Here is a 244241-nt window from a genome sequence, read left to right on the forward strand (position 1 = left end):
GCTTCTGTTTCCTATTCTTCTGTTGATGTGGCCATGTCATTGGTAGTGGCAGCGGGCCCTTCTGCTTTAATGGCAAAATGCGATATCAAATCTGCATTTAGACTGCTTCCAGTCCATCCTGAAGATTGGAATCTTCTGGGTATCCATTTCCTTGGGAGGTGGTACGTGGACAAAGCATTACCAATGGGCTGCTCCATGTCGTGTGCATTGTTTGAAACTTTCAGTACGTTTTTACAATGGTTTTTCACACAAAAATCTGGACATACTTTGGTCACACACTATTTGGATGATTTCTTTTTTGTGGGTGCTGCAGATTCTTCAGACTGCCAGAATGCTCTGGTTACGTTTCAAAAACTTATGGATCAGTTGGGTGTGCCATTGGCTCCTGAGAAGACCATGGGTCCTTGCGCGACCATGTCTTTTTTGGGAATAGAAATTGACTCACAGTCCATGCAGGCTCGTTTACCACTTGAAAAGAAAATGAAAATGTTGGAATTAGTGGAAATGATGTTACCTAAAGAAAAAGTCATGGTGCGGGATGTTCAAGTTTTGCTGGGTCACCTTAATTTTGCATGTAGGGTGGTCAGGGCGGGCAGAACCTTCTGTAGGCGATTGGGCAGGGCTCTGTCTGGTCATTACTTGCCACATCACCGGGTTCGATTGTCAGCGGGAGTCAAGGAGGATTTGCGTATGTGGGTCACATTTTTGCATTCCTTCAATGGTGTTCCTTTATGCAGAGAGGTTGATTGGATTTGGGATGTTCAGATTTTTTCTGATGCGGCTGGCAGCGATGGTTTTGGCTTGTACTGGCAAGGAAAGTGGTGTGCGCAACAGTGGCCTGAGAGTTGGAAGAATGGAGGCAGGAGCATTGCCTTTTTGGAATTGTTTCCAGTTGTTGTGGCAGTTACTTTGTGGGGCCAGGATTTGGCTCACAAGAAGGTTCTTTTCAGGATTGATAATTTGGCTGTGGTGCAGGTAATCAATAGACAATCTGCTAGGGACGTGCAAGTCCTGAAATTGCTCAGGGTCTTTGTGTTGGGTTGCCTCAAGTTTGACTTTTGCTTTAGGGCCCTGCACATTCCTGGTGTGGATAATGACATTGCGGATGCTTTGTCTCGTTCACAGTGGGAGATATTCCGTGGGCTAGCTTTGGAGTCAGACGAGATGCCGACTCCCATGCCGGAGCACCTGTGGACGGTAGGCAACACAGGGTCTTTCAGCTGGTGGTAGGTTCATTGGCTCCTTCTACTAGAACAGCCTATGAGTTAGCATGGAAAGAGTTTTTGTCTTCTGGAGCTAGTAAGAAAGAAATGCATTGGCAGAGGTCTGAGGATGTGGTTCAGTTTATTTTGTGGTTAATGGATAAGGGTTTATCTAGGGTTACTATTGCTGGGAAGTTAGCGGGCGTTTCATTTATGGGTAAGTTGTTCTGGGGTTACTCGCCATCTGCTGGGGAGTTGGGTAGGAGAATGTTGGAAGGGTGGGCTCGGGAGCCGGGAGGTGTTCAGGCGGTGAGGTCTCCTTTGTCGTGGCAGAAGTTGGCAAGTATTGTAGCAGTTTTGCCGGTGGTTTGGAGGGATAGGTCGGAAGCTTGTCTTTTTGCCACTTTGATGGTTTGGAGGTTTTTTGGAGCTTTTAGGGTGTCAGAGTTGTTGGGCAACAAGTTTATAAAAGGTGTTTCGTGGGGGGATGTTCATTTGTCAGTCAGAGGAGTACATATTTGGCTTTCTCATTCAAAGACAGATCAGAAGAACAAAGGCAAAGGTATTTGGTTGGAAGCTGTTTTCCCCCCTGGAGACTTGCCCGTTGAGTTGGGCGCGACGCTGGTGGGAGTTTTCGGGTGGGGTTCTGGAACATAATGTTTTTCAACACCTGGATGGTTCTGTGGTTACTAATTATCAATTGCGCATGGTGTTGCGGAAAGCGCTGCGTCAGCTTGGCCTTGATGAGTCACTATATGGCACACATTCTTTTAGAATAGGAGCTGCAACAGAGGCTTTTAATAGGGGTTGGTCGAGGGAGGACATTATGCGTCTTGGGCGCTGGACTTCAAATTGCTTTCAGCGCTATGTCAGACGGGAGGTTGGGGAAGCGCCTGCGTCTTCTTCTGTTTTGCCTATCTGATACTTATTTTTCTTTCAGGTTCCGTGGCTGGTCCTCGTTCTGAATTCTTGACTATTTGGATTGTGGGGCACTCTTTCATTAAAAGAGCTCAACTTCAAGCTCGTTTGAGTTATTTTGGCGCTATGCTTGGTTTCAATGAACGTTTATTCAATGTTGTTTGGAAGGGTAGGGGGGGTATGTTATGGAAGGATCTAATTCCAGCTCTTGATGCTTGGTTAGTAGGAGGGGTTTGTCCGGATGTTTTAGTTATACATCTTGGGGAAAATGATTTGTGTGGGGTAAAAGGTGTTGTGTTTCTTAGAGCCATGAAGAAAGATCTTTCTCTGTTGCATCAGCAATGGGCTGGGTGTCACGTCCTCTGGACAGAACTGATTCCTAGGAGGCTTTGGAGGAATGCGGTTAAACCTAAGGCTATTGACAAGTCTCGCAGGAAGATTAATCTTGAGGTATTTAGGTTCTGTAGAGACTTGGGTTTTGGTCGTGTTGTTCATAGTGACATCCGTTTTGATGCTGTGGAATTTTTCAAGAGTGATGGGGTCCATCTGTCAAAAATGGGGATGGATTTATATCTTTTGGAGCTGCGGGAAGTGCTGTCACGCTGTTTGAAAGTTCAACGTTTTTTAGGTAAGTGTTTTTTTCTATCTTTCAGCCTTTTTTATTTTATTTATTTATTTATAAAGCGCTAACAATCATCCAGAGTAGGATATCACGGCGCTGTAATAACTGATTATGTGCGATGGATTGACCTAGAAATGTTGGATTAGTCTGGTTTGGGAAACAGGAAGGTTTTCAAATGCTTCCTGAATGCCAAATGGCATTCCGTGAGTATGAGGGCCATGGGCAGTTCATTCCACTTCGTTGCGGCTATGTGAGAGAAAGCTCGCTCTCCCATCCTGGCCCTCTTCACCCGAGTGGTTCTTGCTCTTGCAGTAAATTGGGAGCGAAGATTTCTGGTTCGAACATAAAACTGGATCCTGTTTCGAAGACTATATGGGCCAGTGTTGTGCAGTGCTCTGTGTGTTATACACAACATTTTGAAAGTTGCTCTTTGCCTCATAGGCAACCAATGGAGCTGACGTAGGCAGCTCTTGGCTGAGTCAAATTTCCTTTTCATGCAAACGGCCTTAGCCGCTGCATTCTGCACCATTTGAAGTTTGGTGAAAAGATATTCAGCCATGCCTATGAACAGTGAGTTTCCATAATCCAACCTGCTCATCAGCAGAGACTGAACCAGGATCTTTCTACACTCTAAGGGGATCCAGGGGAAAACTCTTTTAAGCATCTTTAAAACCGCGAAACCCTTGCCACATGTGGTAGAAACGTGGGATTTCATGGATAGAGAGGTGTCAAGCATTACTCCTAGGTTTCTTGCTGTTAATGTCGGAGTTGGTGGAGTACCCAGGGATTCTGGCCACCAGCTGTTATTCCACAGTTGAGTATGTCCACCGAACAGCATTATCTCCGATTTGTCTGCATTTAATTTAAGACAATGATTGTGCATCCAGTCAGACAGTTCTGAGAGGCAATTTAATAGCCTGTCCCTGGGGTCATCATTCTCATCCAAAACTATAGTCAGTTGGGTGTCGTCTGCGTAAGAACAGATTTCGACACCCCACTTTCTGCCTATTGCTGCCAGAGATGATACAAAAACGTTAAACAATGTTGGACTTAATGAAGCCCCCTGTGGGACCCCATATTTGATGTTCCGGCGCGGGGATGAGAAATTACCCATGTGCACAGATTGCGTTCTGTCCGATAGGAAAGATTGCATCCACCCCAGTGCTTTATCCCTGATACCTTTAGCTGCCAAAGTTCTTAATAGCATGTTGTGTGGTACAGTATCAAACGCCGCCGAGAGGTCGAGTAATATCAAGGCGACTGTTTTCCCTTGGTCTACATGCATTCTGATATTATCCAGCACGGACAGAAGTGTAGTTTCCGTGCTGTTATTGGCCCTGAAACCCGTTTGTGAAATATCCAATAGGTTGTTTATTTCAAGAAAGTTGGTCAGCTGCCTATTAACCAGTTTTTCCAATACTTTAGATAAGTAAGGTAGCTGAGATATAGGTCTATAATTAGCTGGATTGTTGATATCTAAGCCTGTTTTTTTTAGCAAAGGGGTAACTGTGGCGTTTTTCCAGCTGGTTGGGAACTCCGCGGTTTTCAGCGAGTGGTTCAGTAGTTGAGTCACTGCTGGGCAAATGAATGGGGTGAGTTGTGAAAAGATATGGTGAGTACAGGGGTCCAAGGGGGAGCCTGATTTAATTTCCAACATAACTTTGCCCACTTCTTCTTCCGAGAAAGGACCAAAGCTGGAACAACCATCCTGGTCCTCCGGGTCATCAGCTTTAGGGCTGGGAAAAGACAAGTCATCGGATTGAGGGGTGGAAAATGATGAATAGATCATGTCAATTTTTTCACAGAAAAAAATCGTTCATTTTATCACAACTAACTTGTGTGGGAGCCAGATTTAATGAGAGACTGGTAGGGTTGCATAGCTCTTTGACTATTTTAAAAAGCTCTTTGGACGACTCCTTATTTTCTGTTATTCTGCGAGAGAAATAATCCCTCTTTGCTCTCTTAATGGCTTTAATGTATTGAGTACATTCTTTCTTATATGCCAATCTCGTCTCCTGGGATTTTTTTAGTCTCCATTTGTGTTCGAGCATTGAGCATTTTCTTTTTGCCGCTTTTAACTCAGGCCCATACCAGTTTTCTGATGTGGTACGCCTAGGTTTGGTGTTAAGACAAGGCGCTGAGCAATGTTCCAGTGCTTTCGTGATATGGTTCTGAAACGTGTCTGTTAATTCGTTAGCGCTTGCTTTTTCTACATTGGAGTAGGTAAAATGATTCCGAAAAGTTTCAACATTAAACTTTTTCCAGCTCCTCCTTTGAGTTGTTGCTGAGCGTGAGTGTCTAGTATTAGTAGTTGTTAGGCCGATGTTGAACTCGATCATGGAATGATCTGTCCATGCCAGAGGCTTAATCCCTTTAATGAGAATAGGATTTATATTGGAAAACATCAGGTCTAGAATGTGTCCCGCCTTGTGGGTTGGATGATCGATTCTCTGAGACAGTTGTAGGATTTCCATGTTCTCTACTAACTGTTTAGCAAGGGGGTTTTTGCTGTCATCATAGTGGATGTTAAAATCCCCTAGGAGCAGTACATTTTTTATATGTAGACAAACTGGCATAACTTGTGCTAGAAACTGGGAATTAAACTCTGAAGTGCAGCCTGGTGGATTATATATAATAAGAAAAATGAAAAGGGAGGTCTCCTCACAATCCGTTAGGGGACGAGGAGAGACACAATAGTTACAACAAACAAGTAGTCCCTAGTTGGCCTATAGATAAGGCAAAGAGAGATTCCTCAGTTAGATTAACATTGGGGTAGGGGGAAGGGTGGGGGAAGCCAATCGGCTAGGGGATGCCATCACCACATGAAAAATAAATCACAAAATATGAGGGAAAATTTTTTAAGACACACTTCAAAACACAAGGTGTATGTATTTGCACAAATTTTTAATACACAGTATACAAATATTGATATAAAATGTCAGTATAAAAAAATGTCAGTATAAAAAAACATAAAAATGTACAATGAAATGTACATGGGTACCACGCAATAATTTAAAAACACAAGAACACAAGATTGTCGACGCAGCGTTTCGGTTTCTAGGATTTGACCTTCATCAGGACAGGGTTTCTTGAAAAGGAGAAGACGAGATCCTCTCTGTTGGGTTCTATGATTGGGTTGTGACATCCAATGTTGTGGTGGCACGATCTTTTGGATGATATAGTAATTCTTAATACATGGTATTCGTGGTGTGACCGTTAATCTTCACACCGATAGAATGGTTCGAATACGAACTCTATGGAGGCTACCTTCTTCAATTGGTGAGTCTCTATGAGGGTCCTGTACTCTTAAATCAATTTGGTATTCTTGGTATACGCTTAAATCTTAAAACACCGCTGGGGTTGATGAAATGGGTCTCTTTAGAGGTTACTTTAATCAATTGGTAGCTCTCTGTGGGAGTCCTCGGGCGTCCTTATGTCATTCATAAGCAAGGTAGGGGAGAGCAGGTAGCCACCGTTTGTTCAATGTTCACTGGTCAGCTCCAGGTAAATCTAATTTTAATGTATTCCTTAGAGTAATACTGTTGTGCCGTCGCAGGGAATAACTTGCTGCGGGGGACTATGTAGTTTCCACGCTGGGTATGTTGTGTCACCAGGCTCATGAGTATAGTTCGGCCTCCCTGCTACCTCGCGTCTCTCTGGTCTCGGTCTCCCTACCTTGCTTATGAATGACATAAGGACGCCCGAGGACTCCCACAGAGAGCTACCAATTGATTAAAGTAACCTCTAAAGAGACCCATTTCATCAACCCCAGCGGTGTTTTAAGATTTAAGCGTATACCAAGAATACCAAATTGATTTAAGAGTACAGGACCCTCATAGAGACTCACCAATTGAAGAAGGTAGCCTCCATAGAGTTCGTATTCGAACCATTCTATCGGTGTGAAGATTAACGGTCACACCACGAATACCATGTATTAAGAATTACTATATCATCCAAAAGATCGTGCCACCACAACATTGGATGTCACAACCCAATCATAGAACCCAACAGAGAGGATCTCGTCTTCTCCTTTTCAAGAAACCCTGTCCTGATGAAGGTCAAATCCTAGAAACCGAAACGCTGCGTCGACAATCTTGTGTTCTTGTGTTTTTAAATTATTGCGTGGTACCCATGTACATTTCATTGTACATTTTTATGTTTTTTTATACTGACATTTTTTTATACTGACATTTTATATCAATATTTGTATACTGTGTATTAAAAATGTGTGCAAATACATACACCTTGTGTTTTGAAGTGTGTCTTAAAAATTTTCCCTCATATTTTGTGATTTATTTTTCATGTGGTGATGGCATCCCCTAGCCGATTGGCTTCCCCCGCCCTTCCCCCTACCCCAATGTTAATCTAACTGAGGAATCTCTCTTTGCCTTATCTATAGGCCAACTAGGGACTACTTGTTTGTTGTAACTAAGGATTATATATAATGACACCACCGAATAGAATTATGGTGTTGATAGACACTGAAAATGCCAAGGCTTCATGGCAGCTGACCTGAGTAATTTTCTCTTGTCTACAGGTGAGGGAGTCTTTAAACAGCAATGCTACCCCACCACCCTTTTTTTTCTCCCTGTTCAGGTTGAGAATTTTATACTCGACTGGGAGGGCAATAGCAATGTCTGGGGTGCTATGATTGTCCAGCCACGTTTCAGTAATGAAAGCCAGGTCTGGTTTCTCAACATTCAGAATATCCCAGATCTCAGTCGCATGTTTCAGAAGGGATCTTGCGTTGAGATAAATACACCTTAATACCACCTCAGGGGTGGTGGACTTAGTGGGGCAGTGCCACGGATCACTCTCCCATTTGCAGTTCTGACAACCAACTGGCCCCATTGTATTCAGGGGTTCCAGTTGTGCACACGACGCAGGGCGTATTGTGCCAGAGATATTAAATTGCCTAAGCTCGCTGCTTGAATACGTAATGGCGTTTGTTGTCCTGGATGATGGTTGGGAGGTAGACTGGGCAAGGGTTCTGGCCCCTGGTCCCGGCCTGTCGCGGACGGGCGCAGACGGGCTTGCCTTTGGCGCGCCCGCTGCGCCCGTCCGCTGCGCCTCCGGAATGAAGGCTCCATTTGATAGTTGACGAGGGCGGGAGCACTAGACAGCTATCCCTGCTCCTCACCTAAGATGGCGCTCACCTGGGCAGCGTCCAATCGGCTGCAGTATGAGCAATCTGGCCAAAGTAATCAGCTAGGGGGCCCGAAATTTAGCTGTCACACTCCGTTTGGCAGAGAGGTGAACAACTCGAATCCAGCAGTATTTGGGCTTGAGAGTGGCCAAATGTGCAAGGTAATTTCACACGTTATAAAAACAGTTAAGAAACGGCGATTTAAAAATGGCAAGCAATTACTCTTTACAAGTCCCGGCTTTCCGCCTCAGGACTGAGTCACACACCACACACACAATAGTAATCAAGGGAGTGTGGACGTGGGACTATTTTATAGAAAGCGAGGGCGGGAGGGCGGGAGCACTAGACAGCTATCCCTGCTCCTCACCTAAGATGGCGCTCACCTGGGCAGCGTCCAATCGGCTGCAGTATGAGCAATCTGGCCAAAGTAATCAGCTAGGGGGCCCGAAATTTAGCTGTCACACTCCGTTTGGCAGAGAGGTGAACAACTCGAATCCAGCAGTATTTGGGCTTGAGAGTGGCCAAATGTGCAAGGTAATTTCACACGTTATAAAAACAGTTAAGAAACGGCGATTTAAAAATGGCAAGCAATTACTCTTTACAAGTCCCGGCTTTCCGCCTCAGGACTGAGTCACACACCACACACACAATAGTAATCAAGGGAGTGTGGACGTGGGACTATTTTATAGAAAGCGAGGGCGGGAGGGCGGGAGCACTAGACAGCTATCCCTGCTCCTCACCTAAGATGGCGCTCACCTGGGCAGCGTCCAATCGGCTGCAGTATGAGCAATCTGGCCAAAGTAATCAGCTAGGGGGCCCGAAATTTAGCTGTCACACTCCGTTTGGCAGAGAGGTGAACAACTCGAATCCAGCAGTATTTGGGCTTGAGAGTGGCCAAATGTGCAAGGTAATTTCACACGTTATAAAAACAGTTAAGAAACGGCGATTTAAAAATGGCAAGCAATTACTCTTTACAAGTCCCGGCTTTCCGCCTCAGGACTGAGTCACACACCACACACACAATAGTAATCCAAAAGCCTTGTTTTCTGCTTTAACTGCAACCCCCCCTACTCCCCATTTTCGTTGTTGGGGGGCAGAAAGGTGGGGTCCTGTGTTCCTTCCCCCACTGCTTTCTGGGTGGCGGATTATTTTGGTTTGCCAGTTTTGGGCATGATGGGAGTCGATAGTTTTGAATTGGGATTTTGTCGGGGGAAGTTGTGCAGGTTGAATTCTGGTTTGGAGGCATAGGCTGGGGGATCTGGACTGGCTTGGGCTGTAATTGGGGTTTTTGAGATATGGTTTTGGGGCCTGTTGAAGTTATAATGTTTTAATGGGGCTGTTGTATGGTTTTAATATGTGATGGGGTATGTACGGGTGGGGGCGGGTTTGATGAGGTGTGAGGGGCGGGGGCGGGTGTTTTGGGGGTTGAAAAACAATACAATCATTTGGTAAAGGTTTAGATTGTTAGGAATTGGCCGAGGTTATCGTGGTGTAAATGTGCACCTGTTTCAATAAAGCGGCCTTTTTCACACTTTAGCTGGTCTCGTGGTCTGCTCGCCCTCCCCCACCCCTCCCTCCCAAGTTTCTGAGCTCATTTGTTGCCTGGTCCAACTTCCTCAGTATGGCAGCATTTTTAGTCTGGGGAAGGGGTCTTCAACAAGTTGATTTCCTGCTACAGTAGCTCTCAGGCTACTTCAGAGAAGCTCGCACATGGGCATTACTTTAAAACACAGTGCACAGCTTTCTGTGTGGCTTAGATATCTGAAAATTCAAGATCATGTAGTTCATACTCTTCTGAAGAATTCTTGCTTTGTTCTTTTCTTTCTCTTCTCTGTCTTATGCCACTTCTTTGTTTCCTTCTCTCACTGCGTTGTTTCTTTTTCTCCTTTCCCTCCATCCAGCTTTCTGTGTTTCATTCGTACCTTCCTTCCTTTGGTTTTTTTTTTGCTTCTGTTCACTTTATTTGTTTGGTCTGGTTCCTCCGCACTTTCTCTCCTTTTGGCTTTCATTTTCAATTTTTTTCAGTTTCTCTTACTTGTTTCCTTTATTTTTTCTTCTTGTCTATTGTTTTACCTTTCTTGTTTCCTTTCTTTCACATTTTCTTTCCTTTTCTGCTGTATTCTATTTTTCTCCCTTTTCTTTCCTTATTACATTCTTTTTTCTTCCCCTCTTTGATTCCTTTTTTTCTTTTTCTCCTTATACTTCTTTCGTGTTTTTTCCTTTGCCTTTCTGTTTTTCTTTCTTGCTCTTCTTTTTTCGTATCTCTTTCCTTCCAGACTTGTACTACACTTGTTATATTAAAAATATTTATAGAGTGCACATACACCATACGGTTTCTTGGTGCTTGGTATAAGGGGTAGCCTGGTGCTCGTTGGATGATTCATATGCCTGGGAGAACATCCAAGTTCTTAAAAGTCTCCTAAAATATGGTAACTTGTAGAAGATCTGATGTTAGAGGGGAGAGAGTTCCAAAAAATGAGGGGCCACGACCGTAAATCTTGATCCACCTAGTCTCTTCTGTTTGAAGATAGGGATAGCTAGGAGGTGATGATGGGATGACCTCAAGTTCCAGGCGGCGGCTCTCCTTTTCCCTTTCATTCGCCCTGAGTTGCTCTTTCCACGTTTTTGTACCTCTTTCTTTCTTCTTTTTCTTTCACTTTATTTTCTCCTTAATTTCTTCTTTCTCATTTACTTAGCTTTTCTTTCTTATTTCTTCCTTTCCTATTTTTTCTCGTTCTTTGTTATTCTGCCCTCTTTCGTCTTTTTTCTCATATTCTTGCATTTTATTTTGTTTCTCGTCTTCTCGTTTTTTCTTCCATTCTCTCGTCTTTTTCCTTCACTCTCATGCTTTCACCCTACCTTTCTCTCTCCCTTCCTTTCTATTTTAAAATACTTTATTGTCATTTCAAGAAAATATAAACATTCCAGTGGGGTATACAACTCTGAAGCATAAGCTGACAGTGCTGAAAGAGCCTGCTAAAGACAAGTAAAGAGAAGCATAAAGATCTAACAACAAAGGGGTTCTTATCACAGCACCTTATCCTGTGAGTCCCTAGTATACCTGCTCCACACCCCCTCCCTACCTCCCATTGTCCCCAACTATAAAAGGTTACACAAAACCTTATAGTTCACCTAGATATTTTTGTTTCTTATTCATTGGCCGAGCCCATCTTGCCTAACTTACGGACTCTTCTAGGTCCTAGGCAACCGGGTAGTTCTCCTCTGGCTTTCCATCTCAGAGTCACTGGAAGAGGCCCAGCATTTGACGCCTAGAGGGAACAGCGGTATGTACCACCTCAGTCTCCAGATGTGACACCAATGGTTTCCATTTTGCCTCAAATAGCATGTGAGTTCCACGCATACTGCCTACCAGCCCTTCCATGGCCAGAATTGCTAACAATCTGTGATACCACTGCATCAGCACCAGGCATACAGACGATTTCCAGTTGTGCGCTATCATCAGTTTTGCCGCCCCTAATCATTGAAGGCACTTGTACCAGTCCCTAGCGAGACATGCCAAGTGAAGAGGGTTAAGGACTAAAGGCATCACCTCTGGTGTAGACGGTATCAGGAAGGTTATATTGTTCTGGAATAATCTGCCGACCTTCTTCCAGAAGGGACAGATTTTCTGGCATTCCCACTTAATATGGAGTGATGTTCCCAGAGCCCCACACCCTTTCCAACATCGTGGAGAGGCATTGGGGTACATGCAGTCTAGTTTGTGCGGGGCGTAATTGCATCCCTAATAGACTTTGTAGTGTAGCTCCCGCTCTAATGTTGAGGTGGAGGATTCACGCATGTCCCTATGGAATTTACCCTATCACTTGGGCTCTACCTGGATAGCCAGGGCCTGTTCTCACTCTCCTGTGTGTCGCCAAGTCTGCAGCATCTCATGCGCTATAAGTAGTCTGTATGATATCACAATTGTGCCCTTGATGCCAATCAATTTGGGGAACTGGATATCAAAAGGGGTTTCAACTCCCGTGTCTCCTGTTCACATAGCGGGCTAAGTAACACAGTGTCAGATCTGTGCGCAATGCAACCTCTCTGAGTCAGGGACCTCATAAATTGTTTTGGATTGTTGAAAAGAGATAGGGTTCTGAGCCTTATACATATCAGAAATTATTTTACAGTCCTGTCTCTTCAGTTCCTAAAGGCCCTCAAGAACTGGAGTGAATGCTGAGTTAAAGTGGATGGGGTATAGGGGCCCGGGTAAGACACTAGGCCAGGCCTGCCTACATATCTATCTCATGCCCTGACAGATGTCGCATCAGGGGTGCTGATGTATGCATTAAGGGGTCTACATCTTCTCTCCAATCACACCAGGTCCCACAACGGTCTGCAGACTATGGAATGGTCCACAAGTCGCCAGATTTTAGTCGAGGCCAGAGTGGACCCCTCCACCACCACCCCATCCGTGCTACTGGATAATAGTGGGGAATGCTAGGAATGGAGATACTTCCAGTTTCCCTTGGCTAGGTCATTACTTTCCTAGTGGGTGTGGGGCCTTCCCTTTCCATTTGAAATCCATCAGCTTCCGTTGGATTCTGTGAAGGTAGGGCAGGTCAAGCCTTATGAGAAGACGTTGGAAAAGGTAGAGAAGGCGAGGCATAATGTTAATCTTTATGTCATTAACTTTACCTAGCCAAGAGACCATCAAATTTCCCCTTGTTTGGAGGTCCTACAGAATGGTCATAAATACGGAGGGTAATTGGCCTTAAAAAGGTCCGAGACTTTCCTCTTGAGTCTATGTCCCTTCCTTTCTCATTCACTCCCCTTTTCTCTTTTCCCTTCCTTTACTCCTTTTCTCATTTTATTTTATACTGCTCTATTTGCCTTCCTTCTTTTCTTTCATGCCTTGTTTAAAGAGTACTTAGCTTCTGAAAGCAATCTCTTCATACGTTAATTGGTGAGTCATTATTGTCTGACAGCTGTACAGTGTGCCTGTCACTGCCGAGATGTGTTTACATTTAGATATCTATAAAGTCTTCATTGGCCACTCGAAATCTATTGTTGGTAGTGGTCCTTTGTGCCCTAACTCTCAAAGCGTTCTCTTATGTATTTGTATGCAAATGCGAGCACACATGTAAATTAATCACTGACCTCTATTGTATTCATCAACAAGGGACAAAATGGATCCTTGAAGACCTCGCAAGTTAACATTGCTATAGAGCTCAAGTTCATTGATGCTATATGTTCACTGGAGCAAGACTGGGATACTTTAAGGGCAGTGTCTACGTTACTTGGACATCATGTACCCTTATCTGACACCAATATATTAGGCCGTAGCTCAGGATTCTAACTAGAAGTAACTCTCTCTACTGAAAAGGTTGGAGACCGCTGGACTCGAGAGGTATTTCCTTTTCAATAATTTGACATTTTCCTCTAAGTCTAGCCTGGTCGTCTCCTGTACCATCTCTTGACCCTTTAGATAAGCCTTTCCCCTCCATCTTAGTACAGTTTTGTTAGCCTCTCCCCAACACCTCTTGTGTTGAAACTGACCCCACATTGACTTCAAAGTAAGTTTAGTTTTGTTTCTTAGGAATGGGGCAAATTCATCCTCCACTAACCATCAGGCGTTCTTCAACCACATTTATCATCTTTTCCTTTGTTCCTTTGTGGGTGTCCTAGACTCAATTCTAAAGGGGCATGATCGAGAATGCCTCTTGGCAGGATATTGCATCCCATGCACATGGCAAAGATCCCTTTCTGGTATAAAAAACGAATCCATGTTTAAGTGACCTATGTGTGCCTGAATAAAACAGTATATGCTTTATCCAAAGAGTACAATTTTATCCAGATATCACATAACCTCAAAGGCTATGTCTACATGGCAAGGCATGTTCTTTTACCTACCAATTTCGTAGCCTGCCCCGGCCTACATCCATTTCACCATGATTGATGTATTAAAGTCAATGACTGTTGCTAATGAAGGCAGCTTAGCCGTGCACCAGCAAGGTCTTTTATAGATGTTGTTGTGACAGAATGTATGCGCTTACTAAAGACCACACCTTTCCCTCTAGTCGTCCTGAAATGGCTATAAATCTGCTTGCTCTATTTGATATGATCTGTTCGACCAGAAAGGAGAGCTCTTTTTTAACAATATAGCTACATCCTCTCCCCGGAATTATGGTGAAATGTATGTAGTAGACCCTATTGTAACCATATCTTCCAAGGAAATCACCTTTAGTACTAAGAAGACATGTCTGTGCAACAGTAGAGCTCCAGGCATATATTACATTACAGATTGCCACATCATGACCTGTTAAATTTTACTGTTAAGGTCCTTTACATTCCAGGATGTATGTTTTGAAGCCAGGGACCTCCTTACTTATGGTATTCTGTACTACTCTGTGTCACATCTTGGATTTAAGTAAAAGTTGAGACAATCTAGGAAGTCTTGTGTCTTCGATATATTGTCTGCTGCCAGATATCCTGCCCATAACATATTTGTGGGAACTGTCACATGAACATTAAATGAGTATATGCCCTAATTCTCAGCCTGAAAAAGAAAGCATACACAGTCCTCTCTGGTCGCCCCTTTTCTACACTTATAGCCCAGAAGAATCTGTGACCCATACGATAACTATAACAAAAAGCTCCTCTAGACAAATTGACTTTTCCTGTTTGAAAGGTGGAGTGGGTCTAGTTGGTGCCAATTCTCCTGGTGCCCCCTTCCACCATTAATGTACATACTTGAGTAATTGTTCAGACAACTCTCTCTGCATCATTCTCCCCCTTTATATCTGGTTACAGGGAAATGTACATTCACTTAACCCTTTCGAAACTCAGGCATGTGTTCAATTCCTTATTTGAATTTGCGAGTCTATGCAGCATTAATCTCAGTGCAACTCTGACCCAGGCTCACTGCCAGATTATGCTTGCTCTGCCTCCTCTTCTTCTCTTGCTGTTACCTTCAAATGTTTGGAGATATGGAAGGGGCTGTGGCTCTATTTTGCCCATTCTGCGACTTGTGGACCCCTCACTTCTTCTCCCAGTCACAGGAATCTTCAGTAATTTGAAAGAAGATGCGGAAGCGGAATATTGATAACCCACTGGTGCGGGGTCACCTCTTCGTCCACAGGTTCTTAACAAGTAAGGAGGAATCAACACTGGAGCGAAGTACAAACCATAGGTCATTTATTAACATTCATGAATGGAGCCTCGTCCGACAAGCAACAGAGAGACACTCAAGGAGGAAGCACAACGAACGATGGTTACATGGGTTTTTATAGCCAATGATCACAAACGAGGGACGCCCAGAGGTAAATAGAGCTTTGGGAAAAACACACAAATGAGGTACCGGTAAGAATTGACAGCCTTGCTGCTTTGTGCAATTGTCGCGTCCTGAAGCTGCACAAGATATGCTATCTGGGTAAACTTTACTTAAGGCTTTACCATTGTCTGAAAAACCCCAAGCAGACGCCAGCTGTTCTTTTGCGCTGACTCTGCATGCATACACAGCCTTCAATGTCCCAATCTAGATTCTTTACCCATGTTTATACAGATACAGTGTCAAGGATAGAACCGGGGTAGAAGTAGGGCAGGGGTGAAAAATGGATGAGGCATAGCTTAATAAAAAATTAGAGAATCAGACTTAAAATGTTAACAGTCCTTAGTTTTAAGCCTCTGCTGAATCCATTTTTAAAAGCATATATATTTAATCTTGTATGTTAATATTTATAATTTCGTAATTTCAGTGTGCATCATAATTTCTCGATTCAATTCATGAACATTAATTGAGGGAGGTTTAATATTATTACAGGTGGTTATATAAGCTATCATAGGTGCACATTGAATGCAGCAACAGCAAGTGAGAAAGATGGCTCCTAGAATTACTATTCCCATTAATAAGTTCCAACCCCAAGTGGAAATAAGTCTCTGTAACCATTCGGACCAGGATCCTTGGTCTTGATGTATTTCTGTAGCTATTTTATGTAACTTGGAAATGGCATCATAGACAGAAGGGGCATGGTCAGGAATGAACACATAACAGCTACTACCGATGATGCGACATGCTCCACCACGAACGGCGAGTACTACATCAAGCACCATTCTGTTTTGCAGGGTTACAAGCCTTGTAATTTAGAGCTCTTCTGTGATATTACCGAGACCCATCGCTGTTTGCTTTGTCACAGCCTCTACTACACGGGTTAAACACCTAATTGTTCTACTATTTAAAGCTGCACCAACAAAGAAAAAGAAACCCAATTAAAAACAACATATTGTTGTAATGCAGTGTCAGTTTGATCTACTTCATCATTATTTATGGTTCTTTTAAATCGATTCAAAGAAATGTCCTTAAATAGTTTTTGGCCTTTGTGATAAGATGCAGGTGCTAAGAACACAGGAGGAAGCAAAAAGGACACATAACATATGCTGGACCAACTAACTGGTAGATGATAATACCCTTTGTTTCCACAAATGAAGTAGGTGTTATGGGAAGATTGAAAACTGCTATTGTTCGTTCCAGTGATATTCAATACTGTAGTACAGTCACTTTTTCCCATCGGAATGCTGCCAATACTGCTCACACAAAGATCTGCTCGGGCTCTGGTTACAGCGATAACAGGAGGTCCATTACCTTTGGGTGTTCGAGTGTTAGGAAAAACGTATCTTGTGGAGAAATTTCCTCTGCAATACTACTCCATTTCCCATACAGTTCACTTGGCCTGTGGGAGGCCATCATCATCGGGGTAACAGACCTTATTGAGCTGGGCATTGAGTCTTCCTACATCAGCTTTAGTAATATTACTAATCACAGAGGTACACAAAAGTGCAAACCAGGCTCTACAGGAGCCATTATGTAAAAATGGCAAGGGAATGAAAGGCGTTCCTCCATTCTTCTGAAGGGCTGGCATCATTCCACATACCCAGCAGTTCGTAGTGTTTGTTATGTTATGTTATGTTAATGGGGGTCTTATAAAGCGGTCGGCTACTCGGGCAGAGTGTCCCGGCGCTATACAGATCTGTAGAGGTATGGCTGAGAAAACACAGGCAAACTACTGTCCAAACAGCCAAGTCTTGAGCCCCTTCCTAAAGGACAACAGGTTGTCTAGTTTCCTGAGGGAAAGAGGCAGTTTGTTCCAAAGTTGTGGAGCTAGCAATCTGTATGAGCGTTATGAGTATGATGTAACATTTGGATGAAAGTGTTATTGAGGTACGACATCCAATGTTTTTTCTCATGCTAGGGAAGAGTGAAGTAATAATGTTCTGTGGGGTCTGGAGTAGTAGTAGGCAATAAGTTTCGAGCCGGAATAACTTTCTCCATTGTCCAAAGAACTGCTGCCAATATTATCAATAATATAATCAGAGTCACCATACACAGAGTCTTGTCATTACTTCACAACTTAGATCCCAATTTCTGTATTTCTCCTTCTTGGTATCGATACAACCACAGGTCGGAGAGCGATAACCACTAAACACGTATCACTATCCCCTCTGAACCTAGTTCAGCCGATTATGTGATCCTACTGTGTCACAGCCGAACCGTTCCACTAATTGAAACTGGTCCTCCGGTATCTCTATCTGCTGCTTCCCTTCCTTGGTCGTAAATCGTACCTTGTTACTGATGGCGTGGTTTGATCAGGAAACAAAGTGTCTTCGTTCAGAGGAGCAGCACTTTTCTAAGTCTGTAAGATGTCTTTCAGATAATTTCTGCCTTCTGGCTGGAGAACAGTTGCTGGGATTCGCTTGCAGTGTGCAGCATTTATCCAATTGCGTCTGTTGGTGACACGGACAGCAGTTCGGGTTGCCAGCAAGACTTGCTCGACATTCTTCCAACGAGGCTCCAGATTCTTAGAGCGTTGAAAGTTCTACACCAACACGAACTTGCCTTGATGGAGACCATGAGCCGGACCCTCTGATTTGTCTGATATTACTTCATGCACCTGCTGTTAAATCAGAGACAACTTTTCAGTCACATTTTTCAGGTAATCACTCAAAACAGGGTACTGTATTTCTTTGATCATGTTTGGCCTGGGTACTCTATTGTCTGGCCAGTAAAGTGGGGGCCCTTGTCGCTCCATAGAACTCTACAAATCCCAAAACGGGGAGAACTCCTTTAACAGAACTTTAGCTGTTGTCAAGACTGTGTTGTTTTTGGTGGGATAAGCTTCTACCCACTTACTAAAGGAACAAACCACAACTAACACATACTTCAAATTATTACAGCGCCATAACTGAATATAATCCATTTGAAGTGCATCGAAGGGAACCTGGGGTGGAGAAAATCCACCAGAAGGGATTGATACTCACTTCCCAGGATTGTGCTGTAGACATATCAAGCAATGTTTGACCAAATGCTCAGCTGTTTAATGAATGTGCTGATTATCCCAAACCTGTTCTAGTTGGGAGATGGGTTTTCTGGCACTGATATGATCAGGTCCATGAGCCATAGTCACAAAAGGTGATAAGTAGGCATAGGGCAACTTCCATTTCAACATATCTTTTGACCTCCATCATCTTCTAATTCTCCTTCCTTCTGCCATTCTGCCTTTTCTTGCTCCGTAGCTAACTGCTGTATTTCTTTGATCTCTGTATACATATATTCCCATCTTTCAGCTTGGGATCGTAATACATACATCCTACTTGTGTGTATACTTGCAGTATTTCTTGCAACTTTGTCTGCAAAGGCATTTCCTTGTCCCACTTTATGTATAATTTTCTTGTAGGCACTACATTTGATAATGGTTACACTCTTTGGCAATGTCAAGGGAGTAAGAAGACTATTTACCAATTCACCATGCTGTATTTTAGAACCATGGGAGGTTAGGAATCCCCGTTCCTTCCAAAGCCTGCCAAAATTTCGTGCCACACCAAATGCATACTGACTATCCGTATAAATATTTACTGATAATCCCTGACTAAGTTTGCAAGCCCCCAACAACGCAATGATTTCAGCTGCTTGGGCAGGTTTTTGTGGAATACGGGCTGTTTCTACCATAGTTTGTAATGTGGTTATGGCATAGGATGCTGAGGTGGTGCAGTCATGTAATTTCAAGCAAGAACCATCCACCTGTAATTCCAGCTCAGGATCTAACAAAGGTATATCTTAAGATCTATTCTTCCCTTAAATTGTTCTTCTGTTAGGAAAATACAGTCGTGCAAATCATGAGTTTTGTTCAGTTTGTTCAGCTGGCAAAGGTAACAATGTATCTGGGTTCAATGTCAAACATGAGTGTAATATGAGGTGCCAAAAGTGTTAGTTTGTGTCCTGTGAGTTTAGCGCTAGTCAAGTGTTGTGTTTTAGTCTGGTTCAGGAGTGCATCTACGGAATGGGGTACCATAACCATAAGCTTGTTACTCAACACTATCCCCTCAGATTGTCATATAGAGATGGCAGTGACAGCAACCGCTCTAAGACAGTAATTTTTAGGATAGTTTGAATCCTGTCTTTAGTCAGAGTGCGGCCTTCCTTAGGCAAGAGGTGACCAAAATAAGTGACCTTAGACTGACAATATTGTAGCTTATTCTTAGAGACTTTATGATCCTTGACAGCAAGATGATGCAATAGGGAGAGATTGGCCTCTTTACAATGCTCAACTGTGTCTGCGGCTAGAAAAATATCATCAACATATTGCACAAGTATAACTCCTGGTGGCAAAAGAAGTTCATCCAACTGCCGTTTAAGTTCCTGACTGTAAATGCTGGGACTTTTTGTATAGCCTTCTGGAGCCCTACAAAATCTAAATGAGCGACCCCGTAATGAGAATCCGAATAAATATCTACTATTCTCATGTATAGGAATGGAGAAAAAGGCATTCTTTAGGTCAATAACAGAAAATACAGTGGGTGTAGGTGGGATTATTGTCAACGAGGTTGTAATATCAGAGACAACAGGATACTGAGGAATCACTATTTTGTTGACTTCTCTTAAATCAATCACGAATCAGTAAATCTTGTTCCCTGTTCCATCGCCCCATTTTAGGATGGGGAGAATGGGGCTATTGCATACATTAGAGGAAACTTCCTCAACAACTCCTGTGGGTATCATGTCATCAATGATAGATATCAGCGCATCCTCACCTTCTTTTGATATCTTATATTGCGGGACCCTTGGTAAGGAAGCATCCTCCCGAACCTGTATGTGTATTGGGGAAATGTCCATTCTTCCCACATCTGTGTCAGCAGTAGCCCAAACACCTGAAGGGACAGAATCAAGATCCGAACATAAAGAACAATTATATTGTTTAGACAATGTCTTTTTCCCAGAAATGACACATACTCCAGAAGGGGAACAATGTATAGTAGCATGGAAATATTTTAAAAGATCAAGTCCCATCAAATTATCTGGAGCGTGTGGGGTAAGTAAAAAGGGGGCTGAAGCAACACAATTCTCAACCTGCAAAGGTAATTTTTGGGACACAGGGCTAGGAGTTGGTGTTGCATCAAATCCTATCGCTGTAATCACTTGGCCAGACAAGGGTGTCCCAGGGACCAGTTTCTGAGATATCACACTGAGTGTCGCCCCTGTATCCACAAAAAAATTCTGATCCTGCCCAACCATTGTGGCTGTTAAATAGGGCCCTGATTGGTCTACAGGTATCTCAACTGGTCCTCCTTCTCCTATAAATGTGTTCCCACAGTTTTCTCTGATTCCCAATCCTCCATAGAATATTGATTATTCCGTTGATCAGAATAATTTTCTGACCTATTTGTCACTGGAGCTTGAACCTGCGGTGGCTGCTGTTGGGGAGCTGAAGTCCCTCGATTACCATTCACTTGTCTCCTTCCTCTCCCACCAGCAGCTAAAACAGGACATTCAGAACGCCAATGTCCTTTATCCTTACAATAAGCACATTTATCTGGCCCTTGTGGAGTTTGTCTATGGGGTAGCCCTATTGGAGGTATTTGCCTAAAATTCTGACCATAGGTTTGACCACAACCTCGACCTTGGGGTCCATAGGCCTGGACCATCATTACCTTTGTTTTCAATTCTTTTAGTTTTCCTTCTTTCCGTTCTTGCTCACCTGATTCTGATAATACTGAGCCATATCTAATATAGCTTTTGGGGTTACTGAAGCCCATGTACTCTCAGAATTCTTTAAGCGAACAGATATCTCAGCAAGTACATTTCCCACAAATCGATCTACAAATAAATGTGCACCCGTAGGCGTAGATGTAGCTTGCCCAATAAAAACATGGAACACTTCCTCAAAGCGAGTAAAGAAATCAGGGACGGCCTCTCCCTGTTTTTGTTTACAAGCAGTAAGAAGTGCCAAATCTATTTTCCTTGCCGGCACCATTTTTATGTAAGTGAGTATGTTTCCAGAAAGATCCAGTATGAGCTGACTAGCTTACTGACCAGGTTTCCTATCCCAATCGGCTGCTATTATGGCAGCCCAGTCTCCTTCCAAATCAACATCATGATCCTGTTTCTCCGGGTAAGTCCCCACATATCCGGAGGCAGGATCATACCAAAAAACATACTAATATCAGCCAAGGTCATCACACAGGAATCAATGGCTGCCTGTACATCATCATAAAATCCTCTAGGAGTTTTCCGTATGTCTGGTAAAGAGGCTATTAAAGCGTTCTTTTCCAGGGGGTATGTATCCAATCGTTCAAAGAATGGGCTCTAGCATTGGGACTATTAGGGTCATCATTATCTGCATTCCCTCTTCCAGGATTGAACTGAGGCCCAGCTTCCCTCATAGGTCTTATTAGAGAGGAGGAAGAAAGTTCATTACGATATCCAATTATCGTTGCAATGGCAGTGTTAATTCTACTTACAGGGAAGGCTCCTATCTGACACTGTCGATTAATAGTGCTAACATCCTCAGGACCATTTTGTCCTGTGGTCCTCTCCCATTGGACCATAAGTTGATGAGAAAGCTTATTTATGAGACAAAGAAGCCCGCCCTCAGAAAAATCCTGTATCTGATCTATTATTTCTCCTACCTCCATTTCTAGGTCACTCAACCAATTTAATACCATCAACCTTATCGCATCCTGGCATGATTGAGATACAGTAGAATGAAGAATTCAAGGGGTCAAAACAAATACAGAAATCATCCGTCATTTCGGGTGCAGTGGCCTGGAATGGAGGCGCAGTGGCCTGGGATGGGGGGGGTTGGGAGGGGGTAAGGGATGTACTGGTTGGAAAATAGGGCGTTGTACAAGCGCGGGCAAAGGAGGTGGAGCCGGAGGTACAGCGGGAACAACATTTGGTGGTCCAGGGGGAAGAGGTGTTAAAGGAACATATGGAGATGGGGATCGTTCAATCAATAATTCATCAATATCTGAATCCACATCTTCTTGGTGGATTTGTCCTTCTACTGTCGGTCTGACAATATATTCCTTAGATATTAGCAATCTATGCTCTCGATCTAAACATTCCTTTATCTTCTGAACTTCCTTATCCTTCAATTCCTTATACTTCTGATACTCTGTCTACCTTTCCTGTTTCCTTTGTACCTTATCTGCCTTGAGCTGCTGCTCCTTTACTTCCATGCTCCACATGCGCAAACTGTCAAACATAGCTGCCCTAACTTTCTTTAAAAACAATTGTTTCTCTAAGTACTCGAGTTTGTGAGGGTTCATTGTTCCCTCTAATGGCCATTGCAACTGGCGATCTCCTTTCGTATATTTGTTCCATAATGCATTATATATGATGGGGCAAATTCCATATTTGATATACATTTCAAAATTCGGCGTACCTTCTGGTGGCGCTGGCTGACTTGCTTCCAAAATGCTCTGCTTATCGCAGCAGCAGCAACAACACTTCCAAAGCGTACTAAATACAGGCATTTTATATAAGATATAAAAAACTTATAAACAGAGAGAAATAAAAAATATTCTCACATTACCTGTAAGAAAAAGTGTTAGTCAAAACAAATAGCAAGTTCCAAAACCGATTCCAAATTCCAAAACAAATTCTAAGCAGATTCTGAACAGATACTAAACAAATGGCAAGCAAATTCCAAATAAATTCCAAGCAAATGCCAAACAAATTCTAACCAAATGAACCGGTTCAATACAGATCTACCTTATGTGTAGTCTTCAACTCTCACTTGTCGATCCTCCCTGATCCCAAATAAATGACCGTCCGAGGGCCCCAGTCAAAGCCAGCAGCCCCCAGGAAGATCAGAGTCGGAGAGCTGAAAAATCACCTTGGACCACAAGAAACACTCGCCTTTTCAGGTGGGGTGCCCCTCAGCAAAGTTCATCTTACCAACACAATCTCATTCCCCAGTCCGACTGCAAGCCCTTGATGGGGCCCCATGTCTGGGCGCCATTTGTGGAAGCGGATTATCGATAACCCACTGGTGCATGGTCACCTCTTCATCCACTGGTTCTTAACAAATAAGGAGGAATGGACACTGGAGCGAAGTACAAACCATAGGTCATGTATTAACATTCATGAATGGGGCCTCGTCCGACAAGCACCATAGGGATACTCACAGAGGAAGCACACCGAATGATGGTTACATCGGTTTTTATAGCAAGAGATCACAAACAAGGGACACCCAGAGGTAAATAGAGCTTTGGGAAAAACACACAAATTAGGTACCAGTAAGAATCGACAGCCTTGGTGCTTTGTGCAATTGTCGCTTCCTGAAGCTGCACAACAAGATATGCTATCTGGGTAAACTTTACTTGAGGCTTTACCATTGTCTGAAAATCCCAAAGCAAATGCCAGCTGTTCTTTTGTGTGGCTCTGCATGTATACACAGACTTCAATGTCCCAATCTAGATTCTTTACTCATGTTTATACAGATGCAGTGTCAAGGATAGAACCAGGCTGGAAGTAGGGCAGGGGTGAAAATGGATGAGGCCTAGCTTTATCAAAAAATGAGAGAATCAGATTTTACATTTTAACAAAGTGGGCCTTTCTCTGAAAGTGTACACCAGAACAGATTCTAACTGCGTTGCCCTCATCTTCTGTTTGACCTCATTGAAGGAGCATCTCTGCGCTTGCACCAAGCCATTATAGTCTGGAAACAGCATGATCTTGTAGGACTCCAGCTTTACTTCCTCAGCTTTTTGTACTGCTTTAATCCAGTCTGTATGTAGTTGAGGATACACATGATGATTAGACATTGGGTCGTGGAGCAGAGAGGACTTGAGTTGGCTTCGGGTGCAGTGCCTGATAAGCCCTTTCAGTTACAAAGCAGTTGGTTAAGTCCTTCTGAGGAATCCAAGATCTTAACCATTCAGTGAAGGACCCAGTAGAGTTTGAGTCGTCTGCCCCTATGGCACTGTGACGGTATTCATTTTTGCCCTGCCCTCTGTATCCTCCACTCTCTCTTTCAGGTGTTTGGTCATTGTCATGACATTGGCCACAGAGTCTTTGAGTACCTGGATGGAGTCTTTTCCCTATGAGTAGTGCCCTTCCATCTTAGTGACCTGGTTGACTGTGTTACGCAGGTCCTTTTGGCTATAGGAGCTATCGAGGTGGACCTCACTTATTCTGCCTTCCAGCGAAGTGCGCACCTCCTTGATGGCTTGCAGGATGTTGTCCATTGTGGCCACTGTCTATTCTAAGTCGCCAGCTTCCATTGCCACAGGAGATCTGAGGATCCACCTGAGAAAGCCTTTACCACACTACGGCTCTGTCACAGTCTCAAACGTAGAAGAAAGACTATCTAATGAGGCAAGTCCAGTTGTTTTCCTGTAGCCCAAGTTCACAGAGGAGGGTAGTATTAAACTCATAAAAATAGTCTGAGACAGAAATTTCAGTTAGGCTCAATGTAATCAAGAATGATCCATAGCCCAAATAGACTCCCATTAGTATTCTGAAAGAAAATAAAACTTGACACACACTTACACTTGTTGGCCATGCATAAAGTGTGTAAGGTCTAGGAGGCGCTATCCTTCCTCAGGCTGTGATAGTTGAGATCATCAAAAAAAATAGAACAAGTCTTTGTAAGAGTGCACCTCATGACAACCCATATCATTGATTAGTATGGAACAAAAGGCCTTTAAAATGTGTCTGCAGATAGTATCCCTAATGGTGCACCTAGATCAATGGAGATGCCCAAAACACGACCTTGCAAATACTCCATAATCATCGAACCCTAGCTGTGAGATTGAAGGCCTGTTGGCAATAACGGCCCTCAATGCAGAAAAGATGTTCAAGTGCATCATATAATTTTTTACTACGCTACGTATAAAGATGGGGAGGGGGCCAAGATTTTTTAAATAGCTCTATCATTTGTGCTTATGGTTGCAAGCCATAGTAAAAGTCAGTGACCAGGTCTCAAGGCTGTTCAGCATTAGGCATGTCAAGTATTCTGCCTACCACCTATTCTGCCTAAGACAGAATGGATGAGGACTGACCCAATATTGAAATAATTGTGTTGCCAATATAGAGGGCAAAACACAATATGCTCATATGTATACAACCATAGCTAGGCGAATTACAGTTTTTGGGGCTGATTATGAGCTCACCAGAATGTAGGTGCTGGGACACTGGGTCTGGAAATACTGATTCCAGACCGTGTCTTTGCACCAAAATTCTGGAAATAAGAGTTAACCCACCCCTCTCTCTGGAATGGGGACTTACATTGTAGACCTGAATTAGTGGGTCTGAACCTGCATTGCTCTGAAGAGGTGGTAAATCTGAGTAGGGGTCCACAGCCAGTTGCTCTGTGTTGACCGAGGGGGCTTATAGATGCAGGTGGGCTTGCCTGTCTTCTGGCAGGGGGCCGTGTTCACAGACTTTTCCTGGAGGTCCCAGGATTTTTCTTAGTGTCGAGCTCACCAAGTAAAACTTGGTCTGCTGTTACTGAACCAGTGGTATTGCTCCAGAAAATATTGCTCCGTCAGCTAATCGGGACCTTTGGATCGTAGAATACTGGACCTAGTCCAAGAATATATGGATGTGAATGTGTGCGTTTACTTTGGCATCTGACATTTTGATTGCAGAGTGCAAAGTAAAGCTGCCTTGTGATGGCAGCACCTCCTGATTGCTGGAGATTAAATTTTACCTGGGTCTTGCAAGATTTATCATTAACACTAAACCGAGGACTAAGTTCCCATTAATCATGATATGAATGCTGGCTCTATATAAGGTGCATTTAAGATTTTTGCATTCTGTGCAAATAACACTCAAATGGAAATACCAATAAGAATCTTTTAAAACTGAGGGGGATAGGCCTGAACAAATATTTTATTAAAACAAAAAGGGAATAATGATCCCCACTTTGTATATATTGGTATTCAAGGAAAGAATTATAACATCAGACATTCTTATAGACTAATGTAGCTTCCAACTCCTTACTGTAAATGAATACCAAGTTGGATGCAGAAATGAACCGATGATATAACAGGACATACATTATAGAAGGTGGCAGAAACCAACACTCTTGTAGTGGAGGAATCTTGGCCAAAGGTCCCATGACAACTTCTTTTATGTCTTGGTCACGTTTGTTCTGAACTGAGTTGGTTCCAAATATATGTTGCGTGCCCACTTATGAGCCGGTGTAGCACGCCTCTGACCAGCATGGTGAAGTCAATCACACTTGGCAGCTTGCACATCAGTAGCAGCAGCTCTGGTGCCGAGTGTGCTGACCTCCCCCACCTTTTCACAGACTTGGTGGGATACAACACACATTAAGGAGGCCTCATGCTGAAACTCAGGGTTCCAGCTACAACCCAACACGAAAACAGCCTATAAGCAGATGCTATAGTTGGGATACGAAAAATAGAAGGCCTACTCTGAACTAGAAAACAAAAGTGAAACCTATCAGAGGTCACAAAAGCACACAGCTTTTGTTCAAATTTGTTTTTAGTGTTTTGTTATGTAAGCTTTAGTACATCTGACACTTCAGGAAGTCCATTCAAACTACACTGTAACTTTGTGCCGACAATGCAATTAGTATGTTTTGCAATCCACACATTATTTTGTGTTAACAGATTTAAAGTACCATTGATTGGTGTAGTGCCTTAACATACGGATTTTAACTAGAGTCAACTGAACTCAAATAACGCACAACAGTTTGCTCTGCTCCCTGAGGCTTTTGCAATACTTCCTTAGATCACCATACGTAGTACAGCTATTATTTCCTGTGTTGCATTGTGCTAACGCAGCCACCCGTTCCTACAATATGTGGTGTGCTCGTATCTCTCTGCGTATGCCAGTGCCCAATGTATAAAAGTTGAATGCGTTACCGCGAAGCCCAAGGGGCTCCGTGTACAACTGGATTGATGGATGGGAAGGAGGCCGGGGGAGGAAAAAATGAGGCACCTGCGGAGGAGTGGGGGAGGAGGGAGGGAGAAAGGTGGAGCAGGCTTGGGATGGAGATGGGGGGTGGAAACAACACCTCACTCGCTTTCCGACGTAAATAATAATAAATAATGCCCATAGGTCCAACGGTGCCAAGATGAACCTGTTGTCACGCTTACACGAAGGTTACATCCTGGTCTGTTAGTCTAAAAATCTCCACTGGGATCTGTATGTGTTTTGCGTGGTTAGGAGGACGGGCCCCTCTTGGAATTCCTCTGGTCTACCGCTTTCTTCCGGTTTAGCTATATAGTTGGATCCACATATCTTTCAAATTGATGTGGGCCTGTCTGGACCGAGATTTCAGGTCTTCAACAATTTGCCACTCACTCACATTACACACCTATGCACTTGGTCCTGACAAAAGCCCCTTACTTTTTATGGGGCTGAAACATGTAGACCTATCTTTAGGGACAACAAGAAGCATTTTTTCTCCACAGTTGCCCTCCCATCCTATTTTAATCTTATCCTGGGCCGCTAAGAATAAAGTCTAATTAGTAAGGATTTCTAGAGATATTTTTAACTTTCACCACTTCCTTCACATATCGCACGACACCAGCTCCGCTGTAACCAGGCGTCGCAGCACAACCGGGTGGTAGTCGACTACACGGTTGGGAGCCCAACGATGAAGCATGCCACCAACCAGGTTGGCGGGTGAGCGGTCTTTTAACAAACCAAATGGTTTCTTGGCATTCATTTACAAGTGAGCCGTCCTCTTACAGTGGGTTCATCCACATTGTTTGTCTAGTACATCATGGGTACTCAAAAACATTTTCCCGGGGGCTGGAACGTTTGGTCCATAGTGTGACCGAGGGCCGCACTGATGCCAGCGGGGGGTGTAAAGTAGGTGTAGGGGAAGCAAAGCATGTATATCTAGTGGCTGTCTTTACAAATAAAGGTGTTCCTAAAGTTAAGGGCCTAGTTACTTCCTTTCCCTAACTGCAATTAACCTTTAAATAAGTGTTGTCTGTATATTGAACTTTTTTTTTCATGTTATTGCTGAGTCGAGTGAATGGCAGCCCAGTGCTGCTGCTGCCGCCCTTGGGGCCGCATGTAATGGTCAGGAGAGCCGAATGCGGCCCCCGGGCCATACTTTGAGTATCACTGTTATACATTATAGTCTTTTTGCCCTTTGCATTGTATTGTAGTGGAACATATTTGACTCTTGATATGTGTTGGAACGTTTTAATTGTGTTTTATTTTTTTTTTATTTTTTTACTTCTGGCAGGCCTGATAGGGTAGTACTGCTCTGTCCATCTCATTAGGTTTAGGCCTGAAAACGCAAACACTTCACCATTCTCCCAAATTCCGGGTGTTATCTACGGCTCGCATCCTTGCTTGAAGTGAGTTCAATATTTTTGTAGCTTGGACTGAGTAGGAGGGGTTTCTGATTTTCTACTTGTAATCTGGTATGATTAGCCAGGATACTACTCTGTAGTGTATTTTTCTGCAAGTAACTCTTAAGCTTCATCTGTATGACATCTGGTCCCTTTCCATTTACTACATTGTGAGTAATACAAAGGTTCTTGAAGGTAGATATTTTAGCTACAGGGAGCCAATGAAGGGCATTTAGGACAGGGGTGATGGGGCCTCTTTGGTTTTCGTGTAGAAGTTGTATTGTTGCTACATCCTGAATTTGTCTCATAACTGAGACAAAGACTCCTTGGTACAGGCAATCAGTGTAATCTAGCTGTGATATGGCAAAGCAGGCAAACCATAATACAAAATCTGAATTTAGTTACATGGTTACATCAAAAATTCACAGAGAGTACCAGTTGATGATGACGCCTATGTTACTTATTTTTTTCCTAAATCATAGGTTACATTCCCAGTCTTTTGGGCCAGGTCATCAGTGAGTATTATCACTTCCAATGCCCGTATGTTAGAATCTAAGATTTTGTTGAGTTGTTCTTTATGTGGATTTGTTATCATCCAATGATTAAGGTCTAGGATGCAGTCAGATAAATTTCAGATGCAAAGTCATTAGGTTTTCCCGGTTTTAGGCTAATCTCTGTATCGTCCACATCGTTTTATCATGTGAGATTAAGGGACTTGAGGAGTTTCTGGATGATCTAACATATTACCTTTAAGAGATGCCGGGAGTTGATTGATCCTTTGTGGGCTCCTGTTTTGATGTTTAAGATGGCAAAGTAAATGGAGGTACTGAAATAATGCTTGATCTGTCGATCAAATAGTAGGAGATCCAGTTTTGGGTGATTCCTTCAGAGGCTATTTCCTTTAGTTTGGAAATTAAAGTTTCTGGGAAAATGCTCTTTGTATTAGTCTTCCAAGGAACATGGACCATTAAAAACTAGCCTGAGGTTGATTGTCTATGGTGGGTCTAAGTCGTTCTTCTTGATGAGGGGTCATACATATGATGTCTTAATTTCTGCTAGAAATGTGTTAGTGGCTAGGAAGTCTTTAATTATGCTCATTGTAGGTATTGCAGCCAAAGTTGATAGTAGAATGCTTCTGAAAATTTGCAGGGGGCTTTGATCTGATGGTAAGCAAGCCGGTCCACTGGCTTTGTGGAAAGGATTGCTGTGTATTTAGTTGTTGAGTGCTTTTGGTTGTGCAATGATTAATGCTCTTTATGGGAGTTGTGTTTACTTGCTGTAAGCGCAAAGGAGAGGAGAAAAAATCAGAATAATGATGTGTCATGTTTAGTTTTGTATCCCTGGTTTGTGGACAGTGTGTGTGTTAGTGGTGGAGAAGGGAGTTCCAAAAAGCCCCATTTATAGTGCTCTAAAGGCTGCTATTGGTATTATTTGATTCTTCATTGTGGGTGTCCGAGTGAGCAATGGTTGGGGGTGTTGTGATTGATACACGCATTGTAGTTTCTTGGTTATTATCAGGTATTCAGATGGTTGTGTTAGATGATGTGACAGATCAAAGGTGGGGGGTGTGGGACTTGAGTAAGATTGAGCAAGAGGCGGAGAAAATTAGTGATAGAAAGTAGGTTAGCCTATTTCTGCGTTTTAGCTTTAATGGTGGGAATTCGAAAGTGATCCTTCCCCATTGGTAGTTGTAGATTGCAGAGGTTTGTAAACATGTGAAGGGAGATGTTGTGGGTCAAGGTGGTTGTCAAGGGATGTGCAGGTGAGAAGAGAAGAAGGCCTCATTTTGGGGTGAATATGAAGATGTGGGTGAGTTTTATGTGTTTGCCGGGTCTCGAGGTGCATAGTGAGTAGTAACCGTAAGAGAGGTCATAACCACTAGAATAAGGTGAGAAGTACTAGACGGAGGGGTAACACAGCAGGAGGAGATGCGATAGCTTTATGAATAAGGGCAGTAGGGACAGCATGAGGGGAAATGGCAGTAGGGAAGTATTCATTCTTTTTATGTTCCAGGTTCCAACAGGGACGGTTTATCATGTAGCGGCCATTGTTATCATCTCACCCGCTAGCAATTTTTCTCTTGTTTATTTTTCCATTTCTTTTTGCACTGCCTCTTTCCTCCATCCTGTTTCACATGGTTTGAGAGAACTACTGTTATTGGGTTGAGATTGCATGCCTTCTCTACCCCTGAGAGCACCCCATAGTGTGCCAGGAGCTACAGCGTAGCAGTTCACTAGGGAAGCCGCCACTCTAAAAAACCTTTGGTTGAGAATTCATTAAACTTCGAGTGCTGTAGCTTTGTCAATGCAAATAGTGATGAGTTAAAATGGCTACGATTTGGATCTAGTCCACATAACCGAATAGTGAGTAAGCAGACGTTCTGGTTTAGAGTTATAGACACAAAGCATGTTGCACATTATCTAATGAGTCTCTTTTTTGCCTTTCTTCAATTCTGAAACAGTTTTTAGTTCTTATAAATACTTCTAGGCTGGTTCTTTGGTAGTATGTGTGTTGTCATGAGTTGGATCATGTTTGTAGTTCAGCATGTAGTTGGAGTTTTGTTTGTCAAATTGTCTGTCAGAACTGTAAAAACACTTATTTCACACCTTTTGTGTTTATCAGGTTCTGTATGAAAATATCCTAAATATGGTTTAGACTCTATTTGAACCCAGTACTCGACATGAGTCTATCAATGAGATATTGTTAATGTTCAATCTAGGATTTGCTAATGATCTATGTATCCTCCGGTACCTTTTGATTATACGTTTAATGGGAGAGGAGCGAACTCGTTCATTGATTTTGTGATAACAGCAAACAGACATTCAAACAAAGTCTTTAAAACAAATTCTTTAAGCAACCACTTCCCACAGAGTGTTAGTTTTCAACTCTCTAGTAAGATAATAAAAGGTAAGGGAAAATTCTCGCAAATGGTACAGGATGTAGTTCTGATAAAACCAAAGGCTATTCCCTAAGGTGGGCCAAAGTGGACCCTGCTGAATTTACTAAGAAGCTGGTGGGTAAATATTATAAAGCCTTTTTAGCAAGTCTGTTGGAAGGGGGCGATCTCGGAGGGCCAGGTTGTGCTCACCCGGTCACCCCGAGATCCACCTCTCCCACAGAACTTGCCGAGTCTTGATTGGGAGGTCCCCGCCGGGGAGGACTTCGGGTCTAGGATCGTACACACTGAGCTCACACCACACTACGAACAGACACCACACCGTTGGATTCTAGTAACAAGTTCTTTATATAGCAAATAACGAAGGAAGCACTCTTGTATACACAGTGGTCAAGGGACCACAAAGTCTTGGAGGATTCGGGAAGGGGGAAGCGGGACAGTCTTTTAGTCTCTGGGTCAGTACGCGGCGTACCCTACGCACAGCTCTCAATCCTCGAGCCGGGGGGTACGGGATGATGGTCGTACTGGCTGCTTCACCTCCGTCGAGTCGGCTCGGTCGGGATGGTGGTTTCGATGGTCCAGCCGGACCAGAGTACTCCCCGAGCCGCGACGAGGTCAGCAGGGCTCGATCTGGAGAGGTTCGTGAGAGCCGCGACAGCGTCAGCAGGGCTCTGATGGTCTTAGAGGTCGAGCCGCGACCGCGTCAGCAGGGCTCCGATGGTTGCAGGTTCAGCTTGAGCCGCGACAGCGTCAGCAGGGCTCCGATGGTCTTAGAGGTTGAGCCGCGACAGCGTCAGCAGGGCTCCGATGGTTGCAAGTTCAACTTGAGCCGCGACAGCGTCAGCAGGGCTCCGATGGTTGCAGGTTCAGCTTGAGCCGCGACAGCGTCAGCAGGGCTCCGATGGTTGCAGGTTCAGCTTGAGCCGCGACAGCGTCAGCAGGGCTCAGAGGTTCAGGATGAGTCTTCTTAGGGTCAGCCGCGATCAGATCAGCAGGGCTTCAGGTCCAAGATACAACTGCCCGCTAGTTGTCGGGCGGGCCCAGTTATAGTCCTTTGGCTCTTTTGATCTCCGGACCCTCGCAGGCAGAGGTCTCCTGCCCGGGGGGGCTGGTCATTGGTGAGGTCCGGCGGTTGGCTCTTTGATCCCTTTGAAAGATGGGTCCGGGAATTCCCAGACGCCCAGCGGGTCTGGAGCCAGCACTCGGGGAGGCCAGAGGGGTGATCGAAACTGGCCCACAGGGGAGGGCCAAAGGTGTGACAGAAACCAGCCCCTCAGGGGAGGCCGGAGGTGCCATCGAAACTCCCTGGCTTATCTCACTCGGGGAGCCCTTTACCCCCCAGCCGGGACTGGCGCGCCTTTGGAGTCTGGGGTTCGCTGGGGCCGGGGTCACGCTCGGCCCAGGGAGACAGGGATGTCGGGAAGGGAAGATGGCGTCCGGGCCTTGTGGGGCATGCAAGGTTAGGCGCTCGGAGCCGGGCGCGGAGCGGGAAGGGCAGGCCTGGTCGAGGTTCTAGGGGGATCTAGGTTTAACTGGAGTAGGACGACCAGGCTCGGGGTGCAGGCTACACTAACGGGGAGGCTGCGCAGGGGACTCGGGGCACAGGCCTACGCTCACAGGGTGTGGAGGGACAGAGGCGAACCACGCCACGAGGCCAGGTCCAACACGCGTCCCCCCCAGCTGAAGGCGGGGAGAACTACCCATCCTCTTGGGGGTTCTCTTCGCTGAGGCGGAAGAATCTGGACAGGCCGTCTGCGTTGGCGTGGTCAGAGCCAGGCCGGTGTTCAACAGTGAAGTCCATCCCCTGGAGGGAGATGGACCAGCGTAGCAATTTGGGGTTCTCCCCTCTCATCTGCATTAGCCACCGGAGAGGTCGGTGGTCGGTCTGGACCCGGAAGTGAGTACCGAACAGGTAGGGTCTCAACTTCTTCAGGGCCCAAACCTCCGCAAAGGCCTCCCGCTCGATGGTGCTCCACCTTTGTTCTCGAGGGAGTAGCCTCCGGCTAATGAATGCCACTGGTTGGTCTAGGCCGTTCTCGTTCACCTGGGACAGGACAGCTCCGATGCCATGCTCGGACGCGTCCGTCTGGACTACAAACTCTCGTGAGTAGTCGGGGGCCTGTAGGATGGGGGCGGTGCACATGGCGTCTTTCAACGTTTCGAACGCCTCTTGGCAGGCGGAGGTCCAGCTGACTTTCTTCGGCTGGTTTTTGGAGGTTAACTCCGTGAGGGGGGCTAGGATGCTGCCGTAACTCTTGATGAACCAGCGGTAGTACCCCGTGAGCCCTAGAAACGCCCGCACTTCCGTCTGGGTCGTGGGGGCCTCCCAGGCCACGATGGCATCGATCTTGGGCTGGAGGGGGGCTACGAGGCCGCTTCCGACCTGGTGCCCGAGGTAGATTACGGACCCTTGTCCGATCTGGCACTTGCTTGCCTTAATGGTGAGACCCGCCCTCCTCAGGGCAGTCAGCACCGCCCAGAGGTGCTGGAGGTGCTCAGGCCAGTGGGAACTTTAGACTGCGATATCGTCCAGATACGCAGCGCTGAACTCCTCCAACCCCGCCAGGACCTGGTTCATCAGACGCTGGAAGGTGGCGGGGGCGTTCTTCATTCCGAAGGGCATCACCCGGAAATGGTAGTGACCATCCGGGGTGGAGAAAGCGGATCTTTCCTTTGCTCCCTCGGTGAGGGCGATCTGCCAGTACCCACTGGTCAGGTCGAATGTGCTGAGGAAACGAGCAGCCCCGAGGCGATCGATAAGCTTGTCGGCTCGGGGGATGGGATGAGCATCGGTTCTGGTGACTGCGTTGAGCCCGCGGTAGTCAACGCAGAACCTCAGCTCGGGAACAGCACCGGGGGCGGCTGCCTTCGGAACCAGGACCACGGGGCTAGCCCATGGGCTGTCAGAGGCTTCGACCACCCCGAGAGCTAACATCTTCGATACCTCGGCCTTGATGCAGGCCCGGACTCGGTCAGGGACGCGGTAGGCTCTGTGCCGTACCGGGGGGCTGTCCCCGGTATCCACGTCGTGGACGCACCAGTTGGTGACGCCGGGGGTGAGGGAGAAAAGGTCTGAGAATTGTCCCAGTAACTGGCGACAGTCCTCTCGCTGCTCGGGAGAGAGGGAGGAGGAGAGACTCACCCCCTCTACGGAGCCATCTTTTTCTTTTCTGGACAGGAGATCGGGGAGAGGCTCCGTTTCTTCTTCTTCCCCATCGTCCGTGGCGAGGAGTAAGCTCAACTCGGATCGGGCGAAGTGGGGTTTGAGGCGGTTTACGTGAAGGACCCGCAAGGGGTTCCGGGGGGACTCCACGTCGATGAGATAAGTCACCTGACTCTTGCGTTCTACCACCTTGAAGGGCCCTGTCCACTTGTCTTGCAGGGCACAGGGCTCCACGGGGGCCATCACCCAGACCCGCTGTCCGGGCTGAAACTCGACCAGAGTGGCATTTTGGTCATACCACCGTTTCATTTCTTCTTGGCTGGCCTCGAGGTTTGCCTCGGCCAGCTCTCGGAACTTCCTCGTCTGGTTCCGGAGGGCCAAAATGTATCGAAACACATCGGGAGGGGGCTCTGGGGCCGCCGTCTCCCACCCTTCCTTGACCAGTGTGAGGGGTCCCCGGACGGGGTGCCCGTAGAGCAGCTCGAAGGGGCTGAACCCCAGGGACTTCTGGGGGACTTCGCGGTATGCGAAGAGGAGACAGGGAAGGAGGACGTCCCACTTACGCCTCAGGGGCTCTTCGAGTCCCATGATCATTCCTTTGAGGGTCCGGTTGAAGCGTTCCACCAGACCGTTACCCTGGGGGTGATATGGGGTGGTGAACTTGTATGTCACCCTACATTGTTGCCAAAGGGACTTCATGTATTTCGAGATGAAGTTGGTCCCTCGGTCGCTGACGACTTCTCGGGGGAATCCCACCCGGGAGAAGATGGCCATGAGGGCCCGCCCCACTACGGGGGCGGTCACCGTTCGGAGGGGAATGGCTTCGGGGTATGGGGTGGCATGGTCCACCAAGACAAGGATAAAGCGGTGCCCCAAGGAGGTCCGGGGGTCGAGGGGGCCCACAATGTCGATTCCCACCCTCTCAAAGGGGGTACTGACCACGGGGAAGGGTTGGAGAGGAGCCTTGCGCTTCCCTCCGCTCTTTCCGCTGGACTGACAAGTGGGGCAGGACTTACAGTGGGCCTCCACATCGGAGCGCATGCCGGGCCAGTAGAAGTGGGTGACCAGGCGCTGGTACGTTTTGTCTTGTCCCAAGTGTCCCGCCAGGGGCACGTCATGGGCCAGGTTCAGGAGAAAGCCGCGGAAGCGTAGGGGGACCACCAGCCCTCGGCCGGACCCTAGTTCGGCGGACTTTTGCTCGCTGTATAAGAGGCCGTTTTCCCAATAGACAAAGTGGGAGCCAGACTGGTCACCGGCGGCCTGGGCGGCGGCCTGCTGCCGCGGCCCCACCAAGGATGGACAGGCTGTCTGCTCTAGGCAGAATTCTTCTCGGGACGGTCCCCCTTCCTGGCACCATTGGGCCAGCTCAGGAAGGTCATCCAAGCTCGGGGTCGGTTCGACACCTGGGCCGAGGGGACCTGCGTCGGGGGGGAAGCTCTCCCTGGGGAACAGCCAGGGGTCTCAAAGGATTCAGGGACCTCGGGGTCCTCGGGGGTCGCCGGTGCCGCCTCTAAGGTCGCCCCTTCGGGGGTGGTCCTTCGGGCAGTCATCGACCGGGTACTCACACAGGCCCACTCGGGTAGGCCCACCATCTCTAAGTGGGTCCTTTTCTCAACCCGCTGCCATGGGGAGCTCTCTAGATCGTTGCCGAGCAGGCAGTCCACAGGCATGTCGGAGCGGACTGCCACTCGTAACTCCCCAGAGACGCCCCCCCCATTCGAACGGGACTTGAGCTATCCGGCAGGTGCGGACGGAGTTATCAGCTGCGATCACCCTGCAGGAGATGTGGGGAACAATCTGGGCTTCGGTGACTAGGTGCCATTTGACGGCAGTGATACTGGCCCCAGTGTCTCGGAGCGCCCCTATGTGATGGCCATTGACAGTCACCTGCTGTCGGTATTTCTCTGTGTTGTCGGGTAGGGGAGCTCCGGGGACCATCTCCCTATCACCCAGGGAGACTAACATCATAGCGGCGGGGTCTGCTCCCTCGAACTCCTCTTCCCCCTCCTCTTCTAGGGCTACTGAGGTGATGTGGCGCACTGGGAGCCCCGCAGCGGCAGGCTTCTGGAACAAGGGGCAGCGGGGGTCATTGGCATAGTGCCCGGGTTTCTGGCAATGGTAGCAGGCTTGGCTGACTCGGGGCCCTGGCTTAGCTGGGGGAAACACTGCGCGCGCTGTGGGAGGCGAGGTGCCGGACTGGTTTCTGGGGGGACTATTCGGGGATCCTACCTGGGAACCCCTCTGTCTATTCTGATTCCCCCCTCCCCTCTGGCGGGACGATCCCTGTTCATTTCGGCCAGAATCTCCCCCGGGCCCCCGGGGGACTCTGGTGCTCACCCAGCGATCGGCCTCGACGGCCAGCTTCCGGGGGTCAGCCAACTTGCTGTCCAGGAGGTGCTGTCGGAGTTCCACAAAGCAATTCAGGGACAAATGTTCGTAGGCAATAAGGTCAATGAGCCCCTCGAAGGTGGACACCTTGCTGCCCATGATCCACCCTTCCAGGGCCCGACTGTAGAAGTTGACTCGTTCTACCCATGTGGTGCCGGGGATCTTCCTGCATTCTCGGAAGCGTTGGCGGTACATTTCTGGGGTGAGCCCGTACCTTGTGAGGAGGGCCTCTTTCATGTGGCTGTAGGAGGTCTGTTCGGCAGACGGTAGGTCGAGTAGGGTGTCTCTCCCCTCACTCAGGAATCGACCCCACAGCCCGGCTCCCTAATCTTTCTGCGGAACTCGGTGGGAGGTCATAGCTACCTCGTAGGCCTTGAACCATTGCTGGATGTCATCGTTTTTATAATATTCTTTGACCACATCCTTGGGGATGTGGACCTTGGGTTCCACTGGGGGAACAGACTCTCGGGTCGCTGCTGTTTTGTTGCCTTCGTTCCGGGCCTTGAGTTCTATTTCCAATACGCTGCGCTCGTGCTCCAGCTGGAGCTTCTTTCCATCATGTTCTCGTTGGAGTTTCTTCTCCTCCAGTTCTCCTTGCAGCCGTAGCTGCTCGATGGCTAGCTTTTTCTCGGCCAGCTTGAGATCTACCTCCATCTTTAAACGTGGCTTCGGTTGCGTTCTCGGTCGGTCATCTCTTCTCGAGATAGACCTCTCTCCGTGCTGTGAGTCCGCGTCGGGGACTCTGCTCTTTCTTGCTCTGGGGCGTGGGTTTCGATCAGTGGTGCTCCCCCTCCATCGGCTTCTGTCGGTGCGGGAGGTTGGGCTCCGGTCTCTACCCAGGCCGTTAGAGCTTGTTGAAAGTCCTCTTTGGTGTTTAATCCCGTTGACGGGATACGGAGATCTTTGCAGAATTGCTTGAGCTCACGGTGCGAATATTCTCCCAGCAGCTCCATCTGGAAGGTGGTCTTGTCGCTCGTGAGGCTCATGGTTGCTCTTCGTTCGGGTAGTATGTCAGTGCTGTATGATCCCTAAACGTAGGTTCTTATCGCGACGCTGCCACCAATGTTGGAAGGGGGCGATCTCGGAGGGCCAGGTTGTGCTCACCCGGTCACCCCGAGATCCACCTCTCCCACAGAACTTGCCGAGTCTTGATTGGGAGGTCCCCGCCGGGGAGGACTTCGGGTCTAGGATCGTACTCACTGAGCTCACACCACACTACGAACAGACACCACACCGTTGGATTCTAGTAACAAGTTCTTTATATAGCAAATAACGAAGGAAGCACTCTTGTATACACAGTGGTCAAGGGACCACAAAGTCTTGGAGGATTCGGGAAGGGGGAAGCGGGACAGTCTTTTAGTCTCTGGGTCAGTACGCGGCGTACCCTACGCACAGCTCTCAATCCTCGAGCCGGGGGGTACGGGATGATGGTCGTACTGGCTGCTTCACCTCCGTCGAGTCGGCTCGGTCGGGATGGTGGTTTCGATGGTCCAGCCGGACCAGAGTACTCCGCGAGCCGCGACGAGGTCAGCAGGGCTCGATCTGGAGAGGTTTGTGAGAGCCGCGATAGCGTCAGCAGGGCTCCGATGGTCTTAGAGGTCGAGCCGCGACCGCGTCAGCAGGGCTCCGATGGTTGCAGGTTCAGCTTGAGCCGCGACAGCGTCAGCAGGGCTCCGATGGTCTTAGAGGTCGAGCCGCGACAGCGTCAGCAGGGCTCCGATGGTTGCAAGTTCAACTTGAGCCGCGACAGCGTCAGCAGGGCTCCTATGGTTGCAGGTTCAGCTTGAGCCGCGACAGCGTCAGCAGGGCTCCGATGGTTGCAGGTTCAGCTTGAGCCGCGACAGCGTCAGCAGGGCTCTGATGGTTACCAGTTCAGCTTGATCCGCGACAGCGTCAGCAGGGCTCAGAGGTTCAAGATGAGTCTTCTTAGGATCAGCCGCGATCAGATCAGCTGGGCTTCAGGTCCAAGATACAACTGCCCGCTAGTTGTCGGGCGGGCCCAGTTATAGTCCTTTGGCTCTTTTGATCTCCGGACCCTCGCAGGCAGAGGTCTCCTGCCCGGGGGGGCTGGTCATTGGTGAGGTCCGGCGGTTGGCTCTTTGATCCCTTTGAAAGATGGGTCCGGGAATTCCCAGACGCCCAGCGGGTCTGGAGCCAGCACTCGGGGAGGCCAGAGGGGTGATCGAAACTGGCCCACAGGGGAGGGCCAAAGGTGTGACAGAAACCAGCCCCTCAGGGGAGGCCGGAGGTGCCATCGAAACTCCCTGGCTTATCTCACTCGGGGAGCCCTTTACCCCCCAGCCGGGACTGGCGCGCCTTTGGAGTCTGGGGTTCGCTGGGGCCGGGGTCACGCTCGGCCCAGGGAGACAGGGATGTCGGGAAGGGAAGATGGCGTCCGGGCCTTGTGGGGCATGCAAGGTTAGGCGCTCGGAGCCGGGCGCGGAGCGGGAAGGGCAGGCCTGGTCGAGGTTCTAGGGGGATCTAGGTTTAACTGGAGTAGGACGACCAGGCTCGGGGTGCAGGCTACACTAACGGGGAGGCTGCGCAGGGGACTCGGGGCACAGGCACTGGATGAATCCGTTGCTGCAGGTAGCACGCAGGGGCTACAAGGGTGGTGGGCAGAGAACCCACAAACCATATCGGATATTTAGATCATAGACCGGGCGGAGAAAGGAGAAATTCCACACTACGTGAGGCTGCCCACCACCCTTGTAGCCCCTGTGTGCTACCTGCAGCAACGGATTCATCCAGTCCCTGTCCTGAGGAGAACCCACAAACCGTCAGTGGTTCGAAACGCGTTGACCCCCAGCCTGTGATAAGGAAGAAGGGTGCAACTAGGGATTAAATAATACCACTCTTTCCCCTTGTTGTTCAATCCTCAAAACATCCAATCACAGGCATATTTAGACAGGCAGGCAGTATCCTTGAACCCCTTTGTCCGCCTGTCTTCTGGTATATAATTTGAAGGACTGGTGCTTGTGTTAAATGTTTCTTATGTATCAATTTATTTGTGTATATATATATTTTCTTTTGTTTGGTGTTTCTGAATTTTGAGTATTGATTGTGTACAGATCCAACACCTGTATATATTGCGCACATTATTTTTTGAATGTATACTTGATTATTTTGATCAGTGTGCCTTTGAGGACATGCAAAGAAGTCAATGAAAAATTTGAATAAAATAAAAACTTTTTCAAACAAATGTGTGGAACACTCAGTAGTCATAGGCTGGGTGTTTTCTAAATCACAATAAAAGCAAACCTGACTGGCTATTTGTTCTGTTTTGGCACATATGAGATACAGCCCTACCGGCAAAACATGGAGGCTACTCAGGATAGATTTTTTTTAACTCGTTTTAGGCTTGGTATTTTTCATCAATTAACACGTTTTCTGGTAACTAATGATTGGTCAACCTCACTTGGTAAATGACCATGTGTTGAATTCTCGCAGCAAATCAGCATTTCATGTATTGCTTTCTTGTTACTTTTACGAAGTACGGAGAAAGATTTGGATACTGCCGATTTTAAAGCTGTTTGGTCTTAGGCAATGTCGCCCAGCATTTATATCCCTTCAGATTTTAGATCACGAATATGGTATGCAGTCTGTGTCAATTTTTTTTAAATAATGTTATTAGATGCAGGAAAACCATTACTTTATGAAATGTTATTTATGTAATTTAAATTGGACATCATGATGATTTGTAATCAGTTGCTGCATAAGTGTTTTTAAGTTTTTATGTTAATTGCTTATTTAATAGTTTTTTTATACATAATTGTTTTAGTCTGTGAAGACCATTTTGTTTGCATTTGCTTTTCTGATTTCCTTTGTAGAAATCGAATAAAGCTTATTGAATTGAGTCTATCAATGAACTTTACGGACTTTGGCATTTGAGCACAAACTCGCACTTGATCGCAAGCAACGAGACAATATCACATTTATTGTAATGTTCATATAATATGTCAGCAATTTACCTAATTATCGTGGGTTTTTAAGATTTATGGCCAATGACTTTCTCCTTAATGTAAGTACCATATGATCTTAATGATGGTGAAGGTTCTGCCAAGAAAGAAACCAACATGGATAACTTGGCTTGTTTTTTCAAATTACCTTGTGGTTTACTGTTTGCCTGTGCCTGCATGGACTCTGTTGAATGCTGTACAGAGGCCCCGCCTCCTGCCTTAACAGCGCTCACCTGGTATCCTGTAGGCAGGTGGTTCCCCTGCAGTAGTATGCAAGTGATTCTCTTGTTGTGGCCTATGCAAACTTATTCACTGTGCTTTATTGTGTGCAGTACTCCATTACTGAGCACAGGAGCAGGACTCCCAAGCTGTGGCTGACCCATTATGCCTGCAGTGGGTCTCTAATGACTCTTTTTCTCTCTGATGTCACACAGGTGTTTACGTAGAAGAGGAGGGCCCTACAAAACAGACCCTGCCTCAGACCTGACCCGTTGGCGCTTGAGAAATGAGGAAGGTCGCCAGACGTGGAGTTATGAGTCGGAGTGGAGCACAGAAAGAGAGCAGACCAGACTGGAGGCACACTCCTTGGGACTGGACACGGTACGTGACTGAAGCAGCTACAGAAACATGCAAAGGAGGAGGCGTGAGAAATCTAGGAGAGAACAGTATAAGGAGAGGAATGGGGGACCTGACAGACTGAGCGAGAGCGCAAAGGATTCATATTGTAGAGGGAGAGGCAGAAGACTGTGGGTACAGGTGGAATCAGCTATAGATTTGGTGGCGTCAGTATGTTTGTCTTTGTTGGCACATCCCCTCCCCCAACCCCCAACAAATATTTGTATGTCTCATATGTACGGTCTCTTCGAGACCTTTTAGTTTTCTTTCAGTGGGCTTAGAGACCACTGATTGCTTACCATTGGTTGGCTTCATTATCACTTTCATTTGCTGCTTCTTTTTGGTCAGCTCCTGAAGCCTTCCTTCCTCTTTGTGTGTTTGTCCCTCTCCTGGAGCATGGATGTATTACTTGTGTCCTTCCACTATTCCTTTTTTTAGGTGCTACTTTTTCTTTGTGTGTAAGCATTCTAAGTGCTTGTTAGGTCTCGGATAGACAGCGCATGCGCTATCTTGAAGAGGTATGTTGTTTTCAATCTGCAGATCATTCTTCAGCCCACCCATAGGCTTACCATTAGCTTGTTCCATTTTCGATCTCATATCTCTTGTCCACTGCATGCATGCGGTATGCCTCTTCTGTTTAGGCCTCCCCCAGAGCATGGACCAAGTACTTGTGTTCATCCGCTGCTTCTGTTTTAGAAGCTACTTAGTGTTTGATACCTGTACACGAGTGCTCATGTATTCACTCGCTCCTTCTCCCCCCCACCCGCCCCCATCTCTATTGATTTTTTCTCCCCACAGCTCATGCTGTAATGTGTGTTGCTCTTTATCCCCCTCCTCACCCACCACACTTGCTTGTACTTCAGTATTCCCCACCACATGCCGACCCTGGACAGAAAACCGAAGACAAAGTTAGTTTCTTCTTTTAATGGCTGCAAATGCTCGTAAATTAAAGGATATCACTGTAGACAAGCTGCTGCTACCATGGTCAATAACTTTATTTCTGCCCCTCATGCCATTGCACATTTAAAATAATCATGCTCCAGAAGAAGAGCAAATGAACTGCCACTGGCTAGCTAAGTAAATATAGGGGATTCAGCAGGTCTTATTTAATAACCATGTCCTCCTCCCCCAGAGAGTCCCTTGAAACGTCAAAGGGATAATAAATCCAACCACCTAAAGCAGGAGTCACCACAAGACTCAGGCGCTCTGCATGGGAGGCGGAAATAGCTGCTGGATGCCATTAACACTGTTTTTGCCAATTTCAGGGGTGGGGCAAGTGGACAGAAATGAGAAGCAAGATGGTCTCACTGCCCATGAAGGCTACTCCCTCAGGACTGAAGTAGATATGCTGCTTTCCGCAATCTAAAGCAAACACATGGAATTGATGGACGCAGAGCTGAAGCTTTTTAGACACTCACCCCCAGTCACAGATCTGGGTTGAATCCATCATCGTTCTTTTGCTCACTTTGCCATCCAAGTTCAGATCCAGCCGTATGCAAATCAGTCTTGACCCTGTTCCTCTTTGCCTCCTTGCTTCCACCAACCAGTTGTCTGTGTTGGCTTCTTGTTCCCAACGTCCCCCTCATGTTGTCTGTGTTCTATCTTTGCTACCACGCTTCCCCCTCCCATAGTCCCTGTTGGCTATTTCTTCCCAACCGTCTTCCTGAAGTTGTTGGAGTTGCCACCTTGTTGCCACTCTCCCTCCCTGTGTCCAAGTTGCCCAGGGCGTAGCTTCAGAGGGTGGTGTTTGGGATGTTACACCTCTAATAAATGTATTCTATAGTAAATAGTTGGGTACAGGTGCTTCATGTCGGGTACGTGAGGTGTCTGTCAGACAAAAATACACACTTTGTCTATGTTTTAAAGGTCCTAAAAATTTTTTTATTTTATAAATGATTGAGTTTTAAGTATCTGCCCTCCTCTCCCTTCCTACTGCTCATTAAGACCCTCTCATGTCCTGTTTCTTATATAATGTGTTTTAACAAGATACCCCAGTCTGATTGTTGGGAAATCTGGAGCTTATACCCCCAGCCTTACTGACCAAACTTCGCCCCTAATGGTGCCTCCTTACTCACACACTCCCACCTCCTACCTCCTGTTGTCTGTGCTGGCTTCTTACTCCCACCTGACCCCACATTTTCTGTGTTGTCTTATTGCTCCCAACCTCCCTCTTGTTAAGTGTGTTGCACCCCTCTTTCCTCTCGCTGTATATGTTGCTGCCCCAGAACCTACTGTCCTTCTTGTTGTGTGCTACCCCCCACCTATCCATAACAAGCAAGCATTTGCAATGCAGTAGGTCTTGCATTTGCTCTGTTTTTAGCTATTGACATTGTAAATGACAATGCCTTTTATTTATGTGTTGGTTTTTAAAACAGATAAATTAAAGTCATTGTCGTTTACAATGACAATACCCTAAACTCTCGCAAATGTGAGACCTATTGCAGTGCAATCTAGAAGCAACAGCCTCTAGGTAACTAAGATAAAACAACAAGGCAGGCATCAGAGAATAATACAGCTAAAGAAAAGGTATCGTAAAGCCCACCTTACAGTTAACTCTGTCTCAGACCCAACTATGCCCTACTCGCACCACATGTGCAAGGTCAAATGTTTTGTCAATATGCAGAGTACATCAGGCAGCACCAAGCAAATCGGCAATGTTTCTCCCCTCACATCAAGTAAAATTCCCTTGTGTACGCATGCCAAACCACTCTCCTAATCTACGATTTATGTGAAAATCAACACATTGCAAGAGGATCCTGAGCTGTTTGCATGAACGTTACTCTTTGACATCAGAAGTCTTTTCCAGCTATCACTTTGTTTTAGACTGATGTGTCAGGAAGTCTGCTTCTTGTACACAATAGTTGCCGTTGAGGGGTTATGTGTCACAGATAGAATCATTCACTGCGTATTCAGGGGCGTAGTTTTCTTTTTACTAAAACATGGCATAGAAAGGTAAACAATAGCTTTGCCTAAAGACTTTAGGAACGGGTAAAAGAATGAAGTGAAATAATCATAGATGTGTGGGTTGACCTTGTAAGTTTACCCAGAATGTATATTTATACATGGTTTAATAGATAACATGATTTTTTTTGTTCGGACTACAAAAACAAATGATCAGATATCACACTGAATCTGAAAAGAAATGCTATTAAAACATATAGAAAACACGCAATAAGTAAACAAAAAGAGGGACGTATTAATCTAACGCATACATGCATTAAAAATCCTTGAGCAAAAGAAAATAGGTATAACCTCAAAATATTACACAAAGAGAATATTCATATAGTCTTGAAGAGTTGTGATTTGTGATACCTTGTCACTTAAGACACACCAGCGAACAGCAACTGCTTAGCTTCAAACTCAATGTGTGGACTCAAGATTGTCATATGCATTGTTTTTGTCAAAAATCAAAATCAAATGCAGGAGGCAGGGATTGTCATTCAACTTGTAAGGAAAGGGCTGCCCACGAGGATCCAGTCCTTGTTCGCGAAATATCTGTTTATGGTGCAAGCTGACATTAATGCTGGACTCTCGTGAAAGAATTAGAAATCAATATGTAAATTAGCTTTTCCCTCGGTCTTGAACATTTAAGAGACTGTGTTGTGCAACAAAAGCAAAACAGAGCATCCCCACCAATGAGCCTGTTCTCTGACCTGACCTGGCTCCTTATCTGCGCCGCATGTCCAGTTTACTGTCAGTGCCAGCTTGAGGCAGCTCCCTTTAGTGTAGGAGGCATATGTGTGCACTGCAGGCCCATTGCTGAGTGATCTCATGCTTCCGTGATTGCCTGCCACATGCAGAGGCACTCCGCAGAACTATTTTCTCAGCTTCTTGTAAATAATTTTAGTGCAACAGTTTGTTCTTAACTTTGTAATACAAGTTGTATGTGTTTTAATTTGAAAAGGTTTCAATTAATCACGCAATAAAGATTAATTGTAGAACGTTGTAAGCAATGTCCCTCCATGTTGCTACATCATACGTGTTTCATTGTAGAAAGTGTAGAAAGTGAAAGTGCGCCATGCACGGGTTGTGCTAAAACACCGCGAGCCGTACACGTGAACATCGCCTGTCAGGGAGCGTACACATCTCTTATCCCCCTTTAGAAGCTAAATTGACAACAATAGATCTCGCCAAAGCGAGTAGCGCATGCGCTGCGTCGCTAGGCAAGAGCTATTGTTTGTAGAAGACATGCAGTGTCATAGCATTTTTTTCCTCTCTCTGCCCTCCTTTCGTTGTCTGCGATGCAACTTTAACCTGTCCATCCTCTCTCCGCTGTCCATATTGCCTTCCCCGCATGGCGTAAGAAAACAAGCATTTGCAGTACAATAGGTCTCGCATTTTCCTAGAGTTAGAGCTATTGGCGTTGTAATGGAAATGTTTGTTATTTATGAAGATGTTTATTTTTAGCACCTTTCAAGTGCTCTTAAGTAATGTCTCAGGACTGCTGTATTGTCAGTGAACCACAAGTTTATTTATGCTTTGGTAGAAGTGAACATCCAGTCATTGAGGGTCAGTAGATAGTGGGGTGGTGGAAGGTACATGTCCTGTTGCAGTTTGGGTAAGTGCAGCCCCATTGGGCCCCCGGCAATAAGCAAGCACCGCATTCCTGCTGTCCGAATAAATGCACAGCACACAGGGGGAGGAGAAATAAAAAGAGGGATGATGGTGTAAAGGCCTTGGAGCAGGAATGTACTGGCTTAAAAGAAAGGGAGGGTGTGCACAGGGAGAGGAGAGGGGACATGCAAGGGGAGCCTGAACATTTTCAGTGAATATTAGAACACGCAGTAGACTATGTGGCAGAAGGGAACATTTAAAAGCAATGCTTGAAGAGGGGTGGTGGTGGGGGCAGACAAGCAGTGTTGTGGGAGGGGCGAGGGTGTGGTGGAATATGGCACAGGGAGATTAAGTGATGCCACTGAAAACAAAGCTTCATTTAATTTTAATTAAACAAAATAAAAAGAGCTGCGACACCGGAGGGTTGGTGGGGGCAAAATACCAACCCTTCTCTTCCAAAACAACCTGGGATTCCAGAACCAGTCCCTGGACACATGCTCCTCTGCAAGCATCCAACGTGGAGAGATATGGAGCCCTGCTGCAGTGTACTAGCAAACTCGGGAACAGGAAGAAACCAACGACAAGGGAGCAGTCGCACTGCACTCTGTAGAAATAAAGGCGCATGTGTTATAAAGGGTGGAGCCCAGCTCTGCAAACACGCTGATTCTAAACAAATAAAGGCAAGCTTAAAGTGAAAGCGGGGCCTTTAATAAAGACTTGATGTTTTCAAAAGAGAATATGGCTGCCATTGTTTAAGTGAAAGTGCGACATGTTGCGCTTTAAAAAATAAAGACTTTCTGTTTGAAATCGTAAAATAAAAGAATGGAGCTCCCACTATATTTAAAGAGAAAGCAGGACATGGGAGGGTTAGCAACTATAAATAACTGCTCTTCATAATTACGAGGAGAATAACGAGGAGAGAAAGCAAACATGGACATAAGTGAGTTCCTGAGCATGAGAAAGCCTAAACTAAAAAAGAGTGCCCAGAGAGTAATAAATAACATGATGAGTAATACCACATGTAAGAGGGACAGTCCTCATGGGAGGTTACAAAAGAAACAAGCATTTGCAATGCAGTAGGTCTCGCATTAATTAAGTTTGAGTTTTTGGCATTGCTAAATATTGCAATACCAATTGCAACAAAAGTCTATAAATTGTAGGCCAAAAAAATGTGTATTTATTTTTGTACCAATGGTGGAATGCTGCACTTTAGATGAATATGTTTAAAAGTAAAGTGCGCCATACTGCGATTGCTACTATAGTTAGTTGTGGATGCGTTAACAATTGATGTGTGCACTGATGGCTGGTGGTGTGTGTGCCTGTAGAATTTGTGCACTGATGGCTGGAGGTGTGTGTGCCTGGTGGAAGTGTGCACTGCTGGCTGGTGGTGTGTGTGCCTGGTGGAAGCGTGCACGGTCGGCTGGTGGTGTGTGTGCCTGGTGAAAGCATGCACCGACGGCTGTTGGTGTGTGTCTGGTGAAAGCGTGCACTGACGGCTGGTGGTGTGTGTGTGCCTGGTGAAAGCATGCACTGACGGCTGGTGGTGTGTGTGTGCCTGGTAAAAGTGTGCTGTGACGTCTGGTGGTGTGTGCCTGGTGGTAGCCTGCACTGATGGCTGGTGGTGTTTGGGCCTGGTGAAAGCATGCACTGACATCTGGTGGTGTGTTCCTGGTGGTAGTGTGCACTGAGGGCTGGTGGTGTTTGTGCCCGGTGAAAGCGTGAACTGACGGCTGGTGGTGTTTGTGCCTGGTGAAATCGTGCACTGACAACTGATGGTGTCTGTGCCTGGTGAAAGTGTGCACTGACGGTGTGGCTGTGTGTGGTGGTTGTGTGTGTGTGTGTGGTTGTGTGTGTGCGGTTGTATGTGTGGTTGTGTGTGTGGTTGCAGTTGTATGTGTGGTTGTGGTTTTGTGTGTGGTTGTATGTGTGGTTGTGGTTTTGTGTGTGGCTGTGTGTGTGGTTGTGGTTGTGTGTGTGTGTGTGTGTGTGTGTGTGTGTGGTTGTGTGTGTGGTTGTGTGTGTGGTTGTGTGTGATGCGTTAAAGCAAAGGCAAGGTGGCAATGTTATAATGACGTGATGATGGGAGTAAAATGGTGCCTAATGTTACTTCTGCACCCGAGGATTTTGGTAATTATAAGTCAAACAAGTTTAATACAGCACCCCAAAGATACAGATTCACGTAGACCGGGCACAAAAGAAAGGTTACTCGAAAGACATGCCATCTATTTTTAATTTTGATAATTTTATATAGCGCAGAAATGGCCCAAAGGCATCCGAGCACTTTACAAGAGTAGCAGGATACATGGGTTACAGCGAGTTCCAGTTACAGCAATTAAAATAGGGCATTTACATCGGTAGCTGCGTGAAGGAGTTACCACAAAACAATTGCAGCAGTTGGTCAAATGTCATACACAGATGAAGCACAAATTAGATAGTAGGAGTCACATAACGAGGTAGTTCAGATCCTGGTGGAGAGAGTACTTAAGTATGGTTGAGCAAGGAGTGTCAAATATGAGTCCTTTTTAAAGGTGAATAGGCAGGTGATTAGGCGGAGGGAGAGCTCCAAATTCTTGTGGCACTAGCAGAGGAAGACTGTCTCATGTACCGTTCTCGGCTGAAAGTGGGGGGTCCAGGAGCAGGGATTGGGCATTTCTGGAACCCTATTGCCCCAGAGATTATCACTTTCTTGTGTAGTTGCTGGGGTGTACAGGAGTGAAGCTCCCTGAGGGTAATGCAGGCGGTTTTGAATTGGGAAAGTGGGAAGCCAATGGAGGGTTAGCAGGGCAGGGGAAACATGGTCAAATTTCCTGTTTTTGTACATTCACACTTTTTTTGTTGGGAGCAGAGCTCTCAGGACAAAAACTAGCAAGACCATACTTTCTGAAAAGTCTTGTGAATCCACCCCAGGGTTCAGAAACTCACTGTTGCGGTTTTATTACACTGACCGGAATGCCCCTGGAGCACTTTCAACAGGAACAAGCTTGGTGAAGTGCCGAACTCAAGTACAAATACAGCGCTGCCTATTTCAAGGCAAACAAGGCACAAAGAACATTTGTATGAACATAAAATAGGAAAGAGGAATGATTCGGATAAACTATAGGAAGGTCAATATAATTATATTTCGCAAATGGTCAGTGGGAGGGAAGTAAAGAGAAGGAAAACAGTTTGAAAAACAAGCGTTTGCAATGCAATAGGTCTCGCATTAGGAAAGTTTGAACTATTGGTATTGTAAATGACATTTTTTTTATTTATGTGTTGGTTTTGAAAATAGCTAAATTAATAGCTTAGTCATTTAGAATGCCAATAGTTTTAATTTTCACAAATGTGACACCTATAGCATTTGTAATACAATATGTGTTGTATTTACGTGACTTAGATGTATTGACATTACAAATAACAATGGATTTAATTTTTTTTAAATAATTAATGCTTAAATAAAAGTTATTGTAATTTATAATGGCAATAGCTTAAACTTTTGTAAATAACTTTTGTGAAGATTATGTTCAGTGTATTTTATTGTGACGAAAATCCAAGAACAGAAGTGAAATATTAACATCTTTTTGTGACATTTGTAATAAAGCTTGAAACATTGAGAGAACATATTTGAACCAGTTGTTGTTGAATGGTTGCACAGATTGATGTTTTGGTGACGCTGAGTGATGTTGTGGTGGCGCTGAGTGATGTTGTGGTGGTTACGAGTGATGCTGTGGCGTTCAGTGATGCTGCGGAAGCGCATAGTGATGTTGTGGTGCCCCTGAGTGATGTTGTGGTGGTGCTCAGTGATGTTGTGGTGATGCGATAGATAGATAGAGTGAGGGCGATAGATAGATAGATAGATAGAGTGAGGGTGATAGATAGATAGAGTGAGGGCGATAGATAGACAGAGTGAGGGCGATAGACAGATAAGATAGACAGAGTGAGGTCGATAGACAGATAAGATAGACCGAGTGAGGGCGATAGACAGATAAGATAGACAGAGTGAGGGCGATAGATAGATAGAGTGAGGGCGATAGGTAGAGTGAGGGCGATAGATAGGTAGAGTGAGGGCATAGATAGATAGAGTGAGGGCGATAGATAGATAGAGTGAGTCCGATAGATAAATAGATAGATAGATAGATAGATAGATAGATAGATAGATAGATAGATAGATAGATAGATAGATAGATAGATAGATAGATAGATAGATAGATAGATAGGTAGAGTGAGGGTGATAGATAGATAGAGTGAGGGCGATAAATAGAGTCAGGGCGATAGATAGAGTGAGGGCGATCGATAGATAGTTAGAGCGAGGGCGATAGATAGATAGAGTGAGGGCAATAGATAGATAAATAGAGTGAGGGTGATAGATAGATAGATAGATAGAGTGAGGGCGATAGATAGAGTGAGGGCGATCGATAGGTAGAGTGAGGGCATAGATAGATAGAGTGAGGGCGATAGATAGATAGAGTGAGTCCGATAGATAGATAGATAGATAGGTAGAGTGAGGGTGATAGATAGATAGAGTGAGGGAAATAGATAGATAAATAGAGTGAGGGTGATAGATAGATAGATAGATAGAGTGAGGGCGATAGATAGATAGAGTGAGGGCGATCGATAGATAGATAGATAGATAGATAGATAGAGTGAGGGCGATAGATAGATAGTTAGAGTGAGGGCGATAGATAGATAGATAGATAGATAGAGGGCCCATTGCTAAAGCAATGCCTTAGGGTTGACCTAAAAATGAATTAATAACACTAGGATCCAGTTATGCTGGCAACTGGATAGTCCCTCGGAGTTATTCAATTGCCTAGTTAAATGCAGCTATTTTATAGAGTACAATTTTTTTTTTTTGCAGTTTTATTTAGCGCGAACTGGACCCGAACCGAATCAGGTATCAGAGCGCTTTACATATTTTCCAGTTACGTTACATGAGGACACACTTTCATTTTAGGCACGGGGAGAATAAGTGATTTGCCCAGAATCACAGAAGGTTTTGGCGTCATTACCGAGACTCGAACCCAGACCCCCAGGTCCGAGGTCGAGCGCCCTAGCCGTTAGGCCAACTCCTCTCCCCAATTGATAATGTAACAAAGCAATCTGGTATATTCTACTGTACAATGGCATCAAAAGAGAATACATACAACCAATGTGTTCAAGTCACTGTTTGGTTTGCTTTCTACGTTCTGTGCTAGGATGTAAATGTATTTGACAAACAGAAAAATATAGTGGCACATGCTGTTAATTCTTGCCTAATTTGTGCCCACGCTGTTAATTCTTGCCTAATTTGTGCACACGCTGTTAATTCTTGCCTAATTTATGTACCGTACAAAGCGCACTGAAGTTGCCTCAAAGAACAATACAGATGCTATAGAAAAACAGCAATAATTAATTATTGTCGCACATTGCGGTAGTTTGAGAAAGTCTGCGCAGCGTATGTAAACTGTGCTTTGAGAATAAAATATCATTTTTTTGTCAAAGTAGCTTGAGGAAACATTCCACCGCAAAAAACATTTGGACATCTCCTAAAAGAGGAGCCTGGAAAGGTTCTCAAGTTTAAGACACATTGTTATTTTTTATGTGAAAAAAAAAAGAAAAAGTACATTGTATCCGGGAAAGAGGTAAAATCCCTTTTCAGGTTCCGAAAACAGACCCGCGTTTGTCTCCAGCCGTGGCAGAGCTCAAAGATTAGAAACAGATCTGCTGGAGCAGCGAGTGGTGGGGGTAGGGCGGGGGGTGAGGAGAGGGGAGGGGAGGGGAGTGGAAGGAGTGCGGCAGGGGCTAAGGGGAAAGGAAAGGAGCGGGGGACAGGGGTGGGGGCGTCCCACGGAGAGAAAGAGAGCGGGTAGGGGTGGGAGAGAGGAAGGGGGAAAATTGAAGTAAAGAGGTGGGGTAAAAATGAATATGGCGATGTGAGAAGGAGGAGGGGTGGATCCGAAGAAAGAGGGGAGAATGAAAAGAGTGAGAGCTGGTGAAAATAGTCAGTGTAGTGAACTGGGGGGCCGCAGGAGGGAGGGGGGCTGTACAATGAGAGACAGAGTGGAGCTGGGCGAGTGTTGACAGGGAGGAGAGTGGGGCAGGGGACCAAAGCCAATGCTAATGGAAAGTAAGCCATATGTTCTACAACAAGCTCTTGGCATTGCGTGATGGGGCGGGGGAGCGGCATTGCGGGGCGGGGGAGCGGCTTCCTTTGAAGTCAAATGGTGTGCGATGTGCACGCGCCCGGCTGTGGAAGTGTCTGGTGGCAAATGGCAGCTGTTCACAATGCGCGTGGTTGTGCTCACATGCATGAGGTGCGTGAGGTGCAAAACGAGATGCACGGTGCGAGAACCTTACAACTGTGAAAAGCTTGCAGAGTGCCAGATGCTAGGATCCGCGCGCGTGTGTGTGATGCAGGTACACGCGCGAAAAGCCCGATGTGGAGCGGGAAATGCACAAAGATGAGCATAGTTAAATATACAGAACGAGGTGGATATGTGTGGGTGGTACTCAGAAGTGTGGTGTTTGCGATGAGATCCAGAGGGAGATACTTGTAACTGTGAGAGAAACATTTCCAAGTGGGTACACCACACAAGGTCACAAAAGAATAGTGCATGCGATGCTCACAACACAAGCACAACAGACTCAAGTATGTGGGAGGCTTAACCACATGAAGCATTCTGTATGTAAATGTGTGGTACAGTGTGTGCTCCTCACACACGGGAAACCTTGTGTGGAGAAGGCAGAGAAACACAGAAGCATGAGGTGGGAAAAGATCGTTTAACTTGGCAAACTGGTGCGAGGTGCCAACAAACGAGCCCTGTGTGTGATTTTACAACACAGGCTAACCCTGGTGTGAGAATACGAGCGTGTACAGTGCATGTGAACCGCTCGCAGAGCGCGAGAGGCTCACAAACATGGGTGTAAGATAGACGCCGAGTCTAGCGCTCTCGAGACGCCTGGTGTGTTCTTGAGATGCCGCTGAGAAGCATAACGTGGAAGATGCGCAAGAACCCTAGTGTGAGATACTCTGAAACATAAGCGTGTTGTGTATGACTCTCAAAAACAAAGTGTGTGAGGTGAACACAGGCATCATCAGGCGAGAATCAGGATGCGTGAGATGTACACAAACACGTGGCGCCAGGTGCGTGTAATGTGTAGAGCTGCGAAAGCATAGTGCGTGCGACACTCGCAGGCAGGAGAACCGAGCTGACCGGCCCACTCTCTTACCTGGGCAGAAAGGCCGGTGTCGTACACAGAAGCCGAATGCACGTACGAGTGCGACACATCTGCAAAGACCACAAACAGTACTAGGCTCTTTTGGAGAACTGTAACTGGTAGTCAGACAGTGGGAGTTGCACCGACTTCATGGTATATGACAAAGTAATGCGGTTTAATATGGCATTCTCGAAATTATGTACCCCTCCTGCCTAGACGAGTAGCCATATTGGATCGCTTTTTTTATTGAAGGTGAAAAATGTAAGGCAAGAGTAAAGAAGAAAAAACACAAATAAGGTTCGGAGGTGGTAAAAACATGTTTAATTTCTTAATATCCACACAACACAAGGGCTTTGTATAAATACGCTCAGATTCAAGCAAACACATTTGTGTACACGAAATGAGTGTCATTTGTCCCACCAAAGCCTAACAAATACTGCAGGAATAAAAGATAACAAGCGTGTACAAACAGAGGAATCCGGGGCGAAGCGTGCAGGCTGGCTACTTGCATATCTCTTTCGATGCAACAAAAGACTTGCGCTTTGTGTTGCGCCACCCGGCCTGGAAAGCCATTTTAAGTGAGAGAGAAGGAAGGCGAGAGATAATGGCCGATGCACATCCTTCAACGCATGAGGTGGCTTTCTCTGCAGTGCTCAGAGGAAGACACGGTGCCGCGTTACAACAATTTTACAGCTTTATCGTGTGTACATTGTTCATGATCAGAAATTAGTAAGAAAAAGAGTGATTAGATAACGAATGGACTTTGAATGTAGACGTCGCACTGTGATTTAAATATACGATTTAGATTTGTTGGGCAAAACATACAGCATAAAAGAGGTATTTCATGGGCAAGTAAGTATTTAAGTTAGTAGTGATTGTTTTGCATTCCGGGGTGCTGTTTGGTAACGTTACTCATGTAAAACATTTCTGGGAGAAATATATGTTCTACAACAAGCTCTCGGCATTGCGTGGTGGGGGCAGGGGAGCGGCATTGGGTGGGAGGGGCGGGGAGCGTCTTCCTTTGAAGTCAAATGGTGTGCGATGTGCGATGTGCACGCGCCTGGCTCACATGCACTGTACCTAAACCGCAGTTTGGAAAGACTTTTGAAAGCCTTACTATAATCTCGCCAAACAAGCATTGCTAAAGCAAGACTGTAGGCGAGACCTAAAAAAGAATTGATTATGTAGGCGTAACAAATAATGAGAAACGGACCTGGTGCTACCACACACGAAAGAAGGCAGTGATGACAGGTGCGGCTACAAATATGCACAGAAGCATTGTGGGTTTAGGCAAGACGTTTCTTAGTAGTCCTTGGAAGGAATACCATGTAAAGTTCTATAATGCTTTAACACATTTTGGGACACGGTTTGGTTGCAAAGAGATATTAAGACTGATGCGGAGGGACAGCAAGCTCTAAAAAAGATGTCCAGCAAAAAACCCTTCCACTCCACTTGATCATGAGATTCAGCCAATGTGCAGTGCTTTTACTTCACTGAGGTTTATGTAATTGTATACGACATCCATGATAGATGTTGCACAGGCTGGGAAGGGATGAATGCCAGAACTGAATATAAAGTTAGAGGAGCACTATTTTCTGCTTCTGCGCCAAAATAGTGGAGGGGGTGATATTGCCATCAAATAAGCCACTTAAGGGAGGCTTGCAGGACATTCGATAACCAAGCACTTTTGAAGAGAAGAGGCAAGATACTACAAAATCTGTTGAATTTTAGATCAACTGCTTCAGGGGACGCCAAATATTGTATTTTCAAAACGTATTCTAATTATTTGGACATACTGCAAGGGGGCAAGCAGTTTGATTTTATTCAGATGAAGACAAGGTACCACAGTTCAAGGGCATGCTCTGAAATAGAAAATAAAGTCTGCCCGCTGCGTGGACCCTGGCAATAGGTGAAAGCTTCCTTTTAGAAAGCGAGAGCACAGACGACAAAACAAAGAATCGTATCTGTGGAAAGGAGTTGTATTGTCCAATAAAGGTAAATCAATATCGAAAGGTGATGATAGGTAACTATGTATTTTATATTTTTTATATGCTGAAGTGTGAAGCAATACATTTGAAAGGAAACACTACCAATTCTATTAATGCTATTCTGAAGTCTGTATGGCTTCATTCCGATAACAACACAGACAATAAAAGTAGCTTTAATGTGCTTCTGCACGAGGCGAAGCAGGATATCTTTATTAAACTATAAAAGCCTAGGAGAAACCAAAAAATATATCATGTAGGCATCCCTATGTACAAGAAGCCATACTGGAGCAGCACTTGCCTCGTTTGTAAAGCCATTAGTGCCTAGATGCATCAAACAGAATTGTATTCGCAAACGGTGCGAATCGCATTTTTCGGCCGTTTGCGAATGCAATTGACTAATTTGGAATGCATCATGCATTTCGCAATTTTAGGAATCGCAACCATGTTGCGATTTCTAAAATTGCGATTGGATTTAAGAAATCGCAATTAGAGATTTCTTAAATGCAATGCATGATTATTTTTAAATTGCGAATTCGCAGTTTGGAAGGGGTAAAATAGCATGAAATTGAACTTCATGCTAATTTACCTAAAACTATCAAATATGCACAAATTGCATTTTTGGAAGTTTAAATTTACACACACACATGCCCTTGGGGCATGTGTGTGTGTAAATTGCATTTAAAGTTACATTTCAGGGGTGCAGGGAGGGGTTCTTTGGACCCCCCCTGCACCCTTGAAATTGCATTCACATTTTGCGAATTGCAATTTGAAATTCGCAAAATGTGATTGCCTTCCCATTCATTCCTATGGGCCTTTTGGCCCATAGAAATCAATGGGAAGGGTTTTCCTTAAATGCGATTCGCAAATTGTGAATCGCAATTTAGGAAAAATCCCGAATCGCAAAAATAAATGCGAATTGTACATGCATTGCCGTTTGCGATTTCTAAATTGCGATTCCTTAATTTTCGCAATTTAGGAATCGCAAATGGCAACAATGATGCATCTACCCAAAAGTCTTTTCGTGAATGATCTGCCGGATCCCGCTGGTGGGGCTGCGAGGAGAGAAGGCTTCCGAGGCCTCTCGGCTGGGAGACTGCCAGGGGTCTGTTCCAAGAGGCCCGTTCGGATGTGGGCGGCTGTCGACACATGTTCACACCTGCACGTCAATGGCCTCTCACATCCCACCCGCAGAGCCGCGCTTTGAAGGGCTGGGATTGTGTGTGTGTGTGTGTGTGTGTACACATACATATATCAAATGCCCCGTTTATCCTCCAAAGGCCCAACCAACATTTTTTCTACTTTTCTATATCTGAAGCATTTAAGGGGAAGCCATTTCAAAGTGGCACTTAAAAAGCCGACAGGCTTGCTTTTGTATAGTATTTGCACGCATTCACACACCATGCTGACATACATGATCAGCATGCATAGACCAACACACCCAACAGACGCACAATATCATGTCCCAGGTCCAATGGATAAACAAGAAGTCTTGCACAATGGTCTACACAAATACACAGCACTGTGCAGCAAAAGAAAGCAGAGGAGGATGAGGGGGCACTGGGGCATAGTTCACAGGCATAGAGTTTTCTGCAATATGCTACAACGGAGTGTTGCAAAAATATGTAGAATGGAGGACTAGTGGAGGGGCTGGCAGAGCATGGTGGGTACTAGACAGCGTGGAGCAAAGTCTGAGGTTTCAAAAGGTACCATGTCATGCATTAGCAGCTCATAGCCGGAAGCTACTGTGGGTAGATACCACACATACAATGTCCTCTACACAATCCACGTGCTTGTACCTGGATGAACCACAGGGGCATTCAAACAGGTAAAGAGCCTCTTTTCTAGAGATCCATGATAAACGTGTGACAGTCAGTAAATCCTTGGCTTACTGACTGTCTTAGTGGGAGGAAAACAGAACTACAACTCCCAGCATGCAACAATATATTAGATAAAAAGCCACAACAGGTTGTGTCGCCTGACCTGGGCCATTCGGCAGCTATGCATATGGAAAATACAAAAAAATACATTTCCTCAATTTGTTTCTAACAGGATTTGTTTTTGGTTGGCTATTTTAAAATGCTCCTTGCTTTTTCGGTAGCTACATTTTGAACTTGAAAGTGGGTGTCCTAAGTAACAATTTCAGCTTTTTTCTCATCACTGTCCTCCTCACGTCTGGTATTTTACCATTAACAAATGCAAGAGGTGTGTGAAATAAACAATAGTAATGGGTGGTGTGAAAGAGTATCTATCCGAAACAACAAAAGAGTATCTTAAACTATACTATGATAGAGCTCAAAAGGAGAAACAGTGAGACAGCCCGTCCCCCACCTCCCCCTTAGTGCCCTATACCAAAAATAACAACTGTGTCAAAAGGGTAGTGAGTTCCCAGTGAGGAAAAAAGGAACCCTCAGGCACCCACACAAGGTAGGTCACCATGTGTCCTCATCGGGCTCCTGTAGTTAGTACGTGTAAAGTTACAACAAACCAAAAAAGGTGCAGGTTAAAATGAGTGTTGACCACTCCCTCGACCAACACTTTTAATAGAGGAGTGATTCGAACCCAATTAAAAACAGTGTGAATAGATGGACAAAAAAGGGTTAAGTAAATTTGAACCCCCTGTCCTAAAAAACGGTCGACATGTTTCAGCTTTGGGGTCCTTATCGACCCAGCATTCCTCAGGACCAGTGGTATATTCTCTCCCAAAGGCGCAGCACACTCCCTAAAAGAGCCTACTCACATTGGAAGGAAGATGATCAGCTATAGGTATATGTTTTTTACCAACTTGTAACGCTGTGCTGGTAAAAACTCAGGTGCACAACCTCTGTTCTATGAGGGATATGGAATCTGAAATGAGACCAAAAACACCAGAAAACAAAATAAAACGTTTTCACTTACAAGTATTTACCGCAGTTATGCTACCCGTCACACACCCAGTGGCACAGAAAAGCATACATACATTATCTTAAAAACATAAACCCTTCTCCATTATGCTAAGGGCAACATCAAACCTAGTACACTAACCAACATCTTGGTAGTCGTGGTATATGTTTTGCGTCGCATATACTATTACGCAGAAACCGGGTGCTTTTTTTGTGTATGCGCCCTGTATTTGCAGATCCTGGTTTGTCTTCCTGCCCACGATCTGCATTATATTATAAAGGTGTGAAAGAATAGACTTACTCATATTTGTTATTCATACAACTGCCTGACACAAAAGATGCGAAGAAAATGAAAGCAAGAGATAACACAGGACTGTGTGTTGGCATCATTTGTTGCTTGCTCTCGATGGCTTTGTGCTGGGGTGTAGAGGGTTAAAGCACGCTCTGACATCGAAGTCTGGCCGGAGCATACAATACTAAAAGATAAGGTGGCCATAAAGAGTGCAACAGTGCAGGAAGGCTTAAAGAGCCATGACAGAAAGGCAGATGGCGGCTGCGAGCGTGCACTCAAGCTTTAGGCCACCAAAACCCTCTGGTGGCACTTTCAAAACCCACACTTACTAAATGTCTCGAAGAGACAGCTTGCGCTGTCTCAAGCAAGACCTAACAAGCATTTACACGCAATGGCCTCGTCCTTGTTAAAGTTAGAGCTATTGGCATTGCTCGTGACATTTTTGTTTTTAAAACATAAATAAATGGCATTGTCATTTACAATGCCAAACGCTTAATCTCTCGCAAATGCGAGACCTATTGCATTTGCACCCACACACACACACAGAGCCACACGCACCCACACACACAGAGCCAGACACACAGAGACAGAGCCACACGCACCCACAGAGCCAGACACAGAGACAGAGCCACACAAACACACAGAACCACACACACACAGAGCCACACACACACAGAGTCACACACACAAAGAGCCACACACACAGAGCCACACACACACACAGCCACACACACAGAGAGCCCAACACACACACACACAGAGCCCAACACACACACACACAGAGCCCAACACACACACACACAGAGCCCAACACACACCCACACACACAGAGCCTAACACACACACACAGAGAGCCCAACACACACATAGAGAGCTCAACACACACACAGAGCCCAACACACACACACACACACACACACACACACACACACACACAGCCCAACACACACACACACAGAGCCACACACACAGAGAGAGCCACACACACACAGAGCCACACACACAGAGCCACACACACAGAGCCACACACAGAGCCACACACAGAGCCCCACACACACAAAGAGCCATAAACTATTTTAACCTGTTATTTGTTATAAAATGTTTTCTAAAATCGCTTTAAAAAATATAATCTAACATCTTTTTATGTAATGGTATTTGTTGACCTGAGTTGTGGGTCTGAATCAAATAAAATTATTATTGATTGATTGATTGGTGCCCCTATGTCCATCGAGGGATCAAGGAGAAAATGGAGGGGTGGGGTGTGGGGGGGGGGGTTGAAACACCAATGTGCCTGGCCATGTGCCGCTATGCCAAGCCTAGTGTCTACATGTATAGTGTAGAATATGGCACAATTGGCTTGTGATACTTTGGCCACTTGGTGTTGACTTGCATCAGATGTCAGCCCCTGTTGTGGTATGTAAAATCCCTCCCAAAATGTGAGATGATGTATTAAAGAATGTATGACGAGTGTGGTAGAATCTACAGGGGACGGTTAGAGAGACAGTGATGGGATTTGAAGAAGGCCGAACCCATTTGTACCTATTCATTGTAACAATGTCCATCGGAGTCCAGGGTGTTAGTTTTCCATACGCAGGACATGTAAACACCTGCCCCATATTGGAAATGGCTTTACCCCCCTCGTCTGTCACGCGTGAAACCCTCAACCATTCGTGTTTTTTTTTTAACAGCACTTTGCAAACTGATACTAGCAGGTCCGTTTGGACAATGATATACAGAAAACAAAGGCCACAAATAGTTGCGGCTAAAAAGCTAGCCGCATTTAACAGGCTCGTTGAACCTGATGTCGTTAAGTCATTTGATGTGACAGTTACTTAGGCGCACTGGGTCACACCTAGCTCGCAGGTGTCCCATTCTTATGTATAAGGAGTTCGTTCATTCAGTCCATTCTGCGATCTGTGCTCCTGTTCACAACTAAAAAACAGAACTAGTCTCAAAAAGGCAAAGAAAAAAACAGATTTGGCTATGCTACTCACATAGAAATCTAAGAACATTAAGAGGTCTGGCAACACACAAGCCTTCCATCTCAAAACAGACCCTCAACCTTACCCCCTCCCGACATCAACTATTACAAAGCCCCACCCGCTGAAAGAAACCACCAGATCAACCAAGTCCCTAGATCTGAGGTCTACTTTGGTCAACCCGATCGCATCGACCCAGCACCTGTCATAACTGCTCCATCTCATCAAGTCAACCCCACCCATGCCTCCGGTATATTCTGCAGACACGAGTTTAAATGAAACTATGCTGCATATTTACTAAAAACCTTTGCATATTCAAGCAAAGTGAACCTGGTTTTAGTGGTTAGAAATAAATAGTTTCAATTATTATACCTGAAGAGAAATGAGTTCCACCTGTTTTTCATTTCATTTGCGTTTACGCAAATATTGTGTAGATTTTAAGTGATATGGACTAGTATGTCTTTTAAGGGAAAAAAGCACTGCATTACCAATGTATAGTATACCAGTTTAAATGTAGTGATTAGCTGCTGGAGGTAAACACGGTAAGAGGTGCAGTTGCCCCAGAAGATCGGGGCCACGAGTTCAGTAAACAGACATGAGATACATGATCATACAGGTTGTCTAATGTGATTTAGTGACATAGTCCATTGTCATCCTTAAAATCTGCCACCGTGGAGTACACGGGGTACAAAGAACGCCCCTAGTAAGGAGTCAAACTCGAGAAATCCACATAGATATGGTATTGTGGTGGCCTCATGGCGAGGATGTGCACCAATACAGATGTTGGAATAAAGAAAGATTTCTGCATTTCCCTCAAGTACAACCATGCGAGGTTTGAGTGTCCTGTGAGTGATCAGGTTACCCACCAGATCTTTCAGTATAATTCGGATCAGATTTGTGAGGATGGATTGTACAGCAGGGTGACCATGCGGTGTTTGAGTGTCCTGTGAGTGATCAGGTAACCCACCAGATCCTTCGGTATAATTCGGATCAGATTTGTGAGGATGGATTGTACAGCAGGGTGACCATGAGGGGTTACAGTGAAAAGATACAAAGAAAAGGAGGCAGAGGGCAAGAGCCTGCATGGCCACGAGTGGAGTGAGGGCACAAGGAGAGAGCTCCTTGAAATTAAAGCCCAGGGGAGAGAAGGGCACAAGGGCCCGCCTGGCCAAGGTTTGTTTAAGTGACACAGTGCCTTGCTCTTAACTTTGAAAAAGTCACGCTTGCAAACGGCGGGGAAGTAACGTTTTATGGATCGGGACTTGAGAGTGTGGAGAGAGGTGCGGAATGAATGAACAAGGTGCTTCAGGAAGGAAAGGTGGTGAGTGTGACATAGTGCACGAGAATCAAGAAATGCTGTGAGACGAGCGAGACAGTGAGAGACAGAGGGAGAAGAAAATTAAGAAAGAGGCGGTATACCAGAATAAGATGCGAACAGGATGAAGGAAGCAAGGTGACGCAGATATGTTAAGTATTGGAATGAAAAGAATGAAGAACCACAATGACTCGAGGCTGTGGTTGGAGGGAGAGAGGAAGACATGGGAAGAAGACACAAAGGTGGAGAGTGAAAGGAAGGAGGGATAGGGGAGTCGAGCAAATGAGAGAGGGGAGCAGATGGAGAAGCTCCTCGTTAGATACCCGGGAGAGAGAACGGGAGCGAGCGCTCACGGGCTCCTTGGGAGACTAGCATGGAGATACAGGGAGGGGCTGTGGGCTGTCACGCGTCATTGGGCAGATTATGTGCAGAAAACAAAAAGTGTTTGTCGCTGTGCCAGTCAGTCACTGCATCGGGTCCATCTGGACAGTTCTCTCCCTGTACCCGCGCCCCCTCCCAACACTTTAGCACGCTCTGGCTGCTTTGCCTTTGAGTCCCTCGTTCTGGGTGCATTTCTGTCTCAATTTGGTTCTCTCTGCGCGGTGTTTGTGGCACACGCACATCCTCGAACAGCTGAGCCCTGCCAGTGCCATGGAGATCCACTGGCGCAGATAGGGCCGGCCGATCCCGCGGGTAGCAAAGGCAGCGGCCTCACCTTGGCCCCTTCTTGGCTTCTGCGTGTTTTGGACCTAATCGGAGGTAAGTTCACGTTCATTGGTGTCCTTGAAGTGGTGTTGTGTGGAGGGTAGGCAGGGCTGCACTGAATCATACCTGCCAACAGACATGCTCCCGACTCGACGTATTCCGGCGGCGGTCGTCCAGAAATGGCATCACAAAAGCGGCGCCATTTTTGCGATTTGGGGGCGTGTTTTTAGCAGTTGAGTGACGGATGACGTCATGGCTAAAAAACTGCAAAAAACACGCCCCCGAATCCCAAAAAGACAGGGCTTGAACAGAGTGACGCCCCTCTCCTCCAATGGCTGGCCTCCGTTTAGGAAGCCAGCCAATGGAGAAGAGGGGCGGGTTCAAGCCCCCATACTGCCAAAACATAAAATCTCGGACTCCGCCCACTGCTGCACAGTGCGACGCTAGTCCGAGACCTAAAAAGGAGGGACTTGTGACCATATTTACCAATGAAAAGCAGGCATTTACGAAGGACAGTAAAAGGAGCCAATTCGAAAGATGGGTGTTGCTTAATGCCCAAATACTGAATACCAAAACACACAAGATGATGCACAGAATGTTGCAAAATGGCAAAACATTCACCCCCAGTCACAGATCTGGGTTTAATCCATCGTTATTTTGCTCACCAAGCCACCACAGTTCAGACATGGCCATATGCAAATCAGTCTTGACCCTGTGCCTCATGGGAACAGTCCAGACGAAACTGCCAAGCCATGTCTTCCCTGGACCGGAATCAAGCACCCTAGGACCGATTTCTGGCTAACAGCCGTCTTCAGCCAGGATAGCTTGACTCCAGTGGCTTAGTGAGCACAGGACCCACGTCTGGGCATACCCTTCCCACATAGGGTGAACAGCAAAACACACAAGATGATGGGCAGAATGTTGCACAATGGCAAAACATTCACCCCCAGTCACATATCTGGGTTTAATCCATCGTTATTTTGCTCACCGAGCCACCCCAGTTCAGACATGGCCATATGCAAATCAGTTTTGACCCTGTGCCTCATGGGAACAGTCCAGACCGAACTGCCAAGCCATGTCTTCCCTGGACCAGAATCAAGCATCCTAGGACCGGTTTCTGGCTATCAGTCGTCTTCAGCCAGGATAGCATGACTCCAGTGGCTTAGTGAGCACGGGACCCATGTCTGGCATACCCTTCCCACATAGGGTGAACAACAAAACACACAAGATGATGGACAGAATGTTGCACAATGGCAACATATTCATCCCCAATCACACAATACAGCATGTCTCGAAGAGACAGCGCAAGCGTTGCCTAGGCGAGAATTAAAAATAAGGTGCAAAGGTGCGGACACCAGTGGTCGCATCATATGGCTCCCTCTGGGGTATCCAGGGGTCTAAAGTTATTCTATGCCACAGAAATGGAAAGTGGGCGACTCTGCTATCCAACTTTCTTGAAGAAAAAATGTAACTGGTGGGAAAGTTCTCTGATCTCTTCTGCAACATTGACCCCTCAGCTCCCAGGGGCTAAAGTTGTTAAATCGTCTTCTGTTGTCTCCTGAGGATACATACCCTCCCCATGGAGTATAAGAATCAGCTTACATTTTGAGCTCTCCTCATCTTGGAGACTGAGCCCTACTTCTCCAGACTCTAGCAAATATCTCAGGGCTAAACACCCTCTTTTCCGGTGAAGTAAAGGTTTGTACATAATTAGTTCTCTCCAAGATCTTTCCCTAACATCCACTTACAGTGGATGCATCATCTAGGGGAAGGGAGAACCCCACAAACAGCCTCTTACAAATCACCATCACCAGAGGGATCCAAAATCTGATCCCTATGACAGTACACTAGAGAGGCAACCGCAGATTGTCTGCGCAAAAGAGAGTTTCCAAAGAAACCCACTACCCTTGCCATCATTCTGGGAACATATGCCTGAGAGGATCCACATGCGGCCTCCAGTGTCACTGATCCATTTTTTTTCTGAGATGCCTCAGAAATGTACTTGTGTTTTTATAAACACTTTAATTCCTTATCAGTAGTACAAGGAGAACTCTCGGCCCCCTTTGAGCTAGCTTGACCATCTTTAGGGCATGGTGGCAAACAAGAGGAAACACAGTAAAAAAAGACTGAAATAGAACTAATCACCACCTGATTCATACTCTTCATCATGGCAGTCACCACTGAAAGGCCTATATCATGGACACTTAAGTTTGGGTATCCTCATTAGTAGACTTCTGCTTACTACCATCAACAAATTATTCCTGTTCTGAAGAAGAGCCAGATCTCTCTGACTCCTAAATCCCATCCTGAGGCAGCCTCGTCTTTCTCAAGCCACGTTTATCTGTGCCTTCCAATATAAAGCCATCAAAAAAACTTAGGCTAGCAGCCAACAGGAGGGAAAAGGAGAGGAAAGGAGTGGGAATGTGTCTCTCACTGAAAAACCAACACAATAGGATTTAGTACAAAAAAGGTAATACTTATTCTACAACCCAAAATGAAAATGTTATCTTTCTTAAATATAAAAAAAAAATATAAATGTAATGGGCTCACAAAACATAATTGGCATCTGAAAAAATAAAGGAAACTGCATTTTAAACCAGAATACCTAATTAAAGGCAGAAGCAAGGATCTTTCTACCTAAGACCCGCTGACCCAATGAGCTGTACCCCAGGAGGAAGGGTTAGCCTGGCAGGCTTTAAACAGCTGACAGCACAGGCATCATATGATTAAATGTGCCCAGGCCAAATGCAAACAAAGAACAAGCATTTGAAATGTTATAGATCTCACATTTGTTGGAGTTGAAGCTATTGGTATTGTAAATGCTAATATTATTTACGTATGCAATAGATGTGCCCTCCCCACCGTAACACATTTGCTGCTAGGCGTTTCTCCCCCCTTGTGCTCAGCCTTCTTTTGGCTATTTGGGGTAGTTCGTGCTTAGGCCCCTGTAACCTTTTGTCCATATAAGGTATCCACGCCAAAATTGGGTGGTTTTCTTCTGACATCCTGGGGATTTTAAAGGTACTCAGGGTTTGTTGATTCCCCTGGAGGGGACCCAGAAACTAGCCAAAATTCAGCTACATTTTGTTTCTTTTGGGGAAAATGGGAAAAAGTGCTGCAGGAGAAAGTGCCTGTTCTTTTCCCTGCAAATGGTATCAACAAAGGGTTTGTGGTGCTGAAATCGCCATCTTCCCAGCTTTCAGGGACAGACAGACGTTTGGAAGAAAAACAAAATGTTTTACACAGCCTTGGCATTTTACAGGGACATAGCCTATTTTTGCTATTTTTTGTGCTTTCAACCTCCTTCCAGTTAGTGGTAGAAATGTGTATAAAAGCAATAATGGATCTACACATTTCAGAAAAGTAGACAAAATTCTGAATTCAGCAAAGGGTCATTTGTGTAGATCCTTCAAGGTTTTTTTAATAGAAACTAACAGTTGAAAATAAGATAAATTGAAAAAGAGTTGAAAAAGCCCACACTTTGTGCCAACGTTTCACCTGTAACTTCTTTTAAGTATGACAAATGCTTGAAAACAATATACTGTTACATCCGCTGGACCCGTATGGGTGTGGGGATTTATAGGACTTGTAGGTTCACCAAGAACCCGAGGACCCCAGAGCTGCGTCTTGCAATGTTTTTTCATTGTGTACCTTGTATATAGCCATTCATTTGGTAAAATATAAAGACTAAAAAATAGGTATCAAGGGCACCGATGTTTTTCCGAAATGGGAACAGTAGCTATTTGCACATCTCCGAAATTATGGGTACCAATACTAGCATGTGACTTATAGGACATTTTTCAAAGTGACTTATTTTTTTACACATTGTCTTACATTTGGAAGGCAGAAATGCATAGAAAGTCGATAGATAATAACAGTTGCTCTTCAATTCTGTGTTCACCTAAATCTCCTGATAAAAATGGTACCTCACTTGTGTGGGTAGACCTAGTGCCCATGACAGGAAACGGCTCAAAATGCAACTTGGATACATTACATTTTTCCACTGAAAACGGACCCCTTTTTTTTGCAATGTGCCTAGCTGTGGATTTTGAACCCTAGCTCTACCGGCACCTAGGGAAACCTAGAAAACCAATACATTTTTTTAATCTAGACACCCAGGGGAATCCAGGAGGGGTGACTTGAGTTTCTCTTACCAGGTTCTGTTACCCAGAATCCCTTGAAAACCTTGAACTTTGTCATAGAAAAACACTTTTTCCTCACATTTCTGTTAGGAAAAGTTCTGGAATCTGCACGGATCCACAAAATTATACCAATCCTGCATTGCCCAAGGTCTTCCAATAAAAACGGTACCTAACTTGTGTGGGAGGCCTAGTGCCCGCGACAGGAAACAAGTGTAAATGCAAAATGGACACACCACATTTTTATAGTCAAAACTGACCCTTTTTTATCCAAAGTGCCGAGCTGTGGATTGTGAACCCTAGCTCTGCCCGCACCTTGGGAAACCTAACAAATCTATACATTTTTTAAAACTAGACACCCAGGGGAATCCAGTAGGGGTGACTTAAGTTGCTCTCACCAGGTTCTGTTACCCAGAATCCTTTGGAAATCTCAAACTTTGTCATAGAAAAACACATTTTCCTCATATTTCTGTGGTGGAAAGTTCTGGAATCTCCTCGGATCCACATTTCCATAAGTCTTCCGATAAAAATGGTACCTCACTTGTGTGGGTAGGCCTAGTGCCCGCAACAGAAAACAGGTCAAAACGCAACATGAACACACCACATTTTTACAGTGAAAACTGACCCTTTTTAGGTCGAGCCTAGAGCAGCGCATGCGCTGCTTGCTTGACTTTAGTAAGGGGGTTTTCAAAGTGCTACGCAGAGACTTTTGCCAGCCACCAGCTTGCTGTTACGTGCACAAGCGCGTGTGACGTGCACAGCTGCCATCTGACTATCTACAGCGCGTGAATCCCCTCCCCTACCCCCTCTCACTCCCTCCTCGTCAGCTTCATTTTTTTCTGAGCACTGATATTGACAGACTTTGTGTGTTTCCTGTACTTCAGGCAAGCGCGCGCACGTATAATTTTTGTATTTGCTAATAATTGCGTCTGTTTATTTGTAATTCCTGTACTTCAAGGTAAGCGCACACATATAATTTTTTTTCTTGTTAATATAAAGTATTTGCCAATAATTGCGTATGTTGAGCTGACAACTAGGCTCGAGCACTGGTCCTCAGCTCCCGAGTCGGGAGCCCTCACCGCTGAACCATAACCTCTCCCTCCGGGAAGCAGTATTCATTTTAAATGCTTGTTTAACTTTGAGCGCGAGGCGTGCGCGCGGCCATTGCGTGTTAAAGACTGCTTCTCATTTGGTGCTTCCTACTAGTGACGATGTAACAATGACCTCACTAATGAGCAACAACTAAATGTTAGCAGCATTCTGTATCGCCATTTTCTTTTAAACAGCTTTATCTCGTCCCCACTACATCTTGCTCCCCCTCCTGCACTCAGTTTCATCTCACTCCCCCCTCATGTCTACTTCTTCCCCCACACCATCAGTCGGTGCCGGTTTTTCCTCCTCCCCACCCCACCCTGCTCATTCATGTCAATCTGCCAGCGTTGCTATTGCCACACTTAAAATTTAAAATAAGAATGGTCTCAAGCCCAAAGTAAATGGATGTTATAATCTTCTGGGTTAGTCTGCACAGCAGGTATGGCTACGCAGTGCAAAACCAAAGGGGACGATGGACGGAGTGTTGAACATTGCAAGCACTCACCCCTAGTCAACTGATCTGGGTTTGATCCATCATCATTCTTTAGCTCTCTCCACCACCCCAGTTCAGACTTGGCCATATGCAAATCAGTCCGACCCTGTGCCTCATGGGAACAGTCCAGCCCTAACAGCAGAGGCTACTTGATTCTTTCCGCAGAAGTGTGCCCGCTCTCTTCCGGACCAGTGCTGACAACAGGAGCCAGCAGCTCTTGGTTTCATCCAAGTGAACCTGTGGTTGTAATAAAGCGCATACATCGTCCCATTCAGGGGGGGCTGGTGATTCTGCAGATGCAGGTACGATGTTCGGGGCAGCAGGACGAGTGAGACTTCTGATTAGTTCTTTTTGATATGTTTTCACCTGGTTAAAAGGCTCACTGTGGCTCCCATACTCTTCCTTTGTGTCTTCCTGCTGTGCTAAATTTCCAGGTCTCAGTGTTCCTCATTGCTGCAGCCTGGATTGAAAACATAAACGATTTACACGAACTGCCTGTCCCCAATCACTTCCAGATTTGTACTTCTGCTGTTTTATTCAGCAGTTTTTGTTTTGCAGTGAAAGGAACAACTCCTAATTTGTTTATGCACATCTTCAAAGTAACCTTACGACTTAAAATACAGTATCAACAGTGTTTCTCCATTTTGTGCATTTTTAATAGGTTTTGGAGGCATTTTAATTGCTGAATTTTTAAAGAGCTTGATCAATGTGATTGTTTAGTTTTTAATCCTTTAGGGGTTTGGGTATTTAATATGTTATGGTTTAACGTGCCTCTGTTATTGCCGATTTCACTAAAACTCTTTTCTTATTCATCAGTGCGTATGAAAGCACTTCCAGATATATAAGTTCGGATTACTAGTTGTACAAAAATAACACTTCAAATATGTACTTCTCAATGCAGTGTTATTATGTGCCTATTAGTGTCCAAACATCTTGGTTAAAGAAATACACTTTTTTGAATTTTGAAGAGACTTTATCTTATTTGAAGCCCAACCTTGATTTTCTTTCTTAACACTAGTTTTTGTTAAATTTCACCACTGTGTGACATTGTTGAGGCAAAACACAAACAAGCATTGGCAAAACCTACAGGGCCTACTGGCTAGTGTGCAGCATCATTATTGATGCAGCTGCTGCGCCATTTTCTATTCATGTACATGTGGTCAACATGCATGCTTGCACCTACATAATTACTTGTGCATTTGATTTTCTATTTACCAATCTGAGATGGATCAGTAAATAAACAAGCATTGGCATAGCCAATAGGCCTCGCCTTTGGGACCTTATAAGTGTTTAGCCATGCAACGGTTGATGTTGTTGCACCAAGGATATTGTGCTGCATGTAGGAGAGTAGGGTCTGCTTTCCTATGGTCACCCCACTTTTTTGCTTTTTCACTGGTTTTCGACTTAGAGGTGGCTGTGGGCCTGCTAATCAGACCCACAGCCCTGCTGTTCTCTCTCTAAATTCACACCATGTACTTTAGGTACATCACCAATTGGGAATTGGGTCACTCTAACTTATGCCACTTCTGGCTGGCCATCCAAACTGACACAACTGGCTGATCACTCAGCTGGGGCAAGGTTGTGTAATCACCCCTTGCTTAGGTATAGTATTCCTATACCTACCATTATATATAGACACATATGCACCTATAAGTCACTCCTATGGCAGGCCTTAACAATCCTGACGGCAGAGTGCTTGGTTTTATGTGAGATGTAAGCATGGGCGTAAAATTCGTTCCGCTCGCGGATTTTGCGGATTTTCGGCAAATTCGCAATCCGCGAACTTGACGAAAATTCGTAAAATCCGCGCGAAGGGGATTTTTTGCTTGGTCGCACTTGCCAACTAGAATACTATACAATTTCGCGGGAGTAAACACTTGCGAACACGTAGATGCGGCTGGCAGCGACAATCTCGCAATTGCGAGATTGCAAAATTTGCAATTTCGCACAAGAAATCCACCAGCAGGCAGCATAAACCTTGAAAATTATGATTTTTATCAGAATAACTCCTCAGGTTGACATTTGCCTGCACTTTTTCTTTGCAAGGAGTCCATTTTGGGGGGGGGGGTGGGAGGAAGGAAGTGCCCCACAGTCTCCAACTTCCTGTTCCTGTCCAGCAGGCTCCTCCCAGTGCTTTCTTCATGTGCTGGTCACTTTGATTTGGATCTTGACCTGGAAGGGTTACTTTTTGTGGATGCTGCTGGATATTTGGATTTTTGCAAAACTGAAAGCACTCAGCAGGTGCAAAAGTTCAATCTTATCATTAGTAACCTTTCCCTGTAGTGCTTCCTGAGGGGCCCCTTCAGAGTTCATTTGCCTACTTGCAACTATTCTATGACCCTGCTCTGACCCTCACAGCAGGCTCAGAGAATAGCTACAAGTATACAACAAAGGTCCTGTTAAAAAAATTACACTGCAACAGAAAGCAATTACAGACAAAACTGAAAGCACCCAGCAGATGCAAAAGTTCAATCTTATCATTAGTAACCATTCCCTGTAGTGCTTCCTGAGGGGCCCCTTCAGAGTTCAGTTGCCTACTTGCAACTATTCTATGACCCTGCTCTGACCCTCACAGCAGGCTCAGAGAATAGCTACAAGTAGGCCACAAAGGTCCTGTGAAAAAAAATTGCACTGCAACAGAAAGCAAATTACAGATAAGGAAGCAGGTGCCAGCCAGACTGGAAGTTTAAATTCAGTGACACATTAATCAACCCCAAATTAATTCATGTCAGTTGAAGCAGGGCAGGTGTGCTTGCTTTTTTTCACCCCCATAATCTACAGTGATAAACCAACCAGAGGGTGGCAGTGATGTACCAGAGGGTGGCATGGGTGTACCAGAGGGTGGCAGTGGTGAAACAGAGGGTGCTGTGAACCTGTGATGATGAACCAGACGTAGAAACAACATAGTCGCGGCCGTTGCAAGCCGACAAGTAAGTTCGCAATTGGGAACTGGTACACAACCCTCGCGAACTGGCAGAAACCCTTGCGAACACAAAAAAAAAATCCGCAAATTCGCGAGAGTTCGCGGATTTTGCGGATTGCGAATCCGTAAATACGCAAGTTCGCGGATTGCCAATTCGCAAAATCTGCCCATGCTTAGTGAGATGAGGCTCTAGCATGAGCTGAGCCTGTCTGCAGCGTTCGGAACCATGTCCTTATAGCTGTTCTATGATATAGCCATACCATATACTCTTAAGTGCATTATAATACTCGCGGTGGAATGCTAACTTTGGTTTGGCTTTATCAAAACATGTCATGTAAGGAGTCATACACTTTGGAATACTACCCCCTAGCCAGTTCTGGCAAGGGGGGTAGCATTCCACCCTTCTAGAGAGAGAAGACATGTTGTTACTACTAATCCCGGTTAAAGTTAACCAGAGCCTCAACATCACAAAATGGATGCTGCTGCCACAGACAAAAGTCTGACCTCCTGCTGCTGGGAGTCCTTCCAGCGAGGGAGGCTTGGACTATAGGTTTCCTGTCTTGGGAGGTGCTAGCACCACCCCAGACAGGCCATAGTGTATTGGGGCAGGGAGGGCTGAATGAAATGAGACACTGCCTGGGGCACACAAGGTGTCCCATGCTTAGTCCGGTTCAAACCGGTGCTGGGGCACTCCAGCCCCAGCTCTAGCATGAAAAAGGACAAAGGGAAAGGGGTGTAACCACCCCCTTCCCTGGAACCACCCATAGGAGGGACCTAGCAGGTAATCCAGCCCCTAAATTTGGTATATAGGTAGGAGCTGAGTCCCAAGACTTTAGATTGTATCCTGACTGAAACTTGAAACGAAACTCTGGACCTTCGACATTCTACTTGACATAGAAGACTTAAGAATCTCCCTTGTGGCCAAAGAGTGACCACCCTGCACAAGCAGGCACAATCAAGCGATCAACGGTTTTCTTTGTCGATGCTCCTGCCGGAGCCCGAGCACAAAGCCTGACAAGACCCAGACTTCCAGACTTCCAACAGACCGATCCACAGTCACAGCAGAGCTGAGACCTGTGGAGGCAACGAGACACGTGGGACTGGCCATCTTGGAAAGCCAGCGAATTGCTTTCCGTGCAACTTCTGAGGCACCCTCGAAGTTGTGCATTGGGATTTAGAAGCCCCAGCCCCGAGCACCAACTGCACCGAAGATCAGCCCTCCACACTCCACGAGTTCTGCGTGGGGCCCTTCTGCATTTTCCTGCTCGACACGTCTGTCCGGTCACTTGCCCTTTGGCTAGTGGTCTTTGTAACAACGAAACCTTGAATCTACATCGCTGGTCTGGGTGCTCCAGACTGGCCCTTGCTTCCCTGTAAAGGAGAAGCCCATCAGACCTTGCTGGTCTGATCAAGAAGCCATCTTCGATTCCTGCGTGGGTTGCCTTTGCCAAGGCTTGTTGACTCCAATCCGGAAGCCGACACCGCCGACAGCGAGAGCCTTTGTGGGACAGTCCGTATCCAGCGCCTGGTTGTCGTCGACACCTCCTGGTCCACGTGGCTGCAGAGACAAGCTTCACAACATCACCTGATTGCTTCCTGGTTCCTTCCTGGTCACTGGCTAGTGACCCAGACTCTGTCCCCTCTGCTTTCAGGTACTTTTCATCCTCGATCCGCCCTTGGATCCAACCGGACACTACCCTCCTGGTCGCCTGCAGCATCTTTCTTCAAGGCTCCATAGGATTCAGCGACGAAACCCGACACACTTTGACACCTATGCACCCGCTTCCTGTGGGTGTGATGCCAGAAACCGGTCCCCGGAAGCTTGTTTCCTTTCTGGTAAAGAATTGGCTTGGTAGTTTGGTCTGCCCTGTTCCCATGATGCACTGGGCCAGGGACAGACTAATTTGCATATAGCCAGGTTCTGAACTGGGATGGTGCAGTGAGCTAAAAAACGGTGATGGATCAAGCCCTGATCTGTTGACTGGGTAGGAGTGTTCTGCTTAATTCAGATACTCTTTCCATCACCACCCCCTTTACTGTATCGTTTTGTCCACCATAAGCGTGGAAGGGTATGCTCAGACGTGAGTCCCTTGCTCACTGCACCATCAGGATTCAAGCAAGCCGGGCCGAAGACGGCTGTGATGCCAGAAACCGGTCCCCGGAAGCTTGTTTCCTTTCTGGTAAAGAATTGGCTTGGTAGTTTGGTCTGCCCTGTTCCCATGATGCACTGGGCCAGGGACAGACTAATTTGCATATAGCCAGGTTCTGAACTGGGATGGTGCAGTGAGCTAAAAAACGGTGATGGATCAAGCCCTGATCCGTTGACTGGGTAGGAGTGTTCTGCTTAATTCAGATACTCTTTCCATCACCACCCCCTTTACTGTATCGTTTTGTCCACCATAAGCGTGGAAGGGTATGCTCAGACGTGAGTCCCTTGCTCACTGCACCATCAGGATTCAAGCAAGCCGGGCCGAAGACGGCTGTGATGCCAGAAACCGGTCCCCGGAAGCTTGTTTCCTTTCTGGTAAAGAATTGGCTTGGTAGTTTGGTCTGCCCTGTTCCCATGATGCACTGGGCCAGGGACAGACTAATTTGCATATAGCCAGGTTCTGAACTGGGATGGTGCAGTGAGCTAAAAAACGGCGATGGATCAAGCCCTGATCTGTTGACTGGGTAGGAGTGTTCTGCTTAATTCAGATACTCTTTCCATCACCACCCCCTTTACTGTATCGTTTTGTCCACCATAAGCGTGGAAGGGTATGCTCAGACGTGAGTCCCTTGCTCACTGCACCATCAGGATTCAAGCAAGCCGGGCCGAAGACGGCTGTGATGCCAGAAACCGGTCCCCGGAAGCTTGTTTCCTTTCTGGTAAAGAATTGGCTTGGTAGTTTGGTCTGCCCTGTTCCCATGATGCACTGGGCCAGGGACAGACTAATTTGCATATAGCCAGGTTCTGAACTGGGATGGTGCAGTGAGCTAAAAAACGGTGATGGATCAAGCCCTGATGTGTTGACTGGGTAGGAGTGTTCTGCTTAATTCAGATACTCTTTCCATCACCACCCCCTTTACTGTATCGTTTTGTCCACCATAAGCGTGGAAGGGTATGCTCAGACGTGAGTCCCTTGCTCACTGCACCATCAGGATTCAAGCAAGCCGGGCCGAAGACGGCTGTGATGCCAGAAACCGGTCCCCGGAAGCTTGTTTCCTTTCTGGTAAAGAATTGGCTTGGTAGTTTGGTCTGCCCTGTTCCCATGATGCACTGGGCCAGGGACAGACTAATTTGCATATAGCCAGGTTCTGAACTGGGATGGTGCAGTGAGCTAAAAAACGGTGATGGATCAAGCCCTGATCTGTTGACTGGGTAGGAGTGTTCTGCTTAATTCAGATACTCTTTCCATCACCACCCCCTTTACTGTATCGTTTTGTCCACCATAAGCGTGGAAGGGTATGCTCAGACGTGAGTCCCTTGCTCACTGCACCATCAGGATTCAAGCAAGCCGGGCCGAAGACGGCTGTGATGCCAGAAACCGGTCCCCGGAAGCTTGTTTCCTTTCTGGTAAAGAATTGGCTTTGTAGTTTGGTCTGCCCTGTTCCCATGATGCACTGGGCCAGGGACAGACTAATTTGCATATAGCCAGGTTCTGAACTGGGATGGTGCAGTGAGCTAAAAAACGGTGATGGATCAAGCCCTGATCTGTTGACTGGGTAGGAGTGTTCTGCTTAATTCAGATACTCTTTCCATCACCACCCCCTTTAGTGTATCGTTTTGTCCACCATAAGCGTGGAAGGGTATGCTCAGACGTGAGTCCCTTGCTCACTGCACCATCAGGATTCAAGCAAGCCGGGCCGAAGACAGCTGTGATGCCAGAAACCGGTCCCCGGAAGCTTGTTTCCTTTCTGGTAAAGAATTGGCTTTGTAGTTTGGTCTGCCCTGTTCCCATGATGCACTGGGCCAGGGACAGACTAATTTGCATATAGCCAGGTTCTGAACTGGGATGGTGCAGTGAGCTAAAAAACGGTGATGGATCAAGCCCTGATCTGTTGACTGGGTAGGAGTGTTCTGCTTAATTCAGATACTCTTTCCATCACCACCCCCTTTACTGTATCGTTTTGTCCACAATAAGCGTGGAAGGGTATGCTCAGACGTGAGTCCCTTGCTCACTGCACCATCAGGATTCAAGCAAGCCGGGCCGAAGACGGCTGTGATGCCAGAAACCGGTCCCCGGAAGCTTGTTTCCTTTCTGGTAAAGAATTGGCTTGGTAGTTTGGTCTGCCCTGTTCCCATGATGCACTGGGCCAGGGACAGACTAATTTGCATATAGCCAGGTTCTGAACTGGGATGGTGCAGTGAGCTAAAAAACGGTGATGGATCAAGCCCTGATCTGTTGACTGGGTAGGAGTGTTCTGCTTAATTCAGATACTCTTTCCATCACCATCCCCTTTACTGTATCGTTTTGTCCACAATAAGCGTGGAAGGGTATGCTCAGACGTGAGTCCCTTGCTCACTGCACCATCAGGATTCAAGCAAGCCGGGCCGAAGACGGCTGTGATGCCAGAAACCGGTCCCCGGAAGCTTGTTTCCTTTCTGGTAAAGAATTGGCTTGGTAGTTTGGTCTGCCCTGTTCCCATGATGCACTGGGCCCGGGACAGACTAATTTGCATATAGCCAGGTTCTGAACTGGGATGGTGCAGTGAGCTAAAAAACGGTGATGGATCAAGCCCTGATCTGTTGACTGGGTAGGAGTGTTCTGCTTAATTCAGATACTCTTTCCATCACCACCCCCTTTACTGTATCGTTTTGTCCACCATAAGCGTGGAAGGGTATGCTCAGACGTGAGCCCCTTGCTCACTGCACCATCAGGATTCAAGCAAGCCGGGCCGAAGACGGCTGTGATGCCAGAAACCGGTCCCCGGAAGCTTGTTTCCTTTCTGGTAAAGAATTGGCTTGGTAGTTTGGTCTGCCCTGTTCCCATGATGCACTGGGCCAGGGACAGACTAATTTGCATATAGCCAGGTTCTGAACTGGGATGGTGCAGTGACCTAAAAAAACGGTGATGGATCAAGCCCTGATCTGTTGACTGGGTAGGAGTGTTCTGCTTAATTCAGATACTCTTTCCATCGCCACCCCCTTTACTGTATCGTTTTGTCCACCATAAGCGTGGAAGGGTATGCTCAGACGTGAGCCCCTTGCTCACTGCACCATCAGGATTCAAGCAAGCCGGGCCGAAGACGGCTGTGATGCCAGAAACCGGTCCCCGGAAGCTTGTTTCCTTTCTGGTAAAGAATTGGCTTGGTAGTTTGGTCTGCCCTGTTCCCATGATGCACTGGGCCAGGGACAGACTAATTTGCATATAGCCAGGTTCTGAACTGGGATGGTGCAGTGAGCTAAAAAACGGTGATGGATCAAGCCCTGATCTGTTGACTGGGTAGGAGTGTTCTGCTTAATTCAGATACTCTTTCCATCACCACCCCCTTTACTGTATTGTTTTGTCCACCATAAGCGTGGAAGGGTATGCTCAGACGTGAGTCCCTTGCTCACTGCACCATCAGGATTCAAGCAAGCCGGGCCGAAGACGGCTGTGATGCCAGAAACGGGTCCCCGGAAGCTTGTTTCCTTTCTGGTAAAGAATTGGCTTGGTAGTTTGGTCTGCCCTGTTCCCATGATGCACTGGGCCAGGGACAGACTAATTTGCATATAGCCAGGTTCTGAACTGGGATGGTGCAGTGAGCTAAAAAACGGTGATGGATCAAGCCCTGATCTGTTGACTGGGTAGGAGTGTTCTGCTTAATTCAGATACTCTTTCCATCACCACCCCCTTTACTGTATCGTTTTGTCCACCATAAGCGTGGAAGGGTATGCTCAGACGTGAGTCCCTTGCTCACTGCACCATCAGGATTCAAGCAAGCCGGGCCGAAGACGGCTGTGATGCCAGAAACCGGTCCCCGGAAGCTTGTTTCCTTTCTGGTAAAGAATTGGCTTGGTAGTTTGGTCTGCCCTGTTCCCATGATGCACTGGGCCCGGGACAGACTAATTTGCATATAGCCAGGTTCTGAACTGGGATGGTGCAGTGAGCTAAAAAACGGTGATGGATCAAGCCCTGATCTGTTGACTGGGTAGGAGTGTTCTGCTTAATTCAGATACTCTTTCCATCACCACCCCCTTTACTGTATCGTTTTGTCCACCATAAGCGTGGAAGGGTATGCTCAGACGTGAGTCCCTTGCTCACTGCACCATCAGGATTCAAGCAAGCCGGGCCGAAGACGGCTGTGATGCCAGAAACCGGTCCCCGGAAGCTTGTTTCCTTTCTGGTAAAGAATTGGCTTGGTAGTTTGGTCTGCCCTGTTCCCATGATGCACTGGGCCAGGGACAGACTAATTTGCATATAGCCAGGTTCTGAACTGGGATGGTGCAGTGAGCTAAAAAACGGTGATGGATCAAGCCCTGATCTGTTGACTGGGTAGGAGTGTTCTGCTTAATTCAGATACTCTTTCCATCACCACCCCCTTTACTGTATCGTTTTGTCCACCATAAGCGTGGAAGGGTATGCTCAGACGTGAGTCCCTTGCTCACTGCACCATCAGGATTCAAGCAAGCCGGGCCGAAGACGGCTGTGATGCCAGAAACCGGTCCCCGGAAGCTTGTTTCCTTTCTGGTAAAGAATTGGCTTGGTAGTTTGGTCTGCCCTGTTCCCATGATGCACTGGGCCAGGGACAGACTAATTTGCATATAGCCAGGTTCTGAACTGGGATGGTGCAGTGAGCTAAAAAATGGTGATGGATCAAGCCCTGATCTGTTGACTGGGTAGGAGTGTTCTGCTTAATTCAGATACTCTTTCCATCACCACCCCCTTTACTGTATTGTTTTGTCCACCATAAGCGTGGAAGGGTATGCTCAGACGTGAGTCCCTTGCTCACTGCACCATCAGGATTCAAGCAAGCCGGGCCGAAGACGGCTGTGATGCCAGAAACCGGTCCCCGGAAGCTTGTTTCCTTTCTGGTAAAGAATTGGCTTTGTAGTTTGGTCTGCCCTGTTCCCATGATGCACTGGGCCAGGGACAGACTAATTTGCATATAGCCAGGTTCTGACCTGGGATGGTGCAGTGAGCTAAAAAACGGTGATGGATCAAGCCCTGATGTGTTGACTGGGTAGGAGTGTTCTGCTTAATTCAGATACTCTTTCCATCACCACCCCCTTTACTGTATCGTTTTGTCCACCATAAGCGTGGAAGGGTATGCTCAGACGTGAGTCCCTTGCTCACTGCACCATCAGGATTCAAGCAAGCCGGGCCGAAGACGGCTGTGATGCCAGAAACCGGTCCCCGGAAGCTTGTTTCCTTTCTGGTAAAGAATTGGCTTGGTAGTTTGGTCTGCCCTGTTCCCATGATGCACTGGGCCAGGGACAGACTAATTTGCATATAGCCAGGTTCTGAACTGGGATGGTGCAGTGAGCTAAAAAACGGTGATGGATCAAGCCCTGATCTGTTGACTGGGTAGGAGTGTTCTGCTTAATTCAGATACTCTTTCCATCACCACCCCCTTTACTGTATCGTTTTGTCCACCATGAGCGTGGAAGGGTATGCTCAGACGTGAGTCCCTTGCTCACTGCACCATCAGGATTCAAGCAAGCCGGGCCGAAGACGGCTGTGATGCCAGAAACCGGTCCCCGGAAGCTTGTTTCCTTTCTGGTAAAGAATTGGCTTGGTAGTTTGGTCTGCCCTGTTCCCATGATGCACTGGGCCAGGGACAGACTAATTTGCATATAGCCAGGTTCTGAACTGGGATGGTGCAGTGAGCTAAAAAACGGTGATGGATCAAGCCCTGATGTGTTGACTGGGTAGGAGTGTTCTGCTTAATTCAGATACTCTTTCCATCACCACCCCCTTTACTGTATCGTTTTGTCCACCATAAGCGTGGAAGGGTACGCTCAGATGTGAGTCCCTTGCTCACTGCACCATCAGGATTCAAGCAAGCCGGGCCGAAGACGGCTGTGATACCAGAAACCGGTCCCCGGAAGCTTGTTTCCTTTCTGGTAAAGAATTGGCTTGGTAGTTTGGTCTGCCCTGTTCCCATGATGCACTGGGCCAGGGACAGACTAATTTGCATATAGCCAGGTTCTGAACTGGGATGGTGCAGTGAGCTAAAAAACGGTGATGGATCAAGCCCTGATCTGTTGACTGGGTAGGAGTGTTCTGCTTAATTCAGATACTCTTTCCATCACCACCCCCTTTACTGTATCGTTTTGTCCACCATAAGCGTGGAAGGGTATGCTCAGACGTGAGTCCCTTGCTCACTGCACCATCAGGATTCAAGCAAGCCGGGCCGAAGATGGCTGTGATGCCAGAAACCGGTCCCCGGAAGCTTGTTTCCTTTCTGGTAAAGAATTGGCTTGGTAGTTTGGTCTGCCCTGTTCCCATGATGCACTGGGCAAGGGACAGACTAATTTGCATATAGCCAGGTTCTGAACTGGGATGGTGCAGTGAGCTAAAAAACGGTGATGGATCAAGCCCTGATCTGTTGACTGGGTAGGAGTGTTCTGCTTAATTCAGATACTCTTTCCATCACCACCCCCTTTACTGTATCGTTTTGTCCACCATAAGCGTGGAAGGGTATGCTCAGACGTGAGTCCCTTGCTCACTGCACCATCAGGATTCAAGCAAGCCGGGCCGAAGACGGCTGTGATGCCAGAAACCGGTCCCCGGAAGCTTGTTTCCTTTCTGGTAAAGAATTGGCTTGGTAGTTTGGTCTGCCCTGTTCCCATGATGCACTGGGCCAGGGACAGACTAATTTGCATATAGCCAGGTTCTGAACTGGGATGGTGCAGTGAGCTAAAAAACGGTGATGGATCAAGCCCTGATCTGTTGACTGGGTAGGAGTGTTCTGCTTAATTCAGATACTCTTTCCATCACCACCCCCTTTACTGTATCTTTTTGCCCACCATAAGCGTGGAAGGGTATGCTCAGACGTGAGTCCCTTGCTCACTGCACCATCAGGATTCAAGCAAGCCGGGCCGAAGACGGCTGTGATGCCAGAAACCGGTCCCCGGAAGCTTGTTTCCTTTCTGGTAAAGAATTGGCTTGGTAGTTTGGTCTGCCCTGTTCCCATGATGCACTGGGCCAGGGACAGACTAATTTGCATATAGCCAGGTTCTGAACTGGGATGGTGCAGTGAGCTAAAAAACGGTGATGGATCAAGCCCTGATCTGTTGACTGGGTAGGAGTGTTCTGCTTAATTCAGATACTCTTTCCATCACCACCCCCTTTACTGTATCGTTTTGTCCACCATAAGCGTGGAAGGGTATGCTCAGACGTGAGTCCCTTGCTCACTGCACCATCAGGATTCAAGCAAGCCGGGCCGAAGACGGCTGTGATGCCAGAAACCGGTCCCCGGAAGCTTGTTTCCTTTCTGGTAAAGAATTGGCTTGGTAGTTTGGTCTGCCCTGTTCCCATGATGCACTGGGCCAGGGACAGACTAATTTGCATATAGCCAGGTTCTGAACTGGGATGGTGCAGTGAGCTAAAAAACGGTGATGGATCAAGCCCTGATCTGTTGACTGGGTAGGAGTGTTCTGCTTAATTCAGATACTCTTTCCATCACCACCCCCTTTACTGTATCGTTTTGTCCACCATAAGCGTGGAAGGGTATGCTCAGACGTGAGTCCCTTGCTCACTGCACCATCAGGATTCAAGCAAGCCGGGCCGAAGACGGCTGTGATGCCAGAAACCGGTCCCCGGAAGCTTGTTTCCTTTCTGGTAAAGAATTGGCTTGGTAGTTTGGTCTGCCCTGTTCCCATGATGCACTGGGCCAGGGACAGACTAATTTGCATATAGCCAGGTTCTGAACTGGGATGGTGCAGTGAGCTAAAAAACGGTGATGGATCAAGCCCTGATCTGTTGACTGGGTAAGAGTGTTCTGCTTAATTCAGATACTCTTTCCATCACCACCCCCTTTACTGTATCGTTTTGTCCACCATAAGCGTGGAAGGGTATGCTCAGACGTGAGTCCCTTGCTCACTGCACCATCAGGATTCAAGCAAGCCGGGCCGAAGACGGCTGTGATGCCAGAAACCGGTCCCCGGAAGCTTGTTTCCTTTCTGGTAAAGAATTGGCTTGGTAGTTTGGTCTGCCCTGTTCCCATGATGCACTGGGCCAGGGACAGACTAATTTGCATATAGCCAGGTTCTGAACTGGGATGGTGCAGTGAGCTAAAAAACGGTGCTGGATCAAGCCCTGATCTGTTGACTGGGTAGGAGTGTTCTGCTTAATTCAGATACTCTTTCCATCACCACCCCCTTTACTGTATCGGTCTGATCAAGAAGCCATCTTCGATTCCTGCGTGGGTTGCCTTTGCCAAGGCTTGTTGACTCCAATCCGGAAGCCGACACCGCCGACAGCGAGAGTCTTTGTGGGACAGTCCGTATCCAGCGCCTGGTTGTCGTCGACACCTCCTGGTCCACGTGGCTGCAGAGACAAGCTTCACAACATCACCTGATTGCTTCCTGGTTCCTTCCTGGTCACTGGCTAGTGACCCAGACTCTGTCCCCTCTGCTTTCAGGTACTTTTCATCCTCGATCCGCCCTTGGATCCAACCGGACACTACCCTCCTGGTCGCCTGCAGCATCTTTCTTCAAGGCTCCATAGGATTCAGCGACGAAACCCGACACACTTTGACACCTATGCACCCGCTTCCTGTGGGTGAGGTTACGCGAGTACTTCGGTGCTCCTGTGGGTATTTACTATCCTAGTGTCTAACTTTCAAGTAGCTTTCTCCTTGTCCATCCGGAAGAGACCTAAAAGAACTAGTTTCCAATTCTTTCGTTCCCATTCTAACTCTATGGTAACTCGCGTGTGTGTAAGGACACTGCACGCGCATCCCATGGGCCTCCTGCTCCCTATCCTTTGGTAGTACAGTGTAGCCCCAGCGATTCTCCAGGCCCTAGGCCTATCCTTTGTTCGTGACGTGGTTCTTATACCACTATTTTAGTATATGGTTCGAAGTGCCCCTAGGGCATTACTGTATTTTGTGCAACTTATTGTATGTTGATTAAGTCTCTTGTTATGTGCTTGTGCCTCTGACCTCGTACAGAGTTCAAAGGATTAATTTAGTAATAAATACATATATATTTTCTATATATAACCTGTGTGGTGTCCATTCATTTGGTATTAAAGGGGTTACATATGGTAAAACAGCTGGCTTCACATGCCCTCTTGAGTTTAGCCTAAGACTGCTTTGTCCATGCTACCACTAGGATAGCTGGTCTAAAAGGTTGACTTTACAACCATCACCATAAGGGTTGTTTGGACTGGTGCAAGGTGCTCACTAGAATAGTGAACATCATATACCAGGCCAACTTCTCACACTGCATAACTAAATACTTATAAGGTACCAAAAGTGAGACCTATTGGCTATGCCAATGCTTGTTTTCAAAGTGCCTAACTGTTGATTTTGAACCCTAGCTCTGCCGGTACCTGGGGAAACCTAGCAAACCTATAAATTTTTTTAAACTAGACACCCAGGGGAATCCAGGAGGGGGTGACTTGTGTGGCTCTCACCAGGTTCTGTTACTCATAATCCCTTGCAAACCTACAACTTTGCGACATCAAAATTACCCATCAAAAAACGACCTGGTCACAAAGAACTTGAGGGACCCAGAGTGGGCTGGCTACATTGATTCTCATGATTTCTGTATGTTACAGGAAACCTGGGCGGTAGTAACACCCCACAGACTAGGGTACAAGACCTATGGAATTGGAGCGATTCCATCTAGGAGTGGGAGGCCCTCGGGCGGACTACTAATCTGGGTGAAAGTAAATCTAAGGGTGCAAATCGAAGTGGTGGACACAAATTCCCCTGACATATTAGTATTAAAAATCAATATACTTGAAGGGAAAACCTATTTTTAATACATATTTACAACAGGCCATCACCTCCATCGAGTGAATCTTTAACACTATCTAAATTAGATTGTCTCCTAAGTAGACTCGATGGGAGGGAGAGTTACATTATCCTGGCGGGTGATTTAAATTGTAATTATGAGCCAATTTTGGGTGTTAGTGACATCTTTGAGGATGAAGACCAGGCTAACAAAATCCCCGCAATGGAGAATGCCAAATCAGTAAAATGTTCAGTATTAGCTCTCCAAATAACCAAAATATGTACGGAATATTGCCTTAGGGCCTGTAATGGGAGGTTATCTTCCGACAGTATGAAAAAGCCAACTTTCATTAGAGGGAATTGCAAAAGTAATTTAGACTTCGTGATTGCTTCCATACCAATCTGGGCGTATCTCCTGGATTTTGAGGTGAAAGATAGATTGGAAAGCGATCACTTCCCTCTATATCTTGCGATGGAAACCTCATTGTTTGGGGAAACAGTCCTTTTCCACCCAGTAGAGGGAAGCGATGGAGGCAACTCTGAGATCCACATTAGTAACAATAGGAGATCACTTAAATGGCCATTTATTTTGGATCATGAGGATATTCTGACAGAAATTTATACACTTTTTGCAGGGATTTTTCAATCATATACAGATCCACTGCTAGGTGAGGAAAACAGAACCCATTTTATGTCACTACACCAAAAATTCTTTAATGACTTAAAACTGCTAGTCACCAAAATGCCCAAGAAGATCCAGCAACAGACTCAGAACCTCCCACATAGCAAGCCCTGGTATGGTAGAACTTGCAGAGAGTCCAAAAGGGCACTCCTAATAGCAATTACATCTAAACTACCTTACGAAATTAAAATAGCTAGGAACAATTACAAGTCGATTCAAAGGATTTGTAAAATAGAATGGGAGGAAGAAAAATGGGCAGATATGGTGTTGGCAGCAAAATCATGTGACAATACAGCTTTTTGGAGGCTAGTGGCAAATGGGAATCATGTAGGGAGAGTGGTTAAGGATGTTTATCTGGATGAAATAACCTGGATTAACCACTTTACTAATCTCTACAAAAAATATGAAGAACCATATATGGCCACAACAGATACAAGTGGTGATCCTTTTATATATTCCCTTGATTTTACCCTAGGCTAAACCGAGTTGGCAATTAGCCAAATAAAGTCTGGCAAAGCACCAGGGTTAGACAAGATTCCGGGGGACTTATACAAGCACGACCTAGAAATATGGGCACCTTATATTAATTTTTTGTGTAACAAGCTATCAGCTACCTTAGACTTTCCGGAAAGCTGGAAGGGAGCTGAAATTGTTTTAATTTTTAAAAAAGGAGATAGGATGGACCCCTCTAACTACCGGCCAATCAGTCTGATGGATATACTTCAGAAAATGTATTCACGACATATTCTATTGCGTGTTACCGATTGGTTGGAGGACAAAGCAATTTTAACAAAATACCAAGCTGGGTTTAGATCCAAAGTTAGCACAATAGATCAGATTTTTAGATTTTGCTGCCTTTACTGGAAATATGTAAAGATCAAAAGGGGTCATTTATACGTCGCCTTTGTTGATCTAAGGGCAGCATTCGACCTGGTGCCACGTAACCTTTTATGGAAAACGTTAAATGCAGTAGGGCTACCCAAAAAATGTATTAGTTCAGATTAAAGCATTACACGAAGGGAACTTTGCTAGAATACGATGGGGACCTAATGGAGAACTTACTGAAAAAATCCCTATCGAGCGAGGTGTACGCCAGGGCTGTGTACTGGCACCCACGCTCTTTTCCCTTTTTGTGAATGACATCCCCTCACATTTAGAGGGATGTAAAAATGATTCTCCTAAACTGAACGGCGAAAAGGTAACATCCCTATTATTTGCTGACGACACTATTTTAATTTCCCAAACCAAAAAGGGTCTCCAGGCACTATTGGATTCCTTTAGTGATTACTGTAGCAACAAGGGATTGGAGATAAATGAGAAAAAAACGAAGTGTATGGCCTTAAACCCTACTAAAACTGATAAAGGTTGCCTAACTTTAAAAGGAGCAAAACTGGAATCGGTCCCCCACTTTTCATACTTAGGGGTGACATTAGACTCCAATTTCTCATGGAGAGCTCAGATGGAAAAAAGCAAGTTGAGTTTCTCCCAGAATGTTAAACCAATCCTTAGGGAACAAAGTTTGAGCACAAGTAAAGCCGTGTCTCCGGCCATTGAACTTTACAAATTCAAGGTCCAACCAGCAGCGCTATATGGCGCTGAGATTTGGGGACCGGGGTCCAAGGACACCTTTAGCGTCCTGGACAATAATTTCATGAGAAGTTTGACAAGGGTCCCGAGAGGCACTCCCATAGTGCCACTTCAGTTCGATTTTTTTTTTTTAACTGTTTTTATTAATTTTGTACACAGAACAGACAAATTAAATTCTCAGAGCATCCCACTCAAATACCAATTTTCCCCGCCTTGCACACACATACCCGCTCTACATCTCCTAAACATGACATCCCACCTCCCTCTCTACCCCCACCCCCCCCTTGTCAGTGTGCCTCACATCCCCTAGTACGGCCCGATTGGTCAAACATTGCCACAGCGGGCGGCACTCCCCTTTATTCACCGCTCACGTAGAGCTCCCGGTATAATCCAACATTGTCAAAGACCAGCATCACAACCCTGGGACCCGGTAACCCCCTCAATCCGCCCCCTCCTTGCCTCCGGCTCACAGTTTAACTCCTTCCCTCCAACCCTGCGGCTTCCACCCCGCCCTGTCCCACATCCCCTGCCCTATTCGCCGGCTCGCCTGTCTCTCCACTATCATCAGCCTCCATTAGCGACTGCAACTCAATCACTAGTGCGCTCCACGCCCTGGCTGTCTCCATCGCTTTATCATTAGCTGCGCGCCTAGCCAATTGCAATCGGAGAGTGCTCTCAGATGAGGCCCATTGCAGGAAACACCTCCGCCACCTCAGGAAGTTGGGTCCCCCTCTAGATTTCCAGTGTAGGGTAAGTTCCCTTTTGGCCATTATGAACCCCAAATCATAAAATTTACTAGTGATCTTAGTGGCAGGAGTATGGGGAAACCAAAGTAGCAGGCATGCACCCGCGTCTGCATCAACCTGCCGACCCGTGATCGCGTTCAGGCAAGCGAAAACATCCATCCAGTACGAGCCGAGCCCCGGGCATGACCAGAACATATGTGCAAAATCAGCGTCCTCCACAGCGCAACGTGGACAGGTCGACTGCGCACCTCCAAAGATTCGGTGAATCCTGGCAGGCGTCCAATACGCCCTATGGAGTGTATAATATTGAACCAGCTGGAACCGGACATTTCTGGTGCCCTTCCAGGCCCTACGCACTAGTTGGGGCCAAGTCGTCTCCGGAATCTGCCGTCTAAGGTCAGCCTCCCAGCGCTCCCGCAGCCCATCAAGGGGAGGGGGTTCAGCCAGCGCCAGTCTCCTATATAAGCAAGTGATGGCCTTATGTGTGCCAGCCGCCATCACTACATACTGGCAGCCCAATGACGTGGGCGGCTCCACCAGCCCCATCTTCCAACGCCTCTGAATCCCAGCAACCAGAGCCGTGTGCAACAGGAAGTCACCCCGCGGGAGTCCGAATGTCTCCTGTAGTGCACCGAACGGCAGCAAGGCACCGTCCCGATACAAATCACCCAGCATGTGGACCCCAAGGTCCTCCCAGCCTGCGAGCGCCGACCAATCACCGCCGTGCGGGATGGCAGTACACATCCCAAGTGGTATCTCCGGGGCATAGGGCGTTCGGCACCCCCCCCGTCTGTGGCAGCGCAACCAGCACTTGCGAAGAGTACGCTCCTCGAGGGTCAGCTGCTCCAGCCGTAATTCCTGTTGGAGCACAATAAAGGACAGAACATGGCGCTGCACAAGCCGACCCTGTGGGCCATCCGGTCCTCTGAATTCTCGCGCCACCGCCTGCGTGAGCCATTGAAGTTGAGCAGCCAAGTAATACCATTCGAAATCTGGTACGGCCATACCACCCTCATCCCGGGACCTGAGTAAAGTATTCAGGGCCACCTGTCGCCTGCCAGTGCCCCAAATAAAGCCGATCACCAGGGTCCTCAGAGTGCGGAAGAAAGAAGATGGGATCCACACTGGCAACGTCCGGAAGAAATAAAGGAGTCTCGGTAGGACCACCATTTTTAATTCAGTTCGATTTAAACATCAAAAGAACTGGCCACCATATTATTTTCCGCCCATTGATGCTATGGGTCAGACTATGGCGGGTTCCCGAACTTCAAGATTACAGAGACAGGCTAAAAGAAATTATGGCGCTCGACAATCTAAAATTTATCCCATGGTTTAAGCACGTTAGAAACTGTCTCAGTAAAATAGGTTTAATACATTTTTGGGAGAATCCAGATCAACTTCCATCCAATTCAAAACTGATCTTAAAAAGGGCCTTTTGGACATTTATCGTTCTTATGACTACAGGAGTCTCAACTTGTGGGACCTTAGTAACAAAATTCCTTACATTTAAGGCCGAGCCATCGTTCGAGACCTTTATGGACGAAATAGAGCCCCCTCTTGCTAAAACTTTGTTTCTAAAATTTAGCTATGGGAATCTTTTAATAAAATCAACTTTGGCACGTTGGACTAGGAGTTCAAATATTCCATCTACAGCGACAGATGAAGTTTGCACTATGTGCGAACGTCAGCAGATAGAAAACGAGGCCCACATCCTCTTTTTCTGTCCTGCGTATGATCAGGCGAGAAAAAGATGGATCAAACCATTATGCCTACTATTAGGCGTGAGGTCATGCACTCAAGCGCTTAGAATTTTGTCTACTAATACAACGCAACCAATAATATTTAGTGTCAGCAGATTTTTATATTCTATCTTTTTCCTAAGGAAAAAAAGTGGCCAACAATTGTAACTGTGACTATTCGTAGAGATAGAATTGATCTAATTTTAGCAGATTGTGGGTGGCTCCTTCTAGATTAATCTTGTTTATATTTGTGATTGGTTTTTAAATATGGAATGCATTTTTGTTTGTACTTTGTTTGTAGTTTGCTTTTCGTACATAATTAACTGTAATGCATATCCATGTTTCTTTTATGGCTGTATAGCCGAAATAAAGAATTTTGAACTGAACAACCATCACCATAAGGGTTGTTTGGACTGGTGCAAGGTGCTCACTAGAATAGTGAACATCATATACCAGGCCAACTTCTCACACTGCATAACTAAATACTTATAAGGTACCAAAAGTGAGACCTATTGGCTATGCCAATGCTTGTTTTCAAAGTGCCTAACTGTTGATTTTGAACCCTAGCTCTGCCGGTACCTGGGGAACCCTAGCAAACCTATACATTTTTTTAAACTAGACACCCAGGGGAATCCAAGAGGGGGTGACTTGTGTGGCTCTCACCAGGTTCTGTTACTCATAATCCCTTGCAAACCTACAACTTTGCGACATCAAAATTACCCATCAAAAAACGACCTGGTTTTGCACTGGGGGGCACCTGGGTTTTTTTGCCTCGGGCTCGGTGGCCATCTAGGGAAACCTACCAGGCCCACAAATTTCAGAAAAAAAGACACCCTGGGGAGTCCAGTGAGGTATGGCTTGCATGGATCCACCAAAGTTTTCCTACACAGAATCCCCTGCAAGCCTCAAATTTAGCTGAAAAAAATCACTTTTTCCACACATTTCTGTGTAGGTTCACCGTACCAGCACAAATGTCCTACCACATAGCATTCACCTTGGTCTCCCGAGAAAAATTATACCTCACTTGTGTGGCTGTCCAATGCAGAATCGTCTAAATATATATATTTTTTTTAATGTAGCACTTAGAATTTATTGTTAATCTCTATGTTTTTTGCCCTTCCCAGTCACAGGCCCATGGCCCACCCACACAATTGAGGTAGAATTTACTCGGGAGAACAAGGGGGACGCTGGGTGGTAGGACATTTGTATCGGCATGGTGATCCCACACATGTCTGAAAAAAGTGATTTTTTTCAGCTTTATGTGAGGTTTGCAGGAGACTTTGGGAGATCCACGCAAGCCATACCTCCCTTGACTCCTCAGTTTGTCTAGTTTTCAGAAATTAGTGGGTTTGGTAGGTTCCCCTAGATGGCCCCCGAGGCCAGGCGAAAAACCCAGGTGTCCCCACTTGCAAAACCAGGGCGTTTTATGATAGATAATTTTGATGTCTCCACAATGCGTTTTGGGCCCTTGTCTGTCGCGAGTACTTGGCCCACCCACACGAGTGAGGTACCATTTTTATCCGGAGACCTGGGGGGAACGCTGAGTGGTAGGAAATTTGTGTCAGCCTGGTGATCCCACAACTTTCCCACACAGAAATTTGAGAAAAATGTATTTTTTTCGGCTAAACTTGTGGTTTGCAGGGGATTCTAGGTAGGAAAACGTTGGGGGATCCAGGCAAGCCATGCCTCCCTGGACTCCCCTGGGTCTCTAGGTGCCCACGGGGATAAAGCCCACTAGGCTGCAGGGATTTTGTTTCCCTCAAAGTTTGGGATGGGGGCTGCCTAGAACTGGCATCTCAATGCCCCTCCCCCCCAGAAAACAAATCCCACAGTCTTTCTGCACCCCCCTGGAGGCAGATGGGGAAGTGGGGGCATAAAGCACACTAGGCACCAGTGATTATTATTTATTTTTTATACGTAGGGGTTGGGGCTGGCCAGAATGGGCATGCCAATGCCCCCACCCCAAAAAATTGCCACACTCTATCTGCCCCCCGGAGGCAGATGGGGCAATAGCCCCTTATCTGCCCCCGAAGGGGGGCAGAAAGTACACTAGGCACCAGGGATTCTTTTTTTCAAAGTTCGTGGTGGGGGCTGCCCAGAATGGGCAAGACAATACCCCCCACCCCCTAAAAAAATGCCACAGACTTTCTGCCCCCAGGAGGCAGTTGGGGGTTGAAAAGTGAAAAATGACATGTACACTAACAACATGCAGGCAAAATTTCCCCAAACAAAGTAAACGGCAGTTCCTATTCCACGTTAAAACAAGCAGTGTTATGAGGGTGCAGTACCACAGGCTGTCACTAGATGCCCCTTGGGACCTCTTTAGGCCACATATGGTGCTACACACTGCCACATTGCTAGGGAAAGGATATGGCGCAGTGGTGAGAGCTACACACTGGTGAGCTGGGGATCAGTGTTCGAGTCTGGTGTCGGCTCAACATCCTGTGATAATGCGCTGATTGTTTAATTTCCCCGAGCTCATGACTTAGGGCCAGATGTAGGTTGGCAAATACCGGGTGGTAACGGCCGAAAATCGGTAATTTCGTCCGTTACCGACCGGTATCCAGGAAATGAGATGTAGGAGTGTAAATATTTCCGAATCGGAAAATATGAGTCGGTATTTATCCGAATCGGAAAATATGAGTCGGTATTTATCCGATTTGGAAAATATGAGTCGGTATCTTACCGATTCGGAATATTCTGAATTCACAGTTACCGAATTCTTACTTACCGAATCGGTAAATAACAAATGGTAAAATAATGGGCATGGAGATGTAGGAAACCCGAAAAATACAGAATTGAAGGAAAATCGGTATTTATGAGTCGGTATTTACCATGGATTGAATGCAGGTGGTAACCAGGTGCAGGCTATAAAATGAGGCCCAAAATGCAACAGTGTAACCAGAATGGCGGCTTTCTACGTCATTGCAAGGCGGCAAAGACTACAGGCAGCAGTGGAGGGGCACGCCAGTACACTCCAATCCTGTGCTGCAAAATCATTGCGACCTGTGCCATGTTACACAATCTTGCCACCAAGGAAGGCACAGAGGTGGAGATCACACATCATGAGGACATTGATGATGACAAAGAACAGGCAGAGCCCTATGCTACAGTAGCAGCACCAGCAACAGATGGGAGACTAAGACGGGCAGAGATCACACAGCAATATTTCTGAGTGAGTAATGAGACACAGACAGGCTAAGATTATGATGTACGTAGTTTAATTTGCACTACGCCATTCCAATAATACCACACAATGGTAACACAAAATATCAATGTCCATGTCTGGGTGGTCACAGTTAACCCCACCGTGACCTGTCCTTTGGGTTGAGGGCATAGTTACTGTTTCCGTCCACGGATTACAGGGTGGGACTGACGTGGCTGTGTTTCACGGCTTTCAGTGTTGCCTGGCTCTGTGGATTGACGCCTGCCGCTCCTGCGTATTTCCTGAACAGGAGTGCTTGCGTCACTCCTGCTTGTGGATTCTTCACTTTCAACCACACATGTGTCGCCTCTAGTGGCTGTCTGTTACGTAAGCATCAGCTCCATGGCAGAGGTCACTCTGCCCATCCCCATAGCTAAATCGGTGCAGCAGTGCACAATTGCATCCTGCATCGTTACTGACCGTCTGCACTGCAGGGAGGTTGCAGTTGCAAAGCGGTTTAATGCTTTGGTCTGCTGGCGAAAACCCACACGAGCCTTGCGCCTCTCCAAGTGGTCCCTGTCCAATTTGTCGCATAGGACTGTCATGCACTGGGTCATGTCTGTCATGCCATTTGCCAGCGACTGCATGCTGTCCGAAATGTTCCCTATGCCCTTGTCAATGTTATCCAGCTTGTTGTTAATAGTGCACACCTGCCTCTGAACACCCATCATTGCCTTTGCCTGCAGGCGCTGGACCTTGACCATGGTGGCCTCCAGACCGCAGAAGACCCCCTCAACGTCCTGCCCTTCAGCTCTCTCCCGTGCCCTTCGGACTCTGACACTGACCCGCACAGCTCTTGGAGTGGGCTGTTGCTCAGCGTTGGGTGACTCTGGTGGATTGCTTGCCATGTACCCTCCTCCTCTTCCTCCTCAGATGTTTCTAGAATGCGGAGAGGGGGCACATCAAGCCGCCTTGCCCTTTCCTGCACTGGTGACGTTGTAGTTGGTGTGGGGGACTGTGCTGCTGCTACTGACTCCTGAGTCCCAAACAAAAGAGGAGACTGAGGCTGTGGTGTGGTTGTTTGTTCAGGTGTCTTGGCTGCCTGCTCTGTGTTTTTCCCTCGTTGAACTGTGCTGGGACCAGCTTCTTCTCTCCTCTTCTCCCTATCCATTGCTGTGCTGCGCGATGACTCTCCTGTGGACAGACATGGACCTTGTGTCAGTGGAGTAGTTCACCTGTGTGTCTTGATTAAATCATATTACTATCACACATATGCCTGCTCCTCATTTGCTTCTGCTAGTAGTGTGTTGCATCCCTTGCTGTATGGTATGCTGACTGCATTGCTTTATCTACCTATGACTACGTCTCCCATGAAGCATTGCTGGGCATTAGTAAAACCTGTACTGGAGTGTGATGTAGGCACACAGAGTGGGGAAGGGGAACAGGGAAATGGGTTAATGATAATGTGCATGCTTCTTACCTTATTTCTTTGCAGCTCTGGCGGTGCTGTCAGCGTCCCCAATGCCATGGATGCTTTCTGGCTCTAGGGTGGATTCCACAAGCTCCTCAATGGCAGTGAGTCGTGGTGCTCGGTTTCTGCCTCCCCCTGTTGCTGCAGCTTCTTTTCTGTGGGCAGCTAGTTTCTTTTTGGTGATAATACGAAGGTCATACCACCTTTTTTTTAAATCATCAATTTCTTGGTGGGTAACCCCGATGGCATTTACCTTTGCTTGGATATCAATCCAGGTGGTGCGCTTGACAGACTCTGCAACATGCAGAGACTGTTTGCCAAAGATTTTGCAGTAGTGTTTCACCACCTCTTCTACTAGCACCTGCAGTTCTTCAGGGCTGAATTTCAGTTTCCTCCTGCGCTCTGCTGCATCCCTCTGGCCATCCTGGGTCTCCATTGTGCTGTTCAGGTAAGCTCAGGGAAGCCTGCTCCTCTGTCTGTCCTCCTGCTCTCCTGACTGTTCAGTTTCTGCACCTGCATGGGTGTGGCCACTCCCAGGTACTGGGGAGGGGTGCTTGTTTCTGATTGGTTGATTCCACTGTACCTTTGTTTTTGGGTGTGGTTGGTGTTTCTGATTGGTTCACAGGCTCACATGTTAGTCAGCTTCAAATTTCCGAATCGGTATTTACCGAATCGGTAAATTCTGAATCGGTAAAACCCAATCATTCCTATGGGCCTCCTGACCCATAGGAATGGGTTTTACCGAATCAGAATTTGCCGATTCGGAATTTACCGATTCGGTAAATACCGAATTCAGATTCCGAGTCATTCCGAATCGGTAAATTTTACCGATTTTTTACCTACATAACAATTTCCGATTCTGAAATACCGATTCGGTATTTAAGAATCGGAAATGTCAATTTACCTACATCTGGCCCTTAGTGCGCTATATAAATAAAAGCGACTAATGTAAAATAACATATGAATTTAATGCATCGATTTCGGGGCGGGCAATCAGTGTCATGCACTAGGGTGGGGGTAGACGACAAAGGGATAGTAAACAAGGGCAAATTATGCATTATTTTATTTATTTATTTATTTGAGAAGTTTTATATAGTGCTGGCTAGACCCGTAGGTATCAGAGCGCTTTACATAAGGATCAGTGAGTTACAGGTTACATAGTTATGCAGAACGAGAAAAGAACATTGGAGAAAAGAACATGAGATTACACAATAATGTGAGTTATTAGCGCAAGCACAAGTCTTATGGGGAGTGAAAGGGTAGAGAGGGGATGGTAAACAGGGGTAGGCAAGGCAGGTAGGGAAAACACAACGGGGAGGTAAGGAAAACAATGTCCGATGTCCGGCTGGGTAGGTGCTGGCCAAGGGGTGAACCAGAGCCAGACTCCTCTATTGCTGCATAGGACAGCTCTACCGGGCATCAGCCAAGGTTGCTCAGGCACCATGGTGGGTATAGACAGTTCGGGTTTACGCCCAGGGGGCATTGTCAAAGTTCAATCAGGAGTACCGTACACAGTGTTGCTGGTAAACGTCGATTGCCTCATCCTCCAACTCATGCCCAGGTCAGAGGAGGAGAGGTGGCAGGGACAGTTCCAACAGGATCCCAGTGGTAGGAGGACCCAGGCTGATGCATAAAGCAACAAAACAAAATCAACCAAAACAGCAGTGACCTCGAGGGGTGGTGTGGGCCTGCGAGCAGTGTTGTGGTAGGGGTGAGGGGGAGAGGGAGGCAAGGGGCGATAGAGGGATGGCAAGCAAATGAAGTGACTGAAGTTTCATTGCACAAGTAAACAGAACAGTTAAGGAGCAAAGAGGCAGGCCAACTAAAAGAAAGAGTTCTCTTGAAGTATAAATAATCTGAAGAGTAAGAACACATGTAAGTGAGGCAGTCCTCATGGGAGGATACCAAATTCCAAAAGGAGGGACTACTAGGTGTATTAATCAGTGAAAAGCCAGCATTTCTAAAGGACAGCAAGAGGAACCAATGGAAAAGATGTGCGTTTTTCAAGCCTATTTCCTAAAAAGGTGAGTTAAAGCTGCCCTTTTGACCCCTAAAGAAACAAGGCCAAGTGTAGTTGCGTGCACCAGGGAGAGAAGCCAGTGCTGCCGGGAAGGAAAGCAAAAAAATAAATAAACCCTCAGGTGATGAGTCCACACCATGACGTTGACCCAAATACTGGCTTTTTAAACAAAAGAGCACAATAATAGCCAAATATTGGTACCAGCATAGAAGCACATATAAAACAAAAAAAATCAACACTATAACTGAGTTAACATGCACCTAATAAGTTAAATAAAGACAATTGTGCATCTCATTGAGAGGCACTTATATTCCGCTAGAGCAGGAAAAAAGAGGAAACGCTGTCTTAGGGCTAGATGTAGGTAAAGCATATTTACCGACCCTTAAATACCGAATTTTACCGATTCGGTATTTAAAAGTCGGTAAATATGAAGGGGGGAGATGTAGGGAAATCCAGATGTTTATTTACCGAATCGGTAAAAGTCGGTATTTACCGATTCGGTAAATACCGACCTGTAATGCTCCATTCATTCCTATGGGCTTTGAAGCCCATAGGAATGAATGGGGCATTACAGGTCGGTATTTACCGATCGGTAAATACAGATTTTTGGCAAGGGTGCAGGGGGTGTCACTTTGACACCCTCTAGCACCCCCAAAAAAGGTTCGGGGGCCATATGGCAGGCATACCTGCCCTAAGGGCAGGTCTGCCTGTCATATGGCACAGGTGTGCATGCGCACATTTGCATGCACACCTGAATCGGTATTTCACCATCAAATTGAATTTGATGGTAAAATACCGATTTCTAAGGCCTTGTGGGACTCATAAGAGTCCCACCTACATATCGATTTTACAGATTCTGTAAATATACCGGTCAGTAAATTTACCGACCGGTATATTTACAGATTCTGTAAAATTACCTATCGGTAAATTTACAGAACGGTAAATTTACCGATTCTGCCCCCTACATCTCAAATGCCTTTTACCGGTCGGTAACGGCCGAATTCGGCCGTTACCGACCGGTAAAAGCCTACCTACATCTGGCCCTTAGTTGGTTATTTATACTGAGGGCTGTGAGATCATCTGGACCTTTATGATGTAATGTACTGAAGAAGGCACAGAATGTTAACTTGGTTATTTGTTTGGCAGTGCAATTTAATATGGTTTTTCTCTTAATGTATGTTATACTGTGTTTTAGCTTTGGTGCTAGAGAAATCAATAAAGAAGGTTAGGCATACTAGAGTTTCGGGTGTTGTAAACTAATGAAATACCAGCGATCACCTTTAGCTCCATCCCAAAAAAGAGGCGTCCTCAAAAGTTATCTCTATGAGCTACTGGTTCTCTAAAAGTGATGCCCTATTCCAGGTAGATTGTTTCTGTTCTCTCTGTACATTTGGTACTGCTCTGCTGGAGAATACTCTTTTGTCATATGATTTAATTTCCAGAAGCCATACTTCAAGGACTTGCCACAGGCACACTCTGCTCTGGAGGCAGCTCAGAATGGCATGCTTTTCTACTCTCGTCTGCAGGCGGAGGATGGGCACTGGACTGGAGACAATGGAGGACCACTCCTCCTATTGCCAGGTACGTAGAATGTTTTGGGTACAGGCCGACACCTGGTGTGACCTGATGCAAATAGATTATGTTTGGAACATCCAGTACTAAGCTGCAATGTTAGAAGGGTAACTTTGCTATGCATTGTTTCTAGGTATTCCTTATTTAATCATTAGGGAGTAAGTGCACCAATACATTTTACTGGAATAAAGGGGAAACATGCTCTGTATTTGCTGGGTGAAGTTAGCCAGTGTTGTGTAGAGTGGCGTTTGTCTGTTCTCCATAATGTGGAGCTAGTCTCTTACCTTCTTCCCCTAGGATTGCCTTAGCATGCTTCCCCCAGAGATGTGTTCACGCCTACCCTTTGCTAATATGTAGAGATGATTTGATGCCCTTTGACTGTACGTGGCCTTTCACCAATGGGATGGAGTTGGTCTGTTATTACCCTGCCAGGATGAAATGGGGTGGTACGACCAAGTGGTCCGTCTCCCGTTAGATGGATGGGCTCTCAAATAATCCTCCAGGACAGGTCTGCCTTCCTTGGATGGGGTTGACCTGGCCCAATTAGGTTGGAAGAGTCTCCCCTTTACCTTAGCATGTTCTTGTTCTGTCCTCCCTGTGATGGTTTACTTCCAGTGATGGGGTTAGGCTGTTCTCCTTGGTCTGCCTTTCTCCACTCCCCTCGGAGGACAGGGTCTAATTATCCCTCAGGTTTTGTGTTGGCCTGAAAATAGTAGGATCGTCTCAGAAATGGCATTGGTCTAATTCCTCCTGGCTGCTAATGTTCGGGTAAAATTTTGTCTCATTCAACATATTTGGGAAACTTATCTGGCTTTAGATGGATTTGATCTGTTAAACCTGCAATAGTTTTGGTCTCACCCTCCCTCTGTATGGTTTTTTTTGTCTGATCCACTCAGGAGAGGGTTTGTTTTGATCTTTTTACCTCTCTGTGATGGGTTATTCTCTGTGCCCCTCCACCCCCGAGTTACCTTGGGTTAGTGAAGTTTTGACTCTCTTCTAAGTTAGTATAATATGATTCTCCTCTAAAGGTTGAGTTGTTCTGATTATTTAGAAACCGACCACCATAAGTATGTTCTTTCTTGCATGGAATGGTTCTTTTTCCTTAGCGATAAAAATGCTGGGCTGGGTCTCTAATACAGTTCTTCTGTTTCCTATATATATGCTTGGTTTAGACCCCCTAGCATGTTGGTTGTCTGGTATCCCCCAGTGCCTTTTGTCCCCCCTTGCAACAGGGCCTGATGGGTTGCCTCTTGGACCGCGCCTGGGTGGTTGGCTTTGAAACTGGCCCTGATCAATGGCCCCTATGGTAGGTCTGGTGAATTGCCCATGCATGTGGGGCATTAGTTATTCCGCCTTGCAGTGGGGCATGGGTTTTTCCTCTTGGCAGTGGGTCTTTTGATACCCTGTGTGAGAAGTTGGCCTGATATATAGTGCTCACTATTCTAGTGATCACTCTGTATCATTCCAAACGACCGTTATTGATGATTGGTTGTAAGTCAACCTTATTAGACCAGCTATCCTAGTAGCGTGGACAAGAGCAGTCTTTAGGCTAAACTCTAGAGGGCGTGTTAAGCCAGCTGTTTTACCATCACATATACCCCTTGAACACCAAGTGAAAGGACACCACACAAGTTGTTATGAAAATAAAGGATATTTATTTATAACAAGTCTACCCTGAACTCTTTATGAGTCAGGGAGCTAAGCACAATACAAAACTCTTACGAAAATACTACAAGTTGCACAATTTACACAAATGCCTGAGGGGCTCGAAAAACCATATACTCTGAAAGTGGAATGCGAAATACTAGCAGGTAAGTAACACGATCCAGAGGCTTCAGGACCGCTAGGACTACCTTACTGATCCCTCAGGTTAGGAGCAGGAGGCCTAGGGAACCCGGGTGCAGAGTGGGAACTCTTACGCGGGATGCGGGACAAAGTCTATGGATGCTAGCAATTTCTTAAGTTACAGTTTCCGGACGAATCCGACTAGGTAGACTAAAAATGACAAAGGATCCGGACACTAGGATAGTGAACCTGTGCTGAAGCACTGAAATGCTTGAGTTACCTAGCCCAGGGGCTGCGGCTGCATAGGGTTCAAAAGACGTCGGGAATCCTCGTTGTAGTCTATGGAGCCTGAAAGAAGATGTTGCTGGCAGGCGACCAGTGAAGATGTTCGGTGTGATCCAAGGCTGGATCAGTGAAGAAGACGACCTGAAAGCAGAGGGGACTCAGTTCTCAATCACTAGCCAGTGATTGTGTGGGCACCAGGATGGCACCGGATGAAGTCACCGCGATCAGGTGAGTGGGTGACACTGGACTCTGCAGTCACACGGGCCAGGAGGTGTTGTCGGCGTCCAGGCTGGAGGTGCGAGCTGTCCCACGATGGTGTCTGCTGTCGGCGATGCTGGATCCAAGATTGGAGCAACAAACCTTGGCAAAGGCAAGCCCACGCGGTGGAGTTAAAATGGCGTCTGGAGTGGACCAGGAGGGTCCAGGGTACTTCTTGTTGGACAAGGAGCAAGGGCCAGTCTAGAGGACCTAGACCAGCGGTGAAAACGTCGTGGTACGTCGTCAGGAGGGCCACTAGCCAACGGGCAAGTGACCGGACAACGTGGCAAGCAGCAAAGAAGCAGAAGGGCCCCACGCCGATCTCGTGGATGCTGGGGGGCTGGACTTCGGTGCTGGAGCTGCTTAGGGTTGGGGCTTCTCAAACCCCAGTGCACTCACTCGAGGGTCCCTCGGTGGTCGTGCTGGTTAAGCGTCGTGCAGGTCTTGAAGATAGCCGGTCCCACGGGTCTCGTCGCACCCACGAATCTCAGCTGGGCTGATGATGCAGGTAGAGGTCAGAGATGGCGGGGAATCCGGGTCTCGTCGAGCTGGGCAGTCTTGATCCGGAGGATGGACGTGCAGCAAACCGCAAGCGCTTAGATGGTGCCTGCTGGTGCAGGGTGGCTACTCCTTAGCCACAAGGGAGAGTCTTCAAAGAGTGACAAGAGTTCCTTTCGTGGAAAGTAGTTCAAGTTTCAAGATGATCTAATTTGGGAAGGGTGCCCGCTCCTACCTTTATTCTAAGAAAAGGGGCTGGCACGTGACTAGGTCCTGCCCATGGGTGGGACCAGGAGGCGGGTGGTTACACCCCTCTCCTTTGTCCGGTTTCTCCCCAGCTCAGGGGCTGGTGTGCCCCTGGAACTGGTTTGAGCCGGCATATGCACAGTGAGCACCGGGGTGCCACTTGCAGTCACCTTCCTCTCAGCCCTGCCTACCTGGGATACACAAAATCCTGTCTGGGATGGTGCTGGCACCGCCCCTGACAGGAAACCCTTTGTCCAGGCCTCCCTCGCTGGAAGGACTCCCAGCAACAGGAGGTCAGACTTGTGTCTGTGGTGGCAGCATCCATTTTGTGATGCTGAGGCTTGAGTTAACTTTAACCGGGGTTCACAGTTACATACATGTCATGTCCCTCTAGAAGGGTGGAATGCTAACCCCGTCGCCAGAATTGGCGAGGGGTTAGTATTCCAATTCGTATGACACCTTACTTGACATGTTTTGATAATGCTATGCCAAAGTTAGCATTTTGACCGCGAGGTTCATAATGCACTTAAGAGTATATGGTATAGCGTTATCATGGAACAGCTATAAGGACTTGGTTCCGCAAGCTGCAAACGGGCTCAGCTCATGCCAGAGCACCATCTCACATAATTCCAAGCACTCTGCCTTCAGGATTGATAAGGCCTGCCATAGGAGTGACTGATAGGAATATATGTGTCCATTTTAGGGTTAGATATAGGAATACTATATCTAAAGCAAAGGGTGATTACACCACCTTGCCCCAGCTGTCGTGCAGCCAGTTGTGTCAGTTTTGGATGGCCAGCCAGGGGTGGCATAATACATGCTTCAGCCCCGGGTAGGCCCTGGGTACACCTATGCCCTGGATACCTAAGGTATACTGTACAGGGACTGATAAGGTGGCCCAGTACCAATTGGTAAATGCACCTAAGGTACATGCTTGTCAATTTAGAGAGAGAACAGCTAGGCTGTGGGTCTGATTAGCCGGCCCACAGCCAGGGAAAGTCGTAAACCAGTGAAGCAAAAAGCAAAAATCTGGGGTGGCCATGGGATTGCAGACCCCACTCTCCTACATAACCCCCCCCAAACTTAGGGACATTAAACTAACCTTCACCAGGTGAGTCTTCCTGTTCTAAGTGGAAGTACCTGGAGAGACCATCTGCATTACCATGGTCAGTTCCTCGGCGGTGCGCCACTGTAAAGTCCATCCCCTGTAGGGAAATGGACCACCTAAGAAGTTTGGGGTTTTCACCCTTCATTTGATTTAGCCATAAGAGGGGCTTATGGTCGGTCTGAATCTTGAAGTGAGTACCAAACAAGTATGGCCTCAACTTCTTCAGGGCCTAAACCACAGCAAAGGCCTCCCTCTCAATAGCTGACCAACGTTTCTCTCTAGGGGTCAGCCTTCTACTTATAAAAGCAATGGGCTGGTCATGACCATCAATATTCAGCTGAGGTAGAACAGCTCCCACACCCAACTCAGAAGCATCTGTTTGGACAATGAAAAGTTTGGAGTAGTCTGGACTCTTGAGAATAGGTGCAGTGCACATGGCCTGCTTTAGGTCATCGAATGCCTTCTGACAGCTAACTGTCCACTGAACTTTCTTTGGCATTTTCTTACTTGTCAGGTCATTAAGTGGAGTCACAATGATCCATAATTTCTGACAAATTTCCTGTAATAACCAGACAGGCCCAAGAAAGCTCTGACCTGTGTCTGGGTGGTTGGAGGAGCCCAGTCCTTTATGGCCTGTATCTTGCTCTCCAGAGGTTGAACTTGGCCTCCACCTACAAGGTGGCCCAAGTATACAACTTGACTCTGCCCTATCTGGCACTTAGTAGCCTTGATAGTGAGGCCTGCCTTTTGCAGGGCCTCTAAAACTTTCCTGAGGTGGATCAGGTGATCCTCCCAGGTGGAGCTAAAGACAGCAATATCATCTAGATATGCTGCACAAAAGTCATCCAGCCCAGTGAGAACTTGGTTCACCAACCTTTGAAAAGTGGCAGGTGCATTTTTCAAACCAAAGGGCATCACCACAAATTGGTAATGACCTCCTGCGGTAGAAAATGCTGTCTTGGCTTTGGCATCCTCAGCTAACCTGATCTGCCAATAACCAGCTGTCAGGTCAAATGTACTTAAGAAAGTTGCAGAAGCCAACTTGTCTATCAGTTCATCTGCCCTGGGTATTGGATGGGCATCTGTCTTAGTGACAGCATTGAGACCCCTGTAGTCTACGCAAAACCTCATCTCTCTCTTACCATCCTGGGTGTGAGGTTTAGGCACTAGAACTACAGGACTAGCCCAAGGGCTCTCTGAGGGTTCAATGACTCCCAATTCCAACATCTTTTGTACTTCAGTTTTTATGCAGTCCCTGACGTGGTCAGGTTGCCTGTAGATTTTACTCTTTATAGGCAGACTGTCTCCAGTGTCCACCTCATGTGTGCACCAGTTTGTCTGACTGGGGGGTCAGAGAAAAAATTTGTCTGAAGGATTGAAGGACTTGCTTACAATCCTTTTGTTGATGCTCAGAGAGGCTGTCAGAAAAGACTACACCATCTACTGACCCATCATCAGGGTTCTGAGTGAGCAGGTCTGGGAGAGGGTCACTCTCTTCCTCCTGTCCCTCATCTGTGGCCATGAGCAAGCCCATGTCCTCCCTGTCAACAAATGCTTTGAGCCTATTCACATGAAGTACTCTGTGCGGGCTCCTGGGAGTTCCCATGTCCACCAAGTAGGTGACTTCTCCCTTTTTCTCAATGATGATGTGGGGTCCAGACCATTTGTCTTGGAGAGCTGCTGGGGCCACTGGCTCCAACACCCACACCTTCTGTCCTGCATGGTAAACAGTTAGGACAGCCTTTTGGTCATGCCAAGCTTTTTGAAGTTCTTGGCTGGCCTCCAGGTTTTTAGATGCCTTCTCCATGTATTCTGCCATCCTGGAGCGGAGACCAAGTAAATAGTCCACTATGTCAAGTTTAGGCTTTTTGAGAGGTAACTCCCAACCTTCCTTCACAAGACATAGGGGTCCTCTTACAGGATGTCCAAACAAAAGCTCAAAAGGGCTGTAACCAACCCCCTTCTGTGGGACCTCTCTGTAAGCAAACAGAAGGCAGGGTAAAAGGATGTCCCATCTTCGCCTGAGCTTTTCAGGTAACCCTTTTATCATCCCTTTGAGGGTCTTGTTGAATCTTTCAACAAGCCCATTGCATTGTGGGTGATAGGGGGTGGTGAATTTGTAATTGACACCACACTCCTTCCACATAGCAGTCAAGTATCCTGACATGAAGTTTGCACCTCTGTCAGAGATCACCTCCTTAGGGAACCCCACTCTGGAGAAAACTCCAACCAGGGCCCTAGCCACCACAGGAGCTGTAGTGGTCCTAAGGGGAATAGCTTCTGGATACCTGGTGGCATGGTCCACTACCACCAGTATAAATCTGTGCCCAGATGCTGTTGGGGGGTCCATTGGTCCAACAATGTCAATCCCCACTCTTTCAAAGGGAACCCCCACCACAGGTAGTGGTATAAGGGGGGCCTTTGTTGTGCCACCTGATTTGCCACTGGCTTGGCAGGTGATACATGAACGACAAAAGTTCTTAGTGTCCTCAGACATATGAGGCCAGTGAAAGTGTGGGGCAAGCCTGTCCCAAATCTTGTTCTGGCCTAAGTGACCTGCAAGGGGAATTTCTAGGGCTAAGGTGAGAAGGAAACCTCTAAGAGACAAGGGGATGACCAGCCTCCTGGTAGCACCAGGCTTGGGGTCTCTTACCTCAGAGTATAGGAGTCCATCGTCCCAATATACCTTATGGGCACCTCTAGCATTCCCTGCAGCCTCAGCATCAGCCTGCTGTCTGAGGGGTTCAAGAGAGGAACAGTCTAACTGTGCCTGCCTCAAGTCTGCCCTGGAAGGTCCCCCTGTCCCAAGAAACTCAACCTGTTCAGGCTCAAGCTCTTCTAGGACAGTTCCTTCTGGGGTCTTGGGTTCAGTCTCCTGAGAGAGCTGATCCATCACCTGAGGCAGGGGGGAAGAGTCAATCTTACCCCTACTGCTCTTTCTCTTGGGTAGTGTCTGGTCCATTCTTCCAGGATCCAGCATTAGTTCAGCTGGGCATTTCTTCGCCTGTGACCTAGTCACAGCAAGGACATGTGCTGATAAACCTATCATTTCCACATGAGTCCTATACTCCACATCTGACCATAAGGAGGATTCCAAATCATTGCCCAAAAGACAGTCCACTGGGAGGTCTGAACTAACAACAACCCTTTTGAGGCCATTTACCCCTCCCCAGGAGAAGTTAACAAGTGCCATACTATTGGATGTAGTGGCATTGCTAGCATTGGTCACCAGGTAGTCTGATCCCAGTATTACCTGGTCAGGGTCCACTAAGTTTGGTGTCACCATGGTGACACTGGCACAAGTGTCCCTGTAGGCCTGAGCCATTTTTCCATTAATCAAAGGCGTCTGCCTGTACTTGCCCAGAGTACTGGGACTTATTGTAGGGGTCATATCCATGTCCCCAGTACAAACAAGAACATCCTGAGTAGGTGTCCTGACTAAGTCAGAGCCCGCCTCAGTTCCCAGGGTTAACCCCACTATAGCCTTAGGAGGATTACTACCACTACTAACTGTACTAGGGGGTGCAGATGCCTTAGGGGCAGTAGTGGTAGGAGTTGGGCCTTTCTTGGTGCACTCACTAAACCAGTGAGTATTACTTTTGCAGTATTGGCACCATGGTTTCTTCTGACCATTATTCTTTTTCTTTTGGGAACTCTGGGAATTCTGGGACCCACCCTCTTTAGATTGTTGGGGCCCTGTTGAAGACTTCTGGTCATTTTGCTTGTTCTCATTACCCTTGGGATCTGCTTTCTTCTGGCCACCACCCTGGTTCTGCTGCTTGACCCTTGTCCTGACCCATCTGTCTGCCTTCTTTCCCAATTCTTGGGGAGAGGTCAGATCTGAGTCAATAAGGTGCTGATGCAACAACTGATTTTGACAATTATTTAAGATTTGTTCTCTCATAATTAGATTATAGAATCCTGTGTAATCAGTAACTTTACTTCCCAGTAACCAGCCTTCAAAAGCCTTAGTGGCACAATCAACAAAGTCAGCCCAATCCTGAGACTGAATTTTCTGGGTGTCTCTGAACAGCAACCTTTACTGTTCAGTTGTTAAGCCAAACCCATCAATCAGTGTATTCTTCAGGACTTGGTAATTGTTAGCATCCTCAGCTCTAGTAGCGAGGAGCTTATCTCTACCTTTACCTTCAAAGGAGAGCCACAATATAGCTGCCCACTGAATCTGGGGGATGCACTGGACAGTGCAGGCCCTCTCCAAAGCAGTCATCCATTTGTGGATGTCATCCCCTTGTTTAAAGGGGGGCACTATCTTACTCAGGTGTCTAGTATCAAAACTCCTGTCTTTATCCTTAGGGATATTGCTGCCTTCAGTGGGGACTACCCCACTCAACTGTTGCTCTCTAGCAAAGGCAAGCTTCTCCTTGGCAAGGGCAAGTTCTTCCCTCTGAATCCTCAGATTAGCCTGTTTCATCCTTGCTTCATGTTCTCCTCTCTGAGGGGAAGTCATTCTCCTCTGGGGAGAAGTCATTCTCCTCTGAAAGGAGGCATGAGAGTGCACAGATCTATTGAAGTCCCTAGAATGAGACCTGTCTCTTCTAACGCCAAAGTTAGGCCTGCTCAGGGTCAGTACTGGGGGTCCCCCAGATCCTTCCCTATGCAGGTCTAAGTTGGCCCTAGTAAGTCTGCTGACTAGCTCAGGACCTTTGTCTGCCTCATCCCCAGAGATATCCTCTTCATCCTCCTCCTCTTCTACTTCTTCAGTATCAGGGAGGTCAGGATCACCAAGGGTACCCTCTAAGGCTGGCATGCTCCCATCTGTCTGAGAAGCTTTTCTAGCATCATATGTCTCTAAGAGACCTAACAGAAAAGGAGTGGTAGGGTTAGAACCCTGTTTCAATTTTCTGGAGGTACACAATTGTCTCATCTCCTGGAAACTGAGAGCTGCATATCTGGAAAGGACCTGTGGAGGGGCACTAGCCACTAGGGGAGTCTCTGCAGACTCTCCATGGGTAGACATGCTTCTAGTGTGGTGTAAGTGATGCACCTACCTACACTATGGGTTTACCTACTGACCCCTTGCTAGAGTTGTAGTCAGGGTGTGCTAAGCCCTGTTACACTATAACAGCTGGTTCAGTAGAACTCAGAGTATTCTAAGTTAAGTTATATGTACCTTGGTACTTATGTGATCTTTCAAATGATATTCTTAGGATACGTGTATGGTAAAACAACAGCAAGCTCAAATCCCAACCGCCGCTCACCAATGTGAGAAGTTGGCCTGATATATAGTGCTCACTATTCTAGTGATCACTCTGTATCATTCCAAACGACCTTTATTGATGATTGGTTGTAAGTCAACCTTATTAGACCAGCTATCCTAGTAGCGTGGACAAGAGCAGTCTTTAGGCTAAACTCTAGAGGGCGTGTTAAGCCAGCTGTTTTACCATCACATATACCCCTTGAACACCAAGTGAAAGGACACCACACAAGTTGTTATGAAAATAAAGGATATTTATTTATAACAAGTCTACCCTGAACTCTTTATGAGTCAGGGAGCTAAGCACAATACAAAACTCTTACACAATACTACAAGTTGCACAATTTACACAAATGCCTGAGGGGCACGAAAAACCATATACTCTGAGAGTGGAATGTGAAATACTAGCAGGTAAGTAACACGATCCAGAGGCTTCAGGACCGCTAGGACTACCTTACTGAACCCTCAGGTTAGGAGCAGGAGGCCTAGGGAACCCGGGTGCAGAGTGGGAACTCTTACGCGGGATGCGGGACAAAGTCTATGGATGCTAGCAGTTTCTTAAGTTACAGTTTACGGACGAATCCGACTAGGTAGACTAAAAACGACAAAGGATCCGGACACTAGGATAGTGAACCTGTGCTGGAGCACCGAAATGCTCGAGTTACCTAGCCCAGGGGCTGCGGCTGCATAGGGTTCAACAGACGTCGGGAATCCTCGTTGTAGTCTATGGAGCCTGAAAGAAGATGTTGCTGGCAGGCGACCAGTGAAGATGTTCGGTGTGATCCAAGGCTGGATCAGTGAAGAAGACGACCTGAAAGCAGAGGGGACTCAGTTCTCAATCACTAGCCAGTGATTGTGTGGGCACCAGGATGGCACCGGATGAAGTCACCGCGATCAGGTGAGTGGGTGACGCTGGACGCAACAAACCTTGGCAAAGGCAAGCCCACGCGGTGGAGTCAAAATGGCGTCTGGAGTGGACCAGGAGGGTCCAGGGTACTTCTTGTTGGACAAGGAGCAAGGGCCAGTCTAGAGGACCTAGACCAGCGGTGAAAACTTCGTGGTACGTCGTCAGGAGGGCCACTAGCCAGCGGGCAAGTGACCGGACAACGTGGCAAGCAGCAAAGAAGCAGAAGGGCCCCACGCCGATCTCATGGATGCTGGGGGGCTGGACTTCGGTGCTGGAGCTGCTTAGGGTTGGGGCTTCTCAAACCCCAGCGCACTCACTCGAGGGTCCCTCGGTGGTCGTGCTGGTTAAGCGTCGTGCAGGTCTTGAAGATAGCCGGTCCCACGGGTCTCGTCGCACCCACGAATCTCAGCTGGGCTGATGATGCAGGTAGAGGTCAGAGATGGCGGGGAATCCCGGTCTCGTCGAGCTGGGCAGTCTTGATCCGGAGGATGGACGTGCAGCAAACCGCAAGCGCTTAGATGGTGCCTGCTGGTGCAGGGTGGCTACTCCTTAGCCACAAGGGAGAGTCTTCAAAGAGTGACAAGAGTTCCTTTCGTGGAAAGTAGTTCAAGTTTCAAGATTATCTAATTTGGGAAGGGTGCCCGCTCCTACCTTTATTCTAAGAAAAGGGGCTGGCACGCGACTAGGTCCTGCCCATGGGTGGGACCAGGAGGGGGGTGGTTACACCCCTCTCCTTTGTCCGGTTTCTCCCCAGCTCAGGGGCTGGTGTGCCCCTGGAACTGGTTTGAGCCGGCATATGCACAGTGAGCACCGGGGTGCCACTTGCAGTCACCTTCCTCTCAGCCCTGCCTACCTGGGATACACAAAATCCTGTCTGGGATGGTGCTGGCACTGCCCCTGACAGGAAACCCTTTGTCCAGGCCTCCCTCGCTGGAAGGACTCCCAGCAGCAGGAGGTCAGACTTGTGTCTGTGGTGGCAGCATCCATTTTGTGATGCTGAGGCTTGAGTTAACTTTAACCGGGGTTCACAGTTACATACATGTCGTGTCCCTCTAGAAGGGTGGAATGCTAACCCCGTCGCCAGAATTGGCGAGGGGTTAGTATTCCAATTCGTATGACACCTTACTCGACATGTTTTGATAATGCTATGCCAAAGTTAGCATTTTGACCGCGAGGTTCATAATGCACTTAAGAGTATATGGTATAGCGTTATCATGGAACAGCTATAAGGACTTGGTTCCGCAAGCTGCAAACGGGCTCAGCTCATGCCAGAGCACCATCTCACATAATTCCAAGCACTCTGCCTTCAGGATTGATAAGGCCTGCCATAGGAGTAACTGATAGGAATATATGTGTCCATTTTAGGGTTAGATATAGGAATACTATATCTAAAGCAAAGGGTGATTACACCACCTTGCCCCAGCTGTCGTGCAGCCAGTCGTGTCAGTTTTGGATGGCCAGCCAGGGGTGGCATAATACATGCTTCAGCCCCTGGTAGGCCCTGGTTACACCTATGCCCTGGATACCTAAGGTACACTGTACAGGGACTGATAAGGTGGCCCAGTACCAATTGGTAAATGCACCTAAGGTACATGCTTGTCAATTTAGAGAGAGAACAGCTAGGCTGTGGGTCTGATTAGCAGGCCCACAGCCAGGGAAAGTCGTAAACCAGTGAAGCAAAAAGCAAAAATCTGGGGTGGCCATGAGATTGCAGACCCCACTCTCCTACACCCTGGGTTGAGGCTTTCAAGTGCACATGTCTCACTCTGGTCAGTGGTTAGTTCCAAATACTATAGCGCATTTGCATGGTGCCAAGAACTGCTCCCACCAGCCTGGGAGCTCAATGAGAAAATATTGGTTTTGTGCACTTTTTTCAGAATGCGTCTCTTTTCGCAAAACTTTGAATTGGCCTAATGGTGTTTCTATAAAGAGTGCAAAAGTGTACATACTATCCAAGTATTTTTCTTCAATGAGTCACCCTATCTTTCCAAATCTTTGTATTCTTTTTAGGTCTCGCCTGGCATTGTAGCGCAAAGCGCTGCTCGCTGGGCGAGAGGTTTTGTAGGAGAGTAGATTTGAGAAGGGGACTTGAAGCCCCGCCCCTCATTTTCATTGACTGGCGTTACCATTTAGGCTAATAGATGGCCTTCCATTGGAAATTAGGGTTTTTTGTTGACGCCCTTTTGCCTCCGAAACGGACTGGGATGCCTGCTTTGCTGCTGTCTCAAAGCACTTTCTTATCTTTATGGGGCCATGTGATTCTAATTAGCGTGGAGGAGCTCCCGACCTCTCAAAGGAAAAAATCTTGATGGGGCAGTGTGCGCCTCCACGCTAATTAGAAACACATGGCCCCATAAAGATAGCATATCAATGCTTGTTGGCAGGGCTGCTTCTGTTTTTGGAGCTGGGCTGTAAGCACTGACATGGGCAGGGCGTGAACAGGCTCCTGCCTGGGAAAGGGCTGGCGTGCCAGGCATCTGAGGTGCTCCGCTGAGGAGTGACTAGTCCTTGCTGGACACCCAGGCCATGATATATGTCTGACCTGGCCTTGCCAAGCTTTGCCCCAGTGCTTTCAGCCTTCAGGAGGGCGAAGCAAGTTAGTTTTGATTTGGCGCCTCGAAAAGGCAAACTCATCTTTTCTTCATCCCAAGATGCTGTAAATTGAGGATCATAATATTGGAAAATAGAAACATCTGCTATTTAAATCACGAATGTCCTCGATACGAGCGGCCCGGTGTTTAAGGCGTTAATAATTGTATCCATAAATTCCAATAGCGAGGTATTTTCAGTTTATTGGATGCCAGAACTAACGCCCGTTACGAGTTTTGCCACGAAATGTAACAGAATGTCGGTGACTCTTTCTGCACCAAAATGTAAAGAGGATGACACATTTATCGCAGCAACGAGTTTGTAACGGGCGCGAAAAGAAAGAGGAAACTCATAATTCCGGCATGTGCGAGATTGGGATTTACGACGTCTGTAGCTATTATCGTAGTAAGTGCTTAAGTAACGGGAAAAGTGCGGTATGAAGCGCTATATGAAAACAGGGTTTCTTTAGGAGCACCAGCCTGGCACAGCTTTCCCTGCAGGACAAAGAGCATGCGGATTTCTGAAGCTTTGAAGTGCATGTCTGGCTCCCAGCTCTTCCTCTCACACCCCATATTATCCCAGAAAAAAACATTTCTCCTCGCAGATTATAATCTGTTTACTTTACGCTTGCTCTCCTCTCCCCACCTCCCCCCCTTCACCGGTCTGCTTCGCTCCTTTACCACGCGCTGCAAAATGTTAACTTTATTTGCGCTCGCCCGGCATCGCAGCCCTTCATTTGAAATGTGTAAGCTTCGAAAAACGTGGGTGCGCTTAAATAAGAGTAAACATCTCTTCGAGAGCGTTGTGAATTGGATCAGAAACAGCTGAATGGGTTGGAGCCGTGGTGGGGATAAGGGGCCTGTAGGATGGGGGAGCTGTCAATAAACCAAAAGGAGAGAGAAAGGGTAGTAGACCATAAAGGTCGGAAGGGAACTCCTGATCCCCTTATTCTAATGTTCAAAACAAATGGAGGAGTGCCCCCTGAGTGTATCTGATACCACTATTCAGTAAGGTAGCAAGGTGCATGCCTTGCAACCCTATCTGGGACATCCTTTGTCCTTAGAAGACCCCTACTCACCAACCTAGTTGGTGACATGCTTCATCATCGGGGTCGCACCAGGATAGCAGAGTGCCATCCGGGTGTGCTTCGACACCTGACTACAGTGGTGCTGTTTTTTTTTATTTTATATGTGCTAGGAGTATAGGAAAGTGATTTAAAAGTCATCGCAATACTACTCACTCTTAGAATTTATTCTGGAGTGATTGGACAATGGATAAAATGAATGTGGGACACCTTTGCCTAATTAGGTAGGCTGTGGTGTCGGAAAAAGTAGTGTTGTGATTTAAAAAAATATATACATATAGGTCTACATGTTTCAACCTTTGTGTAGTTTGTGAGGTTTTCGTCAGGACCAGTGTAGTGTAGACTGGGTGGTGTACACAAGCTTAGGTGTACCCTGCCCTCGCCTACTCAAATATACAAAATTGTGATTTGTTTAAAAAATGTGTTCTTCTCCACGCTCTTGGAAAAAAACCTGTGAAAATACGATCTTAAAGTGAACAAACCAACACATACATAGTAGCGTGCGAGAAATGGGTTATAGTGAGGTGAAAGGATCCCCTCTTACTAGTAGCGCTCAAATTCCGGGCTTCATGGGTGTCCCCGTTCCTGCGATCAATCTCCGCCACCATCTGTAAGGGAGTTGGGGCGTTAGTTAGGTAAGGTGCGGCTCCGAAGAGGCCTATCCGTCGGGGGCCCGGTCTGTAAACTTACTTGTGGAATGCAGAATGCGGCAAATCGCCTAGCAGTTAACCTGTTGGGAGCCCTGTAGATGTGAATCACCGGCGGTTCGGTTAAAGGATTCCCGCATTTCCGGGTAGGGGCGGAGCTACGATGGTTGCCGAAGCAACCATGCTCATGTGGGACGCCAATCCCCTGCGCTGACGCTGATGGTTGGATGTGTTCGTAGGCGCCTAGGCATAACGTAAAGTTACAGAAGAAAAAAAGTAAAAGTGAAATACGAGGAGCGCTAGCGGAGAACAGCAGAACACCAATCGTGCAAGTAGCAAAACAGGACAGCAAAGACTATTGGCAAAGGGCCAGTGTCCTGAATGTTCTGCAGATAGTAATAATTAAATAAATACATGCACATCCAAACACCCAGCCGTTATTTGCAATCTAGGCCATTGTGACAAGTAACAACAGTGTGACTAGGTGTTGCAATAAGCAACCCCAAACCACGGAATGTATCTTTATAGTGGTTGGGTGGACCGCGGTTGACGTTGAGGTGAAAGTCATCATCATAATTGTCGCGACGTGGCTAAATGAGGAGTTATTTTGTAAGAACCGAATTCCACGGAATATTATCATTCAGGCCATTTTTTTGGGTTGACTTTCTATAAATCCAACGTTGTTCCTTATCGAATAATCGTTGTGGTAACCTGTCGCCTGGGTTCAGTTGTTCGATGATAGTCCATCTCATGTCGTTGGGAGTGTGATTATGGGTGAGGTAGTGTTCGGTCAATTTTGTCATTAACTTTTTGCATCTAATTGTGCTTCTGTGCTCGCATATTCGTTGTTTCACTTTCCTGCTGGTCATTCCTATGTAACGGAGATTACAAGGGCAAGTGATAAGGTACACTACATTAGTGCTGTTGCAGTTAGTATGGGACCGAATCGTCCAACCTTTTCCCGGTTCTAAAGATAGAGTCTTAGTGTTCTCAGTCAGGTGACACACGATGCAATTGCCGCATTTGTAGTGGCCAGTAATGTTTGGTAGGCCCCAGGCGTTGAGGACAGTGGAAGGTTGTGTAACTGTGCTCTTTGGTCTAGTATTGACCACAGCGTCTCTTATGCTCCTGGCCCGTTTAAAAGAGAACATAGGTGTTACAATTTACAATTTATCTGGACCTGATATCTTTTAATAGGCTTCTCCCATTCCAAATTGCGAGTGTTGAGCACTTGCCAGTGTTTATTGATGGATTTTGTAACACTGTTAGAAGCAATGCTATAAGTGGTCACACAGGTCAGCGGTATGTCATTGTTGTTCTTCTTTGTATCCTCCAGCAGTGCCTCACGCGGCTGCTTGCGTGCTCGCTTCTGACATTTGTTGAGGATCCTTGTCGGGTAGCCCCTCGTTTCAAGTTTCGAGGTAAGATCCCTGGCTTGTTCGCAGTAATCGGTGATCTTACTGCAGTTCCTGCGAACTCTCAGGTACTGTCCATAGGGGAGATTTTCTCTGATGGGCCTAGGATGGAAGCTCTCAAACCTCAGTAAGTTGTTCTTAGCCGTTGGTTTGTAGTGCGTTTTTGTGTGAAGTCGATCATTGTCTTTGCTGATGACTAGGTCCAGAAAGATCATGGTTGTAGGATCTTTAGTGTAGGTGAATCTTACGTTTTTGTCTCGGGTATTTAGCCAGTCAAAAAAGGAGGTTAGAGTGGTTTCTGGTCCCTGCCAGATTGCCAGGATATCATCAATGTAACGTTTCCAAAATGTTATGTGTCGTCCGAAAGGGTTTTGGTCCTTGAGGATAAACTTCTCCTCGAAATCAAACACATACAATCCGGCCACACTGGGGGCAAAAGTGCTGCCCATAGAGGTACCCCCAGTTTGGAGGTATAGGATCCCTTCAAATTCAAAGAAGTTCTTTTTTAGGGCCAATCTAGCACATTCTAGAATACAATTTTTGGGTGTTCTGTGTGTCCATTCTTCCTTATTGAGTGCTTTTTCAAGGACTTTCAGAGTGTCGTCTTGCGGTATACTTGTGTACAAGCTTTCTATATCGACGCTAACAAGTAGTGTAGTCTCATTGACCTCAATCTGGTCAAGTAGTTGAAGTAGACTTTTGGTATTCTGGAGGTAAGTGGTGTTTTTTTGGACCAATGGTTTTAGGAAAGCACCGCAGAAGCGAGAGAGAGGTTCCAGAAGTGAGCCTAATCCGAAGACTATAGTTCTCCCTGGGGGTGGATGTTTGTTTTTGTGCATTTTGGGGAGGGTATAAAAGTATGGTATTTTACCCTCACTATTGCGCAAATAGTCAGCCTCCTGTTTCGAGATAAATCCCATCGTTTCACAATGCTCCCTTAGAGATTTTATTTCGTTTTTCAAATCCTGTGTAGGATCGCACCGTAGTTTGCGGTAGTTGTTCTCGTCCGCTAGTAGTCTTAGGCGCTCATTCTGGTACATTGACCTGTCTTGTATAACCACGCCTCCACCTTTATCCGCCGGTTTTATTGTGATTGTGGTGCATTTTTTCAGATCCTCCAAGGCCATTCTTTCTTGTCTGCTCAGGTTAGTGAATGGTTTAGATGGTTGAAGCTTTTCAATGTCATTGAAGACTGCTCGCTCAAAGGCTGCCAGCTCCACTGGGGTGGTGTGAGGAGGTGGTACAAAACATGATTTTACACGAAGTCCCGTCTCATTTGGATCTTCGTTAGATGAGTTGTCACCTATTTTCTCGAAAAAGGCTTTTAGTTTTAGTTTTCGGAAAAAACTGGATAGTTCACAATGGAGTAGAAATTTGTCCAGTTTGGGTGTAGGGACAAACCCGAGTCCTTTGTTCAAGACTGGCTTCCATGGGTGAAAGGGGTTGCGCTGCCAAGTTGGTCACTAGGTCTTGATGTTGCTGGGGCCTGCCTGTGCATTCTTGCTCCGGGTGTGGTTCCCCACCGGATCCTCTGCCACCTAATGGACTTGGTTGGGATTCGCCGTTTTTTGTCTGTCCCTTCCCCTTCCGCCCCTGCCTAAAAAAGGCTCCCTGTAGTTGTTTGGTGGGAAGAATGGTTGTGGAAACGGTGGTTGCAAGCAGTACATTTGAGGATGGTGTGGGTGAGTAAATGGGCCTTGGAACCCCTGCATCATGGGTGGGTTAAAGGGCGGCCAGTTGCTTTGTGTTCTGTTTCATCCTCTTCCTCTCCCTCTTCCTCTTTGTCTATTACTGCCAGTGCTTGAATTGCTTGACAGCGAGTCATTACTGGATGTATCAGAGACTTGATCTTTTTTTGCTGGTGCTTTATAGTCTTGGTCCGAGTAGGGGTAGGCTTTTATGAAGGAGTAGCGCTTTAAGTCTTTTTGGAACTTCTGTGCTTTTTGTTGCGTGAGGTTCTCTTTGTACTCGTTGATTTCTTTATTCACTTCCTCTAGTCTCTTTTTGTAACCTGTGATGGTAGTTTTCATTTGGCCCTCTGCTAGTTGTTTCTCCACTTGGATTTTTTCGGAGAGACGTACTGCAGTTTTTAGGATAAGCACTATCCATTCATGCGTACAGTGCCACGCAATTAGTGACCAATCTTTTCTAAAGGTGGCATCCTCTAGGAAGATTCGTGGGGCATTCGTTACTAATAGGCCTTTGGGTGCCATGTTGTTGTTAAGGTATTCTTTTAGGATTGTGCCGTGCAGGATTGTTCTTATTCTATTCCTTTTGAGTTCTGTTAGTTTTTCCCACTCAGTGATTTGTGAGATGCTTTGTGATATGCTAGCGTCAGCAAAGAGTGATAGTTCTCCCATGATGGTGTCTACTTCTTCCGTAGAATACGAAATACCTTGATTTTCACTCATGGTTGGGGGAGCTGACCACCAGCAGTGGTGTGCGCGGATCAGGGAAACTGTTGAGGGGTGGGGGTGTGTGTGTGGTGGCGCCAGGACTTTGCAAGGCACAACTGAATTGCTAACTCATCCGTGAAGTTGGAACCCCTACAATGAACACCTGCTGTTCATTTAAATAATTATTTTCGTATTTGGCATTTCTGCCAGTAATGGAGTACATAAAAACATTTTGGTGCTGCTGAAAGGTTACACAGATATGGGGTGTTAGGTGATTGGTAGCAACAGGGCCACTGGAATTATGTGGTTTTGCAACGCTTGCTTTTGGGCATAATCACAGATTGGCCGCATCTGCCACTTAATGTATTATTTTCTTTATAATCTGAAGTTTAAAAAAAAAAAATCCAGCTCAAATGGAGGAAACGTTACTACAAACGCAGCAACGGGTGTTGCCGTGCAGTGGGAGGCCCTTTGCAAAGGTTGACCTTTCTGTTGCTTATTGCTGTAGTCTGGTGTTAAGCTGGTACTCGTGAGGTGAAACCTTTATCCGGATTGTGTTAATATGTGTAACAAGCATTGGCATAGCCAATAGGTCTCGCCTTTGGGACCTGCTGCATAACTAAATACTTATAAGGTCCCAAAGACGAGACCTATTGGGTATGCCAATGCTTGTTTTTATTGCATCTCCTTGAATACATGTGTTTGTGAAGCATAGAACCAGTACATTTCAGGGTACTGGCTTTAATTCGGAGGCGATTATCGGCTGATTGTAAATTTAATCACAGAAATAATGGCGTTCCCAATCGTCAGCCGGCGTCTTGTGTGGGTGCCATGGGGTGTTCCTCCCATGAGTGAGCCATGGGCTGTTTCTTTTGCCCTGAGGTTTGGGCTGTTCTCCCGGAGACAATGACTGGTCCTGTGCAGCAAGGAGGAAGCTCGTAGTATCCTTGTGGAGTGTGTTCGCACGTTGCATCTGGGATGGGATTGTGGCCTTTCATGGGGTAAAATTGGTTTGTCCTCCTCTCTAGTTCACTGTGGGTATGATCACCTCCTCCCTAAAAGCCCAGTGCCCCTCTGCCCCCAAAGCACCTTCATTGCGATTGGACTGGTTGGATGAGTGAATCATGGGGCTTCTTGCACATGTATAATGAAGATCTTTCCCCACATCATTGGGATCAAGTTGCTCTACTGGGTGCCTATTGCTCCATTTAATGGCTTATTTATTATGAAGATTTGGTTAATAAATCTTACAAATCAGGAGTCCGCTGCCTCATCACCAGCTGGATACGGTCTGTCTCACTCCGTTAATGTTTTCCTGTTAATCTCTGTGAGGAATGCTTCGAAAGCACACAATATCCACCCAGTGGCTGTTGATTAATTGCTGTTTCTCTCTACACAGGTCTGCTGATCACTTGCCATGTGGCGAGGATTCCACTGCCCGAGGCCTACAAGTTAGAGATGGTGCGGTACCTTCGCTCCGTGCAGCTTCCCGATGGGGGCTGGGGGCTGTGAGTACTCTTCCTATCTGTCCTATAAACAGACCTAAATATAATTTCTTTCCTACATGCAATGAATTCTGGTGTCTTATCTAATGTGATTTCTCTCCTATAATTCCCATACACAGATATTTGCAAACCTTCTAGCTGTTGTGTTGCCCACAATTGATTGCGGGCGCACTCTGTAGACCCCTGTAAGCCCCATCCCTCTAAAGTAATTTTGAGTGCAAGGGAGAGTTCGAGACAGGGGAAACATCCTTTCCCACACGGATTTTACTCCGCAAGGCTTTAACAACGCGTCCATTACAACGCAAGTCGCAACCGCGACTTACGCTGGAGGGCGCTAGAGGATTAAGAATAGTATATTTACTATTCCAACACCTTCCCTAGTGTCCACGGGGACTGGTGTTAGAATAGTAAATTATACTATTCTCAATCCGCGCCCCCAACGCAAGTCGTGGTAACGACTTGCGTTGTAAGGGACGCGTTGTTAAAGCACGCGTTGTGACAGTACCCGTCATAACGTCATACATCCCTGTCAGACACACCTGTCCGTAAATCTGACATCAACAGGTGGTATATATGGACACCCTTCCCTCACCCCTGAAACCAGACCAAGCACACAATAATTGGGATTTGACTATATGATTATTTATCATGCACTATTTGTCTATCAATCAAATGCATTAGAATGAGTATGAATATTCTAATATTCCATAACACATCCCCACACTACTAGTTTTACCTGAATTGGTTACAACCAGCCTTGTAGATTTCAGTTTTAACAGTAAGTTAAGATGCTCATTGACCAAGTCGTGCAGACCTCTCCCCACATGCGTTATGATGACTTCAGGTTCAAAGTCTGAATTCCATGTCTCAACAATTATTCGGTTTGTCTGACTATACCTTTGTACCAATTCCTTACATACATTTTCTAGGCATGGTGTTTAATGGATCTAGGAGGGGTCCGCTCGTGCGTGGCTTCTGTCCCATTATACGTAATGCTTGAATAGTACTTTATATTCAGAAATATATGTGGAAGCTTACTGTTACTTCCCTTCCTTCTTCCTGCAGGAAGGAACAATAATGCCATCTGCTTTGTAGCTACCTCTTCAGCTGATATGCCTACAAAGAATGTGTGCGCTGTAGAAAGGACATTTCTTCTCAGTCTTGTTAGGATGAGTGAAAAAATCAGGACGATCGAGCACACACTTATTAGCTGCTAAAAATAACAAGCATTTACAATGCAATGGTCTCGTCTTTGTTAAAGTTAGAGCTATTGGCATTGCAAATGTTATTGGTTTTTTTTAAACCAATAAATATATGGTATTGTCATTTACAATGGCAATAGGTAAGCATTAGAGAGTATTAGCAGTTATTAATAGTTAGTAGAGAGTGACTAGTTGATTAATAGAGCGTGTACTTGTATAGAATAGAATAGGAGTGAGTTGTAGGCAATAGTAGTTAGTGAGTAGTGTAGATTAGTGGAGAGTAGTATAGAGTGAGTAGTAGATAGTGTGCAGAGAGCGTGTATGATTTAGCGAGTAGTAGAGACAGAGTAGTAGTGAGTAATGAAAAGTACTAGATAGAAATATATGTAGTGTAGTGAGTTATAGATAGTATATGGAGTAGTATATGTATTTAGTAGAGTGAGTAGCGAATGGCTTTTAAAATAGAGTATATATTAGAGAGCAGTAGTTAGTTAGTACTTTTTAGTATTAGAATGTAGTAGAGAGTAGTAGAGAGTGAGTATACAATTGTGGATAGTTTAATTTAGTGAGTTGTGAGGAGTGTGACTTGTATGTAGTAGAGAGTAGTTAGAGGGTGTATTAGAGTGTGATTAGTTGAGTTAGTAGTAGAGTGTAAATTGAGAGTATTAGAGAATAGTAGAGATGATTGAGTAATGTGTGAGTAGCTTACAGTAATAGTAGTAGATTGAGTAGTTAGTAAAGTCTAGTAGAGTATTAGATAGTTATAATACAGAGTGTTATAGTGAGTAGTAATGAGTGAGTAGTATTTTGTAGATATAGTTTTTAGAATAGTTTTAGTAGGGTATTATAAACTGAGCCACACACACACACACACACACACAGCCACACACACAGGGCCACACACACAGAGCCACACACACAGAGCCACACACACAGAGCCACACACACACACAGAGCTACACACACACACACAGAGCCACACACTCACACAGAGCCACACACACACAGAGCCACAAACACAGAGCCACACACACAGAGCCACACACATGGTGGTGGTGGAAATGGTGGTGGAGAATGGTGGATGTGGTGGATGTGGAGGATATGGTGGTGGTGGATGTGGTGGTGGATGTGGTGGTGGTGGTGGTGGATGTGGTAGTGGTGGATGTGGTGGTGGTGGATGTGGTGGTGGTGGATGTGGTGGTGGTGGATGTGGTGGATGTGGTGGATGTGGTGGTGGATGTGGTGTTGGTGGATGTCTAAGCATTTCTGGGCAGCAGTCCTTAACATATTTTTGGCAAGGTGGGTGGGATAAATGCATATTTTAATCAGCCTGCACGAAAAGAAGCACGTGCTGTGGAGCTGCAACACAGTATGCCTAATGGGAAAACAAGAACTGTACCAAGCTCATGAAAAGGATCGACTGTGCCCACTGTTAGTTTTTTTTTTTTAAATACAGAAAGTGTACAAGCACTAAACACCATTGCACAGAGATGCCCACAACTGCCTGCCTAAGAGAGCCGGATCCCGACGGGAGCCTGTGAACACAAGGCACACCCAGGATCGCAGAAGGGGCAGAGAGCACTTGCTGGGTGTTGCCTCAAGGAGGAAAAACAAGTAAGGGGGCAAGATGGCGTAAAGTTCTGACCACAAACCAGCCACGCATCCATCAGTGCTCAATGAAACCGTATCCGTTAACGTTTTAGGGGACACACAAGAGTGGGGGAGCTTTGGGTACAGAGAGGCAACAAACACGATGTGCAGGTGAAGGGCAAGACCTGTATCATATAGAGTCTCATGCCGCACTTAATACAGCCACCTACTGCAGGTTAACACTGCACCGGTACCCTAATGGCTAGCAATAAACTGCGATGCATTTTCTTAAAATGAATGTGACTAGAGTTGGATCTGGGCCCTTGAAAGTACCGTGACTTATCTGGAACACTACATTACAGTGCTATCATCAGGAAGAAACCCACCCAAACATAAAATACTACGCCTACATGTAGTGAACACCCGAACTTACGCACGTCTAATAATATCGATCCCGGCTACCCTCATGCCCCACTCCCAAAAATATTACGGGGTACACTTACCTCGGAGTCAAAAGTAGATAAGGTCCACCACATGCACAGGCAGCGGAATTTTTAAAGTTCCTCCTGCACTGCCAGTTTTCAGGCAGTGAAAGGTTTACAGTTTCTCCTGCACTGCCAGCGCTCAGGCACCATCACATGCGTAGGCAGTGGAAATGTGCAGTACCGGTGCACCACAAAGTACTCAAGCAGCAGAATGGTTGCAGGTCCTTCTGCACCATCACAAATCTAGACTGCAGCCAATCATACGTACGCCTTACCGCCACTTGGGGGAGTAAGGCCACACGCCGTCTCCAGGGTCGCTTCCTTTGTTTTGCACTTTATAAATAATTAATATAAATATAAATAATTATTCATTTATTCATTCATCCATGTAGCCCCTTTCGGGACGGGGAGCTGGCGCGTGCAGTATCTACCCTTGGGACTCTTAGGCCAGAACGTGCCTCAGGTTTGATGGTCAACTAAAGTGCATTATTAGCACTCCCCGTTCACTTCAGCAGTTCAGAGGGCAAATCCCTCGAAGCAGCTGGAGCACGACTATTCCCCGGCGAGGAAGGGCCCCTCCCATGTCCTCGCCTGTGCGGGAACACGCGCTCTTTCCTCAGGTTACTCGGGGTAGTACCGGAGCCTGTCCGAGGCATTCCCAGCAGAGCCGGCAGCGGGCTCGGACAATGCCGCCATTATAACTCAAGGAGCTTAAATGATGGGCGTCTGGGGCTTTGCAAACATCCCGAAAATTACTCTTTTCTTCGGCATGAATTGCTGGGCTGTTGGAGGCTTAACGTTCTGAGAACTCAAAGTGTTTGTTCTCGCTGAGCAACTTTCAGGTGCCATTATGCTTTTGCCCAGGCATGAGCTCATCCAGCGGCGCTCTGGAGCGGCTCTGATAATCGCTTAGCGGGCCATTCTCTGCTCCAGTCATGTGTTTTCAGGTCCAGAAAAGTAGCGGAGCTCGGGAGCCGAGGCGACGGCCATACTACCCCCTTTTATGATGGCGCCTGGAGAGCTGAGAGGACATGCTGTTGCCGCAATTAGTGCACCGGGAGGCCGCCGGCCTCCGTGTTTAACCAATCAACAACGCCTCCAACCCTCGGCCCACATCCCGATTTGAGGGCCACTTCACTGCGTTGACAGCCTTCTGGACGGGCGAGACGCCAATAGTGCACGGCCACCACTTCACTCTACATCCTAAGAGCTGTCACCCCGAGCGGGGATCAGTGCCTACATCTGATTCCCTCCGAACGGCGCTGAGCGGTGGATGCCTGCACTGCGAAGACGTATTTCTTTCTATTGAAGCACCATCCTTTTCAGACTGGGGGGCGTGTTTCTCTTTATCTCCTCTTCTCCATTGGCTGGAATGAAAACAACGGGCGTGTTTTTGACTGTTGTTTTTACATTCCAGCCAATGGAGAAGAGGGTAGAACAAAACTAAAAAAAACGCCCCCCCAATCCGAAAAGGACGGGGCTTAGATGGAAAGAATGACGTCACTGAGACCTCTTCTCCAATGGCTGGCCGCCATTTAGGAGGCCCGGCAATGGAGAAGAGGGGCGGGGTTTACCCTCGCTACTCAGAGTCATTAAATCTCGCCAGCGAGACTGCGCATGTGCGCAGCCTACGCTAGCCGAGACCTAAAAATGTCAAGTTGACCCGCTCTTCTGCTTCAAGGTCTTTTCCTTGCACCTTAGATGCACAGCATATGATTGCACATTGTTAAGTCAACACTTGTATTAAACCTGGCCTATATTGCATGCAGCACTAAAACACATATACAAGTCCTGACATAGACAACACTGCGGAATGCCGTTCTGCCTTAGATTACATCAATCTTTTAGTTAATTGCCCAATGACTCTCTTTAATGAGCTGGTCATTAATACCTTATGCCTCATTCCTTGGTGGCTGGAAATTTCAGCTGGTTACACGTCCCAGGTGGAACACGGTTATTGAATGTTTGCGGTATCACCACTGACAATTCCAAACCAGTTTTTCAGGTCAAAATAGAGGTACCGTGCAGTTTCATACTTACTGACTGGTAAAACCAAACTTTTTCTCTATTCTGACGTATTTTGCCAGTGGAAATGTCTTCCGGTTATACCGAAGGAATTTGGATGGGGTAACCCACCTTGGAATTTAAATTCAATTGTAAGCACTGCAGATACAAAATTTCACATTTACCCTAGATTCAAAAATGTGTCCTTTTGATGGTACTTTGCTGCATGGTGGGCCACAATAGGAACATCCCTGTATCTCACTCTCATTCCTGCCTCACCCTTATTTCCATTGATGAGGACATATTGTCTCACAATCGTCACTCTCATCCATAAAGGTTAGATTCAAAAGGCCTGGGACACAGAGAAGGGGAAATTCAGAAAGGAGAGAAAACTCTGAGTTAGAATAAAATGATGCATTCTGAGGCCAAGCATTACAGGACTGAAGTTTTTGCTTTCTTCGACATATAGGACGATGGGAAGGTCTTCTTATGAAGAGATTACAAATGTAAACAAACATTTGCAATGCAATAAGTCTTGCATTTACGCAAGTTTGAGCTATTGACATTGCAAATAACAATGCTTTTTATTCTTGTTTTTAAAACATAAATAAAGGGTAGTCATTTACAATGCCAATAGCTTAAACTCGCGTAAATGCGAGACCTATTGCATTGCAAATGCTTGTTCCTACAGGAGGGGTTTGCAAGACGGAGTCATTGTCCTCTTCCCTTGCGTTTTAAACCTTTCTGGTGTGTCACTTACTGCATTATCTGAAAACAACAATCTCTTTAATTAACGCGTATGCGGAGCTCGGTTGGGACATCAGTCCTGTTCCGAATCTGGCATTCTAGCTAAAAACTGGAGTAAATGTTTATTGGCCGAAGATAAAACTCGAGCAGCGTGTGTACTGCATTTGTCACGTGCTATAATCACACTTCTCTTCTTGTCCCTCGAAACGGTCCTTTCAGATCAGGCTCATATTTGCACCTGCGCCCCTCCCCCACTAAGAATACCCAGATTTCTGGAGGGGCCCTGCCAGTCCACGCTGTGGCTTCCGGACCGCCTGGCACACACAACCCCTCCTCTAAGGCGCAGTGGCAGAGTCCTCGCATCCCCAAACATCGGGGTATTCGATGCTGAGAGCGCTCCAGACTTTACTATTTATCAGGGTGTGGGGGGGTGGGCACCTAGAAATAGTCTAATCAATTCTTGTTTTAAAGTAAAGACGCCGTGAAATCTCGACAGCAGAGACATCCCAGCTCCCGCTAATGATCTTTTGGGCTGCATAATTAGAAGTGGCTGTAAATAGAGGAGGCGGCTGATTGTACTTTAAACTTTGCATTCAAAGGGGGCCGGAGGGCTTCCTCGCACGCCGCGGATACACCCTCCTCGAGCGCTGCTCATTTCCCCGTCTTTCCCATCCATGGGGGGGAAGGAGGGGGGGGGGGGTTGGAGGGCATGCTGTGTTGGCCCGATATGTCCCCAGCCCCGTGTCTGTGTGCAAACACTCTGATCTATGTGTGCAATCCTCCCCGGGAAGCGGTGGAACACGACCCGCTCCATATTAACTATTCATGCGCCGATCAATATCGCGTCCTGCTCTGCGGGGAGCTATCAATGGCCGGGCCCGCTCCTGCCCCAGACTTCGCGGCTTAAACTGTATTCACATGCAGAATAAAAGGCGGATGAATATTTCAGTGGCAGCTAAAAAGCGCCCAGTAAACGTGGCTGTTTACCAAGGCCCCCGGGTCAGGGGCAGGGCAGGTGGAGGGTTGATTACACACAGACTCCGAGCCTCAAGCACGCGAGGACATGTGGGCGCACGGGAGGCTGCAAGTGGCCGCCAGCAGAAAGCTGCTCAGTTATTCAAGCGTCGCGTCTGCCATTTTCCTGGTCCGAGTCCAGAGATTGGACCATTGTATTCTTTACTTCCCCCGAAGACTAGGCCCACATATGTGTAAAGGGTATCCTGTCCGAGCCAGGGTGCGTGCCTAGACGAGCCAGGTGGCTGGGGGCAAACGCCAGCTCTTCGCTTCTTGCAGAACTCAAGCAGACAGGAGGGCAGAGCAGCATAGATGAAGGGTGCCAAGGGCCCCAATGCACGCAAGGGGACTGCCCCCACCCTCACAGTGAGGTGGTGAAATGCCTTGATTGGAGTGCAGACCTTGGCCCTGGTACCACTGCACCTGCTGTACTAGTGACCGCTAGCCCCTGGCAGCGCAGAGAGATGGCAGGGCGTGCTGCTTCTTTTGTAGACTGGGCAGAGAGGTACAGACTGGCCGGGGATTCTCGCATTCACCTTCTCCAAAGAACAATCTGGAATTAGGTTGCCCGTAAAGCGCTTTTGCGAGGTGCGGCGGCCGCTGAGAATGCGCGCTGGGTGCGTGCGCTGCGTGGCCTTGTGGGTGCTTTGATGGATTGCGAGCGCATCTGAGCGGGCAACCTTTTCCTTTCAGACAGCTAATTTTAGCAGCAGTCCCTGTGCTTACTGCCAGGACCCATTGTGCTGGCTGCAGCCTGCTGCCGCCCGGACTCTAAACAAATAAATATTTATCATCCGTGCTCGGTATATAAACACGCCGACCCCGTAGAAAGTAAAACAAGCGTGTTCCTCGCGCTAAAAGGAAGTAGCAGGGGAGGGGCGAGAGGAGGGGGTGAGTGCTGGATAAACAAGCGCGCGCCATGACGTCTACTTTTCTCTATTTCTGCCGTCCCACTTGGACGGCCTCGCCTGCTTTCTTCTGAAGTAAAAGGTTTCTTATCTTTATGGGGCCATGTGTTTGGCCCCATAAAGATAAGAAACCTTTTACTTCAGAAGAAAAGCACGCGAGGCCGTCCAAGTGGGACGGCAGAAAAAGAGAAAAGTCTACGGCAGACAAAACTCTTTCCCAATGACTGGCCACTGTTTTGTAAAGGAGTACAGACGCTATTCTTGTGTTTGTACACTCTTTATTCAGGAGCGCCGGGGCTGGCTTACTTAGCGGTCGGCGCCAGGGAAACAGTATGGCCGCCTTCCACTTCCTCTGTCGTCACTGCCTGTTCCGCCTTGGAACAACTAGAGCGCTGCCACATCTCCCCCCTTTAATCACAATAAACAAATATACAAAAGTCTTACTTCCAGTCCATTTCATAGTCCTTGAATCTCTCCGGTACCTTAATTCTCCGTCCTGCTCGAGTTTCTCTTCTCTCACTCGTTCTCTCTCCTCCTGTGGTCTCTTGTTCCTTTCTCTCTCTCGCACCTTCCGCTCTGCCGTCCTTCGCCATCTTCTCACTCTCTTCTTCGCCTCTGCTCCTTCCTTCCGTGGTCTCTCTACTCACTCTTCCTTCACCTGCCGTTTGTCCTTCCGTTCCGTTCACGTACTCTCCTTGCCTTTCTCCACCTACACTTTCTCCATCCTCTATGACATCCTCTGTTCCTTCTTCCGCCTCATCTTCCCACTTCAGTATCTTGCTGCATTTGGCCATTCTGTCCATGGACCAAATCTTACCATCGCTCAGGAGAGCTGATCTATCGTATGGCTCCACCACCTTGAGGGGAGGTGAGAACTTGCTCTCTCCTTTCTTCTTCATGATGGCAAGCTTCACCCTCACCCAATCACCTTTGTCAAGTTCTGTACTTTGAGTGTTCCGTCTTCTGTTGTAGTGTGCCGTGTAGACCTCTTGGGCCCTCTCCAAATTTTTCCTGACCACCGCCGGTGACCACTTACTCTGGACAATCAGCTTCCTCCATGCAGCATTGTCTTTGGTGAAGGCCTCCCTGCCTCTTAAGATCTTGAAGGGGCTGTAGCCTGTGCTACCCGGTGTGATTCGGTATGCCCATATCATCTTCTCCAACTCCATTTCCCAATCCTTACCATCCTCAATGGCGGCTTGAATGGTGCCCATAATCACTCGATTAAAGCGTTCCACCTGGCCATTTCCCGCCGGGTGGTAGATCGGGGTGTGTTTCACTTCAATTCCGTTTCTGTTGGTGAAGGCAATCCACTTTTCTGACGTGAACTGGGGTCCATTGTCGCAGGTGATGATCCTCGGGATGCCTTCGCTGACAAATGTGGTACGCAGAAATTTTATCACTGCCTCGGTATCCACTCGTTCCAAGACTTGTAGCTCGGGCCACTTGGAATACCTATCAATGGCAACCACCACGTATTTTTGAGTGCCCTCCTTGTTCAGGACCGGTCCCATTATGTCCACTGACAACATCTCCCACGGGCCCTCTGGAATTGGAAATCTTCCCAGCGGTGGCCTCAGCATGCTCTGGGCTTTGTCCGATTTCGCGCAAGACTCGCAAGAGCGCACGTGTCTTTCTACCTGCGCGTCGATGGCTGGCCACCAGTATGCCTGTCTGGCTAAGGCCTTCGTTTTTGTGATGCCCTGGTGCCCTTCATGCAGTAAGGACATCAACCGTTCCAATATGTTCCTGGGCGGTACCACTTTGTCCCCACGGAGTAAGAACATTGGGTTTTCGGCCAAAGACAGTTCCTCTCGGACTTCCCAGTATCTCTTCAGCTCCTCCTTTAAGTGCCTCTTCTCTGGCCAGCCATGAACGACATATCCTTTTACGGCCTCCAAGTCTGTGTCTTCCCTGTAGGCTTCTTCCCAGTCCTGGGCGCTTATTACCTCCTCAGTGTCCTGGATGGTGGCTACCACGTATCCTTCCCACTCTTGCCTTTCATCATTCTTTGCCTCTTCCATGGCAGCTGCCCTGCTTAGGAAGTCGGCCACTTTGTTCTGTGGCCCTGGAATGTGCTCAACTTCATAGACAAAGTCCAATAGCCGTAGGGTCATCTTGGCAATCCTGGGTGTGGCATGGTCATGTCCGCTTGATGTCAGGACGCGAACTAAAGGCTTGTGATCGGTTTTCACTAGAAACTTGGCACCCCACAAGTATTGCCTGAATTTTTCTACTGCCCAGACTACCGCCAGCATCTCTTTCTCCACCACACTGAACTTCTCCTCATTGGGCGACAACGAGCGGGAGGCGAAGCTGACGGTCGACATCTCTCCTGACTCCTCTCTCTGCATCAGGACCGCTCCTAGGCCTCGGTCACTGGCGTCCGTGGTGAGAATAGACTCAGCTCTGGGGTCAAATCCCTTGAGGGGAATGGCTGTACCCATTTCTCGCTTGAGTGCGTCGAATTCTTCTTGCTCCTCTTTTCCCCACTGAAACCTGTTCTTTTCCTTGAGCAGTTGTCGTATGTAGTGTGTTTTAGTTGCGAAATGAGGGATGAATTTGCTGTAATACTCGGCCATCCCTAGGAATGACCGAACATCTTCCTTCCGTTCTGGAGTGGGCGCTTCCATGATGGCTCTCATGTTTGTTTTCTTCGGAGTTATGCCTTGTCCACTCACCTCATGGCCGAGGTATGTGACCGACTGCACTCCCAAATTGCATTTCGTCCACTCGGCAGTCAATCCACTGTCTTGCAGTTTCTGTAGCACCTTGTGAAGTTTCACGTTGTGATCCTGCCTCGACTTCCCCATTACCAGAATGTCATCCTGGAAGAAGAGGACATCCTTAAGGTCTTTCAGGAGTTTATGCATGATTTTCTGGAACACGGCCGCGGCGGAAGCTAAGCCGAAGGGCATCCTCACGAACTCATAGCACCCGAAGGGTGTGATAAACGACGTGAGGTGGGTGCACGACGGATGAAGCTTAACCTGATGATAGGCCGACGAGAGGTCCACTGTGGAAAACCATGTGACGTCCTTTGTTTTTGCCAGCATTTCACTGATGCGCGGCAAGGGGAATTTGTCTATGACAATGTTTTTGTTTAACTCCCTTAAGTCCACGCAGAGACGTACCTTGCCGTTGGGCTTTTGGGCTACAACCAGGGGAGACAGCCACTCCGTGCTCTCTATCGCCCTGATGACTCCCTCCTTTTCCAACCTGTCCAGCTCTATTTGTACTGCCTCTCTGCTGCGGAACGGAATGTTCCTCACTCTGTGCACTACTGGAACCGCCCCTTCCTTCAGTTTGATGAGGTGCGTGTACTTGCCCAACTCGCCAATCTGCCCGTTGAATACTTTGGGATATGTTTTCCTCCACAGCTGCACGTCTTCCCTGACCGCCATGTCCATGAGTAGGATTTTCTCTATGCCACCCGGGTTGAGCTGGATCCCCAAAGCTCCTTGGTCCTTCCAACTCAGAACGGACGGGCCTCTCTCCGCTACATACAGCTTGCACTGCACATGGCGACCTCTAAATTCAAACAAGAGCGGGCAGTATCCCAACATGGGGATCTTTTGTCCAGTGTACGTTACTGGTCTCACATCCATGGGTAGGAGTGTTTCTTTGATCTTCACCGCAAAGTTGTTTTCCCATACCTGCCTCTGAACAATTGAGATGGGTGCTCCGCTGTCCGCGATCATCTCCAAGGGTATCCCCCCTATGTGCATGTCGAGACGAGGCCTGTCTGTGTTGGAACCATCCATCTCCAGAACCTGGACATCAATGTACAGGAATTCTTCCTCCTCACCTTTGTCGTCCTGATCACTGGAATCCTCTCTCTGATCATGGTCTACCAAGCGCACTACGGCATTCTTCGGTTTCCTGCGACACACCTTCTCGTAGTGTCCAAATATGTTGCAGTAGGAACACCTGGCCTTGAAGGCGGGGCACGCCTTGTCATTTCCCATGTGGTTATTGCTGCCACACCTGTAACATTGGTTTTTTCCTGTTCTGTGTGTCTTGCTGTCCGCCTGTGATTTAGTGGAGAATTCAGCTCTATTTCCTCCCTGGGTCTTCCGCGTCTCCGTTTGCTTCCAACGGTCGTTCCTGTGTGGCGCCATTACTCTGCACACTGCTTGCGATTCCTGGGCGTCCTTCTTCGCTGCTTGGGCACACCTTCTCGATAGCTCGGCTTTCTTTACCATCGCCCAGATCTCCTTGAGTGGAGCGTCGCCATTCACCCACAATTTCTCTTGTATGTGGGTACTAGAGGTATGCATAATAATTTGATCCCTGATGAGTTCATCATGCAGTCCACCAAATTTGCACGTGACAGCCAACTTCCTCAGTGCTACGACGTACTCGTCAACAGACTCTCCGCTCTTCTGTGTCCTTTGAAAGAAGTTAAATCTGTCGATGGCGACACACACTACAGGCCTGTAATGTGCGTCTAAGTCTTCGATGGCGTGATCAAACACCTCCGTATCCGTTGCGGCTCTTTCCCCTTTCACGATAGTGTCATAGATCCTGAGCCCTTCTGGACCTAAGTTATGGAGCAGGATCTTCTTTTTCCTCTTACTCGTGAAGGGTGTGTCGCCTTCCTCCTCTAGCGCCTCCAGATAGTTGAGGAAGTACCTCTTCCAGTCCTCCCACTTTCTTTCCGGTTCTCCACTCTTCGTGAGAAATGGAACTAGCTGGGTGAGTGATGTGCTCTGGCTCGCCATGGCTTGGACGGTCCTCTTGGCCTGTGGTGCAGAGACTGTTCGCCTGGATGGACTCCCTGGGGCGCCTTGCTCTCCTCCTTCGTCTTCTCTGTGTTCCCCTTCGCTGTCCTCTCTCAATCCACCCTCTGTGGCGAGAGACGCTGCCCCCGAGCTGCCACCTGCCTTTTCACCCGATGGGCCCGCAGTATCCGCCAGTGTGCGCCTTTTTTCGCTGTTGCTACAGCACTTGCCAGGGCTTGCAGTGGTGCTATGGGGCTTGGTACCTTGTTGTCCCCTCGTGGGTGTCTCCTGCCGCCTCGCTGAGGTCTCTGCCTTCTCCTGCTGTTGTTCCTGTAAGCAGTAGCCTGTTCTGGGCGCTGGAGATGGTGTGTGTGTGGCCCCTCACTGGCTGTGGTCTTCCTGGTGCTTTTCGCGCTTTTTTTTTTTTTCTTGCCGGCACCTCTGCCGCGCTCCTGTTGCCGTTTTCCGCCTCACGCGAGATGCGTGCGCACCGCAGGGGTCGCGTGTGCGTTCGCGTTCCTCACTCGTCCCGACTCGTCGCCATTGTAAAGGAGTACAGACGCTATTCTTGTGTTTGTACACTCTTTATTCAGGAGCGCCGGGGCTGGCTTACTTAGCGGTCGGCGCCAGGGAAACAGTATGGCCGCCTTCCACTTCCTCTGTCGTCACTGCCTGTTCCGCCTTGGAACAACTAGAGCGCTGCCACATGTTTAGCATAAACGGTGACACCGGTCAATGGGAAAGAGGGGCGGGGCTTAAAGCCCGATACTCAAAGCTCCTCAAAAACATAAAATCTCACCAGCGAAACTGCACATGTGCGCAGCCCACGCAGGCAAGACCTAAAACCAGATATGCATTGAAGTATATTTACTGGAGAAACTGACAATAGCAGTATTCCTTTTCTGTTAATTTCTAGTGCAGTCACTTGTAAAAGTGCCAATGAGAGCTCACAAATCAGTCAGTTGTAGAAACTTTGCTACATACAGCTGTGAAATATTAAGTGCTGCAACCTGGGCTAAACGTTGAGGAATTTATAAAAGTAGTTTAAATGGATTGTTCAGAGGAGGGACCTTATCCCAGGCATGTGAACATCTTTTCATAGGCAACTGTTTGTGTTATAACACCTCTCCATTTCTTCTGCCATGTTTCATAATGCTAGAGTAAGATATCTTGCGCCATGAAAAATGAGTTTTTATTGATCAGGAGAAAGTTACAGTGAGATGTTTGAGATGCTACTTAAAACTGTAGTAAGTGTTGATCTGCAAGGCTCTTGTCAATAATGGTTTTGTAGAGTTTGTCGATAACTAATTTAGAAAGAAAAACAGCGGTGTAACATGAAATAGAAGATATGCATTTTCATGATGCTTTAAAAACTGATTGGCCTCCGCCCATTTGCTCATGGATTTTCCTCGAGATAAAGGCAGAGGCAGAAACTGCGCACAGGTCATCTCATGCAGGAACATCAACTCTGTGACCTGGTAGTTTTCTCCAGACAATAAAAGTTCTTCGTTAAATGTGACTTTGCTAGATTAAGACGTAAATCTTTCAGAGATTGCAAAAAAAAACACCAGATACATACGACATTGTTTGGGGTTTGTTGGTTAAATGTTAAATGCTATATCAAACTCTAAATTAGTTAGGAGTGAGGACAAGAGCATAACTTAATGCAATAGTCAGTACCGAACATTGTGTTTACGATGTTTCTTAAACTGTCCAGGTTTGTGCTGGGGTTTCTTTGTCTCTCAAATATCTGACGCAGCTAGGTACATGTGGACTGTTGTGTTCTAAGCAGCAAGGTAATTCACATTTGCCACATATTCAATTTAATGTATGGAAGAAGGCCCTCCCACCCACATTTGTTAGCCATAAGAGTTGGAAAAGGACATATTTTTAAAACAAAATAGATAGAAGGTCTGACAAATACTACTGCAGTAGTCTATTTGAAGAAGGGGTACTGTTGAAAACACAGTGGCAGCCTCTTGCAAGCTGTTTTGTTTCATATGTTTTTTTAAAGAAGTCTCCAGAACTTTGTTTAAGTGTACTTAGGTCAAAAGGTCATAACTCCTGAATCTTTTCAGCATAATCAGAGGGGATGATTTGCTGCTTTTGATGTCTGCTGCAGCAATATGTGGTTGGATAATTGAAAGTGGTTAAATAATGAGTTCTGAAGGGAAGTGCGTATAGAGTGTTCATTTGCCTTATGTACCTCCAAATCCTATCTTGACTGCTTGTGTATACCAAAGGATTAGTGCGCTTTCAAAAAAGGACAGAAGAAACACCTCTCTCTGATGGCCGTAGCTTCATTCACACATTCTCTGAAAACAGTAAGGTAGATAATCATTTTCAAAGATGTGTGGCAAATGAAGAAATCCTAATCCTATCAGATAAATTCTTTAGCTTTCGATAGATAGGAGCAGTTCACATTGCCCAGGGCCTTTTTCAGCTTCTATTGGCTGGTTCCTCCTTATTTATTACTGTCACAGATGCAGTGCATGCTCCTCTTGCAATGATCTGAAGAGACTGTGTGCCATTGAGTTGACTTGATAAAGATCTATCATGTAACCGATTTTGGCTTACTAAATATTTATCTTTAGAACCACAGTTAGTGAGAAGGTATGATACCAATGTGTGCACTGTAATGAAGTTAGTTTGTCTAGTGAACTTGGATCTTCATTGGGAGTGAAATCAGTCTGGCACGTTCTAGGATTTAAGACACTGTACTAACGCATATGGGATAAAATAATACCAAAATGTCTAAATGATGACATTTTACCAATATTTAGCATTACCCCTAGAGCCATATTGCATGTCAAGCTGTGGAATATTTTGGTGAATCTTGCAGAATAATATACTTTCTTGGTTTCCTGATACAACATTTGCAGCTAGCTTTCTGATTACTTAACAATAGTTAGTGAGATGAGTACAATTATATAGAGTTAGTGCACTGTGTAATCATTACCAAAGTCCATGTGAGTCGCAATCTCTCTTGTTTGTCTCTTATGAAGGTACCACCCCTTTATCTGGGAGGAGGCACCTGCTTCTCCTAGTCTGTCCCTTTAGAAACTATTCAAAGTTAAATACTTTTTTGGTACTTTTCTCTAATAGACACATAGAGGACAAGTCAACTGTGTTTGGCACAGCCTTGAACTACACCAGCATGAGAATACTAGGGATTGGGCCAGATGATCCTGACTTGGTGCGAGCAAGGAAGAACCTTCACAGCAAAGGTGAGCAGTGGGGGCAACTGCTGAGTATTGCCATACACCGAGAACATGTCTAGTGGTTGGTTGGTGTGAGCCAGGACTGCCTCCCGACAGTGAATATGCACTTGTCTGTCAGCGCGAGCCCCTTGTGCTCTTTAAAGCTGCATGTTAAAATACAACAAGGTTGTTCGAAGGCTCGAGATAGTAGAAAGAAATTGCCTCCCACCTACCTTACAACAAATGGAGTGGCAACACAATTTTAGGATGGTCTTTAAGATTGTTTATTAGGTTTCTTGAGAGAGCTGCTTATGTAGATTGGTACCACTTGTTTCCAGAGGTGTGTCCCGCTCCTTGGAGCAGCCTATGGGATGGATAGTGTGTTTATATATCCATTACTTTAGCAACATTAATTTCTGCTGCTCTTACCAAGCAGGTGACTGTTAGTCTTGGAACAGCATCTCCTGTAAGTGAGCTAGTGCCTGTAAAGGGCTTGTGGCTTTTTGCACGAGTCTGTCTGTGGCAAGACCAGCAGTGGTCAGTCTGTATTGGGTTCAGAGCATCTCAGTGAGTGCTTACATTTTACTGTGACAGTCTGTCACTAAAGGATCAGCCCATTAACTGTGTAAGCTAGAGAACATTTCCCAAAGTTTCAGATCTCAGATGTTTACCTTGATGCCTGAAGATCTTCGTCCTATGAACACTCTGTGATTCTTTTCTCTCCTGTCAGGCGGCGCTGTTGGCATCCCATCTTGGGGGAAGTTTTGGCTTGCCATTCTGAACGTCTACAGCTGGGAAGGGATGAACACCCTCTTCCCTGAGATGTGGTATGTTGACTTCGGTGATTATGGTCAGTCATGACAAACTTGATTGGTGCGACGTGATTGCAGCAGATGACATACAAAAATGCAACTTAGAACAATGTTGTTACAAAATGGTTATAAGTTAAAAAAAACATGAAATAAAAACAGTGGGAATCAAACAAGGGCACTAAATCAACACAAGCCTTGATTAAGTAAAATAGCATATCTAATAACAGGTGCATTATTATGTAGTTTGATTTTACTTAAATAACTAATAACAATTTATTTTTAATAAAGTGTTCCCATAATAAACACAATACCTCTATGTAAGGAAAACATACAATATTAGACAATCTAATATCATACCCGATTCAGAAGAGCTATAGCTTTAGCAAATTGTGAAACTATTTCCGTTTTGTCCATCCTGGTATGATCTGGGAGAACACTCCACAATTTAGGGTGTGTCAGAGAGCATCTCCTCTCTCCTCTTCAAACAAGCTTAGGGGGTTAGCTTAAGAAATACCTTTTCAGGAAAACATTGCATAGTTTTGTGTGACAGGTATTTAGGTCCTAGTCCTTTAAAATACTCTGCTGTACCAGTAGCCAGTGAGTGGATTTCAATAAGTTGCCTACACGTTGCCGCTAGCACAAATAACATAATGAGGTTGTGAACCACATTTTGAATTTTTTGCATTGCTGCTTCTTGGTTGGCAGGGAGCCTAGCATGAAGATCAGTGGCCTAATCAAGCCTAAAATTAGCGCCCAAACTATGCTGCAAGATTTTCTTCAGCAAATAATGTTAATATTTTAGTCAACAGGGTGAAATGGAAAAAGGGGCTCTTTGTCTTTTTTCTAACCTGGCAATTCTTACTTTTGATCTCCATTCATTTACCCCAACAATTTTCACTTTCAATTAAATGGTTACACTAGATCTTTAAAAATAGTAGAAGACAATAGAGATTGATGCTGCATTTTCAATAGGCATTTGTTCCTCCAATGTACCCATCCCTTAGGACACAGTTCTAAACTGAACATGCTATGATCAAATGAACTGTGGAGCACATTGGATAAATGTCGTATACTTGTAAAGCGCACAGCTGCCCCAGCAAAGGGGCGTCCCGGCGCTGTATACCGCTGGGGAACCCGTCCTGGCTTTCCCTGTGGGATGGTCCCTACTTGGAATCCCCAAGGTGGAGTCAGGCATCCCCGGCGTTGATGGAGCCGTTGTGGAGATTAGGCAAGCTGATGCCCAGAGTTGCCGAGTGGGACCCCAGGTTAGAGTAGGCACCGAGGCGAGAATTGTCGAGTCCGCTGACCCTGGTCCAGGACCCTGCCGCATCAGGAATTGAACCCTGGTCCCGGGCCGACATCTGCTCCCGGGCCTGCCACCTCTAACCAGTGAGCCACACCACTCCATAAGAAATAGAAGATGTGTTTGATAGTCACACTGGACATTTTTTTAATGTGTTGGCTCGTAAGATGTGATTGACAGTGCACAAGAAGCTGCACATACTCACAGAAGTAGATAGTGCATTCTGTTTGACATACCATATGATATGGTTGCTGATTAGACGTTTTTTAGATATTTTTAAGAATTTCCCATACTAATGGCGAAATTACTGAATGTGTTTCTCAGGAGTATGGTCCTCTTGGTAATTATAAGTTTCTCATATGTTAAAGTGTTTTAGCATGATCGTACAAGGTTTACTGTAATGTGTGTATATATGTATGTATATATGTGTATGTGTGGCAGAAGACTTTGTCCATTTCTATCTCGGCGTGGATAGCACTGTGCTAATCCTATACTTATAAACTTTGATAGAAAAGCAGACATTTGAGGTGAGCAAATTTAGAGTGTTGCTGGTGTTGAGGGTGCTCTATACAGGAACTGCCTTCCACCTAAACTTGGGAACTACCTAGAGTTCTCTCCTTCTTTTTTTGCATAATTTATGCGTCACTCTATGCCTGCAAGGGAATTGTTTTGACTTTTACTGGGTGCTCCCTTGTGTCTGGACAAAGCTAAACCTCTCTGAAGAGCTGTAATGACAGCGAAACAGGTGTCAGGGGTTGCTTTTATTCATTTCAGGTTGGCTTGGATGGTATTTTACCAATGCAAAGCTGTAATATTCTGCCTGGAGTGGTAAATGGCTTTTGTCATTTTACAGCTCGGCGTGGATAGCACTGTGCTAATCCTATGCTTAAAGACTTTGCTGTACAAAAGGAAGAAGACTTTGTCCATTTCTACCTCGGCGTGGATAGCACTGTGCTAATCCTATGCTTAAAAACGTTGATAGAAAACCTGAAATTTGAGGTGAGCAAATTTAGAGTGTAGCTGGTGTTGAGGGTGCTCTATACAGAAGCTGCTTTCCACCTAAAATTGGGAACTACCCAGAGTTCTCTCCTTCTTTTTTGCATAATTTATGCATCACTCTATGCCTGCAAGGGAATTGTTTTGACTTATACTGGGTGCTCCCTTGTGTCTGGACAAAGCTAAACCTCTCTGAAGAGCTGTAATGACAGCGAAACACGTGTCAGGGGGTGCTTTTATTCATTTCAGGTTGGCTTGGATGGTATTTTACCAATCCAAAGCTGTAATATTGTGCCAGGACTGGTAAATGGCTTTTGTCAGTTTACAGCTCGGCGTGGATAGGACTGTGCTAATCCTATGCTTAAAGACTTTGCTGTACAAATGGCAGAAGACTTTGTCCATTTCTATCTCGGGGTGGATAGCACTGTGCTAATCCTATGCTTAAAAACTTTGATAGAAAAGCAGACATTTGAGGTGAGCAAATTTAGAGTGTCGCTGGTGTTGAGGGTGCTCTATACAGGAGCTGCCTTCCATCTAAACGTGGGAACCACCCAGAGTTCTCTCCTTTTTTTTATATATATATATATATATATATATCCAAACACAAGTTCTCCCATTTAGAAGAGCCACACGCAGATAGGTTTACTCCGTTTAATGTGCAGGTTTAGCAGCGCAGTGAAGGGAAAATAGTCCAATAATTCAAATCAGCCTGACGCGTTTCATGCCCTCGCAGCATTTCATCAGAGGCTTTGTCAAATACTGCATGTAGCAACCAGCATCACTTTATATCATCACCACCTGCCTAAGTGGGCGTTGGCTCTCCCACAGCCTGATGGTAGTTGTAGTGCCAAAAAATGTAACTCAAGTGAGCTGCTTTCATGCGGTACACAGTTCATGAAAATTAAAACCCCAGTGGGTATGGAAAGTGCTCTCTTTCTTCGGCGCTGCTATTTACCAGCTTGCACTCACCGACCTTTCTGTCCTTAACACCGCTTGTCAGATTGACTGCAGCTCGGTCCATTCCTTTATGGCTGGGCTCTTCCACGACCAGGCCAGGCCGTCACAAAATCCAAACACAAGTTCTCCCATTTAGAAGAGCCACACGCAGATAGGTTTACTCTGTTTAATGTGCAGGTTTAGCAGCACAGTGAAGGGAAAACAGTCTAATAATTCAAATCAGCCTGACGCGTTTCATGCCCTCACAGCATTTCATCAGAGGCTTTGTCAAATACTGCATGTAGCAACCGGCATCACTTTATATCATCACCACCTGCCTCAGTGGGCGTTGGCTCTCCCACAGCCTGATGGTAGTTGTAGTGCCGAAAAATTTAACTCAAGTGAGCTGCTTTCATGCGGTACACAGTTCATGAAAATTAAAACCCCAGTGGGTATGGAAAGTGCTCTCTTTCTGCGGCGCTGCTATTTACCAGCTTGCACACACGGTCGGTGTCTAGGGAACCTTCACTGGAACGACGAAAAAGACTCGCTAATCCAAACCATGAACGAGCTCCTACACAATAACAACCTCACCCAACACTGCACAGAGGAAACGCAAAACAGAGGATCAACGCTAGATGCCAATATTGCCCAACCGGACACAGTCTCCATCGACAATATCCTACCCGTTGACTGGTCTGACCACTTTAGGAGAGTAGGGTCTACTTCCTATGGTTACCCCCACTTTTTGCTGTGTTTCACTGGTTTTGCGACTTTAGTCCGGCTGTGGCCCTGCTAATGAGGACTACAGCCTAGCTTTTCTCTCTCTAAATTGATTGCATGTATTTTAGGTACCTACAAATGTATTTTAGGTACATACATGATTGGTTACTGAGTTACCTTGTGAGCCCCTAGTATATGGTACCTTAGGTACCAAGGGCATAGGTATGCCAGAGGCCTACCAGGGGCTGAAGCATGTATTATTCCACCCCTGGGAAGCCTTCCAAAATGACACCACAGGTCTGCACTTGCAGCCTGGGTAAGGTGGTGTAAGCACTCCTTACTGAGTTATAGTATACCTATAATTACCTATATATATAGACACATATTAACCTATAAGTCACTCCTATGGCAGGCCTTGACAATCCTGAAGGCAGAGTGCTTGGTTTTGTGTGAGAGGGTGCCCTAGCATGAGCTGAGCCTCTCTGCAGCTTTCAGAAACCCTTCCTTATAGCTGTTCTATGATATAGCCATACCATATACTCTTAAGTGCATTATAATCCTCGCGGTTAATGCTAACTTTGGTTTGGCTTTATCAAAACATGTCGTGTTTGGTGTCAAACACTTTGGACTACTACCCTCCCACCAGTTGTGGTGGTGGGGGTAGCATTCCACCCTTCTAGAGGGATACGACATGTACACACTGGTAAACCCGGATAAAGTTTTACAGAACCTCAGCATCAGAAAATGGATGCTTCTGCCACAGACACGAGTCTGACCTCCTGCTGCTGGACGAAACTCCGGCAGGGGAGGCCTGGACAATAGGTTTCCTGTCCAGGGAGGTGCCAGCACCTCCCCAGACAGGCTTTAGTGTATTGGGGCAGGGTGTGTTGCATTCAGTGAATGATTTTGAGACACTGCCTGGGGCACACAAGGTGCTCCATGCATTTCCCAGTTCTAACCGGTTGCTGGGGCACACAGCCCCAGCTCTGGCACGAAACTGGACAAAGGGGAAGGGGTGTAACCAACCCCTCCCCAGGTCCTCCCACAGGTGGGACCTTAGAGTTAGTCCATCCCCTAAACTTAGTATAAGTATAGGAACCCAGTCCATAGGACTCTGGACAAAACTCTGAAGATGAAATCCTGGACCTTTGACATTCCATATCGACTGGAAGATGGAAGAAATCTCCCTTGAGGTCACTGTTCAAACAGGCACCTAAGAGCATCTTGCCGGACTGTATTTTCGAGGCTCCCGCCGGATCCCGAAGATTCTGTGACACAGGACATGGACTTCCAGATATCTTTGTGGCTGACACGAGATCCTGGCAAAGCTGATACCCGCAGCCAACATGAGAGATGTGGGACCGGAACTCCTGGACATCCTGTAATTTTGCAACTGCACCTACTTCCCGAAGTTTCCCGAAGTTGTGCATTGGGCTATGTGTTGTCCTTGCCCCGAGCACCTTTTGCACCGAAGCTGAGAGGCCTGCACTCCATGAGTGTTCCTTGAGTCCCCTTTCTTCACCGCAGCTCTAGGCTCCTTTGTGATCTCTAGTCCGAAGGCTAGTGGGTCCCCACGAAGGACAATCCTCTGTTTTCTGGGCTTTCCTGGTTGCTCCAGACGTACCCTGACTCCCCTTCAAAGGCTGAGTACCTCAGATCTTGCTGGTCTGCACTGAAGCCCATCTTGTCTTCTTGCTTGGGTTGCTATTGCCAAGGCTTGTTGGTTTCAATCCGGATACCGACACTGCAGCACTCGACATCCTTTGTGGGACAGCTAAAATTCAGCTCCTGGTTGTCGTCGACGCCTCCTGGTCCTCGTGGCTGAAGAGTAAAGCTTCACCTACTTCACCCTAAAGTACCCGACATCGGCTGGCATCTTCCCAACGTCATCCTGGTCACTGGCTAGTGACCCAGACTCTCTCCCCTCTGATTTCAGGTTCTTCTGATCTCCGATCCACCCTTGGATCCATCCGTACACTTTTCCTCTGGTCCTCTGCAGCACTTCTTCGCAGCTCTCCATTGGAATCGACGACGAAACCCGACACCAAAAGACACTTATGCACTTGGCTTCCCTGGGTGAGGTAACACGAGTACTCTGGTGCTCCCATGGGTCTTGACTCTCGTAGTGTCTAAGTCCAAAGGGGTTCAATCGTAGTTCACTCCGAAGTGTCCTTATCTTTAAAATTGTAACTTGCTTTTCCTCCAAAGAAGTCAATGGTGATTTGCGGCTGTGTTTAGACACTGCACACGTCCCCTGTGGGTCTCCTGCGTCCCTATCTTGGGTGGTTCCTGGTTGCCCCAGCGGTTCTACAGGCCCTAGGCCTCACTTCTATCCCTCACGTGGTTCTTATACCACTATTTTAGTATATGTTTTGTGAGGCCCCTAAGGCAAAACGTATACTGTGCTATTTACTGTGTGCTATTTAAAGTTCTTGTATTGTACTTTTGCCTCTAACCTCATAAAGAGACATGAGAAGGGTTGCGTTTAGAATAAATGCATATATATTTGATATATACCTTGTGTGGTGTACTTTCCTTTGATCATTCAAGAGATTGTAGACTGGTTAAACAAGCTGCTTTACATTCCTTCAAGACTTAGCCTGAAGGCTACTCTCCACAGCTACCACTAGGATAGCTTTCTATAAAGGTTGTCTTAAACCTACCATCAATAAGGGTCGTTTGGACTGGTGCAAAGTGGCCACTAGAATAGTGGACATCATATGCCAGGCCAACTTCTCACAACCACCACATCATCTTATTCCACATCAACCAAATGATCCCAGACCAGCCCCCTACCCAAGACCCTCCCCACCCCCCACTGGGTATGAAATCTAACTCAGATTCCCCTGGTTTACTGGGAGGAAAGGTTAAGCTCTCTTCTTTCCATCGCCACAGAGGTTCTCAACACAACAGAATTCACCTCTCACTACAACACATCTATGACAGACATTCTAGACGAAATAGTGCCACTGAAACTAAAAAGAACCAGAAACATCCCATCTAGATCCTGGTTTAACACAGACATAAACTCCGAAAGAAGACAACTAAGAGCCGCAGAAAGACTTTGGCAGAACAACCCGTGCACAATCCTCCGCGACCAGCTCAAATAAATATGCAGGAAGTACAAAAAACACCTCAAGAGCGAAAAGACTTCCTTCTTCAGCAATGATTTGGACAACACAATAAATAGGCCCAAGGAACTCTTCAATCTTATCAGACAACAAACTTCCACCCCCCCTCATTCTCCGTTCAGGCCTCCAAAGACCTGTGTGAGAACTTCGCCAACTTCTTCAATGACAAAATCACCAAGATCGAGCTCTTCCTAGATGACAACCGCAATCCCCCTTACAAAAGCGTGTCCCCAGGAACAGAAGCCTCCACATCCAAGCTCCCCCCAAAACATTGGAAATCCTACAACCCCATCTCCAAAGCAGAGATACTCTAAATGATCTCCACCTCCAAACTCTCATCACATGCCTTGGACCTTATACCGGCCCAGCTGGCCAAAATACTCAAACTCTCACTAGTCCCGTTCTGAACCAAGATCATTAACAGTTCCCTAAGAACGAGAGTCGTACCGGACTGCCTCAAAGTTGACCAAGTCACGCCATTACTGAAAAAATCTGAATAACTTCAGGCCCGTCTCCAATCTTCCTCTCCTAGCTAAAATCATCCTGGAAAGGTGTGTTCTCCAATTGACTCAACACCTAGACTGCACTAACCTTCTAGACCCCCATCAATCAAGCTTCAGCAAAGGCTGTAGCACGAAGACCGCGATCCTCAATGTCATTGATGATTTACAAATATCTCTCGATACGGACCAGTGCTCCTTACTCATACTCGTGGACCTATCGGCTGCCTTCGAAACAGTTGACCACAACTTACTCATCAAGGTACTGAAAGAAAGGGTAGGCGCAGAAGAGGTGGTTTTAAACTGGTTCTCCTCTTTTCTCCAGAACTGCACCCAAAGAATAAAAATCAAAAACTTCTCATCTGACCTACAACCTGTCAACAGAGGTGTCCCCCAAGGATCTGTTCTCTCCCCACAACTGTTCAACATCTACATGAAACCCCTCACCTCCATACTAAAAAACAAAAACAAAAACATCCCCTTCCACCTATACGCAGATAACACCCAGATCTATCTTGAAACCTCCTCCATTGATGACATTCACAGACTCAAAGACACGCTAAGAGAAGTCCCAAACTGGTTATCACGAAATCACCTGAAACTCAACAAGGACAAAACGGAAATCCTCCTCATCTGGGGGGCGCTAGGTGGCGCACGACCAAAATGGCCGCACGCCTGTGAGGCTCTGGACACTTGGCAAACCGATCTGTCTTTTATCCGGATTGAGTGACTGCAGCTTCCCACCACGAAATGGGAATAGCTTCTTGAAGCTGTGTGCTAACTGCTGCTACAAGATCCACTTCTGAAAGCGGCTCCTGACATTGTCATCGGCCGGGGTAACTCGCCCGGGACGGCGGTGAAGACTTGCTTTGTCCTATGTGCGGCTGTGCTAACTACAGATGAGCCAGGGCTTCACACGCAGTGCCTGGGCCGCGAGATTAGTGACTCTACTGCCCCCTTCGCCATAGCAGCCCTACCTGGCATTGCACATCTGAGGCAGAGACATCCAGCTTCTCGACCGCTGGACAGGACAACACACGCGGTGAGGTGGATTGAACTTGCACGTTCTCCTAAGTGCTCCGCTCATTGTCTGGCGGTCTCGACACCCACCATAATTGCTCGCTAATCCCTCAGCTCCCCCGCTGTGCGCCGCAGCTTCTGAAGTCTTGCTCCCCGATCCGCTCTATACAACTGCTGTACTGCCTCCGCCGGAGACCACGTGGCGGTCTGAATGCGTGGTACTTCTTCACAGGCTGTAAAGGGGCAGACCTGCGTCCATTGACTACTGCTGAGCCGCCTGACCCCACTGCTTGCATTTGGCGCCAGGCACACATCACTGCCTTCTATTGGACCTTGTTGTCGCCAGCTAATAGCCCCACCACGCTGCCACGAGTGCTGAGAATATCCCTGCTTGAGCCTCTGCCCTTTATTGATCTGTACCTCGGTGGGGGGAGCCTCGCCCGGCCCTGCGCACGACTACACACACCGGTACGCTGCGCTATCCTCTCCTGGACATTCCATCTGCAAAGTGCTGCTCGCCTGCTCTACAGATGGTGCTCATTGTGCCCAGCTCAACCGCGCTGCTCCTGGCATTTGCGTCAGAGACTGACATCCTGGCCCATTGCTGCTTGATCTCCTAGCTCCGTCCAACCGAACGGATCAAGGAGGTGGAAAACCGTATCTCTGATACGGAATACACTATCTCGCAGACGTCCCGCCAAATGACCCAGATGGACAACCTCTTAAAGGTGATTGCTGCCAAGATTGAGGACTTGGAGGCTAGAAGCCGGTGCAATAACATTCGCGTTACCGGAATTCCTGAGAGCACCAATACCGGAAGGATGGAAGATTTCCTCAAACGTTTACTACGCACCACCTTTGGAGCGGAAGCCTTCTCATTTCAATTCATAGTAGAGCGGGCGCATCGATCCCTCGGTCCGCGCCCAGCCCCCAGGGCTAACCCGAGACGGATAATAGCACGCCTCTTAAATTTTAGAGACCGGGATGCTGCATTGAGATTGGCCAGGGATCATCAGAACTTACAACTTGAAGGCACCATCTTCTCAATATATCCCGACTTCATGATGGCAGTGCAGGAGGCCCGCCGTAAACTTCTCCCAGCCAAGCAAAAACTCTGCAAACTCCAGATTGAATATGCTCTGCTCTATCCAACACTCCTGAGAGTCATCTACCGGGACAAGCATCACTTCTTCACGAACGAACATCAGGTGGATGACTTTCTCCGCACCGTCAAAAAAGGCATTCCGACAAGAGACTCTCCAGATCGCCTCTCCCAATCACCATCACTGAGTGCTGACTGAACTTTGTCTTCTTTGTCCCCCTGGTAGTAAGATGTCTCCCTATCTCTTTCCCGTGAGGAACCTTGCAACCTAGTTGCATTTTTTTTCCTTCCTCTGCGGCACACCTGGCCTGCCATTGCTCCGGCCATATTGCTGGGATCCTTGAGGAGTGATGTCCTGGTGTATGCACCCTCGCAACACCCAGCTGATTTCGGACTGCACCAGCCTATGCTCCTCGTTCAGACCACAGATAAGTTCTGCAACCAAATGCATTATGACTATACTATCTGGCAGTTGAGTGTTATCCCCTTTATAATGCTGATGTTGGCACAAACTGTTCACCATTTACAGGTACCCCTTAGAGGTTGTCTTTTTATTTTTCCATCTGTAATTTCCATAATTTTTTCAATCTATGATGTGGATATAGCTGCATCATACTGTCCTTGCCAAGTACCCTCCCCCCTTGAACATCGGCACTGGGGGGAAGCACTCATTGCACACTGGCGTACCCCCATGTGGGAGATCCCCCTAGATCACTCTTTTTTCATAATTACTTTTTCCTTGTTGCACAGTTGCAATGTGTTGGTTGAGTTGGGTGATGGTGGTACTGCCGGCACATTTGGGGTGCCATTGTGGGTGGGGGTTGGAAGAGGGATTTATGTTCACTGTTTGTATTGTTTTTTCAACCTATTGACAGGCACAGACTCTGTTCGACGACATGCATGGTATTATATGCTCCGTTGGCCACTTTTTCTCCTTAATAACGCATTCCTTTCTGTTATAACACGCTGAGCCCCTACGTCTTAATCTAATCTCCTCGAATGTGTGGGGCATTCAGTACCATAAGAAATGTAGGCACATCATATCCTACCTGGACAGACATCATGTACACATAGCGGTACTGCAAGAAACCCACTTTGACCCCTCCCGCTCTCCTATGTTTGCCAGTAAATGAGCTATGACACGTGTCTTCTCCTCTTACTCTACCTATTCCAGGGGTGGCCGTCCTGGTTAAGCGCAACTCACCCTTCATCCTGGGCGGCACACAGCAAGATCACATGGGACGTAGCTGTCTATTTTGGGACAGGCTTGGGGCTCAATCAGTTACGATAGTATGTAGCTACGGCCCTAATACTGATGACCCGGACTTTTACACCACATTATGGGGTCAAATTCTGCAAGTAGGCTCCACTCATATTATCTGGGGGGGAGACTTCAACTCTGCTTTCAATCCGGCGATGGACAGATCTAACCCCCTCCCCACTCGTTACACCAAAACACAGGCAACCATACAGGGTATTCTCACAGGACCTGGGCTCACTGATGCCTGGCGCCATCTCCATCCTGGAAATAGGGAGGGTACCCATTACACTGCTCTCCATGCCTCATGGGCCAGACTGGACTACTGGGTGGTCTCCCGGGTTGCTGTTTCCTGGATTGAAAGTGCCACCCTCCTCGCCAGGATATATTCAGACTACGCGCCAGTGCTCATAACTATTGCTCCACCTGACATGCGATCCACGCCCTGAATCTGGCGGCTTGCTCCAGAGGCCTTATTCGATACAGTGTTCAGAGCAGAAATAGGTGAGGAAATCACCTCCTTCTTCCAGACTAATATAGATTCTGTTTCCTCGGTGGGGGTGGTGTGGGAAGCTTTCAAGGTTACAATACGCGGGGCCTGCATGGCCAAAGGTTTTGGGGTTCTACGTGATCTGCGCCGTACCCTTCACAAACTTGAGAATGAACTCAAACAGTTAGAGGCTGAACTCTGGGGACTGAACTCGGGCCAAAAGCTCTCTACATTTAGATAAAAACGTACGGATTATAAAGAAACAGCCGCATCAGAGGCACACTTCTGTGGGAAATACCATACTGTGCGCAGATACGGGGAGGGCGAGCACCCAGGCATGCAGTTAGCACAAACTTTACGACGTCCTAGATTCGCCAATTATGTCCTCGAGATTAAAGATTCACAGGGAATACAGCACAAAGAGTCAGGACATTCTGCGCACCTTCACTGACTTCTAAACTACTGCACACGATTCACCCAAAGATACCCATTGCTGCTGTATTCCTTGACGTCACAAAAGCGTTCGACTCGGTGGAATGGGACTACCTCTTTGTGATTTTACAAAACATGGGCTTCCCGATGGGGTTCATTTCCTGGGTTCGCCTTCTTTACACTGAACCCATAGCCAAGGTCCTTATTAACGGTCACTCCTCATCTCCCATCCCAATATCTCGAGGGACCCGACAGGGGTGCCTGCTGTCGCCACTCCTATTCGCCTTAGCGATTAAGCCCCTTGCAGCTAAAATCAATACCATCAAGATAAGGCCCTCCGCTGCCCACTCCGACACATCCTGATTTCCCTGTATGCGGGTGATATCACGCTATTTGTCAGAGAGCCCTAGACAAACCTCAATCGGCTGCTTCGAGAATTTGTGCGATTTGGGGGTCTATGTGGGATTCATATAAATTGGTCCAAATCTCAACTCTTCCCTCTCACCTCCTCAGTCACGGAATTTGCCCCAGACTTTCCAATTGAGTGGTGCCCTGACGAGGTTAAATATCTTGGTATTTGTATATCTGCAAATCACGATGAACTGATGTGCCTTGACTACGGTCATACTCTTGATGGGATAAGGGACAATGTTACCCGCTGGATCGCCCTCCCGCTATCCATGGCAGACCGCATATCCTTAATTAAAATGGTCATCCTCCCTAAACTCCTTTATCTCTTCACAAACGTGCCCTATGTTCCATGTAGGGCTTTTTTCTTGATGCTCCGGACAGAGCTTATTCGCCTCTCCTGGGTAGGTAAGCAGCCCAGAGTGCAGTGGGACATCCTTACTCACCCCTACCCACAAGGAGGGTTCGATATCTCCAATTTTGAACTCTATTATATCTGCGCACAGGCTCATTATGCACACTTCTGGTTTCACCCCCCCCCCCCCAGACACATGCCTCAAGTGGCGGTCCAACACTGGCTATCAGATCCCATCCCATTAGACAGTGCTGTTTTTGCTGCTGGTGCTAATCGTGCGGAGACCCGGACCCCGATCACTACCACTGTTGGGGCGTGGCAATATATTGCTACGAGAACCCGGACCCCTAGGCTATACTCGCTTTTGCTTCCCCTGTCATACCACCCAAAGATGCTGGTCCTCCAGGAGGGAGTATTTAAGAAGACCCCAGCTAAATATGGAATTAAAACTTGGGGGGACCTCTACTTCCAGGGCAAATTCCAAACCTCGCAACAGCTCTTCGCTGCAACACCCCCCTCTCCCATGGACATTTTTATATATATCCGGTTGCAGCAGGGATTTAAGGAACACACTCCATCCTTCCCAAGTGAGCCACCGGAGGTCGCCGCACTTTGTCTTATAGAGGCTGGGGATGCGGCGCCTCATCTAGTTTCTTCCCTCTATCGATCTCTGTACACCACTTAATCTGCTTCATGAACCACCTCTAGGGATAAAGATTCCACAGAACTGAGCTAACTATAACTGAGGAACAGTGGACATATTGCTGCGGACAAACGGAACATAGCACATCCAGTAGCCGCCTCTGGATACTCCACTATAAATAATGCACCGTACATATTATACACCTGTTAAACTTTTTCACTTTTGATTGCATGATGATGATAGATGCAGTCGATGTGGGGCAACAGGGGCTGACTTCCTCCATCTGGCATGGGACTGCGCTGTTGTGCAGGGGTATTGGCTTCAAGTCTTGGAAGCCCTGGAACAAATCACATCGCTACACCTCCCACACACTCCCCTTTTTGCCCTTCTTGGCTATACCGCAACCATAGCAGCGCCACACAGAAAATTAGTATCCTTCAGTCTTCTCCTCGCCAAACTCCGTATTGCATGCCGTTGGGGCCGAGGCCGGGCGCCTAAGTTTAAGGAATGGATCTGAGATATAGTATTCTGGCAGGACCAAATGTACGCATTTGCTGAACTACTCCCCTTTTCCTCCCTGCCCCGAGACAATTGGGGACCCTTCACTACATATCTGCTTGCACACCCTGTTTCTGATGTTGATGTCACACAAATTGACACTGTGGCGACTACTGGTGCCCCTCAGACTCTTGACAGGTTGACACGCGTCGCCCCTATCCCCCCCTCAATCCTCCTCTCCTTTGACCCCGCCATATGATTGAATGCTGCCATTGCATGTATTGTATGGCCTCTCTCATTATGTTGTTGCTTGTGCCCCACTGTATGGATCATTCACTTACCGTGTTTTATTGACCCTCAGATCAATGTTGTTGGCCTACTGTACCCGTTTCATCTGTATACCTGCACTGATACTCTGTCTGTACTCAGGTCTGCCTGATTTCTTTTGTTGTTGAAAAAGCATAAATAAATCTAATAAAAAAATTAATAAATACTCGAACGTGTGAAGAACACGTGAAAATAAAACCATGCTGCAATGGATTTTTTTTTTTTTAAATCCTGCTCATCTCCAACATTGAGGAGAACCCCCAAATAGCTGACTGGATAAAAGCGATTGATGCTCTCAACGGCAATCACTCCCTGACGGACTCTGTAAAATCGCTGGGAATCACCCTAGACCCAAAACTAGACATGCATAATAGCTGACTGGATAAAAGCGATTGATGCTCTCAACGGCAATCACTCCCTGACTGACCGCAAACAAAAAAAGGCTTCCCGTTCCTTCTCTGGAAACGCGCCCAAAATCTGGAACTCCATCCCAGTCCATATCAGGACTACCCCCTCCTTCATACAATTCAAAAGACAGCTCAAAGACCTCTTCCTAAACCGTTCCCTCCAGAAGGGATAGCTGTTGCCGAAACGCCCAAGCCTGCACGCTGCATGACACAGACTCTTTGTCATTAAGACTTCTAACCCTTCCCCTTCTGGACTCGTTACTCTATCCCCCCTCCCTAAAGGAGGCAAGGCTCGAGTCTATGTGCCTACTAGTGCAACATTCCGCGTCTTATTTGCCCTCAATGTTGTTTAGCAGGCTCATTATTGCATCATTCTGTGTCTTCCATGCCTTCAATGCTGCTCAGCGCACCATGACTTCCGATGCGCCAATAATTAATTTGTATACTACTGCTAAACTGTGTGTTTTTCCCCATGTTGTAAAGGGCTCCAATACCTTCGGGTCTGGCCAGCGCTTTATAAAACTCTGCAAATAAATTAAATAAATAAACATACGTATGTGGTTTGGATGTCTAGTGGGCGGGATCAGTTGGAGTTAGGGGCAAATTTGTGAAAACTGCTTATATGTAGGGCAATTACCATTAGAAGGGACAAACGGTTACACAGTGTTCTTCACCTTCATGCACCACCAAATGCCCCAACTGAGTTTGGTCCATGAACACCCAAATCTTCTGCCGAGAGAGACAGAGAAACCCAACTTGCCCTCCTCCAGTAGATATTGGAGACCATATGATCGCTCCTTGAGGCTGTTAGCTACCTATCAAACACTCCAGCTTCTAATTCAACACCCCACATGGCCTTCAGAGAACCTAAGCCCTCTCCAGCCCACTTAATCATCTCCAGCCTGCCCTCAGACAACCATGACCACCCAGCAGAGATACTCTCACGTGGTCAGAGACCCTATGGGCCTCCAAACACCCATATTCAGTCACTAGACACTTAAGCCAGACCTAGGTGCACCTTCAGACACCTTCATCTGATCATTAGACACCACTAGATGTTACTTTGGGATCCTCATTCTGCCTCAAGACACCTCAAGCAAGCCCTCTGAGACAGTCAGCTGGCCCCCAAAAGCCCTCAGCCTCCAGTCAGACACCACTAACCCCCCTCAGACGCCTTCAGGCAATCATTCAGAGACCCACCAACAGACCGTCAGAGAACTTCCCCGAATTGGGGTAGAGGCTCGCTGTCAGGATTACCTCTCTTCCATTCATGAGCTTGTCTGATGTCTGCTCAGACTTGCAGAGGTAAGAGTCAGCTTGAGTTTGTTACCTTTGGCCAGTAGCCATTTTACAAAGCATTGCTTCTGTATCATGTGGTCCTTATGCAATTTTACCACTACCTTTTTTGCCTCAGGGATGAAGCCTTAGAACTTCAAAAAGGGATCATTAATGCCTCTTCTTAAGAAACCTGAATAGGACAAGGGCAACCTGAAAACTATAGGCCAGTTATTTTGCTCCCTGCTTTCTTGAAAACCCCAGATCAACTCTTGGTAAAGTGGCTGTCCATTGCTCTTAATTGTATTGAGCCTCTAGACTGGTCCCGGGAACCAAGACCTCAAGGCAGCCATTTGTTCATCAGTGCAGTTCAGCTGCAGCATCATCTTTTCCTTTGCGGCTGCCCCCAGCAGTTGTTTCAATGATAAAAGAGCCCAATAGCATATGTAGGGGTCGATGCCTCCCCATTCTCAAAATCCAGAAACGTTTTGTGTGGATGATTTCGGGAGATCCCTCATGGTATGCATATGGAGTGATAGGGATTCTTACCATCCTGCACAGCCTGCATCTCTCCTCCCAGCAGTAAGTTTCCTATGACTCTATGCATTGGAGGCCTCCTTACTTGCTTTTTACTTGCTCCCTTAGTAGTCTTTGCTCTGTGTGTCTGTTTCCACTGCACTGATCTTTCCTTAGATTCTCTGCTTCTGCTTTGGAGTCTCTCTAGAAGGTCTAGTCGCCCATAGGTCACAGTTGCCTACTGCTCTGGCATCTCTTAGGAGTTCTGCTTGTGAGTCGGTGAGTGTTGATACTTCATTAGCTTGCCAGGTGGAGTTACCCTTGGTTCTTCTTAAATTTTCAGAGGATCGATGGCAGTCTACTTTCATTGAGGATCTGCTTCTTCATGAGCCCTCTGTTACTGTCTGGTTCGAATGACTTGTGTGTAGCTGCTGTTTGTTTCCATGCTTCTTCCAGTGTGTACTTCTTAATGTTTATCTTCTCACTGTAGAATTGCTTTTTATAGGCTTTTGCCCACTTGGATGCCAGCCCACCCTTCTACTCTTTGGTGCCAATGTCGGCAATCGTACCTCCCAATGAGCTACTGTTATGCTGCGCGACTTGCTGCTGAGGAGGATGATCTGATCCGCAGCCTGAGACAGGTGAGTCGTCTGTGCTGTGATCTTCCATTGTGTTTCCAGTTCCAAGGGAATCATCTGCATATCACACCTCTTTATGTGCCACCGATTAATGCAACAAGGTGGCCCGCCCTGCACATATTTTCAACCTCTCGTGTGACACAACACATGATGGGACTTTGCACAGGAACAATATGGAACATTGTACAGGATCCCACACCTGCCTTAGATTGTTGCACAGCACCACATACCATCCTCTTGGTTTAGTATCTGCCACAGCAGCCACCAAAGGGCCTTACTCTGGATAGTGCCCCTTCCTGCTGTGGAATCTTGCAAAAGATCTCATGAAAAGATGGGGACTTGTACAGTGTTCCAAACCTCCTCTGAGACTTATAATTAGGTTCAACATCACCCACAACACCTTACATTGGTCCGCAGAACTCCCATGGGTTCTTGCCCAGGACTCAACACCTTCCTGTATAAGAGACCACACCGCCCCAGATAGGTTCCATCTCTTGACACAGAGCGCAGCATCTCCCACAAAACGTTGCACTGGGCTCGCCCCTCCGACAGAATCTCCCACAGGGACCATGTATCGACTAGGTACCGCTCTTCCCACGAGAGAAGGCTGCACAGTCCACGGGTAGTCCCAAACCTCTCACATGAGTATGCACAGATCTCCACACCTCCCCCAGGGCAAGGCACCGGTCTTCATACATCCCACAAGACCTCACGCAGGGCTCCGCTGATCCCATGGTCCATCGCCCTGATTTGCCCATTTATAGGACGTGGGTGCTGGTATTTACACCAAACAAGCACGGGCCAGTCCGTGGAATGTAGGATATATTCACCTGTTTTTCAGTCAGGTGCTCTGGAGTGCTCTGTGGAAGTTTATAGAGTGGCGAGGGCTCACTGGATTCATGCTCCTACTACTGATGGTTACACCATAGAAGGAGTTTGAGTGAGCTCCAGTCAGAGAAAACACTCGCACATATTCTGGTTCAAAATATTACTTGATTTATTTAATCATAATAACTTTCACTCTTCATCACATCTGCTCTGTTGAACCAAAAACACAAATTCATCATAATTTACTTCCGTTCTCACGTTGGCCTCCATGTTAAATACACTCTCTTTAATCTGAAATGCTCGTTCAGTTTTCATAAATGTGGTACAATCCAATCTCAGATCGGATAATGTAGTCCAAGTAATAAAAATAAGCATTGGCCTTGTACCACTGCAAAGAAACCACCAGCAAGTTACTTTGAGTCCGTTCATTAAATGCACTTCTTTACCTACAGATGAATAAAAGCCTTTTTCCAATACACAGCCCGGATTCCCCATGCACAATGCAACATTTCCGTTATTATACCCAGTGCACATCTGTTGCCTTCTAAACCACATATTTAATTCATAAGCACTTAATCAGAATAGAAATAAAAGCTCATGAACTGAGCTTGTTGTGATCGCATGGACACTTCTAAGGGATAACAGTGATGCTTATATTTATTTCTTGAATGGTGCCCACATGTTCCCATCCCCTATTGAAAGCCACAGAAACGAGCCAGGCGTTCCTCGCGGGTAGGAATGAATAAAAACATTGATGTGTTCTCTAGATGCATGCAAGGACAAGTCTGTTTTCGAATTGCAAGTATTGGGTGCAACATTTGAACACTTCAGTTGCTAAATTAAACTGTCTGTGTGAGTTCTTCCCAAACTTTGTAGAAACGGGGCCCAATTTTGAGAACAACAAACTTTTGTGACCCCCCCCCCCCCTCCTGCAAGTTTTAATGTACATGAGGCGGGGTGATATTTTAATGTCAGGATGTTTTCTTAATACAATTTTTTTTTACATTTATTATTGAATATTGATATGATTCCTGTTTTCAAACAAAATGATTCCACTTCTCATAATGAGGTGTATGCGCTTGTTTCCAGTTGATGACAGCAGTGACATCTGAGCTGATGCGAGTCATTTTCAGGCGCAAGAACTTTTTTTACATTAAAAGCTAGTCTCTGCTTACACAAATATTAAGTTGCAATCTTCTTGTTTGCACCTCACGTTCTTCCAACTACTCACTTACTACTTCGCTTTGAGTCAGGTGCCTCTCCCTTTAGATCCTCTGTGTCTTCTATCTGTGAATATCTTATTCTGTGATTTCATCCAGTGTTCGCTCCCTACGCTACTCTTTAGCCTTGTTCTCGTCTATGTTTCCTTTGTTCTGTTTTCTCATGTTACCTATAACACACCTACTTTAATACTTCTGTGGCCTGACCTGACTCTAGCAGCGAGAAGTCACTCTCCTATAAGTGGCTTTCTGCCTCAAGTAGACTCCACTTGTAATCTCTTGAAGGTGCCCTTGCAGTAACTCCTAGAATTAAGTTGGCATCTGGGTCATGTGACGCCATGTGAACAATTTCACTCCATCAGAGACTGGCCTTAAATATAAAATGTATTGTTATTCCTTTGTATGACAGTGCATAGTAACTAAGCAAACACAAAGCGATGATGAACGGAGTGCTGAAACCTTTCAGACACTCACCCCCAGTCACAGATCTGGGTTGAATCCATCATCGTTCTTTAGCTCACTTCGCCACCCCAGTTCAGACCCAGCCATATGCAAATCAGTCTTGACCCTGTTCCTCATGGGAACAGTCCAGCCCGAACTGCCAAGCCATGTACGTCCATCATCTCCGTGTGTTTGCTTAGTGTAAAGTAACTATTCGTTATGAATCTGGGAAACACTTAATTGTTTGTGTCTTTTGCCTTGATAACATTCCATCTCTGTGTGGAGTTTTCTCTGGAGCAAACAGGTGGCTGTATTTCCAGCTGAATAAACACTATTCTATGCTGTTGGTTCAGTGGTCTTCATAGGCAACTCATACCTATGATTCTCTTTATGATGTGCAATAAAACAAAGTATCTTTGTATATAATTAAATATTAAAGCACTGTTTTGCTGAAGAAGTGAACTTCAGTGTCAGCTTTTACTTTGCTGAATAACCTGCTAACGATAAAATACCATTTATACAGTTAGACCGTCTAATACTAACATACACGCATCATTATCTGCCATTTCTTTGCATCCGTTGCTCTGGCTTGCAGTCACACTTATACGCACCATTATAGATGGGTGATCCATACCTCTATCTCACTCCTCTTATCAAGGAGGGTTACATCTATATAAATACTCTTGGAGGACTCCACTTCTCATGCTGGTCATTGCACAGCATGTCAAAAATGAATGTACTCCAGAGAACGGCTTAAAAGTCTCTCAAACCCTTTCACAGGACACATATGTCACATAGGACCTAGCTTGTGGCCCAGCACTTGTGGGTCTTATGCAGGGTTCTGTATCCTGGGCTTGAGATGCACAGTCATGGGTGTTTCCATCACATAATATGTAGCAAATATGCAGTTAATATGCTTTTGATAAGTTTTCTTGAATTTGGAGGATTTCTGCTGAAAAAATAAACATTATGGTGTGTGTTTTGGTAGGAGCTATACATAGAGGAGTACTCCAGCATACACTGGCCATCTCAGAGGAACAACATTACTGCTTGTGATATTTACACACCTCACAGCCGGCTTCTGACAGTGGCCTACGGTAAGGATGCGCTTATAGTGCCCTCCTGGGGCAGAATAGATCAAATGTATGTTGCTGTTTCCCACCTGCCTTGAAACATTGGGCCCTATTCACAAAGGTAAATTTACATGTGTAGACTAGTGTGAATTTACTCTTGCATCTAGATATAGTTTGGACTTTTGTGGTATTCACCATTTCCAAGTGTAAAGTTATTCCTAGGTGCAGTCTTACTTATCTCCAACTAGATATGGAGGCTCCTAGAACACAAAATATATTTATTACGGCCGATTAGTCTTATAGATGCAGTTCAAAAAATCATTGCCCGTCTAGTTTTGAGACGTATTCAGAGCTGGATGTGCGAATTTGACATTTTAACCCCACTACAGGCGGGGTTCTGGACGCATATTGGGACCCTTGATCAAGCCTTCAGGTTTGTGCTCTTGTATTGGAAGGAAGTATTCCTAGGGGGTGGTATGTAATTTGCAGCCTTCGTGGACCTAAGGTCCGCGTTTGACCTTGTGCCAAGGGCTAAGTTATGGGACGTCCTACAGCAGATGGGTATGCCTTTAGAACTGGTGAGGTTCCTAGCTAACATACACGAACTTACATATGCCCAGGTCCGCTGGGGCAAGCCAGGGGAGGTGACAGCAAGATTTGAGGTTTCCAAAGGGGTTAGACAAGGGTGTGTATTGCCCCCCACCCTGTTTTCTTTGTTTATCAATGGGGTCATAAATTATTTTTCTAACCATCCAACTGATGCTCCCTTCATAGCTGGTATGAAAATCCCCTTGCTCATTAGGTGGAGCGTTGCTTAAAGAGCATAGGTATTCTCTCACCAAACCAATGGCTCTCCTTGTTAAAATTTATGGCTCTAAAATTCTGCCAGCAGTAATGTACGGTGCAGAATTATGGGGTTTTAGTAACTTTGACTCCCTAAAGGTGGCCCAAAATAAATTCCTTAGGTCTGCCACAATCAACCCCACGTATACCCCATTTATATGATTTAGGTTGTCAGCCTGTTGAGGACATGGCGCGGTATAGACCACTGGCGTTTTGGCGACGCCTGTGGACTACACCTGAATTGTCCCTATATGCTAAGGCCCTGTTAGAAGTTAAAAGTCTTAGGGGCTCAAACAGGATGGCCTGGCTGTCAGAAATTAAAATTATTTTGACAAACATGGAGATGGGGGAGTTATGGACCAACCCGGATACAGCCATCTTTCCCTCGAAAAAGCTATTTAGAGATGCGTACTGGAATTGGTCTGTAACCAAAAGACATGCTTCCCTGACAGGCAGTTCCTTGACAGCAACATTTGTGACTGTCAAGGATAACTGTTTCTTCGAAGATTATTGGGATATTATAACAAAGTCACAGGATCGTAAGCTTTACCATCAGTTCAGAGTTGGTTCGCTACCTTTACGGGGATTAACGAAGACTTGGAACACATCTGGGAGTGGTCACTGCCCCTTTTGTGTGGGTTTGATAGAAACTGTTGATCACTTCCTCTTTGTATGCCCTGTGTATCTCCATCCTAGACAGATGTGGCTACGCCCAGTATGTCGGATAATGGGAACAAGATCTGCGAAGGTTGCGAGCAGAATATTGAAAACTGACACCTCAAAGCTAGTGGTTATTGGTGTGGCTAAATATATTAGTTGGGCCTGGATACTTCGGTCCAGGAAGATCAGTTCCCAATAAATGGGCCCACAGGTCAATGCTGGGTCAATTGATGTACTGGCATGGCCATAAGGTTTTAGGATATTGTGGAGTGTCCCACTGTTTTAGAATATTCATTTAACTGTCAAGTCTTAGTAAATTGCCATTTAATATCTTTTTAAGATCGATTTTAGTATAATATTTATTTATATGTTTTATTTTGTAATACTATGAATAATCAACTACACATTGTACTATATGGATTAATTGAATTATTGCGCAATTATGACCTGTTTAGTATGTCTTTTATGATGAAATATTCGAAATAAAGTCTTTTTGACTGACTGACTGACAAAATATATTTTTTATTGAAAAATATGTTCCCTACATTATACATTGAAAAATCCCCCTACATGAAAAAAATATCTATTATGTATTAAAAAGTATAAAGTTATGTATTGAATTTGTAAAAATACTAATGCTTATTTAGCAACAGTTTTACAATGTATTATAATTTTAATATTAACATACATTTGTTTTTTTAACATCATTACTTATTATTTATGTTTTTAGAGTTAAAATTTGAATATTAATTTTAAAAGTCGAACCCACTTAATCTGTTTCAATACTGTTTGCTTGTTATTTTATGTACTTGCTTCAACTGTGGGAATGTGTTGCAGTACCTTTGAGTGGGCATGTGGTGTGCTAGACTTGCTCCAAAGCTGGGCTGGAGTACATTTGTTACAGCTTTAGACCTTTTTAGCTGTAGGCCCGTTAGAAGCTCTATTTGTGAAAAGGCTTCTTAGATTCAGACTGGAGCCGCCGGCGGTTACTAATCAACCCTGTCCGGATATCTCGGTGCACTCAAGGCATCCATCGTTCTTATTCACTGGATTTTGTTTCCAATTCACAGAGCTTACGGGCCCTTACCTTTTAAAAATACAGCCGGATTGTATGTGCTGCTGTCTAATGGTGCTCCCCCTCCTTCACTTTTCTCTTGAGTCCTGATGAAGACCCCCCCAATAAGGATGAAGCTACCTTTATGATGATAGGGGTCGAAACGTCGACATATTGTTATTTATATCAAACATAGGCAACAGAGACATGTTTATCTGTGCCTACATTGTTATGTTTTTGTCTACACTAAAGGCCGGATTGGTTCTGAAAAGCTTGGATGTGTTTAAACCACATTACCTTTCCGTTCCTTCACACTATCACGCAACTTTCTCAGAGCACTCACCCCTTCCCTCTTTTCTGAGCACCAATGTGTACTATTGTTGATTAATCATATGTTCTTATGTTTTGATTAATTCCAAGAAATCATCTGTTTTTTTGCAGTGACGTTTTGAATTATTCCATGTATTTCAGTTGGCTCCCACGTACGTGAACTTGCAATCAATTTTCCACTGTGACCTTTATATTTGTACCTGTGAATAGCAGTTTCAGTTTTTAACGTCTTTATTGCGAATTGTTATTCATAAAAGACACACATACAAAACAAACAGTACAAATTGATTTAACAGAATCATAAAGTATCAAAGCAATACTAACAAGCAAATAAAGAGTAACAGTAATTAATTAGATAAAAGTTCCCAATTAAACATACATTTATAGACGTCAAGAAGGAAAAATTACTAAAAATATATAAAAAAAAACTTACAAATATACATTTGTATATGAAAGAAAACTGGACATCAATTCTGATCAGACCATAGTATAATGCAAAAGCATACTATTCAAAATTATTCAAGACGATAAGTTTCGAACTGACTTGATCCTGATTAGCCAAGCCCATCCAAGAAATTTAGCCATTCCAATGGATAGCCATTCAGCAGTATTTTTTCTCAGAATGTACAAAGCTTCGCTACTCACTCGGGTATTAAGTCTGGAGCATACTGGTTTCAACCATTTACATCGTGGTTCACTGTAAGCAGTACATACAAATAAAAAGTGACCTAATGTTTCTCTGCAGACAGTACAACAGGGGCAAAGGGATGATTCGGTCTTCTGCCAACCATTAGTAAAAACCCTCAGTGGAAGTGTTCCTACGCGAAACTGATGGTATAATTTTCTATCTAATGTTTTAGGAATAACATCCCAATAGATCTCTATGTGAGGGACTATTTTATGAAGCAGAAACTGACCTGTCAAGTTCTGTTTCTCCATTAGAACAACATGTTCTACTTTTACCGTTGACCAGAAAAGTAGCTTGAAGTCTTTTTTTGTAGGGAAAGTATTAGAACCCGGCTCAGACCAGAGCAAAGGAAGACCCATTTTGATCAAAGCGATCTTAATTTGCTTAAACCACGGTATGTCACCAGCCCCCTGCTGCATTCTCACATCCTGTATTTCTCGGGCAAACATGGCAAGTTCTGGAGTAGACCATATGCGCCTCCACAGTGCTACCATCCTGTAGAGGGCTTGATGTTTGATAGAATGCAAGCCCATATCCATTAATAATGGTAGGACTGGTGTTGAAGGGGGCAGGCTGACAAGGTTTCGAAGGAATTTGCTCTGAATCCTATCTAAGACAGACAGATCCACACAGCCCCAAATATCGGCCCCATATAAAATAGCTGAACTAATTTTGGCACTATAGATTTTAAGAGCCGGTAAAACTCTTTTAGTAAGAGAACATCGCTGCTCCTTTACTAAACAACCGGACAAGCGAGCAAATTTCAAACTGAGCGCAGCCACTTGTTCTTTCCATCTTAATCTATAGTCTATTGAAACACCAAGGTATGTCATAGCTTCAACCTGCTCCAAACTAGACCCATTCATGGTAACATAACCCCTCTTCGGTTTATTTTTTGTCAAGACCATGAACTTAGTTTTATTGATGTTAATTTCCAGGTCATTCTCATTACAGAAGTCCACAAATTTATTTATAGCCACTTGCAGACCCTTCTGTGTTTTAGCCAGTATAAGAGTATCGTCTGCAAATATTAAAAGAGGAAATTTAGTCCCACCCAATGAAGGGGCATCAGTCGGAGTGTCTGTGAGAAATTTCACCACCTGGTTAATAAAGAGTATAAACAGGGTAGGAGCCAGGACACAGCCCTGCCTCACTCCACGTGTCACGGGGAAGGTGTCTGTGACCTGACCCTGCCGCCCCCATCTAACTCTGGCAAAATTTCCCTCATGCATCCTGATTGTGAGATCAAGGAGTGCGGCAGGCACACCCATCCTTCTCAGGGCTGACCACATCTTTGCTCTTGGGACCAAATCAAATGCTGATTTGAGGTCCACAAATGCAGCATATATCGTGCCACCTCTCAGGAATACAGTTTTCCAGAAAATCATGACAAATCTTAATATCTGGTCAACTGTGCTAGTATATTCCCTAAAACCCGCCTGCATAGGAGACAGAATGTCAACTTCGGACATCCATGAGTGAATTTTTCCTAACAACATTCGAGCTACAACCTTTTGAAGGGCATCAATAAGACTGATGGGTCTATAGTTCCCTGCATCAGTTCTGTCCCCTTTTTTATACACGGGCAGAATCTCTGCCCCTTTCCATGAAATGGGAATCTCAGTCCCTCTAGCTATTGCATTTGCCAAAAGTGTTATATACGGGACCCAATGCAATTGATCATACTTAAAAAGGTCCGCAGGGATGCAGTCCATACCTGGGGCTTTACCATTCTGCACTTGGTTTAGGGCGGTGATCGCTTCTGATTTAGTAAAGACAATGTGATCATGAGATGGCACAGGAAACTGTACGCTGGCATCTTCCCTATTGTTATGGGAGATCCGTTCCGCGACACTAAACTGTGCCTCAAAATGCTTGACCCATTGCTCAACTGGAACATAATTAACAGGAACATGCATATCACCCGTCCCACCCCATTTAACAACCTCCCAGAATTTTTGTTGGTTGGATGAGGTGCTTGCCTGATATAAATCCAACCAACGCTGGTCATCCCATTTGGTTTTTGCCTCTTTAAGTACTTTCCTGTAGTTTGCCCTAGCCAACCTTATATCCCAGGCTATTTTAGATTTAATAGCAGATAACAAAGAGCTATGGGCGGCACGACAAGATTTGTCGTACCACTTTGACTTAGTTTGCACTATTATCCTTCCTTTAACTGGTTCAATAAAAAAAGATTTAATTTTATTAAAAAGAGACTCGTGAATCATCCCAATTTGATCAGGTGAGATTCCTTCATCAAATAAGGGTACTATCAGGTTTGTTGCAGTTATGACCTCATCGGCAACTTTGTTGATAATAGAGGGGTTATCTAGTAACCTGGCCCATCTTACCCTTCTGCAGTCATTCGTAAGACCAGCATCTGCAGTAAAGATGCTGGTTGCAGGATCCAAAAACAAACCCTCCTGCAATAATAGTTTTACGGCCAGGGGGTTGTGATCGCTTTCAGATCTGGTGACCACCGCCATATCCTCCAATAATTTCCAGTATTCTAATCTTAACAAGAAATAATCAATGCGACTCGAGTGCAGGGAATTGTCAAATGTAACCATTCCCATTATGTCTGATTTGGTCCTGCCATTTGCTGCACGCAAATTCCAATCAAGGCACAGACCTAACCACTGCATAGCAGCCTCAGTGACTTTTTTAACTGGTGGAATAGTTAAATGAGGGATATTCCATAACTGGTCAATCTCCCCATAACCCCCATCAACAAGGCTAGGAAAAGGTTCAAAAGAACAATTAAAATCTCCTGCCACCATAACACATTTATCTCTACTAATACTATTCAATACAGATTCTAATTCAGCTACCACTCTCGCGGGCTTCCCTCCTGGTAGCCCTCTTGCATAAATATTAATAAGGAAAAAAACCTGTTTATTTACACCACATAATTTCAGGGCCAGAACATCATTACTCGCGGTGGGGAGGTCTGTTATCGCAAAGGCTAAAGATTGTTTTATCCAGATGACCAGGCCACCCGAGGGACGTCCCTTCAATCCTTTGCAGGCTAGTTTATAATAGTTAAGATAACCAACTCGATAAATAGGCTCTGTTGACCAACTTTCCTGCAGAACAATTATATCGTATAAATCTATAAAGGAACACCACTCAGCCTCTGACATTTTCCCCCTCAATCCCGCTATATTCCATGATAAAACTGTCAGAATGTGAGGTGGTTTCTCTCCCATAAATACCGTTGGACTCATAGTTTCTACTATATTCAAAGGGCTAGGTGTACAATTAGGGTGTATATCCCTTTCTATCTCCCTCTGTACTACGTCAATGGACCCTAAAGCAATCTCCATTTCAGGGGTTTTCAAATTATTTAGGGGCTGGGTTACTACATCTTCAGGTACCCCAATATCTAAAGATTCAACATCTTGTCAATCTACACCTTCTAGCCCTGACAATGGTGCAAACCGATTTGCAAGGCGAGGATAAAACATTGGGTAGATCGGAGTTTTGGGTTGAAATCTGCCTCTAAACCTATCCCTTCTTGTGTGGTGGATTGGAGATTGGGGTCTGGTTGCGTATAAAGCAGGATAAAAATAATGCAGTGATAGTGTTTGCACATCTCCAACTCTTCCAAATCTTGCTTCCCTACTAATAAATTCAGTTACCCATGGTTCTCTAAAACTAATAACCACACAGTCACCCTCAAGGTCTTTTTTCTCAAAGCCTACCCAGTCCACCCTCCTTACATTAAGGATTTCGGGTTTTAGATCAGGGGGAAGCGGACGGTTTTTATTTAGCCAAAATATGACCTTATTGTAAAGATCCTTGTGTGTTTCTCTCGTGCCACTACTAAGGGGAGCCACACCAGTTAAAATAATAGTATACGGCACTGATTCTGGGGGGAGATTCACACAATGCTTCCTTGGGATAGATTTGGGGTGATGACTTAAAGCCTTATTCTGTGTAGAAGTTGGGTTTCTCTGATTCTGCGGGTTTACAGCAGACTTTAGCCCAGTTGAATTCTCCATGGTTACTTTTTTGGGAACTGGTACTGTTATATTTTGTGCTGGTTTGGGAATAGATAACCCCGCTTTAGAGGTATTTTTGCTGTTATTACCATGATTATTATTGACCCCTATATTATTGGCCATAGTAGTAGGCAAATTAGTGGGAGGGGCGAGGGGATTCAATCCTTTTGGCACTAAGCCAGCAAGGATTTTATTCGATGACACTATATTATCTTTAACCAACTTGTCTAAGGCATCCATTTTATCGTTTAACAATCTAGTCCTTTCGAAAAGTGGTAAAAGAAGTGATTTGAGTAGTAACTCAGTCCTGGCCAGGAAAATTTCTTCTGCGATACTAATTGTGGGATTACATTCCTCAGGATGGACAATCAGATTAGTATTAGGTGGCTGCGAGGGGGATGAAATAAAATTTCCCGCACCCTCGGTTTGTACATCTGTATCAGGTGAATCTACCCTTTTACGCTTCCCACGGTTATGGGAAGATGTATGTTGTGAACTAAAAGTGGAATCCATATGTTCAGTACTGACATTAAGAATAGGCGAATCTGAAAGGCCAGATTTCTCACTAACCAGGTCTAAATCGATAGTCCCACCATTCGATAGGTTGCCTTGTGCAGTATTAAATACACTTTCTTGGTTTGTCCCCACTACCTCCACAGAATAGTTATCGGGAGCAGTTAACAATAACGACTCCACATTAATATCGTTACTATTTGTAGTCAACAATGTAAGTGGGACAGGAGAGACAACCGCGCTAATTTTACCAAGAGAGGAACGCTTGCCAGTAATAATATCAAGCGAAAGACGTTTTTCAACCAAGGCTATCTCCTTTTCCAAAACGGCAGTAGAACGTGTAAAAAATTGATCAATAGTCCCGGTAAAAGTGCCATTTGAGGTGGAAACCTGAACATGTCTTTCTTTACCCGACCTTAGGGGCATGTTTGTAAAGAGATTACAAGAATCTAAGATTTCACGGGTCTCAATAAACAATTAATAAATATACATGATATATACCTCAAAATATTAATATAAAATACCAAATATTAAGACCATATAAAAACCACAGTTAGGAAAGAATAAATGTTAGATGGGTGGCCCTGCCCGGCCTCCTGCGGCCCCGGACGGCCACAGACGGTCCCGCCCTTGTCCCGGGCTTCTCCCGCGCTGCGGGAGTAGTATTGGATTAATGTAGAAAGAGGTGGAAGGGGTGGGAGGGGTCGGGGAGAGCGGCCCAGGTGTTTGTCCTCCGGGCTGGCAGGCGCTCCTGGGAGTTGAAGTCCCTCCGTGAGCGCACGCCGCTCGCAGCCCCGTCAGTAATCTCCCCCAGCTGACCCTCCAGTCTCCAGGCTGCAGAAGTTCACACAGCGCGATGCGGGACCCGCGAGCAGTGGGATAACAGGCAAGACAAGTAAGTCCCCAGCAGAGTGCTCTCTAATCAGCAAAGCGTCCCACTCGCTCACAGGGAAATGCTGCTTAAAAACGGTCGGTGGAAGGGTGGGAGGGGTCGGGGAGAGCGGCCCAGGTGTTGGTCCTCCGGGCTGGCAGGCGCTCCTGGGAGTTGAAGTCCCTCCGTGAGCGCACGCCGCTCGCAGCCCCGTCAGTAATCTCCCCCAGCTGACCCTCCAGTCTCCAGGCTGCAGAAGTTCACACAGCGCGATGCGGGACCCGCGGAGCGGGTTCCGCGAGCAGTGGGATAACAGGCAAGACAAGTAAGTCCCCAGCAGAGTGCTCTCTAATCAGCAAAGCGTCCCACTCGCTCACAGGGAAATGCTGCTTAAAAACGGTCGGTGGAAGGGTGGGAGGGGTCGGGGAGAGCGGCCCAGGTGTTGGTCCTCCGGGCTGGCAGGCGCTCCTGGGAGTTGAAGTCCCTCCGTGAGCGCACGCCGCTCGCAGCCCCGTCAGTAATCTCCCCCAGCTGACCCTCCAGTCTCCAGGCTGCAGAAGTTCACACAGCGCGATGCGGGACCCGCGGAGCGGGTTCCGCGAGCAGTGGGATAACAGGCAAGACAAGTAAGTCCCCAGCAGAGTGCTCTCTAATCAGCAAAGCGTCCCACTCGCTCACAGGGAAATGCTGCTTAAAAACGGTCGGTGGAAGGGTGGGAGGGGTCGGGGAGAGCGGCCCAGGTGTTGGTCCTCCGGGCTGGCAGGCGCTCCTGGGAGTTGAAGTCCCTCCGTGAGCGCACGCCGCTCGCAGCCCCGTCAGAAATCTCCCCCAGCTGACCCTCCAGTCTCCAGGCTGCAGAAGTTCACACAGCGCGATGCGGGACCCGCGGAGCGGGTTCCGCGAGCAGTGGGATAACAGGCAAGACAAGTAAGTCCCCAGCAGAGTGCTCTCTAATCAGCAATGCGCTTACTCTTGTGTGGATGAATGTTTTTGCCTGCCCACCTTACCTGTTTCTAAAAACTGCCTATTTAGGTGTCTAGAACTCCTAATTTTCCAGCCACTCCACTCCTCCCTCCCACATTTGGCACACAAAAACAGACCTTCATGCGCAGAGATCTCTGCTCTCATGTCAGATACCTCTGCATATAAAAGATGGGAGGGGAGAAAGCAGAGATTTGTGTACGTAGGTTTGTCAATTGCCTTTTGTAGTATGTTAGTAGTACTCCTGTAGTACTAATAGACATACCACAAAATGTAGTTTATGATTATGGTGCATAGTTTTTTGCCTCTGAACAGTAGCTTTTAGTAAGTTGTAGAGTGTAAGTGTGTTCTCCTCCAATGAACCTGATGTTTGAGAGCAGTGTCTGTGTTCACACTTGGTGAGTAATTTGAGCAGAAATGACTTTACACGTAGTGATTCATTGTGAATCTCCGTTCTTTTCCACAGCAATGCTCAATGTGTACGAAGCACATCACAGCTCCGGCCTGCGTGGTTGGGCAATGGAAGAGCTCCATGATCACATTAAAGCAGACGATCGGTTCACCAAGTGCCTCAGCATTGGCCCGGTAAGTTCATCTTTAACCCGTATATGTCCGTGCTGACTTTTTATCAAGCCGTCTATTCGTTGTTCCATCCTTGAGCTTTCATCCTTATCGATCCTTCACCGGAACTCGTCGTTAACTATGTTAACCTCGAACTGGGGCGGCGCGCTGCCTATCAGGCTGGTGGAAATCATCATCTCTGTCATTCTATTGCCTTCTAAACCCTGTGGTGATGCCTGTGCCTTCAGAGGAGCCCCTACCACTGTGAAAACTCTGAATGCACTGAAAGTTGTGCACAACTGCTGTCCTTTAGGTGGCTGTCCACAAAACGTTTTTGTTTTTTATAAAACACCCTAAGTGTGAGTTGGTTTATAAAAAACAATCAAATAATGACCTGGGTGAAGGGTCATTATGTTTCTGTCCATACCCACCAGTTTTTTCTTGGCAGCAATAAGCAGGAAAAAAATCTACAAAACAAACTAGCTAAAAAAGAGGAAGAGCTTGTAAGGGCAATTCAGGGAAACACCAACGTCGAGGAGGCATTAAGAGAAGTGGCTATCGCAAAAAATTCAATCGTAGGAATCTTCACATTAAAGGCAATCTGTAAAGCCACGCAAAATAAAGAAAAGATTTACGCGCTTGGGGAAAAAGTAGGGCACCAATTAGCAGTTCGCATCAGGCAGGAATATACCGATAATACAATCAAAGAGATTAGAGACCCTATCAATGGCCCTACACAAGATCCGGAAAAAATTAGAGAAATATTTCAAAGATATTACACGGATTTATACACCGAGACATGCAAAAATCAATCCCAAATTGAGGATTATTTGGATTTGGTTCCATGGACTCAACTCCCCCAAAATGACCAAGATAGTCTAGCTGAAGAACCGCAATGGGTCGAGATACTTCTTTCAATTAACAGCCTCTCATCGGGTAAAGCAGCTGGGCTAGATGGAATTCCATCAGAATGTTATGCTAGATTCAGTAAACAACTGCAAGGGATCTTAACCAAGCTGATGACCCAGGTGTTTCAGGGTGGACGACCACCAGGATCCTGGGCACAGGCAAAGATTATCGTTTTCCCCAAGAAGAACAAAGACCCCACGGAGCTAGGGTCCTACCGCCCAATCACTTTAATTAACAACGATTCAAATTACTTGCTAGCCGGCTTGCTCCACTAATACACAAAATCATCACAGTCAGGCAACATGGATTCGTTCCGGGCGGATCAACCACCGATCACATACAGAGGGTGATCACACTCTTTGACATAGCTGAGGTTACAGGAGACCCTATGGCACTTATATTGCTAGACGCAGAGAAGGCGTTCGATAGGGTCTCCTGGCAATATCTATGGACCACTATGTCAAAGAGTGGGATCGGGGAAAACTTCATTAAAGCAGTCCGTATGATGTACGTTAATCCGGAAGCGACTGTTATGATAAACGGGGATATATCTGACAATTTCAAAGTGACAAGAGGGACAAAGCAGGGCTGCCCCTGTTCCCCCCTTTTATTTGCCCTATTTATTGACCCGTTTATTCGGAGGCTAGAATCAAACCAAGCCGTAATACCAATGAGGACCCCCAACAGAGAAACTAAAACATTGGCATATGCTGATGATATTGCAATAATCACAACTAACCCAAATGAAGCAATAAACTTAATGGAAGAAGAAGCTAGTCATTTTGGATAGGTCTCGGGTTATAAACTAAATCAAAACAAAACCCAAATCATAATCAATAATCGAATCAATTATTGCGATAGAAGGGTAGTTGATAATGCGGTTTATTTAGGAGTTAACATCACCTCAAATCTCAACAACCTGGTTAAACTAAACATGGATCCACTCTTGAAACAAACGGACCAAGCACTGAAGAGATTGCATAATCTACATTTAACCATCATTGGTAGATGGAATCTAATTAAAATGGTATTCTTCCCCAAGTTCTTATATTTTTTCAGAACTATTTGCCTAATCTTTGACTAACAGATTTTTAAAGAAATTGATGGTTTATTTTCTCGCTTTATCTGGGGATATAGCAGATCACGTAGAGCCATGAAATGTATTAATCTGCCTAAAGACAGAGGAGGTCTAGCCTTACCAAACCGTAAAGTTTATTGGTGGGCTACTATTCTCAATTACAGCAGAGCACTTTTTATTCCAAGCTTGGCTCCAGATTAAGGAAGGGGGGGTCCCAACCCCACAGGAACTTATTCTTGGGGAAGAGACAGGAGACCATCTCCGGCGCCTGACCTATGATTGTCATTTCAAAAAGGTTTGTTTTCAAACCCTAAAAGGAATACATACTGCTTGGGGCAATGTACGCAAAATTCTGGGGATCGGTAGATTTTCGCATTATACTACCATTTATAGAAGTCAAAATCTTCCTGCGATCTTTACCGACTCATGTATGGAACGGTGGGTTAGGTTGGGTATTACTAAATTTGGCACATTTTACAACTCAACAGGGTTCAGCACATTTGAATCATTAAAAAATAAATGTGGCTTGGATAACCGAGATTTCTTTAAATACTTGCAAATTCGAGATTTTATAATGAAAAAAGGAGGCGGCAGCGCTGCATTTCAGAAAATACAGATAATCGAAACGATTACTCAAAACAATATAATTCAAATTGGGGCAATATATAATAATGTGATCACCACTCTTCCAGACGACTCAGACAAACATATTCAAATTTGGCAGAACCAATTAGAAATACCAGAAACTTCAATCCAGATTGCATTTGATTACTTCCAATCACTTTTAATATCAACCAAATTACAATCACAATATTATAAGACCTTCTTTCCATTATATTACACTCCTAAAAGAATAGCTAAGTGGAGTACAGGCAAGGGGACGCAATGTCCGAGGTGTGCACTGCCTGAAGTAGATATAATTCATATGTTCGCCACGTGTAAGGAACTCTGTACCATCAGACGGGAAATCTTGACTTTTCTCTCTAGAATTTTTAAAACAAACATAGAGATAACTACCGTTGAAATAATCTTGGGGGCAGACGGAGATACTCGACCGATCCAAATGAGGGGTCTAATATTTGTTGCAATGTAAGTACTTAGAATATGTCTAGCATCGACTTGGCTCGACCTACACCCACCCACATTTCAACAATCTCAAGCACGCATATTAGCAACTTATAGTTTGGAAATAGCTATATACAGTCGTAAAGGTCGGAATAAGAAAAAGAAAGGATTAGAAATTTGGGATCCCTTTATGCGGTGGATAGAACAGGCCGATTAATCAAGATTGCAAAGTATGTTTTATATCTTAATTTGTTCATTCGTAAACCTTGTATGATTATGTGTTTACTCTGACCAAAGTATATTTTTTTGTGTTATTGTAATGCCTGTTTCGGGGTGGGTGGGGGGTGGTGGGATGGGTAGTTTCATTAGCGTAAAAACTTAATAAAGATTGTAAAAAATTTTTTTTTTAAATAAGCAGGAAAAATGCATCAAATCTTCTGCTGTAAATAGAACTTGCAGTCTGATATCCTTGCTCTGATGTCCCTCTACTCCTTCTGGCCATCAATGTAAGTTTTCCCATGGCAGATGCAGCGGGAGGTCTGCTTTCGGAAAACTGATGGTTCCCCCCACTCAGAGCGGAGGGAGGGTTTGGCAAACAGGTTACTACATTTTTGAGGGAATACCTTGTTTGCCAGACTCCAAATCAAGCCCTTAATTCTAATACAGCATCTCATGTACTTTACGGTGCAGCTTTACCTATGCCAAATGTTAACCTCCTATACAAGGAACAGGCCAGATCCCTTTATTGGCACTTGCAAAGCTGCTATTGCCACATTTTGTTGTAGTCAGCAGATGTGGAGTAGTAAGAGAAAGTATCTCCCATCGAGCTGTGGCAGCCTAAGCATACCTGTGGGGTTCAGTGATGCACTCCATCTGGGACCAGGGTTGAGTTTACTACAAGAAAGATTGTGTTTCTAAAATATATCATAGCAATAGTGCTAATTACAGCTCGCCTGATTTACTCTTAGTCAATTATTTTATTGCATCTGTACCAAATACCTTTTTGATGCTTCTTGAAAGACCACTGGATGTGGCAGAGATGCTTACCTCACTGGATAGGGCAGAGGTGATGGAAAGGACAAAGCAATCATATACCTGAATCGTAGGAATGCGCATGAAAAATGCAAGGATACCAGACAGCTTCTCATTAATTGTTCAGTAAGAAGATAAGTGCAGATCGATACCTTCAGAGTGTGTTGTTTATTAAAAATAATTTTGTAAGTGTGAAAAGAATACTCAAAGTTTATGAGTGGACTAAAACTATAACGATAACAATATACATGAACTTAAGTTCATATACTGTGCAATAAATGAAAAATGGCACTGGCAGATTCCTCATTCGATGTCTGTGGTTTTTTGCCATGTCCGCATTCCGATTGCAGACATTCTGGCAGTTGCTCGCCCATTTTGCGGGTGGAACTAAATGCTTCAAGGAATTCTGCATAATTATTTGGACACATTTTGAAATACTTGAGCATCAAAGCAAGAAGGTGAATGTTCACCCGCTCCGACTTCATGTGACATATTGAAAATTCACACCTACAACAATAACCTCACTCTCCTTCCTTCTGTGCAGTGTCCTTTCAGAGTATGTGTTTATTGTTATTGAGTGTATGATGTTCATGTTTGAATTGATCTTTGTGATGTAGGTTTCAAAGACCATCAACATGCTGGTACGTTGGTACGTGGAGGGCCCCACCTCTCCGGCGTTCCAGGAGCATGTGTCTCGGATACCCGATTTTCTTTGGTAGGTGTTTGTACCTGTCTGATATAAAGAATGTGCATTGCTTGTGGAAGACTAAACCTGTCATTATTGGGCATATGTAACAAACTTTAAACTTCATGCAGATTGAGCTGTCAGACCACCTTAGCATTTTTGTCAAGGGGGTGGTTCTGCTCTGGAGAAAGCTTGGGCTGGTGTCATAAGGGTCTTGAATTTCTTAGTTTCTTGTTGAAGTAAAACCTTAAACGAGAAACACTTTGAAAGAAAGTGTTTCTTGTCTTAAGAGCTATTAGGATGAATTAAAGTTAGCCTATTTATTGTAGGTGTAAAGTTCTAATGTGAGGAACATTTGTTTGAATTTTGTTCAGGTTTCTTGTGGCAACCAATGCAGATTTCTCAACACTGGAGTAATATTGTCTTGTTTCTTTGGACAAACATCTGTCTTATGACCAAGTGAAAGATGGATTTCAAATGAGCTATTGTCATTTTTGATACACCTAAAGAAACAAATCAGAGCTGCATTGCCACATTCAATTCAAGGGCTATTCAGTTCCTAATTTCTGCCTGGAAATCAGAGGATTACAGAAACCTTTAAATGTTTTCATGGAGTGTAATGTGAACAGAGCGGACTTAAAAGAATGTTTAATTTGTGCATTCATTGGCATTCAAGCCAAAGTCCAAAGATTTGGCTTTTTACGCAAGAAATGTAATTTTGTCACAAAGATTCACATTTGCAGTTGTTTATTAGTTTTTTTAAATTCCATTTTCATTTAAAGCTTTTAAACAAGTCTTACCGACAACAGCACAGAAAAGCTAAATGTAGTACAACATTTTGTATCCCATATTTCATACCATCTTCCATGGTACCATTGGTACCCCCCCAAAGCCATTGTCTGATCACCATCCTTCATCTTCACCATTCACAGAAAATGACCACCTTTTTATTTTCATAATTCTCGTAAACATTTCTTCTCCAAGGTGGATGATTAATCGGGGGTGGGCTGGGTCCCTCAATCTACTCAGCATCTCTACCCATTCAACCGCATCCTTTGTTACCTTATCTCTTCAAGTCAGTTTCATGTGTTGCTCATCAGCCAGTGACCACTCCAGGAGATCTGCCGTCAATTTAACCAGCCTCACCAGTGTAAGGCTATAACAATGGAGTATCATTCTTCTCTTCTTCAGGACTGTACCCAGTCAGTGATAGTAGTCTATTCCTCATTTTATAACCTTGATTTTCCGGGAATATTCCCAACATGCACTTCCTTTTAGACTTTTTCAGCTCTATTCATGTGGCTCTCTTCAGGCTTTCAAATACGCCCCCAGAACTTCCCTAGCAGCGGGCAAGACCAAGCAATATGCATATATTTCTGCCTCCCCCAGTACCGGATCTGCTACACGCATAAAGTCTATCTGGATAAATAATATCTAATTTCTTGGAGGTGAAATAAGTTGTGTGAAGGAAATGAAATTGCAATAGTTTATATCATACATTAGGAGAAGCTCTTGCACATACCTTCCTCCAATCACTCTATGGAGTCCTCACTCCACCTCTCACAAACCCTCTTGCTATCTCCCTCTCGGTCCATCACTAACTCAAAATACAGCTGTCTTATTACCCTTCAACATCCAGCTAAGTCCAACAAACCCTTCATCACCCCATTGACTTCTCAAGAAAGGACTTCCATATTTCTTTCACAGTATGAACCATTCTAATATATTGAAAGATTTGTCTCATACCCAAACCAAACATCTCCTGCGCGTGTTTATAGGCGACCAACCTTTTGCTCATACGCAGGTCTCCCACTACTCAACAACCACCCCCTCTCCAAGGGAGGAAGTTCAGATCCTTAGTCCTATTCATAATGGGAGCTCTTCCCCAAACAGCAGTGTCTTCAAAACAGTACATATCACTCTGCCATATTTGCAGGTGTTTTTACATGAAATGTGTAGTTCATTCATTTGGGAACCGAGGATTAGGATGTTTTAGGTCACTCAGTTTTGTAGGCGTCTTAGATATGTTCATCAAGAATGTTAGTTATGTTTATTCTATGTAACCTTTGTGTTAGAGGTATGAATTAAATATACTCCAATCAGAGTCCCATCATTCGAGAAGCCAGCCCCATAAAGACTTACCATAAGTAAACAGTCTTGCTTAGTTTGTGCAAGTGTGCCAGGAACCTTTTACTGCAGTTGATAACAGACATGGGTTTCTCTTCTGTGGCTTGCTTGTCTCAGGCCCATTCATCTGTGTTTCTTGTAGTCTCACTTGGCTCGGGTTCAGCAGGGCTTGGATTAACGAGCAGCTGTGTGAAGAAGCTCATTCTTCCAGTTCTCAGATTAGGCTCAGTAGTGGCAAAACAACAGACATATCACCAGACTGGTACAAGAGGCGCTTCAGACTACACACACGCCACACTATTAGGACAAGTAGAGACGAGATTCTTCAGGCAACACACAGTTTGATGGACTATTAGAAGCGGTTCTTCAGACCTGTTACTGTCGGACAGACTATTAGAGATTGTCCTGTCACTACAAAGTCTGGCAGGCTAGAAGACGTGATTCCACACTGTCTGGCAGACTCTTGGAAATTCTTAGGGACCAAACCGTCTGGCAAGACTGCAAGAAGAAATTATTCAAATACCAAACAGCCTGAGAGGCTTTTAGAGATTCGTCATACACCAAACTGTAAGACAGACTAGAAGACGTCCCCAGACACCACACACCACGGCAGACCGAGAGAACAGATTCTGCAAACATCACACAGTCTAGCAGACAAATACAGATTTTTTTGACACCACAGCCTACTGCCTGGTGAAGTATTATCCACAACACAGAATTGTAGGAGGCAAAAGACAATAATTGAAGGTTTTGAAGCATTCTCATCCCAAGATATTATTATGCTTCCCTTGTGACGCTGTTTTTCCACTTGTCACTTACGCCGTCACTTATTGTGTCACGTGCAAACATGCACCAAGTTTTTTTGAGTTGCCTTTGCAATTTATGCTCACAGTGCTGATATAACTGTTTGGTATAAACTGCGATTTCAAATATATGATGTCATGAGCACTTTTGAACAAACTACCAGGAGTCTCCTTCTTTCCTTTCTGTAATGTCGTGTACATACATGTGTATTTGCCTTCTTTATTGAATACAGTTGAGACATTGTTGCTAGGTTTCCCTTGTGACAAGGCAGCCAGTGCTGAGATTAATTTAACATATTTTTTGTTAGTGGGTTTTCTGTTATAGATACACCTCCCATTTCTTGTCCATCTGGGTGAATTGAACCTTTCGAAAAGAGTTGACCATATCCATGCTGGAGCAGATGATGGGGTGGACTTAGTTTCAAAAAGGTTTCCTCTAGGTTCTTGATTATTTATAAGATTTATTATTGATAAGTTTTATATAGTGCTAGCTAGACCCAAAGGTATCAGAGCGCCTTACATAAAAGAAAGAGCAAACATACTATTTGGGGAGAGGATGTGGTCTTACGGCTAGAGCGGTCGACCTCACAGCTGGGGAACTGGGTTACAGTCTTGGCAACAGCGCTCAACATCCTGTGATTCTGGGCAAATCACTTAATCTCCCTGTGCCTAACAAAAATAAATGTGTCCCTCTGTAACGAAACTCGTGCTCATGTAAAGCGCTCTGATAACTGATATCTTCAAGTCGGGTTTACTCTATGTGAAAAGCTAAAAAATAAAATAAAAAAACCAAGGGAAACATCAGTGAGACATTGTCAAACTTAGTTTGCCGTATGACGCTCAATGCATACATTCTTGATCCTACCTGAAACAGAGATGGGGAAAATCAATAGCAGGAGAAGGTGTGATTGCAGTATGGACAGGCTAAATTAGCGTAGCGACTAACTTAATTAGCCGCTGAACAAAGTAAAAAAACAGCTGTCATAAGCGGTCGATTCTTGGTGATTCTTGATAGCTCGCTCCATTCCTCCCTTCCTTCAAGCCTTCCTCGCTACCCTCTTTTTACTCATTACAGCTAGCAGTATAGCAAATGTAACATTGCCACCACTTCTCATGGTATAAGGTTCATTGCACAGTTTCACTAATCACTGGCTGCAGCGGACTATGGTTTACGCTGGGTATGCTCTTACATGCTTTTGTGATCTTAGCACGCAAACAAGGATTGTGAGTCTCATAGGAGATAAGTGCTTATTTCTTATATCGGCATAATTTTCAATCCCTTTCTCTTCTAGGCTGGGACTGGATGGCATGAAGATGCAGGTAACTCTTCTGTCCCAACAAGGAATAGGAATTATCATTGTATACCACTGTCGCTTTATGCTACATACACTCTACTGTGCACATATTTACTCTGTAGTACCTTACAGCCAAGCAGATGGCTAAATCAATTAATTATGGGATTTGTGAAGCATAAGTTGGAGATGGATGTGGGTGGACTGAGTCCCCACACTATTTAGGTCTCATCTGCTGGCAGCATATAGCTCTCTGTTGTCAAAAGAGACCATATAAATACTGACAGTGGGCTCAGAGCCCACCCACCATTTACTTTTGGTTTGCTTTCTTGTGACCATAATTTTCTTACTTCTTATTCAATGACTTTCCTTCCTCTTCTTGTGTTTGCCCTTCAACTGGAGCGTAGCCTGTTCACCATCCTTTTGATTGGATAACTTGTATGGATTCAGGCAACTACATTTTTAGGTTGAGCCTACCAGACAGCAAGCTGCCTGGTTGCGAAATACATATTGTGGTATTACCAAGGACAAAGGGGGGTGTGCAGCCCGCCTACTGCTTACCATTTGTTGGTTTAACTGTCAGTCTTATTTGCCTGCTTCCTATTCGATGGCTTTTATTGTCCGCCTTGTGTTTGTCCCTCTCTTGGAGCATATTCAGTTTAAGTGGGTCCTTCACTGCTAAATTTTAGGTAACTACTTTTTTTTTGTCTTAAACACTCCACGAGAGTGCATGTGTTTTCCAGCTGTCTACCTAGTGTGCTTCTCTTACTCTCCGCACTCCATGTTGCTTTCTCAACTGTGTGCTCCCCCCCCTGTGATGCATTCACTCTCATGTACTTCTCTCCCCTGCGTTGCTTTCTCACCCGTGTGCTTGCACCCCACCTCAGGTACTTGGTGCTCTCTCTCCCCCAACATGCTCCATGATGCTCTTTCTCATGTTCGTTTGATTTTCTGCAGCCTCCCACCTGCTTCCTTCATGTTGCGTCCCCCCCACTTGTACCTCTCCCATGGTGCTTCAACCACATGCGCTGCCTGTATTGCTTCCCCCACCCGTGCACCCCTGTCGCTTTCTTCGACCTGCACCTCCATGTTGCTTATGCCAGCCTGGCCCCTCGTGTTGCTTCTGCCACATCTGCTTTTAACTCCCCCCCCCCCCCCAAAAAAAAAACACACACATATTTTTTTTAATTTTATTTGCAGATCCAACTTGGATAGGTACATAAAAAGGAAAAAAGGTGTTATTTTGTAAGGGAATGCAGGCATGATCTGCGCACCTACGAAATGATGCAGGCTTTTACTCTTTTTAAGTAGGGCTCTACAATCAAGCATTGGCAAAGCCAGTAGCTTGGCACTCGCATTATAAACCCTTTACTCGAGGCTGAAATAGTTTCAAAGATAACACCTTGTGTTGTGCCCCAGCACGACAGCTGCTTGCATTTAGAACACCAGGAGAAAGTAAAGCTGCATTAACACCAACTCTTACTGTTACAAAAGAAATACATCCAGCACATTTTGTTTACTCTCTTAACACCGTTAAAATTGTTAAACGTAGTCCCTTACGTCTGCCTAAACAGGTGCCCCTTAGAGTTGTTTCTGAGCTCAATTACATATTGGTATGTGGAAACCAGATGTGATTTGTAAAAAGTAAAACAAACCCCAAAACGGTTCCTTGGGATTATATAAACTTGATGGTTTTGTAAAATAAGCCTGTTCAATTTTACGTGGGAGTGTTGTAAGAGTATGACATTACTTATTGTGATGTCACTTCCTGTGATGTTATTATGAATGGCATATAATTCTTCCCCCCTTTGGTTCTCTTAGGAACCGTGTCCTGTAAATACTAACCAACTCCTAATCTCAACAAGAAGCCTGTATAGACCTAGTACTGCCTTTTCCCCCTGTACTGATGTCACAATCAACAAGCATTGGCAAAACCAATTCGTCTGGCTTTAATGTGGTCGCGCTAGTCATTAATTTGAGCTTGTGGTTTCAGGTGTGGGCCACCGGCAGTCATTTTTAGGGACTGTCAGTTATATTTCCTTAACAGACCTTGACCCAGAGCAAGAGAGAGAAAAGCACAAAAGGGATGTAAAAAAGATGAAGAAAAATCAGAACAGTGATACAGAGAGAAAATAGGAAACCATAAAAGTGAAATAAAGGAACTGAGAGTGTCTGGTGGTGTTTGAAGGAGGCGTGTGGGGGAATCAAGACTGTGCAGTCTTGGTATTAGGCAGCCTTGAAATTTGATAGTGCCAGCTGCCGTCGTTTGAGCAAAACATCGGGCCCAGCATTTATTTCTTTAAGCACTGGGCAACGAATGTAAACCCAGGCATTCACAAACACTGATTAAATGTGTTACATATATGGTTGCTGTTTATGACATTGAAGCCTGCCCTATTGACTTAGCCAGTGCTAGGAAAAAGTAGCAAAAAACATTGTTTTCTGTATAGAATGCAAATAGGGGGTACAAATTGAATGTAGAAACCAGCCTAATGATTGAGCGTACTTTTCAGATGTAAAGTAGCCCCTCATGCATTGCAATGGAAGCACTTTCTGGAAGGCAGAATGGTGCACTAGCTAGTCAATAGCATGAGGTGAGAAAGAAATATTCATCTAACTGGTGCCAAATCCCTCTCTTTGCATACTTTAAAGAATTAGTAACAGTAGTCTATGCAAACAGATGTGCTGGCAAGCCAGACCATAAAAAGGCACAGAGAGAATGTGTGCATAGTAAACCAATAGTAACATCTTGATTTTAAATTGCATTTGCTACAGCAGGCCCATAGCACTGTAAATGTTTTGTGCAAATCAGTTGCACTCAATTTCTTGACCTTGGTTAGATGAAACACTGAGTCTTACCTACTGCGATTTTCACCTGTGCCAAACAAATGCACACGGATCTCCGCAATGAACACCTATCTTACTGAGCTAGCTTACCAATTTATTTGACAACAATTCACATATGCCACAGGGCTAAAATTGTTCAAGCCAAGGAAGCAGCTAGCGATTTCACTCTTGCAATTTAAAAACCTACAATGGAAATCCGGGTAAATGCGCATCACTGAGATACTTTGATTATTCCAGATGATGCTAACCCACAGATGTTGGAAGGAGAAAAGAGCATTGTGAAATTTGAAGAATACACAGATGTACATTTCTCTGCATGTGATCCTTACACTCGTAAATTCGATGTAGATACTAAACACTGCAGACTCGTTACACTGTACTTGATGCATGTCTGTCACTCTTGTTTCATGAGTATTACATTTTTTTGCTTTTCAGGCAACCAATGGCTCCCAGTTGTGGGATACAGCATTTGCAGCTCAAGCCTTTCTCGAGGTGCAGTAGAAACTCAAAAACATGTGTGTTTGTCTGTGTACTTCCTTCTTTTCAGGCCAGTTATTGTATCATTATAGTTTCTCCTTCTCAACACTAGTCCTTTACTCCTTCCTCAGTTTATGGACCTCACCTGTTCCCTCCAATCATCCACCTATTGTCCATTCCTAACCTATCTCCACTGTACGGCCTTTCATCCTCCACCAAGAAATGCACAAAATAAGTCACTGCACTGTCGCACGTAATAACCTGGTCCCACCTGATAGCATGCAACTTACCTCATGCTCTGTCTGCTTTACCTCGTGGGGATCATTTTGACTACAACCTTGACCTGCAAATAATGCTGGAGATGTTCCTTTTTCAATTTGCCTCCTCCAACTTCCATGCCATTCTCTCTCAGTCTCTCTACTTCATAGTTTTACATCCTTCTTTTCGGATCACTCACATTCTTCCTGGCTTCATGTCTCTCTTTTCACTCACTGTCCTTCCCAACCTCCTTTTTGTTTGATTACTCTTTCTGGCAGGCTGTCCACCATGAGTCCAGGAGGCCTGGATCCAGGCTCCATTTTTGTGATATCCGTTTACAGTGGCTTTCTATACAGTAAAATGTGGCATGGATCAGGCACGGACCTACATTCACATCCGTGCTTTGCTGTTTCTTCTTCCATTCATCGCCTCACTCCACACACTGTCATCTGCATGTGTGTTTATCCTTTATTTTACCCCTAGTTGTATCTCTTGCTGTCTTTTCTCCCACTCTTATGTTTTCCTCTCATGTCTCCATCTGCCACTTTCCTTCATTAAATTGTTGATATCATTGTGGTTACCATGTCTTCTTCCTTGTTACAGGCAGGAGCTCAGGGTCAGACCGGATTCACCTCCTGTTTGAAGAAGGCCCATGAGTTCTTCCGGATCACACATGTGAGTCAAGAGATAATGGGACTATGCTTTTGTGTACAATATGTATGGGGTGAGGAGGAGCCACTGTAAAGCATAACCTGGGTAAGAGAAAAAACATCCTCAACCATAGTCCTAGTGTAAAAATGGTGACCCCTTTTAATCATTTAGAGACTGGAAGAGGAACCTGAGGCTTGTCATCCAATACCTACGCAACAGCAGTGGTTGTGGGGTTCACAGGTTGTCTTTCTGGCTAAATTCACAAGCTGTTTTAACACATTAACTGAACTTTAGTGTGCTTTTAGTTTGTTCTGCGTTGTATAATCTCGAAATGTAATTTTACATTTCTTATTGATTTACATGCATAATATTACCACAGATTTTTGCAAATAATACCCCGGACTATGATGATGTCCGTGGTGGTATGATTAGATTTTGCTCCTGTTAAGGACTGGGGTAAATGTGTTTCCTATGGGGGAATAGAGAGAGAATGTCCCCAAAACTGGTTGGAGTGTTGGGGAAAGGGTTCTCCACAAGGAAGAAAATAAACATTTGTGGACTATTTATGCATGCATACATATACACCATGCATATATACACACGTATAAATGTTTAGAAATTTACATTTTCATAGAAAGCTGCGACTACTGGAGCAGCTTCTCACAAGTACTGATTTGTTTTGTATATTCTAAAAAAAAGAAAAAATACTTTTATACCAAATGTAGGCGTAAACCTGTCGGTGTAAAATTATTTTTTGCTGTGAATCGTACCTCCTGAGATCAGTTTTTGAGATTGAAATTGCATTTTGGCTTTCTGCCAACTACATGCTATACTGGTATTGTGGGAGAAGTAGTACAAATGAGATACATTTCTTCTTCATCCTATGCCTTTCTTTTGCTGTGTGGGTCATAGTTAGGTTTCCAACACCTGATATGTTTCGTAAATCCTATAACTGGTTATCGAATAGTGTTAGATCATGTCCTGGGGTATCAGCAGAGTATTGCCAATTAGTCCCTTGAATCAACATGCATTCAGTTGGCCTTAAAACCATCTGATTTCCCTCTCTGTCACTGCAGTGAGTCCAGGATCATTTTGCTCATCAACGCTTGGTCTGTGCAAGAATTGTTTTCTGCATGGGCATTCTGAGCTTTTCTGCAGTTGACTCCCCTGCACAAATGAGTGTGTGGGATTCCTTCTCCAGAACACGCGAGAGGACACAGATCTTTCAACTCTAATATTAACAGAAATGTACAATGGTGGCACGTGCTTCTTTGTAAATATCTTTGCATGACACAGGTGCACTATCAAAGAAGACACCTAAATCGACAAAGCAGAATTAAAATATCTCATTTGTTAGGATTATATCATCTATAGAGATTTAGCAGGCAGGCTCTTCTCAATGACTCTTCTGGTCCTACCTAGATCACTGACAGCTGAACAACCCCCATTTATCTTTTTCATTTGGTCTAAATCTTGCATTGGCTTTGCCTGCTTTATCATGGTACCTGCATGAGCCAGAATACTGGACCCAGACCTGATTGTACCTCTGTCTCACCTGTTTTGAAACATAATACTTGCAACTTTATGCAAAACATGGTAGTATTTGAAAGATCCAATGTGCAGGTGAAGTTACTTACCTGTAGCACAAAGTCTTGCAAATTGGTACCTGTCATGAATCCGAATAACACTGCATCCAGGCCACCGTCCCCAATAGTGGAGAAGATGCTGCCTAAAATGTTACTGTGTCTTAAAGGCAAAAGCTCTAGAAAGGATTTCAAGATAATGTAGAAGCTAATTTGATTCTTAGGTCCTGTCAATGTTGTGATCTGATTAGACATTTGTTAATGGTGATTGGATATTTGATGTTTAAAAGACTCTTCTTTAGACAGGCACTGCGTGGCAGAAGAATTCAAAGGGTGTCAAATTCTGAAACAATTCAAGCTGTAAAATCAACGTTATTGATTAGTAATTCTCCTTGCTACCAGCAGACTCGACTACGGGAACGCTCTCTTCTCAGGAACAACAATCAAGCTCCTGAGACGACTACAATGAATCCAGAACGCCTCGGCAAGCCTGATCCTCGACGTCCCCCGCCGCCGCCACATCACACCCCACCTGAGAGGCCTGCACTGGCTCCCCGTCAACAAGAGGATCACCTTCAAACTTCTCATCCACGCACACAAAGCACTACACAACGCCGGACCTACGTACCTCAACAACCAACTCAGCTTCCACATCCCCACCCGAAGCCTCCGCTCAGCCAACCTCGCCCTCGCCACAGTTCCTCGTATCCGAAAAACCACCGCCGGCGGCAGATCCTTCTCCTACCTCGCCGCCAAGACCTGGAACGCTCTCCCTACCAGCCTACGACAGACTCAGGACCTGCTGGCCTTCAGAAGACTTCTCAAGACCTGGCTCTTCGATCAGTAGCCCCCCCTAGCGCCTTGAGACCCTCACGGGTATGTAGCATGCTTTAGAAATGCATTGATTAATTGATTTTATTTTCCAATTTTCCCATTTTATTGTTTCCCAGATACCTGACAATCCACCTGACTATCAGAAGTATTATCGACAAATGAATAAGGTATGTTTTGGTCTTTTCGGGTCCTGAAATTTCACCATTTCTGGATCTGTCCCTTTTGCTTCCATTATCACATTGTCCTAGTTCTCAAACCTTCCCCACATACTACTCAAAGTCCATCAGGTGTAGTCCCTCTCCTTTCTGCCATTTCCCTTTCACCACTACATTCTTTTTTCTCATCTGTCTTTAGCTTCTTGTCAACCCCTCTTATAGCCTCTAATCAAACCCCATCACCCCCTTTTTCCCATTCTGTTAATTTCCTCTAGTTTCGGTTAACGTTTGTTCATCCCTGGCTGCACAAACACGAACTACTTCTCGTCCTTGTCTCACAGTGTGCCATGTATTCTTTCAGGGAGGATTCCCCTTTAGCACCCGGGACTGTGGCTGGATCGTTGCTGACTGCACTGCTGAGGGCCTCAAAGCTGTGATGCTGCTGCAGGAAACGTGCCCATTTATAACAGATCACATTCCCAACAATCGTCTGCATGATGCTGTTAACGTGGTGAGTACCTTCATGGGCGCTACAGATGCAAGGAGCGAGAAGGTGATACCTTTATTTGCTCAACTGATGGAGGGCCATTAAGATAAGGGTTAGGAATGCTCTAATTTTGTCCTTGAAGGCCACGACATTGTGATTTGATGAGGGATCTGCCCCTTAACTATATCTTTACAGAAAATGCACACAAAATTCGACAGATACAAAGGTCACTTGTTGCAACAGGTTTATGGAGCTGGAGGTTATGTTTGTGCAGAGGTTATAGCCGGCTATTATGAAAGATGGGCGGTGGTATCGCTGGACCTAGCAGCTACCATCACTTCCTTTGAAAAATGAATTTTGCTTTGTTCCATTTCTCACTGTTTCAGGCAAATGTCTAGGTGTGCCAGGCTGTACTATGGCCCTGGCTGGCAGATATGTGGTAGAGCTTGTGGAACAGGTATTCGTGTTTTTTTGAGGTCAGATGTGGCAGTAGTGGACACAGCTATGTTTACAGATTTTGGGTAGGTAGAGAGCGCAGTGGAGCAGAAACAAAGGTATTATAAGTGAGGCACTCTGGAATAGGACCCCACTTGAAGGCAGGAATTCTCCCTGTTTGGGAATTTTATACTTGGTGCAAAGATTGTATTTCCCTATTTCCTGCATCTTCACACCCTCTGTCTCGTCCTCCCAATTGCAGTTATTGAGTATGAGGAACTCAGATGGAGGGTTTGCTACGTATGAGACCAAGCGTGGAGGCCGCCTGCTCGATCTTCTGAACCCCTCCGAGATGTTTGGTAAAATTCTTCCCGCTGTTGGAGCACCACTTACTTGAGGAAATAAGGCGCACAGTAGGCATTTATCACATTGGTGCATTAAAGCTTGGAATTCCTATTTTATCTGAAAACATTTGTTTGGTATATGTCACTTTGCAAATACATGAGTGAACATCTTCCTGGGAAAGATATACCCCCAGATGCATCAACAAACCAATTTGCGATTCCTTAATAGCGAAAAATACCGATTCGCTATTAAGGAATTGCAAAATGGAATGCATCAAGGAATCACTTAAAAAAATCGATTTCTTAGAATTCCTTAATTGCGACTCGCAAATTGTGAGTCGCAATTAAGGAATACCTCCCCATTCATTCCTATCGGCCTAGAGGCCCATAGGAATGAATGGGAAGACAATCTCAATTTGCGAATCGCAATTAGCGATTCACAAATTGAGATTGCGATTTCAAGGGTGCAGGGGTGTCCAAAGGACACCCTGTTGCACCCCTGAAATTGATATGTGCGCATATGTTGCGCACACATGCCCTTAGGGCATGTGTGTGCGCAACATGGAACTTGGAAAAATGCACTTTAGTGCATTTTTCAAAGTTTTTGCAAATTACCACGAAGTTGTACTTCATGGTAATTTGCGTGCCCTATTCGCGAATTCGCTATTTTAGAAACTTTCCTGCATTGCATTTAAGGAATCTCAAATTGAGATTCCTTAAATGCAAATAATCTCAATTTAGCGATTTCTAAAGTTGCGATTTTTGCATTTGGGAGAATGCATCCCTAATGCAAAAATAGCACTCGTAAAGGGCCAGATTCTCAGAATCTGGCCCTTTGCGAGCGGATTTTGGTTTGAAGAATCTGGCCCATACTTGTGTATTAAGCAACAAGCGATCAAGTACATCATGTTTCTATCTGATGAGAATAAGGCTATATACATTGGTAATGATCCTTCAACTCTTTAACAAACACCAAACTGCAGTGAGAGGCAATTATGTGGTGTGACCTAAAGAAGAAATAGCTGAGCAAAGCGAGAAGAATGAGAAAATATAGAAGGGATACAGACAGGTAGAAGAGGGAGGATAATGCTACACTTAGTGCATCGGTTCGTCACCTTTTGGGAATGGCTGCCAGAAGTCAAACTTTGAATTAGCAAGTGTTTATCATGGAAGCTTGTATGTGGGGAAAAATATGTCCATTGGATGGAATTCCTAAGAGGACTGGACATTATAGTTTTTCCAGTGGAGACCAAATACAACTTATTTTACATTTAACTACTAGGTAAAGTTTAAATAACGTAAAGTGGCATGGAAGGAAGACCTACATTATGCGCCAAATAAGAAAAGTACCAAGGAAAATCTGGTTTAGTTAAAAAATAAATGACAATACCTAATTATTTGAGCCTTCAACTGTTTTATAGGAAATGTATAGAATATATAATCGTTAAGATGTGTACTTTTACAGTGAGTAGAAGTGATGCAGGTATCTTTGTATTAATTCTGTTTATTTGTTGGTTGTTGGATGAGGATTTTGGACCTTGTGTCATGTGGTGAGCAGGTGCAAGGGAATGCCTCACCAGCAGGCACACTGACCATCCTTGTTGCAATATTTTTAGGAGGACAACTTCGTTTTTTTGTTTTGTTAATATGCTCTGATCCGAGTCGATTAAAAAGAGGTAGGGTGAACTTTGCAAAGAGTTTTAAAGAGAAACAGAAGATTTTGTAAATATAATTGAAAACACGTGAACTAGTTTTATACAGCATTCTACAGAAAGAAAAAGGATGTGGGAGGTCACTGTTTTAATAGTCGATTAGATGTACAATGTTTTTGTATGTTTAGGTTTATTGTTAGCGACAAGATGGAGAATGTTATGGTTCATAACCTCGAACAGGCCCCCATATTATCTTGCAACTGAGTACCCCAGTTTACATCACAAGTTCACTTAACACAAATTCATTATTAAAAAACACACTCAAGCACCTCATAGTATGCTTATTAGCAAGAGATAAAGGTCAAACATGAGGGAAAAGAAAAAGCTGAGAGACAAAGCCAGAAAACAACCACCATCAATAGCAACATAACTACACCACTAACGTTTCCAGCCTCCTCTAATCCTAATCTGGATTAAAACCTCAGCCTAAACAATGAAGACCTCACCCTTGAACACCTCACGAGTGCCCCCATGGAATACTTCCAAAGTTCCTGGATCAATCCGGGTCCATACCCATACCCGATTACCCGATTATTTGGTGCTTCTCATTTTACAGGCAGCAAATTTTACTTTGCTCGGCTATATCAATTTACACCTTGAGGACCCCGAAGATAAGCAATCAGTAGACCTCATTGAGGAGGCTCCCCACTCGACCCCCTTCCACCATCAAAATGTATCTTACTTTAAGAGGAAGCCCTCAGGGTAGTGTTAGACCTCCTGAATTCCTCCTTGGTCACAGGTGTAGCACCTCAGAACTGGAAGCATGCCTTGATACTCCCTTTGCTCAAGAAGAAGGGCCTTGACCCTCAGTGCTAGTCCAACTTCACGGCAATTTCACTTCTTTTGGTTTTTTTTCTTCAAAACTTTGGAAAAACATGTTAATACTCAACTCTCCTCCTTCTTGACCACCTCCAATGTGCTGCACCCTTCCCAGTCTGGGTTTAGGGCATGTTTCAGCACCGAATCTGCCCTTCTTTGAGTCATGGAATTTCTGAGATCGACTCTGGTAGGACAGTCACCCTTATACAGTCTTACACTCTATTCTGTTGGATAGGCTGACAGCTTTAGGCTTCGCCGACACTGTCTTGAAGTGGTTATCCTCCTTTATGAAGGCTCAAACTTTTCAGGTCTTTTCAGCAAACAACCACTCTTACATTGACCCGAGGTTTCGCAGGGGTCCATTTTGAGCCCTCTGTTGTTTAACATCTACCTACACCCCTTGATGGATGTGATTGAAGAATCCGGTGTTAACATGTTCTCGTATGCGGATGATTCTCAGATTATCTTTTCACTATCCGATGCTCGAAAGGAAGACCCTTCCCCTCTCAGGAAAGGATTGGCCAATGTCGCACTCTGGATGAACAGAAATGCCCTCAAACTCAATTGCGATAAAACCGAAATTCTGATCATGGGAAATAACCCTGATCTCTGGGTAGTCAACCATTGGCCTGCCTCATTGGGGCCTTTGCCTGCTCCGATGGACAAAGTCAAGATTCTCGGTTTCATTATCGATAAAAATCTGTCTGTGACACCACAGGACTCTAAGCTTACTACCTCCGGTTTTTCCATTCTGAAATGGTTTAAGAAAATACTCTGGCTGATCCTTCTAAGTTCACAGAGAACTGTGCTTCAAGCTCTGGTCACTTCCAGATCAGAAAAAGGAAATATTCTATATCTGGGTGTTGACAAAACTTTGATTCGTCGCCTGCAGATCATCCAAAATGCGGCTGCCCACCTTCTCTTTCAGCTGCCGAGTTTTTCTCCCTTGCTGCTTAGACTGCACTGGCTGAGAGTTGACAAACGGATTATGTTCAAGGCCTTGTGTTATATGTTTTGTAGTAGACACAGACTTGCTCCTTTTCATATCCAAGCACTGGTGTCTCCATATGTCCCCACCAGCCAACCTTGCACTGTTTTTAGTGCCCAAGTTTCTCAGAGTTCGTCTTAAGGGGCGTTCCTTTTCCGTGTTGGGCCCTCAAACTCTGGAATTCCCTGCCATTCGCTCTTCGATCCTGTAACTCACTTCTTCAGTTATGTAAAAACTTTACAACTTTACTTTTTAGCAGCCCTGATTAATCCCCGCCTTCTTAGATATTCCTCTTGCTTTGCTATGCTACTGTCTGCCGATAGCGCTGGGAGACCCTCTGGGGAAGCTGCGTGCTCTATAAGCTTATTAAAATAAATACCCTTCCAGGAAAGCTCTGGCTGATTTCACCTGTACAGACACCTAACAGCTTCTTTCGTTATCATACCTAACCCTTCCGGGAAAGCTATCTCCCACAAGTGGCGCTCTTCGGTATATGCTGCAGTCCGTCCACTGGAGAATCACGTCACTCGTTCCTGTGGCAGGATCACTCGCCCCTCTGTCATGCACCCTCCTAGGCCCAGTGAAGCAGTAGAACACAAGACATGTGTGCCATCTCCCCCACGACTCCGAGACTCCTGCTCAGAGAAATGCTTAGGGGATTGCCACCTCCGATCCAGGCCATGCGAATGCAGAACAACTGCAGTGTCCATCTAGGCCGCCTCACAGTTTTTTTCTCACTGGAACAGAAGCACCAGGTATTTCATTATCCACCTTAGTCTCCGTTCAGCTCCAGAGGGACCTGGACATCAGCCAGGAGCACGAAGAGATGTAGCCGATGACATGACTTAGACAAACTACAAATATATTTTTAGTTATGTCATGCCCAATACATGGTCTCTAAGTAGGATATTACCATTAATTCATGGCGTATTTTGATTATTAGTCTCTTGAGAATGTTGACGAGTTAGCAATGTGTTTTTGTTTGCCTCAGGTGACATTATGATTGATTACACCTATGTGGAGTGTACGTCAGCAGTCATGCAGGCCCTCAAACATTTCCAGGACGGTTTCCCGGATCACCGTATGAACGAGATAAGGTGAGAGCGGGGGTGTCCAGGTGGGTTCTTCACCATATGTGCAGACCTGCAGATTTAGTGGAGAAAATGAAAATGCATGCACTACAGCCCGGGTTTAGTGGACGCGTTGAGGTTTATGGAAGATATTGCGAAGCCTGAGAGGGAGTGTTAGTGAGTTATGCATGGAGACCTACAGAAGATTAGAACCACAGAGACAAGTAGGTTCTCAAATGACAATAGTAGGACATTGGATTGTAAGCACGTGCAGGAGATGATGGAAGACCAGCAGACCAATCAGGGAAAACCATTAGCTATTTCGGAGTCCAGATCTCTAAGTAAAGTTAAAAGATAAAAGGCACTGCACAAGAATGTTTCTAGAAAATGTGTTGAAATACTACAAATAAGTCATTATACATAAATGTAGGAGAAGGGGCTTAAATCCAATGTATGGATGTCTGCCTGTTATACATTTAATGCATAAAACCCATGGGAAAGTAGTTTAAGCCAGGACGCTGTTGTTAGGAACATCAGTTTCTTAAACAGTGTCTTGCTCACTGATATCAGGTATTAGAAATCTACAAAACAAGTCAATCTGAAATGTATGGATCTATTCTTTTCAAAAGGATGTCTGAGGCCCTTTTTCTTACACATAGTTTGGTTCAAAAGCAGAGCTAGAATTTCAAGGTCTCCTTCCGCTGAAGCCTCATAGTACTTCGGCCAGCCTTTCTTTAAAGTAGTTGCATCCTTTCGCCAGATAACCACTTTACAAAAGTGAGTTGCAAGTGGATGTATGTAGGCAACCTTTTAAATCAGCTAGGACTGCACACAGCGTGTTGAGCCAGAACTGCTGTTCCTGCAACATGTGTGAGGTGCCAAGAAGGGATCCATCTGTATGTCAGCCACCTCACAAACAAGGCGTTTACAGGTTTTCTGCCATCAGTAATGTCTGTAGTCTGAGATCCACGGAAAATGTGACAGCTATGCAGGAAACTGCTTAATAAAATAAACCTTGGTAATGTGGATTGGTAGTGCTTCTGCTGTTTGAATGAGCCATGCCGTGGGAGGACATAAGAAGAGTTTCAAAATATTTAACATGCAAGTCTGTAATGATGATAAGCTAGACTGTCCTTGGGTTGAGTCCTAAACCGTAGGTCAAAGTTTGGTTATAATCCATGACTCTGTTTCACATTTACGGGTCACAGTAGTCGTAGGACTCCCTGAGTATACACGTTAGGCCTTTTGTTAGGATACTAGGTCAGTTAGGGATGACAGGGTGGTATCGTGTGTGGGTACTGAAGTTTACAACTGGGGTTCAAGCACCACTGTACTAATGCTCTCCAATCAGACAGTTACTTCCTTAGGGCACTTGACTCGCGATTAGTGAAGGAGAACATCCAAGTTGATAGGGATTGCAAACTCACAACATCACACAGTAATTAACGTATCATGCCTTCAATGTATAGTCATTGCTTTAACCTCAAATAGAACATTAAAATATTGAGAGCTCCATTGAAGACAAGGAAGTGCTCCGGCCTTTCAATGGCTGGTAGATGCTCGGAGCATCAGCATTCCAAAGTTTGCCTCTGTTCACAGCTGTTGTTGTGAACAAAAGCCTCAAGGAGCCTGAGGGAATTTTAACCCCCTCGGGCTCCGTGAGACCTTTGTATTACTATTTAGAACATTCTGCCCTCTAGGGGCGGAATGTTCTAATAGCTTTATAGCTCTCCGTAGCGGGCTATACCAGCCATTAAAGTCCCGCTCCCTTGTGAAAGGCCTTTACAGTTGGCTAGGGCCTTTAACGCTGGAGCGGGCCTTTAATGACTGGTATTGCCCGCTACGGTGGGCTATAAGGCTATAGAAGAAAAAAGAAGACTTTATTTGCCTGGTATGTAAAAAGAATAGTTGCAATTGAAATAAGCAAATAGAAAAAAGAAGATGCTGAAACCTTCCAAATAGAGATATGATCCCAAACGTTTTAAATTCTCCAACTGTTTAGTTGTACTATAATATTGTATCTAAGGCAGATGCCATCATCTGAGTCTGCACACTAGTCAACTTAGAATTTCAGACTTTGTTAGATCCTAGTTTTTCCTTTAACTTTTTCTCTCAGTATAATCATGTTTGTGCAAGAGGTACAGAAATAGGGACTCTTGACCCAAATCAGGAACTGGCATGTGCATGGCACCACACTGCACAATTGAAAAGACTGAAGCCTCCGCTTGTCAGTATCCAAGGATATAAAAGGTATCCCACAATAATTTCCTATGACAGCGGTCTTGTCATTGGTGCCCATTTATGACAAAGTTCACAGTTACTGTTGACCTACACCAACCTGAGGAACCTACTGGTTGTAAATTTCTGTCGCTGGGACAATTATATAATGGACCATTTTGCACTGTTGAGTCTTTGATGTACCAGAGCACTAGGTGCACATATGTCTGGATCTGTCGGCTTCGGTTAGGATTTCGTGTTTGGGTCCAAGCATGAAACTTTGGGAATTAACCCTCTGAAGCCATTGGATTCACTTGTTCCTACTTCTGGACTTTGGTGTTTGTTTGATCAGGCCCTACATGTCAAGTGGATAATAAAAGATCAAAATGGAGACTTCTCTATCTTCAAAATGACTCACTGGGGAGTCGCTGGGCATGATTCCTGTGTGTGCTCATAAGTGTGACACTACGGTGAATTTCACAGTGGAGGGTGTCGGAACTTCTATCATGTCCGCCCATGAAAGAGCAACCAATGGAAAGCAGTTACGAGACCTGTAAAGTCACATCTGAGTCCACAAATGAGAGCAGACACTCCAAGAATGTCCCCAGGATGCACTGGCATAATTTATTATAATGCTATGTGAAAACCAGCAATCCCATCTCTAATTTCCTTATTACAGGAGTCTCGTGACGTTCCTAGTTGCTTGTAATAAAGAAATGACATAGCTGCTCTACTGTAATAACTTATTACAGGTGAGTTCTGAGATAACAATGCTGCTGCTGTGGTCTGCAGCGGAAAGGAAAGGCAGGTCAAAGAGCATAATCAAAGCTGCACTTTAAAGAACGAAACATGACTTTTCCTTCTGTTCTTCTAAATGAACAGTGATAAACAAAAAGGATATATTTATAGCAGCATGTTTTTTTCCATGCCTTAAGTAATAATAAGAAAAATCTCTCTGCATGTTTCTACACATTTAGAGCTACAGCATTATTATTTTTTTAATTTGACTTGGATTAAACTGATTATCTTTTTGAAACAAATATCGAACTTCTTTTAGTGTTTAAAATTATATTCTTCATATTAGCAGACAACCTATCTCGTTTACATGAAAGAGCACCACACCCAGGATTTAAGTGGATTGTGAAGGGTTATACTGTGACCATGTATTGTTAGAAATAAAGTCCTACCCTGCCGTACATTATAAGGATATTATAGGTCACATCTGAGTTCTTGTCTACGGCCTCATTACCTTATATGGTAATGGGATTCCTCAGTGACTTGCAGGGTCCTTATAACAATGTATGAAATGTGGTTTTATATATATATATATATATATATATATATATATATATATATATATATATATATATATATATATATATATATATATTTATATATATGCGCAGACTCCAAGGAAACGCCACTTCCAAATCCTAGTACAGCACAGGACCGGCGAGGCAAGCAAGGAGACGGACCACAGCTTACAAAATCACAGGTTTTTAATTGCAGGAAAGGTTGGAAGCAAACGGGCAAGACGCGTTTCGGGCTCCACGGGCCCTTGATCATATATATATATATATATATATATATATATATATATATATATAGGATGTATGACACTACAACGCATGCTTTTACCACGCATGCTGTTACAACGCAGTTTTTACAACGCATGCTGTTACAACGCATAGCGCTTTGGGGTGCTGGATAGTGAATAGTTTAATTTACTATTCCAACTCCAGTCCCCGTGGATAGTAGGGAAGGTGTTGGATAGTAAATTAAATCTATTCCCTGTCCTAGAGCGCCCCCCAGCGCAATGCGTTGTAATGGTTTTCGTTGTAAAACCTGCGTTGTAATAGCACTGCGTTGTAAAAGTTTCGTTGTAAAGGATGTTTCCCATATATATATATTACTTGCTTTTCAGCGTTGAGTTTTGTATGCCTAAATGCAAAGAAGGCATGGTGTTCTGCTTTATTCTAAATCAGTGGTTCTTCTGCATTTTACCCTCCCCCATGACTCTTATTTTCTTCAGATTTCCTAATTTGGTAAGTATATGGTTATCTCTTCCATCTGTTGGATCCAACAATTAGGTGATAAACCTGCCTGACTTTTAATCTTTTGTCTCTTGTAGGGAGACACTGCATCAGGGCCTGGAGTATTGCAGCAGGGTGCAGCGACCAGATGGATCCTGGGAGGGGTGAGTTCATTCCCGGCCTGGAGTGTAGCGGCATGTGTTATTTGACTGGTTAAAGTGTTTGTGCTGTAAACAGCTATAAGAAGTATCCTCTGCAGAACTTATTCTTTTTGGTGTGTAATTTACAACGGCCGAATGTGCACTATGGGTGGAGGAATAGTTTAGTAATAGTTTGAGTATGTATTGCCTGGGAACGTACTATGAGTGAGTAAGTATTTTGCCTGTGGCCTATACGTAGTATAATTTAGGGCTTGGTTTCAGATCTTCGCGGACGGTTTACTCCGTCACAGCGGTAACAGATATCCTGTCCGTTAAAATATAAATCCCATTATATCCTATGAGATATATATTACGGCAGACGGGACATCCGTCCGCCAAGATCTAAACCAGGCCCTTAGTCTTTGTTAACAAGGGCACTCTTTGTAAATGTGGGATTATATTGTACCAGTGTCTCGATCTCAGGCTTAAGTTGGCCGTGTTATTTCATAAAGGCTCATTTGTGGAATCTTTAGTGTATGTGTGGGTGTGCAATAACTCAGTGGGTGACGTGTGCATTACCATGGGATCTGGGATTCCAATCCTAATTCAATTTACTCATCTTTTCATCTTTTGAGTGAGATTCAATGAGTATAATTGTGTTTGGTGTTAATTTGTGATGGTATTTGAAGGTGGTGGGCACTACACACTTTCAGGAGCGAGGACATTATCAGGGAAAGATAGTGAAAGGCAGGAACGGGGGACAGATGGTGGGAAAACTGATAGGAAAATGGTGACAAAAGGAGAAAACAAGAATGAAAAAGAATCTGCAAGAGTGAGATGGAGACAGGACATTCACAGTAGTGGAAGAAAAAGAATGTCTTAATACTTACCGGTAATCTTCATTACCCCGATTAGGGTCCTCCCCGTCCCAGTCCTTACTACGTGAGGCAGTCCTGCCTCCACCCAGCCAATCACAACGCCAGTATTTCCATACTACATAAGCCCCGCCCACCTACCTCCATGCCTGTTATCAACAAGACTCCAACACAAACACAGCAGGAGGGAGGGAGGGAAGAGGACTGGGATGGGGAGGACCCTAATCGGGGTAATGAAGATTACCGGGCAAGTAATAAGACATTACCCCCTCATGGGTCCTCCCCGTCCCAGTCCTTACTACGTGAGAAACTCACAAGCAGAGAACCAATAAAGAAAATACGCAGGACACCAGGGATCCCTGCAGATTACAAAACTGTAATCATTAAAAGATCAATGAACAACAGCGTTCAAGATGCCAACAGAAAAACTGTCAGCAGAGGCATGTAAAACATCAAGTCGATAATGTCGCACAAACGTATGATGAGACTGCCAGGAGGCCGTCCTACAAATCTCCTGGATAGAGACCCTGCCGCCTCAGCCCTGGAAGCAGACACAGAACGCGTCGACCGACCCTGCACATGAGACGGTGGAGGCAAATCCAAAGACTTGTAAGATTGACAGACCGCCAAATGGACCCACCGACTGATCGTGGAAGTGGAAACCTTCTTCCTCTTAGCCACACCCCCACAGGAGACAAACAGGGCAGGAGAACTCCGGAACCCGAGGGAACGTTGGAGGTAAATTTGGAGAGCCCTGCAAACATCCAAAGAAGGGGGAACGTGGGAATCCCCCTCAGCAGGCAAATCAGGAAGAATCACCTCCTGCTGCAAATGAAAACTCGAAGAAACCTTAGGCAGGAAAGCCGGATCAAGCCGCAAAAAGACCCGATCCAGGAGGAACTGCAAATGAGCAAGGCACCCAACTATCCCAACTTGCGAGCGGAGGTACTGGCCAACAGGAAAGCCACCTTAGCGGACAGCCATAACAAATCCACCTCCATCAAAGGCTCAAAAGGGGGCAACTGCAGACCACGCAAAACAGTAGGCAAATCCCAAGAAAGAATGAGAACAGGAAAACCGTCCGGCAAAGCCGAAAGTTCAGAAGAAGCCGACTAACTAAAGAGGCAACACCCTCCAAGGAGGGCCCAGGACCCCGATAAGCACGAACCGCTGCCCACTGAGCAGACAACGTGGAAGGGGAAAGGCCTTTCAAAAAACCATCTTGGAGAAATTCCAACACAGAAGTAAGAACCCCCAGTACAGGATCCACCCCATGAGAAGAACACCAAGAAACAAAAGAACCCCAATGATGACCATAGCACTTAAGGGTCGAAGGGCGGCAAGACAACTGGATGTCACGAGCCACCACCGATGAACAACCCAAAGACTCCAACGTCAACCGCTCAAGAGCCAAGCCGTCAGCTGTAAACGATGAAGACAAGGCAGAGACAGGATCGGAAACTGAAGAGGAGACGGACACAAAGGAAGTCGGACAAACCGACCCTCCGCCAGCCGCAACAGGAGAGGAAACCAAATGCGGCGAGGCCAGAAAGGAGCAATCAACAGGACCGAAATGTTCTCCCCCCGAATCTTCTGCAGCACCCTCGGGAGGAGGGGAATGGGAGGGAATGCATACAGAAGGCCCGAAGGCCAGGGAATCGAAAGAGCATCCACCGCCCAAGCCTGAGAACACAGCACCTCCGAACAAAACCGGGGTAGGAGAGAGTTGTGAGGGGATGCAAAAATGTCGATCCAAGGAGTCCCAAACCGTAGGCAAAGAGACAGGAACAGAGGAAGAGAGAGATGGTACAGAACAGAAGACGGAATGTCGCGGCTCAAACGTGCGCATGAAAATTCAACCGTCCCGAAATGTACACCGCCCTCAAGGCCAACAGATGAGATTCCGCCCAAGCGTAAATCATGGAGGCCAACATGCTCAGAAACGCACACCTGGTCCCCCCCTGACGGTTCAAGTAACAACGAGCCACCTGGTTGTCGGTACGAACCAACAGATTCGCCCCGAGGAGAGGAACCTGAAAGGACTGCACCGCCTCCCAGATAGCCGCCAACTCCCGCCAGTTCGAGGAATGGGCGCTGTCCCCCTGAGACCACCGACCCTTGGCTTCTAAGGACCCCAAAGTGGCCCCCCAACCCCAGAGACTGGCATCTGTCATCAACAAAAGAGGAGGAAGACAAAACCGCACCCCCTTCTCCAGATTGGGAGTGCAAATCCACCAGTCCAAGTCCTGAATCAGAGCAGGAGAGAGAGAAATCAGATTCTCGTAATCTGCCCGTTAGGGGTTCCACCGAGCTAACAGATGAGTCACTAAGGGCTTGAGATGGAGGCGAGCCCAAGGAACCACAGCAGTGGTCGCAGCCATCAACCCCTGGACCCGCAACCAAACACGAGCTGGGGCAGAGGGACGACTCAACAGATCCCACAACAGAGTCTGAAGGGAAAGGATCTGAACAGGAGGGAGAAACACCGCCCCCAGAGAGGTGTCGAACAGACCCCCGATGAACTGAAGTCTCTGAACAGGATTCAGATGAAACTTGGCCAAATTCACCTTGAACCCCAGCTCCTGGAACAGGGACAACGTAGCCTCCACCGCCAGAAGAGCCTGAGGGAAAGAGGAAGCAGAGACCAAACAATCATCAATATAGGGAAACGCGGAGAAACCCTGATGTTGCAAAACCCCCACAGCAGGAGCCAATACCTTGGTAAAAGTCCTGGGAGCAGTGGAGAGGCCGAACGGCAGAACCCGAAACTGGAAATGCATCCCCTGGACCACAAACCTCAGGAACCGCTGACTGGCAGGATGAACCGGAACGTGAAAATAGGCGTCCTCTAAGTCCAGGGAAGCCAAAAAATCTCCCTCCTGGATGAGGGGAATTACGGACTGCAATGTGACCATCCGAAAATGATCCAACCGCACCGATTTGTTCAGGGAATGGAGATTCAATATGGGGCGGAAGGAACCATCGGGCTTTGGAACCAGAAACAGCCGGGATTAGAACTCCAGGCCCACTTCCTCCACTGGAACCGGCACCACTGCCCTTTCTGTAACAACATGGCGAAGCCAGACAACATGGCAGACCGTCGCACAGGGTCTCTTGACAACGGGGTAACCAGAAAAGAATCCAGAGGGGAGGGCCCCGGAAGGGAAACTGGTAACCCCACCTGATGACAGCCAAGACCCATTGATCGGAGATCAGAGCTGACCAACGGTCCAGAAACAAACGGAGACGAGCCCCCACAGCTGCATAGTCACTTTTGTCTTGCACCAGAGGGAGGCTACTGCTGTTGCTGCTGAAGCCGGGATTTATAATGGAACGCGGCCCCCGGACCACGGGCCCGACCACGAAAGGGTTGAGAGGACAATACCCCTTGAAAACCCTGCTTTTGGAAAAAATACCTTTTCTTAGGAGCAGGCCAAAAAGGCTTCAACAACTTCTCCTCCGCAGAGCGCTGCACCATCGAATTCAAGGCTTCACCAAAGAGACGGGGACCCTCAAAAGGCAGTTTATGGACTAAGGTCTTCTGTGCATCTCCAAGACACCAAGGCTTTGTTCACAGAGACCTCCTCCCAGCCACCGCAGCCCCAGCAGCAGAGGAGAAAGCCCACAAGGAATCAAAAGTGACATCCGACAGGAATTGCGCCAAAACCTCCATTTGAGCCAACAGAGGAGTAGGGTCCCCCTGATCCTGAAGACAGTCAAACAGCTTCTCGAAATCCTTGAGCAGGACCTGCGACGCATAGGCCGCATAAGTGCTAGCACGCAACCCAAAGTGAGAAGCGGCGTAAGAACGTTTGAGAGCAGATTCCACCTTACGCTCCACCGGATCAGACAGGAAAGCCTCCTCCGAAGATAAAGAGGAAGAGGAGGAAGCCATAGATGACAAAAGAGAATTAACCTTCGGAATCGCAGGAAACTGGGAATCAAAGTCCGCCAGGCGATACCGCTTCCCCAGGAATCGCGGAATACCCTGCTTATCCACCTCAAGCCATCCTTTTGTGAGGATATCCTTCAGGACATCATTGAAGGGGAGGTCATCCACCACAGAGGAACTATACTGTGCTTAAAATCCCTCCTCAGTCAGGGATGTAGGGTCAAACCCAAGCACCTCTCGAATATGGACCAGCATGTCAGAGAAAACTTTGCCCTGGACGTACTTTCCCTTAGTGGAATTGTCCATGTCTTCCTCATCATCCTTAGCCCGCTTAGCCGCAGGCTCCAGCAGCGCAAATTGGACCGCAGAATGAATTAAGTCCTGCAAATCAGCCCTAGAAATCTGCAAAACGTCATCCTCCTGCAGATCCTGAACATTATGCTGCTTGGAAACAGCCTGAGCCGGTACAGGAGAAGAAGCCCCTTCAATGCAAGGAAAGGGAACATTACCTGCCCCACATATTAAAGAGGGGCCTCTAAAGGTCCAACTATGTTCAAATGAGCCTCAAGCCACACAGAGAGTTCTTGAACACAAAGTTAACAAAATATAGAAAACAAATTGTATTTATTATTATTTAGCAAGACAATGATTTTTATAGTGTTTAAAATAATCAAGAAACATTTCATTATATGTGGTTCAAAAATATTAAATACAACAGAACTATAGCAAAAATACGATTTCCAATAAAATTCATACTATGGCCCTCACTCCGAACTACACAGTCATACTACCATACATACATCTCAATTCATACTACTGCCACATGTTCATAAATCCTAACACGCAGATGTATAGATCAGCGAACAATAGGGAACAGTGAGAACAATATCCCAAATCACTCGGACGGCTTATGTAGTATGGAAATACTGGCGTTGTGATTGGCTGGGTGGAGGCAGGACTGCCTCACGTGGTAAGAACTGGGACGGGGAGGACCCATGAGGGGGTAATGAGATGAGTCAAGGCCAAGGGCCTGATTTAGAATAGGGTGTATGGAGTAAAGGCATTTAGGGTGGCGAAGGACTTTTCGTCTGCCTCCCTGCCTTAACGTCACCCTTCAGATTAAGAATTTACAGCCTAGCCATCTATAAATTCTTTGGATTTGAATGAACCACCGTCACAATGGTTTATACAAAGCCACTGAAAAGTATGAAGTTTGGTGCGCATCTATCTTTTGTGATGAATGCTTATACTAAACATTTGACGTGTTTACATTTTTCAATGAGAAACTCGCAAAGTGGGCGTTCGTTTAGAAAAATGTAAAACTTGAGGCTCCCACACCATGAGTGTTTTGTTTCATGGTATGGGGGAGAGCGGGCCATTCTTTTGATTTTTACTCTACCTTGCCAAAAACCTGATGATGAATAAACAGCAAAAAAACAAAAAGCCATCCAACCGCCCACTCTAATTGAGTGGACCGTCGGATGGCTTACTCTGACAGCCCGTACTTCATTGGGCCATTGGAGGAGTAAGTCAGTGATGGAGCCAGAGTAGGCTTGTTTGTCGACATACTCTCGGTCTGCCCAGCCCTAAATTGGGGGTGGGATGGCCTGAGAGTTTGGCGGCCAGGGTATCCGGGCATTCTGTTGTCATTGCAACTAATTACCCTCTCCCCCAAATTGGGCCCTAATTACCTTGATGCTTGGAAACTCTGGAATTCAGCAGCAGGATTCATAAGAAAGACTTGGGATCTTGGCCCTGCACTTCTTTTTTTTGTTGTTGTTTTTTTTTAACAAATTAGGCACTGGTTAACATACCGCCTAATTTACACACCTAGGTACAATTCACTTTGCGATCTGCACTATTTAAATACCAAGTTTTATGGTTTATTATAATACTTGACTAATTACTGAAGGAGTGGATTTAAATTTAAAATCTACCCAGGTTTACAATATGAATGAGTTTATATTTTGCATTTGGATGGGAATGCATTATTCAGGTGTCTGTTTTGTTTTGCAAGCAAACATGAAATGCATATGTGTTTATACAATTTAATCATACATGTCTATCATGTGGATAGAAAGATATTTTGTGAACAAGTGTCTATCTTATGTATTGCTATATCAGATTATCATTTTTTGTGGGCCTTTGTGTGTTGGCAAATAATTGATGCGTTATATTGTCATGTATGTAAACTGTGAGCGGGTGCGTATTTAACGAGTCAGTGGATTCATATGCTTTCTACTTTGTATATCTGAGACTCTATTGTATTGATTTGTAATGTGTGGGTGCTTTTTATGTTCAATGGACATGTATTGTGTGTGTGACCATTGGGCATAGCTGGGTGTTTCATGGAGGGGTTTATATTTTATAAATGCCAGCGTAGTTAGCATGCAGGTTATTCTTGTTTCTTGCATTCGTGTTGTGTGTGGTGCGTGTTTCCTGGGTGAGTGCCTATTATGCTGCTGTTTTTTTGTTTGTGAGTACATACCTTGTGTGTTGCTGTATGCCATGAGTCAGTGATATTTGTTGAAATTCTCTCAAATTGTTCCTGTACTGATCCATCTCTTTCTTCTTGGCCTCTGCAGGAGCTGGGGTGTTTGTTTCACCTACGGGACCTGGTTCGGGTTAGAGGCATTTGCTTGCATGGGATACACCTACCGTGATGGGTATTTTTGACACTTGGTTTTACTCCCATAAAACGTTTCACAAATATAATTATCTCTAGGTGCATGCTCTTTGAGGCGGTCTGCTCTATTGAGTTCAGTGCAGTGTTTTAAGTAGTGAGTTGTGTCTGGTGAATGAGGGCCACAGGGCAAGTTATTGCAATTGGTTGGAATAAGAAAACATTTTAAGGCTCTCGAAAAGGGCATTAGGAGGGGACTAGCTTTGATCTTGCCAAGGAGTTATGTTTTGGGTGGTTGCCAGGGAAACATTTGGCCTCCTCTCCTCATATACTGGGATTTGGGCATGATGAGAAAATTGTATTTTGTAGAGCAGAGTGACCTGTTCTGTTTGTATAGAATATACATAAGATAAACTTAATGTTCAGTTCCACGACGAATAGAAGGTCACTTCATCCAAAGTAATTCTTTCTTTCAAGGACCATGTCTTCCTTTGAAGTCCTCAGAGACAACTTTGTTTGTGAGCTTCAACCTTACTAATAGTTGTATTTGCACGGTGCCTTTTTCTAGGATTTGTAGGAGCTAAACCGTATAGAATTTGAATTTGAATTTATTTAAATTTATAGAGCGCACGTTCACTTTGCAGTTTCTTGGCGCTGGGGGAGATATGAAGCAGAAAGACACAGAACTAGAGCTAGAATGCAAATTAGAATTAGGGGCTGAAAGCTTGCTGGAACAAAAAAGTTTTTAGGGCCTAGCGAAAGTATAGCCAGAGTTTATTTTTACAGTGTGTGACCAGGCCTACACCAGCCGACAGCTGAGGCTTGAACCTCAGTAAGGGAGAGTGTGGTTCCTTGGCACTAGGCTTGGCTGCTTACCAGTTCTGAGAGTCTCAGACCAAGCTCTCACTTGCAGTACACAGCGTGTATACTTCGGTCATTAAGAAGACAAAGACATGTTGAGGTCTGTCAGCAGCCTCTGCGGCTGATGTGCTGAGGAACAAAGAATTGCTGCTGTGGGCCAGATTGACTTACATTTGGTCTATAATACAATAGACCAGTGTTTTTTAACCTGTAACATACAACTGAATCCATAGCCAGCTCGATGTACTTTTTTTTGGAAGCAAGTGGAGGGGGTGTCTGTGTGCAGAAGCAGCAGGTGTCCTTTGACCTACCTCTTAAGTGTGTGTGCAAGGGGGATAATTATGCCCTAATGGAACTACCTTGGTAACTCATTCTACATTTTTGCCCCTCTGATTCTGCTCCTCTGATGTCCGCTTCGGTAGCTTTGCTTACATTGACAAACTGTTTGCCTGTGTAACTGTTTCTTAGGGATCACTGAAATAATATCGAGGGACAGAATATCGACCAACAAAAATATCGTTGACAAAATATCGAGAGACAAAATATCGAGTTTCTATCTACAAACAGGTAAGTACAAAAATATCGAGTAAAAAATATCGTTTACAAAAATATAGTTGTAAAAAATATCGACTTTAATAAAAACAATGTTTAATTACATTAATATAAAAAATTAATTACTAAAATATACTTAACAATACTTAAAATAACTTTTAATAATTAAATAATTAATGAAAGTAAAAAAATAATATTTTTTTAATCATATTTCTTAAAACATATATATATATAGTAACAAAATTTAATTAAATAATAGCCAATATTATTAACGTACAAATACAAAACAGTAAAAATTACTATTCCCACTCCAGTGGGTGCAACAGTAGGGAAAGCGTTGGATAGCGTAGGGGTTAAAATTACTATTCCCACTCCAAAGAGTGCAACAGTGGATATATGACGTTACAATGCAACTTTTACAACGCACTACCATTACAACGTAAGTATTGGTAAGTATATAATAATTTTTATAATTTAAGTTATTTAAAATTAATTTAATATAATTTAATTTAATTTAATTTCATTAAATTAAATTAATGTACATTTAATTTTACATTATTTTTACACTGTACCCCTGTACCCCAAAAACCCAAAACTGACCCTGAACCCTAAAAAAACCCTTTACCCAAAAACCCAAAACTGACCCTGAACCCTAAAAATACCCCTTTACCCAAAAACTAAAAACTGACCCTGAACTCTAAAAATACCCCTTTACCCAAAAACCCAAAACTGACCCTGAACCCTAAAAATACCCCTTTACCCAAAAACTAAAAACTGACCCTGAACCCTAAAAATACCCCTTTACCCAAAAACTAAAAACTGACCCTGAACCCTAAAAATACCCCTTTACCCAAAAACTAAAAACTGACCCTGAACCCAAAAAATACCCCTTTACCCAAAAACTGACCCTGAACCCTAAAAATACCCCTTTACCCAAAAACTAAAAACTGACTCTGAACCCTAAAAATACCCCTTTACCCAAAAACCAAAAACTGACCCTGAACCCTAAAAATACCCCTTTACCCAAAAACTAAAAACTGACCCTGAACCCTAAAAATACCCCTTTAATTTAACATAATTAGCAATTAATCAATTAAATTAAATTAATTACCAATTACATTTTAATTAATTAACAAATATTTTTTAATTAACAATTAATTAAATATTACTACCAATTATTAAATTTACATATTTATTTAATTATATTTAAATTACTTCCCACCCTATTCCCCTATAAACCCACAACCCGCTACAGGAAATAAATTATTTGAATTTACATAATTAGCAATTAATCAATTAAATTAAATTAATTACCAATTAAATTTTAAATAATTAACAAATATTATTTAATTACCAATTATTTAATTACCAATTAATTAATTATTACTACCAATTAATAAATGTACATATTTAATTAATTATAATTAAATTACTTCCCACCCTATTCCCCTATAAACCCACAACCCGCTACAGAATAAAATGACACAATAATTTAAAAAAAATCATTAATTAAAAATAATTATAACAGAAAATGACACTTTTCACACATATTATAACATAAAAACACTATAAATAATTAAATATTATTTAAAAAACGATATTTTTTACTATCTAGATTATATACTTGGATATTTTCACTTTCTATATTATTTACAGTCGATATTACTTCACTTACCTTAAAAACGATATTTTGGCTGTCGATATTCTGTCTTGTCGATATTTTGTCCAAACGATATTTAAAACTCGATATTCTGTCCAAACGATATTTTGGAGTCGATATTATGTCTGTGCACCGTTTCTTAGGTCTGCATGCAGTGAGGTGGTCTCGGCCTGCCAGTTTTTGCTTTCCCACCAAATGGCAGATGGCGGGTGGGGAGAGGACTTCGAATCGTGCGAGCAGCGGAAATATGTGCAAAGCAGGAACTCTCAGATCCACAACACATGCTGGGCCCTACTAGGACTGATGGCTGTCAGGTAATGTCTCCCCATTCACACCACGTGTCACGACTCAGAGCTGTCGGGTACTTTGTTGCTCTACATCGGCGCACTTCATTCCTGCTGAAACCCATTGGGATTGCTGGCCAAGGTTTACTGACTCCCCAGTATTGCTGCTGCCTTCCACATGAGCAGCCTCCCCAACATTTGTGTCTAACAAGAAAATGTTAAAACAAGAGAATACTTTTATTCTGAAGGTAAAGTCTGTAAATGTCTGGGAGCTCTTCCTGAAGACACATCCGGCTTTAATGGAAGTGAGTTAGTGATATAAGGATTGGGGTGGTCGGATTGCATTGTCGAGTGATTTCAGAGACATGCTTTTCACCTTTCAAAGAAGAAGGTCTGAATTTGGAGGGCAAGTCCAGCTTGGACATAACTGCCTTGCAGGTCTTCTTCCCAATTGTATAGTTTATGCATATTCTCTCCTTCCTGAAGTGAAAAGCAACACATGAGACTCAGGGTCACCTTTTAGGAGCTTCTTGAAACTTAGAAATGAAACCCTGAGAGTAAGGCCACCTAAAAGCCCCCCCCCCCATGTTGTGTGGCGTTTTAGGCTTCGAGTGAATTCTCCTGATTCATGCCCTTATATAGGTCAAATTCTCATTGCCCTTATATAGGCATAGAAATCAATCCCTTATTTAGACATAGCCCGTGCAGACCAAATACAGGCATGGCTACTTCCACCCGTACAAAATGTCACAACTTATTCTTGGAAAATCGGCTTAAGCAGTTAGGGAACTCCCTCTTGCTTGAATATTGATTTGTCCAAGAACTTATGTACTTTGCAAAGAACAACTATTCTCTAGGGGTTCTTTCCTAACGTTATTATGCCCTACTTTACGTCAATCTATGGCATTCCTAAACACCTTCAAGGTATAAATATACCTTCACTTGCTATGGCAAACTACTGTGTGGTTCAGAGCAGTTTGACTATCTACTTGCCCGACGCAGCTCGCTACAGCAAGTGCCGAAGGAAGCCGACCCTCCAGCTGACGCACTGATCAAGGCACTGCCTTTCTCTCGCCGAGAATCCAGCTCCAGTGTTTCCAAGCTCCCCTTGCGGATCACTGACATAATAATGAATACACAAATATAGAATTACCAAAATATCGAGGAAAAAATATAGAATGCAAAAATATCGAATTCCTATCTCCAAACAGGTAAGTACGAAAATATCGAATCAAAAATATTGTTTAAAAAAATATAGTTAGTCAAAATATTGAATTTTTAAAAATGTCTTAAAAGTAATTTAAAATTAATGAAATAATTAATACAATGAACTAAAACATACTTAAAAATACGTAGATAACCTTACAATTATTAAATAATTAATTGAAGTTATAAAAAATTTATTTTTTTATTTTTAATACATATATATATATATATATATATATATATATATATAAACATAATATTAATAAACAATATACAATATTTTTACCGTAGGATAACAGGAGGGTAACATTTACTATTACCACTCCAGTGAGTGCAACAGTAGGGAAAACATTGGCTAGCTTAGGGGTAAAAATGACTATTCCCACTCCAGTGGGAACAGTAGGGAAAGCGTTGAATAGCGTAGGGGTAAAAATTACTATTCCCACTTCAGAGAGTGCAACAGTAGGGAAAGCGTTGAATAGCGGGAGGGTAAAAATTACTATTCCCACTCCAGAGTGTGCAACAGTAGGGAAAGCATTGGATAGTGGGAGGGTAAAAATTACTATTCCCACTCCAGAGAGTGCAACAGTAGGGAAAGCGTTGGATAGCGTAGGGGTAAAAATTACTATCCCCCCTCCAGAGAGTGCAACAGTAGGGAAAGCGTTGGATAGCGAAGGGGTAAAAATTACTATTCCCACTCTAGTGAATTTAACAGTAGGGAAAGTAATGATTTAATATATTAATAACAATAAATTAAATATCAATACCAACAACATATTAATTTAAATTAATTGCTAATTTAATATTATGTAATAATTAATCAATTATAAATACAAATACATATTAGTTATTAAAATGTATTACCTATTCATAATTAATTAACAACTAATTAATTTTCAATAACAACAACTAATTAATAATACAAATTAATACCAATTAATAATTAATTAACAGTAAATTAATTATCAATACACAAAAATAATTTTTAGGATGTAATTAATTACAATTAAATGATTTCCCATCCTATTCCTCTATAAACCCACAATCCGCTACAGAAAATAAATTAATACAATGATCGTAATTATCAATTAATAAATTAATATAAATTAATTGCAAATTAATAAAGATTAATTACCAATTAACAATAAATAAAAAATCAATACCAATAAATAAATAAAAATTATTTACTTAATTACAATTAAATTACTTCCCACCCTATTCCCATATAAACCCACAAACCTCTACAGAAAATAAATTAATAAAATTAACATAATTATCAACTAATCAATTAATGAAAATTAATTAACAATTAACAATTAATTCAAAATGAATACCAATAAATATATAAAAATATTTAATTAATTACAATTACATTACTTCCCACCCTATTCCCCTATAATCCCACAACCCGCAACATAACTAAAATGCAAAATTAAATAAAAAATAATTTGTAATTTCTAAAAATGAATATTTAATCTAATATAATTAAATTACAGCCCACCCTATTCCCCTATAAACCCACAACCCGCTACAGAATTAAATTATGCAAAAATTAAATAGCATAAAATGTATTACTTAAAATAAATTTCAAAAATGATATACACTTTTCACACAAATACTAACATACAAAATTACTTTAAAAAATAAATATTATTAAAAATGTGACATATTTTAATACCTATATTATATACTTTGATATTTTGACTTTCTATATTTAAAAAAAATCGATATATTACTTAACTTCAATTCGATATTTTTTACCACTATATTCTGTCCATTCGATATTTTGTCCATTCTATATTTTGACTTTGATATTTTGGTAATTCTATATTTTGAATTCGATATTTTGTCTTGTTACCCCCCTTGCGGGGTGTTGGGAAATCGAGTCCCGAGACTGAGATACCAGACCTTCTTCATTCTAACTAAAGGTATGGAGCTGATTAGAACCTAGAGAAACCTTTGGTAGATTCTTGGCAAAAACAACTAAACCTATGCTACACAATACTTACTTCTTCCCGCGTACTAGAATTAGGTTAGGTACATTGGGATAGGCGTATTTAGAAGCACCAGTTGAGTATTTTAGTCAATGTTATTTAGGTATGTATTTTGATATGGCTTAGAAACCATACAATGCTTTTACAGTATTATTTTATAATACTCTTCTCGCTGTACGCTTTATACTTTGCAGTCTGCTTAACGAATGTAGCGGTTCACTTTTCTTGTATGAGAAAGAAGACTGTTCAATAAACCTTTTTATTGAAAACGCCCGTCTCTATTTCTCTGCAACTCTGATGAAACGAAGCATGCACGATTGACTGAGTGAAATACTTATGTATTGTTTCCGCGACTCTAGAGATATATTTCTTATTCTTGGGAAACAAAGTTGTCATGTTTATGCGGTTGTCAGAAACGAATCCCTTCTTGTGAATTCGAGAAAGTTTCTACTGACCTCTGAGCTAGCTGGCACTCACTATTAAGTTTAGTATATTCGATAGAGACCTAGTCGACCTCAGTCCTACATCTAATCTATAGGATATATTATTCCAATGTGCAGAGCCTATTGGGAATATAGGAACTACACTACCCCCCCCCCTTTTAGACATTTTATAATTCCAATGATGCATTTTACATTAGGTTTCAACTATTCACCCCAACAACAAGGAAGGTCTGATTCTCTCAATTTGTTACAAAATAGTTTTATGACCTTTTACGACACTGTCCAGAAGAACAGAACCTGTCTCCAGATAACCTTTGAGAGAATCAGGCATGCCCTTTCTCAGCCAGACAGTGGATGGGGTTGAGAGTATTATCCTGAAGCAGCTAGTGTTCCCACAAAAAATGCACATATCCTTTGGTGCCCATCCCTGGCGTTCCACTTGCATGAGATGATGCCTTTAACTTGGCGCTCCCCGTGACTGACATTCTCATAGAATTTTATGCTTGTTTACATTATGACTGAGTGAATGAATGGAGCGGACGCTCCTGACCTCGGAGCAGACTTTAGCCACACTCACTAAACGACTTGACGACTCGGAAGAGCACGCTGTGCTCACGGCCGAGGCCAAGACGGAATATCAGACCGCCTGCGCCGATCTCCGGAAGTATAATTTCAGGGCTTACGCCTCTAGGATGCATAAGGACAGGGACAAAACGGGGGCGCTGTTGGCTTGGATGGCGAAGCAGGACACCGAACTTAAGCCAATCACAGATATTATCAACCCGGACGGTGTGTTGGTGCGCTCACAAGCCGAGATTCTCCTGGCGTTCCAGCGTCATTATACACGAGTGTACGGGACCCCGACCCAGTACTCCCCATCTTCTGTAGACAATTTTCTAGACCCTCTGACTCTATCCACAATATCGGACACCGACAAACGCTCCCTCGACGCCAAGATTGCCCCATCTGACATCACCCAGGCGATACGGGCCATGTCTCGTAACAAAGCGCCGGGGTTGGACGGCTTCCCACTGGAATACTACTCGATGTTTTCCCCCCTGGTGGTCCCTCGTCTGTCGCGGGTGTTTGGGGCGTCTCTTCATCTAGGCAGGCTGCCCCAGTCACTACGAGAGTCCGTGATCGTCACCTTTCCCAAGCCCCACAGAGACCCACTCCATTTGGGGTCGTATCGCCCCATCACGCTCCTGTCTGCCGACTGTAAGATCCTGGGGAAAATCCTGGCGGACCGGTATGCGAAGATCATTCGCCCATTGGTCCACCCCGACCAATGCGGCTTCGTGCCGGGAAGAAACACCTCCCAGAATCTCCGTCGAGTCTTCCATGTCCAGGATCAGGTGCGTGACCGCTTTCCTCGCGCCGCCTGTCTCATTATGGACCTGGAAAAGGCATTTGACACCCTCACTTGGCCCTATCTCTTCTCTGTCCTGCGGCGCCTTAATATCGGTCCGACACTCATGGCGTACACACGCCTCCTGTATACCGATCTCACCGCCCGAGTTCGGATCGGGAAACATATATCACCAGCATTCGGAGTTCGGCGGGGCACAAGACAGGGGTGCCCCCTGTCGCCGCTCTTATTTGCGTTAGCGGTCGAACCGCTGGCGGTTCGGCTACGCCTGGAGGGTGTGAACTGGGGCATTCCCCTAGCGGACGACATGCATTGCGTGTCCATGTACGCGGACGATCTCCTCATATACGTCCGGGACATCGAAACGGACCTGGCCCCCATAGGAGCGACACTGGTGGATTTTGCAGACGCCTCGGGCCTACAGGTGAACTGGGACAAGTCCACAGTTTACCCCCTACACCCGAGCCTACCCCCCCGGGAGGTCGAGCTCGGTCCACATACACTCTCATGGTCCGCGGAGGCTCCCCGATACCTCGGTGTCCGCTTATACCACTCTCCGGCGGCCATGCTTGAGGGTAATCACCGCGCAGTGCTTGCTAGTCTGCGCCCGACTGTCGCCTTCTGGAATAGACTCCCCCTGGCCCCGATAGGACGGATAGCCCTAGCTAAAATGGTGATGCTTCCCCGACTCCTTTACCACTTCACAAACCTACCGGTTATACCACCCAGGTCCTTCTTCCGCGCTGTCGATTCCCTCCTAGGAACCCTCATCTGGGGCGAGGGCCGTCACCGGGTTGCCCTGAAAACCCTCCAACTTCCCACGACGCAGGGTGGACTCGGAGCTCCATCCTTCGAGGCGTATTTCCTCGCGGCACAACTCCAATGGCTGTCTTACTGGACGGCGGACCGCTACCCTCAGGAGACTGTCACTTCGGCCGGCAGAATCGCAACCCCAGAACTCACCCGTCTCCTCCTCCCGGGCACCAAGCCTCGGCGCACATACCCCCTTCAAGTGGCGATGGCGCGCCGGTGCATGATGCGAATCCACCGGCTGTCCCCTAATAGACCTCCGTACTCCCCGCTATTGCCACTGATAGGCGGCCCCAGACAGGACTCTTACTTCACCGCTCCACTGCTCACCGAGTGGTCTCTCTGTGGCATCACGGATTTGGAATCACTCTTCGAGGAAGGCCAGCTAAAATCGCTGGACCGCCTGACCGCTGAATACGGACTCCCCTCAGGCCAATTCCTCAGATATAGACAGCTGCTTGACGGATACCGGCCCCATTTTAATCTCAGCACCGGCGAGCCAGACACGCATCCAGTAATACACACAATCCTACAAATGGGGGTGGGACGCCACTTAATCACCTGGTTATATAAGTCCATCCGGGAACTCTCACATACTCCCCTTACGACTTTGAGAGCCACATGGGAGGAGGACATAGGTCGCGCACTACACGATTCTGAATGGACTAAAGCACTTGAGGCCCCTAAACGCGTCTCTAGAAACGCCCGCTTCAAGAACATCCAATACTACATCCTACACAGGGCATACCTCACCCCAGCGCGCCTGCAGAAGTTCTATCCCTCCACAACATTCCTTTGCCCCAGATGCTGCTCCCCTACGGCGGACTTTCGGCACATGTTCTGGAGTTGCCCCAACCTTCACCCCTTTTGGCGGGCGGTACATGACACTCTGGCAGACCTCACGGGTCTCACTACACTAGCTACCTGGGAGTCCAGTGCACTAGGCATCTTTCATGTTCCCAAGGGAGACCCAGTGCGCAGACGTTTCGTATCATTAGCACTCCTGTTGGCAAACAGATGTATAACCATGCGCTGGCGCTCCCCGGAGGGTCCCCCTGTAGCGGCATGGAGGGGCGCGGTTGGTAAATGGGCGGCGGCGGAAGAGGATGCCCTTAGAGAGGAAGAAGCCAGGGGTGCGCGTAAAATTCCCTTGTCCATGGACTGGGCCATGCTCCTCCACAGCTTCCGACAGTCCACACATGCAGAAGACCAGCCTACTCCTCCCCCCCCCCCCACCCAAGAGAATCAATAACCTCTACATGGTACCAACCGTCCCGGGACCGTCTCCCGGTACCCTCTACATCCTGATCACACTCTCGTATGCCATGCCACCCACCTCGATGCCTGCATCCCCGGGGGTACTCACCCCCTGCTCACCCCTCTTATCCCCCTCCCTCCCCCTCTCATGGTGCGCAGACCAACTAGCTCCAAGGCCCCCCCCCTGACGCCCGTCGCCAGTATCCCCTTGCCTTGACCCTGCTAGCGCCCATATGCTTCCCACCCACGGTTTTTGTCCCCCTCGTTATCAGGTGCCACCACTGTATGGACAGTGCAGACCTTGATCCAACGCTCTCAAGGTGGGATCCTATATACCTGCTATTATCCACCGCCCCATTGGCGATATAGATTCACTGTTTCCCGACCTGCGGACATGTTTGTACGATCTACATTGATCATTCAAGAAAATGTATGTTAGCACCAGTTATATAGTTACTAAAAAACGTTGCACGCCTGGCTGTTCGTGGCTGAATGTTGAGGCCATGTCAGCAGATCAATTACACTGTACCTGTATACTTTGATGCAACAATAAAATAAATTTCAGCAAAAAAAAGACTGAGTGAATGAATGAAATACATTTCTACAACGCAAAACAGCTACTCCAAAAAGGAGCGTCCCGGCATCAGGCGATAGTAAGACGCAGTTAGAAAGAGTAGAGAGAAGAGCAATCAGCCAACATTAGCTCTCTCTGAAAAGGTGGGTCTTCAGAAGGCTCTTAAAATAATTCTCTGATGTGGCGCATCTAAGTTGATCCAGTAAAAGATTCCAGAGCTTCGGGCCGCCCACCTGCCCTGGTCTTTTTAATCTTGGGAACAGAATGGTTATGGTTGGCTGAGCGTAAAACTCTGCAAGGCGGGTATCTTTTGATGTTGTCACAGATATACATTGGCTATTTCATTTGAGTGTCCCTAAACGTTATTGTCAGGGCTTTGAATTTTATTCTTTGCTTGATGGGAAGCCAGTGGGAACTTATTGAACCATTCTGAATCGATTGCCCTTTTGGAATATTCAGCACCAGGCTGGCTGCCGCATTCTGAACTTGTTGCAATCTGTTTAACAATGCTTGGGGAAATCCCAAGAGCAATCAATCTATAGGAGCACTAGGGGGAAATAGAGAGAGGCCGCCCCCCACTCAACCAATAATCAACAATAAGGGCCTCACCCACCTCACACCTATGTTCATAATCCCACTGAAAGGGTTAGATAACAAATTATACTAACTCCCCTAGATGTGTTTATTAACACTATTCTCTTGGGTCATGGTGTGTTATTCCTTTTAGTAAAATGTCCCAACCAGGTCTGATCTCACTCTAAAAGGTGCCTAATAAAGTGAACAAAGAGAGTGCCTCACGGTAGCAGCACCCGAGGGGTTCCTGGCAGACAATTGCCAGTTTACCCACTTGTCATCATCTGCCACTCTCTCTTTGTTGTGTGTAAAGAAAAAGAAGGAAAAAACAAATTGACAATTACCCAAACTAATAATGGTGTGGTGAAAGGATAGTGAACTAAACCTATATGTCCACTAAGAGCAAACTGTGTGAATATGTACACCTAGAACCCCTGTGACAACCAAAACATTCGGTTCTCACTGCTAAAATGTGGTAAGGCTTGCTGGCTTTTCAACTTTATTCCAGTGCTGCAAGACTTCCCAATTAAAACTGGTTACCAATATACCATAATTCCTTTTCTGGATGCCAACATGTTTCGTTGCTACATACTCCAGCAACTTCATCAGGGCAATATGGGGTTCTGTATTTCCAATCTTTACTTTTTGTGGGTTCACAGGACCTGATGGTTGCCAGTTACTGCATACCTGCAACCATCGGAAACGCTAGACCCCGTGTCAATAGATCACGTGTCTTCTGGTGGCTCATTCAATGTCTGGCCTCCAATGCCGAGTCCCTCCGGCCCAAATGCAGCTCCCAGCGATGTGATTAATGCATGAACAATGATCTTTCTGGTGTGTTCTAACAACAATTTGAGTATTTCTTAGAGTTTTCAGTAGGTAAAAACAGATAGCAGTAACAAAATGCGTAAAAGAGAGGGCATTGTCTAGCTCGACCCCCAAGTTTTTCACTAAGGTAGATTATGCCGGGGAGTTCCATTTCAGAAGGCCACAGGTTAGTCAAATCCGGTATGAAAGATGAGCCAAAGTTCAGGATTTCAGATTTGTCGAAGTTTAAGCAGAGACAGCATTTCTGCATCCAACCTGCTACTGCAGCTAGGCAAGCCTGAAAGTTGGCTGAGACTGAGACGTAAAGGTATTTAAAGGCAGACATCAACTAGGTATCAGCGGCGTAGAACACCACATTAAAACCCCAGTTTGAACAACATAGCAAGGGGATCCATACAGACAGTAAAATAGACTCTGGCTTAAGGCTGATCCTTGTGGAACACCATAGATGACCTCCTGAAAACTCCATGCAAATGGGGGGGGGGGGGGGTAGACTGCTTGCTTGCAGTTGGAGAGAAAGGATTTAATCAATTTCCACATGGTGCCGCCAATTCCTGCTTTTTCCAATTTTGCAGGAGAATGTCATGTGACACTGTGTCAAAAGCTCACAATAAGTCTAACAGAATTACAATGGTATTTGTACCCAAGCCAAGGCAGGTTTTGATAAACCCAGTCACTTCTAGGAATGCCGTCTGTGTGCTAAATCCGGCTATAATCCCAGATTGCGAGGGATGTTGCACATTGTTCAACTCGATAAAATCCATAATCTGGTCATGAACGGCAGATTGCAGCATCTTCCCACAAGTGGGAAGAAGTGAGATCGGTCTGTGTCTGGCAGCGCATGAGGATCCAGATCAGTTTTTCTTTAAAAGTGGAAGGATGAGGGCCTGCTTCCAACACGTGGGCACTGAACCTGATTCAAGGAGAGGTTAAAAAGAGCACTAATCTGTGGATTCAACGAATGAGAAGACCTTTTGAGAATGTGAGGCAGGTACAGTTCCAGCAGCCAGCCAGAATGAGCTTTTAGGATCAGGGTCTCTGAGTCCCCTAAGGACATCTTTTCAAAAGAGAACATTGGACAGTTTGACTTGTAGGAGGTTGGCCGAGGAGTGACCAGCCCTTTGTCTTTGGTGTAAATATTAAACACCTTGCCGTAAAAAAATCTTGTAAATGATCAAGGAATTCCTTTGAAACAGGTGCAGATAGAATTTGTACTGAAGGTCTTCTCAAGGAATTAACAATTTTAAATATTTTGCGAAGTTCTTTTTCAGCCTCATTGATTTGTTTGGTGAATAGAGAAGCTTTGGCTTTTTTAATATATTTTCTGAACTGTTTGAGAGCGCTTTTATAGCTGAGTTTATCTTCCTCCAAGAAGTTGTTTGCCATTTCCTTTCTTAGGGCTTTGCACTTTTGTTTTACAGCTTTAAGCGAAGCAGAGAGCCAGAGCGCAGAGGTAGAAGTCCTTCTGTTTTTGCTCACTCTCCAAGGTATTAAATCGTCAAGAGTAGCCTTAAGATTCTAATAAAAGGAAGATACTTAAATAAATTGTCATTTTTGTGTCTGGAATTGAGATGATTTTAGTTGTATTTTTTATTTGTTACATTTGTTTTTGTAGACTGTGCTTTCTCTGGTATATTTGACTCTAGAAATATTGACATGCACTTTTAGGAATATTGATCAACAATTCCTAGGTGTCCTTCATTTCCCTCTACTAATAAACCACCTTTCATACACGCAATGAGATTTAGAGCGTGATTATAATCGCACATTAAACCAACTAGAGTCCCCACTTTTTTGTAAGAATTGCTGTTGCTCACATGAAGGAAACTATTAAACTAAAATCAACAGAACTTACTTGTGGAAACTTATTTGGCCTCTGTATCTCCTTAAATGTCAAAATGGATGAGTTTTATGACACAGAGCACATTAAGAATAAGGATATTTACGCTCATTGGTAAGATTAGGGGATGGGCTTGGTACTTGCGAAAGTGTGTGATTGTTTACTGTAACAGCCCATTATTTATTGGCTTGGCAATAGAGCTCATCTCCTTGTTGTTCAGAAGTTGCATTCAGAGTAAATGCAAAGGTCTGCTTGATCACCCTCTGTAGAAGCTCCATAGATACCTTGATCGCAAAACAATTGATTTCAATGCACAGATTTGTCAGTGGCACTGCACAGGTCTACCACTTCTCACAAAGAGAGCTATCCTTCCTCTCACACAGAGATGGCTACAATCAGCCATCATCTCACTGCAGTGGCGGCTGGTGACATTTGAAAGTGGTGATGCGTAAAATAATAGTTGTACTGCACTGTGACGAGCGAGCGTAGCGAGCAAGCCTGAACAACCTAAAGGGGTACGGTGGGGTTCTCCCCCTCGAGAAAACTTTGAAAAAAGTGTGGACAAAAGGTGCATTTTCAAGCAAATTTGAGAAAGCAGGACGGTTAATAAAGCAATTGTGAATCAGTTCTAACAAATACAGTGACTGGCAAAACTGGGAGACCACCCCATACCAACCCTAGAGCAGTGCGTACAGGGAGAATGGGCCAGAAGACTCCACCACAGCATACCCTGGGATGCGAAATAACTGAGTCAGTGGAGATTCCCCATCACCCTCCAAGGATAGCCTCCTGCTTCTTCTTCTCACTCCTCCATGGAATGGCATAAGTCACAACTTGGCATCCCTCGCACCGCTCAAAACAGGAGTGCACTCACAGTCAGGCCAGGACCCCCACCTCAATATCACAGCGCCCACCAAGCCATTCATGTTCACCGGCTACAAACATCATCTTGAAGGAGAGCACGCTGTGTCCTGGGATTTGAGCCAACAAACCTTTGTGTTTTCTGAGCAGGTTCCTTTTAATCGAGCCAATAAACAAAGCACCTGGGAATCTCTGCCCGAGATATGCCCCCTTTAACTGCCGTACATACGTCCCATTTACTGCCTTAAGCCCCCTCTCATCCACTATCCTAGATATCGTATCATTCACTGCCCAGATATATTCTCCCATTCACTACCCCGGAAAGTCCATAGTTCCCCCAAAAATATTATATGTGTCTTGCTTGCTTTCTGAACAATCAATAAGCCCACGCATTGATGAACAGGAATTAGTTAAAATAAAATAAACGTCACAATTAAGTATACAGTATCAAAGCTGTTAAGTTGCTAAACGTAATCGCGTGTCACTTTTTTAGGCAGATCTCACCATAACTATGTATGTGAGAATGTTTAAACAGTTACTTTGGGGAATTATTGTGAAACTTGAAGTCTGAGGTTGCAAAATGCTAAAACATCAGCACCGGCTGAAGGTGTTGCACATAAAACATATTTGGCGGCTATGGGACAGGGTCACTAGCTAGTCAAGAATATCTCTTTTCCACTGCTGGTCTTGCATTACATTTTCAAATGACACCAGATCGTCGTAAGTGCAGTATTCATACTTCGATTTAAAATCTAATCAATTGGACTAACACAATTAAAAATAATGGTTTGTACAAAACACCTGTATCCAACTGCGAGACAGTGTAGAGCTGTGTCTGAAGGGCCATGAGCTGTTTTCGAGAGATAGTGATATATATGTGCCGAGACAGAAGCTGTGTTTACAATCATCTGACCCTCTCTTCAGGTCTCCTATCTCAGTCATCTGAGCATTCTGTCTAGGGATGCCCCAGTCCCTGCACACTGTGAGGTGAGGCCTTCTAGGCGAGCCACCCACAGATGATGAGAAAGTACCCCACCCCACTCCTTCATGTTTTCGGCAGCCTTCCAGCCTTCTCCTACTGCAACCTGGTAACCCACAAGTACTCCTCTCCATGGGCAGGCTCCGACAGCCATACCCGCCATATTTATCTGGCAAAACATTACCATAATTTTGTCATGTGCGTCATATAAAGATGAATATGTACAGAAGTCAACTATTCAAAGCAAGTGAAAAGCGCCACTTGTCTGACTTAAAACTGAGCCAAGCTTTAATTTTCCACTGCAATATATTGAACACACTGTTTCATGCCTCTTTAAACATATACATTAAAGCGCAAGCAGTAGCATTGTTACATTTTGACTCTGCAATTAATACAATATTCAGTGGCCAGCTATATTTTAGACCAATGAAGGGAAACCGGTAAGAATAAGGCTATGCAGTGAGATGCTGTCAAAAATACCACTGTGTGAATATGACCAGTACACACTCTGCAGACGTTTATAGTTAATATGCTGCCTACTTCCGGGTATCGGTGGTTGTAGTAAATTCTTATCCAATCTTTTGGTCGTCCATTGCCACGGAACCTAAGGTTAATACTGAAATGAAATTTTCCCACAATGTGCTTAACATTAGTCACACACTTTTGTAACTTTGTACACTTAAGTGTAGAAATGTGTACTTTGACAGAGAGACAAACTCAAAATTGACATACTAAGGAAGAAGGTTTGTGTGTATCTCGTGGTATTCCCTCATGAATGATCATATACTGGCGATACATATCGACTCCAGGAGTTTGGTAAAGTTCTGAATTTGTTATTACAGGATGGCACTGCGCAAGTTAGAGGAAAACGGTGCACATGGATTTTTAATTAAAATGTAGATAGTATAATGTAATTTACGCCTCCATTGTTGATAAGGTCTGATCTTACTTTTAATGTAATGTTAACACAGCAAACGCCAGCAGTATAGATAGTTCTCCCAACATGTAACTGTTCGACTCGCCAAGGCTTCAATTAGCTGTGTCTTTAATCCTGCCCTGTTTCCTCCCAGAACGTCACACACCACGGGCTATTGTAAAACCTCATAGGGTTTCAATTTGATAACTGCGTCACAGCTCACCTCTCGCCCAATAGGAGTCCCTCAACGGCCATAGTAGAAGCTATTTTAACATCTTGTGCATTAATCTTCTACACAACCCCCGTCCCCTGCACTTGTGTCACAGCAATGTCATATCATCCCTCGGCCTTTTTCACCTGTGCAACATGATCACAGGAGGACAATCTTGCATCTGGCGATTCCTATCTCCTGAACCTGTCAAGGCACATATGTGGTGCTTCCCAGCAGCCACAGGCTCTTAATATGTTTTAAAGACAGGTGCTGGATTCACATAACGCCATACTCTCAGTCACTCTAACACACGTCATAACAGAGCAATGCACATAAAAATTTCCGAGCATGCTGCTGATTGGTTAAGACTTCTGGCTACCCAACTAAGCATTACAGATTGTATACGACACATACAACCAACCAGACACACGCAAGTGTGTTATCTACATTCACACCTCTGATTGTCCAACTGGCATGAACAGAAATAAGACTCCTCTGTGTGACGGATTCCAGCCCTCTGATGCCATAGTAATGTCAGATTATGTGCTATTAAAACAAATTCTAACATAAACGAAAAGATAAGTTGTCTAGGAACTTGAGCAGAAGTTACGAAAAGTAAGATTATAGATTAACATATTTTATTTTGTGAAGTGTATGCTCCTTGATATGAAGCAAGAGCTGACAATCCTCAACACAACCCAAAGAGGGGTCTCCTCAGCAACACCTAGAGCTGCCTTCAGCACGAGACCAAAACATTGCACAGCAGTTTTGGTGAAAATGTAGTGTGAGCTCTACATCGCTGCGAGTTTTGTAAAACGAGGCTATACCACTATCTTACCAAAAATAACAGCCTTTGAAGCAACGCCACCATTCGCCCCATACCTGCATGCTTAAAGGTGGTTTGTTTGTTGTTGGATGAGCGGGATATTCCTAGACGGAGTGCCCTACACAACTGTGTTTCAGTGCAATGTGCAACGTGGATGACGCCAATCAAAAAAGCTGATCCGCACATATGGAAAAATGTGACTACAATATATAAACTCTGATTTTGCTGATTATGCCTTGCATTGGATTGTTTGTTACGAGAGAACTTTGATGATGTTGGCAGAAAAGTAATGTATAATATTTATGAGGCTATGAATTGAGTTGAGCTGGACTACAGCAACTGAACATAAATTGTCCCTTTAGTGATCATTCTCCTGCTGGAGGCGGGGGGCTATTTGTGAGCATAAAACACAACTTACTGTCTCGTTAAAGTTAAGGTTGGGAAAAATTATTTGTGTGATTTTGTGACCTCGCAGAAACTAGCATATGCTTGGAGTAGAAACGAACAGCGCCAAGAGACTATATATAGTGTTATTGGGTATAGGTAGCTGTACATTCTCATTACCTGGTGAGAGTTGCAGTCTTGCCCTTATCGCCGAACTTTGATGTGAACTTTAAGAACATTTATGTTGCCCCCCTTGCCAGTCTCATGAGGTTATATGGGTTTATTCCTGTGTCATATGCTGACGACACGCAGCTCCTCTTTCCATTCAGCACGCTAACTATGGCGGTTCAACAGGCTTTTTCTGACGGGATGCAGGCTGTATCACAATGGATGGCTACCAACTTCTTGCAATGTAATGTAGGAAAAACGGAGGTGATGCTTTTTGGTGAGGCCTCGCTGTTATGGACGCCGGATTGGTGGCCATCAGACCTGGGTCCCGATCCTGTTCCAAAACAGGTGGTGAAGAACCTAGGCATTCGATTAGATCAAGGCCTAACTTTAAAAGAGCAAGTAAACCAGATAGCTGGCTCTTGCTTTCATGTGATTGGATTGCTCCGAAGAGTGTTTCCGCTACTTCCGGACTTACCCGAAAAACGTTGGTCCAGGCTCTAGTGCTTAGTCGCCTGGACTATTGTAACGGGCTACTGATTTCAGCTAATGATACCTTACTTAGCAGACTTCAAGTAGTCCAAAATGCAGCAGCAAGGCTAGTTCTGAATGTACCTCCCAGATCACCATTGCGCCCTTTATTGGAAAAGCTCAATTGGCTGCCTATTCGCCAACGGATTAAATTTAAAATATGTTGTGTCATTCATAAAGCTCTCCAAAATATAGGCCCCCCTTATCTTGCGGAGAAGTTCACCCCCTATATTCCAGTACGTGCTCTCCGCTCCAGTAACAAATCTCTTCTCGAAGTTCCCTCCATTCGGAGGGCAAGATTGGGAGGAAAGGCTCTGTCTTACCTTGGCCCCCGCCTTTGGAACGAACTTCGCGGTACCCTCAGGTTATGTTCAGAACATGCCAAATTCAGAAAATTGTTAAAAACCTTCCTGTTTCAAAATCAGTAAGTATCCCAGGATCATCAACTTTCCATAACTGTCCGCCTAAGCGCAGAGATACTCCTTCGGGAGTCGATTCTAGAGCTATACAAACCTATGTATAAAATAAATAAATAAAGACTTTGGCGCCAGAGCTGCCGCTCTACATAGAGGAGAATACTGTGTGTTAGAACCAGATGCTAAAAACTGTTGCCACATTTTATTCCTAAGTGCATGTGGGAAAACGTCTAATTGGGTGTAAAAAACAGACCAATACCATGCAATGATCATATCTCACTGAAATGTTTTTGCACCCGAGTTTTGCATGATGGTCAAAAAAGCTGTTATGTGGCTGCTAAACAGAAAAATACTTCAGTCTGATTTAGATTATGGTGGATGCAGGACAATCGCCAAAAAAGTTGCACTCCAGACAAGCGTGCAGAGCCCAATCAGCCAACAACCAAGAGGTTACATGAGGTCCTCTCAGGACACTTGATGGTGAAATGGCGAGAATGAATCCGACCATCGCGCGCTCAAAGATGAAAACAATGTTTGTGATACATGTGCCGGGGAGGAGATTTGAAAGTGGGCAGATTAATGTAGTGCCACAGTGCAATACAAGGAAGAGACTGGGAAAGCGACCAGAGCGAAGGACTCGTCCTTCACCTGCAGCTATTCGGGGTAGTAGTTTCAGCAGCAAAACACTTTATTGAAATCAATACATTCGCCAGCCATTCCGAATTAGAGCCTTCGCCAAATGAGCTATGGTCTTTTATTTCATAGTGCTGAGTGCCCTGTAAGGAGAGACATGCTTTAAAAACCGTTGCAATTATCGAGGCACTTGGAAAAAATTAAGAATCAAGGCGCGAGCCAGCGTAGCCACAGCCTTTTCACACTACTTAGGATAAAAGCTCAGTTCATGACATGGCTGGAACCAAGACGCCTTCAGTTTTTGATGAGAATAACTCCAGTAGCAGCTTACAATAATGGGAGGGGGGGTTAATTTACCTGACCGGTCCGCGCCGCCTCTGCTCCTGGGCCGGGGTCCACGACCGCGTTGTAAACAGGCATGCTGCAGCTCCCTCCCCTCCTGTTGCCAATCACAATGCTGCAATGGCATCCTCCCCGACCCGACAATGCTCCCGCCCACCCCAACCAGGCATGCCCCTGCCGTCAGCTTTGTCGGAGCGCGATAAGCAGAAAAGAAAGGAAAACTTGGCCTTCCGTTATAGCTGAAACTTTCCTCTGCCTTCTTCCTGTCCTCGGCAGCTAGCTATTGTCGTGACCTGACAGATAGGATGACAGGACTGGAGACTAGAGGACACTGGGACCCTGTGGGTCATGAGGGAGGTGACCAGGTCACCGGACACCACATCCGGTCAGGGACAGGAAGGAAGGCAGATCGACCAGGACGAGCAACAGGACGGACGTACATGTGACCAGATCGCAGAATACCTAATAAACGAAGCATGATACAACTAACCTGTGTCCTGAGTATACTGTGTTGTTTGGCACCCACTGCAGAGAACACAACAACTGGCGACGAGGGTGGGATACGAACTGACGCGTGGAACGTCGCGTGCCCGGGCTGGACAGCATCGAAGAAAACCAGGTGCCCACCCTGGATGCACTAGGACAACGAGGGACGAAGTCAGGAAGCGACGCGGGTGCCCACCCCGACAAACAAGACAGCGTGTAGCCGATCGCGGTAAGAGCGCGACCATTACAAGTGAGGCGCAAGCTGAGCTCTTTGAATTTGACGCGCGAGCTCTCGCGAGAGCTCAGAAATCTCGGCGGCCATCTTTAAACCAGGCGGCCGGACCAATCAAGGCGCTGCATCAGCAGGGAGGCCATTTTAGGGTCAGGAAAGGCGAGATTTTCGATCGCGAAATCTCGCGAGAGTGACGGCAGCCATTTTGAGTGGGACAACAAGGAAAAGGGCACCAGAAATAACAGGGCGGCCATCACAAGACCAGGCGAGAGAGGAGAGGACAAAATTAACAGAGACAATCAAAGAAGATAAAGAACAACAAAAGGAAGAAGAAGCAAAAAGAAAGAGACAGTAAAAAGAATAAAGAAAGAAAGACAAATACAAACAACAAGGAAAAGAGGCATAAAGACCACACAAAGGCAAAGAAAAGTAAAAAAGAATGAGAAGATCAAATTAACAGAAAAAGAGACAATCAAAGAAGATAAAGAACAACAAAAGGAAGAAGAAGCAAAAAGAAAGAGTAAAAAGAATAAAGAAGGAAAAGACAGTGAAATACAAACAACAAGGAAAAGAGGCATAAATACCATACAAAGGCAACAAAGTGAAAGAAAAGAGGAACATAAAAGGAAAGAAAACAAGAGGAAACATAGAACATTGCACAAAGAAGCGACAGAACAAAAAAAAAAAGAGAAAGAACACATAAAGACAAGAAGGTAAGGATGGCAGACCCAAAGCCCAGTGCACAATACAGGAGGCCACTGCCGTTCAACTTATCGGAGCCCCAAACAGGAATAAGGTGGGAGAAGTGGATCAGACGGTTTGAAAGATATATAGAGGCAACCGATGTGACAGAAGGAAAGAGATTAGGGTTACTGCTGAACTTAGCAGGGGATGACGTCGAAGAACTTCTAGTGACACTGCCAACCGAAGAAACAAAGTCATATGAGAAACTAAAGAAATGCCTAACGGCCAAATTTGACCCGCAACGGAATATTGACTTTGAACGATATACCTTCACCATTGCGTGTCAACAAGTCGACGAAACGCTAGACGACTTCGCGACAAGGCTAAGAAAACTGGTGACACATTGTGAGTTCGACAAATTCGATAACGAGCAAGCAATAAGGCTACGGATCATAGAGGGCTGTCGTGACACAGGGTTCAGGGCAAGAATACTAAAAGAACCGACCTCACTGGAGAACATCCTGTCACTAGCGAGAGCAGAAGCGAGAGCAACGGAACATGCCAAAGAAATGGAAAGAGGGAAAAACGTCGAAATAGAAAGCGCACACCTCATGAAAAAAAAATACCGCACCGGCCGGTGGAAGAATGACTGGAGGGGACAAAAAGAGAGGAGACAACCTGAAGGAACATGCTACAGATGCGGAATGGAGTTTCCACACAGAGGCCCATGCCCAGCGTTTGGCCAGACGTGTAAAAGATGCAATGGAAGAAATCACTACGCCAGTATGTGCCAAGGCGTACGATTCAGAGATGACAGAGGAACAACAGGCAGACAGCAAGAGTCGACAACAAGGCACGTCAGGTATGTCGACAGAGAAAGGAGAAGCTCATCACGAGGGTCAGGAGAAGAAGAGGAAGAAGAAAAAGTGGAAAGACTATACCACATGTCGGAGGTTCACACAGAAGTGAGTGGGGAAAACGAAAAAGGAGAACCAACGCACCGTACGGGCAGAAGCACCCAGGAAAAGATGGACTTGGCAAAGATAGGAGTAGGATCACATGAAGCGGAATTTGTACTGGACAGTGGTGTAACATGCAATGTCATGTGTGCATCAGAGTACGAGAAGATGGAGGCCAAGCCGACACTGAGAGTGTCCAAAGTGAAGATCTACACCTGGGGGTCAAAGAAACAGGTAACAAACCTGGGAAAATTCACAGAGGAACTGAGGTACAAAGATCAAAAGAACAAAGAGGACATCCACGTGTTGAAAGGCGATGTCCCAGGACCATGCCTGCTGAGCAACAGCACCGCCCAAGCAATGGGACTCATAACTATGACATATGACAAGGAAAAAAGTAAAAGAGACACTGAGAGCAATAAAGGAGAAGACGCAGGGACCAGAGAAAAAGGAAGAGAACGGAAAAGAATCATTGAGAGAACAAACAAAACAAAGGGCAGACACAGAAAGAGAGGAGCCAACGGAGATAGTACCAGCTGGCCCACGACATTGGGCACACAGCAAGGAGCTAGAAACAGACGAAGAAAGGCTGGCAAGCGGAGAGCAAAAGGAAGACAACCAACAAACAGAAGCAAACGCAGATGGCAGAGAACGGCGACCAAAAGGAGAATGCAAGGGGACAAAGAGACTAAGTGATGAAACGCAGGAGTCAGAAACTGGAGAGACGGGTTGGCCAGACACATGGGGACTCTCTCTCTCGCTCTCTCTCTCTCTCGCTCTCTCTCTCTCTCTCTCTCTCTCTCTCTCTCTCTCTCTCAGACAGCATATGCTGTCAAGGGCTGAGGGGGCGAAAATGATCAGAAGAACTGTACCATGAACATTTGTTTGCAACAAAGGGGGAGATGTCGTGACCTGACAGATAGGATGACAGGACTGGAGACTAGAGGACACTAGGACCATGTGGGTCATGAGGGAGGTGACCAGGTCACCGGACACCACATCCGGTCAGGGACAGGAAGGACGGCAGATCGACCAGGACGAGCAACAGGACTGACATACATGTGACCAGATCGCAGAATACCTAATAAACGAAGCATGATACAACTAACCTGTGTCCTGAGTATATATATATATATATATACGATTGACAGCTATTAGAGAAAGTACCTATAGGACATGGACTTTGTAGTGCTGTATGAAACTGTTTATTATAACGTATTTGTGTCTATGTTCACAACTATTTTTGCATGGGTTGGTCTACATCAGTGTCTGTTTCCATTTGTATATTTTTGTTTTCTATTTGTAATTCTGGCAGTTAGTCTTTGTACTCATGATGTATATATATTCTTTTTGTCCTTGAGTGTGCCTGTGTATCCCTTTGTTTTTGTTGTTTTGTTGCTCTCTGTAGCACTCACCTTCCTGTTTGTACCTATGCGTGGCTGTGTTCTGTCATTTTACGTGTCTGCTTTGCTAGTTTCTGGGAGTCTTCCGTTGGCCCTGTTTATGTCTAAATCTCGCCACATGTTCCTGTACAGGTTTCCAGATGTTGCAGTTCTTGAAAAAGGCATCCGAGTTTTGATTGACAGACAGCAAAGCAACGGAGACTGGCCGCAGGTAAGACCAAGTGTTACTCGAGATACCTTGCTGGGCCATCTTGCTGTGCATACGCATTTGGAAGGCTCGTTCATTGTTACAGCTTGTGAATGATGCAGGAGGTCTTGACATTTTAGAAAATGGGTTTATTTATAAACTGGAACTTGAAACGTGTAGTCATCCTCATGAGTTCCCTCCAGTGCAAACAGTGTATGGCCAGGGACTGCCGGAGGACCCCCACCCTTCCGTTAACCAACATTATTAACAGGACATGAGAGGGATTTCTTTGGAAGGCGGGGGATCTGTATTAAAACATACAAAATACATTTAAAAATTTAAATAAACAATATTTACACAATTACGCAGAAAATGTTTACAATTGATATATACAGATATCAGATGGCTAACCTAAACATACTTCTAGTACAAGGTATTTCCTATCCGAGACCAACATATCAATCACATACAATATTTATTTTCTGCGTACCTATTTGGGCCTACGGCAAGGTCAATAACTGGTGTCAGATCCTTACTAAATCACGCCCTCCTGAAGGAGTGCGCATGCGCAGAGGGCCCGTTTACCGCGAGGGTACTTCTCCCGCCGTTTACCCCAGTACACCCGATTAACCACGCCCTTCTGTCGAAGTGCACATGCGCAGAGGACCCACTTACCATGAGGGTACTTACGCCCCCCCCCGGTTACCCCCGTACGCCCTATTAACTCCATTAAAAGGGGGCCCTTGCATCTCTGCACCGTTTATTGGCGTCATTGTGCACGTGCGGGGTGGCCAACCAGCCTAGAGAAAGTGTGACTCTCCCCTTCCCCGCACCCATGTACCCAAAAGGGTGTACCTGCCCCTGGAGTTCTAGGAGAGACCACTTGTCCCTCCCTTTGGGGACCCCATTTGAGAATGGCACCGCCCCTTAAGGACCTTAAATTAACTGCTCACCAATAATGAACTTACCGCCTGACCAAGGAATAGCAATAAATATGACGAATGATGACCTGAAAACGGGAGAAAGTTCTAAGGAACAAAACTTATTATTCAAACACTTGTGTCATCCATAAACACCTGTAACAAAATTGTGAAAACCTTCATAACACACAATAACAATGGGATGGTGGGTGGGGAAAGTAATTACAGCCTCCCAGAGGCTGGAAGAGCAGACCGTGGCGCGCAGGAGTCGTTGAGGCCGACTCTCGCACTGCACGGCCTTTTTAACCCTTTGTTGGCCAGGCCGGATCTGGCCTATGTTCCCTTCGTGACCCGGAAGTGACTCAATCACTTCCAGGTCACCAGGGAACCCGGGGCAGGTGGGGGCCGGTGCGCCCCGTCATAACTGCGGCAGGCCGATGTCGGCCCCGCCTTTCCTTATGGCCAGGGACTGCCGAAGGACCCCCCCCCTTCCGTTAACCAACATTATTAACAGGACATGAGAGGGCTTTCTTTGGAAGGCGGGGGATCTTTTGACCCCCCGGGCATATTAAAACATACAAAATAAATTAAAAGAAATTACACAATTACGCAGAAAACGTTTACCATTGATATATACAGATATCAGATGGCTAACCTTAACATACTTCTAGTACAAGGTATTTCCTATCCGAGACTAACATATCAATCACATGCAATATTTATTTTCTGCGTACCTATTTGGGCCTACGGCAAGGTCAATAACTGGTGTCAGATCCTTACTAAATCACGCCCTCCTGAAGGAGTGCGCATGCGCAGAGGGCCCGTTTACTGGGAGGGTACTTCACCCCCGGTTACTCCCGTACGCCCGACTAACCCCTCCCTTCTGTCGAAGTGCGCATGCACAGAGGGCCCACTTACCGTGAGGATAATTACGCCCCCCGGTTACACCCGTACGCCCTATTAACTCCATTAAAAGGGGGCCCTTGCATCTCTGCACCATTTACTGGCGTCATTGTGCACGTGCGGGGTGGCCAACCAGCCTAGAGAAAGCGTGACTCTCCCCTTCCCCGCACCTATGTACCCAACAGGCTGTACCTGCAACTGGAGTTCTAGGAGAGACCACTTGTCCCTCCCTTTGGGCGACCCCATTCGAAAATGGCGCTGCCCCCTAAGGACCTTGAATTAACTGCTCACCAATCATGACCTTACTGCCACAGGCCAGCGTAGTTACCGACTATCTGGCCCCCCTACCCACCTACACTGAAAGGACATGCCCTGCATCAAAAATCCCCCTAGTCAAGCCATTGTATTTTTTAGCCCAACTATTAGGCCCTACCAACTCACTGCAAGGTCATGCCATGTCCCTATCTGCGCCTAACTAGGCAAGAAGAAGCCCTGTGACTTCTTCATCCCCCCAGTGCGAACAAATGGACACCGTCTTCTTAGGAAGCACGGTTTCCCCCCCATCCACCCCTGTGCCCTGTGCTATAGTCTGTAAGTGTCAAGCCCAAGCTAACCTCAGCAGTTTGTTACTAGGTATGCTTCCAATGACCCAATGGCCTCACAGACTCGCTTTCTCCCCTTGGAGGCTCTGGAATGTCTGGGTGTACCCTGGTGCACCAACAGGTCACCTCACTATGCATCACTAACTGGGCCTAAAGATCTGTCAGAAGGTTTCATTCCCTACTCTGGCCAGAAAGACACCATCTTTGGAATCCCTGGAGTCACTGTGACAGGGCGTATTCTGGCCCTAGACGTGTCAAACCACCTACTTCAGTGTTTCTGACCACTCAATCTTGCTCAAGTTGCAGGGTCATAAAGCTGGGGCTGGCCTACTCATAGGCACTTGATTCCCCCTCTTGGAGCCACTACTTGGCCTCCGTCATCAGCATCATGGTGCAGTGGATATTCACGCCTCCCATGTCCCTGCTAATCATTGATGTTGCAACTATATAATTGTAAGGCTAAGTCCTGTGCAAGCCTACCTCCCTACTAAGGAGCCTCCTAACACCACGAGGTGTCAATTATGAAAAGGCACCTGCGAGCACAGGCGCCATCATAGCAATAACCGTTTCACAACAAGGGTGTTTTTGTGACGCCTCTTCAAGCTGTGACGGTATACACCTGTAATGCAGTGCACTGCCCATTTCCCACAACTGGCAACACAAATGGGTGACAATTACACACTTCAACTATAATGCATGGGTAGCACCTTCTCATGCTGGCACCGCTTGAGCCGTTGAATTTACCGCCCATCACACTTGACGCTTCTGCTTGACCCTCCCGTTCTGGGTATACAGGCACCCTTGGGTGTCCACCTCTTGCATTTGTTGCGGTGTGGAGCACTTCCCAGGTATCTGCCATGGATCCGGTCATACATAAATGGAAAAGCAAACACAAATCATTAGTGTTTCTGGCTTCCTGATGAAAAAACCAGTACACCTGCCCATATTACATTGCCGTCACATGCCAAGCCTTAGCTAAGATTAGCACCAGATGCATTCCATCAAAACTTGCAACTGCGAGTGTTTACCAAAAGGTATGCTGCAACACAGCACATTTCTTGCCAGGCCGATGCTATTGCCATTCCTGAAGTCTGTCCACACATACGTGTATGAGCGTATCTGTGTGACATGGTACCCCCCCCAAAGCTTACGTGTCTAGGGCTTTTAGACACAGGCCCCGCATTCCAATGTACCTCCGCAACTGTGCGCAGGGATACCCTTGCAGATATGACAACAGGGCCTGGGGTGTGTTGTTTCGATGTCAGTGTTGAAGGTATACCTCGGTGACCCTCCCTGAGGCCATTGCCAAGTAGGCCTGACCTCCCCGCCATGTAGAGAAATTGCTGTAATATGCTAAACATACCTCCCGCAATAAGTACAGACCCTTTGTTAAAACCTAGAGCCCGCCCCAGAGGTAACCTACATATAAAGAAAGAAGATTTGTGCCATAATTTGCAATTCACTACCCACGTGAGCTGACCCCATAGTGATAGATCTGAAAACACATTTCACAGGTACCCCCTGGGGGTGGCCCTACTGATGGTGCAAGCCCACTACCAGCATTTGGCTTACCGTAACCTAGTTACTGTTACATTTCCACCGAGGTCACATGCTGTATCTACAATGACTCAATAGTGCCTTCATGGTTACTTAAGGAAGGTATAAAGAATAAATTGGAGCTCTTTCAGTCCTTTATGAAAGATTCCCCCCGCTAAGTCCAGTGCCATTCCCTTACATGAGTAATATTGACGTCGTACTTCCCAATGGGAGCGCTTGCAATTAATGTAATAATGCGTCGGCTCTTTTCAGGACTGGTTGACCGGAAGCTAAGGGACTCGGAGCGTTGTGAATCCAGAATAGTTGAATTCGACATGATGTTACAAGCCCATAACATTACTTCCAATTTCTGCTTTTGTATCATAGTCTTTAAGCATAGGATATAAGATCTAAAGGGACACAGTCTTTTTCCAGTTCAGCAGCAAAGTCTTTAAGCATAGGATTAGCACAGTGCCATCGATGCCAAGCTGTAAAATGGCCCCAAGCCTTTTACCACTCCCGGCACAACATTAAAGCTTTGGCTTTTGATAAAATACCATCCAAATCAACCTGACATGATTAAAAGCAACCCCTGACATGTGTTCCACTCTCATTAGAGTCCTCAGAAGGGTATACCTCTGCCCCTACCCAAGGGAGCACCCAGTTTAAGTTTAAACAAAACCCGTTCAGAAATAAAAGGCTGCATAAATTATGCAATAAAGAAGCAGAGAACTCTGGGTAGTTCTCAGGTTTAGGTGGAAAGCAGCTCCCGTTTAGAGCACTAACATCAGCGGCACCCTAAATTTGCTCACCTCAAGTGCCTTGCTGAGCTTAGCGTTTTGGCCTCCCCATAATAATAAATAAGATAAGAGACTTTTACACACTACTGGAACCCCCCGTTTTCAAAGCACATAAAAAAACTAAAACCCCCTTACTGTTATGTGTGTTACTCCTGAAGGCATCAAGGCGCTTAAAATTAGAACCAGATGTAACACAGTTTTAGGAAAGTTGAAGAGTAGGACCATATTCATTCCTCCACTAAGTCGAACTATGTCATTACACTGCAATCTAATAGGCCAGGAATCTCCAACCTTTTGATTTATAAGAGCTGCTTATGTTCCATAAAAAACAGATTTGCCCCAACCCACCTGAGTTATAGGTCATGGCTATGACTTCTTCAATGACACCACTAAAAGTGAAGCACCAGTGCCAACTCCCATCTTGGACCCCCCCCCCAGAAACTGTAAATAAAGTGAAATGCCAATGGCTAGCCCCTTGTCTGTACCCTGGAGATGAGGCTGGAATCCGCCAATCTGTCATAGCATGGGCTAATCCTTTCCCTGCATACCATGTCCCCGGCTCCCCTGCCGGTGTACACCCGTACTTAGTGCACATGCGTTGACGCCTCATCCGGGGTAGCAAGCGCTGTATAAACACAATACATAAAGTGAAACGTTGGCCACTATTATAAATGTGTCTCCACCCACCAATAGCCGTGTCCCATAGTTAAGACCCTGTGACCTTGGCTTGGGTACTACTGCGCATACTCCCTAAATAGCGAGCAGGCGTGGCCGCATTAAGCAATGTGATTTCTACACATAACGGGTGCGAACTGAACTGTTCTTTTGCCGTTCACAAAGAGAGAGGTAAGCTTGGACAGTGCATGTTGTCCTACCATTGTATTCCTAAGTGAGCAGTGTTTACTTCCGCACAGAAAGAAAAAGGTCAGAAGCAGGGACTGCAGCTGCATTTATTTCAGAAATGACTCCGCGATGCTTATTTGCCCCCTCCCTGGTCCTGCGTTTTGGATACCTGACTCTCTGTCACTGAGGGTTAATACAAGTGTGTGGTAGCATGGTGATGCTCCTCCTGTTTAATGAGCCACAGGGAGAAGAGTGCTGCGCAGCTACTGCTGTGGGAGATTTAAAATTACACAACGTGTTCGCTGTGGCATGCCATGCCCACCGCGTGGGCTTACAGCATAGGAATGAATGGGACACTCATTCCTTAATTGCGATTCGCAATTTGCTAATGGCAATTAAGGAATATTAGGTAATCGCAAAAAAATTGCAAATTATTACCTACATTCCAATTTGCGATTCTCAAATAGCGATTCCTTAAAAATCGCTATTTCAGAATCGCAAAATGGAGATTACCTACATATGCCCCTTAGTCTCCTGTATGCCAAGAGTAGCTCCCCGATCTCACAAGCCTGTTTTTTAAACTCCATTATTTTTCCTAAAACAAAATTGGGTTCCCAGCTCACAATATAGCGTCTACCAGGAATGATATGTAACTCACCCGCACTAGCTACCTGGTGATCTTTTTAAGTTATCAGATCATGCTGTGATGACCAGGATGTGCTGTAAACTGCCAAACTTGACCCAATGTAAATTTAAGACCCAAGATTAGGAGTCAATTCACTGAATAACAACATTGTTTAAAACTGCAGAATTCCTCATATATTATCCACATGCTGCAGTCCCTCCATGAATATTATAAAACACACGTCAAGCACTTTTGGATATCTGAACATTCACACACCTCGCCATCCCAAATATGTTGTCATTTGTGTGTAAACACCCAACATGTCCTGAACATGAAAAAGTTATAAACATATGATCCCCGACAATGTGGACTTGTGCACAAGTTGCCATTCTGTGTACCATTTTGATCGCTCGTATATCAGAGCAGTCTCCCCTTCATTGTGCCTCTTTTGTAACTGCACGGGCCCCCTCAACGTCTTCCAGGCCATGCTTTAGAAATATGCTAATGAGGCTGTCATATTTATTTGTGCAGTTTAACATTGTAGGAATTAGACCGAAAGGTACCGCAGCACTGTTCATGACCACCAGTTGCATTATACAGGGGCATATTCATTTGTACGATCATGAAGATTAAGCGATCCCAGCTTGTTCGACCCCCTGCCTGATTCGAACCTTGTACCCCAGCCTCAAAGGCGGACGCCCTACGGTTGAGCCACATCTTGCAGGTGAGGTCGGCCGCCCCGCCACATACGCCCGCTGCAATCTACGTTACAAAGGCTAACAGAACTTTCCTTCTGTTTATTTAACAAAGGGGGGCTGATATGTGCAGCCTATCCCAACTGGGCAGAAATACTTAAATCAGAGCAGCATCAGGTGTAGCCGGAGGAACCGCTTCCCGTAGGATCACACAGGTACCCACGCTGTAGGACCGGCAGCCGGTGAATGAAACTCCGCTCCGATGTTGTTCTCCTCTGCCCCACACAGGAAAGCGGCTCAACGACATCCCGCCTGCCAGCCAATTCCAAATAGCTCTCTGTCATGCCTCGCAAGAGCCCTCCTGCCACGCCGATCTCCGCGCGAGGTCCCCTCTGCTACCTGAAAGACAAGCATTTACAATGCAATGGTCTCGGCATTGTTAAAGTTAGAGCTATTGGCATTGCTCATGACATTATTTTTATTTATGTTTTTGTTTTTAAAACATATAAATAAATGGCATTGTCATTTAGAATGCCAATAGCTTGATCGCTCGCAAATGCGAGACCTATTGCATTTACACCCACACAGAGCCACACACACAAAGCCACCCACACACACTTACAGAGCCACCCACACAGAGCCACCCACACAGTCATTCACATAGAGCCACCCACACACACACACAGAGCCACCTACACAGAGCCACCTACAAAAAAAGCTACCCACACAGAGCCACACATACAGAGCCACCCACACATAGAGCCACCTACAATAAAAGCTACCCACACAGAGCCACACACACCCACAGACAAGAGCCACACACACACACACACACAGAGCCACACACGCACAGAGCCACGCACACACACACACAGAGCCAGACACACACAGAGCCACACACACACACACACAGAGCCACACACACACACACACAGGGAGCCACACACACACACACACACACACAGAGAGCCACACACACACACAGAGCCACACACACACACACACACACAGCCACACACACACACACAGAGCCACACACACAGAGCCACACACACACAGAGCCACACACACACAGAGCCACACACACACACACACACACACACAGCCACACACACACACACAGAGAGCTACACACACACACAGAGAGCCACACACACACACAGAGAGCCACACACACACACAGAGCCACACACACACAGAGCGCCACACACACACAGAGAGCCACACACACACAGAGAGCCACACACACACACACAGAGCCACACACACACACACAGAGCCACACACACACAGAGCCACATACACACAGAGTTAGACACTCACAGAGCCAGACACACACAGAGCCAGACACACACAGAGCCAGATACACACACACAGACACACACACAGACACAGGGAACAAAGGCCAGAAAAAACGATCACATCGAGGGAACAGAGGCCAGAAAAAATGATCACAACGAGGGAACAGGGGGCAGGACAGCAAACACAACGAATGAAGGGGGCAGCACAATGAACGAGGGGGGCAGCACAACGAACGAGGGGGGCAGCACAACGAACGAGAGGGGGGCAGCACAACAAACGAGGAAGCAGGACAGCAAGCACAACAAACGCGGGGGGCAGCACAACGAACGAGGGAGCAGGACAGCAAGCACAACGAACGCGGGGTGGGCAGCACAACGAACGAGGGAGCAGGACAGCAAGCACAACGAACGCGGGGGGGCAGCACAACGAACGAGGGGGCAGGACAGCATGCACAACAAACGCGGCGGGGCACACTGCCAACAAAACCACTGGTCTGTCCCTTTGCTTAGCCTGAAGTGTCCAACATAGGCCCAAGAGGGTCTGCTTGATCCAGGACAGATTTTTTAGAATAATTGACTTTGCGTACTAGTTATATTTAGATTCATTGTGCCCACATTTTACATGAATTTCATGAAAATAATATGGTTTACTGGCACCTATATAGCGGAGCATGGATGCTTTCCAACTGGACCAAAGGAGTACAGTCTTGGAATAGGGGTATCACTTAAGGGAGCTCCTAGCTCTCAGATAAGGATATTCCCTGCCCCAGGTAAGACCCGGAAAGAAGGGAGAGTGCTCAGGAGGAGAAGAGGACTAAGAAACAGTGAGTCCTGGGTCATCACGATCTGAATTGGGGAAGTATAGGTTGACCATGGAGCGTCCTGCTGGCATTGGGGTCTGGAGGGTCGTGCTAAGTGCCTGGGTTACGCAGTTACCTTGGCCGCCTCTTGTGGAGAGGTAGAACTTTAGAGACATGGTCTTCAAACTTTTGCATTCCATCGCTGTCGCGAAAAAAATATATTTCAAATGTGCTTCCCAAAAGCCATATTTTCCCACAATTGCTATGATGAATACTAAATTTTGCAAGTAAGCTAAAACATTTTAAAGCAAGGGCACTCTAGGTTAGCTGTGCCAACAAATAGACAAACTTCGACATTCAGGAGTGCTTTTGAATTGATCCCAAGAGGTTTGTCTCGTGTCAGTTACTACAAGGATGACAGAACTTTCAAATGAGAGAGGAAGTAGAAAGGGGTTGGGAGTCAGGATCATCTTTTAAGAAACGTCCCAAACTGTTCCGTGTTCCTTTTTTCACATACTAAACCCACTTCACGAAATTAACAAAACGTTCCGAACAAGGGAGATTAAATGTTAAAGCAATTTTAGGGCTAGAAGCATTTAATGATCAATCAAGATTTCTTTTCTTTTTTCAATGGTGACTTTCTCACGCTAACTTTCAAAACATTTCAAAAATTGCAATCATGATCATTATTTTTATTTAAATCACGTTTTCTCAAGGGATCTTTGCAAACACTATTGGTCTTCCTGCCACAGCCTTTAACTCCCCTGGACATTCTTATGCAGCCCCCACTCCCTTACACGGAAGCAAGATTTGATTAACGGTAAAGATGATAAGTAGAAAAAAACGCAAGAAACACGAGGGTAAAATACAGTGACAAATGAGAGAGGGAGTCCAACTTAAAAAGAATGAGACAGGAGGAGAGAGATTGGGGTAGACTGAATGAGACAGACGAGGAAAGAATGAGGAACAAGGACAACGAACGGGGGGCAGCACAATGAACGAGGGAGCAGGACAGCAAGCACAACGAACGATGGGGGGCAGCACAACGAACGAGGGGAGCAGCACAACGAACGAGGGGGGCAGCACAACGAACGAGGGGGGGCAGCACAACGAACGAGGGGGGCAGCACAACAAACGAGGGGGGCAGCACAACGAACGAGGGAGCAGGACAGCAAGCACAACGAATGTGGGGGGCAGCACAACGAACGAGGGGGGGGCAGCACAACGAACGAGGGGGGGGGCAGGACAACGATCGAGCACAGATTGTTTTAAATACCATTTTCCTTTAATTTATTTTTCATGTGGGTGATGTGTGAGTCTATTACAGACATTTTGCAGAGAAATATTGTGTTTATGTTTCATGCAACATCCATAAAAAAGTTTCTTTTAAAGCATAACAGGACCTCATATGCAATAAATAGATGGGGGTCACAGGGATTATTTGCAGTAATATTAGTGAGCTACTGCTGTGTTTCACTACTGAGAATCTGGCCCAGTGTGCCCTGCACTGTCAGTGACCCGGCCAAAGAGGGCATGAGAGAACTGAAACTGGAACAGAAATCCAAAGCTGTTCAGAACAGGGGCCCCCAAATGTGTTTGGCCCATGGCCCCCAAAACCCTTAAGATGTCTCTGACACAAGGTCAAACATGGACACACAAGATCAAACGTAGCCAAGCTTGCTCAAACATGAAACATTCTCAAGCCTTTTTCAAACACAATCAGGGCTTTAAGTGGGCCAGGTCTCGCCAGGTACGAGCACCATCAGTTTTTTAAAGGGGGCCTCAAAAAGGGCCTCTAACGGGCTCAGTTTTGTGCCCTTGCACAGGTGGTCCATTTTTTTCCGGACTGCTGTGACAGCAGGCACATCGATGTGCGCTGCTCACACTGCTCACTTTCCACTAGTGGAGAAGTTACCGCATGACTTTATGCCAGGTGAGCGTTGTAGGGGAAGGGAGATCCTTCAAAGAGAGTCATTTTCTCTCTGGATTTCCCTTCTCTGTTTGAAACTCAGGAGCAGCAACATTGTTGTGGTGTCACCAGGGCTTTAAAGTGGAAGCTTCTTCAATATTATATACAAGCCATAGTTGCTGCTTGTTTATCTTATGCAACTAACAACCATTGACAAAGCCAATAGTCCTGACTTGTTGTAGCCATGATGTGACTTGTTGGATCATATATCTAGATGCAATGACAGAAACAGCAAAATACAAGCCAGGTGGCACACTATGCTGAGCACAATTTTTTAGCTTAAGTGTTTGTTAAGCCACGCCCTTAAGTATATTAGCCACGCCCCTTTGAGAGACCACCCCACGCCCCCCGTTTTTTCATCCCACTTAAAGCCCTGAACATAATTAAACATGGTCGCGTGTTTGGTGGCCTTCAGCCAAGCTCCCACCTAGTCAAGTCCGCTCAAATGTTGTGTCACACTTTCTGCAGAGATGGTGTGTGGTTGCTGAAGGGAAATACGCCTCGTATGTTTTAGGCTACCCTCCAGTGAGACCGCATCTGATGACTACAACCGAGTACATACATGATATCCGGGGCTGGCAGCTCACATTGCACACCCATGTGCTAAACCGGCTTTGCATTTATGTCACACACCTCAGAAGTCTGAGGGCCTCGAGCGGAGTCAATGGCGGGTCTCCTGCAGTTCACTGCAGCGGTGCATTAACCTCCGGCTCTAGTCTGAACTCATAAAGAAAGGCCGAGTCAGATCTGGGAAAGAAGGGTGGGCGCGGCACAGTCCCAAACAGAAATATTACTGCACCAAAAAAGAGATTTATAACAATACTGCGCGTGCCTCCAGGACACGATGTGGCATTTTCCCGAGATTTATTCCCCGTCATTTATTTTTTTTCTATTTAACGTTGTCCTTTCTCCGCTCTGTCGTTTTATGTTTTGCTTTTTTTCTCAGCCATTTCTGTAACAATCCCTACCTAACAGTAACAATATCTGCTGTAAAGCGCCTTGTCACCCTGATTGCACTCTAGTGTGCGCTATATAAAAACTCGAATCCAATCTAAACACGGGATCGACAAAGCCCATGGGCTGTGACTTGGCAGGCGTGTGAGGTAACGCACTTTCTCTCAGGGCCTGTGAAGGGCAAGGCTGCAAAAGACCATTCAGTCTCTTGGCCGCTCATTTTCTCCTCCTGCGTCTGGCAGCTGCCGGGCCCGAGACTCCGCCCCCTGCAGTAAACCCCTCCCATGGGTAACTCCAGCCACCACAGTCTTATTGATAAACATCTAACGAGATAGCTCGGTGGGTTGGGCGCCTTCTACAGAGATCTCTTGGAACCCTGCACGCGAGGGACTGTGATCCTGGCATGCACGGCTCAGCATTTAATCCTGCTGAAGAGGACAAAGTGAGCACCATTCACTAGGCTACGACAGCAAGATTTTTAATATAAAGTTCACAGATTCAACTTAGTTGTAGGCAGTGCGAATCACTGCATTAACTAGCCAGACCAGTGACTTTACCAGAATCAGCCTTGGGTGCTGGGAAGGAAGCAGGTAGTAACAGCTTATCCAGAACAAGCAGATAAAAATGCTCTTTTACGCCGGCCACCCGACCCGAGATCATCTGTTTAGTATGTGTCCCGAAACTGGGCTAATGGAGGAGGAGCGCTCCACACCACCACGTTTCTCCGCGGCAAAGCAGAAATGCCTCGGAGAAACGCACCGCCATTTTCGCGATTCGGGGGCGTATTTTTTAGCAGTTGAGTGACGGATGATGTCACGGCTTAAAAACTCCAAAAAACATGCCCCCGAATCCGCTAAAGACGGGGCTTGAACCGAGTGACGCCCCTCTCCTCCAATGGCTGGCCAGCATTTACGAGGCCAGCCAATGGAGAAGAGGGGCGGGTTCAAGCCCCCATACTGTAAAACATTAAATCTTCTGCTCCGCCCACTGCTTACAGCAGTGCGGACGAGGCCTTGACCTAAAAAAAGAAAAAATATTTACAGCCTCCTAGAGGCTGGAAGGGCAGACCGTGGCGCGCAGGAGTCGAAGAGGCCGACTCTCGCACTGCATGGCCTTTTCAACCCTTCGTTGGCAAGGCCAGGCCGGATCTAACCGGCCTGGCCTATGTTCCCTTTGTGACCCGGAAGTGACTTAATCACTTCCGGGTCACCAGCGAACCCGGGGCGAGTGGGGGCCGGTGCGCCCCACTATAACTGCGACGGGGCCGATGTCAGCCTTTCCTTTCTTTCCCAGTTGTGCATTGCTAACAGTCACCAGCTGCAGGCAGTTTGCAGAGTGTTCCTTTGTATCATGATGTTTGCTTGGGTTTTGAGAGCAACTGTTTGATCATTCACCGGATAGTCCCTTTAACCCCTTAATTGCTGCCGTCGGCCAACGGTCGTCACGGCCACTACCTCCCCAGTGCTGCGCACGACCGTTGGACGTCCAGTTCAGCACTGGATAATGGACAGCGCAGCACTGGGGAGGTTTGTTTACAAGCTCTAAAGGGGTTAATGCCGAATCTTTAGTGCCTTGTTAAGGAAAAATACTGATTTTGGTAGCAGTTGAATTGAGAGGCAAATTCCTCGGCCTGTTAAATTACATTTGCAAATGGGTTTCTTGTTCCTCGTCAGAAATCATAAATCTTATAACAGTCCACAAAAAGTAAACTACCTCTCTTCACTGATCCAATTTCACTCATTGCGAGTGCCTTAAAGCCAGGTAACATGGTCAGCAAGTGCCCTACATTCATCTATTGTCACACACACAACTGTGATCCCACTGTTGACTAACTTGATATGTCACTCAGCATGAGTACTATCCCTCGTCAACAATCAAATTTCACACCCCTCTCAAGGGCACTACTGCTCTTCAACCAAACACCTCATGTATAGCAAGTGGGCTACTCACTTCTCTAACGTAATATCGCATTCACTCATTTAACTTTTTTTTTAACCAATTCATCTTGGGAATTTGTATATACAGGTATGCGTCACATAGGGTAGATACACAGTACATATATGTAGCGTTCAGTTTCCTTAAAAAATGAACTCTTTATTCAGTAAACAGCAACCAACTGTCCCACTACAGCATTACTCATGAAAATGTTTACATACAATCAAGCCATTTTATAGAGGGGTTCTTGTCAGAGTTTATCACTGTGTCTTTTTTGACACTCTATTACCTCATTCGTAGCTCAAATTCTCTCCTTTGCAATGTCTATAAGACAATCAAGTAAAAAATGGATTAGGAGACGTAATTGCTCTTTCTTTCGTCATCAAGCTAATATCACGCTTTCAATACAGGAAGGGAACTAGGTTAGGACAATATTTTACGGGGTCCAGTGTACTTGTCCTATAGACTAATGACACAGAGGGATGTACAAAAGTTCCCCGGGAAGAGTGATAGAGGGGTGTGTGTGTGCAAGTGAGTGGGGGGAATCCCCTAGTTGGAACTAGAACCCTCACACACCCAGCAAGCTAGGTGTCATGCTTCATCATATGGGCTCTGCTCCTCGTCAGACTGGCGCTGCAATGTCTGACGGGCTCCCGAAACCGGGGCTCTTTATCGGAGATCTTTTGTTCCCGCCATATGGTGCATGTGTGTGAGAGGGCCTGGGGAGTGTGGTCGTGACGTGAGTGTTAGGTTAAAAAAGGTGAGTCAGTCTACATAAAGAATTTATTCTCGTAGTAGACTCCCTTGGTTAAAAACAAATGAAAGTGGTGTGGGAGGGGAGAAACAATGACCCCAGTACTATTAGGGTCTATTGGACTGCTACCCTCAATTATTGGTCGACATGTTTCTTGCCTGATGGCAATTCTTCAGGACCTAAATATGATCGTACCACACTGTGAAAATGCTAGTGACAAATATATATACATAAAAGTGAAGGGTTGAAACTTGCAGGTATGTCTATGACCGTATTATAGTCAGAAATACCAAGATGCAGGCTAGTCAGTCCTGCTGCAGTTTGCAAAGCCTGTGAAAATAAGATAATATTCATAAGAACAGACATAGTACAGAGCAGCTGCATTGATACAAATTATCACCCTGTAAGTAAAGTGAGCACACACACACCCACAATAACTGTGCTACTTAAAAGACCGAACATAAACATTGCTATCAGTGGCACACCATCGATGTGATAGATTAGTACCAGCCATTATATGTGTCGGTCAGATTAGGCATGAAGAAACAACATGGTAAAGTGCTCTATCGTCTGAGGAATATGATCAGGGCACACTTACCCTTACCCGGATCCCTGGTGGACCCCTCAGTCTGCTCCCGTGGGACTGGCTAGGGAGGTGTAGTACCTATTTTGCAGGAGACAACAGTGATGTATGGTCTCATAGCAAAGATATTTAGAGTTGCTGGCAGGAAGGTATGGACTAACCAGTTTGCCTGTCAACCGAGGTAAGGTAGAGAGCCTCCCTATTCGCCCCAAGCAAACGAGTCCTCCGGTGTGTCTCCCACCGCCACAATCGGCCAGGGATACACCCACCAGAGGGGTAAGGGCGGACTTCCAGGCCAGCGCCAGCCGTCCCAGTGCCGAGCCCCGGACTCAGCCTCAGAGAGCCAAAGTGAGCCGACATAGCCGCCGGGCAAGGCAGCCACGCCTGCCCCGCCTTACTAGTTAGGCGTGCTGCACCGTGGTGCAGTGGGAGACGAACACCCGGGGAGTCAATTACTCCTGGGATGTCAAGGGGGTTAGCGGAAGAGCTTACCTGGTCAGACGTAGTGGTACCATGGCGTCTACCTTAAAGAAGACCTCACCTCCGGCGTCAGCAGTCCAAACGGTGTCACCTACCCCACGTACAGCGTCTAGGTAATGGCGCAGAGCAGCTGGTAATGCTCTCTCTGCGTGGACGCTATTTAAGCGCCACTGGGATTGTTTACAGCGGCGTCATTCTCCATTGAGGGGCCGCCCCACCCGGACAGCGCATGCGCAGTGTGGAGAGAGATTTTAACCAGGGGTCGGGCTGTTGGCTATGGCTGCCATATTGGAATGGTGACAAGTTGTGAGGAGAGCAGGCTAGTGGCTGTATCGCTCAAGGGACTATGCAGCGAAACAGCTAAATGTGAGAGTCCACACCGCAGGGTATTGAGATCTCAATCGGACCTTGTTTAATACGGGACCAGGCGCTTCCCCCACTCAGCACTGCGCATGCATGTAAAGCGCGAATTACTAGGAGAAGGTCTGGTGGCTATGGCGGCCATCTTAAAGTGGTGGCGATTTTGAATGGATGTGGGTAGGGAAGTAGGGTGATGGCTAACTTATTTAAAAGGCTGGGCAGCAGAGCGGATGACTGCAAGTGTCCAACTGACCAGGTGGTGGGTTGTAAGCCGTTCTCCACATTTCAAAGAACCAGTTGTAAAAATATCGTAACTAGTAGTGAACATTGTATGAGGTAGGGTCGCAGGGTCATATTCCTAGAGATACCCATGGGACGGAATCATTCAGCCCCTCAAGGTCCAATCGGAGACGATGGACCCACCTTTGTTCAATCCTGAATAAGGCCTTTCTGGAAATTGCTGGGTGGGCTTCCAACACCAACCAAGTGAGACTGTCTGCCGTGTGGTTATTCTGGGAAAAATGTTCGTATAGTCTGGTATGCGTTTTGTGGCACCTGATGTTGCTCTTGTGCTCCAAAATCCTTACTTTTATGTTCCTCATGGTCATGCCAATGTATTTTTTGCCGCAAGGGCAAGTGATCATATAGATACATTTGGTGCTGTTACAGTTGGTGTGCTTACGTAGTTGCCACCGAAATGTGTCAGACAATCTTACTTCTTTGCATTGGGATGTCTGGGGGCAAGCCGCACACCCTCCACAGGGAAAGTGGCCTACAACTGGGGGAAGGTCCCACAATCTCCTCTGGTTATCACTGTTGTTATGTCTCGGGCGGGTGTGTATTAAGGCATCTTTCAGATTAGCAGTTCTCTTAAATGCGAATCTGGGTTTGGGAATTTCTAACCCCCCCGAATTGATAATTGACCAATGTTTGTTTATAGTTTTTTTGAGGAATGTTGAGTTGGGAGTGAATGAGGTCACACACGTTATCAATTCGTCTTGAACTTTGGGGCGTTCTTCCAGTAGGCTTGACCTAGGGTTATTCAAGGCTCTTTTCCATGACTGTTTTATTAGTCTGGTGGGATAACCCCTGTCTTGTAGTTTGTGTTGTAACAGAGTGGCCTCCCTTTGGAAATCTACTTTGTCCGAGCAGTTCCTTCTAATGCGGAGGAACTGGCCAAAGGGTAGGTTATCCCGCAGGGCCCGTGGGTGATGGCTCTGGAATAGTAGAAGGCTGTTTCTGTCAGTGCTTTTACGGAACAGAGTCGTGCTCAGGCCGGTGGGGCTGAGGTTAATGCATAAGTCCAGGAAAGGGATGGTGGTGGTTGATATTGTTTCCGTGAACTTAAGGTATGCATTCTGGTGGTTGATCCAGCTGCAGAATGCCTCACAGGTACTGCGATCACCCTTCCAGAAGACCAGGATGTCGTCGATGTATCTGCGCCACAAAGTGATATTTTCACGATAAGGATTGTGTGCAGATTGGATGACTCTTTCCTCAAAGGTAGCCATGTAAATGCATGCCAGGCTAGGAGCGAAGGTAGAACCCATCGAGGTCCCCTGGATTTGGTGGTAGAGTTGGGAACCATATTGGAAGAAGTTTTCAGTCAGGGCCAGGGATGCGCATGCCATGATAAATGAAACCGGTGTTGGGGAAGACCAGTCCTCCAACAGTAGAGTGGACTCAACTGCGTCCAGAGTGGCCTGTTGAGGGATATTGGTGTAAAGCGCCTCAACATCCATCGTGAGGAGGAGGTCCACACCTTCCCTCCCCTCTAGAGATTCAATGAGTCGAAGGACATCCCGAGTATCTTGTAAGAAAGATGGGATTTTCTTCACCACTGGTTGCAAGAAGTAGTCGCAAAATTTCGACAAGGGCTCGAGAAGGGAGCCTATGCCGGAGACTATGGGTCTCCCTGGTACTGGAGTGACACCCTTGTGAATTTTGGGGAGGGTGTAAAAATAAGGGATTACCGGGTCCGTGGTGACTAGGAATGCTGCCTCATTTTTGGAGATCCACTCGTTTGTTTCGCCCTCAAGTATAAGGCTGGTAATCGTGGTCATGAGTCGTTTGGTAGGGTCAGTATTGAGTGGTCTATAGTGGGAGATGTTAGCGAGTTGGCGTCTGCATTCTGTGTCGTAATCCACATGATTCTGGATCACAGTGGCCCCACCCTTGTCTGCCTGTTTGATCACTATGCTGGTATCATTCCCAAGTTCCACCATAGCCTGTTTTTCAGACTTGGACAAATTCATGTAAGAGGAATTATTAGGTCTGTTATCGAGACTCCTCAACACTGCTTTCTCAAAGGCAAGGATTTCTGGGGGAACCATTGAATCTGATGGTGTGAAAGTTGATGGCTTGCGTAAACCAGTGTCTGTTTTGTCCTGTTCTGGTTTATCCGCAAAAAAGGAACGAAGACGCACCTTTCTAAAGAGTTGCTTAACTTCACAAGTTTCGGTGAAGTTGTCCGGGATTGGGGTAGGCACAAAGCCTAATCCTTTTTCAAGGATTTTAGTTTCCTGACTACTCAGAGTTCTGTTAGACAAATTCACAATCAGACTCTCCTGCCCCTGGTTGTGCTCCTGGTCTCTACCGCTGTCTGGGCAGCTGATTGGTCTTGCCACTGGACAGTTTTTCGCCCTCCTCGCTTGCGCCCTCTTCCTCTGCCCCAGCCTCTGCCTAAAAAAGGTGGGTTGATAGGGTAGAACTAAGGAGGTCCTTGGGGGTAAAAGGGGTACTGCCAGGGGGGTGGCATCTGCGGGGGTCCTTGGAACATTTGGCCATTGTTCGGCGTTTGGTTCCAGCCTTGGTGAGGTTGGTTACCACGGTTATTGGGTCTGTTGTTTTCACTTGAGTCACTGCCAGAGGAGCCCCTCCGGCTATCATGATCTGAGCTCCCATCAGTGGAGTACCCATTTCTGGTATTACTGTACCCCTCTTTGAGATAGGGGTATACCTTTTCCTTGTCAAATTTGGCTATGTCCTTCTTGAGTTTGGTCATTTTTTGTTGAATGAGATATTCTCGGCTATCAGTAATTTCCTGGTTGATCTCCGCCAACTTCGTGGTGAAAGGAGTCTTTTTCATAGTGCTTAGGAGAGTGGCTTCAATGGCTGTGATCTTCACCAGGAGGGCATCTGCCAATCTCTTAGCCGTTTTTACGATCAGAAATAGGAGGTCTTTGGTACATTTCCAAGAGACGTGACACCAGTCTACCTTAAATTGACCGTCTTCAAGGAATAGTCTCGGCATGATGTTCACAATGAGCCCCTGTGGAGCTATCTTGGCTCTTAGATATTCCATCATCATTTCCCCATGTATAGTTATCCTGAGCCACTCTTTTTTAAGGGTAGTCAGAGTGACCCAATCCTCAGTGGTAGCACTAGAGGCAGCTGCTCCACCCATTCCAAAGAGTGAGGGAGCTGATCTTACTGCCTCTTCGATTGTTTCTTCATCGAAACTAAGACCTGGGATATCCTCCATAGTGAGGTGTATCAGACCTGGTCTTGGTAAGAATGGTGGTGAGAAAGGTGAACAAAAAGAGAGAGCCAACTGTACGTGATGTGTATCAGCGGGCTGGGGGTGGTCCTCTCAGTAAAGCTTGGATTACTGTAGGTAGCCTCAAAGTCCCACGAGAAAGCTCTCGCGCAAAACTATTTGTCAGTGCGGCATACCTTGTAAAATGCAATGGTGAAACTCTATTAACCACTTGGATGCTAAGGGTATTTGCTCTTCTTCATGTAATTTCCATTGAAATCAATGGAAACTCCATGACGAGTTACCCTTGTCATTAGCACTGAAGGGGTTAAATATAAAAGTATGAACGCTTGAGTGGAGTTGCTTGATTACTTAATTCTCCTGTCACCTTAAAAACGTAGGTTGGGCAAGGTACCACACTTACTACAAGTGCCCTGCCCCGTTTAATCAGCCAAATATTACACTCCTCTGAAGTCCACTAAACCTCGTTAGGTAAAGGTCACACTACCCTCTATCCGAACCAAACACCACACTCAGTCGGTTCAATACCTCTCTTCACCACCCAGATATAAAACTCCAGTAAAGGCACTACCTTCTTCCTTGACCAGATAATAAATGGATCTCAGGTCCATCACCCTTCATCAACTGAACAGCATAGTCCTAGCAAACGCACTGCGTTCTTCACTAACCATAAATGGCAGTGCGCCGCTTTCCATGTGCAGTCTTGTCTTACCACCCAAACAAAATCTTTAAGGTTAATGCTCAAATACTATATTGTGGCTTTGCTATTACTGATTAAAGTCACAAGGGGGCCACTTTATGGCTTGTCTCCATCTTCTGAAGTGTTCCATCTTGAGTGGCAACTCCCTTTTGCGCACAAAGGTTGCAAGTCAAGCACAGAATTTAGTAGAGCCATAACGCTTCGTTCTGTTTTCCCATTAGGAGAACGTCCCTGGAGTCTTCAACAAAAGCTGTGCAATGAGCTACACTTCATATAGAAACATTTTCCCCATATGGACGTTGGGACGCTTCTCGCGACATCACCCCAATAGCCGATTGGCTGGCAAGCTGAAGATCTGACTGCTGAGAAACAAATGAAGTGTCTTACGGGCCGGAGGAGGAAGGGGCACTCGAACCAGGATAGGCATGGTGATTATTAAGTGTGTTATTGTTATAATTCCTTGCCTCCCAGGTTTGTATAGTGGGACTCTGTAGGAACCCTGTTGTGGTTTCTTCCTCTTTCCCTACCCCCTCCCTCTTCCCACCCCTTGGAATATTCCTTCTGTTTAGCCAGAGGCTGCCTTGGAATGTTGACAAGAGCAGCCTGACTGGCAAAGTTTGTTGGTTGCTGTGCCTTGGGCTCTATGCACTTGAGTTGGCATAGTGGAGGCCATAATAAAGAAAATCTTCACTTACCTGCTTCCAGTCTTCATTGTAACACTGGGGACGACTGGTCTGCGAAAGGGAGCAGGACGGCTCTCCTTCCCTTCTGTGTTCTTCCACCACGTCAAGTATAATCATTACCTTGAGGCTCACAAGGTTCAGGTACTGTTTTCCTGCATTCCTTAATAGCGGCAAGGACTCCACAATTTCACGTCGATTCTGGCACTAGAGGAATCCTCCTCCTCTTCTTCCTCTATGAGCGCTGACTTCTGCTTCATGAGCTCTGTCTCTCTCTCCTCAGAAGCATCCCTGTTGGCGGAGTCTTCGTCATCCTCACTGACTTCCGCATTGTCTTTCTTCCTGGATCACCCCCGGCTTTTACCCGCGCCTTGTAGGCGTTGCCGCCACGCCGGCTCACATTCTCCCTGCGGCGATTCTGTTGTAACCTTCTCCTTATGTCAGCAAGCGAATGCTGAATCTCTTCCCCAGGGACGTCTCTTCTTTATTTCCCACGGCTTCTAGGCATCACCGTCACGCCCGCTGCCTATTTTCCCCATATCAATGCCCTTGGCAGTTATTCGAGGCGTGCTCCATTTCTTCAAAGGCGTGCCGTTGGTACTTGACTCCGCTATAATCGAAGGCGTGTTTCCCTCCTCACCTTCGCCCATGGTAATATCAGAGGTGCTGGACCCCGCCTCCTTCCTTCTCTCTTGACCCGCTGCTCTTCATTCAGTGTCAGGAATTAAAAGAAAAAAAAAAAAGCTAAGTTAACCTTGTCTGAACACCGGTGACACACACACCATTTGCATGTCTCCAGTTTCATCAGTGACACGCTCACTTTAAGAGTAATACATTCAAATCCACACAAATCATCTTGGAACACCGGTGACATGCACCCCATATTGTGTGTCCCCACCTTTATCCGTGACACGCTCACTTTTCATCAGATCCTTCAACTACTTTGCGTGTCTCCAGTTTTAACAGTGACACACTCACTTTTCATCAGAATTTTCAGCCTTTTTGTGTGTCTCCAGCTTTAACTGTGACACGCTCACTGTTCTTCAGAACCTCCAGTATATGCGGTTTAATGCTTCACGGTGACACGCACACCGTTTTGCGTGTCTTGAAGTTCACTGTGACACACACTCTTCTTGGTGTCTCACCTTTAAAAGCAAATTCTGTTTATTATTTTCTTCTTCTCGGCTACCATTTCCTCTTCCGTTCTCCATGGTGATGCACTCACCATCTTTTTGGGTGCCACTCCTTCTACAGTGATACCCACACCTCCCACAACTTTGCGTGTCATCCTTCTGGGAACCTTTTCACCTCTTCTTCTACTGTCATTTGTGCGGTGACACGCACACTCATCCTTGCATGCCATTTCTTCAACTTAACAAGCATCTCCTGGGTCAACAGTTCCTGGCAAGAACATCTTCTTACACCTTTTACTATCCTTGTTTTCGTCACAGTGACACGCAACCTTCTGAAGTCTGCCCACCTCCTTGTCCTCAGCACTTGTCTATTGTATCCAACTATGGCTGCTGCAAGCATGACCCAACCCCCGCCATTCCTCAATGAGTGTGGTCAACCTAATTATCCGTGGAAAGAATGGATCAAGATCTTCAAGTCATTCCTTATTGCAATTGGGGGAGAAAAATTCAGTGCCGTAAGGATACAACACATTCTTCTTCACAACCTAGAGACCCATGGAAGGAAAGTTTTTGATACTCTACCAGAACCAGACCTAGAGGATGAGGGAGATGCTTACGATACCTCTTTGATAAAATTGGAAAATTCACTTTGGAGATAAAATTAATATTGTCTTGGAACGCCACAAGTTCTTTTGTAGAGTTCAAGGAAAACATGAAAGTACTTCAAGCTATGTGGCAGTGCTGTGAGGTTTAAGTGAGCTATATCTCTAGGAATGAA

The 244241-nt window shown here is 45.7% G+C and overlaps 1 protein-coding gene across 1 annotated transcript; it reads left to right on the forward strand.

Moving 5' to 3' along the window:
* Positions 1–95717: 95717 nt before the first annotated feature.
* LOC144824831 (lanosterol synthase-like) lies at positions 95718–242213 on the forward strand. The gene is made up of 20 exons (XM_078683820.1): positions 95718–95851; positions 115675–115783; positions 131560–131681; positions 132385–132481; positions 149292–149427; positions 152902–153010; positions 163397–163515; positions 168193–168290; positions 172483–172510; positions 175765–175821; positions 176668–176739; positions 179249–179299; positions 179649–179798; positions 180472–180568; positions 185064–185169; positions 189491–189556; positions 196885–196965; positions 200139–200309; positions 221337–221415; positions 241872–242213. Exons 1-20 carry the CDS (start codon positions 95773–95775, stop codon positions 242007–242009), a joined length of 1965 nt encoding a protein of 654 aa, XP_078539946.1. The 5' UTR covers positions 95718–95772; the 3' UTR covers positions 242010–242213.
* The last annotated feature ends 2028 nt before the right edge of the window (positions 242214–244241 follow it).

Source organism: Lissotriton helveticus, chromosome 3_1 (genome assembly GCF_964261635.1).
Source record: "Lissotriton helveticus chromosome 3_1, aLisHel1.1, whole genome shotgun sequence".
Classification (NCBI taxonomy): domain Eukaryota; kingdom Metazoa; phylum Chordata; class Amphibia; order Caudata; family Salamandridae; genus Lissotriton; species Lissotriton helveticus.

What these genes read in the sequence shown, in the direction of transcription:
- LOC144824831 (XM_078683820.1), top strand. Translation starts at nt 95,773, where the DNA reads ATGCTTTTCTACTCTCGTCTGCAGGCGGAGGATGGGCACTGGACTGGA. An exon ending in GAACCCCTCCGAGATGTTTG is followed by an intron (nt 180,569 to 185,063) that starts GTAAAATTCTTC and finishes TGTTTGCCTCAG; the next exon opens with GTGACATTATGATTGATTAC. An exon ending in GGATACACCTACCGTGATGG is followed by an intron (nt 196,966 to 200,138) that starts GTATTTTTGACA and finishes ACCGTTTCTTAG; the next exon opens with GTCTGCATGCAGTGAGGTGG.